At 40.0% G+C, this 226,523-nt stretch overlaps 19 protein-coding genes and 1 long non-coding RNA gene across 47 annotated transcripts; 4 read left to right on the forward strand and 16 right to left on the reverse strand.

Annotated features, from left to right (window-relative positions):
* Positions 1–377: 377 nt before the first annotated feature.
* On the reverse strand, positions 378–9,189 carry inpp5ka (inositol polyphosphate-5-phosphatase Ka). Of its 4 annotated transcripts, none has more exons than XM_037268647.1 (14): positions 9,085–9,189; positions 8,676–8,770; positions 6,484–6,588; positions 6,159–6,267; positions 5,953–6,069; positions 5,381–5,556; positions 5,122–5,233; positions 4,897–5,006; positions 4,751–4,777; positions 3,037–3,265; positions 2,645–2,782; positions 2,481–2,564; positions 2,294–2,398; positions 378–1,659 (listed from the first exon to the last, which is right to left on the reverse strand). In XM_037268647.1, the coding sequence occupies exons 2-14, from the start codon at positions 8,735–8,737 to the stop codon at positions 1,564–1,566; spliced, it is 1,470 nt and encodes a 489-aa protein (XP_037124542.1). In that variant the 5' UTR covers positions 8,738–8,770; positions 9,085–9,189; the 3' UTR covers positions 378–1,563. The 4 variants fall into 4 exon arrangements, with proteins under 4 accessions (XP_037124542.1, XP_037124540.1, XP_037124544.1 ...); XM_037268645.1 differs by having other exon boundaries at positions 3,037–3,268; XM_037268649.1 differs by lacking the exon at positions 4,751–4,777.
* Positions 9,190–10,110: 921 nt separating this feature from the next.
* On the reverse strand, positions 10,111–16,698 carry LOC119133023 (phosphatidylinositol transfer protein alpha isoform-like). 2 transcript variants are annotated; one of them, XR_005100033.1, is made up of 12 exons: positions 16,545–16,698; positions 15,060–15,090; positions 13,464–13,609; positions 13,084–13,175; positions 12,903–12,910; positions 12,566–12,640; positions 11,961–12,044; positions 11,778–11,855; positions 11,531–11,698; positions 11,326–11,448; positions 10,889–10,938; positions 10,111–10,797 (listed from the first exon to the last, which is right to left on the reverse strand). XR_005100033.1 is itself a non-coding variant. In XM_037268650.1 (12 exons), the coding sequence occupies exons 1-11, from the start codon at positions 16,559–16,561 to the stop codon at positions 10,894–10,896; spliced, it is 810 nt and encodes a 269-aa protein (XP_037124545.1). In that variant the 5' UTR covers positions 16,562–16,697; the 3' UTR covers positions 10,111–10,797; positions 10,889–10,893. The 2 variants fall into 2 exon arrangements, 1 of the variants encoding a protein (XP_037124545.1); XM_037268650.1 differs by having other exon boundaries at positions 11,588–11,698; positions 16,545–16,697.
* A 1,168-nt stretch (positions 16,699–17,866) lies between these two features.
* Positions 17,867–34,345, reverse strand: LOC119133021 (large neutral amino acids transporter small subunit 4-like). 2 transcript variants are annotated; one of them, XM_037268643.1, is made up of 15 exons: positions 34,168–34,345; positions 31,984–32,205; positions 29,576–29,795; positions 29,447–29,502; positions 29,270–29,346; positions 23,848–23,940; positions 23,576–23,709; positions 23,259–23,470; positions 22,528–22,671; positions 22,244–22,261; positions 21,878–22,004; positions 21,610–21,742; positions 20,879–20,952; positions 20,451–20,574; positions 17,867–20,355 (listed from the first exon to the last, which is right to left on the reverse strand). In XM_037268643.1, the coding sequence occupies exons 2-15, from the start codon at positions 32,141–32,143 to the stop codon at positions 20,194–20,196; spliced, it is 1,734 nt and encodes a 577-aa protein (XP_037124538.1). In that variant the 5' UTR covers positions 32,144–32,205; positions 34,168–34,345; the 3' UTR covers positions 17,867–20,193. The 2 variants fall into 2 exon arrangements, with proteins under 2 accessions (XP_037124538.1, XP_037124539.1); XM_037268644.1 differs by lacking the exon at positions 22,244–22,261 and having other exon boundaries at positions 34,168–34,344.
* Positions 29,682–30,524, forward strand: LOC119133024. Its single transcript, XR_005100034.1, has 3 exons — positions 29,682–29,818; positions 29,973–30,067; positions 30,179–30,524. It is a non-coding gene; the product is annotated as an uncharacterized LOC119133024 (long non-coding RNA).
* A 1,304-nt stretch (positions 34,346–35,649) lies between the features above and the next one.
* On the reverse strand, positions 35,650–75,881 carry LOC119132120 (unconventional myosin-Ic-like). Of its 5 annotated transcripts, none has more exons than XM_037267081.1 (33): positions 75,732–75,881; positions 75,383–75,626; positions 52,587–52,742; positions 52,361–52,476; positions 50,463–50,661; positions 50,086–50,166; positions 49,679–49,858; positions 48,867–48,965; positions 48,064–48,174; positions 47,310–47,381; positions 47,085–47,204; positions 46,625–46,698; positions 46,195–46,300; positions 45,488–45,568; positions 44,803–44,894; positions 44,565–44,659; positions 44,150–44,196; positions 43,989–44,069; positions 43,491–43,596; positions 42,941–43,058; positions 42,444–42,557; positions 42,283–42,359; positions 42,068–42,136; positions 41,905–41,989; positions 41,601–41,760; positions 40,865–40,948; positions 40,678–40,771; positions 40,557–40,612; positions 40,357–40,492; positions 40,209–40,279; positions 40,034–40,131; positions 38,920–39,019; positions 35,650–38,391 (listed from the first exon to the last, which is right to left on the reverse strand). In XM_037267081.1, exons 2-33 carry the CDS (start codon positions 75,461–75,463, stop codon positions 38,365–38,367), a joined length of 3,186 nt encoding a protein of 1,061 aa, XP_037122976.1. In that variant the 5' UTR covers positions 75,464–75,626; positions 75,732–75,881; the 3' UTR covers positions 35,650–38,364. The 5 variants fall into 5 exon arrangements, with proteins under 5 accessions (XP_037122976.1, XP_037122977.1, XP_037122980.1 ...); XM_037267082.1 differs by having other exon boundaries at positions 75,383–75,593; positions 75,732–75,880; XM_037267085.1 differs by lacking the exons at positions 75,383–75,626; positions 75,732–75,881 and adding an exon at positions 71,373–71,526.
* A 2,959-nt stretch (positions 75,882–78,840) lies between these two features.
* Positions 78,841–84,241, reverse strand: ywhae1 (tyrosine 3-monooxygenase/tryptophan 5-monooxygenase activation protein, epsilon polypeptide 1). Its single transcript, XM_037267556.1, has 7 exons — positions 84,116–84,241; positions 83,970–84,050; positions 81,485–81,684; positions 80,914–81,020; positions 80,597–80,803; positions 80,261–80,397; positions 78,841–79,954 (listed from the first exon to the last, which is right to left on the reverse strand). The coding sequence occupies exons 2-7, from the start codon at positions 84,031–84,033 to the stop codon at positions 79,902–79,904; spliced, it is 768 nt and encodes a 255-aa protein (XP_037123451.1). The 5' UTR covers positions 84,034–84,050; positions 84,116–84,241; the 3' UTR covers positions 78,841–79,901.
* A 2,465-nt stretch (positions 84,242–86,706) lies between these two features.
* On the reverse strand, positions 86,707–91,791 carry crk (v-crk avian sarcoma virus CT10 oncogene homolog). Its single transcript, XM_037267975.1, has 3 exons — positions 91,237–91,791; positions 89,706–90,301; positions 86,707–88,341 (listed from the first exon to the last, which is right to left on the reverse strand). The coding sequence occupies exons 1-3, from the start codon at positions 91,454–91,456 to the stop codon at positions 88,204–88,206; spliced, it is 954 nt and encodes a 317-aa protein (XP_037123870.1). The 5' UTR covers positions 91,457–91,791; the 3' UTR covers positions 86,707–88,203.
* A 903-nt stretch (positions 91,792–92,694) lies between these two features.
* On the reverse strand, positions 92,695–110,612 carry lrrc75a (leucine rich repeat containing 75A). The gene is made up of 5 exons (XM_037267970.1): positions 110,210–110,612; positions 105,668–105,796; positions 102,827–102,939; positions 96,901–97,174; positions 92,695–96,716 (listed from the first exon to the last, which is right to left on the reverse strand). Exons 1-5 carry the CDS (start codon positions 110,456–110,458, stop codon positions 96,135–96,137), a joined length of 1,347 nt encoding a protein of 448 aa, XP_037123865.1. The 5' UTR covers positions 110,459–110,612; the 3' UTR covers positions 92,695–96,134.
* Positions 110,613–111,837: 1,225 nt separating this feature from the next.
* poldip2 (polymerase (DNA-directed), delta interacting protein 2) lies at positions 111,838–118,338 on the reverse strand. Of its 2 annotated transcripts, none has more exons than XM_037267972.1 (11): positions 118,128–118,338; positions 116,281–116,362; positions 115,937–116,034; positions 115,695–115,794; positions 115,029–115,104; positions 114,775–114,882; positions 114,491–114,627; positions 114,000–114,026; positions 113,775–113,900; positions 113,232–113,311; positions 111,838–113,129 (listed from the first exon to the last, which is right to left on the reverse strand). In XM_037267972.1, the coding sequence occupies exons 1-11, from the start codon at positions 118,304–118,306 to the stop codon at positions 113,015–113,017; spliced, it is 1,128 nt and encodes a 375-aa protein (XP_037123867.1). In that variant the 5' UTR covers positions 118,307–118,338; the 3' UTR covers positions 111,838–113,014. The 2 variants fall into 2 exon arrangements, with proteins under 2 accessions (XP_037123867.1, XP_037123868.1); XM_037267973.1 differs by having other exon boundaries at positions 116,281–116,356; positions 118,128–118,337.
* A 570-nt stretch (positions 118,339–118,908) lies between these two features.
* Positions 118,909–121,454, forward strand: tmem199 (transmembrane protein 199). Its single transcript, XM_037268254.1, has 6 exons — positions 118,909–119,236; positions 119,471–119,544; positions 119,794–119,883; positions 119,982–120,024; positions 120,268–120,380; positions 120,523–121,454. Exons 1-6 carry the CDS (start codon positions 119,053–119,055, stop codon positions 120,616–120,618), a joined length of 600 nt encoding a protein of 199 aa, XP_037124149.1. The 5' UTR covers positions 118,909–119,052; the 3' UTR covers positions 120,619–121,454.
* A 2,449-nt stretch (positions 121,455–123,903) lies between these two features.
* Positions 123,904–125,773, reverse strand: sebox (SEBOX homeobox). The gene is made up of 3 exons (XM_037267950.1): positions 125,523–125,773; positions 125,103–125,308; positions 123,904–124,813 (listed from the first exon to the last, which is right to left on the reverse strand). The coding sequence occupies exons 1-3, from the start codon at positions 125,623–125,625 to the stop codon at positions 124,127–124,129; spliced, it is 996 nt and encodes a 331-aa protein (XP_037123845.1). The 5' UTR covers positions 125,626–125,773; the 3' UTR covers positions 123,904–124,126.
* A 657-nt stretch (positions 125,774–126,430) lies between these two features.
* On the reverse strand, positions 126,431–142,271 carry smtnl (smoothelin, like). Its single transcript, XM_037267951.1, has 10 exons — positions 142,129–142,271; positions 141,060–141,881; positions 131,740–131,821; positions 130,705–130,962; positions 130,578–130,640; positions 130,441–130,501; positions 130,217–130,366; positions 130,016–130,139; positions 127,782–127,933; positions 126,431–127,252 (listed from the first exon to the last, which is right to left on the reverse strand). The coding sequence occupies exons 2-10, from the start codon at positions 141,681–141,683 to the stop codon at positions 127,126–127,128; spliced, it is 1,641 nt and encodes a 546-aa protein (XP_037123846.1). The 5' UTR covers positions 141,684–141,881; positions 142,129–142,271; the 3' UTR covers positions 126,431–127,125.
* A 6,018-nt stretch (positions 142,272–148,289) lies between these two features.
* On the reverse strand, positions 148,290–167,874 carry LOC119133084 (TLC domain-containing protein 3A-like). Its single transcript, XM_037268751.1, has 7 exons — positions 167,648–167,874; positions 167,213–167,296; positions 166,029–166,248; positions 165,850–165,945; positions 165,409–165,739; positions 156,870–156,875; positions 148,290–148,301 (listed from the first exon to the last, which is right to left on the reverse strand). Exons 1-5 carry the CDS (start codon positions 167,767–167,769, stop codon positions 165,476–165,478), a joined length of 786 nt encoding a protein of 261 aa, XP_037124646.1. The 5' UTR covers positions 167,770–167,874; the 3' UTR covers positions 148,290–148,301; positions 156,870–156,875; positions 165,409–165,475.
* On the reverse strand, positions 149,970–153,257 carry dhrs13b.2 (dehydrogenase/reductase (SDR family) member 13b.2). Of its 5 annotated transcripts, none has more exons than XM_037268747.1 (9): positions 153,054–153,257; positions 152,267–152,443; positions 151,915–152,190; positions 151,456–151,785; positions 150,882–151,229; positions 150,721–150,813; positions 150,603–150,622; positions 150,467–150,537; positions 149,970–150,339 (listed from the first exon to the last, which is right to left on the reverse strand). In XM_037268747.1, the coding sequence occupies exons 1-8, from the start codon at positions 153,097–153,099 to the stop codon at positions 150,490–150,492; spliced, it is 1,338 nt and encodes a 445-aa protein (XP_037124642.1). In that variant the 5' UTR covers positions 153,100–153,257; the 3' UTR covers positions 149,970–150,339; positions 150,467–150,489. The 5 variants fall into 5 exon arrangements, with proteins under 5 accessions (XP_037124642.1, XP_037124644.1, XP_037124641.1 ...); XM_037268749.1 differs by having other exon boundaries at positions 150,467–150,517; positions 153,054–153,256; XM_037268746.1 differs by having other exon boundaries at positions 149,970–150,537.
* Positions 152,989–159,553, forward strand: gemin4 (gem (nuclear organelle) associated protein 4). 3 transcript variants are annotated; one of them, XM_037268737.1, is made up of 7 exons: positions 153,359–153,651; positions 154,178–156,148; positions 156,759–156,918; positions 157,338–157,608; positions 157,697–158,389; positions 158,761–158,988; positions 159,059–159,553. In XM_037268737.1, the coding sequence occupies exons 1-6, from the start codon at positions 153,636–153,638 to the stop codon at positions 158,968–158,970; spliced, it is 3,321 nt and encodes a 1,106-aa protein (XP_037124632.1). In that variant the 5' UTR covers positions 153,359–153,635; the 3' UTR covers positions 158,971–158,988; positions 159,059–159,553. The 3 variants fall into 3 exon arrangements, with proteins under 3 accessions (XP_037124633.1, XP_037124632.1, XP_037124631.1); XM_037268738.1 differs by lacking the exon at positions 153,359–153,651 and adding an exon at positions 152,989–153,109 and having other exon boundaries at positions 158,761–159,553; XM_037268736.1 differs by having other exon boundaries at positions 158,761–159,553.
* LOC119133085 (ceramide synthase-like) lies at positions 159,648–161,328 on the reverse strand. The gene is made up of 5 exons (XM_037268753.1): positions 161,091–161,328; positions 160,501–160,584; positions 160,208–160,424; positions 160,025–160,120; positions 159,648–159,931 (listed from the first exon to the last, which is right to left on the reverse strand). The coding sequence occupies exons 1-5, from the start codon at positions 161,210–161,212 to the stop codon at positions 159,674–159,676; spliced, it is 777 nt and encodes a 258-aa protein (XP_037124648.1). The 5' UTR covers positions 161,213–161,328; the 3' UTR covers positions 159,648–159,673.
* A 380-nt stretch (positions 167,875–168,254) lies between the features above and the next one.
* On the reverse strand, positions 168,255–193,164 carry usp2a (ubiquitin specific peptidase 2a). 6 transcript variants are annotated; one of them, XM_037268743.1, is made up of 15 exons: positions 192,970–193,164; positions 191,257–191,315; positions 190,458–190,563; positions 184,136–184,949; positions 174,203–174,253; positions 173,353–173,476; positions 173,127–173,238; positions 172,913–173,023; positions 171,704–171,768; positions 171,523–171,626; positions 171,129–171,206; positions 170,973–171,051; positions 170,507–170,611; positions 170,275–170,395; positions 168,255–169,610 (listed from the first exon to the last, which is right to left on the reverse strand). In XM_037268743.1, the coding sequence occupies exons 4-15, from the start codon at positions 184,886–184,888 to the stop codon at positions 169,526–169,528; spliced, it is 1,788 nt and encodes a 595-aa protein (XP_037124638.1). In that variant the 5' UTR covers positions 184,889–184,949; positions 190,458–190,563; positions 191,257–191,315; positions 192,970–193,164; the 3' UTR covers positions 168,255–169,525. The 6 variants fall into 6 exon arrangements, with proteins under 6 accessions (XP_037124638.1, XP_037124634.1, XP_037124635.1 ...); XM_037268739.1 differs by having other exon boundaries at positions 171,129–171,209; XM_037268740.1 differs by lacking the exon at positions 191,257–191,315 and having other exon boundaries at positions 171,129–171,209.
* A 1,621-nt stretch (positions 193,165–194,785) lies between these two features.
* Positions 194,786–203,897, reverse strand: LOC119132224 (tubulin-specific chaperone cofactor E-like protein). Of its 7 annotated transcripts, none has more exons than XR_005099818.1 (10): positions 203,457–203,896; positions 202,233–202,285; positions 200,978–201,133; positions 199,404–199,938; positions 199,072–199,328; positions 198,276–198,402; positions 198,053–198,169; positions 197,822–197,933; positions 197,212–197,590; positions 194,786–197,126 (listed from the first exon to the last, which is right to left on the reverse strand). XR_005099818.1 is itself a non-coding variant. In XM_037267294.1 (10 exons), the coding sequence occupies exons 3-10, from the start codon at positions 201,123–201,125 to the stop codon at positions 197,384–197,386; spliced, it is 1,428 nt and encodes a 475-aa protein (XP_037123189.1). In that variant the 5' UTR covers positions 201,126–201,133; positions 202,233–202,285; positions 203,457–203,897; the 3' UTR covers positions 194,786–197,383. The 7 variants fall into 7 exon arrangements, 5 of the variants coding, with proteins under 5 accessions (XP_037123189.1, XP_037123192.1, XP_037123191.1 ...); XR_005099817.1 differs by having other exon boundaries at positions 194,786–197,131; XM_037267294.1 differs by having other exon boundaries at positions 194,786–197,590; positions 199,072–199,135; positions 199,211–199,328; positions 203,457–203,897.
* A 557-nt stretch (positions 203,898–204,454) lies between these two features.
* On the reverse strand, positions 204,455–218,101 carry LOC119132223 (alpha-2-macroglobulin-like). The gene is made up of 36 exons (XM_037267292.1): positions 217,944–218,101; positions 217,672–217,852; positions 217,073–217,229; positions 216,462–216,514; positions 215,986–216,006; positions 215,662–215,827; positions 215,482–215,566; positions 215,273–215,402; positions 214,779–214,896; positions 214,586–214,695; positions 214,341–214,505; positions 213,524–213,748; positions 213,004–213,067; positions 212,693–212,838; positions 212,470–212,619; positions 211,738–211,881; positions 211,573–211,663; positions 211,351–211,498; positions 210,944–211,169; positions 210,663–210,789; positions 210,454–210,575; positions 210,314–210,365; positions 209,442–209,525; positions 209,140–209,316; positions 208,571–208,646; positions 208,289–208,445; positions 208,126–208,200; positions 207,287–207,449; positions 206,726–206,913; positions 206,160–206,369; positions 205,719–205,843; positions 205,315–205,405; positions 205,168–205,236; positions 204,963–205,068; positions 204,767–204,808; positions 204,455–204,617 (listed from the first exon to the last, which is right to left on the reverse strand). The coding sequence occupies exons 1-36, from the start codon at positions 218,027–218,029 to the stop codon at positions 204,613–204,615; spliced, it is 4,335 nt and encodes a 1,444-aa protein (XP_037123187.1). The 5' UTR covers positions 218,030–218,101; the 3' UTR covers positions 204,455–204,612.
* A 2,828-nt stretch (positions 218,102–220,929) lies between these two features.
* LOC119132674 (filamin-A-interacting protein 1-like) lies at positions 220,930–226,100 on the forward strand. The gene is made up of 4 exons (XM_037268124.1): positions 220,930–221,317; positions 221,391–221,567; positions 221,633–221,811; positions 221,883–226,100. The coding sequence occupies exons 1-4, from the start codon at positions 221,108–221,110 to the stop codon at positions 224,245–224,247; spliced, it is 2,931 nt and encodes a 976-aa protein (XP_037124019.1). The 5' UTR covers positions 220,930–221,107; the 3' UTR covers positions 224,248–226,100.
* The last annotated feature ends 423 nt before the right edge of the window (positions 226,101–226,523 follow it).

Here is a 226,523-nt window from a genome sequence, read left to right on the forward strand (position 1 = left end):
TCGTATGACCTGAAAAAAGAACGAATCACTTTACTTTCACTTTCGTTCACTGAAAAGAATCCATTCTTTTGAACTAATCGTTCACTCACGAGTCAACACTAGATCAGTCAGTGAACGTGTTGCGTCTCCCTCCATGATTTTTGATTATTTGATTTATAAAATTTTTTTAAAAAAAAATCAGTATGTGTGTGGGGTGGGGCGATTCGTTGAAAGATTCGTTTGAACGAATCTTTTGAGTGAACCTATTCTAAAGGTTCAGGTCACTTAAAAGAACTGGAATGCACATCACTAGCGTCCGCCCCCTGCTTATATTTGCAATTCGACTCACACCTTAATAACAAAGTCACAGGTCAGCCAACAATACAACACACAAAACGTGGTGATATTATTTCTTTTTTAATAATTGCATCTTTAAAGCTAAAAATGTTTGGTCTTTCTGTTACAGCACATTACTTCAATGCTATTAAATATGTACAATAAATCGCAAGTTTCGCTGCCTCAGTTACAGCAAGCTATAAACAACTATATTGTGCAGAAGAAATCAAGTTTAAGGTGAAATTAAAACTATGCAAAATTCATGAATATATAAGACCATCGAAAAATACCATTTTGTTAAAATAGTGACTAATTTGCGTGACACTTTAGCTTTCTTTAAAAGGCACTTATTGAAACAAATTAGTTTACCTATTTGAACAAACTGTTATTCTTCAGCAATAAAACACTGTGCAATGTGTTTACATTCCCTATATATTAACATTTGAATAAAATACAGATTTCACGTTTTAATAACGGAATGGTTATTTGGCTAACTATACTAGTTGAAAAGGCAGCTTTAGCTTTTTTTTTTGCATTCATGTCCACCAGGAACATGTGAAGCCAGCAGCAGGAGCTCATTCACAGCAACGTGGTTCAATATAACCCATTTAAACAATTCAAATGAAATAAAAACAGTAATGAAAAGAACTGATCGAATTTACAGATTACAGCAGTGTCACAGCATTCTCTATACAATACAGTATACAATGAATTCCCACCAAGTTAATACTGCATGAACACAAGGAGCATGATATGAAAACTTAATATGCTGGTTAATGTGCAGTCGTTAGATCACAATTCCATCATTCTATCGGTTTTACACTGAAAACACAAATTAGTACCATATGGTTGTAGACTAGCTTAAGTACCAACCTGTGTTTACTGTAGATGCAAGGAAAACCTGCACAAGAGCTTCACCTTTACCCTCGACGCAAGTGACTCATTGAATTGCCCTTAGCAGTATATCTTAAAACAGTGTTTTAACTAATCATCTGATGTATTCTTTTGCACCATCATGACCTAAACTCAGTGACATCAAAGCATTGCATCATCAGTAATTTATGATGCCACCTCACACATAGTAAACATAATACACACACTCACGGTTTACCACTCAGTGCTGCTGTTGGTGGTAGTATCAGAGCTGGAGCAGTGTAACAGTATGAGAAAGAAACATTTCAAATGCTTATCCTACACAAAAATGTTTTGAAATCTTTGTTTGGTTCTGGTAAACCAGACTGAGATATCTCAGTTCCGAATGTTTTCAGTTGCTACAATTTGATCCAGACTGCTGATCTTCTCATGCAAAAAACCCTCCTCGATGGCCACCTTGGACTCATGGACCTGCAAGAGAGAGGCACTTGTTATTTGTGAGGCCTGCCGCACAGCGAGCAACGCAGCCAAATGTGACTGAACAGCACGAAGAAATAAACGTCAGCAAATGCCCCTGGCACACATAAAGGCGATGAAAGAATGGCGCCCCCTCATGTTCTTATTGGGATTAGAGATTGTAGGTGTGCCATGGGAAATAATCAAATTTTTACTTAAATGGTCCAAAAATTATTTAATCTTGTTCCACTATCCATGCCAGCAATGGAGTGAGAGGTCGACCGTAGAATGAGATGTGAAACTATTAACCTGTGGCGTGTTCCTGTTTATACAAGTGTTTAAAATTATTATGTTTAAAATAAAATAAAAAAATCAAACAGACCTAGATTTTGATTTTTTTGTGCATATCCTCCTTTTGTTTCAGTATAAAAATAAATTAACAATCAAAATAAAAAAATAGATAATAAAATAATAAAAGAATTTTCTTAGGCTGGTTTGCCATGATTTATTTTTTCTTGTGCAAAGTGCTTTGGCACACTAAAGGTTGCAAAACAACCGATTTAGAGTAGAGTGAAGTACCAAGAGAGGATGTTCTCTTGAAATGCATGAATAAGTGACATAATATGCATATAGGTCACACAGGGCTCACCTGGAATGGTTCACTGATACCAATAATGCACTGTAGAGTATTACAGTAGTAACCCAGCATACACTCTCCTCCTGTCACTGGGATCTCCTCTTTATTCACATACACCTAAAAAACAGAACACCCAAATATTGCCTCACGTATACATTTGTCTCACAGTGCCCAGTTTACTCCATTCACTATGTACTACCTTAATGGCATCGTCATCGATGGACACTTCATCATCTTTGACCCACGTGTATGTGATGTAATCAAACACGCTAGTAAATCCAACCTGAATTTCAGAAACAAAGTTATCGTTTTCCTGCGAATTAAAGTTCAAGTGAAAGGAAGACAATTATTGAAAAAGCTGACCTTGTACAATCCAATCCAGTCCCATGTACTGGAAGGGAATGGCTGCAGCGGGCTGTAGAGCAGCATGGCATCAATATCGGCACTCCATTCGCCTTCAGCCTGCAGGTGCACCAGCGGAGTGGTGTACATTTTCTTCAGCTAAAGGAACAAAGTGAACAGTTGTTAGTGTATATCAACAACAGATAACAGCATTGTGGTTTGTTAAAGTATTAGTAACTTCTGTCTGGTGAGAAGGTACATTAATAAGAACCACAACCCCTCCCCAAAATTGATAAAACTCTAAACTAGGGAGACTGCAGAGTAATCGCTTTCTTGACCAATGAACAAGGTTTGCACCATCTACAATCAATCAATCAATCAATCAATCAATTGAAAACATTTCAGTCAGTCACCTTCAGTGTGAAGACACCAGTGACAGGTTTGTGGTCACTGACGCTGTACTCCATGTTGCTGGTGTACAAGTCCTGTCTGATTTCCAAAGGGTATTCTTCAGCTTCATCGAGCGGCTTGACATCTTTTGCATCTGTTCCGTCGCCGTGTTTGTCTTGCTCGTCAGCGTGGAGGGCTTTGGGTCTCAGGCGCCAGAGAATTCTGTCCGTCCACGCGGGTTTGCGCTTCTTACTGCTGATTGATGGTTATGAGAGACAGAACACAGAACACGACCTGTTTAATCATCAATGCTGCATTCGTATTTGACCATGCCACTTTCAATGTGCTAATAGCACTCTTTTGGTTATCACTGCCTTATTCGTGTATAACAATCATTTTAAATATAGAAAATACTGGAGCCCATTCAGACATCACAGGACTATAACCAGTACTTTTATAGGAATATTAAAGAAACATTTTAAATGGATAGAAATACTATTTTTGACCACAAAACTGTTTGAGTGACTTAATGTATCCTAATCCTTTGCTAGATTTATTGAGCCAAGGTATATTTTACAGCACATCAGAAAATCAAATTAATGGAAATAATGATAATCTCAACTCTTCTTCCACAAAGTCTGAAATTTGGTCAAGTCAAATTTATACACTATATAGCCCTTAATCACAGAAACGTCTCACAGTGCGCACAGTTGACAAATATTTACGACTGCACTTGTAATATTTGCAGAAAATATGGCCAAGGACTGGATTTGTGTCTGCTCTGCGTGTACATTTGCTCTGTGTGTTCTAACAAAGCAGTCGTTTGACCATTTATAATTGCACGTTTACATTAGCCCGTCTGTGGTGTTTCACATTTTATGTTACCTAGCCGATTGTCATTACGGAAATTTGAAAGTTGAAATATACAATGTCCAATTCGCTTTCATTGTACGTGTCAGTTTCACAATAAACTGCAACACAGAGTAACAAACTAATTGATGCAAGCACATATTCATCGCAAAAACTGAGTGAGAGCGTGACAACAGGCGCTATGCAATATTGGAAAATGTTAGGTTTCGTTTGTTTGTTTAAAGCTTGTGGGAGGGGTTCATTATGGTCTTTTCACAACACAGACTTTCACCTATTGTTAGGGGGTTTGAAACGTATCCCATGCTATAAACAGGTTCACCTTACCATGCATACTCAGCAATAAAAACTCTTTGTATCACGTCCAAGTAGAGTACAAACACACGTTGCAGTTCCAACAAATTTAGACCCAAGCTTCCACATCAACAAGCTACTGTGCATGTTAAAAGGGTTTGATATTAAAGAAATAGACTATTTAACAGAAATCAATGTGGATGTGGGATTTGCACATAAAATCACAAACGGGCCTATTAAATGAAAACAACCTGCTTTTCGACTTTACACACCTTTCTGTTAAAGACAAATATTGTTCCAATTTAGGGATTTAGTTTTTTTTTTTATCTATACGTATGTTAGTTAGAGGTGAGAATAAATGTGTTACTGTGAAAACTAGATTCCTTTATGATTAAGTTAGAGAGTTAGTTCTCTTCTTTTTTTATCTGTGTGTTAGTTATAAGTGAAAATAAATGGTTGATTGTAAAGACAATTCTTTCATGATGAAGTTGTTAAACGGCATTTACATCCACACCAAAGTACAGTTGTGATATACTGTTTTTGCCAGTGTGGACATAAATGTGTTACAAGTCTTACTTAAAGGCAAACCATGTCCTGTAGCGCCTGTGAAGGTGACAAGAGTAGCAAAACACATATATACATTAATGAAATTGTAGGGTCAGGTAATCTGCTGTATTTCTAAAAGCACCACAATGACTCATTCCAACCGATGTGTCTACTACCTGCTGTCGTATGTATCGGTGTTCACGTCAAACTTGTACGTAGGCTGAAAGTCGAGGGGCCCTTCCTCAAACCCTTGCAGCAACTTCTCTTTTTGCTTCATCATGATCAGCTGAAAGCATTATTGTACAAAACATTCCATAACCTTCTGCTCTGAAGACATGAATAAAACCTGACTAAAAGAGTCCATGTTAGATGGGCCTAAATCTGAAAATGACTTGCCAAACCTGGTCTTTGCTCCACAGCAAGCTGTAGTTTTGATTGCTGATGCATGTTCGAACAAAATGCAATCCATGGTCTTGAATTCGGAAGTTGAGATCTCCAAACCAAAAGACTAGCCTTGAAGACACAGAGGACAGAAAGAGAATGCAATCTAGGAAGTATGCAATTACTAAAAGTGATTGGGACACTATGAAAAAGCAAAATTCAATAGCATTTCAAATCTGATGGTTTTGGACTTTGAACCTTCCATTGGATGCAACTCACCTGTGGTCAAGAATTCGCTCAGCCTTTTCACAGTTGAAGGTTTGCGTGTCCGCAATGTATTCAAATTCAAACACTCTCTCCGCGGCATGTTTCATATGTGCAGCGAGGTGACAATTGAGGAAACAGAGCATGTGTCCATAGAGAGACAGACGAATGGACACACCACCTTTGTTACCCTGAGACACACAAAAGAAACACATTTCATCACAAAAGGACAATTTAAAGCAAGCACAACAATTAATGAAGTGCTCGTGTTAGTTGTTAAAAGTTATTAAAAACGTGTATGTTTGGCCAGCAAAAAAATCATATATAGTACAATTTAAAATGGTGACCCCTGCACTAGAGCTACTTATTTTAACTAATTCTTTAATTAGGTTTACGATCCTTAATATGACAGCCCAACTTTGATATGATGTATTTTTGTATATTACTATACGTACACTAAATATTTCTGTAGTATATTGGTGTAATACATATTTATTTTATATATATTGGATTATTCAACTGTATCACAGCGAGATTATTCATTTAGGATTTTTGTTTACAGTGCTAGTAACTATATAGTTTTTTACCCAATAGCCAAAGATGCCAGTGCGCGTGTATGTAGCCTGGATGTCTCGAATGAATGGGACATGCTCCAATTTGGAGAAGAGCAGCAGTAACAGACCTTGCATTCTGATAGAGGACACCTGAAAAGCATATCAACATACATGTTTGTTTTAACAGCAGGTGGTATAGTGCAGAGTTCTATAGAATATTCGTAGAGTCTTTTGTGTACCTTCACATATTGCCTTGGTGCTAAGGCGGCCATAAGCGCGTAGCTCCAAGGGTCATCGAACACAACATCCGACATGAATCTCAGCGGCCCAGAGTACACCTCCTGGAGGCTTACATCAACATTTATTTTGAAACATTTTGCTCAGACTCAGAATCAAAATCATCTTTAGTGGCCTAGTATGTAAAAACACTCATGAAATGTTTCTTCGGTAATTTGACGCACACAAGTATACTGACAAGCAACTATAACAAAAAGAATATTTAGAACATAAAAACATAAAACATACTTAACTGACAATCAGTTTCCATTCCCTAAACCACCTTACCCAATGACGTAGAGGTCTACATCCTCTGGAGAATCTAAAAGGAGAAGTGAGCTCATGTCATCTGGGGGATCAGCAGTGGCTACGTTCCATGTCACTATGTGTAGCCTGAGGACGATATGGAACGGAAAAAAGAAAACAAATTACATCCGGCCTCCTAAAAAGGAAGAGAGTCACATCTGGTGTGGTATTCAAAGAAATGCATTCACAGAACAAATCCATAAAATTTTGCACACTGCAACAACCACATTCTTAACAGTAAATGCAGACCAGTCGTACTTTTACCGACAAATACAGAGGTACCTTGACTAATGAATTTAATGAGGTTGTAAGACAATGTATGTATTAAGCATATGTGATTTTTAATAGATTGTTGTCATGTGAAAGTACTCCAAAATATTCTTTTGGAATTCAGGTAGCAAAGTCATTGGATGAACGTTCCTGTAATAAAGGGGACATATTATGGTAAATGGACTTCAATTTCTTGCGTACAAATAATTTGGGTCTCTGGAGTGCTTGCCCACCCATCAAAATGTGAACAATCTTCTGAAAATGAGTCGAGCCGTTTTTCAATCCCACCCCAGCTCAAGTTTTATTATCAAGGCTCTGCGATGAGTCGCCATGGTAATAGCAAGCCAGACTCATGCACCAAAATGGAAGTAAGGCATTATGCTCGGTTGTTACCGTTTTCTCACGTGCTCACTTTATGCCAACGTGCAGATTTTCCATCCAAATGACAGTGCGGCATCCACGTGATTATAACTGTAGGATTACTCATTAGCTGTCTTCTTGGAGGAGTGCCACAGGAAGTCATGAAAGCAACCATTGTATTTTGAAGTGAATTGCCACAAAAATCTTTAGGCGAATAGTGGAAATCTACTATTTTGTAAGGGAAGAACTAAATTAACAACATTTTGACATTTTAGTACCTTGTGGAGAGTCAAGTAAGGAACAAAAAGTAATTAGGAGCAGGGCCCTCTGTCTACAGCGCTCCATTGTTCACCCATGCTGTTTAATCTCATTCATGAATCCTGTTGAGTTGGAACTGTTTACAAATTGAATTAACATTTAAAGTTCAAGTCTCTTTGTAAGCTGCTGAGCAGAGCGTTAATCTTTTCTCAGACAGGACAACGTGACTGCTATTTCTTCAAATCCGCATTAGGTGAGATCAAGTTGGGCAACCTGACTTTGAAAGAGATATGTTGACTTTTGTGGGAAAATTGTGGGGTGTTTGTTATGACAGTACATTAAAATTCAAGGATGTAAATAAGCAGTTTTGCGTCGCTGTTTTCGCATCAAATTAATATTTTGCGTCTCATTATTCCACATGAAATAGCAAAACAGTGAATCAAACAGCCACCGTCATAACTAGTGATGTGTATTGAGAGCTGTTTTCATGTTCATTCAAAAGAAGCCACCATGAACATGATTGTTAATTACCAAGTGTCAATTAGTCACCGCTTTTAAGAAATAGTGAAAAAAATGGGTGACATCAGGAAAAGCAGTCAGCTGCTCAAAGCAGAAACTGCCAGTCCAAACTATACAAATGTTACCTGGAGTACATAGAGTTTTTAAATACATTTTGATCAATTTTATTTATAAAATTACATTACTGCAGAGCTATATAAAATCAGTGAAGCTTTGCTTTTAGACCCAAAAATAAAAGTTTACTGTTATACACAATGTGAATTGCACTAATAAAAATGGTTCATTCTATATAAAAAAAAATATTAAGTTCTCAAAATTGTATTGTTCAATAAAAGCCTTGCTCCATCAAAAAAATAAATTGTGCCACAAAGTTAGAAAGTTGCTCCTCCAATTAATTTGTTCATTCACAAACTGCTCTCTGCACAGAAGAAAAAAAATACTCCAAGCCTTGAATTTGGAATGAGCCAGAAAGCGCTGCAAATTTACATCTGTACTTACTTGCATTCAAATAAACAATAGAACAATCTACTAAAATATGATTATTATCAAAATATGACATTTTTTTTTGCCTCTGTTATGCAGCTATATAAAAGCAAAACATTGGGAACATTTTAAAAGTGTGTTATTCTACACCAGTCCATGAATGTGCTCAATTTGTTACGTCAAATAAATGGCTATTACGTCTGTTGATCTGTTCATGTTGACACCAGTGAAGATATTTCTGGCACAAAGTAAATAAAATATGACATATTTATTGTTGTTTTTACCTCAAATGGTCTCCTTCGTAGTCCCCCCTCTGCAGATCCCCATTCGGCTCCATCGATGCCATATCTGAAAGTTTTGAAGCCCAGTAGCATACAAACTGCAAAACACACAAGCAGCACCAAATATTTTGATTGGTACTGTACAGAATTATGTAATAGACTATATAACATTCACAGACAACGAGACAACTGCAATGAACTATCGTTAGCCATGTAAACAGAATGTTAAAAGACATCCGGAGTGACAAGAAAAACAGTAGCTTTATAATGAGCAGAGCGTCCATGGATCAAACGCTCTAATCGTATTTCAGTTCAGTCAAAAACTGTGTGAGCAAGCCTGGGAAATAAATTCGGATGAATTAAACAATCGATGGTGAAATGCAGAACGTGCACAATCAATGTTATTTAATACCTGACTTGGTCATGCAGCACTTGTTTTCGTACTGAGCCATACAGTACGGATCGGTGCTTGCTACTACAGTAGATGGGACCGCCCCTGATGCGGAAGAATTTAAGAGCTTCCTCACTTTCAAAATAAAAGCGTTCGAGAGGCGCGGCTATCTTTTTTTTTTTTTTTCTTTTTAAATAATAACAGATAATCCAGAAACTTTGGAGCAGCTTGAAATAGTATTGAGTTTTTTCCCACCATTAGTATATTTTATCGACTAAACTATCAGCCCTTTTACAAACTGATTTATTCTGTACTCTGTTGAAAATTATAATTCCTTGAATACCATCAGATTATTGATAAATATTGTTAAAAATTGCATTGCCAGGATAAAAAAAGTGGAAATTCCTTGCAAATCCGACGTGAAACTACGAATCTGGGGGTCCCTCCAGTTTTAACACAAACAACTGCTAATGTCAGTGGGTACAGTATAACAGTATTACAGAAATAAACCCCAAAATACAAATATTGGAGCACCACCAACAAAAAGGAATGTCCACCAGCATCAAAAACCTAGAAAAAAAATCTAGAAACACGGTTGTAATACACTAGTCTAAGAAATCCATAATCATTTTATGGTCGACAGTCGATTTGTTAAAACCATATCTAATCCAATTAGAATACAGGTATATGTGTGCGCAAGCTTTGCATTAATTACATAAAGTTATCAGCCTCCAATTTTCAAGTAAGAATTTGTCTCTGTTGGGTTTTGGTCTATTAAGTCCCATGTCCAGCAACCATTCCTCCAGTGTTTGCTAATTGTGTTAGAAGGCTTATGGATGATTAGAAAACCCTTAAAACCCCTTGTGCAATTATGTTAGTTTTGCGGAAATGCACTAAATTGTCTCGATGACCCCTGTAAAGGCCCGTACTAGAATAATAGTGAGACAGGATAAGAAAAGAAAAAAAGTCATACGGAGAAGTAAGGTGAAATTTGAAGAGTTAAAAAATAAAACTGTATATTTTAATGAGAACTCATAACACAGAAAATGTAGTAAAAGCAGCTGTAACTTTATTTGAAGAAAAAAAAAAAAAAAAAACCATAAAATTACAGTGTCTGTACATGGCCAAAATGTCCACAACCTCGCTGCGTGTAATGAAATCCCCCCCAAAAAACCTGAAAATAAAGGTTTTTTTACACCCAAACAGCAGTTAACTCAACTACCCATTAAGTCTGCATTTTCCTCCTCCATTGACTGAGCCTTTTATAATGGAAATACGGCACCTGGGGGTTTAAGTGTTCTCTTGTGGTTAAGCAAATGATGACATGGAAACCTTACAGAGATACGAAAAGGATCATCTGTAAGCCCCAAACAATAGTAACTGCCGTAACAAAAGTCTCAAGAGCAACGTGTGTTTCGTTGTATTAAAAGATAAAGTAAATCAAAAGTCTGGCAACTTGAGCTGTTATTGACAAACCTACAATAAAAAAAAGACATGATAAATTATTGCCATGGGAAAACCAAAATATATAGCCTTGTGCTAGTAAATTTACAAGATTTAAGCAGTTGGAAACTTGTCAAGTGACACAAGTGTGTCTGTATTCAGGTACATAAATAAACCCAATTGCTTTAGCATGTATTTAAGCATCTATCAAGGAATTGTAGCATTCTTGGATCAGGAAGGGGGAGGTATTGGTCCAGTGTGTCAAGGTTGAGTCAGCATGAAGACTCCCAACTGAAAAATATTTATTTTTCCATTTTTAATGATAAAATAGTAGCTGGAATGTACAAATTATTAATCAACCTGAACAAAGACAATTGCTTACCCCCTTCATTCATCAACGCCCAGGCCTTTAACTTCATCATTTTGCCTCATCTGTGGAATGACATTGGTTACAAAGATGGACATGGTAGACATACATCATTGCAGTGCAGTAGAAATGGGGGCAACGAAAGACTGGGAAAGTTGAGGAAAGCTCAATATTTCCTCCTCAGAACAGTCCAAAGGTGAACAGGTTAGTTGGAAACTGGCGATTGTCATGATTGTGTACAAAAGGAGCATCCCAAATTCTCAGCTTGTCACAAGCAAGGATAGGAAGGGGTTCACCATTTTGTAAACAACTGCCTAATCAAATAGTTTAACAGTAATGTTTCTCACTCTCCTAATTTTTTGAGGTAATTCTACAAAAATTGGGGCGCAACCTGAATAGTTCATGAAAAGGGTCGTTGATAAACTTATTTACGGAAGAAAACAGTATGTTACCTCATCCAGCTCTTTTTTTGTGTCTTCCTCCATTTTCCGGATGTCATCCATGGAAAGATGGATCCATTTATCAATCAAGCAGAATAGCTGTCTGTGGAAGTGGGTGAAAATACGCCTCTCCATCTGCACAAACAAGACCATCAGGGGTATTTACAAGAGGACAGTAAAAATGTGCGTGCGCACGCGCGCGCATGCACACACGCACCTGCGTTGCAGTTCATGTACTCTATCAGCCCACTAGATGGTAATATGACTTCCAAACCTTTTGAATTACGGCCTCCACCTTTGACTGCAAGCCCATCCACTTGAAGTTTACTGAGACAAGCTTATAAGCACACATATGTGGACAGCTGGGGTTGTTGAGAATTTCTTTCTGCAATCACAAATACAGAAAAGCCCAAATTGTACAACTGTCAGACTAAAATGATTCTTTCAGCCAAAAAAATTTATACCTTCCATTCAGGTCCCAGGGGCCCTCTTCCTGTTTTTTCAGACTTAAATATGGCTGGATCCTGATCTGCTTTGTAATCCTTAACAGAAAATTTATGTTGTATATGTCAAGAAACCAAATGAGCACATGATCTCCAGTAAGTAGACTGAGATGAAATTTGCGTCGCTTTTTTAAAATTTCTTACCTTGTCACTCATAGCGGTTCTGTCAGCAATGTCGATTTGTACAACGTCAGCTGTATCCCATTGATTTTTCTCGAGTCCATGTACCTGCAACAAGGCATTTAAAACTGAACCATCGTGGTAGTTGTTTTCTTTGGCATGCAGACGTGTTCAAAAATAAAATTCTATTTCTTCAGCCGTGTAGATTCATCCCTGTAGATAATCTGAAAACATTGACTCAAGGCAATTGGACACAACATTTTGTCAGAAGCCCAAAACCTACCAAATTTCTCTATTAAAATCATATTTGATTGGTAATGCAATGCTTTTGTTTTCTTAAGATGGTAAAATGTGTTCTTATCTGTAAACCACCATCATCAAAATGAAAGTTCTTGTTTCACTGTGTAAGGAATAAGCTTTCATTTCTTAAATTGAGCCACTAAAATGAATCGTTTCCACGTTGTTTTCTATGTTATTCAAATTGCTTTAGATGCACTTATAAAACATTAGGTGGCAGCGAAACGTTAGCTATATTAGGTGGATCGATAAACACCACAAACTTGATGAAAACAATTCCAGAAAAATTGTAGATTACATAAAACCTAAAACAAGAAAATTACATCACTTACATTCTCCTGTTCTCCCATGTCCGGCTTGTGCCATGTCTCAACCTTAATTTTGAAATTTTCTTTCATGTATGGATTCTGCAGACATGGGCATATACAATACGGTCAGTCACATTCCAATGCCCCCAATGAATTTAAACAGTTGGGCACTATTCACGCGTCCAACTACATCACTGTGAGACTTTGCCTGTTAAATATATATTTGTGTTTCGACTAGTTGGGCTGCACAAAACATTCTATTACAAAAAAAATTCTATTACAAGAAAAATTGGAATTGACTTCCCTTTTAATCAGCAAGCATTTTACCCAAACCACAAATATAAAGGAAACGATTACTTACAGAAAGAACTTTGCAAGGGTCGTCCCGGAGTGATGGTCGTCCAGGAGTGATGGAGATAGTGGAGAGTAGAGACTTTCAGTTAATACCTATTTTCCATTCATTAATATCTAATTCAAATACTTTACAGACTATGAATTATTTACACCATAGTTATTTTTGGGTGGTATTCAGTGGCACTCACTGGTTTTGCAGTAAGGATAGGCATTCCAGGCTTTCTCGTGAATCTGAAGAGCTCCCTTTGGAGCAAGCGCACGCACAATGCGGGGCACTTTACTGTAGAGACATAGAGCTTTACATTTTCATGCAAAAATTGCACATTCATACGTGTCAAGTTGGATTCAATACGACAGTCCCTTGAAGTAAGCTCTAAATGATTTAATTCATTTCATTTTGGTCATGATTTAAGACTTTGTGTAATGTGGTTTAAATTTTTTAGGCAGACCAAAGTCCAAAGCGATATCAATCACATCAATCTATGCTTCCAACAAAATGTTTAATTAGTCGGTTATGTTTATACTGCAGGGATCCCAATAAATGTGTGGTAGTGACATGCAAAGTTACCTATTGAGATAGTAGATCTTGTGGGTGTATTGTCCCTTCTCCCCATTTTCTTCATAGGGCTCATTGATCAACACTTCAACACCTTCGCCTCCACCTGTCTCATTCTTGCTGGCTTCTGCCACCGTATACAGCTGGCCCACTTTATACTGCAAAAGAGAATTCCATTCATTTAATTTAAGACACTTGTTTTTCAGTTTGTCTGGTTCTGCCACTTATACTCAGGTTGTATATAGTCGCTGTCAGGTGGAATTCTTGTACTGTCAAAATGACAACTTTTCAGGAAATAAAAATGAAGACAAAACACTAGATTGCTTGAGTTCCCATCATTCATATACCATGCTAAAAAAAGTTTTCTTTCTCTCATTTGTGCGGTCTGCTGCAGCCCGGTCCAAGGTGGCCTGTGTACTGATACGGTGGTTGGAGGTTTCGGCTTTAGATAATCGAAAAATAGCAGAATATCAGCAAAATACGTATTTTTATTCTCCCCCTGAACCTTCCTCCCCTGCGAGTGACACAGGAAAAAGGGAGTATCATCATTCTGGGACTGACAGCTTGGTCAAACCTACACACCCTAAAAATGAGGCAAAGACATCGAGAAAAGTGGCCCATTTAGCTTTTTGGGAAAGTTTTCTGACGATCGTTCATCATTAGTCTGGAAAAAGAAAACTTTCACTTGACCGAAGAGGAGTTGTCCGTCCACGGTTGAGTTGGAACTTCGGAATGCCACCAGCCATGTATAACTAGAATGTTTCCTTTTCTTTCTAAAGGACCTGATCCGGAGCCTTTGTGAGATTTCAGGTACACCGGTTTACATTCAACTGGAATCAGCAAACAGGTCGAACTTGTTATGGTTGGTCTGAACATGTTGAGCCAATAAGTTCATTGGGGAAACTCAGGACAAAGTGAAAACTTCTGCCAGCATTTATTTGCAGATGGCAATAACAATTTTTTTCCCCCATTTCCATTTTTCCATTTCCATATTCACAATGAAACATGTCCCCGAGATTAGCTCATATCCAAATATTAACAACACAGTTCCAGATACAAGTCAACAAGTGACTTGACAACGTTTATCTCAATTAGGTTTTTCCGTTACTGTATTCCAAGCGATCAGAGGGTCACACAGAAATCATTCATTTCAGTCTGGCTGACACAACAGCTTTAGCTGTGTGTTTAGAAGGGCCCAATAAAGAGCCTATTGTTCGAAGCAGGATTTTGGATTAATGGATAGAAAAAGCAAATACCTCCAAGTGCTTCATAACACCAGCGCATTTTGCAAACAATATTAAAAGTATGTATGCATGTGAAAAATGGTGTCAGCAAGCAATTCCAAACTGTACCCAAATGTTGCTTGACTCATTTCAACGGCAGAGGTGACAACACCCCGTCCCTGTGCACACCTTCAGTCATTTATCAAAACAATAGGACATTTTTACACCCTGAAATGCGTCAGCACTTCAGCCTAATGTCTTAAGTCCGTCGAAAACAAATAGTTAAATTAAGATTGAAGGGAGTGTTTTGCAATGATTAGAATTGACAGTTTAAAAATCAAACTTGCTAGTCTTTGACAAAATAAGTACATAGTGAAGTCTTTACCTCATCCACTGAGACAGGCAGGACGATTCGGCTAGGAAAAAACACAAACATAAGACATTAGATTTTCCATTCACTAAATGTTATCATGACAGTGACTAAAAATATTCTTCAACTCGATCAGCGAGTCTCCAATAATATATATTTTTATTTAGTGTCTGATGTTTTAGAGTGATTAAACAGTAGAAGCTAACTGACAAATGGCGCAATTGAACTTAGAGCATGTTGGAAATGTGACCTATAACACAGCAGAAACTGCAAAGACCAGCAAAAATGAGAAGGAACATTTGATGACTTTCTGCATAAAGGCCAAAGATGCAGTCAGGGCCAGCCAGTTCTCTGCTGACCTAAACACTATCTGAAGCACTGATCTATATTTACAATTGAAATGATAATAATACACTAATTGTTCTGTTAAATAGTTTTTATTTATTCCCAACAGCCCATTATCTTCATTTAGTCGTGTTTTGCTTGGCTGCACTGCTTCCAGTAGAAAGCAATGCCACATTTTTTTCCCAGCAGACAGCCTGACCTTCATAATCACTGAATGAGTCGTGGTGGCCCATTTAACTGAAACAACATTGGCAACGGCGCTGTTTCATTAATCAATCCGAACTCAAATTCCTCTCACAGGGCCAGCCTGGGCTATGAAACTAGCCCTTGATGACATCAGTAATTTTCTGTCCTCTGGCTGATCACAGCAAGCAAGTTTGACAGGCAAAATGTCATAAGATCTGCCAACATTAATAGAATTAATAATCAATCTCTGGTGTATATACGGTGGACCTCTACATATTTGTAGTTCAAGCACCTGTAGATATGTATAATATACAATAGTTGAGGTCTAGGTGTTCCGAACGTGTCTGCCTTCAATGCACTTTGTACTGCGGTCAGGTGACCAATCTACCTCCATAGATGTCGAGTTAACCAAAAATAGCTTTATTGTTTGACATGCCTATTCTAATACTGTGATAAATTTACGTTAAACATTTCTAAAGTAAAGCGAACAGCAACATTTCTTTCATTCCGAACGAAATCCCATTCTAAGTTTGGCGAATTTAACATTGCCCTGTTTGTCAGCAGCCTTCACTTGGGAATAATTTCTAGACAACTTAAAAGTTACACTTGACCTCAGCAAAACAGAAAATTTGCATTAATATATTGTTTAAATTTGGAGTAAATTCAATCGATAGCAAGTTCAACAGTAACCTCTTCCTGTTTCATTCCGTCGCAGTGTCACGAGATTGACAGGCAGGGGAACCTGTTGAAGTGTACGCTTTTTGAAACATTTCAAAATCGTACTTTCATATCTAAACGAGAACTATATAAAAGTACAGCATATTTAGGAAACTCCATTTCTGCTTGACACGCTCAAATGGCGAAACAAGCAAATTGGTTGACGAACATGAAATAGTTCACCTAATGTCGTAAATGTTTACTGCCAGACACAATCATGACTATTAGTTGAAACAATTGCACATTACTCACTATTCTTTGATCAACATGTTTGGGCTGCCTTTGTCCGTACGAGAGGATGTAAAGTCTCCAGCAGCTTCTTGAAAAGTGTCCAAAGTCGTCAATTCGCCGCGGTCTTTCTTCCAGGATGAGAAAGACACATACCGAAGGGGAGGGGCCGAGACTCCCACCCAGTTTCAGGTAACTCCGTCACCCTGCTGCGCCCACATGTCACCGGAAGTGTAGAAATAATAATAATAATAATAATTCAAAAAAACACGTTTTTACTGACGACGGTGTCAAGCCTCCCACTTGCAAACACGCTCGGGTCACGGACCAATGAAGTCAACCTTAACCTCTAATACACTGGTGTCAAACGTAAGGCCCAGGGGCCGAATTTTGGAAGTTCTGATGGATTAATTAGGATTTTGAGGAAGGAGAACTACCTCAATTTTTTAAGGGTATATTTGTTGGTGCAACCCCAACACACAGCAGGTGTTTGTCAGTTTTCTGGTCAAGACTCATTTTCACTTATGTGCTTTCTTCCACCTATAGGTACCCTGGTGCCTACTGTTTACAAACATTTTAAAATGTGTATGGTATAATGTTACATGATACATTAAATATTTAAACAGGGATTAGTTCGATGGGCATAGCGTGCATGATCCAACCGGTAAGGGAACAGTACAGTCAGGCCCAACCCGTTTATTATGAGGTAAGTCACAACGACAATCGATGTTCTTGAAATAACTTAACCGTAGTGCAAGATGTTGCTAATCAGGTTTACCAAGTGTATGGGCCAATATTTCTGTGACATTTTGCCTCCCACTGTTTATGTAAAGTATATCAACGACGTTGAAATGTGCATTTCTTGCATTTAAATGACACACCTCAATACAAATAACACTTTATTGTTTTCATTGATTTTTTGTCTTCAAGTTACAGTAAAACATGATTTAAAAAGACAATGTATATTGTGATGCAAGAATAAAATAAAATATACTGCGTAAAAAAAAGTAAAACTTAAAAACAACTAAAAAATGAAATGAAAATCATTCATAAAAATATTCATGTCAAGGGAGTAAAAAAAGCCTCAGTTCAGATATCGATCATCACGGACATGACACAAAGCACCTGCAGGGCACCTTGATTGAAAATCAGCAGACAAAAAGTAAATCAATACATCAATCCATCAACCAGACTGAAAAGTCGTCAGCGTCGTAGGCTGTGATGAATTACATCAGACCAAAGAGTTGATGGAATCAAGAGGAGGTGGTGCGCCGTTTAAGGTACAATAGTGTGTGTGTGTGTGTGTGTGTGTGTCGGGGTGGGGGGGGGGATGCTGATTTTTTTCCCCTTAAATCCTGATTGGGAGTAAATACATTTTGCCAACCAAGTCAACGCTCATCAGTTCTTTGAAAACAGGGTGTAATCATTAGAATGTAGTGCCATGTGAGGTTATGACAGTAACTTAAGACGCACTGGTTGCATGACATTTCTGTGCACACAATGTTTGAATAGTACAAAACTTTGTTTGTGGATGAAAACTGGGTTTACTATTGGTTGAAACAGAATAAGAGTGTAAAAATAACCTCATTCTCTCAGATCCAGAGCAGACACATCAAGAAAAAAAACTCTCCTTTGAAAAACAATGGCTATATTAACGTGAAAATGAATTATCTTTAAGTTGCTCTCCTATTTCTCGCACTAAGTATCTGTATGTGCGAGAAGATTATAAAATTGTGTCAGAAGTCACATTCGCATAAATATAGCACCGGCGCATGCTGTGAAAAGACCCAGCAGAAAATTTCAAAATATGTTCACGGAAATATAGCCACTGAGAATTCTGTAAGTTCGCATGCATTTACTATGTCCTCCATCTTGTCTAGTGGGACATTTCTTGAGCTGAGAGACAAGACTCATATTGTGCCCTACACATAAATCCAAAATAATGTTCATGAAATCTATTCTTCTACAAGCATTTATAAAAAATAGTTTGTCTATCTGTTCCCATAGTTTCTTTTTTTTTTTTTTTACATTCTTTGGTGTCATGCACCACCAGCCAGCAGCCGAGCATTGTTTGTGCCACAAACAGGAGCAAAACTATTCGGAAATACACAACGGAGGTCCATTCTAGGGCGTCTAAAGTGCAACGTGTGCCATTTGTCTCTCACCATGTCGTTAATGGGAAGCCGCTAACGGGGCAGAGGCTCGTCTCTCAGCTCAGGCATTAGAAGTCATTTGTGGACGGACAGACAGATAGACAGACGGCAGCATGAATGGAAGTAAAAGATGGAAACCAAAGTCGTGAGACAAGTCTTGTGTAGTTCCACTGCTTCCATCGTTTGCACATATACAGAGAGGCACTCTTTTGGAAAGTGCCTCTGTGAGTTCATGCCAGGCAGGACACATCTTAGGATTGTCAGAAAACACCTGCAATTATTTTCCTCACTTTGGATCCTATTCCGCATTCAGTCTTAATTGGGACGTTTTTCCCTTGGTTTTACACTTACATTTATATCAATACAGAAGGAATAAAAATCAAGGAAATATGCAGGTGGTGCGCTTTAGTGCTGCACTGAGGAGCGCATTTAAAACAATTAGATACAGAGTACCTTAAAAATGTAAACGTGTGTGTGAGCGTGTTGACTGACTTTGGCATCTCACAGAGGCACTTATTGCTACAGCAAAGCCACACTAACAAATGGTGTGGTGATGCTCCACCACTATACCACACCAACATTGCATCTTTTTCCATGTCTGATTTTCCTAAACACACCATGGTTGTTTTTTTTGTAACATATATATAAATCATCAGATTTCACAACATCCCGCAAAACATGTAAAAGAACAAAAAAGAGACTGTTTAAATTTGAATATAATGCGGTGATGCCACATATGCAGACAGGGAAGTTTGAACACGACAAAGCAAGGGCCAGCAGTCTTCAATAGGCAGCGGACACATTTTCATTACTTTGCGTGATGTCAGCATGACATATTTGCACCACTGATTTGCTACTAATTCTGCTGCCTGGGGATTCTTTTTAATGCCCTCAAGGTGAAGCGCAGGAAAAGCATATTTGAGCCACATCACCTATCTATCAGGGTGGAAAATGGACTCACTTTAGTTATGTGTGAGCACACCAGTCCCAAAGTAGAAGTCCTCAACTTCATGTTTTTCTATACTTGTGTGCTTTCTTTAAAATCCCAATACTCATTTAATCTTCTATTGGGCTTTCCATGTGGGTATGCTCTTCTACTTCCATTTTCTTGTAATGGGCTGAGCGAAAACAATGTCTGGATGATTTGAAAAATAAAAAAAACTTGAACGGGATGTCTCGTCACAGCGAGTCTTGCTTTCTGTCCGTTTACCGCTCACTTTTGTTGGTACTACCGGGGGAACTTGAAATGACATGCGCCATGCCTGTGTTTGTGTATATCCACTTTGTCACAGTGTACAATGTCAGTGATGGTGAAACTATGCAGTTGTGCAGGGAACACACAGGTGTTTGTGAACGTGTGCATGTTCAAACCCAGAGAGGCAGTACAGAAACGGTATGGAGTTCCTCCAAGAGGCAAGTGACCTCCGCGACTCCTGTCCAGTCTCTTTTTTTTTTTTTTTCGTCCTCTGAGTAGTTCATCCTATCAAGTTTGTGGAAATCATCCTCTTTCAGCGCTCGCTCTAAACAAAGGCCTCAATCTTGTTGCTGTTTTCCAGCTTGACGAAGATCTTTGGGTCGTCGTCGCGCTCGTCTCTGAGGCGCTGGAGGTGTCGGCTGTGAAACAGCAGGTAAACGGGCAGGCAAAATCCCAGCATGCTCAGCACCAAGAGGCCCACGTTCACCTGAAGACACATGAAGTTGAGCTTGTCACACCCTGATGAGGATTAATGTGTTTTTTTTTTTTTACTGTACTATATTCACCCATGGGCTTACTTACCCATAAGGGGTCTCCCTCCAGGGGTCCCACCATGGCCATGAATAGAGGCTGCTGGAGCAGGGCAAACAGAGCGCTGATCAAAGACTGCATTCCTGTAAGACTGCCAAACTGAGAGGATGGGTACCTGCAGGCAAAAAAAACATAATAGTTCAGAGTATAATAAAATATCAGCATAGTTAATTTATAGTCTCCGATGTAGTATATATGGGTAACTAATGCTTGACCCAGATCATGAAGGTTCCTCATATGCCAATATGTATGTACTTGAGATTCCTGCTTGTATTTGAATCCAGTGTCCCCAGTTTAACAGACATTTGAAGTATCCAGACTCACACTAAAGGGACTAAGGGTATCAAAAAGGTGGATGTACAGGTTTTGCTAGAATCGCATGTGTATTACAGCACTAAACATCACACACACACACTTACACAGCAGCGTAAAGGCCTCCAACTGCAGAGTGGATGAAGCCTCTGACAATTGTATGAAGCACGAAAGACAAAATCTGAAAAACAACAACAAAGCCACACACACGTTTTCTATTAATGACCAGGTCAGTGGTTGCAGAAGATCACATGAAAGAACAGGCTCACATCTTCAAGAAATTGAAATCTAACAAATGTGGTTCCGTATGTATTTAATCCACTAGATGTCGCTAGATTACTATAAAATCTCTCCAGCTCTCAGTTTCACAACATGCAAGGACATAATGTAGGCCATATGGACAAAAGGCTTCTAACAGCTGGCCAACGAGGGAAAAAAAGGAACATCATGTGCCCCGTTTTGTGAGACGAGCTCTGAGAATGCATGGTTTTTGGAAGAGGATGTGGCTCACACAAAACTGTTCTCCAAAGCGGTTTCATAGGGTTGAGTTTAAGGCTGTCTTTTTAAGTTCTTTCACACCAAGCTCATCTTAGTGTGCCTTTATGTACTATTGTGTACTTTGTGATTTGGGCAAAATTGTAACAAAAAGTGCACTCTCCAAACTTTCCCGACTGCCTTGATAAAATGAAGAAAGAAGGGGACTAAGGGGTGTGGTCTAACCTGATTGATTAACTTTGTCCCAACATTTTATTCTTAAAGTGTGCACAGAACATGCTCATTATGGAACTATGGGATTCAGAAAAAACAATTCTGTTGACTCGTGTTTTTGTGCACGTACCTGAAGTGGGAGGCTGGGCATGACGCAAGTGACTCCAAAGCACACCAAAAGTAGGTTGGTGAAGATGAAGGCTCGGGTGGAGTTGATTATCTTCTGAATCTTTTTGCCTGGTCGACGAGGCTGGCCAGGCTCCCTGATGGTTAACAGTTAAGCAAGTTAGATTTATACTGAATTTATTAATCATCAAAATTCAAAAATATCCCAAAGAATGAATCATTTTGGTTGACTTTGGCTTCTTCAGGTGCCAACTAGATATGTCATGTCTCACCTTACGGTACACTTGTCATTTTCATCCTCACAGTTTTTCAGTCTCCAGTCCATGACGTAGCCAATCACAGGGGAGGTGGCCAGACACAATAGCTGGAGCACGCCGAAGATGGATGTGTACGTGCTTACTGAGAGACAGACAACAGTGATGCCAAAGTTATAAATATGCTTTGCATTATTAAAGTGTAGTCAAGATTTTTAGGGCAAAAGAACAGAATGGGTTGACATCACAGTGGGTTTATTTTTAGGTTATGGCCACATTGCTTTTTAGTCAGACGTGATTTCACAACAGTGAGACAGCTGAGGAAGGGAACTGAAAAGCACTGGTGTTAGTTTTTTTTGTAATGGTTGGCTGAAGGTCTCTTACCCACTTGCATCCTTTCCACTGCAACAGCAACAGGAAGGCCGCATGACAGGACAAGAGCAAAGAGCAAGACACGGAGAAGAGGAAACAAGGAGGGGTGTTAACCAGAAACAACAGATTAGCTGAGTGAGAGAGAAGATTGTTAGGCGCTACAGTGTCAGCATAGACTTCGTTAAGTGATTAAAAACACACATACAGTGCAAGAAATTAGTGGCTAGACACTCAAAGGGGGGGGGGGGGGGGTTACCACCATCAAGCTGTGTGAAAGCATGAGTGCGAACACACACCCGTGCTGAGGTCTCCCTCCGTCAGCGAATCCAGAATTGTGTTCATAGCCCCCATGTAGAAGATGAGGCGCAGTTGGGTGACACACATGGTGATGAGGCTCAGGAGGAAGATGGGGCTCAACACACTCCTCATGAATGTCTGGGCTACACAAGAAATGACAGCGGAGAGCGAGATCACATCTCTGTCGTCTATTTTAATATCTGGCCAGACTCAAGTTCCTGGTCGTGGCGAGTGGAGGTTCATGCGCTGCATCGAAAAGAAGATAACGTTGCATATGCAATCACCGTGTCACACCTCAAAATGTCTTTTGGCGACACATGATTTATTCATTTCGTCTGTTCTCTGCACAGAACCATTTCTGCTGTGGCGGATGACTATAAATACGTCACCGGACTTATGCATTTGTATGCTTTTGTCTGTCAAACGTTGTGTGTGGCTGCTTTGTACATAACCATGAATTTGTATATTGTGTCTTGTATGTGACTGTGGGATATGTGAAAGCCTTTGTCCTGTTGTATTTTCACAAAGTTGGAACACATTGTTTATTCATAGTTAATAAGGTGTTTTGTGTGCCTCTCACGCAAATGGATTTGCAAATGCTGGAACGTCACAATTAGCTGGATTGCTTCAGGATTCAAACCCTGACGTCAGAATTGTGAAGCAGGTGTGACAACTATTTATTCTCTGTGCTGTATGAATTTCTGACAAAATTGCACATTTATAGACTTACCCTCTTCTTGGGGCTTGCAGTTCACTTGCAGATCAACAGTGGACAGGCACATCTTGCTGGCGTCCTGCGAACCGAGGTCTTTGGAAGGCGGCTGTTGCTGCTTTATCGAGTTGCTTACACTCAGACGGCGCCCCACGGTGGTGACTTGACGGTAAAACTGCTTCCCTGTGATCTTGTGGTCGAATCCCAGCCAGCTAAATTTGATCTTTACTCTGTGGGAGGGAATTGTGTCAACAGGAGAGTGTCAAAGATGATGACCAATAATAAATCATATTTAATTGTAATTGGGCCATAAGAGTGTGTGGCATGTTTCTTACGTGAAGTCCATGTCCTCTGGGCCGGGGAAGGGTTCCAGGGGCCAGTTGACGAAGCAGTTAAGAAAGACCAGACAGGCGCAAGCGGCCCAAACCAGCAAGATAGAGATGAAGGTAGCACCCAGATCATAGATCACCTAAAGACAGGGAGACAGACAATGGTAATGACCGCGTCTAAAAACGGGGCGATACATCTGCACAATCGAATGACGTGCAATGCAAGAATTGTTGCTACGGCTCCTCTCATAGTTGACTTTGGTGGCAGCCTGAGTTACCTTAATGCCTGGGAAAGTAACAGCAGAGGAGGCGTACGATCCGATCATCAAGGCAATGAAAGTCGACCTGAGGTCTCCGAACATGTTGGGTAACTGAGAAATAAAGGAATAAAAGCAGAAAACACCATTGAGCATATAAAGGAGTTGGGGGGAGTACATTAAAGATGATATGAGAACATGTACAGGTCCAGAAAGTAGAAACCTTGCCACAGTTTGGCTATCTGCTTCTAATCAACCGTCAGGTAAAGGAGCTAGCTCGCTATATTTTAAATCTGAATTGTACCTGCTGCTTGGTTGACTAGAAGCACCTATGGCTAAAGAAAAAATGTGGCATGGCTTTTACTTTCTGGACCTGGATCTGACACTTCTGTGTAAAAGCACATATGACTTTAGTCATTTTAAAGATATCCATGAATTAGAAGAAGCAATGAATAGTTGGGGAATGATCAAATGTGATCAAAGGACAATCGGATGAAATCACTTTCAAAAAAGTGTGGATCAAAGTGAAGCACTGCTATTCAAGCATCATTGCAGCTTTTGCAAGAGAAGGCTATTTGCCTTTGAGGTTGAGCTCGCTGACTTGAATCTAACCTCCTATAACCTGCGCTATTTCCCCTGACAACTACACACAATAAACACATTGGGCAACATCCTGCCGCTTAACATCGGTGACCAGTGGAGGGCACATCCCTATTAAAAATGCAATGCATTGTAAAATAATCTAGCCGTGTTTTGCCACCACCATTTAAAATGCAACAGAGAGTTTCTTTTGCCTTGCATCATGGCCCTCTGCACACACTGTTCTTCAAAATATGCCTCACTGTAAACAACCCTCTTGAAGAAGTCCATAACAAATGTGTCAAAAGGTCGGAACACATTCCTGCTGTCGCGTAAAAGCCAGCAGGGACATGCAGGTACAAGCACAGCTTTCCTTGAAGGACACTGTCAAAACATTTGAACAAATACGTTCTTTATCATCTGTTGTTTATTTTCACCACGGAGGTGCGATTTTTCACATCGCATCACTTCTAAAATAAAGAATATCCATAAAACTCATTTGTGGAATGCAGTTATGATTGGTTTGAGGACAACCCACTTATACTGGGATAAGATACACAACAACCTTTAGCCCACTTAGTGGGGAGGACACACAAAGTTGCTCAGCATGTGTCCAGCTCAGCATACTTGAGGTAGTCAGCAGGAATAATCAAGGCCAACACATAGAAATAAATGAGTTCAGAAAAAAAACACTCGGGCACTCTTGGTTCCTCATTTTCCTGTTAGTCACAACTCTACCCAGTCTGCTGTGTGCTTTGTATTTATATTTCACAACTTGCTTTCTGGAATAATTTGCATGCATTGTCATAAAGTGTTTATTTCAATAAACATGAACCAGAAGAGGCCCCTTTCCACACAAAATACAACTATACATAGGCTATACTTAATTAATTCCAACGGAGACTCATAAAAAGATCATCATCTAAAAAAAATATATGCAGCCAAAGTGGGAAAACAGCTAATTTGATTTTAAATCAGAATTTTAAATTTCACAGTTGAACTCTGTATCCTATTATTTACTGCCCAAAGTTAGCTGAGATAGGCCTTGTGAGGAACAGAAAATGGATGGATGGAGAGAAAACAAGTCGTTGGTTTCATTTCAAAGAAGCGATATTGCCACTGGCAGTCTTTTGTCAGGGAGTAAGCAAAAACAACCAAATCACGAGTGGAGGAGTGCCTGAACAAAAAACAAAAAAAACAGGGAGGGGGGGGTTGCTGTTTCTGTTGGAGCATGTCCAGACCGGCTTCAACTCCTTGTGATGTGTGACACAGCATGTTTGCCACCTCATCTCATTTACAGCCCGTAAAAGAAACAAGGTGGCGACAAGAGGTTTTTGGGTGGGGGTAGTGGTTGTGCGTCATAAGTCAGGTGCTGAGACCACTGTTTCCAAAATCACATGGTTAGCCGACTGGATGTGTGGATCACAAAAGAAATGGAGATGTTGAGCTGTAGTGCAGAGTGATGTTTTTTTTTGCTGGCATAATAATGAGAATGCCACTTATCATTCTAAATGGTGCAGTACAGTGAATTTGAAGTTTCACCCTTGAGGTTGCATTAAAAAAAAGTTATATCACAAAATAATAATAGAAACTCTAATGTGTAAAATTGAAATGAAAAACAACAAGTGACAATTTGCCATGTAAAACTGTGTGACAATTTGCTGTGACTGTGTTGTGATTGATTTTCACTGTTGCTAGTGTACTTGACGTTGCGCAAGAGTTGTGGGCAGAAACCTTCACATTGACAAAATTAAATCAATTGAGATCTAGTGATGAATGGCAACACACAGTACAAGTAGATCAACACCTGGTCAGCATATCAACCAGCCCTCCTGTCTTGTGTTTACATTTCACTTGAATACACGCATGAATCTCATTTGTAAGACAAATAAATACCAGAATGTGCATCTTGCAAACAAATGGAGACAGCAAAGATAAGCGTGCCTACCAAGCCACCAACTATGACTCTTCCACCTTCCCTGAATAGCTCTTTTGTTAGCTCTGAGGTCAGTGTATCCAAGCAGAGAGTGGAAGTGTACACAATGATGGACTCAGTGTTTGGACAGCCATGTAAGGTCTATATTAGTTTCCAAAAAGTCACATGCAGATAAGATCACGGTTCGATGCCTGGGTTTGGTTAGTGTCAGGTGCAGATGGACATTGGCTGTCATAAAGAGGCTCACCCCACCACACAGGTATTTAGAAAATCTTCATCACCACACCAATGGTATTTTGGCAGGTTGTCCAGAGTTGCAAAAATTAGCGATAGAAATGATGAAGAAAGTCTAAAAAGTATGAAAATTAATAAAAGCAATGATGAAGTGAGGAAATGGAATCATTTCATGAAAAAATTTGTTTGAAATTTACTCTGAACTCTACTCGATTATTGGAACTTTTAGGAATTGCGCAAGTGACCATTCCGTGACACGATTTTCAATGACATATTTTGCAACTCTGGACAAAAGAGTGTGCTGAACTTTGAAAAAGAAGACTCATCATGAGAGTTTCCCCAAGTTGACTAGGAAATGACCAAACAAGCAGCAGGCAGGCTGAAAGGGAAAACAAGGAGCGAAGCCTTTTAAGAGCAACCAAGAGGGAAACGAAAGAAGGAAGAGGGTTTGCTGCAGCCAGTGGAAATTCTGCTGCTTGCCAATGCGCCATTGAGAACCAGCTCAGACCGGTCCTGACCTGACACACAGCATACGTCTCCGTTCCATCCATCATAAAGTGCAGCCAAGCGAGTTGGAAGATCAGCAAACAACAGCTGACACACCGCAGACTGGCTATCGCCCCAACATCACGTTGCGCTCCAACATTTTAATGATGACATGATTTAAGCCGATCCCAGAAGCGTGTGACTTTTTTTTTTTTAATCTTAGCGCAAGGGATGCTCCTGAGTGCAACTAATGGCCACTTTTGTAGTCCCTCCATCAATACCCAATGTGGTGCGGCCTATGTGCGTGCCGAAGTAGCACCCATCCACCAAGTCTCATCCACACGAGGCTGATCTCAGCGACTGCTGCTCCGTCTTGCCAGCTCCCATCTCAAATTGCCACTCGCCCTTGCAGCTGACACTCTTTTCATCCTTTCGACATATTTTCTTTCATCTGCGGCACTCTAGAAACAAACCACAAGCTGTTCTCTGTGTGCAACTCACACCCACCACCTCCATCAAGGAGACGGCGCGTGCGTAAGCGAAACTATGATTGGAATAATTAGATAGAGACAGAGAAATGCCTCGGAGTGGAGATACCAAAGTCAGGAAGCAAGAGGTGCTCCGACACGTGCCGAGGGAGAGAATCAGGGGGACTTTCGTACCGCATGCACAGATACTACACATGCTCAAAACTCTCTCAGGTGTGTTTAGAGGCGGACAAGCACTCCCTGTTTTCTCATCCAGGAAGGACACACCGAACAATAAGTGAGGAAAGCTCAGACAAAGAGGACAAAGAACCAATGGAAATGCAGACGAGGTCTAAAGGCGAGTGAGTGAGGAGCTGAATTTTTACGGGCTTCATAAGCGTGGTTTGAAGGGCTCTCCTTCACATTTCATAACATATAAAAAGTGATATGCAACATCAGGGTTGTTTTGACACTGCCTGCTTTTCCTGGAAACAACAAATAATCTTGACATGCCACGCATGAAGCAATACAAACACACAACTGGCTGGGAGCTATAACTCACTTTGCTGAAAGCTTGGGGTGTTGCCTCATAAACACACATACACACTCATATGCACAACAGGACGTCATGACCGTTGGAAGCATGTCTGGCCTTGAAAACAGACTAACTGTAATTGGAGATGAACAAAAACAACCTCAGACAAGTGAGGGTGGTAAAAACCTGCAGAGCAACCTGAGCAGGAGACATGAAGAGTGGGTGGGGACACGCATGTACGTGTATAAATACACACCAACTTTGCGGCTTCCTGTTTATCTCTTCAGCGGCAAAGTGGAATATTAATGTGGCTTATCACCAACACGCACAACTATGATGTACAGTAGTGATGAAATAGTCATGAGCAAAGCTCTTTTTTTGGCCACCAGACAGAGCAGCCAAGTTGCAGTGAATAATAGATTACGTGCTTCTTTCTACGCTGGCTCTCTTGTGGCCTCTCCTGTGATGCAGCACTTTTATCTGACTGATGGGTTCACTCTGACCGCGTTGGCTTCTCTGATCCATCCACTCCCATCCTTCCATTTGCTTCCGTAGCCGCACCACCACTCAGAGTACACTCGTAGACGATGCTCATGTTTATACATGTGTACTTATGTACACACTGCATAGGCATTTGCTGTGTACCATCATTTCTCAAGGAGAACAATTTTTTTGTTGCAAAAAAAAAAAAAAACTAAAGGCAAAATTGTGTGAGTGTATATTTGTTTAGGGAAGAAACTGCATTTTTTTCACCTATTACTGTATAGCAAGTGCCCAAAGCTTGACTGCAGTATCAATTTTCCACCAGGAGAGAATGCTAATAGTTTGTGAATACAGTTCCCCGTTGGATGTACTGTAGTCTGCAAATGTCGGAGTGAAAAATGGCCAAGGATACAGCAGCTGTGTATCTTCAAGGAGGAGATTCCATGGTGATCTGTTTTGGTTTGCATCTTATGTGAGTTCTGGGGGGGGGGGGGGTTTATTCTCGAAAAATTACGGTATGAATTTCTTTAAGGTAAGGCAAATAGTTAGACACCATTCAAACTTTTGTATTGTCAGACAAATGTCTCCATTCTGATGAAAACACAAAGTCCTTGGTAGCGATAAATTTAGACTGGTGGTTCTATTTGGCATTTTGCTTTGACTTCATGACCCGTCCAATCTTCCTGAAGATTAATAAATAAGAAATCATAGAAGTGATCTTACCGTCAGAGAAGTGAAAGTCATGCACATGCCTCCGAATCCATTTATGGCCAAGGCAAAGAAGATCAGGATGGACAGATCTGCAAAAGAAAACCAATTAATGGACCAGACAGTTGTAGAGTCACCATAGAAGGTAGATGTCAACTGGGATTGAAAGTTGGCGTAAGCGCTTGTACATACTGTTGGGATCGCTGGCTCCATAGGCGATGAGGAGGCAGGAGAAAGCAAAGCAGCCACTGGAAAATCAAAGTCATTGCATGTGAACATGTCAAATAGACACTCAGTGAACAAGGTCGTGTCTCGACTCACCTTCCCAGAAGTCTCAGCTTTCGCGGCCCGTATTTGTCCATGACGATGCCCATGGGAAGGGTGATGGCGGACAGCAGGAAGGAGCCCACTGTGAAGGCCAGGTTCAGCATCTCATCTTGGTCCTTGCAGATTTGCCAGCCGTTCATCTCCAGGTACTCCTCGGCATCGGACGCCTCGGCGTCGGACGTATTGGCGAGAGTCAAGTTGGAGCTGTTGCTCTCTGGATGAAGAGAAAATTAAAAGGTGAGACATCGGAATGAATATTTTATTTAATGTGTTGATATTGTGGCAGTCTGTAAAAATAATAATAATTATCATCCTTTTCACTTCAATTTTTGTCCATAGCCATCTCGTCTTATATTATCATTCAATACATTCTTCCTCCTTCTCTTGAAAGCTGTGCTGCTGATCAAAAATGCCAAGTGATCCAAGGGTCACGTAAACAGACCACCGAAGTAACAGCACGTCCCGAGTCAACAAGCTCCAAGAATGGTAAACCTCTGCATGCCCAGCCTCCCGCCCGCCTGCTTCCCAGTAGTGGAATCAACACTCAACACGTGTGCTCTATTTTTGTTCATCTGCCCTACTGGACTGCATCAACAGACTGGTGCGCCAACCAGCAAGGGCTGACGTAGAAAAACAACTCGTTCACCTCGATCTGCTTGGACTCAAACTGTCGTCAAAACAAAACAGAAGGACTCAGCAGTTTTGTACTTTAATCGTCATGAGGGACAGGGGAATAAAATGACTGAGTCATCAGGGCCCTGGTTGTTCAAAACACGATTATTTGCTCAAATCATAGTTGTTAGTTAAAGGCATCATCAAAGTTAATCATGTGGTCACTGGTTAGTGCCAATATATTCCTCATTTTGTTCATGTTCCATTCAAATTAACTGTTGGTTAAATACACTTAAACAGTGGTTAAAAAATAAACAGGTTTTGAACAACCGCTCCAGTGGGTTTTTTTTTCACCTTCATGCTATGAAGCCACAGCCAAGTCTATGCAGTTTTTATGATTTGCAGAAGAAAAAGGAACTATAGTTTGATCAAATATATACATTTAAGAAAATAGCTGTACTTATTTTCATTCATTTTCCACTTAGGATCATGTGGACAGTTTATGCCAGAGGAAATTCTCTGGTTATATTTTTGCAATTGAACAGAGGCTTTGCTCCATGAATATTTAAACATTGCTGTGCAAATATGATGGGATTACATGAAAACAGTTTTGATGGCAACATGTTACACAAGTGAACCTCACTCCCCTTTGTTTCTGTCTTGGGTGTGGGGAACTTGTGTTTGCCAAATTCTCAGGAGGACAACAAGATACGGTGACTATAGTGAGACTCGAGATAAAAAGTGGTTCTTCCTGACCTGATTATTTTTGTAAAGGGAAAAACTGCTGATTAAAGGCTGTTAGGAAGGTCATAGGGGTAACAAAGGTCATTAACTAAGAATGAATAATCCATTCAGGTTGATCACCTGAATTAAATCCATTCAAATAAGTCAGCAATGAATAGTGTGAACTTTAACACAAACACACTGGCATGATTCTTTTACACAATGATGACAATGTGCAGTCTCTTAGTCCAGACCATACATATTTACAAATGAGCGCCCTACTTTCATCAGTTACTCTTACAAGGACAAAAACATGGCTGCGAGAATGAATGGCCTCATTCAGTGCAACTTCAAAAACAACTGCTCGGGAAAGCAAGTAATTCGCAAATGTCTAAAGACGATGAATCATTCCTGCAGCCTTTTGTTGACTTACTTTATCTGACCAACATTTCTGCATGGTACAATGAATAGCAAACACATTTTTTTTTTTTTATGGAGGACCTCTCCACACGTGTGACCGCGAAAGGGCGAGGAAAGAATCCGCCAAAAACGTTAATCTGAGCCAACTGCAGTTTTAGAGTTGGTGCGAATGCTAAATCTTCTGAAATTTTGAGCTTGGTCATCAAATTTATTTTTTTTCCAAAGAATCCTCAACTTTCCCCTAAAAACAACCAGTCGTTGTGTGTGCTTAGTTTTCAACACTCAGCAAAAGCACCATTCAGTAGGGTCTCTAAAGACACTCAAGGTGTGGTCACACATCCTGTTTATCACAGGAGAGGGTGGTCTAAAAATAGTGTGGTAAAAAGGCCAGTAAGTACTTAAATCCACTTTTGTGTCACTCTGTCACATGATAAAAATCACACATTATATTCAAATAGGTATGGTTTGGGTTCACTCATGCTTCTTCTGAGAGGATTTTGCAGAGAAACAGTCATCCATATATTCATTTGTGCCAGGCTCAAACTATTGCCATTATGAAACTTTTATTTCCTAAATGTAGACTTTTGTTCATGATGTTGAAACAATCGTGAGACTTGATGCTTTTTGTAACACAAAATTAAGATTACCTGGTGCTTTGCAGAGGTAGGAATAGAAGCCCTCTGACTTGAGCATGATGAGCAGGGATCCCCAACCCAGGAGCACAGCAGAGAAAAGCAGGTTCTCGATGACCGCCGTCACCGCCATCCACCAACGGCGGCTAAAAGCCGTGGCCAAGGTAGGAGCCATCACAACCAAAGTGGGGGTGCTTCACTTGTCTGACAGGAGAGGAGGAAGGGAGGCTATAACACCTGGATGATTAAAAAAGTTGAGGGGGGGGAACAAATTAAAACAAATGTTGTTGATTAATTTATTAAAAAATGCTCATTGAATATTATACTAGTTATGGTGCACGTACGTGTTGGAAAATTGTCATCCCTGACATAACTTAAAATGCAGTCTGTTTTAAGAAGCCGTGGGACTGAATAGTAAAAGTACTTGGAGAAAATGGCAGGGACGCATCCTTGTGCTTTTGTTCCTTCCTCAAGCTGATGTACAGACAAGGGAAGAACAGCTGAGCGCTGTGGGCGTGTCAACCCCATCCGCGCACAGAGAGACGCCCCACCCTTAAGACATCTGATTGGAGCGTGGTGACAATAGCTCTTCGTCTATTGGTTAAAATGTACATAGTAAACGAAGCAGCCGCACGTGAGGATGCTGCAAACATCTAATAGGAAGTACAAATGGTTCTGATTCAAGATAGACTTTCCCCAGATATATTTTTAATCGTAAATATATATTTTTAAAAACTATTGTAGATATAATGCAACATCTAAAATCACCTAATATGGTTTAAAAATACTGTCGGAATTTTAAAAGGCTAGACAATTGCCTTTTTACGACAATTCTTCGTCACGACAATGTATTTAACACGAATTAATTTGATACATGATCTTAAAACTGAAAGCTATATCAAATTGGACGTTTTCTATTTTGACAAAGACCGTTTTTAATTTAGATCCTCAATTCTTGACTGTGAAAAAAACGATAGCACGTGAACGCAACACCAGTTCTATCCGGTTTGAACCAGCACGGCGCGAGATTGTTTATTCGGGGATCTTGAAATGTCCTTATTGGTATTGTATGTGATGTAAAAGACGTAAACACTTAAACGAGGACAATGTGCACGTCAAAACAATATTTAAAAAAAAAAAAAAAAAAAACATCAACACAAAAGAAATCTCCAGCTACCTTTGTGAATAAATCACATACGTTTTAGTTGTCGAGCTGAAACGGCATGTTTGAATTTACGAAGGTAACAGAAAATTGTTGTCTCACACATTTGCACATATAAAAAAAAAAAACTACATGTTGTTAAATTCCCCTTTTAATGTTTTGTTTTGCATCCACGCAAACTTCCGTCAATCATCACTAAGCCTAAGTATAGCCACGCCTGTACTAGATATTTTAGGATGCATTGGTGTTGTTTCGGAGTAAGTCTCCACAATATCAACACCAACATGACGACGACAATAAAGACAAAGTCAGACTCAGAACCCCCAAAACTGGTCAGAACTGGACTGCATGTCCGCCCCTCCTCACACTATTTGCGTCTCTCGCACCGCGCTTTAAAAAAGCGGCCAGGTGTCCGGTGAACAAGTACACTACGCTTCCGCTTACAAAATAAAACTTTTATTTTTTTACATTTTGCACATTTAAAATGACAACTATATATATGCCATAAGATGCCGTTTATGTTTAATTGTTTTAAAAACACACAAGGACTAGTAAAGGACGATACTATATGTAGCAATCATTTTCCATTCACGTAATTAGAGCTTTTATTTCTATAACTATATTACTAACCGGATTTATCCAATGTAATTTTGAGCACCTTGGTTATCAGTACATTACTAAGTAGCGCTCAGCTGTTCGGAACAACAACTGTAAAGGAAAAGTAGCCAACGCTGCCAAATGGAAATAAAATAAAAGAACGTGAAGAAATTCTGCTCCCATTCCACGTTATAGCATAAAACATATTCGACTGTCAAAATAGTATGACGATATAAAGAGAGAATTGGCTAAACCTTAATGTAATTATTAGTGCCATTGTTCTTCGCCGAATAGCAAACAAAATACGAGGCTCATTGTACTTTATATTTGCTATCATACATTAGAGTGGAATGTTCGAGAAAATAGGCAAACTCTTTTGCAGCCTCTTTCTAGTGAGATGCGGTGAGTGAGTCAGAGCATCCTCGGTTGCGGCGACCCACCTGAGTGTATGCGGCTTCAGGGACAAAGACAGTCCGCGGTGTTCAGTCCAATTCGCCTCTTTGCGTCCAGACGTCTGTCAACGATCTGGTCGAGTTCAAAGTTAACACGTAGGACGTGTGGTCGTTCTTTTAGCAAGTTTCTCCATTCCCTTGTCATTGCAGACATTATATAGCGGTCGCAGAGACGCTGCACAAACAACATCGCCTTCCTATTGGAGGAGGGCTGTGCTAAAGGCAAACCTCAGCCAATCAGAGAGCGCCAGTCCTCCACGTGCTTTGTTCCTCAGCTGTAGTCTTGCTAGAAAAAGACGTTGGAGTAAACATCACTTGATAGCTGTTGAGAATCGTTTTATACTGCTATTCATATAGTGCATTAAACTTCACCTATCACGTAATTATGAGGCCCTTGGGTAGCTCGACAAGGAATACTTGCCATTTGTTGACTATTTATTTCCCTGCAGATGCATGTTCCAAATTACGATATTTACATTTGGGAGTTACGTTGCCAGTAGCTTAAACAATAAAAATGAATCTTCCTCAGCCTAAATGGCAAAATAAAGAAAACTGATAAGTTTGCAGATGTCTCAAGTTTATTCAGAGCTGTAATCTTAAAGCCATTAAAACGTGAACTAATGACACTTGAGTGTATTCAAACCATCTTAGAAATAAAATATAATGGCTACCGTTGATACTTTAAGGTTACCTGAAGGTTAATGAACTTTTATCACATAAGGAGTATAAGATAGATACACGAGCACTTGCATGTGCACGTGTGTTATAAATGGACTCACGTTTGACTCGAAATGTCACACCGAAGTTGAACTTCTAAGAAGGACGTGAATGTGGACGCTTTGCCAGTCTTGAGACTTTTGTAGGGCGACACCTAGCGCCCATTCTAATTTACTACTGTATGTACTTGTAAATTTTGGACAAAGGTGGGCTGGAGCTTACTCATGCTGAATTTGGACGGGGGCGAGGTACATCAGAACCAATCAGCCGACATGCTGCTGCAATAACATTAGTGGGGTAACATCTTCCCCGACTGATATAGAAAGTATCATTTGAGTTGTAGAAATATTGAAAGCTGCATTTGTTATCGGGGTCAGTCTTTTCACATGTTGTAAATAATGGCTATAATAAAATCACAAGGCTCTGTTAGAAATGGAGGGGCAGAGCTAGAATTCTTGTGGTATCTGCTGGGGATTTAACTTTCTAATTTATAGAAATGTGGAACAGTTCTGTAATGATTTACATGTAATCTCAACGAATCTCAAGGTTATTGATGAATTTTTTAATTAGAAAACTCACTAACCATAAAAACCACGCTACCTTTCATTGATAAAGAAAAAATCAAAGGGCTAACGACAAAAGCAAACATTCAAACCTACGGAGAATTTCAATCTCACCGCTCATCTATTTTGCTTGCCAAAAATTTCACGTGGATGCACAAATGGATGACAAAAGAATGAGTTTGTTTTTTTCTGTACATGTCAAATTTATTCAACACATCTTTAGTATGGTATGTTTCTTAGTGTGCTGGCATAATTATACATTAGTTTAGATCATACTGTAATAGAGCTGACAAAATGTATCTTCAAAAAAAAAAACATTAGGATTTGGTATCAATTATCACATGGCTTTTTTGCAAAATAGTAAAACAACAATAAAATGTTGCTCTGGCAGACTTAACAGAAAAGGTTGTACGACTCATAAGTCTCTTAATATTGCTATGCAACAAGCCACATTCAGCAATTCTATGAATTTTGCCCCCAAAAATGTTTTTAAATCATCAAACTCGGTTTGGACATTTCATTTATAGCAGAACACAAACTGTACAAGTCTCCCTCCTGAAATCAAATCAGATCAAAACAATTAACAAAAACTATTCAAAATTACAGATAATGATCATAATGGTTCTTTGGCTTTTAAGTGAAGCAGCAGTCTTGGCATATTGCACCCGCCTCGGAGTGAAGTCTGCAAAAATAACCATTGGGAACCATTTGAGGGACCCTTTCAAAATGAGGTTCAAAGCTTCTCCCCGGCAATCGGGATTTGGCTGAGTTTCAATTACACATCAATTTTCATAACTGCTCTATCATAGGAATTGCTGCTACATACAGTATATATTAGAATATTTTCTGTATACGTGTAAATATTTCTGTGTGGGACCTCACCCTTGCCCAAATTTTCATAAAATCAACCTATTTTAATATTCGGCTGACATTGGGTCCTCTTAGATTAAAGATCATAGGTAAAGTGAAGCAAAGCCAGTCGATATAAAATGTCATTCTGTTTGGCATCACTTCCTAAACATCATTTGTCACACCTGTCTCATTCATTGTTTTTACAAAAGATAAATCATTACATGTTTCATAAAAGTCAGGCACTGTTTACAGTTAAGCCCAAAATTATTTACACCCAGGCTACATTGTAAATGCTCTCCAATCGCTCACAGCGCATGTCATGAGTGGGAGCTGAATCTAAACTGCCTGCTCTGAGGTCAACCACAGTCAGTCACCAGTTTTATTAGACATATTAAAAATATATAAATTTCATTGTTCTATTATTCTTACACTTGATTTATTCGTAATCCTCCATTTAATTTATGTCATCCTTCTAAAGGTTTGCAGTGACTTTTAGGATATCGTAAATCATTCGACTTGCATGAATTGATGGAGTGTGAATATTATGGACATGGAAGTTTTCATCAAATGCTAAAATGAAAATAATTTAGTTTTTTTTATTAGGCATAGGTCAATTACCTGTTTACCATGGTTTTAAAAAGTCAAGGAGTGTATATATATGATAAAAGTTTCTTAAAGTATAAATATTCTCTATTCTGTTTAAAAAATAAAATACACGGTGTTCAAAATGTGACAAAATGTTGTCTTTACTTACCTATATATTTCAAATAAGGTAATTTTAGAAATGTAATTTTAAAACCATGATACCGATTTTGCGCTGTTATCTCATCAGCCCATGCCTAATTTTTCATTATTGTTCAAATTAAAATTCCCTTGAACCTTGAATTTTGGCCCTGGATGAAAAAACGTTGGGCTTAAAGTTACAATATTGCTGGTGACATGCTGGTTTGAACACTTGGGTTAGAAAATTGTGGGCATTATGCAAAAGCCATCTGACAGTAATGATAATTTCCAAGCCAATTAAACAGCAACAAAACAACACAAAGTTAACATTAAATAAGCCTAAGTGAAGTGGCTTAAAATCATTCGGCCTTTACGTCAATTTCCGCTTGAATTAGCCACCTAACATAAAACCCACACACATTTTCAATGAACAGCTATAAGTTGTGAGTTTTTGTCTTTTAGAGGCACAGCGGCATAAAACACAAAAGTAGCTGTAAACCCGTCACAAGCTACAAAGACCAGTCAGGTTATACAAATTAGAGAGGAGGCACAAGAATCGAAGCAGAGAAGGCGTTGGGAAGGATGGAGGAGGTGCCATTCACCAGAGTGAGCAATGCTGACACATTGTCATTACAAATATATGAGTTAATGGGAAAGGCACAAGCACAAGGTGAGAAACAGCTGTCTGACAATCCCCTGAGCGTCCGGCTCCCCTCCTCTTCACACATTAAAAGTTTTTCATTTGCTGCTCCTTTTGTTTAAAAGTAGTACACATGACGAGTACAGTAGTATGTCCATCACTCAAAGCTAACTGCCTGTTATTGGAGTTGTTTACCATCCCTTCAACTCTTTGTCCACATGCAAAATCAGACTTTCAAACCTACTATGAAAACCACTGACAAGAGAGTAATAAAAGAAAAAGAGCAGGAAAAATATATAACATCCTGATTTCTCCACGATGACCCCTTTTCTTCTCTCGTTGTTTGCTTCTGTTCCCAAATAAATCACTTATAAACACAAACGTTACTAGAAAAACACATAGCTGATATTCCTTGGCCTTACTTCTAAAATGACAATCTTCCAACAATATTAATCCCCCAAAGTAGAACATATAAACATAAATATATCAATTAATATTGCTGGATCGTTTATTTTGAAATTGGAAGCCAACGCCCCCACAACATGATGATAAGCTGGCACCTGATTGGCTAAAGCAGAGGAGGGCTTGAGGTCAAGTGATTCAAAGATAGAAGAGTACATTGCGTCTGTGTATGTGTGTGTGTGTGTTTGTGTTTGTGTGTGTGCATTCAATATCAGAGGATCTGGATCATCATCTGGAGTTCAATCTTGGAGCCGTCTGAAAGAAATGTAGTCGAGACAAAGGTCACATCAAGTGGACAACCCAGAAGTGACATCAACTTTTCCATTCTGATGTTGTCAAGGAGTGAAAATGACTTTCATCAACTAGTTTGGTGCCAGGTAGTAAACAGTGTTTAGAAACTAAGCTGAATTTCAAATTAGCCCACAATCAGATTCAGACAAAATTGTACTTAAAAGAAGTCACGGGGGTGGGAGCCCTCTGTTTACAAGCGTTTCGCAGCCGTGAATAACAACAATTTGTCTAATTGCCAATAGATGTGCTTGGCACAAAGATGCCACCAGATGGAGACAGAGCAATTTTTTTTTTTTATGATAGACACGTTTTTTAGCAAACAAAAATCCATCTGCAGGGTTGACTGTACAATAAATCGTAATGGCTTTGTGGTAATATGGCAAATACTGGCCACAACTATTTTGCTTATTCAGTACAAAGATCTTCAGGATGGCACCCAGAACAAAGATAGTTTGATTGTATTCTTCAAAAATAGAGAATTTGACCACTCACCACAGATAGGTGCCCATTCTTAGCCTTGGCCACCAGTAGCTCTGATCCAGGTATGAAGTCAATGAACCCTTCTTTTCCTTGGCCCACTGTGAATTTTATACTACAAGGGAAGCACAAACACGATTTGGTACATTAGGACAACAACGCAAACAAGTAACGCCACAACAAGAACAACAACACGTTTTTACTGAATATCTTGGTGCAAGCTATATGTGAGCCTTTGGATTTGAAAATTGGATGAGCTTTAGGCAAATGTTTCCTGTCGCTAACAAAATATTTCACAGATGGGATAAAGTATTAATCGTGGCATGATTTCTTTCCATCCAAACAACCCGACTCTGCTTTCATCTGTCAACAGAATAATTTGCCAGCAATAATGTGCAACACACAGGCAACTCTTTTGCAAACTTCAACTCTGTAAACTTTTTTTTGGACAGCGATAGCTCGCTCTGTGTTGTCTGTCATCAATGAAATCAATTATTGATTGATGTTTTACTCAACCCAGATTTCTCAACAGAGATGTTAGCATGTGCCAAATAATTTGCCAACACTCTTGAATTGTGGACATGTGATGTGCGCTGGTTGCTGTAGTTATGCGGTAAATGAACAAAATTTTTTTTGTTCAGCAGAGGGCTGCAAGCAGTATGTTGTAGGTCAGTGAAATATTTTGCATTTAAAGATTAGCTCTGATTTAATTATAAATCTGTCATCTCTGAATCAGTATTTCTAGTTACACTGGCAGATGTATATATCCATCCAAGTGACGCTTAACCCAAAAGTTTGAGAATTCTTGGTTTACATGATTGAATGGTGGGGGAAAGATACATATGTACTTTGAAGATTGAATAAAGAAAAAAAACATGCGTGGCCAACACGCAAGGGTTGACTGTATTGAATAAATGAGTGTAATTTTCCCCAAACATTGCAGATGACTTTATAACCCGTTTACATTTTCCCCAAACAAATTTCTCATCATGTTAACAAACAGCCCAAACAACAGCATTTTGTCCCTTCTGAGTTAAAAACAAAATGTAAACATCGCTTTATCACTGTGTAAGGATAAATACTGACGATGATGTAACGTCTGCTCTCACCGATCACAGATAGTTCTTACCTGCCCTGGTTGATGTTGATGCTGTTTACTTTGTCAGCACATATGGCGATCTTGGTCAAGGTCTCAATCACGTGGTCGCTTTGTAGAACCACATCTCCCTGTGGAATTTAAACCCAAATATGAAGGTATTGTGTTAAGCAAAACAAACTGAGTCCAGTGCTTGCACAAGCACTACCTTCTGTTTGTTGTCATCACTGGGCACGTGCAGAACAAATAGGCCATCGCTGAGAGAGCTGACCGAGATACCTGCGCAGCAAATTTCAATGAACAAGGGGCTGTTGATTAAAAAAAAAAAACTGTTTGCTCGGGAGTTGACCTCTGACCTTTCAGAGCATCGTAGTCAATGCGTTGCTTGAGCTTGGCATCTTCTACAATAACGGCACAGTTTGCCGTGAGAAGCAGCTGGCGTGGACGGGCCTTGTAGCCCTTCCTGTCGTATTTAGTGACTGGCACTGCATACTGGAAATAAGAGAAGAAAGAAGTAAGGAATCGTATCAACTGAACGGAGCTGGACTCAACTAACCTTCAACTTTTCGTTTCCTAGTGTCTGCAGGACCTTGGGATTTATGTTCTCACCATCTGAGAAGAGTTGACGAGTCAGCATTTTCTGTAGCGTGTGAATTTGTCTGTTTGAAAATACTTACCCAGTCTAGTGCTGACAAACAGTTTGGGCACACTTTGTGGATAGTTGTCTTTTTTTTCCTTAAATATCTCACTTGCGATCACCTTTTGCTCCATCTAGCCATATAGCATTGAAAAATAAAGCGGATGGTCAAATATTAAAAGACACACGATGGAGGACAATGTGAAATCTGACTCAAAAAACATCACCTGGTGTTTCCATTCAGGGCTGATCTTCTTGCAGTAGATCCAAACCATGTTCTGCATGCAGAGCTTGCGCAAATGTTCAGACGCCTAAAAACACAGATAGTCGTGTCCAAGGTTATTATTATTAGAAATGCAATGATAATCGATTAATCGACAAGTAATCAATTACTACATTAATCAATGACTTTTGCTAATCATTTAATTGTTTCGATACGTTTTTTCAATTTAAAATTGTCCAAACCGTTTGAATTTCAACTTGTCGTCTCTAAATATTCTCTTATCTCTGTCATCCTCCAGCAAAGGAGACTCATAATATTATTGAATAGAAATAAAACATTTGCTTTTACTTTGGAAACCATTGATCATAGTGATCAATGATCTGTTAGTGAAGAAAATATAAATTAACTATATTAACTAGGGTTGCAACTAATGATTATGTGAATAGTTGATTAATCTGTTGATTATTTTGCCGATTAATCGATGAAGAAGATAAAAAAAAAACATGCTTTAATTTCCATGCCTTTATTTCAAGGACAGGACATTAATAGTTAATGAAAACTAATATAACAACTACAATTAAAAAAAATTCTTAATCAAATAAAAAAAAAAAAAACGAGAATGCTTTTGTCAGTTAATATTACACATGAACTTTCGAGTTCATTTCAAATGTAGTCATTTTATTATGTATATTCAAATCTAGTGTTTCACCATGTTTGAGAAATGTGTGTGTAATTCTTACCTCTGTAAGAGCTGCTGGTGGCGTCGGCCAGCTTTTGTCCAGAACGTTCTTTGGCAGGTTTCTGCGTAAATTCATGAGGAAGGAATAGCGCACGTAATCCAGGAAATACTCATTCTCCGGACAGCGCTCCTTGTGCCGGTAAATGAAGCCTTTGATAAACCTGGGTGTGATGAAAAGAAATTTTAACACACTTGATTTACCAGTTCGGGTCATTCCATGACCAAGCTTGTAACTCAGTTTACTTGTTTATCAAATCAATTTTCATAGTTGAAATGAATAAAAACGCTTTCTCGTCTTTGTGTACCTGCGGATAGTGTCAGCAGCCTGCCGCCTGCGTTTGGCCCTCCTCCTGGCTAAGATCCCCCTCCACCATGCTTGAATGGCAATAACTGAAAAAAAAACAAGACATTATTTCACAGATGTTCAATAAACCAGAAGAAGGAAACAGTAGGTTGTCTATTCCTTACCTGAAGTTCTAAGTTTTTGGTACTTGGACCGCTGGCTGTAGCCCCTCCATTCTGACTGCAATATGGTAGCTGGAGGAGTAAAAAGAAGTGAAAAAATATTCGAAACAATTATTGTATGCAAGTCAAAGCTTTGAAGAACTTCAATAGTATTTTGCGTATATTGTGAAAGTGACTGTGGCCGTTTGGTGTATTATCAGCAATGGACTCTCTCTCACCGAGACTATGCTTCCTGGTCTCGAGGGCCTCCTCAGTGGCAAATAAGGTCTTCGGGAAACGGATGAAAAGTTTTGATCTGCAAAGTGGAGTTTATTTATAAAAAAAACATTCAGTATATTAATACATTATATATACATGTGTGCCAGTGTGTGTTAATGACCTGCCCAGCTTGTAGTCCTCAGGCTTGTAGCCCAGATGCTTGACCAACACAGCAACTCCATCTGACAATTTGCCCTTCCAGTTTGGCCAAGTCTCTGGGCACAGGGACTTGTACCTAAATGAAATACAACAATTCATTTATAAAGCCGAAACATCAATGAGGGTTTAATATTTTAGACGGAATGATTTGTAATTAAAAAAATGGCAAACAAAAGAGGGCTGGTTGAAACTACACGAAGCTTACTGTATCAAATATTTGCTTTACAGACACTTTACATTTGCCAATCCCTGTTCATGGACCGAGCAGGCTAAAAACTGTTTTTCAGTGATTCTTTTCAGGTTTAAAGAGTTTAAAGTGGATTATCAACTCTGTTCAAATTAGCACTCACAATAGATGACTGAGCTCTGGCCAGTGGGTCCAACACGTGAGTATTGTATGACATGATGGATGTTTGATGAATTGTATCTTAATGATAGAATCAAATATATTCTGATCACCTCTGCAAGAAAACCTCATAGCGTCGTCTGTAAGCAAAGCCGGCTCGCCTCACTCTCAGATTCTCCATCAGTCCCAGATACTTGACCTGGTGACGGATCAGAACATCGTCAAAGCGACCTGGCAACAAGAGGAGGGGGTAGAAAGTTTAGAGTCGGGTCACAATAGCCTGAGAAAAATGTATAGTTTGTTGGATAAAATGAATGAGCAGTAGGAGTGACAAAGAGAAACAGTGTGAACTAACAAAAGGACAACTGTAGGGGCAAACAAAGGCCAGCGCAGTATACGAACGAGTTTACTCTGTAGCCGGTGACGTGGCGATAAACCAAGTGCTTTCCTTGGAATCAGCAAGAACAGGATTAAAATGACGTCTACGTAGAAAATATTAGCTTGTGGAAGCTGCTAAGCTGCTTTGGCTGTGTTTACAAGAGTGGTTACGTGAAGCTGACATAATACTTTTGAAGCTTCTCACTTGATCAAATGTATTAGAGTCCAAGATAAAACCCAATTGTTCACTTGATGAGAAAAAAGAAATAAAACAAGACTTCATACTTGCTTGCTTGGAGTCATTGGGCTTGATGCAGCGAACATATGACGGTTCCTTGGACATGAGGATCTCCATGAGTTTCGCCAGGCTGGCCTTGAACTGGGTTGCTGCCTGGAAAGGCAGACAAAAACAAGACAGAGAACGGATGAAGACGGCAGATCCAATGCAGCTTAAAAAGATGATGAAAAAGGATGAAAGTGCAAATTGAAGCCGCATTGGTCCACACTGAGGGGGATCGATGCTGACGTTCAAAAAGGAGGAGTGGAGGCAAGTGGTGACGGAGTGAGTGAACATTGGCTGTCGTTGAGGAGAAGGACTCTTCCCTCACCAGCCAGTGACAGCACAACCAGTGTGGGTGTATGTGAAAGCCATTCCTCAGTGAGTGGGCAGCAGCGGAGAATCCCCATCACACTGCCCACTCAACACTGAGGGAACACATGTCTGTTTGTTTTGCGTTGGGAAAATATGTTGGGACGCATGAGAATGAGGCACATATTACCTACCGTGTCTGGACGTTTCTTGTCACTCAGCTCATCTCTGTTGAAACACTGGTTCAGGATCTTGTTCTCAGACATGCACATAACCTTCAAATGGAAATGGAATGTTCAAATATCGCATCAAACACAAACCAGCTAATAACAATCATGAGCTGTGTCAGTCTCACCTCTTTTAGGTTCCTGAAGAGCAAGTCATTGTTCTTGTCCAGAAAACCTGGAGACAGGATTCATTTCAAGTTGGATACATCATGCACTAACCAAGTACAATTTTTCCACTTACCCATTTCACATATTTTACTTGAAGTCTCTTTTGTGTCAAATCGTCAACTCATATAAACATACAATAGTTTTTATAAACACATTGTTTTTCACCTCATACCAAAATCTTATTTCGGTTTAATATTTATTTTTTTCACAACTGATTATTTTGTCCAAACAGTACAATTGTGTAGGTGACTATGGGAAGTTATACACTTATTTTTGAGTGTTTCAGTTGGACTTGAATGCATCACTTTAGTCCACATTTTAGGATCATCTGGGACTTTAACCTAAAAGCTAACTTTTTGTGAGCAGTGTACGTACCATTGACATTGTAGTTGACCTCTCCAGCGTAATGCAGCAGTCGGAATTCATCACGACCCATTATCTTCCGCGTCTTTCCATCAGCAAGCTTGTGACTGCAAGGAAAGCACATAATGTCCATACACTCAAACTCAACATGCCTTAACAGGTCTGCCGCAATATTCAAAAAGCAAATAGCGAACCACAATAAGATAAAGTATGTAAACATCAGTGATGCTGTGTTAGAAATAGAACTGACGTGACAAAGTGTGGATGGCCCCCCACGGTGTTCTCCAGCTTCTCTAGGAAGGTGATGTCACTGGCATCTCCAGGTCTCAGACACTCTTCATCCTGTGGCAGGATCGAAAGAAAAGTATTAAGCGATTAAAATTGTAATCAGACCCCATATCAGTGAAAGGTTTATCTATAGGTTTATAAATATAAGTATTTATGAAGTCATGTGAAATTACGCATTCAAGTAAATTCTGTAAGATGTCTGTTTCCAAATAATTGAGAATGAGCCATTCCAAATTGTATAATAATAGTGCCATGTGACGTAAAAGTAGGGCAAATTTGAATAAACCATTTTCATATCAAGTTTCTCTGACTCTGTCACGGCTGTTAGGCTTGATAAATATTGGCCATTGTCAAGTGATAGCAACACGGAAGCACTACCATGTCAAAGATAAACAGTAAAAGCTGAGATGTGGTGCAACGATTAACATTGGATGACGAAGTTGAATACTGATTAGATGCAAATATTTTGTGTTTGGCAAATTTGTTGATGTAATAACAGGGGTGTTTGTGTTTGCCATGCACAGATCTGCTTCAATAATCATTGATCAAACCAAGTGACTTGAGATTGTTAACATCAATTTTTAATCGGGCTAAAAACAAAACATAGCCTTCTGGGTAAGGTAATAAACGAGCTATGAATTTCTCACCAGAATGGATATGATGCCTTTAAACTTTTCCTCCACCAGGTCACAGATGATCTTGTTGTTGAAGTACTGCACCGGTTCCCACTAGAAACAAAAAACATTGTTGAGCAAGATTTGAAAAAAAAAATTAATTTAAGAGGCCTGTCTGACAAAATGTGACTTAAATGTGCCAGACAATAATTTGTCAGGTCATTAACCTACATTTGCCTCATATGGTCTCAGGAGAAAAAGCCATAGAAATGATATTAATGATCAAAATACACTCAACTCAAATAACACAATGTATTAAATTGGGTGTTTGATCTCCAGCCAATGTGACCATGTAAAAGTATCCTTGAGCAAGAACTTCCTTCCAGTTGCTCCTGATGCCAAGTAGCTGAATGACAATTCAGTGTGAAGTACTTTGAGGGCCTTAACAGGTAGAAATGTGACAGCACATTAAGCCTATTAAGGGTGAATCCATGTTGTTTCCATCAACTAAACCCAAAAACCAGCTTTGTTCATAAAATGCACACCAAAAAGCATACATGAAGTCAACACAAATGAAAGCAAACATTTTAAAAGTGTCCTTTTGGTTTTATCTACCCCATTTAATAGCTGTAAAAACACCCAAGATGAGCCCATGTTTCCTTGTGGTGTTTCCTCTAAAAATATTTTCCCTTTTTTATTTTTTTGCTTTTATGAATGCGTGTGTGTAAAAGCGGACTGACCGTGATGCCTTCGGCTTCATACTCCTCCTGCTCCGACTTGAGCGTAAGCTCAATGAAGAGCTGCTGCAACTTTTCATTACAGTAGTTGATGCAGAACTGCTCAAAGCTGAAACATAACAGCATCATCAACTCAAGTCGGGAAAATGTGAACGTTTTTATTACTCTAAACATGATATTCTGATTAATATTGTGCCTGCGGAAAATATATATAAAATGTTGGATTTGAGTTCTCCTTTAAAACTTGCAATGGTAAATCATGCTGTTACCACATCATGAGGACTTAATCCTTCAATCTGCTCAACAGCACCACACAGACAAGCCACGAGAAAGCTGAAGCTCATCACTGCTTGCTACACTTAACCATAAATCAGTTGACCTACAGTACATATTAATATTATCATTAATTGAGTCCAGGTAATTCGTTATTTACCTGTTATGCTGGAAGACTTCAAAACCATAAATGTCCAGCAGCCCAATGACAGAGTAGTGCTTATAAGAGTCATCCTGCAAAACACAACAGTTCTCTTTAACATTAACAGTTGCTCATAATGCCTTTCATAATGCCTCTGTTGAGTGAGAAAGTTAGCTTTGTATCAGTTTTCTAAATTACAAAAACTTGCCTTTTAAATAGGGGTGTGTAGACTTTTCATATCCACTACAATTATATACATAAATATTTGGTTCATGTAAGTATAAATAGAGTATATTAGCACGTATGTTTCTGATTCACATTGCAATATAATCCAGTACAGTTTTTTGTGTTGACTTGAAAATAATGTCCACAAGGTGGAGCTATAGTATACAAAAAAAAAAAAGAGGCAAGATACACTGCTCAGTCATGCTTGAATAGTCAGGGTGCAATTTAAATGTGCGTGCGAGCATGTACGCACCGTGTATGCCAGTGAAGTGTTGATTTTGTTGACAAGCCAGGTGAAAGTGCGCCCATACACTGCTTTTGACAAAGCATCCCGAGCTGAGGAAGCTTGTTCCAGGTTCAGAGGGCTGATCAGCTGTTAGGGGGGGGGAAAGACATTAGATCCACTGATAGTGTACATGTTTTAAATACAAAAGATAATCACACACCTGCGCTACAATGAGTGTGCATCTAATCCTACCTCCTCTCCCTTGGCACTAATCTTTTTGTGTGTAAGTGCCTCCGTCAGCACGCCCCCGTTCACTCCTAACAACTGGAGAGACATAACATCATTAGCAGGCACAACAGCCAGATAGTCACCTACTGTACACAAGAGATAAATCGTAAGACAAATGTGGCATCATATCTGTAAGACAGTATTTAGTGAATCTGTGTGATTTGGAAAAAATTAGGGGATGAATGAAGTTGTGCGCCAACTTATCCATTATAAGATTAATCATCAATGATTTTAATGATGGAGCAGCTAAACTGTTATTCACTAAACAATATCCAAAAACAACCAACAGGTGGTTAATAAACAGTAATTGAGCAAAAAAGTAGTGATGGGAAAATGAAGCTTCATGAACCAGTTGTTGTATTCGTTGGCTCCTCTAGATGACAATGTTGGTTTAAAGTGAGGGTTTTAAGAAATGGCAAGTCGGTGGGCTTTCAGCTCTTCTGTGAACAGAGCGTGCCATCTAGAGGTCTAAGTAAACACAACAACGAGTTCATGAATCATCTTGAAGCTTCATTTGCCCATCATTACAAAAAGGTGTTATAGGTACTTTCAAGTGAAACATATAAACTGAATAGGCATTGTAAGCCTGTTTCATTATAAAATGGTGTAAATGCATCAATCTTTATTTAATTCATCTCTTGGTGAGATTATTTAAAGTAAACAGATCTTGATCACTTTTTTGTGAGTGCCAATAAATTTGCTTTCCGCAACATCTTACCCTTGCCAAGTACTTGATCTGTGTGTCAGAAGTGATGCAGGCAATGCCGTCCTCACCACCATACTGAACATTCCCCAAGTGAAGCACGCTTGCAATTATGTTCAACAACTCCTACACAGAAAAATACATTGTGTGAGAAGACTGTGGAGGGGGTACAATAAGAGGAGTGAGCGGCTGGCAATCAAAGAACATTGGAAAGGAAATTGTGGCAGAAGCAGGATATAAACGGGAAGGCAATATCCTAAAAGTGATAAGATGAAGTGTATCATTATGAGCAATTGGGAAGACAAAAAAGCTTGTGCCAGGCAACTTCAGGATTATACAGACAATTTAATCATTTGAAACATGTGGATTGGATTTTTACTATTGCCAAAATAGGGGGAGCGCAATTCCCACAAGACTGAGAAGCTACGTAAATAGATTTACGTCCCCACAGGGGAAGACATACTTTATCGTCTTTCTCTCCCTCCTCTTAAATGTTTTTGTTTTTTAGTAGTGACTGTCAGATCTGGAAGCAAGCCCAGAACCATGAACCTGTCAGAACACGCTGAGCCTAATTTCTCACGTCTTAAAAAAACCTCAAAAACTCAAAAACACACCTCACAATAGTTGGAAAACGACAACACCTTGGATTATATAGTGCATTGACTATACATATAAATGGTCAAACTTCCCCCATAAATTATAATCTCTGCACCTTCTTCAATTGCTAACACTTTAGAGATGTTGCACCGCCCGGTGGTGATAAAACAAATGTCAATTACGTCAATTAATGCTTCACTTTTGGTGCGCAATGTCCTTACCTCAACCTCGTGTTCTTTAAATCCAATCACAGTCAACGCCTTCCTCACCACTTTCCAATCACTGCGGTCATTGATGGAGCTCACTTTGGGACAGTTCCCCTAATGATCACACACACACATACAAATATGGAAAAACCTCAAAAGCTATCAAATTCGTGTCTAATCCATCATCCAGTTATTTATTTTTGGTAAACCTTGTAAAGTCAAAAATGTCCACAAACATCCGCAAATCAGTTGGGGTGGAAATGTGTGACCAAGTAAACACTAATGTGCACAAAAACACATGTGGGGTGTTTTTCATGTAATGTTTGTGCATGTGTGTGCAGAGGTACGGGTTCCATTAGTGCCTGAAGGCACATTGGCCCCTGGAGAAAAAAGGCTGACAGAAAGACCATTAAGCCAAACTCCCTTTGGGATTTCCTCTGTCACAAACAAATTCACACACAATCCTACACACACTTACCAAATGTTCTTTAGAGCTTAAGTTGTGGTCATAGAATAACATGACAAATTTTTTTGCAAGGTATTTGCCATTAAAAACCAACATTCCAAATATAACTGCAATAAAATTAATTGTACAAAAAAGGAAGTGAGTCAGATGAAAATATTTTTCTGTCAAATCACCTCCCAAGTTTGCACAGCAACTCATTTGTGACATTTCTTAACAACTGGTGTGCCATTTTTTGAGACATTACACTTAGTACAGAAGTATTTCGACAATATATTTAAATGCAATTGAAATAAAGATGTGACCTAGGTGAGGATTTTCACATTCAGGAGGTTTCACAAAAAGACAAATGTAGCATCCTTACTTTGACCAGATACTGGTACTGCTGAGGATTCCTCTCTAAGCCGAGATGTCTAAGCATGTCTTCCTCGCCTCCCTCAATCAGCTGATAGAAAATGTGAAAGTTCCTCTCGCCGTGGTTCTGGTGAACCACACGTGACTTCTCCAGCAGGTAATTAATGATGTGACCTCCCACCGGGGCGCCCTGCCGACGAGACAAAGGCCAGGGAGACACGGGAGAGCAAAGTGAGGGGGTATGGGAGGAGAGAGTAAAGCTGGGGTACTAAAATGTGATTGTAACATGCAGGTCAGGGTGAATATTGCGGGGCCATGAACGCGGATGCAGGAGTGGAGGAGTAAAGTGATGACATCATAAACCATGGCTACTCGATGCTTACAACTAGCAGATGGAAAACAAACCATCCTGCTCACCTTGAAGTCGAACTGGATATCCATGTACTTGCCAAAGCGACTGGAATTGTCGTTTCGCAACGTTTTGGCATTACCAAAGGCCTGAGGGAAGGACAGAGAGAGGAGAAGCGGACATTGAGTAAGGCAAGAGGATTGCTGGATTTAAAACATAGTGTGCAATTAAGAAGGAAATTCTAACTACAAGGTCGGTCCTTGCAGTGTTTGGGACTTATAAATTAAAATAAAGGCACACAAGAATTATCTCACAATCACATCACTCACGTTCAAAAAAAGGTCAAAACGATTTGTCAACACCACACAAGCTCATTTTAAAGTCACTTTTTCAGGTAGCTCTTGAGCAACGCTTTGCAAAGCTCACTGGCATCTTAGCATCCCACCTCGAGCACTGGGTTGGACTGCAGGAGGCGATCTTTGATGGTCTGCACCTGCTCGCTGGCTGGACAGGTCACAGCGTAGTATTGCAGGATCTTTTTCGATGCTTCGGTCTTACCAGCGCCACTCTCGCCAGAAATTAGGATGCACTGGTCTTTCCTCTCGGTCCTCATAGAACGGTACGAGTTGTCGGCCACTGCATATCTAGACAAGTGAAGAGAAAGATGAGATGTGACAAATTAGCAGTGTCCATCAAAAAAATGACTAACTACTCAACAAGAGGGATTTTGACATCTGCTTGAACATTTTTATTTGGCATTTTACTTGTTGGTATAGTATACACAAACTGATGGGAACAAAATTAGGCAGATAAAAAGGTTTGGTGCATTATTGATTGTTCATAATTCTGACAATTTTGCACAACTCAGGCCTTGAATTAAATAGTTGCATTAATAGAGTTTACCAAGGTATTGTTAGCACAAAAGCTAACAACAAATCCTTATCTCGGGATCACCTCAGCTGAATTGTACCAAATATGTTCATGTTGGGGAAAGTTGAAAAGAATATGGTGGACTGTGTTTCAGTCTGATGTTTTTAACTTGTGAAAAAGCATTCCAAAAGAACTCAATTGTTTCAAAGGATAATTACCAGTATGTAAAAATATGTGGAGAAATAATTTTTTTTGTGGACAAAATTAATATAGTAGACACTTTGGCTGGGCTCTAAAAAAATAAAAAGTAGTAACTGAATAATTGACCAAATGATTCATCCCTTATCTAGAAGACACACCCAAAATATTTATACTGCTCTGGTCTTCCTGGTGATATTTGCAAGTAAACTTAATTTGACCTTATCTAAATTTTTGATGTTCAACTGTTGAATGTTTCAGTACCTTTTGCACAATTTACTTCACTTTAACAAGGAAGCGAAGAGCAAAATTTACAACAGGTCTGAATGGTGGAATGTTGGTCCAGTTAGCAATGACTTGCTCCTATCTGCTTTGATATGTTTTTTCAGCCTGTGTGGACATGAATTGAGAGATGATATAAACCAGCTCGGATTGGGTGTGCAAAATTGTGAAAAGCTGTGGACTGAGGGGCAGGTTCAGTTCAGAGGAATTCCCTGTCAAGTTGTAGTAGTATCATTTGCTTACATTTCTTTCCACAGCTCCCTGACCCCTGTATCGCTGGTTCTCCATCTTAATTTTTTTTTTCCCCTTTCCACTCAGGTGGAGCAAACACTTGGACTCAAGTGCTAAAGTAAAAACCACCACATCAGAGACTAAGGGGGGAATATCTGGTTGATGTCACCTCAGTCTGTCCATTAAGAAAATGTTTGTTTAGTAGCTGACCTAATGGTCTCGGGAGGTTTTAGTGTGAGTTCCCTCAGCATTCCTGTGGCAACTTTTCAAATAAACACTCCGCTTTGTGGCATGGCATCTTCTCAAGTCTAAGCAGAAATTGAGAGAGCTACAGTGAGCTAATGTGTCAATATTCACAGTCTGACCACATTTAGAAGGTCGGTTCAAAATATTATGCTAGTGTGGAGAAAAAAAAAATCTTCATACTAATTTGCCAGACTTCAGAAAGTAGTGGAAACGCCAGGTCATATTAAACACACGGTCTGGTGGAAACGACTCAAAGTTAAAACTGCCAGCAATGGCTCGTGTGTAAGGACTTGGCTTTTAGAAGGGTTTGAGCGCTGCTGCAGACAGAAATAAAGAATGAAAAAATGGCAACACAGAGATGATAAGTCTCCTTGCTGACTACTGACATCGTGCCTTTGAGCAAAGCACTGTTCGCCGCAGTATACAGAAGCGTGAGCTGCCCTTGAGTGTAATTCATTAAAAATATTCAATTAATTAATTAATTTTGAGTGGATCGTAATAGAAAAAAAATCTTACATGTGTGGTGAGACCTCATAGAAGTTAACCCCACGGTATCGCTCCATGTGGTTCTTAGTGTAGATCTCCAGGTCTCTATATGGGTTAACCGACACCAGCACTGAACCAATGTAAGTCTGAAAGACAAGATATACAGTCACAGTTGAAATACGCATTTCATGTACAGTTTAAATTAACATCAGGACAAGAGAATCTCAGATCATCTAATCCTTATTTCATCACTTACATAGATGAGGTTCTCTTTGAAGCGTTTCCGAAGGTTCTCTATGAAAGCAGCTTCGCTCATGTAGTTCTCCAGCAGGACAAAGTCCTGCACACCCACTCGATCTCTTGCTGTGAGGGCCGACTCCATCATAGCCCGCACCCCGTCAGTACCCACCACCTAGAGGAGGACAGAGAGCGATTAAGCAGGGTGACGGAATGAATCGAATAACCAAAGCTGTGTCGCACATCATCACTTTTATAGTATGTCTGTTTCATGAGTTGAGATGAAGGACACACTGAATGTCGAGCAAACTATTCAAGTTATGAAAAAGAAATGAAAAAGGTCAAAATCTTGAACACTTTCTTTCAAAAAGTCCAACTTATTCTAAAACCCACAAGTAGCCACAATTAGCATCAATATACTAAATTCCAACCAACAAAAGATTAATATAGATTTTTTTTACCATTGATACAACACAGAAGTAACATAAACACTTTAAGATGTGATAACATGACATTACAGTATATCCAATATTTATGGATTTAATTTCAATGTATAAAGGGTCAAATCTAAAATAACACCGTTGCGTGAGGTCAAATTCACTCAAATTTGTTTTTTCAATTTGTTGGTCCTCTGATGTTTTGCTGAGCAGCCTTTAAAGTTAGTTGTTGCCAACTCAGTTCCAATAAATTCAACCATTTATAGTTAAAAATGAAAAACAATAGAAATCAAGCTGCAAAAATCAAGTTAGAATGAAACACTCACACGTTTAAGGTCGTCAACACGTCTATCCAAGAAGCCATATTTTGAAATGGAAGCTTGTGTTTTGCTCATAATTTTACAAAAGTTGTCCACATCCATGTTTAGTGTGTAGCCAACAGAAGCAAAGTGAACTTGTCAACGCACATTCACACATACGACGTCCTGTACAGCAGGTGTTGTTGCGCTAAGTGGAACAGTCATTGTTATCCCTATGGAGAGCCCACAGACTAGATCAAGAGGGAGGGAAAGCTGGAGGGAGGCGAGATCTTATTAATTAGAAGTGCCTGCAGTTCTAATTAATAAGGTCTCTCCTCCGTTTACAATAAGAAAAATAAAATTGAGAATAACAAGGAACAACACTGAGGTTCGGCAAGCATGTTGCTTCTCTAAATGATTAAAATGAAAGACAATTTCACTGTAGACATTCATCTGAACTTCTGAACAAAGCATTTGCCTTTTTATTTTATTTCATTGAGAAAGTTTTTTTTTTCTTTTTCCATTAACTACAATGACCCTGTTCAGAAGCCAATAAATCAAATTGTTATCTTTTTCCAGATAAGGAAAATGTATTCTGCAAGATTACATTTGATCCTGCGTTTCAAAAGAGAAGGTTGGTGCCCCATGGCGTGGTGGGAGCCATGGGACATCAGTTCTGCATAGAATCGACCAGCTCATCTGGCCTGGCCTGTTATGTTTACGAGCTTCAATAAAGCACACTTGCACTTCTTCAAAAGTTCTAAATGTGCCAGTTTGAGCATTGCATCGAGAATTCATGACATTTCTATTTAAACGTACACTAGATTTGGCATCAAAGGATTTTCACATTTTATAAGCTCTCACAACATGTCAGCATAAGAAACAACATTGATAGAATGTGTAGTAAATATTGTATACCTTATAGTAAACAATTCCTACTCATCAGAGAATCAGTGTGGCATGAATGGAAGTAATGTTACAGGCTTAGTTCATATGTGTAAGAACTGCTTGTTTGTCTCTCCTTGGGATCCCTTGTGCTTCATCGACCTATTGTTTTTTCACACAACACATCTCTTTCTGCAGCTGTGTGTGTTTGTGTGTGTGTGTGCGTGCGTGCGTGTGTGTGTGCCCCTCCTAACAATATGGCATGCAGTGTGAACTAAAGCACTGGCATAAGTAGTAATGTGATTTACAGTACTTGTAACTAGGGATGTTTGATACCACTTTTTTCAGAACGATACCAGTACGAGCACTCATATCTTCCGTGGCCACCGATACCAAGTAGTATTAAATTGCATGAAAATAAATGGCAATTTTATATTTCTTTTAGTTCCTACATTAGTAGGAAATACCATTACTTCATAGTTTCCAATGCCCCTTTCAGAGTTTGTCTTTCCTGACCAAAATGCATCATGCCATACCTCCACCCATTTGTACAAAACACACAAACACAAAATCTCAGGAACACACCAAGTATGTAACTTCCTGGTTCCTACATGTCGTCATACTTTCCGAATCCCGTGTAGTAAACAAAGTAGCTGGAGACAAGTTAGAAGACCCAGTAAGTTCTCAGTTTAGTACTCCGCATCTATAAAAGACTTAGCAAATGAACTGTATATTAAATTGCATGGTCAGCTTCTCGGATTCTAGTGCATGCTCCCCTCCCTGCTGGCTAAGCATTGAAAAATTCCATTCTTTTAGTCATCTCCCATCAAAATCACCTTCTTCCTCTCGTCAAGCTTTTCTCAATGTTTTACACTCTCCAAGTAAAAGCGCCTTGAGGAGGAATCATTCAATCCTCAGTAAAAGTTGTTTTTTTGTTTTTGTTTTTTTGTTATCTGTAAAGCGTCTTTGGGTTATTGAAAAGCGCTATATAAATTGAATGAATTATTATTATTATTATTATTACCAATGCAGATGGTTTTGATGGGACCACAAATGAACCACAAACTTCACCAGGCAAGGAAATGATAATGAATTATCAGACAGGTCTTCATAGGCAGGTCCTTATCACTCAGAAACTGGCCGTTGACATAACAGAAAATCCACGCGGGTAACGGTAGATTTGGACTACTAGCATGGACTTCAAACATTCTCTAATTTCACGTGCTCTGTTTCACAAACCCAGGTCTACAGTATACTTATTGACAGTGTAACCAAGATTACCATGGCAACAACCTAGAATGAGCTGAGTTTATTTTCAATACAGTCAGAAGGACTGTGAGAGTTTGGTCTAAAGACACTGAGAGGCGATACAGACATGTTTGCATATCAATGACTGGGTTGGTTTTTAAAAGTGGTGCATTGAAAAAGAATATTATTCATCGTGCTTTATGTTTGATTGTTATGTACAATGCTTTTTTTCGACTAGTGTTAATTTTTATTTGAAGTATTCCAAAAAATCAAGTTGAATTGAGGTGAGTTGAGCAGACTGTGGAAAGCAGTCATACAAGTGGTACAAGCAGGTTACTCAAGAGAACACTGCTAGCCTGAGGATCAATGTGTGGGCCAACTCGTGACAACATACCAAGCACACAATATTCTCCAACCTACAGCGAAACGATGACTTCACCATAGCCTGCATGAAGCAAGTCATTATTTGGCTGCAATATGTCAGCTTCAAGTTTGACAGTCAATCTACTGTTTACATAACAGCCTCCAATAAGTACTATGCCACGATTTCTTTTTTGCACATTTATTAGTTACATTTTCAGATCTTCAAAGAGATCTTGTAAGTCTCTTTCACAGTGTCTGACAGGTATGAAAACGATTTTTTAATTCAACAAATGCGTCGGTAATCAGGCCTGGGTGCGGCCAATGGAACTGAACTAAACTGTTGTTTTGTTGTTGTGCGATAATAAATTAGCTTGATGATTCAAAACATTTTAGTGTATTTAAAAACAATTTAAAATCAGGAAAGGGATTAAACTTTACATTTTTCTGTGGCAAATTAAAAATGTACACTGATATGGGTACCAAAAGCCCATAATTTATATATTCACCAGATTATTAAGAGACAAAGAATTGAGAAACTCTATTCACTTACCCTTCCCCAACGGTACTCCATAAATACTTGAATCTTTACTTGTTATTACGTTTGTATTCCAGCTAGCTGACAAGCCATTCCAAAGCCGACTAGTTGTTTTCAGGCAGAGGGGAAAGTGAGCTGGGAGGGAGTTTAGCTTAAAGACGAGCAAACATAAAGTAACTATTGAGTTTAAGTCAGGTGGCCAACAGGAAGTTATGACAACTGTGTCAGGAATCTCTCAGTGTATTGTCCTATCCTGAGAAATTGCATGGAAATCCATCTTCCACACACGTAATGCCGTCTTGTTTGGAAAAGTGATCCTTGCAGAAGGCATGTGAATTGTGGCTGAGAGTGAATGTCAGCGTAAATGAATGGAAGATGGCACTTAAAAAAAGTCTTGACACATCAACACACTTTTTTCATTAACATACTTGCTTCCACTCTCGGTGAAAGCAAAAGAATGTTGCCTGGCCACACAACGCCACCACGCGATCGCCTCGCCCTTGTGGGCGTTGCGACATAATGTGATGAAAACACGCCTTCTCAATAGAACACATGGAAATGAAACATCTTGATAATTCCGGTTGGAGTTACAGAGAGTAGAATTGAGATGAAGAGATAGAGACGTGATGGTGTGTTTTTTAACTTCTCTCCTCCTTTCTCACCTGACATACAAGTTCAAGAGCATCCATTACTGTACTTACATGAGTGAAAGTCATCCCAACTAAAAAAGCCACTTCCCATTCAGCTTCCTCTTCCAAACAATGAACTCCATCCTCTGAAGTCTGACCATTGTACATTTCATCTGCATATATGCAACTTACCTTCAGGCCTTTCAAAAGCAAATTCCATAGTCAAGTCACCAAAAAAAAATCCCCAAACTTCCGCTTTAAAAGGCAGAATCACATCTTTTGTTCAACAGAAACCTTACCAAAGGTCTGTATTTCATTGTTCCTGTTCTTGAGCGATCTGGACGGACTTCCGGGCTGCACCAATCTGGCAGTCCAGCTGTAAGCGTCTGAGCTTCAGCAATGCGTCACCGCCACTATTCAGCGCAGTTTGTTTTTAGAAGTAGTCCCCTCCGTCCTGAGAACCAGCTGCCATTGCTTCTCCGCTTACTGCTTCGGATACACACCGCTCACGCCGTCTCGCTGCTCACTTATTCACTCATTTTCCTTTCCTTTCCCTCCCTCCCTCCCTCCAGAGGAAATAGTCGCTGTGTTGGGTGACATACAACGCCACTCCACTCCCTCAGTTCCCCCAGTTTGCTTAATATTCACCCCCCCCCTCCCTCAACTTGGCCTTTATGCGCAAAGATTGAAAACTTTCCATCATTTCTTGAATGTTCTTTCTCTATCATCTTTCTCTATCATCTAGTAAAATGAAGGACATCCAAGATTATTAGGCATATCATTAAAGGGAGTGGAATTTGTCTAGACACACACACACACACACACACATGCATCAAAGGCCTCTCAGTGTGTAATGCATCTGCTTGTTAACACTAATAACAACTGATATTTTACAGCCAGTGAGCATGGTGTTTCAGAAAAAATGGAGGAACACAATATTACATATTGACCAACACAAACACACACACACACACACACACACACACACACGCACACAATAGAAGTTCAGGTGATGAAGCACATACACAGCTCGATGCAGAAATTGACAGGTGTCATTCAATAGCTTGGTGATGACCTACTAACTCCATGTGGGAAAATGCAATTAATTCTGCCTTTGCATGGACCAATATACATTCCTCAGTTTGTAAGCCGCTATTTTTAGACTCAGTCCTCTGCTAAACATATAGCCTACTAGCTCTGCCCTTCTTATTCCTCAATTGAAATACTGATATAATACGCAGCGGCTCGTCCCTAAAGACAATTTCATGCCATTTTTCACAAATGACTGTTTGGACTCATTATCAAGATTTAGAGATACAATCCACTTTCTAGTTGAATTGCTTTTTTCCCTTTTTAATGCAAAGGAAAAAAAAACAATGACTTAAATGAAGTATGCTTTCGTGTTATGAAGCTACATCACTGAAAGTAGTCGTGTAAAAAAGTGAGACACTGTCACTAGATGAATAAAGCATCCGTAGTGTACTTCCGAGTCCAACTGGAGCGTAGCACAGAACAGAACGCTCTTGAAAGTGTCAAGGGATACGTTAATCATAACTGCTACAACCCTCCTTCGACGTTAATCAGTGTCAATATGTGACTAAATGCTTTTGAAATGTATCCTGTATGTTGAAATTCCTTGTTTGGCACGCTCAAACATGGCGAATAAAAACTCTTGAATCTTGAATCTTGAATCAACGGCCGAATTTGCCATGTTTTAAATCATTCATCTCATGTTGTCTGTGTCTTAGGTGGTGTTTTTGCTTCTAGGTCGCACACAGAACAACCTCGTGTCTATTTTATTTGCTTAATTAATTGCACTCCTTTGCTTTCAAGTAGATGAAAAATTACTTGCAAAAACGCAATGAAGACAATTCATTGTTGAAAACTGCTGAATGCCGCAATTTCAAAGGTCTGTCAAATGGCAACAGGAAAGACAGATTTTAATAGGCCTCATTAGGAATGACTTCCTGGGGATCTAAGCGAATAGGCTTGTAAATATAATTCAACCAGTACTGTACTGGTTAATGCTGTCAGTAGCTCAGTAAGGCTCACCTGTCTTTAGTTTAGCTTCCTAATTCCGTAAGACAAAAATAGTGATGATGAGTTTAAAATGGAAATGCTGCTACAGGAAAAAAAGGTTCAAATTTAATAATATTTAACAAAACCTGTTCACTGTATTATAGATACGGACAAATACAAAGTACTGCAGGTGTAACATTCATATTTACGCACATACTAAAATGAACACCCTTTGCTTTCGACACTACCCTCTTGTGGCCGACTGATGAATGAGGACATAAAAGATTTTGCTGACACAGACAGAGCCAGACAGAGACGTGCCTGAAATTTACATTTTTGTGTCCAGAAGGAGCTAAGAAAAACATACTTTGAACCCGGCTTGACTACCTCTGAGTGAGAGAGTGAACTCTGCACACCTCAACCACTCTGTCGAGTTCTCTGTCCCCACTCCCAGTATAATCAGAGCCTCCGCAGCAGGAATCCGAGTAATGTTTTCCAGACTCATGCTTGCTCTCTCAGCATAGTTGTAGACACAGTGGACAGACAGCAGGGAACCGGCAAAGATACAAGTTGAGATAGGCGATTCCCCAGCTGTACAACACATATCTAGTTAACCCCAAACATTTACAGATGACATCAATTTCCCACCCCTTAACACAAAGCAAAGTGTGTGTCTGCATGTGCATGTGTGTTTGTGTTCTACAGGCTAAAAGTTAAGGTTCCATATTTGTGCTGAGTTGGAGGAGGCGGAGCTTGACCACCAATATCTTGCTCAGCTGTCAGACTGGTTAACCCTTCCTTCTCCACTTTCTGGAGCCTTTGGCTTCACAAGTGACTGTGCACTGGAAATGTCGCAAGCATGAGTTTCTGAGGGAGCGGTAGATATGACAAAGAGGAAGGGCCTAAATGTAGAGTTTTATTTATATGCAGCAGATAAAAAATAAGAATGCCTTGTGAGAATAGAGTAGAAGTTGAATTAAATGACACGAAATATCTTAATACAGGTCACAGTTCGTCACAATAAGATGACTGACATTGATCCCTTTTTGTTTGGGATGAATTCTCGGATGACACACACCCACACACCAGCGCGAATTTGTACTTTTTTTTTTCCTTCAAAAAGTATATTGTGATAAACGATGTGATTCCGAGTTAAGCCACAACAATGATATCCATTGCATTCAGTGAATTATATTCACAAAGCGTGACATGAATTAAATGCAATGATATCCGGAAAACATTGCTCATTGATAGCACACATGTAGAAATGATTTATCAAAAAATAAATGCATCCTGGTTCCTGACTGTGTTTTATGGCTCAAAGTAGGTCGTGTTTCTGCCTCCTCCCATATGTGCTTGGCTTGATCTTTTAACAACTTTGAAGCAATAAATGATTGACTTTGAGAGGCACCATAGAAACAATACAAATCTTGTTTTATTTGATCGGTTCTATTGCTTTTAAGAGGACAGTCTTAACCTTATAGTCAGATCGAATGCTGCTTGAATGGTTCATATTTGAGGATCCCTACAACATGTTAAGTCGAGTAAATTCTTCAAACTTGCTTCCTTGCAAAAAGAACATTTTGCATAAAATCTCGTGCGCTAACAAAAAACGTTTTATTTTTTTTAAAAAACACCTTACTCTGCACAATGTTTACAGGACCTTCCCATACTAGCTATAATACATCCGTGATGAACCGGAAGAGGGTAAACCACTGCACCCCCGACGGACATGAGCCTATTGGTTCCTTATTTGGCTCAAGCTCTTGAAGAAAACATGGAATTAATTATTACATTTAGACTGAGGGGAGGACAAAACCTAAAACCTCACTGATCACTTAGAGGGAAGTGACCTTGACTCTGTGGGAAAATCTTAAATGAAAACGTTCTCCTGCTGCGCTCTCTCACTCTCCGTCTTTCTGCTGCTGCGCCCTTCTTCGTAAATTATTTTTTTCCTGTCTCACTTCCTCTGGCAAAGTTTCTTCAGAGTAATCTTGAAAATGTGGACACTTACTTCCCATTTTTCATTGTCCAAAAAATCAAGAGGTTTTGGTTTAGAAATGCTTCTTCATGCATCATCATGCATCACGCCACACCAATTTCGTATATCAGGCTTAGACTAGGAGTGTAGAGTTAACCTCCAAGAACCTTCACCATCATGACAACATCATTGTCAGAAGCTTGAGACATCTTGAATACATAATGCATCTTGCAATATTGTGGCACCAAATAACTGAGTAGAAAAAACACATCCCCACCCATCTCTATTACATTGTGCGCAATAATCACTTTGCGCCTCTATAAAGCCCTTTTCCCAGTGGAAAGAATTACTCTATATCTGGCCAAAAATAATATGGCTGGACAGCTGAGTGATGCTAAAATGACACACCTAGTGTCAGAGATCATAATTTGGTGTGTGCGTGCATGCATGTCCTTACAGACTGAGTAAGTGCTTGATGAAACATGCTAGCTAAAAATGCTACAGTCATAGTAACCTATCCCAGGGCTGCAACTAACAATTATTTTAATCAATTAATCTGTCAAAAATGTTCTCGGTGAATCAGATAAAAGCGTTATTTATATTATTCAAAATCAGGACATCACTGTATTTTAAATTTACACTGCAGAAAATTCACAAACAAAATTAATTACTTGTTATTTTATTATCTTGGTTCTATTTTATTATCACAAGTCTTGCAACATACTGAACTAAACTAGGACATCCGGTATTATGTTTCGTGCCATATCATGTGAAAATGTGTGTTGGCATGACAAAATTCACTGAATCATATTAATAGACTCAAAGATACATTTACACAAATTGCTTGCCTTTTCTTCTAACTTGTAAAACTGTCAAGTGAGATACGTGAGAGAAGCCAGTGAAAGGAAACTTCGGCATGAACCCCATGGCTGCAAATGAAAGCGTATAGACATCTTAAGTGCAACTATTTTTACAAACAACTGTGCATGTCCCTCCAACAAACAAAAGACACTCAACAAAATATTGACATTAGCCAGACAGTCATTCGATTACCAGTCTCCCCCACCATCATTAAACTTTCAATCTTTTACGTCTGACAGCAAAATCATTGTTACTTTGTTGTTAAATATAACTCAGACTTGCAATTATAAGACATGTCTAAAGTGAAAAAAAGAATGTGGTGGCAAGGACTGAAAAAGCAATAACTGAGTAGAAAAAAAAAAAGTCATAAATGGCAGTGCGGTGCGGTTGTGATGTCAGAGTGAAAGAATGCAAGCCGTGTGGGCTGAGTGAGGAAAGTAAGACAGAAATGGTGAAGAGCAAATCAGGAAAGAGAATGCAAGGTAGGAAATTAGAGACTGATGGATAACAGAGTCCAGACAAGCAGGAATTTGAAAATGAAAATTGGCTGTGCGTGTCAGAGTTCTGAAATAATCACCAATTTGACAACTTAAAGCAATTCTGGCACAAATATAAATTTACACAAGGGATTTTCCCCCAAGTCAAACCGCTCATGTTTAATAGGCCTCCCTCCCACATATGGCAAAGTGGATCACCAGTGTTGGTAGAGTAGTAAGTGGCATGTTTCCACACTTCGAGAGCTAAGCACAGACACAACACTAGCAAGTCTGAAATTAAATTAAGGGAGACTGGACGACACTTACACTCACTTTTCCGCTGGGGCAGCAGTTTGGTCATGCATGGTATTTCCTCTAACGACACAGAAAAACATATCTCTAGGCTAAATTGAGTGTTCTGAATCTTCCAGGCATGTCTGTCTGGATTACAGTAAATGGGTTGTGTGTCAATCCCTAACTCTGTCTCGGGTTTTTCTTGCTCTGACTGAGTCATTTAAAAAACTGAAACTGACTTTTCTTCAAGGTAAAACCCTTTTTTTAAATGAAATGTTCGCTTGGCATCATACCGAAAGATAAAATTCACCTGTGTTGATGCTGACTGCTGCCACTTTACATGGCACTATACGGAAACCGCTTTTTAGTCGTCAAGTACTGTAAGGGACTTTTTCTAAGTTTCCAAGTGTGCCCACAAAATGCTTTGTGTATATTGTAAACGACTGCTGCTAACTCGTTGTCATTGTCAGGACTCAGGGCTCAAAATGACAAGAAACTAAGGCTGCAATATTATATCACAGTATCCGCTTTGCTGCAGTGGTCAATTTCTTTTTCCTCCTCAAAAAGTATTTCCAGTGCACATCCGCCTCAGGCAAAGAATTGCATCAGAACCTCAAACCAGAGATGGGGGACTCAGGTCGTATGACTTGACTCAAGTTAACATTTTTAGGACGTCAAAGTATTATTATTATTATTATTATTATTATTGGCCACAAAAATAAATTACTGCCTGGTATATTACCTACGCATGTATTGTTCTTCCTTTAACAAAAGAGTACCAATAATTTTGTCAACACAGTATGTTAGCCCAGCAGCTAAAAATTTGATAATCTAATAAATGTAATATTTGAATAGAGTCTTCCTTTTTAAGTTGTTTTGTTTCCTCTCAAAAAACTTTCGCCGTCAAAATTAAAGACCTAGCATAACCTCTGGTTTGTGCTTTAGTTAAGACTCAGTTTAGGTTAGTTTAAAAATATAGATTATGTGTTATATTATAAAAGATACTGGAGATTTGAAAAACCCACAGGCACAGAGAAAGGGGAAAATACACACACACAAACAGGCTTAACCAGTCATAGGGCAGGTGGCAACTTGTTCAGAAAGAACTCAAAACATAGAACATTTCAACTAATTCATTCCCAATGACAAGTATTACACCATCCATGCAACCAAGATTCCCCTGCCTCATCATTATTGTTTTCCAACTGTCCTGTTCCTTTACACGGTCCTCTTTTGTCTCCATCTTAATCATTGGCATATTATTCTGCCCCACCACTCACTCGCCCTCCCTTATGGGACAAACAACTTCTTGGTTTATATATGGTGAAGAAACAAAGCTGCTTGCCTGCCGGAAACACAGCTCTGATATATAAAAAAATCATAATAATAAAAAACAAGTGGACCTTACAGACCAATTAGCAGCACCAATAATAACTAACCACTTTTTCAACGAGGTAATATTTCTCAAATTCAATGTATTGTGTCTTGCTTAAAGAAAAATGTGCTCTATATAATTTCTAAATGTGCTCATATTCAGGTAAGAGTACAAGATCCTTATCTCACTTGCATTTGGTGCAAAAAAATAAGACACAGTTGCAATGAACAGCACAAACGAGTACAGTATGTGTGCTGATGTTATCATTTCCTGTACAGCTCATTCAGATGTTCCAAGTAAGCCTTGTTTACAGCACCCCAAACAACCCTGGTAATCCCTGCACTCACTGGACTGTTCGGTGAGGAATCCAAACTCTGCCTACACAAGGGCCACCTGTCTGGGTGATGGACCCATGGACCCATTTGAGCCATGTAGTATACTCATGATAAGGTTCAATGATGACTGATCAACGTAAGTGGATAAAACTCAAAATATTGGCCATTACATTTTATAAAAAGCAAGAAGGTGGATTTCATTGTAATTAATGATGAAATTTGCACTGGCCCAGTTGGACCAGCATCAGTGAACTTGCAGTGACCGACAGGGTCCAGCAACAGTGAGTAAAAAAAATAGAGCAAAAGCAATCAATATTGCTGCACCAATAGCGTATCTTTTGATGGAGGCAGTGTGACTGTATGGACCTCCATCACTGGAAAAACAAAACTCAAAGAAGACAATTTTGATGTGGAAAGAAGTCAAAAATGATGTGAGTGGCAATTCCGCATGTTTACATTTCACATTTTGCATTTCCCCTTGGGTTGGTGTCAGGAAGGGCATCCGACTGTAAAAAGTTTTGCTCCAAAAATATTCTCAGCCATATCGAGAACCCAGTCCAACCCAGCGGCGCCTGGAAAGCGGACTTTAAACCGATGATGATGCAAAGGGATTGAAAAGTTTTACATGTGCAAATATAACCAGTTATGCTGCTCATCCTCCAAGTTCATGTTCCTTACAAATGGGCCAACAAAAATATGCTTTTCAATTGTATGTTTTGGCATTGGCACAACACAGACAGAAGCATCAGAACCGTTTTTATAGTTAGAAGTAAAAATTAAACTTGTCGACAGATTTATTATGGTGTTAATAGGCTATGAGCGGTAGGTGTCTGACTGCATTTCAAATTCTATCACACTTGTCATCGTTTAGGTGGGTGGGGTTGTGGGAGTCTGTTTGGATTATAGCTTTGAATATTTATTTTTGTTAGAGAGGTATGCAGATACCGAAGATCCTAACTTTTTGGAGGACAACTGCAAATTTCATGTTCCACCATGGAGAAATGAATCCTGTCCAAAAGTATCAAGCATGAAATGAAGATATTTCTTATTGTCAACAGACTTGTTCCAATCTGTGACCAATGTGGAGTAGTGGAAACGATTACAGACATTGTAACATTAGGTCACGACTAGGCCAACCCTCATTAGTGATGATCGGCAAATGAAGCTTCAAGATGATTCATGAACCCGTTGTTGTGTTTACTTTTACCGTAGAGCTGAAAGCCCACCGACAAGCCATTTTTTAAAACCCTCCCTTTAAACCAACATTGCCATCTAGAGTAGCCAAAGAATACGACAACTGGTTCATGAAGCTTCATTTTCCCATCACTATTAATTAGGTCACAGTGAAACCTGACCTAATTACCTTTGAAAATGTGTGTCCCAAAGTGAAACTTGCCAAATCCGAGGCCACAGCCTGGAAGCTAACCTGCCCTCGCCAACCTTTGACACCAATAAGCAGATAAAGACCAGCTGAAGGTCAAAGTCTAGTTTCTCCCAGTCATGCTTATCTTATTCATCAGTTGTATTTATTTTCTTTTTAAACAGGCATGTTTCCTTTTTCCGTTTGTTTTTTTAGTTCAACACCGCCTGGTCTTTTCAGTCTTTCTCTCGCCATATCCAAGGCCACACCTGTTCAAATTGTTCTGACATTATCAAAGGTCCACAGAAAGTCTGAGTTAAAGGTTAACAAAAAGATACGCAGTGAAAAAAGAAGCCCTTGCAATCTTAATAAGAGCACTGACTTCGTTTGTCGCTGTAGCCAATGCGATAAAAGTCATTTGGATGGGCACGGCATGGATGTCGGAAAAGGATCTAAAAATCATTTTTTTTATTTTTTTAATTTACCTCGTTCTTAAGTAGCAAATGCTTTATAAAGAAGTCTTCAGAGTTACGTGTGTAAGGTGCAATTAATACTTGTGAACACATAACACCTGAGTGAATGATTGACAAGCATGCTAACAAAGCATTAGGTAATGGGAAAAAAAAAACTTGTGACTTATTTCCATTGCTAATTACAATAGTCCTTGAAAAGGTGATGCCTGTCCTTTCAGCAGACTTTAGTCATTGTAGAAGAAAAATTAACTCCTTAAGTGTGCACTTTGCGGTTTTATAGCTGTGGAAAAAAATTTGCTGAATCGGCAATCTATGTCCCCAAATAACGGCCATTGATGCACTTTCTGAAATATTAATCAGATGTGATCACCACTTCACAAAACCTGAAATAGATAGCTTTATTTTTCCACATCAGACAAAATAAGCGTTGACCCAAGGTGGCTGTAGTTGCGTTTTACTATGACATCTAACATGTGGACACGTCATGGAAGCTGTCATTCATACGGCACATGGTCGCTATCTGTAAAGCTGAATTTGCAGTGTTTGCAGGGGAATTGCTGAAAGCCCACCGACTTGCCATTTCTTAAAACCCTCACTTTAAATCAACATTGCCATCTCAAGGAGCCAAAGAATACAACAACTGTTTCATGAAGCTTCATTTTCCCATCACTAGTAACCACAAATGTCTTCTAAAGGCCTCCCATCTAACAAACTCAGTTCACAAGTTTAATTCCATACATTTTGAACATGAGAGACATTTGACGATATCCACACATTTCTGCTTGAGTAGGAAAGTCCACCATTCTTTCAGCCAAAGCAACCACTTGATTCTGTGTTCTATCAACACACTGAGGTTTTGGTGTCTTATTGCAGAGGGTTGTTGAGTGTGTCAACACTCAACAGCACCGACAGCAAGGCTAAAAAGGAAGGCTACATAAAATTAATTGCAGGTACGACTAGAGTAGCAAAGATCAGCATAATATAACTGTACTTATGCAAGAGCGGCACACAACAGACTCTTTGGAGAGGCAAAATAAATGATTACTTTATGCTACATTTAGCAAGCTAATAATAGGAGTATAGAAACATTTATGAAGTTCAATTCCAGATGACAACAACCCAATTTAAGAGTCGTCTCTTTAACAAACTGAAGACTAAAGATAGCAAAAATAGAAAAGCAGACTGTGCATGTACAAAAATGGCAATGAGGATGATTTGGCTCATTTGTAGGGTGGTTTCCAATCCCACAGCCGTTAGCGCTGCCATAGTGGCTACTCCCAACATTTACTCCCAGCAGGGCAGGGTTCACTGTAGCACAGCGCTAGCTTTGAGATGTGGGAAAGAACTGAGTCGCTTGCTACTGCTCCACAAACTTACTATGTATTCTCTCTGAGGCTGACTCGCACACAAACACAACCAAAAGCACCCACACACACGCATAGACTGTCACACGCGCACACACACCCACACAAGTGACTGAAGCACATTCAATCTTTTGTCTGGCTTGTCATTTTATTCCCACATTTCAGTGGACCCCTCTCTTGTCTGCATTGTCATGTTGCTATGTCATTCAAACAATTTGATATTTTTGCCTGTTTCCGCTTACAAACTCGCCTAAAGCAAGAGCGAATTTCCACTTGAGGTAATGCAATCAAACTTTCCATATGGAGTGGAAACTGGCATACTTATTTAAAATGCCATGAGCATGTATCATGTTTAGACGACTGTTAACATTCTTATCGGTCGTATTTATGGCTTAGTCTTCTTTGATATCTGTTTTCTGTTATCAGAGGAAAAGTCCATCTCAGTGCTAGAGTTCATTCATACAGCTGTTGCAGATGGCAAAGTTAGCGCCGGTGGTTAATTTCCGACTTGCGTAAAAGGAAGGGAACTCGGTCCAAAAAAAATAAAAATATGCACAACAGTCACGTTCAAGTTTGGCAAAGCAAAACATTTGATTAAAAATTAAAATTGACAATAATTGAACTGCAACATCGTTGAACTGTTCTTGTGTTTAGTGAGCAAAAGATTAGAAAGCTTACTTTCTAGGGGGGGGGGGGGGTTTCCACATTTATGTTGGGTACTGTACACTCGTCCCTATTCTCTCGAGTGTCATAAACAACAGCTCCATCCAGCTCATTCCCACACCCACTCGCAATTATCCTCCTGACAATCACACCACACATTGGAACTACCAAAGCTGTTATACAATTCAGAATTTGACCAATATCTTCAGGAAAAATCTCTAAGGTTGCACAAAATGTGGTTACTTGACCTTTTTCTGACACTTGCAAAAGAAGGAATAACCTTCACAAAAGGAAGAGAAAATTAAAAAAACAAAAAAACAGCATGAATACTCAAAGAATACTTAGGCAAGCACGAAGTTGGCAAGCAAACGCCATACTCCACTCAAGACTCCGACACAGAACCTCGCGACTAAGGCAATCAATGGAACACTGATATGCTGCATACAGAAGAAATTATCACTTATCAAATGCTACAAATACGCCAATGTTCAATCTGCTCAATCAGGAAGGGACCAGTTGTGTTTTTTTACAAGATGAGTAAGGGGGATCCCCGAGTCACAACTAGTGGAGTAGTAAAGTCGTAAGTACATATTTGCATGAAAAACTCTTTTAGGCCATTATTATACAATGGTTAAATAACAAAACTGAAACTTAGCTGACAATAATGTGCGTCACCAATTGCAGCAGAAGTGTTTTCCTTGCAAATCAGAGCATGCAAAATGAATGATGACTGAGAGACCAGTTTGTTGGTTTTCAAGACAACTACAGAAAATGCTGTTGCCTGTTTATAATCTTCAGAAAGAAGCCGCTGTAATTAATAATTATAACTTTATCATAATCTTAAAAGAACCAATACAAACATTTGACCAGAGTTTACAGTGCAGAAGTGGGCTGACAGTTGGGCTAAGCCACAACTTTGTCACAGACCAAAAATACCACCAAAAATCAGCTCGTTGAGATTGTAAAATAAGCCCCAAGGGCAATGAAAAAACAAAAAAATACATTTGAAAAAAGCCTCCGTGCACAAGCAGTCCAACAAAAACAATCCTCACCAGAGAGGGGGGGAACTTTTGTTAAATGGTATTGATAGCAACCCATGGCAGACGCTTAGCTTTGAAAAAGACAAAAAGAAATCACACTTTACTCACTCTAACTAGCCAGAACAATTTATCTGTGTATTTTGTTGAAACAGCTGCTGACTTTGTCACATTTAATGTCCTTTCGGATCAAAACTGCATCTTTCTGTCAGTGGCAAACAGCCTCGCTTCATTGCCTACCATCCCCAAGCAGGAACTTGCCATTTAAAGAGGATTAGATCACATTTACAGCCGAGTGCCTGTCATCTTAGTTCCAGGTGGCAGCTGCGGACAGGCCCTCAATGCTAGAAATTGTACCCTTCACATGACCCTGAGGCCACAGGTCAGTTGTTCCAAGCAGATTGACCATTCCCCAACCAATGGTGCTTTTCTTCACATAGTATGTATTTATATATATTTTTTTTCATTGCATCATTGCAATGTAACTCTGTGACCACAATGCTGTACATACAGTAGAGGAAACACACCCATACATATGAATGAACTTTTTCAGTACTGCAAATCTGTCATGTGTAATAATGTGTGGTAACTACTTTTTTTTTTCTTTGTGTAGTAAAATGGCTTACTTTAACCAGAATCCTCACATTGATTTGTAGACAAAGGGTATAAAATTCTAGTGGCTTAATTTGCCTTGTTGTGGAAACTGAAACCTAGTTGCCATGAGTTCTTCTTCTTCTTCTTCTTTCAAGACGATGAATAAGCGACATCCGTCGGAAGTACAGAAGTAGAGAACCGTCATCATGGCAATGATTTATAAGGTGCATTAATCCATCAAGATTGTACCTTTGGATAGAATAAGATGCTGAATTCTGGTTAAGGTAGGCACTAAAAAGAACAACTTTACATGGGCATCAAACGGAAGAAAATTAAATGAAAAAAAAATCCAACCAAATAAAAAAACCTGCAATTGAATGAAACCACAATAACTGAACAGCAAAGTAGCGAAGGAATACTGTGCACTCAGATTTCTCTTTTGTAATGCAGTACCATATACAGTAATCCCTCGTTTATCAGGATAATTGGTTCCATAAACCACCCGCCATAAGTGAAATCCGCAAAGTACGGTCACCAACAAGAAGTACTGGGCAGGCTAACGAGTTCGTGGAAAGATGCTAATTCCCGATCGTGCTAACACGGGAAAACGGACTTCTAAAGGAATGTAAACGAACATTTGCAGCAAGACTACATTGTCCTAAAGGTTAGACACGTTTCCTCAATTTAGACGTTTTATTTTGACTTTTAAATGATTTTTTTAATTTGGAAAAAAAATCCGCGATGTAGTGAAGGCGCGATAAACGAAACGTGAAGTAGCGAGGGATCACTGTATTTGGATTCAAACAGGTTGTACTGTTCGGCAGATGCAATGTATTTACAAACGACACAAAACTTAACAGGGGGACAAGCTTGCTGACAAACCGTGTAAGCAAATATAATCTTGGTTAAAAAAAATAATCGGCATAAATCGAACCAACTCAGTGTGGATTTCTGCTTTTAAACAGCTTCAATGTCTCCGACTGACTCCTTGGAAATACAACCAAGGCTACATGCCAGACTGAAATGGCATTCCAAACTCAAGTGCGTTTATTTCTATCAGTCCATGCCAGCAAAACTATAAACCGTGCTGGTTGTAGGTTCTTTAAATAAACACACAGATCCACCAGTAATTGTTGAACAAAGACTTTCTGAGTCACTTGATGATGATGACACTGGACAACAAGTCGCGGTTAAAAGCAGCAGTGCCGTTATGAATGAACGTCTGAATAAGTTCAAAGGAATTCAATGTTGATGTCATAGGATCATTCCGATCTAAAATGATTCAGACTTATTAAAACGAGCGCATAGCGCGCCTTTTAGACTACGAACTTTGTTCGAAGTTCAAATGACATAAATATCGTTCGGCACCGCATTTCCACCCCGTATGGTTCATTCCGCCTTCACGCAAGCATATATTCAAGGTCAGAAATCACTCGCAACAGCTTTCAAAGCGCCTCCCCCCCCCCCCCCCCCCCCCCCCCCCCGAAGCAGGAAACGTTGTCAAAAGTCAACATTTAACACAATCCAGCGACAGCGCATGAGGGCACATCGTGCAAACTCGCGTGGACAGGAGGTACCTTAAACAGTCGAGTTCAAATGAGATGACGTTTTGTCGGCTTCCTCGAAGCAGAAAAGTCGGTCCAGATCGGCGTGGCTACGTCGCTGCGGTGCCTGGTGTCTGTCAGTGCTGCCGGCGGCTTCCTCCAGACCCTCCCACCGCTCCCACACCCATTCCCACCCTCGGCTACGCACGCGGTACTCTGCGACAGCGCCACACTCACACACCACTTCCAGCACACACAACACAAAAAGACGCATAAATATCTCACAAGTGTTATGATAACTTCTGCTGTGGTAGGGGGAAAAAAATGTGACAATTGCGTCAGAACTTCCCCAAAATCTTCAATGGGTGTGGTGTGGAAATCAGCACTTTCCTTCTCTTTCACCAAAGGGTTGCAGAATCACCCAAAACCAGAAAATTCGGACAGAACCCAACAGGGCGGCGAACCCGTGAATGATGCCGTTTATTTTTAGCGAACCCGGCCGGCACCATGTCGTCATTGTATCAATTCAGTACAAACACTCAGCAGCCTTTTAGCAATGCTGCGTTCACGGACTCACTATTATTTTTTTGGGCTACTTTTTTTTTTTTTAACTTTTGGAAAGCTAAAACCACTATTTGTGACTGGCACTGCTGCGAATGGCAAAAGTCCAGGAGTAATTAACACTTCTGTCCTGAAAAAGTAATGTAACGTATCGATGCCACAAGTGTGGCAAATTACTATTTTTGTCTAAATGAAGCTCTTCAATTCACTTCAATGGTTGCTTGGCACCAAGATGCCACTAGATGGCATCAAAGCCATATTGTTGTTAGTTTGCTGCTTGAGTATATGATTCATAGGAAATGTGGGTATCGCCTATGCCAGCCTCCAGAAGCTTCTCGGCTCAGTTGTTCAAAGGAAATCTGAACAAATTTTGGATAAAGGTTTAAATCAATTTTTGAAAATGTGCAGTTCAAAATCAAATATGCATTCTGAAATCAGATTAGAGTGTCAGTTTCATGAGTAAAATAGGATTAAGTTCAATTCTATCTGGTCAAATAAATAACATTAACAGCAGATGTTTATTTATGTATTTATTTATTCCTTTTTTTATTTGTGTTTTTCAACTGATTATCTAAACATACAGTTTAAATTATGAACTACTTCACTGTTTTGTTGTTGTTATTTTACACACTGTACCAAGTGGCAATGTTGTGCCCTTAAAAGTTTGAATGTGTAGTGTATTTTAAAATAGAACCAACATCTACTGTTCACACTATGCATACTTGCACAATGAATAATATAAATACACAACCAAATACTTGTCAAGATGTTTGACTCTTCTCAGGTATTAAGCATTTTTCATGGAGAAGACATTGAAATCAGTTGAATAAAATTCAGGAAAGTATTGCAGTAATCAAAACTATAATAAGCACTTGAATTGTTTTTGTTTTGTTTTCATGTAACCTTTATTTATCCAAAACAAGGTAAAGATCAAGGATGTCTTCTTAAAAAGGAGGATCAGAGTGAGGGTGAATTCTAAACACACATTTCATACAGACTGTGAAGACAATATACGGAACGCTTTGAATAAAATTTGAATTTAGTATTGATAGATAAAGGTGGCTGCTGCCACCCTGTAAAACCACCCATGATGAGTACAGGATGCACAAGGAAATTACAGTGCAGACATGATACAATATCCAGCTCAGACACTGATCCACTCTAGCGTGCTATGCTACCAAAATAGCTTCCTGGAAAAGTAGTAAGGTCATGACCTTACTGTCCTCAGTGGAAAGCATGAATTACCATTATGGGATAATATGACAATTCCCAACTTTTTACACAACATGTGATTGGCCATTCAACTTCAGTCCAGCACTTCGGATATGTAACCAGTGCCCTGCCCTGTGAAGGTGACCTCAACCGGTCAGATATGAATCAATCAATACCATCGCTGAACTGTAATACACTTTCATTGCCAGAGGGGGGAGTGATTGATTCAGCGTTTAATTGAAGCTTTCTCACGCGGACACACACTTTGCACACACGTTCAGTGTATGATCGAAGAGGAATGCAGAAAGAGTGGAAAAAAATACATATGAGGCAATGTACTGGAATTTCTTTGTCGTTTCCTCCCATCCGAGGTCCAGTACATTCCACACCTCCCCAAACAGCTCACATGAATACGCTTCATTAAGCACACATTCCTACATTGTACATTCTAAATTAAGCTTCCCACAGTGGGAGTGATTTTAAAAAGCCCACTCCCCTCATTCCTTAGATACTGTAAATAGATGTTACACATCCATTTTTTCCTGAGCTGTCCTCCCCAATGTGCCAAGAGCATACCATTAAAGCCAAAATGTATGGGAAAGTTGTATCCTTCATTTCACTCCTTCGTGGAAATTGTATAATAAAACAAGTTTATGACAACTGCATAGGGTCAGGCAATGTATTCTCATTTTTTACTGTACGCCTTTCTATTGGTTCATGTTTGATATGTTTAGAATGGATGTCATTTATCCTTTATTTAACCAGGAATATCCCATTTAGATGAAAAAAATATTTTTTGTAGCATGCTGTTGTCACTTTCGGCTTGTCCTGTCAGGGGTCACCACAGCAAGTCACTCGCTTGATTAACTTGGCCTCGTTTCCTGAGACGACCAACCCAATTTTTAATCTGGCCAGCAGTGGTTTGGTATTGGAGCACTGATCAAGAATCGGATTCACGCAATGTGCGTGAAAGGCAGCATCGTGCACCCGACTGTTTCGATCAAATGCATTATAATCAGTTTAATAGAAACGCTATTGAGTCTGTAAGCTAGCTGCAACTGGCACACATTCAATTCCCAGTCATTTCCAAATCATTTTAGTGGTGATGAGTCCAGGATGTATCCCTCCTCTCATTTCATCTGGGAGAAGCTCCAACTCACACATAACCCTGAACGGGACAAGCAGTATAGGATATACGTACATTGATGGATGGATGCTTTTTACCCCACCCTCTTTGTCAGCATTGTGCTGCTTACATTGTTCTTTTCAAGTGTCATAAAAAGCACTCTCAGCTGATTTTATTCGACGTGCAAGCACTTCATAAAATAAAGTGTATTCAAAGCACCATTTTTGTTTCAGTGTTGCAGTGGTATATAAAAAGAAATATATGAGTAGTTTGAATGATTGTAATTATAGAGGATAGGATGAAGCTGTGGACTTTTAACAGTCATGTTGGTCAATGGTTAAATATTAATGAAAAAGATTTGGGCAAAAGAATTATAAAAATGACTAACTTGACACTTGGAATGCACAGCTATATGCTGCACTGATTTTTTTTTACATTTCAAGCAAACCTTCGGGAATGTTTTTGTGATGACTTCCAATGAAGAACAGGAAGTACAGAATACAGTTGCTGGGATATTTGACCTATTTTAAAAAAGGGCTGCTGCAACTAACAATTATTCTAATAATCTGTTGATTATTTTGTCAATGAATCAATCAATTGGATTAAAAAAAAAACACTTTCAAATTTCCATAGTTGTGATTGAGAAATTGGAATCCTGGTCATTCTGACCATTTTAAAAAGAGTATCTCCACGATTGATTGATTGATTATCAAAAATAATTATCAATAAATTTAGTCATCGATTAGTTATCAATTAATCTATTAATTATTGTATCTCTACTTTAAGGACACTAATAATTGCAATGTTGGCCTGCATGCATCATCTATGTTCTTTGATATTACACTTTTATTGTCATTCATCTCGGGAAAAAAGATCATATTGATCATCAAAAGTTATTGGCAGTTCAATCAAAGTAATGATGAGCAACTCTAGTAACGCAGTTAGTGAATACTTGGGAAGAAATAAAATACTGTAAATATGTGGCAGGACTAGCAAGTAGTTCCCGAGGAACTCGGTGAAACCTTGGCCCTGTCAGCATTCATTTGTACCCACTTAGCTGCACAAAAGCGAGCAGAATGAAAGACGAGTGGAAAACTCTGACATGAGAGCTGCCCTCAGATCTGACCGCCGTGTGTGAACTGACCTTGCAGTGGTGGCAGCAGTTTTCCCCAGGAGCAAGAATGATTTCCCCCGTCGGGATAAGCTGGATCCTGAGTTCCATCATTGCGGCTTGTCGGCTTTGCGTCTGTGTTGCTGATGTTTCCTCAACAAGCAAAATAATAATTCCCAAGACTCAAATCTCCAAATCTTCAACTCAAGCTGAGACGCTATCAAATGACCATCGTAGGAGTTGGCTGGAAAAAAAAACCCATTGGAGATGTGTCAACCTGCCCCGCAAGAAGAATACAATTTCATTCAAGACAGAAGGAGGATAGAAATCAGTGTCTGGAAAGTTTGAGCATTGATGCAGAGATTTGAAGTATTCCCATTACCTCGTGTGAGTGGAGCCAGCTTCCCTCCGCATGCAGACAGAGGATGTGAGCACTCAGGCTGAGGGAGCATAGGGAGGATATGTAGCTCGGCCTAGCACGAGATGAATGTCACATGCAGAGGATGTGAGTCTTACTGGCCTTTGGGAGTGTATGGGAAGATTTGAGTTCTTGCATAGAAGAAATACGTTTGAGACACTGCAGGAATTGGGCTTTAAAGGTGGCAGGAAAAAATATGAGGCAGGGAAGGGAATTCCTCCTATTTCCTCTTGACTCTTTTCGGATAATTAATGGGACTGCTCAGTGAGCAGTGTGCTCACACACGCACACACAAACATGGTCTTGGGCCCTCCTGACCTAGCTTCCTGCCCTAGACATTCCCTACACCCGCCCAATAGACTGAGTATGTGTTGCTTGACGTACAGTATGCGTGTGTGTGCGCATGTGTGTGTCAAATGAAGGACTCGTGCCAGCAGTGTGCTTCCTGAGCCTGACAATAAGTCTTACTAGGGCCTTGACACCAAAATACACACTGACATGCTCACATCAGTGATATGAGGGTAGCTTCGGGGTCGGTGGTGTACTATAGGCACAGAGTATATAAACAGATTCATGGTTCAAAATAAACATCACCAGGTTGAACTTCCTGAGTCGTCTGCCTTCCAGCAAATTTGCACACTGGGATACGGCCAACCAAAATGGATCCTTATTAGCGCATGAAGTTTTATCCTGTCACATTAACTTAGCATCAATTAAGTAATCATTTGAACCTCATGAAAGAAACCGCAGAAGCCACAAAGCCTTTGGACAGCTAAAAGGAAGATTATTTATTTAATTTTTTTAATTTGTATTTATTTACCTCTGTTGCAGACACCTATTGAAATAGATGGCCTGTTTGGAGCAATAGGTCAGAGCATCCGCCATTTTGGATGGACTGCTATCACCAATGGAAACCTTAATTTCTAAGATTTAAGACATGCAAGCCCACCTGTCTCCTGTCAAATAAAAACTCATCTGAGAATTGGAGATGCAACAACATTTCACTGTTGTTATTAGGATCAGAATTGCAGTTGGACAGAACGAGGTTTGAAAGGGGAGAGTCAGAGAGGAAAGGGAAGAGCATACCGTAATTTTCGGACTATAAGTCGCGGTTTTTTTCATAGTTTGGGTGGGGGGGCGACTTATACTCAGGAGCGACTTATATACATATATATGTTTTTTTTCACTTTTTTGGGCATTTTATGGCTGGTGCGACTTATACTCCGGTGCGACTTATAGTCCGAAAATTACGGTAAATGTAAAAAGAAAATTAAAACTATATGTCGGATTTTATCGAAACGTGGGCTAGGAAGGTGGGGCTGCACCCTGTGAGGAAGAGACCCGTCAAGCAGCAAACAGGAAAGGATGGAAGAGGACAAGACAGGACAGGGGTGGTGGGTCAAGCAGTGAGCTGGGAGTGGATACACAGCATCAAGCAGCCCTGAGAAGACAGCAAAAGAGACATCAGCCCAAAAAGAAGACGCTGCTATGCAATGTACATTATTAATTAGAACATGTGCAGAATTTAATGATAGTGTCTGACAATAAAAGAGGGAGTTGTGTGGGTCTGGAAGAAAGTTTCTTTTGTGGCAGTTTGTATGAAGAAAAAAGGGAAGTGACGCTTTCCTTTTCTGGTTTACTCATCATAAGACTCCAACATACCTGCTCTTTTCAATTGAGACTTGATGAAGTTTCCATCCAGTGCACAATTTCTATTTCCAGATGTGGAAATGTGTTATGCAACTGCAAATTGCATGTCGCTGCATGCTGCTTGTGAGAGGAAACAACACTGACACACATCCTTCGACCCCTGACCCTGACTGGAGGCATTCCTGACAGCCTGGCATCAACAGGAAACCTGTGGCCTTGACGCGCGCAGACACACACACGCATGCACACACACTCACACACACACATACTGCACAGCCTTGTGTCATTACCCGGCACTATTTTTAAATAGAACAACTGTGATTGACTTCCAAGAAAAACGCACTCGTTGCTAAAGAGAAAGTGAGAGTAAATTTGTGAGAATTTCCACTAGATTAAACTAAAAGTGCATGTTGCACACACGTCTATTTGTCATCTGTAAAAAATGATAAATCATAATTATTAATAAAAAAATATATAAATCATAATTATTAATAAATTAAACAATTTTCATTATATAGAGAAATCCTAATTATTAATAATTTAAAAAATTGTAATTATATGTTAATGTGACTTCTTTTGTCTCACTATTTTCAGGTAATAACGCTGCTGTTCATGCTTATATTGCTTAGGCTTATCAATGGAAATCGGGTCAGAAAGGTGCCTCACATTATCCAGCAGGAGGTGCTATTTCCTCCCATTTTATATTTTCATATGAAATCCAGTCTTGAACTCAATTGATACACAAAAACCATTATTATTCAAAGAATTTTTTTTTTTTATAAAAGGCCTGATGGAATCATGATGGCAGGAAAAGTTGGTGGTGATCCGATGCATTGTGTTCTGTACATTTGCGGTAGAGTTCTTGTAATCAGATGCCACATGCACACTCAGCTCTCTGTGCAGGGCTGGGCGGTAAAAATCTTACAAATGTCACCTGAAACTAACCTTGGCTATTTATATGGACAGTATCTGCAACGGATGAAGTTTATAATATCTCACTGACGTTTTGTTTTTTCAGTCAGACACTTGACGAGGCAAGAATTTCCACAGGAAGCTGATGGGAGGCCCAAAGATGCAGATTAGATCACGTACAGCCACAATACACCTTCCGGAAAGAAATGAATGCAATGTTGTGCTGCTTATGTTATGACATTCTTGCTATTTATCGACTGAATTGAACTATATTGACTGATTGAACTACCTATGGAGTGATCTGTCAATCTAGCCACTCAGCTGCATCTCATTGTGATGTCAAAATATTTAAACACATTAAAAAAACATTGGCAACAAACCGGTTGCATTTATAAATAATTTGTCTTAAGCAATGCAGCATGTCTTAATACTTGCTTGGGGAAAAACGGACGTAAAAACAAACATTTCCAAAATGCTATTCTGCGGGGAAAAAAAACCCAAGACAGAATGCTCCCTTTAATTTAGATTGTTTAATGTTAATTTCATGCTGTGTTTCAGTAAGAATAATACAGATTCCCTGTCTGTGGCTCCAGTCAGATATCCAGTAGTACAAATTAGCTCCAGGTTACAGATGATGCAGCAAAATAAGAAGAAAAGCAAAAGAACCTGCAGGGAAATACGCTCTCAACCAAAAGGAGCTTCAGTACAAAGTTGGAGAAAGCTGCAGAAAAGAATATTAGCAAGCGCAAACAACCGTCTTTTTGGGGGGGATCTTTATGAAGGAGTGGGGCCAAACTGATACCAACCTGTCTTTTTCTCTACCGCTGATTTAAACAGCAAGTGATAATGCAACCTTCAGGCGTATGTGCACCGATACAGTATTGAGCACAAAGTACAGTCCAAACACCTACATAAAACAGAAGAGAGAGGAAAAAAAAAAGAGATTACTTTGTAAAAGCACTTCTTTGCCCCACCTGGATATCGCAAATGTTGCCAACGTCCTCTGAAATACTAACATAAAAAGACACTTGCAGCTCTCCAAAGTGCCTGTTAAAAAGTTAACATTGATTCACTAAAAACAAAGATAAAACTCCCATTAACTAATAGTCAACATTTTCAGTAATAAAAGTTAATTTCTGTAATTACATTAAGAAAGATTCTCAATACATCCAGCAACTGATAAAAATATTGAGGAAAATCAAAAAGAAACAAAAACACAATAAAGAAAACAAAGATAACATTTCAGAACCGCTTGTACCAGGAACAAAATTGAAAGAAAAAAAATAATAAACCAAGGGGCTTCTCTGTGTCTCTAACATTGTATTTCCTGACTGACTGAAGTGGTAGTGGTGTAAGGACTAAGATATATAAAAAAAAAAAAAGAAGAAATGACAAACTCCAGGCCCTGTTGGGTACTGGAGTAGCAGAGGCTGAAGAGAAGAGTGGGAAGGGAAAGGATGAAGAGGGAGGACAAACAAGGAAGTCAAGGAGTGTGATGAGTTGGTTGAGTTTTGGAGGGGGGGGGGGGGGGGGGGGGTCACAAGTTGTTGGCTGACAGCGGCAAAGTCATCTCTAAGTCTGTGCTTCGTCCTCCACATCTTGCAGTGCTTCTGTGGTCTGCTCTTCTGCAATAGCACACACCAAAGTTGTGTCAGCGACAAACACTTCTCACCACTCACAAACAACCCGCAAATGTTGCATTGAGTGGAGTCGACAAAGTGAAACGTTAACGCTTCAATGATTTAGCCAACATTGCTCCCCTTTTCTGTACAATTTCATTGTCAATTAGTTGCTGTAGTCACACACGAAGGTATATTTTAATTGAACATCAATGTTGTCAATGCTAACAAGCAAGCAGGCAGCATATTTTATCAGTGTATCCGCATCAATTTGTGGAAAGAGATAAATTCAAGAGACAACATGCATCTCACCTTCTCCCTGCATATCGGAAGTCCATAGTGTCAAATTGTCACGTAACAACTGCATGATGAGTGTGGAGTCTTTGTAGCTATCTTCACTCAGAGTGTCCAGTTCTGCAATTGCATCATCAAATGCAGCCTTCGCCAACCTGGGCAGAGATGCAGTAAAAATGTGGTGGCTCAAGTTATGACCTTTGCCAACAAATAGGGAGCCATTTCTCATTCTAGTCAAACATGATGTGGTTGCTAATTCACATTTACTGAAAAGATCAACTAGTTGAATACATTTAACTTGAGTTAATGGCCTAACAAGGGAATATTAAAGCGTTATACAGCCACAACAAAAACCTGCAAGCGCGATCTGGTGAGTTGAGGATCTCGTAGTAGAAGACGGAGAAGTTGAGCGCGAGACCAAGGCGAATGGGGTGCGTGGGTGGCAGTTCTTGCGTAGCAAGATCAGTTGCAGCTTTGTAGGCCACCAAGCTCTGCTCTGCTGCTTCCTTTCTGCCGTTGCCTGTGGCAAACTCCGCCAGGTACCTGTGGTAGTCGCCCTTCCTGGAATTGTACAAAAAGAAATGCAGCTGTCACGCAAGTATGTTGTGTGCTATACAACTGGATCCACACAAAATGGACTGAGAACATGCAACAAAATCGACCTCACGCACATTTTGTTGTAGAAGACTTTCGACTCTCCAGCAACGGCAGCGGGGAGTAGGTGCTTTTCCAACGCATCCAGAATGTCACCACAGATTGACTTAAGCTCATCTTCAACCTGCCACAAGAAAATTTAAAAAAAATCCACTCACAATGATCATCTTGAATAGAATCTGATTCAGGTTAACTTTCTGTTTGCACCTAGAAAACACTTGACGCAGAACTATGCAGCCTCCCCCTGAATTTTTAATTCCAAAAATGTAGATGTCTCATAGGTTAAAGTGTACGTAAGCTTTCGAGCAGGATCATCCAGTAAAGCATTGACTGCAATCTAAAAGCCCTTCCCCTTCCCTCCCTGTGACACGCTCTGGCCTCTCCCTGAGTAATAGCCAGCTCTTATTTCCTTTCATAAAGGCAAGCGAGTGCACACGTTGCCAGCTATGACTCAGATGCAGTCTGTTCAGTAGCAGCTCGTAGTGTGTATTATTAATAGGAGCCGATGAGCTCACGTCAGGACAGAACTTTGAATTGTGAAGCACAAGATGTTTATGGGCCGTTACTTTTGTCTGTGGAATGTTTTACCGTTTTCCTGTACTCCCGGACCATCTTCAATTTCACTTCTTCACGCTTGCTCTCATCTCTCTGTTCAATGCTGCTGATTATCCGCCAGGAAGCTCTCCTGGCGCCAATCACATTCTTGTAAGCCACTGATAGTAGGTTCCTCTCCTCCACTGTGAGCTCCACATCCATGCCCGCCACTTTCTTCATAAACGACACCATCTCTGTTGACGAAACACATGTAACACTCATTTCAACACCTTTGTTGAGTTGTTGAGAATCCCCTGCATATATTATGTCTATGTTCGAAGGCCTGAGCCACCAGCTGTCTGCCATCTGCTCCGAAACCCCCCAGTTTTTATTTGATCATGTCTGATTATTGGCAAGATTCAAATTTCATGCCTCAAACGGTGAAAAAAAATAATAATAATCATGCAATACCCGTTTTACAGCCGCACACTGAAGTTTGCAATAACGGGAGTCAACATTTTGGCAAAGACGAACATTTGGTGTTTTACTTGACAACATGCTCTTGCTACTACATAAATGTATAATTATGTTGCTGCAACTCTAAAGTACAAGATGCATTATTTTGTATCATATTCAGGACTGCACAGGACTGTTCCACATTGAAAAAGATAAGTCGAATTTTATTTTTTTTTTAAAATAGGGGAAAAAAAGAAAGTCATAATATCAGAATAACGTCCTAATGTTCCAAGGGTAAATATAGAAATTCTCAAACATGAACAAAATGTGAGACCATAACAGCTACAGATCTACATAATACTATTAGACAACTGTTTGAAAACATACAGTATTATCCATCAATCCCAACCAATAATGTGATTTAAGTACAGCAGTTTTATTTTAGGAAAGCCAAAAGTCTGCACAAAGACATGCGCATACAGGTTTTGATGTTCCAAAATTAAATTTATTTGCACTGTAGTAGGGATGCAAATAATCAACCGGATTATCTGATCACCCTACCTGACTACTTTTCCGTCATTTCACCTAATGCACACAACTTACTTTTATTATTTATACTGCATATACATTAACGTTGATGCTCATACCTCTACTTATAAATGCATATTGTGCATGCTGTGTACACATTTTATATTCAAAGAGATCATAATTTCAAATTGACAGTGTAGAAATCACAAAAACAAATGACTCAGTTACTGGTTTGTTTCACAACACGCATGAAACTGGGCAAAGACGGCGATCACTGTAATCCAACATAAAAGCAAATATTCTATTTTAATCCAAAACAAAGATGATCAACCAGCTTTAATGGAGGACTACAGAAATAAGAGAATATTTACTGTTGAGAATATGAAAAAAGCTATCTAAGCGAGTAACCGATGATTAAAAATGACTACCGATTAACTTGAGTTGTTAATTGTTGCTTCTCTAGACTGTACCTAAGTGAAATTTGACTCAAGCCACAAGAGAAATTTGGAAGAATTTACAGAGCCTTTCAAGCAAAAGACACATTCAATCTTGTAATATTGCAGGTTCATTGTTGTATATATATATTTAAAAAAAAGACCAGTAATATTACAACCACAAATTCACAGTGTTAGTTCCTCAAATGTTGATTCACATAACATTGGTTCACTAAACAGTGCAGTATGAGGACAAGCGCTTCCAAAACGGTTCAGTCTATCCACCACGTCAAACTGGGAGCTCAAACCTGCATTACCTGAATGACCACGCTAAGCCAAAGTGTAGTGGCAACACCCTCAGTTGGGGAATCTGCAAAACAGTTCACTTCACATCCCAAAAAAACCATAAGCCGAAACGTGTTGCAGAACAACCACATTAAGTTGACCGCATTCCAGCCAGGTTTCCATGTAGTCAGTAGACCATCAATCAATCTCTCCCACAGCTCCAAAATCCCGTGAGTGAGTCATGGCACATTCATTTAACGTTACTAAGCAACCTAGAACTGTCGCACGGGCAGGCGTCTAAAAACAGCCCCTGCTAGACCACTAATGGCATGACAGTCAGAAAGGGAGGAACAGGGGGGTCATTTTCGTCAATCGAGCTCAACTGCGCGGCCACGAGAACAGGAGAGGGAACAGCCCATCAAGTCAACAGTTGTCCTCCCACAACCCCACACGTTACACTTGGGGCGGCTAACTTGCTTTGAAACCCCGATCGGGCTTCGTGGCAATGATTAACAACCTTTTCGCAAAGCCGATGCATGCATTTCAAAGACAGGCAGTGGGTAGCTGAGGCACGGTGGTGCAGGGAGGTAACTCCTGACAGCTCACGCTCTACTGATCCGCCATTTTGTTGTAGCCCTTTCGCTAACGTTAGCATCTGGACGCCACTTGTTTAATCCCCTTTCGATTTTGACAGCTTCTGGCGATACCATTAATTAGCAGTACACAGACGAGTCACCGCACCCAAGCTACATTTAATGGAGCAAAAAACGCTAAGCGAAGCACCACTCTGTTAATATTAGTCAGCGGTGAGCATGTCCCACTCCAAGTGTGCTTACCGTCATATCGCTCGGCCTGCTCAGCGAGTTTTGCCTGGTAAACGCATTCTTCTCGCTCTGCCATTGCGAATAGATCCGCTCCTGGGGAACAGTCGAAAGTGACAAAGGTGTTTGTCGGGGGGGGTAAAACACGATAATGTGCCTGCCTGGGTCTGTTAGAGGTTCCTGTAAACCAACTGGGTCGACTCGAACGGTGTTCCGCCCAACCGGTATAGAGGGGATGGAGTAAAGATGGCGGCCAGTCTCATCCGGGTAATCGCACACGTACCTGATTCGTCTGCTCTGTTACGTTAAATACGCATTGTTTGACTTTAAACGGAGATGGTGCGTCATCATTCTGTTGCGTGATTTGTCTTCCCCATCAAATACCCCAAGTATATTTTTAGACAGACGATATCTGGGTAACCACTTAAAATGACCTCACACGTTGACAATGTTCAAGGGATTTCACGTAACACCCCTTCAATGACGTTACTTCTCTTGTAGATATCCGCGGATCTTTGGCTACGTTTCTGGCGGGACTTCCTTTTCATTTTAAGTTTGTTGACCTTTTAACCAGGTTAAAAATTAATTTGAGATTTACCGTCTCCTTTGTAAGAGGAACATTAGATTTCACATTTTAAGCACTGCTTCAAGTGTGAAAGCTGTTGTAACTCATCAATATATTATTTTACAGTAAACAGTAATCACATTTGAGGTTGATCGCGTCTTGGCCTAAATGATCATTTAATGATTTCTTTTGTGAATGGTACAAAGCAAACATGCTATCTCCACTATGCACCAAATAATGAAACCCTGACAACCCCTCAATCTCCCCACACAAAAGCTGATAGTGCCTCCAATGAAAACCAAAGCTGTCTGGCGCCAGCTATGTTCCACTTTAGTTTCCATTCCAGTGTTGAGGGGGTCCACGGTTACGATAGTCCCGACATATGACATTTGTAAGTTACAAACAGCACTCTATGAACTAATTTGCCCAGAGGTACTGTCACTGTCCTACTTACTGTTGTTGTTTTTTATTGTTCTGTATTTCCAGCCTAGAAGTGTTTTTCATACAAACGTCATAAATAATATAAAATTCATTTGCTGCTGCATTAGTGTAGATCAGTGATGTGTTCCAACCTCATACACATTCTTAAACGCCACTGCCACAGGGACACTACTCTATCGAGGACCCCCGTAAAGAGTCTAACAGTGGTTCTCAAGCGTCTTATATAAAGTAAAAAGTTTTTATAAAAATACTTGTTTTCCCCCGCACCACCATGACGACAGATATTAAAAAACAGTTCCATATATAGTAGGCCTAAGTGCTAATAAGACCCAAGGTAGAGGTTCTAAAAAGTATATTAAATATTTTTGTAGGATACTGTAATCTTATGCACAGTTTTAACATACTGTGTTTAAAGGAGAATGTACTTGTTTAATTATTCAATTAAAATGTTGAAGTGATGCCAACAGTAACATTTAATTCAGTGAGTCTTTCGCATACCACTAGAGGGAGCCCACGCACCACTACTGGTTCCAGCATCACACTGAGAATCACTGGTCTAACAAAAACAAAGTAAAAATGTCTGTCATGAATTTTACTTTATTTACTAGTATATTAACACATCACATGCTACAGAAAAAAAAGTTAATTACAATCGTCTCAAATGAATATAGTGTTATCATAAAATTTCATAACTGCTATTAACTCCCAGTGGCATTTTGACATCCCTCACTTTGCATTTAAAAGAAATGTGGAATCTTGTATGGTTACTTAAAACACTAATTTTCTTTACTTCATTTCAGTAATCGGTAATCAAACATGTTGCAAATTGGTGATTTTAACATGTTTTGTTGCCATTTTAAAAATGTGATTTGAATGCCACAGTTGGACATAACATACAGTATTAGAAATGAGGGCTCGCATTTTTATTTTTTTAGAAGGACCACATATTTCATTGCAAACCTAGTGTGAAAGCAATTATTTTCAGTTCAGTCATCTCCTTTAATATTCAGTCATCTCCTTTAATGTCTAAAGAAAACAAGATCATGACAGTGACCTGTTGTTCTTAGTGCCACCCGAAGACAAACTGATACGTGGGACAGAAATATGAGAAACCTCCATACATCGTGTCTGCCATGTCAGTCATCTTCATGCCAACCTACTCCTATGTAATGTGGGTGAGCATGGTAATGATTGTCAGGTGGAGGGTGGGCATAGGGAACTGATGAAGGGATTTGAAATGAAATGGCCATTCAACGAACTCTTAAAATCAAAAACGTTGGTTTCTTGAAATGAAAAGGCTGTCACTAGAAGAAGAAAAAAAAACATCAAGAAAAAGCATTAGATAAGTAATAAGAGGAAAGACTTGCTGATATATCTAAACAATACAAAAAGAAAATTGGTGCAAGATGGCAAAAAAATTACAATTGAAATATACAGCACTTCCTTTTCCCCCTTTGACATAATTGTGATGTTCAAGTTTGCTAACATTTGTTATGAAGACTACCGAGACAAATAAATGACAGTTTAGCATAAAAGGAAAATTGAACGATCCACCACATACTTTCTATGTTCTGACCAAAAAAAAAAATTTGGAGAGTGATAATGGGTGAATGGGGGATGAGAGGTGGCCGGAGGTTTAGTTGTTTTCATCTCTTCCACAAAACTGGAAGTCCGTTACAGTGCTACAGTGCTGATCATCGCTTCTAGTTCGCGTCACAGGTTTGTTATTATTTGGTGTTATAAGTAGGTGGTAGTGGGACGTGCTTCCGAGGGACTATGCACCCTTCGGTTGAAAATACAGATGTTGTTGATCATCTCATCATAGTCACATGTGGGCACATCGGTGAGCAGTACAGGTGGGCAAAATAATCATTCATCAATGGTCATGATTTCGGTAGATTTTGGTAAAATATTTCAAACAACAAACAAATATAAAAACCGTAAGTAGGACTGAGTTGGGCCAAGGAAGGCAAAACTAATGTATTTAACACTGTGGCATGAAGTGATAAAATTGGGGAGATGTTAAAGTTTGACAATGTTTTCTTCTCATTAAGGTCGAGAACATACTGTAGCCTGACTTAGCTAACTTTGGACGAGAGGTGGGGTACATCCCAAACTGGTCCATCCCGGTGCTAAAGTTCAAGTTGACCGGTGACACTGACTTACATCATTTGGAATTTTCACAGTGCACTAAATCAAATCATTCCACGACCCAAAATCCTTCACATTGTTAACTAGACTTACTTTTTTTTGACAGATTCAATTCAAATAATGACAGATTGAATTCTTCCATCATTTGGGCACATTTGACCTGAGCCCTTGTTAAACATGACACTTCAGTAGGTCAACAGGCAGCTAAAGTTAGCTCGGTAAATCATAGCCAGCTAACACGACAGGAAGGCTCACAAAGTTTGTGACGATTAATAACCAACCTGCAAACCAGAGCTGTGCTCGGCTCATGCTGCTCTCTGAATACTGTGAAGTTAATAGTAGCAAGAATATCAGTCAGCGCAGCACAGCAGATCTCTGCTGAACAATGTTAATTCCAATCACATAATTGTTCACCTTCATGGACACTCAACTGCTGCTCAAGGATGAAATGTTTTCCCACATCATTCACTACTCCCAGTGTTAACAAAAGTGAGGGAGGACGAGGGGATTCTGGATCTCAAAATAAATTTAACACTTTCTTTGGAACTCGTGACTTCATAAATGTCTTTACCTGTAGTTTGTATCTACATGCTCAAACCCAGGATGAGGAAATGAGCGAGTTGTGCTGAGGTGTGAGAGGCGCGATAACCATGTGTTACTATGGTGAGGATAAAATGTAGCAAAATCATTACAGCCCGTCTTTTGTTTTGCATTGACCCAGGTTGTATTCACACCAGAAAGGTCCTCTGGTCCGCACCAAAACCTCACCGAGAACTACTTAATTGTTGGGTACGCATCAGGATTTATTTGTGTGCATTCATGAAAGGTTCGAACCAGCGCGGGAAGCAAACCCTGATGTGTTTAAAGCGGAACAAACAACGCAGGTGTGAATACACCCTCAGTCCTCGCAAGAAGAGGTGAAGGGCTGTTAGATATATGCAGTGGCATCTGGTGGGTTTCAGAGTGACTGTGAGAATCTTTACTTGGTGCAGGCAGAGCAGACGTGAGGTGTTGGCTAAAGGCGCAGAGGAGCAGCGGGGTGTGAGGCAGGGCTCTAACAGTAGTGTCCAGTTTGCACCCGCCAGTCCACTCTCAGCTGAGTTCATCCTCGGCGTTGTGCTGGTCCAGCAGTTTGACGTGTGTGAAGGGAAAGTGGCCACGTTTGCCTTTGCATTCACCCTCCCACTGGCCATTCACGTTTATTTTAGTCACTTTCACCATGTCGCCCACCTGAAGAGGGAGACAAATTGTGAGCATCAACAAGAATGAAATATGGTCAGATAGAAGTGACAAGTGGGTGGAGAACACCTTTTATAGTCCTCAGAAAACTTCACTCAAACTAAGAAAAAGTATTTTTTCTGAAATTTGTTTGGTACTTTAGATCACACTCAAGGTGAAAGTGAAATTAACAAGTTAGGTGTTGCTTGCCCCAGGAGGATATCCTGCAGGGTGCACTGCTTCAAGAGCATGTTTCTTTTTTTTTTTTTTTAAACTTAAAATCGTATTTAAATCACCATCCATAAAAATGTAACCCAACTTTTGAACACTGCCTCTGTGGGAAAACACAAACAGTTCCTGCAGTTCGTCTTTGCATTCTTATACTTCTATAACTACAAATGGAATCAAGTGGAGTTGAAATTGTTACAAAACACCACACCTCAATACAGAAATTACTAGAAGCTGTCCAGTATTGACACCAATTCGCTATAAAGAGTGACTAAGAGACAGAGGTCCGAAGCCAAAGGGATCCAAGACACCAAGACAAGGAAACGTGAGCTAATAATTAACTGTCTAGTCCAGTGCCTCAATGCTGAGTCACTTCTCTGACCTACTGGAGAAGGCACAATAAGTAACGTTGCACAGGTTAAAGCCAGAATAATCAAACAAAAAAGGGACCAGTAGCACTACTAGCTTGTACAACAAGACCAGTGTGGGCCAAGCGATTTGAAAATGAAGTGAGCTCAACTTAACGTCATTCACTTCACTGAAGCCTGTGAAATGTCCAAAAATTACAATACAATTAATGACTACAATAAAATGCAATTACCACTATCACAGCTACTTCACTTGAATAAAGCTTCTTCCTAATAATATTGAACATTCAATTAAGAAATATAACAGTGGCGGTGTGCTGATGTCCGCAAACAATCTCAAGTCTCTGACTCCTGCTCCGAATTCACAGAGCCCAGAGGAAAGAGTCTCGTTCCCCAAGCCACAACGGGAGCAGCTGAAAGAATAAGTATGATAATACCGTCCATCAATTTTCTATAACCTGTACAGAGTTGCAAATGCTGAGGCCTATCCCAGCTGACTTTGGGCCAAAGGCAGACCACACCCTTGTCTGATTGGCAGTCAATCACAGATTATACAATGAGATAGACAAGCTGTTCATCACCGCCGAGTAGAAGTTGAACACACCCTGCCTGCAATGAAGTCAGGCAAGTTGAACACTACTCCAGGGGTCACTAAAGTGGTGCACAGCATACCTGGTCTAGAACTTTGTGTTGCTATTACCATTGCTATTAATATTACTATACTGTATACTATTAATATACTGTACACAAAATGTTTAAATGACCAGACATTCAGAATACCTCCAAAGCCAGGGCGGTCTTATCATATGCATTGGGAACTCTCTTCTGTATGGCCCTGGCAAAGACCGGTCCATTCTGGAGATTTGGGAGGGGGGTGGGTTGGGCATACTGGCTAGGATCTCCCATTAGTGGTGCACCGGGTTGGGTTGTAGATCCGTCAGAGTTCCCTAACACGGCCATTCCTCTTGGCGGGCACGCTGCGGGTACACCGGAAGTAACCGCCAAGCTCGGAGATGTCGGACGGTACTTCTCCACGTATGGCACCGGGATCATTCCCGCTTCGCCTTCAGAGTTCTGAGCGTTCCACCACTGTTCTTCGGGCTTCTGAAGAACGCGAAGGATATCACCCTTCCGAAATGGGAGATCCTCATCGTCATTGCCGGGAAAATCAAAGAGTGCTCTGACGTACTCATCCTCCAGGCGAGGTGGGGGTGGACCACCAGGGCCGACGCTGATAAAGGATGTGTGTTTGGACTTGTTGATTGGTTCTATTAGGGTGGTAGTGTCCAAGTAGTGGATTTTGTAGAACTCTAGCAAAGCAGGAAGTGCCTCAAACTCCTGGTCACCGATACGAAACCTTGGATGCGACAAACTTGCTGGAACAGAAGATGGAGAAAAAAGTGGTGCAATCGTAAAAAAAATCGTACATCTTCCAGTCAGTGGAATTGGAGCCAGTGTAAATAGGCTCATTTGTTAAATCATGAGGCAACAGAATCGACTACAGTGAGCATTTGGTTCAAAACATAATCTCACATTCTACGTTTCTTATGGTTGAATCAAAGGGGTTCAAAACTCAGGGGCCATTTTCCACCTACTTCATGTTTTGTTTTTCAGAAACCTATATATGAAAAAAGTCATTTGCCTGCATTTAACTACTATTATCACTTCCATCCGTCCACCCGTCTGTCTGCGCAAAAATAATATGTATAATATGTATGTCGATACATTTAAAAGTGGAATGATTCAATTTGGTTTGGTTCAATGCACTCAAATCAAAACAGATTTTCTGATTGTGTTTTTTGTTCAAATACAGGGGGTGCAAAAGTATACACAAACAATATATACACGGGGGTGGCTAGAGTAAGTAGACAGTTATAAAAGAGAGAAAACATATTAGTTAACAGTACAGGTATTTGTTTCATTGAGTTTATATATCTATGTATACCTACACTGATGAATCGGTTTTAGTGTTAATAATAATAATAATATCAATTAAAAGTGAAGAATTCATAGTGATCCTTGCATTCTTTTTTAAATGCAGCCCTTGGAACAGGGGTGGGCAATTCCGGTCCACGGGGCCCGGCGTCCTGCACGTTTTACATGTCTCCCTGCTGCAACACATCTACGTATGTGTTGGCTTGGAAGAAAGTTTGGACACCCCAAGCAAAAAGAAAAACAAATTGGCTGTGCGATTTGAATTCATATATTAGCTGAGCCCATACTAATGAGCATCTCGTCTGGTGCAAGTCATGCAAGCGTGCAGTCTTCATTATAAAAACCGAAGGGGGTGGGATACACAATGCTGTCCTACCTGGACCGGATTGCCGGTTATTGCTGATGCTGTTGATGATATAATGCGAGACCTTGGAATTCTCCGAGACCGAGAGCACGTAGTCGCCGGGGCTGGTGATGGAGTCCCGCACCAGGAACACACCGTGCCTCTGCCCCTGCAACAGCGACACAGCCTCCTGCCTGCTCAAACGACCCCAGTACCAACTGGCGCGGTCCTCCGCGTCAAAATTGCCAGCCATGATAAGCACTTCGAAGCCGAAGCGTCGCCGGGTCTTCCCTGCTCTCCCTCCCGCGATCCGCACGCAAAGCTTTTCAACTCATACAAAACTTTAGCGCCTCGAGCACGTTTTGTAAACAGACGACATCCGTAGCCGGCTGTTTGCACATCAATTCACCGCCACCAAACCTCAGCGGCGAAAACAGAAGGATTCTTAGTGCCTTAACAGTAACACTCTTATTCAACTATTAGGAATATCACAAGTTTAAGGGTCAGAATTACAAATATACTACAACGGTCGATGACAACTAAGTTCAAAAACTGAAATGGCGGATACGGGAAAACAGAAAAAAAAGGATCCCGTTACCGGATATGACGTACGCATTTTAATCTGCAGTGGCAAGTTTACGTGAAATAGATCGCAATGGAAAATAACACAATTCCCTTTTATTTATATATGTATATAATATACTATATGTTAAGTAAAGCAAATTTAACCGTAGCCTCTTTCAAATCACATTATTTATTGGTGATTTTTTTTTTTTTTTTTTGCGTCTGCCGATAATAGACATGTTTAAATGATAATCAGGAGGTTTTAATCAGGATAAACGGTGTATCCTCGACATCGTGACTGATTTTAACATTGAAATACTAATTATATGGTAATAAGAATTTGAATTAAGGCTATTCCTAGGAAACCGGTTCAGGGTGTCCCCCGCCTACTGCCCGGTGACGGCTGGGATAGGCTCCAGCACACCCGCGACCCCCGTGGGGACTAAGCGGTTCAGAAAATGGATGGATGGATGCCTATTCCTAGGAGTTAAGAAATGCCCATTTGCAATTAGTACATTTTGCCACAAGATGTCAGCCCAAGACAAAAAATAAGTTTGACGAGTTTTATTATATTACTATACAATTTACTGTTTTTTTTTTTTAAATCATCAAAAATACTACTTACTGATTTAATTGATCTGAACTGATTTATTTTCTGTTTTATTACAGTTCAAGGACCTACTAAACTTGGCTCCTTGATAACAGTCCGTCTTGTTGTATGTTAAGAACAACAAAAATCCTCAGTAACTCATTTAATAATTTATTTGATTAGAAAATGAGTGCCGGTTGGTTGTAATTTCAGACACTAACCGCTATTTAGTAGCTCCTCATCTGGACGCAGAAGCATAAGTGCATGTTTAGAAATTTGAAAACTCGTCCAAGGTGTGACTGTGAATGTATATGCCCTGTAAATGACTGGCAAAATAGTCTGTTTTCCTGTCATATTATTTATTGTTCAGATCCAATGAGTAACAATTTAAGCAGTAATACATAGCATTGTTTCCAGTAGCTGTGTAATGTAGCACAAAAATCAATGAGCAGTGGAAAGAAAGGCTGCATAGCTCATCCAACAAAGGTGTATGGTAGATTGCAAAAAAATATGCTAACACGTGCAAAAGACATGAATGTTGCTTTTACACAATTCCTTAGCTTCTTGCGCAATCTAATGAGCTCCAAGCACGACACCAAGGTCCATACCACTTAAAAGTAGACCCACACTGAAAAAAAGACATTGTTTATTCATGACAGTGTCAGTCAAAAGTGAGCATAATTATTATTGTAGAGGTTGTATTTTTAATAAAGCTCTCAACTCTTTCGATTGTGCAGGTGCACCTTAAGTGCAGTGTGACACCCCCACATTCCGTAAATCATTCATATATACCCTCTATGTACATCTGAGGTAAACATCACAGTCATTTCACCACTTCCAATAATAAGATAGTGTAATCCTTTTGCCTGTGGTGATGAACATGGTTATAATTGCTGTGCCTAGCAAAGTGCAGCATGGGAGAGGAAATCACCAAACAATCACTAAAGTGGCTACAATGGTAGAAATACAGTACAGTAAGTACTAGTCAACACAGAGACACTATTCTAATCTCGAGATTATTTTGGGTTGGCAATAGTTTAATCTTGAATTATGCCCATTCAAAATTAAATGATAGGTGGGGGGACTGTTTGCTACAGAGAGGCCATTTCACTTCCTGAGCACTACTGTGGAGCCCTTGCACAAGGCACTGGACCCTAAATTTCTCAGGACAGTTGTACAGCACTCACATTTTAATACCTCTGTTTTTTGACTGACAAGCTAACGATCAGAAGAGGTCTATATTTGATTGACAGTCGCATCAAACTATACTTAACTGTCTAACCCGCATCTTCAAAACAATAAACCTGAGGATAGACTCTTTCGCATCGCTTATTCAGAGGTTACATAAAATCATTTGGTATGACTTTTGAAATTTGACTTTAACACCGCCAATGCAACAACCATTAGTGGATATATGTACATTTTCACAAATGTTTACAATCATGACTGTTTAAAGGGCTTGGTGGGATTACCAGATATGAACACATTTGTTTTAGTTGCATGGCTTATATTAAAGGGAAGAATCTTTGCAGGTAGATTCGAGGATAGCGCTGAAATTGTACAGCTTGTTTTTCAGCCTCAATGTAAAAGTGAACTGCATGGAAAGCCTTGATTTGTCACCGTTTACATAAGAACCACAAAAAAGGGGAAAGGTAGAACCCACTGTATGATAAAGCTAAAGTTTTTCTCTGCAAGTATCAGGATCTTGAATTAAAACACCGTTTACATAAGAACCACAAAAAAGGGGAAAGTTAGAACCCACTGTATGATAAAGCTAAAGTTTTTCTCTGCAAGTATCAGGATCTTGAATTAAAACACGAACAATAAAAGCAGCATTAATACTCTGGGGAACTTGATACCATGCAAGATTTTTTGTGGTGTCCTCCTGTTACAGCTAACATTCCTCTATTCCGCATACTCAAAGGGTTAGTCAACCTCCAAATTTTCTTTGGAATAATATGTTCTGTGCAGCCCAACTGGTTGAAACACAGTGTTCTGATTAATGTTTCCATTGTGGAATAGAAGCAAATTCACGTTTTTATCCATTTCATGTGGCGGATAATCTGTTCTTAAGCCATTTGATCTTGAAAGTACAATTAAGAAGAGAGTCGTGATTGGTTGTTTCTAGAGACCTGGCAACTGTGATATCATTTTCAGTCGACAGCAAGTGGCAAAATGGCCGCCCCTGAGATGGATAATAACAGAATTTTGTTGCTTAACTTCTATTCCACAAACGCAAAATTAATTAGAATGCGGTGTTTAGTTTTGTGGGGTCACACACAACATATTATTGTAAAAAAAATTTGGAAGTTGACTTCATCTTTAACATGAAGTATCTTGAATTTGTAGTCTAAAGGTTCACCCCTAAGTTTTAAAATGGGTTACCTCTGTGTTAGATTCATGATACCCATTTCTCTGCACATGAACTTGTGATGTCAGTCAAGACTGAGAACCTTTGCTGGTGACATAATCACATCAGCTACTTGCAACAGTAGTCCTCTGCATACATAAGCATGCATCCGAATTACAGACGACTTAATTGTCCAAGTTTGTGAATCTGACTTGACGCACATATACAAACGTCACACATAATGTAACTAGCCTAGAACACGATTACTAAAAAAAATAATGAAAGAAGCATATAGTTTTAGTCTTTGACTAAAATGTACTATAGTGTAACAGTTGTTTTTCCAAAACAATGTTACTAAAATGTTCAAAAAGTGGTGTTTGCTGTTTATCTCTCTGCTTTAACAACACTTCTTTCAACTCTTCAAAACCATCATAAAAATTTGGCACAATTTATATTGCAACCCACATTTCTCAGTTTTGCTGTTCATCCCGCAAATGCATGTTCCTTACAAATGGGACACGGGCTTTTTTCTATGCTATACTGTAAAATTATGGACAAGAAGCATTGCTATAATAGAAATAAAAAAACCTCTTAAATTTTTGATTTACATGAAGTAAAATGAGCATTGCACTCAATTTAACTGTATCAGATATCAGACCATAGAGAATCTTGTATAAGATTGATAAATATCGGGAAGCGTGACACTCAGCACAACAATTATTATTAGTTTCCTATACAAGCGTCTGAATGAAATCTAATCACTGTTTGTATCCACAATTACTAGTAGTCTACAGCAGACTACAAAATGACCTATTATCAGCCCACATGTACATTTCTTTTTAAAGCTTTTCATTGACATGAGAACCTAATGCACGCAAGGTGGGTGCAAAAATCAATCTGTTGAAATTCAGAGGATAGCATGCATGGATGTAATTATATATATTATGAAGTCAATAGAAAGAGTAAGCAATCAGCCACTGACTTCTCCTCATTTCGACTAACTTTAACTTTTTATTCTTTTCGTCATCTATCTGGTTATCCATTGATTTAATGTGGGTGTCATTTTCAGCAGAGCCTGTCATGTTTTTATATTTTTGTACTTCTCATCACAGGCACCTAACCATTAATGGGACATATATTTCAGGCACATGAAGGTACTATGATGTTATCAGAAGATCCTGCCTCAAGCCCTGAACAGGGTGAGTTACAATAAAAAGCTTATTAATTACTTAGTGGTTTTATCCATTAGTCTCCCTCTGTCATTTATAACTGACAAATCCTGTTTTCGTCCAATAGTTTGCCCACAATGGTTCAGCTGGTTAAATCTGGCTTGTTCAAGCTGGGAGCAAGTCTTTCCTTGCCTCATTCCATGTGTACCTCAACACGGCGGGAGAAATAATTCAAACCAAGAGGAGAAAGGAGCAGCAATCAGGTCAAGTGCTCTGATCGGTCAGTCACATTGTCAAAATCGTCCTCCTCTGCTCTCATTGGCTCGACCGCTGCGGAGGAGTGCTGTGACTGGCTGGAGCAAGACAACGGGGACGAGTGGCTTTGGGTGTCGTCCTCGTCCTGTGCCATCACTGCCATCCGGCCCAGTCTCTCTTTTCTGTCTAACTCTTCTTGTGTCCTCCTTCTCCTCCTCGCTTTCCTCTGCTCCTCAACGGTCCACATGCTCTCGTCTTCGTCCTCCTTCCCTTGCGCCTCCCTGTCAAAGTCCAGCAGCTCCTCCATCATCTCCTCTATTTCCATCTCACCGTCCAGTTCTTCCTCCACCTCAGACTGCAGCTCTCCCATGCTTTCAGTCCTGTCGGTCTCCTCGTCTTCACCGATGGCATTTAGCCTATCAGGGGGCTCGCTGGCCTGACTCTCGCCAAACTCCAGGATGGTAGGAAGGTTGCCTTGCTTGGGACAGCGCTTTCTCAGGCTAACCAGGAAAGGCTGTGGCAGGGAGAAGATGTCTACATTGTTTCCCAGGTCAATCCATGTCACACTTGGAAAACTGTTGGGATCCTAGGAACAAAAAAAACATCTACTTGTCACTGTTTTTCTCTATGTAAAACTCAATCACTGCATAAGTATTGTCATACCAAATAATAAGACTGGGAGCTGATTTCACAGTTCATGTGATTCTAGCGCAAAAAAATCCCAGGAAATCCATGTTAATGCAAAGAGGCACCATGACAACAAGTTATACCTTCAAGGCATCCGTCAGCTCTTTCAGAATAGTCCTGGTCAGCCGGTTTCCATTCATTGCCAACGTCTCCAGGCGAGGCAGGGCAGCCAGAGTGGGTAGGAGCACGAGGAAGGCCTCGTCGGTAAGCTCAGTGAAGCCCAGCTCCAAGCTGACCACTATGGAAGCGTGGTGCTGGAGGTGCGCACACAGACGCTCCATGTCACGAGTCACCAGAGGGATGCCGGACAGATCCAGAGCTCCGCTGGATGGAGGTGTGGACAGCACCGCCTTCAGACTAAAAACAGACAAATGACATGACAACAGTTTGTAATTCACGCTTCACTGAGTCATGATTCCTTAGGCTACAGTAGTCAGACCTAAACTCCAACTTATGCATCAATCTTCTATCAGTTAGAGATAACCAAGATAACCCAAATATTACCCAACTGCAAACTGCAAACAATAATAATAATAATAATAATAATAGTAAAGTAGGTAACAGATAAACACTGTTATTAAAAACTAACCACTATTATTTTTATTTTTTAACTTTGGAATTTTGCTACAGTTCTAAGTGTGCAAGTGTACTGTGGGGATGTGCAGACAGTTTGACACTAAGGAGATTCAGAGCTTAAGACACTGAAGTTTGCAGATGAAAAATGGCTTTTGAGTAGCACTTAAAACTGTAGTCTTCGACTGCATGGTCTGGGCTATAAATAACTGGAATAGGCAGAGAATTAAGTGAGCTGCGCACAAAGGGCTGATATACTGCACTGCTAAATGAAAAGGTTGAGCGGAACATTTTTCTTTTCATGGCTTGCAAAACCCCCAAAACAGCAGCATGCAAAATGAGAATGTCAAAATAATAAATAAATAAATAAAAATACATATGCAAATCAGCCAGCTGGGATAGGTTCCAAATCAACCTCGACCCGAATTGGGACAAGCGCTACAGAAAATGAATGGATGGGTACATGCAATTCTTTTTTCTTTTTTGCTTGTGAACAATTGAGCCTTTTGGAGATGTTCTAATCGCACCCGATCCATCCATCCATTTTCTAAACCGCTTTTCGTCACGAATGTTGTGGGCGTGCTGGAACCTATCCCAGCTGACATTGGACAGTAGGCGGGGACACCCTGAACTGGTCACCAGCCAATCGCAGGGCACATATAGACCATTCATTCTCACAATCACACCTACAGACAATTTGGAGGGGCGAATTGACCTAACATGGATGTTTATCGAATGTGGGAGGAAAGCAGAGGAACGCCACGCAGGCACGGGGAGAACATGCAAACTCCACACAGGAAGCCCAGAGTCGGAATCGAACCCTGCACCTCTGAAGCGTTTTAATGACATATACGTATGCCTTTAGTTCCTGATCATAACATGGCCATGAGAGTGGTCGATATTGGTATCGGCACTGGTACCAATACCTTAAAATAAGGTCAAGTAATGTATCATCTTGATATCGATACCCTGATGATGGCAAAACTGAAAGAAAAATCTATGTACTATGTCAATTATGTTTGTATTTGTTTGTTCTTATTACTCATTTTCAACTGTGGATTTGTGAAAGTTATTGAAGTGAGGACATTTGTTTTTTTAAATTATTTTCTAGTGGCTACAGCCTTGACAACAAAGATTACATGTTGGTGCGTAGGGTGGAGAAACGGCATACTTAGCCAACACCACACTCGTGAAAAGAAATATATAAATGCAGAGCTATCCGCGAGGAATCAAATCCAACTCAACCATCATTGCAAGTGCATGCATCACTTTGACAACGCTACAGAGTTGGCAAAACAAGCTACACTTTTGGGATGAATGAAAAAGGCTTGTTCTGCCTCTTCTATACTAAACCATCACAAGGGAGAATTTCCCAATTTGGCAAAACAATCTACAAAACAAACAGTCACACTCTATGCCCATGTCTGTTTATAATATTCTTTTTTTTAATTCATTTTAATTCATTTATATTCATTTGTGTCTTGCTTAGAAATTCTCCTCTTGCCCACTCACAAATGCCTAACGCGTACATTGCTGATGAAGTTAAAGACGACTTTACTTCAGTTTTCACCAGTGGTGACTCAAAAAGGTCTACTTTGCTTCCCACTCCACTGCCCCTACCTTCGGCTCACATGAAATTTCATTTTCTAGATATTTTTTTCAATTACATCTCACTCACAGCAATGTCTTAGACCTTGAAGCCACATTGTGACAAACGACACCCACAGACAGACAGATGGCTTGAGGATGTTTTGCTCACACCTACAGCTTCTAAAATATGTCTGGTAACAATCATTCGTGGGGCATAATATGAAAAACAATATGGTTTCTATTTCTGGATTTATCACAGGAAAAAACACTGTTAGATTATTACAGGCTGTTAACTAAGGATCTTGGCAAGCAATGTTCAAATGGAGCGGAGGAACTTCACTGAGGTGGGAAAGTATTTCTAAAAATGTTGCATGATAATTACTATTGGTGTGGGGGAAAAAATTTTAATAAATCCTCACTCAGTAATATACAGTTCCGCTGTCACATCAAATAGTGATAATGAATCTGCTTTTAGCACCTAATCAGGTTTTATTTATTAAATATGAATTTATTTTAATCTCCCCCACTGTTTAAACTAGGACAGGAAATTCAACACACTAGTTTGATTAACTATGTGGTGACACATTCTTTACGTTTTATTTCCTTAGTGGCCTGATTTGTGGCACATTGATTTGCTCAGCATTGCATGGTCTGCAAGATAAAATAATGTACGTTTAATAATGTTTTTTGCTTCTTGCTAAAACACTTCAAGGCCAAAGTACTACCTTGCACATATATCCAATATTTGTATTCAATTGAAATACCATTAGTTAATTGCAAAGTGTCCATTTGAGCCAATGTCCGCTATGATCTCATTTTTGTTGAAGCGAATGGATCTTGCAAGTTGAGTGTCTCTTATTAAAATTACCACAATCTTCACTATTTCATCTACTATGTCTGAAATTGCAAATATGGTCGACTTGAGGCACAATAAAGAAGATGACCAGGTGCTGCCTCGGGAACCCAAAGACATGAATCTAATATTACAAATTACATTAAATGGCACCTCAGTGATTTGAAGGTGACATTCATAATTCTGCTCTATCCTATTGTGCGCTCTATGGTTTGGTCTGCTGCGTCCTCTGTGTCTCCCCGAGATCATGTATCATCCATTCAGTTGGTGTATGCGCACAGAGGATGACAGGCCACATTCTTCTCCTCTCCTTGTTCTGACATTGAAGCATAGGCACAATTTCATATCAATTCAACATACAATACAAATGTTAATTTCCCAATTTAAGACCAATGTTTTCTTCAAATCAATCCAATTGTTGTTTCACATGAGTCTTTAGTCGGTAATGCTTGTCAATAAGAAAACTTTATGTGTGATTCATGGAAAGTTCAGTGGAATTTGTCACACTGTTTTTTTTTCTCCCATAAATAGCAAGCTTATGCTCGCTGATCCAAGTCAGGAATGCGTGTTCATTTTGTCTATATAAGGACTTGGGACTTTATGTTTGTGTGCGGACAGGAATTCAAACACACACCTGATAACACACGTATGTTCATTACAAGTGCGTTTATTTGAATTGTGCGTAGTCTATAAAATACCCTTCGCTATGGTGATAGCATAAGCAAGACATACAATAAAATCTGGTACATATACAGCTGCTGACAGATGGCTGCTCTGTACTGTGTCAGACTAGAAAAATATTCCCATCTGACAGACAATAGAGTGTAGCAAATACCATTACGCTTACGCACAAACACTGATCTGGCTCCTGGCCTCTGTCTAGACAAACAAGCCACAAATTGATGGCACACAACCGTGGACAGGCTCTTAGTGTGCGAATAGACACTCTGCACCTTTTAATCAATGGAACCTTCTATGAAAGTAGTTTTATCACAACTAGGAATACCTCTCATATTTTTCAAATGATTTCGACCGGGGTCACACAGAATGATTTAATTTGCAGTTTCCTGTTTGGTTCGCCACAAATGAGCACACGAACGCATTCATCTCACTGAGCAGCGAAGGTTAGCGAGGGTTTGAATGTTGATATTTTTCTTCACGGTTCACCAACAAACAGTTGCAAAGACGTTCACCAAATTGTTTTAATAATCTTCACAGTTTTTCTTGTTGCAAAGAAATTTCAAACATGCTCAAAAGGTCTTAACAACAAGAAAAACTGTTTGCAACTGTTTGGAACGTTTTAGGGAAAAATGAGACCAACACACATACAGCGATATTTAGACAGTAAAATAAATTTGTAAATGACAAAACGATCCTTCAATCCTAAACTTGTTTATAGCATTGTCCATTTACATACATGTGCAACGGCCATTGGATGTAAGCCCCCAAGCTCATCGACCCATGTCGTCATGCTAAACTCTGCTGAGACTTTATTAAAAAAAAAAACAAAAAAAAAAACTTGCTACTCAGACCTTTGCTAGGATTAAACATTCCAACACTTGCCAAATCAACATGTGAGCAGCTACTTTGTAGGATCCGAATAGCTAGAGTAAACATCCTCAGCAGGCAAATAAACACTAGTACAATTACAAATTCATCTCAATTCCATTAGATAACCTTCATTAGTCCCACAATGTGGAAATTTGCGATTTAATTTGATCTAATAGGGTTTTACGTTACAATTTTACATAAGAGACTCATATTAGAGTGGTACACAATACACACGATGTTCTTAAAGTTATCTTTCACATCTAGTCCAAGAAATTCAATTCCAGAGATAGCTATTCACAAAATTCTGCTTCCTCAAAAATGTCCATCGTCAACTTAGAGTAATTAACACTGATAGCCTACCAATAGTCAAGTTCCTCTGCAATAAATTTGAATACATTTCTAATTTCAATGGACTGCTTTCAAACGTGTTTTCTCATTTATAGTGTTGCCATGACAGCATGTGGAAATTACAAAGTCAGTCACTTGCAAACAATGCGAAACAAGAACGCTTTTCACTACAATAGAAATCACATCGTGAAAATTGCATCAAGGGGTTTCTGCTCATATATTTATATTACAATGTGCAGGGAGGACATTTATACTTGTGTGGCCCATGATGAAAACAGTCTCCTTTTCTTTAGAGTTAAGCGAGCACGGTCTTGTCGCTCGCTAACACCTGCAACACTGAATTAATTAAATCCTGCTCATCAGTGCAGAATAATTTAACATATTTGGCAAACTCTCTGGCTCTCTCTCTTTAAATCTGATATCACCGGCTATCTGCTCACACCTGGATGCATTTGCCAGCAGAAATGCATGCTGGCATGGTGAATATCACAGGTCACAGAAATTCTCAATGTTGTATCACTTAATTCACTTAAAATATTTTTTTTGCTTTCTATATTGTAATCATGTTATTGGTTTTTTTTCCCCCCATGACAGGTGAACTAAGGGTTGCGAAGATTAAGATTAGGAATTGGTTGTGAAGATTAAGAACTTTATGGAGGGAAGGGCTTTAGGAAAATGAAGATACGATTTTAAAGGTAGTACAACGATCACATAAGCGTGCTAAAGAAATATGGTGCAGTGGACTTTATTCTGCAAGTCATGCATGTCCATTTTTATTTGGCCTATAATCTGCCTAAAAATTTCTCAAACCATCTTATTAAAATTACTATGCATCAGTGAGGCTCTTAACAAAAAGCGCAAAATCCGTGAAAGATTAGTTCAAGCAGAGATCTCTCTCTTTTGAGATGTAGCCAGCAATCTTGCTTAAACTTGGCAGTGTGAGATGTGCTTTAAAGTTTAGAGCAGGGGTCACCATCTTTTTTGAAGCTGGGAGCTTCTCTTTGGGCACTGAATAGACGCACTTCTAAAATCTCAGATTTGATCGAAGTTGCTTTATTATTATTTTTGATAATAATAATAATAATAGTACTGACCACGCCTGGGGTTTCCTTTTGAGCAGGCCTTGTCTTCTCCACTGAGAGTGGGGGCTGAGATGGTAGGTCAGCTGACGACAAACCTTCTCCATGGCCCCCAGAGAGTCCCCCTCCTACTGGACACAAACAATGGAATGAAGTGATGGAGAACAACAGGTGGAAGAAATTCTTACTGGAAGTGAAATCTGGTATAACTTGCAACTGTGTTGTTAGCCTACAACAGGCCTTCAAATTGGAAAGTTAATGACCTGTAAAATAAAGTACAAACTGAACTATTATATAATCAAATGTAGTCACAAGATATTTATTATTATTTGTTAAAATTTTAATAAAAGACGGATTTTAAAAAAGACAGTATTTTCTTTTCATTATTATTTGGGTCAATACTCTGAATGCGGTCTGAACTCTGAATAAGGTGGAAAATATCCATAAATGACCTCTGGCCTTGTACAATCAACTTTGAAGCATTCATCAGCAGTCATAAACACAGAGTGGTGCTGTCAGTCAAAATCCAGTGAGCCAGTCATCCAATTCACACAGGACTGACAAGGGGAGGCATAATGGGCATGACATTACTGCAGAGAGCTAAGATTGTGAGAAGTAGGATTTATGCACCATTGGAGCAAATAATTGGCAAATACATCTGTCAACCAAGAGTGTGCGTGTGTGCGTGTGTGTGTGTGTGTCTGATATGATACACACATTGAAGCAAAAACAGGGATTTCAATCCTTTACGGAGTGTTGTTTGGCTGATGAATGGCAGGAGCCCACTGGTCTCATGCTTTGCAACATTAAATACATTATTTACAACAACAGATGCCATTTAAATATTCTTAAAATGGCAACTTACAATTTAAACATCAAATTTGAGATTTGGTTATGTATTGGAACAGGTAATTTACATTATTTTATTTGGTTTGCAATAACTGCATCGCGTCTGAGACCCAGTGACGTCACCAAACACGTCGCCTTTTATGATGCTTTTACAAGGCTTTCAACGCAACCTTTCTATAGAAGATATAGCAGATAGCAGAAGGGCCTATACAAATTGAAGGACACAGGATGTCATTCACAATGAACTTTCAACGTTGAAGTCTTCACAGACACACAGTGGCGCAAAGGAAATGAGCTGGTGTGCACGTCTTGAATCCAATGGTGATTTTGCGTCGACTTTCAACACAGAATTTGAATTTATACACATTAGTGAACGACTGAATCTGAAATGTTGATCTGGTGTCTCATCTATATTTTGATGTCAAAACAAGATGTTTTCTGTCAAAAGTCAATCATTTGGACTCAGTGTTCCGATTTTAGCTTTAATTTAAGGGAAAATGATGTCTGAGTCATAGCGCCTGAAATGCCTGGTGTCACACAATCTATTTTTTGTGAAGCGTGCATGACAGCAGCATTTTACACACCAATGAGTATGGCTCATATACCTGTGGGAAATCTAGCGGAGGTAATTCACACAAGTCAGAATGGAGCAAAGACAATGAAAGCTGGCTGCAACTAACAATTATCTTAATAATCGATTAACCTGTACCGTATTTTTCGAACGATAAGACGCTACTTTTTGCACAAGCTTTGAACCCTGTGGTTCATAGTCCAATGTGGCTTATCTATGGATTTTACATGATTTGTATGATTTGTGAATATTCTTTTTTATATGCAAATCTCAATCTTTCAATACGTTTTTGTATTGTGTCTGCTTGGTTGAGACATGATTTATACCACCACTTATGGTAAATGCCTTTGTGTTATTAAAGCTGCATCAACTGGATTATAATTAAATAAATGTGAAGGCTCGGGTCGGTGAAAGCAGCAGTAGTGGTATTTAACTCAAGCTTGCACTTTTTGATATTTTGCTGAGTCTTTATAGTCTTTTTTTCTCCTACACCTCCTCTCTGTATTTATACTTCTTTACCTACATATGCTTTCATTTTCTTGGCTTCTTGCATTATTGATAAAACAAAATGAAATCTATCAAGTGATCCTGACTCAAGAGATACAATGACAACCCATTCTGCGGCCTCTTAAAGTTTCTCATTTTTCCCCAGATGTTTTTTTTTGTGTGTTTCCATGCCCTCCTGGGGATTAAGATCAGGGGATGTTGTTAATATTTGCCACCAATGGGTGTGTGAAGTCCTTTGAGATATCTCTGTAATTAATTGCTGCCCATCCATTTTATCTATTCACCTGGACACACACATAATTAAGATATTTCTTAGTGGTGTAAATTGTTTGACTATAGTAAAAATTGCCTTACATTCAATTATTATTATTATTATTATATTGATATTATAACATGTTTGACTACAGTAAAAGCTGCCTTACATTCAATTATTATTGCCCTTAACCCAGCCAAAGATTAAAAGAACCTGATGATTTGTTGTTCTTAGGTCACGATGACAATATGCAGTAATGGTAAACATGATTTCAGCTTTGGGGCATTCGTGTAACACACTAGCCAGTTACAGCATAGGTCGCCTTTTAATCTCTATCTTTGTCTTCATCACTCCTTCTTCCTTCCCGCATTCTTTATCGAGAATGGTAGCTGTCACCCTGTCTTTCACTCTCTTTCAATGACATCCCAAACTACATGAATGAACAAACACAAAAAATTGCAATTCCCTGATGCACACACACACACAAACACACTGCAGCACAACCACTTAGAGCAATCTTCTAATCTAATAACGTCAGACAAAATGAATCACGAGATCAGCTGATAGGGTTGAATCACTTTAGCCCACGTGGTTGTACAAAGGCGGGTTTGGTGAAATTGGCAATATTTGGGAAGAACACTGTGTGTGTGTGTGTGTGTGTGTTTGTGTGTCTTACCGTCTTTGGGCAGTGTACATAACGTGCCAGGCTGATGATCAGGTCATGCGTGATGGGGTCAACAAGGTTTCTAAAGCTGGCGTAGCGGTATAATACGTCATCCAGAGATGTCGACTCCATCCCCAGGTCCTACGCACACATACACACACACGCACACGCACACACACACACACACACACACACACACACACACACACACACACACACACACACACACACACACACACACACACACACACACACACACACACACACACACACAATATAGATTGGCAACAGAATATTATACACAATCAAACATCTTATAGGGAAGAAGACGTCATAGTTACGCAACTCATTTCACACACATGAGTAAACCTCATCAGTCACAAACATGAAAAGAAAACATACAGTCACAGTGTACACGAAAAAAGCACATACGGCACATATGTGGACATTTATCACGTTTTTTGTTTGTGATAAACATTTGGGCGTTTCACTGGAAATGTCAATCAAAATAAGCATATGTTATTCTTGCAGAACACATTTTTTTCATATAACCTATTTTGGATCGTGTGAATTGTCTGCTAAATGTGTACAACATACATTTAACTATGCAAATAGATTCATCTAATCTGATACCAGTATAAAACCTAACCCTGCTTTAAAATGTGTAAACTCCAGAAAACATGAAATGTCCATTGTTTGACAACGTGGGAAAATTTAAAACAGAAATAAAATCCACTTTGTCAAATGATTTTCTTGTGATTTATTGCAAACAAAAGAGACTATACATGAAACACTTGAAGGTATTACTTCTAAATACAGTACATTTAAAAATTTGACGTTCTCACTCTATAAGTATTGCAAATCCCGGTGGGTCCTGTGGATATGAAGGCATGGAGGATTTATTTGAAGTCAACATAAATGAAACAAACATCCCATACAAAATGACCTTTGTACGTCCATTAGGATTACCTAAAATACTCTGACGAGTAGTGGTGGCACAAAATAGAAAAAATTCTTGGTTCTCTTTGTATACTCAGTCCATTTTCAGTCTTCTATTGTCCGTTCATTCAATTTAACTCGGGGAAAGATGCTTTTGTAAGCAGCCAAAACAGAAAAACTGCCCTTTAGAAATCGACTGGTAGGGAAAATAAGGACTGAAGCGGGAAATTGCCAGACTGAGGTGATCAATTTCCTTCCACTTAGTCTATCTATATCAGGGATGTTGTCCGAGAGGTAGGGAACACCCCAGACATGTCAGCACTCAATTGCAGGGCACGTCAAAGTGGACAAATCATCATTCGCAATCTAAATGACACCTTTGGGCATTTTAGAGTCTCCAAACATAACAAGCATACACATTTTTGGAATACGGGGAAAAGCCTTGCAAGCTCAGGAAGAAGAATACATTCCACACAGACCATCTTACTTGTGAAAGAGACGAGCTAATCATGATTGTAACATCGGTAAATAGAATGTGTGAGTCAACTGACTAAAAAAATAAAAAATGGATACACTTGCAAATAATGTTGTTGATGCAGCCAAGCTAAGTGGTTAAGATGCCTTCACGACATGACTGAAGCCCAGCTTTGATTGACATGAACAACATTGATGCTCACAGCTCAAACGCCCAGTAGGAAAGGTGTCTGTTGCTCCAGAGTGTCACTAATGCTGTGTTAAATGGGCACGTCTTATTTCATATCAAACATGTGTCCAGATATAAACAGGCTCTTTATCTTAATCACATTTCAAGCTCACTTTGGTTTTTGCTTCGTTTTGCTTTACTTGCTTGTGAAGTCTGCAGGCAATATATTTACCCAAAAAGGTTTCCAAAGCTTTCAGCCAAATTGGTGGATGGAGAAGCTCAAGTGGCCTACAATTTATCTGTGCTATAATGGTCTCAGCTGAGAAGTTGTGCCGATAATGCAAATAATTTGATGGAATTGCAAATGCATCACTTGAAAAGAAAAACAGTCAGGTTTTCGTATTAACGGCCAATTTTTAAGGTTTCCATGAGTCTCACCCAAAGGGTTTCCATCCAAACAAAATAAATAGCCTCCCATTGGTGTATGAATGTGTGTGTGAATGGGTGAATGTCAGGCACTTTGGGCACCATGTAGTGTAGATAAAGCACTATAAAAATGCAGTCCATTTACCATTTAAAAATAGGCGATGTGTACAGTATTCAACAAAATAAAATGTGATTTGTTTACAAATCATTTGTACAGCTTTATTGATTCAGCTGTGTGTGTGTGTGTTTGTGTGTGCGTGCATGTGTGTATTGATATGCAGACCTCATGCTCTGAAGACCTCCTCCTGAAAATGTATGACTCACTGATGTTTCCAGGTATGCAAACTAATGAAAGCAGCTTTGAATGCATGGTAAACACAGTCGTTATTTGAATATTATGTTATTTGTCCCCGTGGAAAGATATTTTCTAAATAAAGATTGCCATCAGAGAAAACGACACTGTAGCTACCGCATGTATGTTGGAGGATCAGCTAGGATTCGGGACAGCTTTACTACAATCTGTGCAGGGTGCAATCAATTTGGTCCGCGTGCACGTATTGCGCAAGTGGTATATATATAGTGCATTATTAACTGAACCCTCGTAAAATATACATGGAAAATGGAAATGCAAGATAACTAATTATGGTAAGGAGATGAGTATGAGCTGACCCTTCAACATCAAGGATGACGGCGACAGAGAAAGTTCAGCGGATAGTCGTACCCATTACTGCAGCACATGATGACCTTTACTAAAGTTCACGTCAACCCGTTATCCATCTAATCTACCATACAGGATATTAGTTCATTATGACGGAAGACTTTTCTTTGATCCCTCCCATCAGTTCGCTTGAATTGTGAAATTATTCAAATTATAGCATCATAAAAAAAGTCCATGTTGACTCTTGTTAGTTATACTTATATTCCAAACCTGGCTTCGTTTAAAAAATATGTATATTTTTTTTTCCCGACCTCCTATATCAAGTTACTGGTTAGCATTAAGCTAATAATAATAATAATAATAATGATGATGATGATAATAATGATAATAATGATAATAATAATCTTCATCCTCATCTTCGTTATAACACATTTATCTATAGAGCACTTTCAGTGCCGTACAAATTACCATTAAAAAAGTAAAAACCTCGGAAGTTTACATTAAAAGCTGGAGGTTCCAACAGAAGCAGATGTTTGAGACATCCCAGAGGGAAATGGCGTATAGATGATCGCTGCAGTTTCATTGCAGCGCAGTGATTAAGAAGGTGGCCTCATCGTTAGCTGCTAACAGACCTGCTCCATGATTAATCAACGTCTACTTAAGCTGAAGTCTGCACTGACCGCCATTGCTGCCGGGCAACATGCCTAGTAACCAGCGAGAAGTAACTCAGATTTTAATGCTTGTGTGAGTTTTCCTATCCTAACTAACAAACCTCAGGCCAAATGGGACAATATGGCTCTGCCTGCCTATCATAGTATTCAATTGTGATCACACCTCTTTGTTAACGTTCTTCCTTGGAGTGCATCCAGTTCACACTCATTTATTTTCTACAACCCCGCCTTTCCAGCAATAACAGGAATCCATCGGGAGTCATCGGACAAAGGATCAACATGTCAGGAAAACTATAGCTCTCTCTGTTAATGTCTGATGCGCTGTCAGTTTCTATTCCTGTAGCATTGTTGAGCTGAGGTACGAGTCTGAAGTGTTGTATTATTTTTCATGTTGCATATTAGGATGCCATTGCGAGGTAGAATTCATAGAGCTAATCCTAACCAGTCCATTTGCAAACATAAGTGGTCTATAAAACAGCGCCCGTCACGCCCCCTTAATTGTCTGAATGGCAAACAATGGGCAGATGGCGCCATTTGGTGTACTGTACCATTTTCAAAATTGTCATCATTTAAGAAGTGACAGATTTTTGAGGCGTAAGCCAACTTTGATGAGAAAGTGATGGATGGATGGATGGATGGATGGATGGATGGATGGATGGATGGATGGATGGATGGATGGATGGATGGATGGATGGATGGATGGATGGATGGATGGATGGATGGATGGACGGACGGACTTTAAAAAGTCAAAATATTCTGATTTCAGCCTCTCCAATGTGAATACTTTCAGATTTCCATCGTTAGTTTGCCACGGTCGCAGAATAATTGTCTCCTGTTTTAAGTCAACAAGACATTCATGGATCATGTTCAACTTGGGTAAACTAATCAACATTTTCTTCAAACACTACACCAGTCATTCTTAAAATTCAAGCGTGCCAGATGCTGATGTTATGTTTCTTATCACAACGCAAATTATTAACGTGTAACAATTTTACTCTACTTTAAGTGAATCTAGAACCATAAACTTAGAATTGTAATCGATTTTTCTTTATGTTCTGTGACCTTTCGGGGAAACAATCAACATATTTCAGAGTGTTTAAGAATGACATTTCGGGTATTTCTTTTATTTATTCTAATTGTCTGGTGTCAAACGGGTCAAATTTAATTATACTGTGATTAAAAAGACAAAACTTGAGCAAACAGTCGAATGGCGTTACCTGCCGTAGAGTCTTCAGCATCTCCGAGACCTCGTCGTGTTTGCCCTGCTTGGCCATCAGCATCATCTCCTGGATCATTCCGATTCGCCGCTGGTAAGGCGGCGGAGTGGCACCGCGGCTCAGCCTGTCCCCTGACCTCAGCATGAGGGAGGCAAACAGGTCCCCTCGCTCCTTGCTGGGGGTCCGCCTCCAGCTGTGCTGTGGGCTGGTTCCTCCAGCATCTTGGCCCTTGGTCTGTTTGGCCCCCATGGTGTTGTGTGAGGGGGAAGCAGTGATAACAACAAGCTTGGTCCCACCGGGCAGTCGGTCATGCAGAGGCAGATGTTTCCATCAGAGTGCCTGCAGCTGATCACATTCTACAGTCTGCGCAGCCAGTAATGAAAGCGCGTTTAATGTGCATGGACAATGCATCGTCGCACATCAGCAGAAAACAACAATAAGAAGGAAGTAGTTTCTGCAGCTCAAGTGGGGAAGAGGTCGGAGGATGCTGCCTGCAGCATGGCCGCTCACTGCGCACACGTCACATATAGAAGAACCGAAGACCGCCGCAGTCTCCTGTCCCAAACACAACTTCACAGCGTCTCCGCTTTGATTTACATCCAGGATGGACGTCTTGTTGTTGCTGTCGCTGTGCTCTCATCTCAGCCACGCCAACGGAGCCCCGCTGTCCCGGAGCGCAGCTCGGAGGGAGGCGGTGGTGCAGGAAACAGTCAGGGCATGGCAATGTTTACGTCCACGCTTCAGCGACGATTGACTCCACTGTTCCGCTTCTGTGTTCCACCCTCGGCCGCTGAATTCACCAGTCGTCCGCAACAGAATGCTGTATACGTGTGGTATCGAGTCCAAGCAGGAGCGGTGGGTAGGGTGGACTACCTGGCGTGCTTGGGTTGGGACTGAATTATGGATGACAACCTTCCCTCCTTCGAGTGCACAAAGCACGCCCCCAGGCAGAGAGCACCGCCAAATTTCCAGCGGATTATTAGCCAATTATTCATTCCAGAAGGATGGCGATCTCAGGGGTCAAATTATATTTACCATATATTTCGTACAGCATTAAAAACAGATAAGACGGCCAGGTGGAGACTGCTTGCAGGATTACCTTTCAGACACAAATCATTGGCGACTCTTCATCATTCGTTTTTGCTCCACCAGAGGGCACTGCCTCTTCTTCATTCTTTTTATAGGGAATACAGCGTAGGGAACTGTAATGATCTAAGTGTATCAAATGAACTTGTCAAAATTCGTAGTTTTCCGTATGGGTCTGGCTTTGTTTATGCCCGGTGCCCAGGCCCTACTTTTAGTCTTGTGGTTGGCAATGCTAATTTCATCATAAACCTGGGCCGAGTAATTTATTCATGGCCTTTATTTAGGGGATTTGGAAATTTCTCAAATGAGTATTTTTTTTAACTTTATTTTCAGAATAGCTTTTATTCTTTTTTCCAGAATATATAGTTATTTTTGTTTTGGGCACTTTTGCCACTCCAGATCATGACTGACCATGTCAGAATAATGCCAGACAACTTCACATGCACATGGTTAAACACAAATACGCGCTGACACCTGGTGGTAGCAAAACGCATTGCAATATTAAGACACTTAAATGCATGCATAAAGAAACGCGACATTAATTATTTTTCAAAACATATTTGCCTTTAATTACATTCTTATTTACAGTATTGGTATCACAGGAGTTTCAAATCACTTCACAAAAACGCATTTATCTAAAAGTCCTTGGTTTTGTACCAAGACTAATTTTGGCTCAATCAAAGTCTTTTTCAATGTTAAGCAGTAGGCCTGAATCCAAGACATGCTCACTGTGTCTATAAGCCTGCATCAGTTTTTTTATGCAGGGATTTAAAAATAACTATTTTACACACTCACACACTGCAGGAGTATTGCTGCCCCCCGCTCGCTTCATCGATGGCGTACTTGTCAAAGATGGAACCAGACAACACTGCTTCTTTCCACCACAGGTAGAACATTTGTTTCGATTATGATACATACCGTCTTCTTAAACTTCAGTGATTCCCAATGGATGGGATTTAGACTCCATTCAAACAATAGTAACAATACCTAAGGGTGACTCATCTCAAATCGGCGCAGCTATAATTAAAGTCCCAACTTGTAATCACTGGGAAAGATGACCCCAGCCACTTCACAGAGGTCAGGGTTTATTTCACAAGGACTTTTTCAAGCGGGATTTACACATTAAGATCAACCTGCAAAAAAGTATTTTAAATTAGTAGTTTGTGACAATGTGTTAACTGTTGAATAAGGTTCTAAAGTGTGAATGCTTTGGTTCTGTAAACTGATCAGATATTTTTCTTATTTTGAAAAAAGAACATCTGACAGGCACAGCTGAACAGAAAAGCCGTGTAAAGAAATGTTAACAGGAAAAGAGGAATCGCCACACTGGTGCATTATGTTTTCAATAACATCAGAGGGGAGTTATTCGATGACACTCGGCCCCAATTGCTCTCTTTGGCAACACAACCCCAGCAGGAAGGGCTCAAAAGCAGGTCAATATTTCCGCTATTTGACACCAAACATGAGCTGCTGAGCAGCAAATTTTTTTCCCCACTCTTCCTTCCCTGTCTTTTTCCTCCCCATCCAAACTGAGTCAGCTTTAAATCAAGCTAACCCTAACATGTGTGTTTGTATTTAATTAAACCAAGAAAATGGGGTATGTGGGTGTGCAATTGGAAGCTCTAGAAACGCTATATATGGTAGTCTCTTTCCTTAACCTGACTCAATTTTCTGATACTGAAGGCAGAGGTAACGATAGGGTGGGGCGACTACTCGCAGTTAGAATGTGTACCCTGCAGGGGGGGCTTTATCATCTTTGTTGCTTTCCAGGGAGAAAGGAGGAATGCGAACATCAAAATGGGAGCCATCAGTCCTTTCGATACGAAATGTTCCCCTGAACATAAAAAAAAAAAGTAGGCAATGTTAATGGCACAGAGGAGTGCAGAATAAAAACAGCTAAACAAAAGGTTCCATCACGTATAGAACAAAAACTCACCACATGTGACCGCTGGGGGCTTGTAGAGAGACATGGCTGCTGTACTGAAATGCTGGCTGCTCTTTGGACAACACTGGCTCCTTTAATCACACAACAAGTCCACAATGACAAGACTGACTAAAAGCTGTGATGTCTATTCAATTTTCTTGCCGTTTGACTCAAGTGGGGGACACTCATACAATCGTCCCTAACGTGAGCATTTTTTTAAATGCCCTGGTTAGAGAACGATTATGCTGACCAATCATCCTGTGGTCTGGGTTCTGATTTTTCCTCCTCAAACTCATCTGAAAACAATCGGGCTGACAATTTTACACTTTACAACCTGTCACACGAGGCACGGGCTCCATGAGTGACTAACTGTTGCCGGAAATCTTTGCAAAATAAATCACTCTACTAACCTACTCCAACGGTGTGAATTGCTCTTTTATTTTGTTAAATGTGTAATCACAATTTTGTTAGACTTGCGATCACTTGTCCCTCCCGCTTAGGAACACCAAGGATTCAGCATTGTGTGTCAAGTCAGTGTGAGTGAGTTGCTCTGACCCTGCCAACCACGCCGCGACCTCGGACGGTCTCCAGGGTTCCGGACAGGCTGAAGATCCTCCAGTGTCTCTCTCTCAGCTGAACCACCTCATTGCCCATGTTCTCCAAACGGATGCAGTATCGCCACTTCACAAGATGACACACAGTAGATGCATTAAAACTGTTCAGACTAGTTCATGCATTATCTATTTTATAGGGCTTCGCATAATCGTTGCCACTACTCACCCAATATACATGAGAATTCTGGCCTTCCTGAAGGGATAGAGATATCACAATGTAAAATAATTTTTCTAACTGATCCCTCATTTATTGCTGATAACTGGTTCCAATATTGTCATCTGCGTATTGCTTCTCTTTTAGTATAATGAGAACAGACTTCAATGTGTGTGGGTTGTCGACAGACAGCAAACGGACCCCTTCGGCTGCCCAACAAGATGCCTGGCGTAAATTAACGCAACAAAAGACCCCTTTGGCTGCCTAAAAACATGCCTTTCCAAAAAAACTAAACTTTCGATACAACGCGCTTTCAGGGTTAACGTGGTTCCCAAATTCTGGACCCCAAATTCCGTGTAAAATCGAGATTTAGGTGTAAATAGTAAAGGTTGAGAGCCTAACTACAAACCCAAAGCCTCACGCCATGACCACGGTAACAAAACTGGACAAGAGTCCAGCGATTGCATCTAAAATGCAAATTGTACTGCATGTTCCTTATTTACCCTCATGCCCATGTAGAAAGGGATTACGGTGACCCGGATGTTCTCAGTGGTCTCCCTGTGGACGTCCGACAGCTCCAACCAGGGGTGGTTCTTTTCTTGCCATGCTTTGAGGGTGTCCCTGGCAATGAATGGAGGAGCTACGATGGAGCGAGAAGGACAAGTTAACCGAGCAACAGAGCTATACCAAATGAGATGATAGAAATGGCAGAGCCAGAAGTAATAGGAAGTACAGAAGAAAGAAAACAACATGCTTGGCAGGTCAAGACTGGGTGGTGGGTGCTTACATTTGGCATGGTTGTACATGAGGAAGCGTTCAAACAGCTCGTGTTGAATGGGGATCTGCTCTGCAGAGTTGTATGGCAGGATGTCTTCATGGCTCACATAGTCCAGACCTGATGGGAAGAAAGGTACAGATCAAAAAATTCTTATAGGTATTTTTACACCAAGGTGGATTACTGCATCTTGAACAGAGCTGGTTTTCGTCAGACGATCATATCATACAGTGCTATTCAGGGGCGAGATAGATCACGATGTATACCTGGGATGGCGTAAAGCGCTCTACTGTCATCATGGTTAGCCAGAAACGTCACTGCCTCTGTCTGAGACCTCTGAGACTGTTAAATGGAACACGAAGCAAAATTCACCAATATGTGTCTGCATGCGCTCACACAAAACAACTATGTGCGCCTGAGTATAGTAACAGCGGCTGTCACATGCTAAGAGTCATACATGAGACAATTATACAGTTGAAACCACACATATATAGTACATCTTGTGCCGTGTTTAGCCGTTTGCAATGTGGCAACCACAAGTTGTCGGTAAACCTCACACGATGCTAAATGCGATTCTCATGAGACAAGTCAATCAGTGGTGGTAAACCCCATAAAATAAACAGTGTGCATTCTTAAATAGGTCTTTGCTTGTGTTGGTAAATGAAAACCTCAAAATAATGAAACGTGTACTCTACCACATCAGTAAAATTGTTTACAAGTTTGACATTTAGCAGTAGCATCAGATATGCCATCACAATCATCCATAATGCAAAAATGTAATTGACACGTATACTCGTCAAGGGCAAAACTGAGCATTGGGTGTTATTGAATCCATATACAGTAGTATACGTATGACCTTTCCACAAAAAAAAGCAACAATGTCACACTAGGAGATGACTGAAAAAGTAACATTGCTGAACAGAATCACTTACAATGTGAGGGCAGTCTCTAGTATCAATCAGAACTTGATAGTAAGTGTGAGTCTTCCCCTTCACTTCCTTTGAGCCATGACCACCAGGAGGCTCAGGCTTGCTAGAAGTAAAAAATAATAAAAATACATAAAAAGATAAGAGCGTTGTGTTGACATGATGACAGGGGCAACGTGTTGCATAAAGCTGCAACGCCTTTGTTGATCAAAGACCAGTCATCTCGAATTGGGCGGTGGGGGCTTTACCTGTCAGACATGGGAGGTGTGATGTCTCTGTCGTACAGTCTGGCGTGCCATGGAAACAAGACAATACCTCGATAGCCAAAGACGCTGTGGAGAAAGAGCTGAGAACAACACAGAGGATGGGTTCACAATGTCACATTGGATAAGACTCAAATAATAAATCAGAAATCAAATGAAATAAAAATGTCTTTAGCAAGGCATCGTACTAACTGTTAAAAATGTATTATTGTCACAATGAAACCGTGAAAAATCGAAATATGCTCATATGGACCCAGAGTGTTTTTGTTGACATCCACCCTGCGACCCTCCAAAGTGTGGCAGCTAAACATGGCTATGCAAGTATTTACCTGTCCTGTCTCGTATTTGCCCTGCTGCTTAAGAGCCTCAAACACTCCAACCGTCTCCAAAATCTTCCCTTCAGGCCTGTTCCTGCCAAATACAGGCAATGTCAGTTCATAATGGCTTGTGTTTGAACAATGAGGATACATTCACAGAATAATGTTGGGGTGAGAAAAACGTAATCGTGTAAATAATCGTGATTCCAATATTGAACAAAATAATCATGATTTTTATCCATAATCAATATTTATTCCATTTAAAAAGTGTTTGGAGGGCACCTCACTGTACAAAGCAAACGCTTCATTGGTGGAAATTTCGACAATGACGACGTCAGTGGGCGTCCAGGTCATGGGTCACAATGTTGAATTTTTTTTTTAGAAATGACGCTGGCATTCGAGCATATAGCATATGTCTGACTTGCATCTAAATTCAGTGGACACTGTCCACGTGCAGCAGACGTTGATGTTTGGGTTGTGACATACTTCCTCATACTGAAAGGAAAGACATAAATAGGTCCGTGGCCATGCGCCCAGTTTTGAGCATAATTTTAAACAACCTCTCTCACTCCAAAAACACAGTTGTCATGCTTACAATTGGTCTTGTGTAAACGACTCTCTTGTGTAAGTAAGAATCTTTTTGGTTATTTTGTGTTCTTTTCCTTTCATTGTTGCACCAAAGTGCTGATTTTATGCAAGAGCCAGCTTTGTTTATTCTACAAGATACCCTCTTATAGAAGCAATCTACATGATCCCTAGAGGAAGCTAAATCCTTCTTTGCTGCTATAGTGATAATCTCAATCATAACTTTGACAAGATTGTGCAGAACACCTTGACTTGTCAGATGTCACAAATTCCATTAGATCGCCACTGCTGCGCCTTCACAAACACATACTGACCAGAAGAGACAACAACAGCTGGTCACAAACATGCATACTTCTTTGCTCCCGCGAGAGCTAATCTTTACAACACAGATAGTCATTGTCTATTACATTCTGATGGATTCCGTTTTGTTTTTTTTACATAGTATTAGATAAGTATTATTTAGGAATAAGTACTGATCAAGTCATAGAGATAGCAAATACATGTTAAATATCCAACTCCAACCTAGCTGCCGTTGCAATAATGTAATGCGCTACATTTGCTTTGAATAGTGAACGCTATACTCCAAAGAGGATTTTATTACTTGGCAGTAGAAGCAATAATTCAGGATGAGCTAGTTTTAAGTCTTGGCGGCAGATAGAGATTTTTTTTTTCCAATATGTTGTTATAGCCTCATTCCGAAATTGAATAGTTTCTCCACAAAATTATAAACACACAAACCCCGCAATAACAATGTAATTAAAAAGAAAAAAATGTATATTGGTTTTTTTTTTACTGTGTTGTCTATATAATGTGTATTTTACGAATAAAGAAATACAAAAATCCCAGAAAACTGTCATTCATTTCATGTAATTTTAAGGAAAAACATGTCAAGATATTGCTATCGGGGTATCAATTATAAACACCTACCAAAATCAATGCACATTAAAGCACAATTGGTAAAAATGTTAGAACAACAACTTAATACGGGGTTTCTGGGCAAACATTGTAACATTGTAAAAGTGCTTCCGGTCAAACCATGCATTACCACATCTACTGGATAAATGCCAATGAATGCCACGGGCCAACTACGCCAGTTTTATAGGCCCTGGGAGACATATAATGCTCGTATTTATAAATAAGTTTGGAACGTGTTGACCACATGACAACAGTTCCTGACATTTCTTTCCTACGATAAAATCTTTAGAAACTCGTGCATAGCTAGGTCTTTAGCTTGTTAGCATTGACAGGAGGAGGACACTGGCTGTGTGTCTTACCGTGACGACATGAATCTCCTCTGCTGAGCGACACCGTACATTCCGCAGGCTCGGCATTCCAACTGTGGTCTATACATTTCGAACCTGCTGTCAGTCATACTTAATATTCTATGTGCGCGTTTATTGTTATATTTACTGAAAGTGCTCAGCAGACCTCTACGTAACGCGCAGGCCGCCATCTTTGTTGGTGGTGGCACGCTTTTACTTACGCACGCACGTTTGTACGTACGCACTGATGTTGCCTTCAGGGACAAAGAAAATAGTACGAATTGGAACTAATGTTTATTACGAGCGTCCTTTACGCTGACATGTTTCAACAGTCTGTCAAAACATGTCAGTGTAAAGGACGTTCAGGTAAGGCCTACACCATACGATGACTTTTTGTTAACTTAAGTGACTAGTAATTACTAGTTGAGATTACTTTTCCCCCATTAGCCTTACAAACAACAGTTGGAAAGGTTTATTGATTCCATTAATATATATTCATACGTGGATAATAGCTTATAATGTTTTTCAAATATATTCTTTCTGTATAATTCAATCTGACGGCGTTTTGTAAGGGATTTAAAGACGTTACGTATAAATATTAAAAAATACGGGGAAACATGAAGGCACCAAAAATATTCACCTGGAACGAGACGTGCAAAACATGATATTAATTTAAAATTATCGTTCATTTTCTTCCAAATAATCAAATATAATACTACCAAACATGGTAAAATGCTCCGTTGTGTGTATTGAATTTGTAATTTAGAAATCATTTTACACGAGTGATCACGTGAGACTTACCTCATCTGGTCACGGGGAAAAACATGGCTACTTGCATATTGAGCTTTTGCACCGCTTTCTAACGTTATAGTCATATACATCTCCCATCGTTGCATATTCCCACCGAATATTCTGTGTGTTGTCGTTAAACAAAATCATGGCTTCGGCGTTCGTGGTTGGAGATCAATTCCGAAATAGAGTGTCAGGACTGTTGGAACAGACGGACTCGTCTCTGCCCGAAGAGCTGAGAACACAACTGGGTATTCTACTTGAAAAGAAAGGACAGATTACCCTGCCATTTAGTACAGCGCGACAATTGAAAAAGTATCTTCAAGATGAAGGTAATGTGATGTCACCGCAGGCATGATTTTATTTGATTTTTTCTTGCGCTCTCCATCTCTGTCACTTGCTCTCCATGCCAATTGCATTTATTCATGAGCCTAATTGAAAAGCAATGTTTGTGTGGTTTTCAGTAAAATAAAGCACAGAAATATGTTTTTTTTAGTTTTTGTTTTTCAGAAGTGACGCCCAGAATGAATGACTGTTTATTTACACTATGATGTTCTTTTTTCTAGGGCATCCATTCTATTTGCATGACTTGTTGGAGGATAGTTCATTGCACCTGCCGGAGGTTGTGAAGCCCCCCAGAGTAAGTCGATGGCAGTTCATCGAGCTTGAAATGTTGACATATATGTGTTCCCGATTGAATATTTATTTGACTCAATCACAAAATGTTCCAAGGAAAAATCTTCTACCAAGTATGTGTGAACGTTTTTGTTACAAAATGTGTAATTAAATGTTTCAGCCTCTTCACCACTTGTTTGATGAAACACGTCCATAAATCAAAGTGAGTTGGACGAACACTGAACACAAATGTGATCATTTTCTCTAACTTCAGAACCCTGAGCTGGTTGCACGCTTGGAAATCATTAAAGCCAGACTAGCAAACGAGGAATACAATAAGATGACTCGTAACGTAAACACTCAGGTAAATAATTTTGTGTTCACAGGTGACAGGGTTTACATTAGAAGGATCCACATCATTGCAAAGTCTAGCCTAATGATTACATTTCTACTCCTGTGCAGGAAATGAACCGTAATGGAACACTGGCAGATTTGGGACAGCAAGGTTAGTGTGTTGTAGAGTTTCCACATCACTTGAAGGGGATATATCTTCAAATGCACTTTTGTCATACCCGTAATTGCTTGCATGGGGGTTTTCAGTTTAACAGGGTTCTGGTAAATATCATGCTATTAAGGCATCTTGAAAACTTTTTAAATCGTGAAAATAACATTGGAATATGTTCAATTTAAATATTCTCGTATTGGTGTCGTACATTCTGATCGGTGTACATATTTTCTGTTTCTAAAGTACGATCAGCCAAAGCAGTGGTTGTGACTGTTTTCAACTTCCTGGTGACTGTAATCGCTACATTTGCCTGCTCCTACATGGGCAGTCAGTACCTATTCACTGAAACAACAGCGGTAAGAATTTGTCTTGTCTCAATTTGTTCTGTAACAGCATGCTTAGCTAAACCGGTGTGCCCCAAAAGTTCAAATGTTATGTTGGTATCCAAAAGCATTTTAATTCTGTCTTGACAATTTTTTTTTTTTTTTTTTTTGCCAGAGAGTAATATCTGCTGTGATCGCAACATCTGTAGTGGGGTTAGCTGAGCTGTATGTCCTGGTCCGGACCATGGAGGGGGAACTCGGTGACCCCTAGCACAACAAACAAGGGAACTACACTAAAGTAAAAAAGGGAAACTCCATTTAAGAGCAGCCTTTTAATAAGGTCACACTGTATTAACATTATATGGACCAAGAGAGTCTTCACATTTAAACGACACCAATTTCCACTTTGCTATTAGGCAGGGCTTTTGGCACCCTCTTATGGCAACCTATGGCATTGCTGAAAAAGCACAACTGCGAATAGGGCAGTTTTTTGGCAAAATTTTATTCAGAAATGGCTTTGAACGTATTTTTGATGCTGGTTTACAAAAATTTAGTTATTTTTTTCTTAAGTTTGAGCCATATAAGTATACAAATTTACAGATACAAATACTAGAAATTTTACCATGTGTTTGATTTATAGTTATAATGTTTTAGAAAAAGAATCTTCCTGTTGCGAACCCTAACTCTTAATTCATAAATATTACATATACAGTAATATATATATTATACATACTTTATTATGACATTATTATTATTATTATGAAAATTTAATGTGCTAGAGAAAAAAAAGCCATGTTTGGAGTCTCATTACGAATTGGAGCTCTGATGAAAATATTTAGTCTGTTTGTTGACGAGTGTTGTCGAATACCATTTTTTTAATTTTTACTGCTTTTTATTTATTATCTCTGTTTTTCCTAGAAACCAAAATATAAAATATTATTATCATGAATAAATGAACACCTGTGATTTTCTTTTGATCCTGATAATATTAATAAAGCCATGCATCTGTATATGACTCTAATTGAATGATGATGATCAGTTGAACAGTACGTATACTCAATGTCATAAGCTATTAATTTGGTTATTAAATTTGATCATTTTATTCTACAAGAGTTTATGTAGCAATTATTGTTCGTTCCATTTGGTACCTTCCAACCAGAAACGTCTTCTAGATTATGTCTATTTTCTTAGCTTATTTTAATTAGTTAAGGTCTGTATCAAGTTATACAATGAGAATACATCTAAAGAACACTTCAAAAGCTATTGCTATAGGCTAGATCTGCTAATAACACGCTAGTAGTAATAATAAAACCCTGAATCACCACTGCCAATAAGGTCGCTGGGTCAGGAAAAACAATGACAACAACACGTATAGAAAGATTACTGTTCATAATCAATTTCAAAACAATTCAAACACGACTCAGATGATCTCTGATCCCTTCTTCACATTTAAATTCGTATTTTTTTTGGACATATTTTTATGCCGGTATCCTCTTGTTTGGTCCTATCGCATAAATGGGAGGATTAAAAGATGTAACTACATCTGGAGGGGCAAAAGTATTTTCCTGAATTCTGAGATTTGACACCCGGATTAAAGGTTTATTGAAAGATTATTTGGTATTAAAGATGATTGTGATATGCGGAGATCACTGTCCACTGCACGACTGTCTTGTCCATCCGTCATATTCGTGTATGTATTATACTTCTCATGTAATATTTCAAAACTTAAATCCAAGCATAATTACACGACCTGTAAGCTGATAGACCCCAAAGCTTTGGCTTTAATTTTCATTAGTTTATTCCGCCTGCCTACTCTACTCATGATACTTACAGAGTAGAGAGATTTAAAAAACAACTATCTTCTGTGGTATCTCCGCACATGGAGTGATTTTAATCAGGATGTTTTGAAAAATAATTCTCAGAGGGCCACAGTATAATGTAACACGGCATAGTACAATGTAGATCATAACAAGAGTTGGCTGCTGTGAGAACAACACATAATCATGATTCCAGAGTGGAGAAATGTGTTGTGTTTTATTCATGGGATACCTTCTCAATTAATCCTCAGTTTCATAAAATCAATTTACAAAACTTGTGCATCTTCCAATGAATATTATTTCCATTTTCTACACCACTTGTTTTCATTAGAGTGACAAATGAGCTGGAGTCTTTCCATGCTGGCTTTTGTTTTTATTTTTTATTGCCAAAGTATTGAATTATTGACTGGTAACATTGTAAAGACCCTGTGAAGTTGTTTTCATCATTTGTTTCTAATTACATTAAATATGTTTGAGGGTGAACATTCCAAAAAAGTGGTTTTGCATCACCCCTGATGAGGCAAAATTTGCTTTTTTGCATTTCCGTAAATCACCTTGAATCTACCACTGAGACGCCCACAAAACTTTGTCAAGGTAATATACCCATATATTTTCACATTGCGCAAGTAAACTTTAAGTTAAAGTCGGATAAATAAAATAATTTACATATGGCCCTCTAGCGCCTTGCTAAGGAGCGGAAATAAAGGGTTATATCCTACTACCCATTTTATGGTTGGCCGGGAGGTTTTATCAGTTCCTGGCTAGAGACTCAAGGTGCATTATATCTTGACCATTTGCCTCAAGGGGAACATGATCCTGCAGAGGCATGTGTGCTTAGTACATTCAAATTCAGGCTGTGCTCTTAAAAAGAGATACACAGAAGAAGCTCGCGCGGACACACAGACGTTGTGCATTGGAGGGATTTCCTAACATCAGTATGTGAGCGGAATAAAATCTTTATCGATCCCAGGTGGCTGTCAGTGAAGTTCTTTTACACGACCACCCAGCCTTTGTGTATAAACGCATGCTTTGACCTCCTGAAAAAATAAATCTGTTTCTTCTTGGGGGAAAAAATGTACTCTCTCAATTATGTTGAAATAATGTGCCGCAATTAAAAGAAATAAGAAATTAATTGGACTTGATTAAAGTCGGCTGTGTTCACTCCCATAACAGCGCAGACCTCCCTCTTTGAGAAGCCAACGTGTCATGAGACTTCACTCCGTAATTATCTGACTGATTAACTCCATAATGTTAAATGTTTGATTTATTTTAAGTAGTTTTTCCTTTTTGTGATGCCACTAGTGTGAGATAGGCAATGCCTGACAACCATCAAACCATAACAGGAACACATTGCAGCATACTGTCGTGACATTTTTTATTGCTCAGTACAGTTTGAGATATGCACTTATGTTACTATCAAATACACACACATTGATTTTACCAGGCAGATGTAACTGTAAATAGACTTGTTAAATACCGCATAACAAATTATGTTCCAGCAGTGTCAGTGAAAGTATGACACCAACAAAGTATTTTTATGCAGTGGTTAACTTCTCTGTTTGTGATTATTATAATTTACAACATTTTCCTCACAACATTGTCACATGGGTTTTAATTTACTTCAGTTTATTTACTGTGAAAATGTTTTGGAACAACTTGAAAGTCACCCAATGCCACTCAAAGGATAACTTTCAATTTTGCAGGTTGCAGAGCAATATGATAATGTATTTATTATTAAATTTGCCATCAATTATTGCACATTTTAAAGTTCATCAAGTTGAGTCTTAGTCATGACATTTGGTATAGCATTTTTTGAACTCAAACTACATCTAAAAGACAACTGGAACGTTAACCAAAGGAACAACAACATACACCATTCGATGTTTTCTTCAGTTTGTGTCTTTGGTGTGTTTAGACACAGGACATAAATGGGAAAATATTGGAATTTTACAATACACATCATCAAAACTCCAGGAAGTTGGTAACTATAGCAGCATTGTAGATTAGGTCTGAGATGTAGCCCATAGAGGTCTGTGGTCCCATTTGTGTGTGATGTTGATGATGATGGTGGTGATGTCTTTGGCCCTGAGTTACGTCCCAGTACGCTGGCTGAGAGTGAGAAGGAACAACTTGGTCAACAGAAAGGTGACCTCCAGCTTCACCCCCGTATCGCGACTGATGAGCCCCAGACTGAACCATGCTCTGGGCTTTGAGGTTCCTGAGGGCCTGGTAGGAGTGGCTCGACGCAGAATGGTGATGTTGCCTGGTGATGGGATGTGACAACGAACCAGGAAGGAAAGTAGGCAGGGTCGATCCGAGTTGTGGCCGCTGATGCCACTCCTCTTCCCAGAGACGAGACTCTGATTGTTTTGGGGAGCCAAGGGTGGGCTGCGAGTGGAGCGTTGAAGTGGATGGTGTAGACTGATTGCTGTAAAGTTGGAACCAGTCAGAGTAGAATTGTGGGATGTCTTCACAAGGTTGGTTTTGCTCCGGTCTAAATATGTCTGCCAAGGTGGATGGGGATGGAAAAGCTGAAGTCACCACCCCAGAGGTGGATCCTGCAAGCCCCCTACTTGCCACAACATGTTTGGTAGACTTGGGTAGTCTCCCAGTCTTGATACTTCGGGCTCGTCGGTTTTGAAACCATACCTGTGCAAGATTTATGCTTTCAATTTCCATATCATGAGACTTCAGCTCATTTTCATGACAATATGTGTGTATGTAGGCCGTCATCATGAAAAAATAATCATACGTACGTACATTGTAAAAAGCTGCTTTGTGCGGTGTAATATAGAGTTATTGTTATAGTACTGTGATGAACTGAATGCGGATCTCCACGACGGAAAAAAATTCACACAATTCATAATGTATTATCACTTCACTTATTAGCAACACCAGCAAAAAGTCATTTTTTTTACAAAAGATGCAGTCCACTCACCTGAATCTTGCTCTCAGGCAGGTGTGTGTGTGCAGCCAGGGTCTCCCTGAGGGTGATGTCTGGATAAGGAGTGACGGCAAAGGCTTGCTCCAGCTCGGACAGCTGAGCTCGGCTGAAGATGGTCCGCTTCCTCTTTCTCGGACCCTCGTTCAGGATACCAGATCGATCCAGCTCTGAGGTGAGCGGGATGCTCTCACTGTGCACCTCTTGAGCAAAAGTAGTTCATCAATTAGTTGTTTATGATTGGTGTGTAAATTGGATCTGATTTTATTTGTTGACAAGTTTTACATTTGGTTATGACATTTTAACTGATGGTCTCACATACGTATGAGATGATAAAAATAAACGATACCCTTTCTCTATTTCTGAAAATCTACTATACATATTAAAAATTAATTTACAGATGTTGTTTTGGCTTACCTTTACATTGTTCCTGTTCCCCAAATAACCCTTTGAGATCCACTACATCTTCCCTCTGTTCCTGCTTTACTGTTGAGAAATTTGCATCCATGAACAAAGCCATTATCGCCGCACAAACACAATCAACCACTGATCCTTGGACACTTGATGTATGATTTGACAAAGAGGACGGGGACCACCTTTTATACCCATAGAAAACAACCCCCCAACTCACACACACACACACACACACACACACACACACACACGCACACACACACACACACACACACACACACACACACACACACACACACACACACACACACACACACACACACACACACACACACACACACACAAATACACACACACACACACAAAATCCAGGTATTAAAACAACACCCATTTTAATCTCTAGTTACTGAGAATCAAATCATGCTGTTTTGCAAGTCCCTTAATAGATGGACAATACTGTACTCTAGTATAGCAATCATTTAAATCTTATTTATCATCGTCATTCACCATACAACAATATGATATTCGGTTACATTATTTACACCAAAGGTTATTCTAGCTATGCTGTGAAGATACATTTCAAACATATTATTTTACTAAATAATAATAAACTCCAAAATTTACTGTCCGCAAAGCCATGACTAGTTGTAAATAATGTATTTTTTTATCAACTACATGTAAATGTATGTACAACTTAGACCAATAGTGTCCCTAAATGTGGACACAGGGGTACTCAAATGTGGAGTTCACATGAATTGTGCAAAAACAGATTTACCGTTTCATCACAAAGGTTGGAAATTCCATTGAAGATATGATTTTTTTTTTTAAATATTCCAATTGAATAAAATATTGAAATGTCCTGCCTTCCATCAATTTTGTATGCCATTAAATTTAGAAACACAAAATTGTGCTATCTTGCAACATTTTAATTTTTTTGTAAGATTTTCACACAGTTCCTTGTCTGCATTTCATAACAACAAAAACAATTTGATACTTTCACAACTTTATAAACACAGTACACTGGTAAAAAAATGTTTTGAATTTTATTTCATCAAGTAGCATCTAAAATGAAAATGTAAAAGCATTTTTTTTCAGCTGACAATTGATGGTTTTAATAACTGTTCATGTCTCAATATCCAAGCATACAGTGTGTAAATAAAAGACACCATTCAGTCTAATTTTACAAACACTCAGTTTCATATTCTTTTTAATATTTTGAATACCTACGTACATGTCCATTTTTCACTGATGCGGCAAATTGTATCCCTTCTGGTGCAGGGTCAAAGGTTAACATACTCATCATGTGGGAATAAAAAAGTTTACAAACAACAAATACATATACAAACTAAATATAGTCAACAAATTCAATAATGTGGTGTCTTCATTGATTTGGATAACAGGTACACACGGACGCACACACAAACACTCTTAAAAGCTTAGTCCTCTCAAATGGGAACAAATGTTCTCCAATTTACCACACGAGGGCAGCACAGTCTTGAATTATTTTGCCTTTTTTTTCCTGGACAGTGAGGAAATGCTTTTATTTCCCTCAGTGGCTATGAGGCAGTGGAAAAGAGCAAACAGGAAAAGGTCGTGGTTGTTGAGGTCACTCAAACTTGCGCAGGTGGTTGTAGAGGGATTGCACGTAGGTGAATACACACATTGGATCCGGTTTACGACCCATAATCATCATGTCATCCACTTCGATTAGCCGGTCGCAGCCAGCCTTCAATCTGAAGACAAAGGCAGAGAAAGACAGAGCATGATTCGAAGCTGGTAATGTTACAATCTATTCGAGTTTGTATTTGCTGCCCTGCTGGAAAAAAAAAACATGTTACTGTGTGTTTTAGTGGCGTTTAATCCAAGTTTGCATGAATGAATGAAGTTTGAATGTATGAATGAATGTGACTTTTTCTGTATTTTTTCTTAGTGTACAGTGATCCCTCGCTACTTCGCGTTTCGTTTATCGCGGCTTCACTGCATCGCGGATTTTTCCCCCCCAAATTAAAAAAACATTTAAAAGTTAAAATAAAACTTCTAGATTGAGGACAAATGTGTCTAACCTTTAGGACAATGTAGTATTGCTCCAAATGTTCGTTTACATTCCTTTAGAAGTCTGTTTTCGCGTGTTAGCACGATCACGAATTAGCATCTACTTCTTGTTGGCGACCGTACTTTGCGGATTTCACTTATCGCGGGTGGTTTTTTGAACCAATTATCCGCGATAAACGAGGGATTACTGTACTTCTTTCTGCTACTCACTCTGCTGTTCCAAAAGCCAGTTCAAAGTTCTGCTTGCGGTTGTCCGGTGACAATGATTCGTAGTCAAACTCGGTGGGAAAAAAGGAATGGACCAGAGCACAAAAAGCCATGCCGTCGCTCCAACTGGATGAGAAGTTCTGGATCTCTATGTTCTGCAGAACAGGAGAGATGAAAAGGAGGCTTGGTAAGGTTTTTGCAAGTGTGTGCACAACACGAATAAAAAAAACACACACATTTAAGACGGACAATGGAAGATAAAAGAAGACAACAGTCTTTCACATTAATATGATAGATGTCAGGGGTCTGCTCTGCTTTCATCTTCATTGTCTGTGTTTCATTTTTAATGGCTATTCAAGGCTTCAAAGTCAAAACCCCAGATGTAGTCTATTGTGTTGCTTTTTTTTTTTTGACATGCCATCACAAAATGTTACTAGTGACAGAAAGGAAAAGTGCATGTTACTACCAGAACTGAAAATGACAATTGACACTGGCTGATTATTTAATTAAATAACCATTACAAACAAATTAATTTCACCAAACAGTTTTCATGCTGCCTGTTGAAATAACTCCTTTTGGTCCACGAACTATTTCCTGTTCCATTTCCACGTGTTTGCCATGCATCTTTAATGAAATGATGGTAAATCTCTCTTTACACTTTACACTGACAATTAGGGACATTCATATATAATGACTTTAAAAAAAATGAAAAAGTATTATTTCTTCTATTGATGACATTTTAAGCATATAAACAATTAGTTCACTGTATTAATTCCAAAGGAAAGTTTAGTTTTGAAATTTGGAACCCAAGCAGCGTTACAGAATGAAAGTTCCAAATGTCCAAGAATTTATGATTTCATAAAAAAGCACCATAAGGCTATTTCATTCAACAGTTCATAAATTACTGGACCCACCTATTTAAGAAAGCCCACATTTTCCACGAGGACAAAGGCAACCCCTTTCATGAGTATAAGTTCAACTCCAGTGTGCATGATTCTTCGCAGTGAACGCTAACTGATTGCAGACTTGTCTCGAGTGAAAATGCTGTCTATGCTTGAGTGAAATGGAACATGTCAGGTCATCATATGAACAATCGAGTGTTTCCTCTTAGCCATAAGAGTCGTGGCTACGCCGATTTGACGATAACTAAAGCCACATGGAGCAGCTGGCACGGGCTGCCGGGTAACAGTGTAGCAAATGTGTCAAAACACTTAGCCATGACCTCAAATGCTTCAAACTCTGTAACCCCAGAAACACACAATTACAAAACACGCACATGTATCCAACCACTTTCACTTTTGTGCAGTGTATATTAACACATTATTGTTGAATATTTTTAATTGCTGACAAACATCTGCGCTACAGTTCATCCCATGTGTCAGTAGGGAAAATGAGTGGGATGTATGTTTACTTATGTATAAGGCGTGTTTTAAGGTGTGTTTCCCTAAATCTACTTGTGCCTGTAAAATTTCACGTTATGGGCCCACTGTGCTCCTAATAAAAAAAAAAGTTCGTCTGGAGCCCTGCATGGTCGGGTCATCAGTCAGTTACAGGAAACATACTTCACACAGTCATTGAGTGAGAACCAATCCCATGCTGGCTGCAAGTCAATTTTTCATGCTCATTGACATCGCCTACAATGAGTTACAGAGATTAGGTTTCATTTTCACTTTTAATAGAAGTGAAAGGATGAATTCCGTTCTATTCTATATGCATTGAACTTAATGTCCCTGTAAAGTTTCTTAAATGTTCCCTGAAGCGTCTCTGCTAGGTGGACCCACACATGATCCAAAACTGAGGAAGGCGGTGATTTATTGGATGACGCTGACACCGGCCTTCGATGCCAAGAGTTTGTTGACCTGTGGCGCGGCATCCAATTTATCACGGCCTCACTCAATTTTGTGTCGTGTGTGTCACCATTGGCTGCGTCGCCGGAATGACGATGCTCGGTACCTTGGGCTTAGTTTTAACCACGCCGAAAAATATCCTGCCAACTGAAATTGAGAATTGAACGCTATCTGTAAACAATAGTTTGAGTCTTTGCACGGTTTCAGCACTACAAGAAATCTATGGAATTCCTTTCGAGGGTCTTTATTTTATTTTATTGAACGTAAACCTGCTTATAGGTTTGAATGTGAATTGTTGTTTGTCTACATATGCCTGTCATTAAGTGGTGACCAGTCCAGGGTGAACCCGCCTCTCACTCAAAATGATCGATCTTATTGACAGCACATTACCTGGTAGCCGATGGTCTTAGAGCGACACCACTCAAGAAGGATTTGTTTGATGCTGCTGGCGCTGGAAACTCCAAAACTTTGGGAACGCTTCAGTTTGGGCTTGGACTCCACAACTTTGGTGCGACTGTTCAGGTAACAAGCAAACATGTGAGTACTCTTCCATCATTTTCACACAACCTAATACGTAAGCATTTTCTTTACCTGTTACTGATGTCTGTGTCCAACCTATCGAAGACTGACCGTCGAGTCTGAGCTCCGATGTTTCTTGGCAAAGTCTGCGACCTCACCAGTTCTCGCTTCCTTTCTCCTCCATACCCGAAAGATCGCTCTTTGCTTTCAATGTTCTCATCCCTGCAGGGGACAGAGAGTCTTACACTAACCAAACCTAAACCGTGAATTAAAATGTCACTCTTATTTTAACTAACCGGTCATGTTGAGGTAACCCTGCATAAGTCACAGTTTTAGCAGAGGGCGAAACCATTTTCTCTGCAAAGAGAGTCATAGTGAATCTCAATTGTAACTGTGGTGTCAGTGGGCATGTCTGTCTGCCTGCGAACCTCACCTTGGAGGCGCGAAGTTCCCGAAGCTCGAATGGGTGAGGTGGTCCACGTCTTCATGGAAGATACTAAAAGCAAACGGAATGTTTAGTCTGGAGTTTTACAAAGTTGTTAAGGTTGTCATAGTGTCACCTGGTTGAACTGGGGATTCTGCATGTGGTTGAAGCTGAATGGAGCTAGCAGTTGATTGGCTGGGAGGGAAGGATTCTGAGATTGGAGGGGAACTAGAAGACGTGGGGCTACTGGGAGAATCTGGACAAGTCTTGACTTCTGCTGTCTTGGTGGTGGCCGTGATGGGGAAGTGGGCCATCCGCATGGCGACTGGGGCTGTGTGTTCATGTGGGAAGTCTCTGAGTGGAGACATCTTTCCATGTGCCAACAAGGAATGTTCTGATTGGAGTAAAGTAAAGATGTCACATTAAAAAAAAAAAAATCCATGGTGATAGATTCTGGCAAATATTGTGAATGTTTGTCCGTATGCATCGGTGACTAGTGATGGGAAAATGAAGCTTCGTGAACCAGTATTCTTTGGCTCCTCTAGATGGCAACGTTGGTTTAAAGTGAAGGGTTTTAAGAAGTTGTTGCGCTGGGTTGGGTTGAATCTAATATTTTTACTTGGAAGTCAAAGCAAAAAAATGATCCAAAAAGCAGCGTATTTCTTGAACAAAAGTTTTAAATGGAACCACTGGTATATTAAAGAACCACTGTATTTTCAGAGAGAAAGCTTAGCTTCCCACTCATTGTGGCACAATTTTCTGTATGGTGAAATCAGATTTAAAAAAAATTTGGAATTTGGAAATAAATGTGAAAAACACAACCTTGGCTAGAACTGACATTCCCATCATTCAGTCCGGTGATGTTTGAGCCTCTCTAACCAAACCAAACATAGGAGAGAACTAGCAAAGAACTGACAGTGATGACATCACTGTGAAATAGTCTGGGATTAATCTGCCAGACTTGACAAATGTCTCCCAGAACCACAAAAAAACATTACTCAACTATTTTAACAGGCTAGCACTCAACATCCCTTAGTAAAGTGATCCTCAGCAATGAAGTCAGTAAAACTTTTTAAAAGCCTCTCACTTAATGGCATGACGTCACTTTGGTGCTTGATCTTTGAATTGGAGAACATGTTGTAATGGCATGATGAGAAACACTTGTGAGTACCTGTTGGTGCAGCGTGTCCGTTCTCCAGGCTCGCATGTGCCGGGGCCGGGTCAACTTCGATTGGCTCCTCTCGCTCAATACTCTGGAACACACACGCATTAAAACACATTTTTTTAATGACTTCCATTGCAAACCTGGTGCAATTTGGACTGTCAGTAGACCCAAGATGTTGTGTAAACCTCCAGTCTTCCAGGAATATAATTGATGGATGAAATGTGGAAAAAATGTTGTATGTGCGTCATATTTGGATCATAGAAAGTGTATTACTAGATTCAGATGCTTTAGGTAATGAAACACATGAATTACTCATTCAATATATGTGCCAGGTTCCTTCCTAAGTGGTTGTGTTCTTCGTTCCATCCCTACTGTGATGACGCTTTCTAATAATCGTGCAAAATAGTTAAATTAAAGATGACGGATGTGTCAAACGTGATTCTCTTTCATAGAATTTAATTCCATATGGAACATGTAGAGCAGGGGTGTCAAACTTATTTTGTTGTGGGCCGCATCATAGACATAGTTTGCTTTAAAGGGCCATTAAAATTGTCAACCCAAATAAATGTATGAATGTCTCATATTGTATATATAGTATCGGCTAACTAGTTTTCAAAACAGAGACTAATAAAAACTGTTCAAGTATTTAAAAATGAAATATTGAAATTAAATCAAATATTTAAAAAAAAAAAAGAATGGTAATAAAAATTGCTAACAATATCTCTATTTTTTTAAAAGTGAAAACAATTTGAAATTTTGGAATTGACATATGAAGTCAATGCACAATTTGTCTTCGCGGGCCACCTAAAATGATGTGGCGGGTCGTATATGGCCCCCAGGCCTTGACTTTGACACCTGTGATGTTTGGCTTTGGAGCTTGGACCTCTAAGTCAACCACTCACATGATAATAAACTGCTTAGGCAATACAGGCCTACTGATAGCTGTCCATATGTTCGCAGGGTTACACCATGTCAAAAATGACACAAGTATATAAAAGAGCTTTTCAAAAGGCTTTCAGGAAGTAGAACCACAGGTAGTCATGAGGGAGGCAAGTGAACAGCTGCTTATGTTTGAAACTGTCAGAGTGGAGTTAAATGTGTTTGGCGGAGATCACCGGGCCATTTCACCACCGGATTTGCAGTGTCACCATGCATACAATCAAAGCGTCAGTGTCGTTGAAGCACTCAGCTTATTCAAGTTCCCTCCAAGTAGCTTGAAAGTCACAACACAGAGGTGCATAACTACTGTACTTATAAGCCATCATCGACACCGATATGGGAAACACAAATATCTTTAAATGAGTTAGAGGCACACGGTTGCAAAGTGGAAACAGACAAATTGTTGCTTGTGTGTTCTGTGGGAAGGGGAGCTTGCCAAAAATCAGTGAAACATGATAGCTGGGCGGCTCCAGTTCCTGTAAACTCTTTCCATTATCTGCACTTCTGGTTTGCTGGCAGAATACTCTGCAACAGTTCACTTGGCACTTACGAATGACAGGACACCTGAGGCCATGCCACACCCGTCATGCGTGCCACTATTCTACTCTCATGACTCTGGGAATTATCGAAATTATATTACTAGAGTGAGTAGAACTAATGTGTTTCAGAAAAGAAAATAGCTGGTGGATGATGTCCAACTTGAATATCTCAAAAATTCTGCTTCGGAATGCATTTATAATTGCTCATGTATTTGTTTAGTGAACATGGAAATAATTGACATAAAATAGTGTAATGGAAAGCTAGGAAAGATTTAAGAGAAAGCACATTAATTTTCATCATAAATTCAAAAGGGAGCAGGAAGAAATAAAAAATGTATCGAGTCCTACCTCTTGTTCTTTAAATATATCAATGTTATCCAACAATAAATTCAGCAATAAGTTATTCCAATACAGTAATGCATCCCAAAGGAAGGAGAAAAATGTCAGAGTATTTTACAGATTCCTCCAGAATTACAGTTTCCCTATGAGGTCTATCCATTATTCTTATCGTGCATCATGGTTTTCAAATGACAACACTAAACAAGTTGTACTCGGTGCTTATTTAAATTAACATTTTGTTATCAATGCCAGGTTTGAATGAGAATCTTTTATTTATTAATTTTTTTATGAGCCACACATGTTCCTCCTTACTGGCACATGCAAGACTTTTGCAGTGTCTGCCTTCTGCTGATAAGTCGCTAAAAGTAGAACTTGTCACGTCAAGATGGCACCAGAATAGACCAGTTTCTCCATTACAAACAATAATCTCTTTGACCGAACATTTGGAATGATTGTGGTACTCAGTTACCAGAAGTGTTACCTAGAAGGTATTCTACATTCTGAGATGACTCAAAATATACTGATGGATCATAATGACATCAAATATTCTTCCCTCTCTCCAATCAGTAAAACTCTTGCCTATTTTCAGCTACAGTTAAAGTAGGATCAGGTGGGCTTCATGCTAAAAATTAAATTCCCAGTCAAATATATTCTGCAAACACTCTTAGTTCCAGAGTCTGCATGTATCCAACCTCGTGTTAGTGTTCATTCAACCACATTCATCAATCAACCGTCCCTTTCAGAGTAACTCCAGTTTAGACCAAACATTTTGCAGACTGTCACACAAGTGACTGTTGCTACGTGAACACTTGCACTAGGAAGCCCTTGTGTTTAAACAGGCTGTATGAGGGTACATGGTGAGTGTTACATCCTGTTTAGGCAAAGGATATTGTTTGGCTGTGACAGGTATCTCCGTGAAGGCATGGGGGCGGTTAGCAGGGTGTTTTATTCGCGAGGCTCCTTGTTGAAGGAAATATCACAACTAATGTGTCATCCGACAAGTGTAATCCATCTATCTCATTTTTAAAGTGCTGCTTCTCATTATGGTCACAGGTGATCCGAAACATTGCTTAGCTGACTTTGCGAGCAAGGCACCCTGGACTGCTACCTCATAACTGTGTGGCAGATGTATACTAACCATTGGACCATCATTCATCAAATTATTCTTAGTTTAGTATGACACATGGGGGACTGCATAGAAAAAAAACTGGTCCCAAATACCTGTTTAACAGTGACTTTTTAAGCCGTCCAGAATATACAGTATGAATTAGTGTTAAGAAGTGCATTGCAGCAAGGTCTGCAACTTTTATCGCTGACTTTGCAAAACTGGTTGAGGTTGTGAATGTCATTCCAAAATGAGGTGACAGGACAGGTTTTTCTGGGGATTTGAATTTTCTACCAATGTGGTTCCTCAACACCATTGAATTACGGTGCAGTGAAAGCACAAGTAGGACCTCATGTATACGCACGCACGCACACACACTCCTGTAAAGATATCAGATTAGGGGAAATGAGGACGTGGCTTCATAATCTCCTCTAAAGAGTGTGAAGAGGAATCCGATACACCACTTATTTTTTTAAGTACATTCATATAACCTACAATTTATAGTAAAAAATGACTATAGCCAACCTTTGCATTGAGATGGAAAATATGTGCAAGATACATAAACTTATAGAGTTTCTTGCCTACAGATGTTTGTGTTGGTAAAGGAGAAGCCCTCTTGCTGTGCAGTCGTGTAGCAAGAATTATTATTACTGTTATTTCATACGTGCAGAAGTATACAGTAGGAGACTGTGGCGGATCATCCGTGGAGGATATTACTAAATGACAGACTTTAAGCTTGTTTTTTTTGATAGAGCTCATAGTTAGGGCCGGCTCGGGCTTGTTGTGATTCATCTCTAAAGTATGTTGGCATAGCCTTAGACTGATGAGGGATTCCCCATAATGTACCAAAGTCTTCTCTGCCACTGTCTCATAATTATAGATTCAAGTTGTTATGCTGTTTATGAACGTTTACTTTTTTGAGGCAGCTCTGGGTCCAAGCTTCAGCTACTTTTATCATTATTATCGATGTATGTTGCAGAAACGTAAACTAAATGACATTACACCATCCTGATGCTAACTTTACCAGTTTAGGCATGTGGGCAATATTTTCTCACCGTATTCTTCAAAACTAGAGTTGACTGTAATCTAATGTGCTGAAAAAAATGAAGTTCTCCAAACAGTTCTTCAACTACTAGAAATGCTCGTATTGATTATTACATCGTGTATTGTAGGTCGGTTCATTTGTACGGAACAATTCGTTCTCCGTGTCTCCCGCCTCCTTACTGAGTTTATTTTCCAATCCTGTTCTCCCTACTAGTACACAGTATCTCTAACATATGGCAACAATAGAGCATAACTCCTATCTGGGCTATCTTGGCAGTCCACCTCCCTCCTTTCAGCCTTCACTCACTGTGATTCTCAGTTCCTGGCAATGATGCAGTTCACTGAGGGGGAGTCTGACATGCTAGCTGAGAGATCAGGAAAGTATGACAAACTGGGACCCTCTTGCATACGGGAAAAGACATGTACAAAGAAGCATTACCAAACACATTCTGCACTGTTGATCCTTGATTTAACCTTGACAGTAGTTTACCGGATTTTGGATAAAAAGGGGGGTCCACGGGAACTGCAACAGTGGCTCTACAAAGTATTGACGCAAGGGGTTTAAATACATATACGCACACAGACAAACCATACTTTTCAGATTTTTATTGGCCTGAAATTCTGAAAACTATAAATGATTTTATATTCCAGTTCACAATTATGTCGGCGTTTATGTGCTCTACGTGTTGGTTGATGATATCTCAATAAAAAACATTGAGTTCAAAGACACTTCCAGACACTCTAATTACAATAACTTTGCCACGGTAAAAGTGAAAAACAACCTGCAACTTTTTGCGTTGGATTGTTTTGAACAACAAAATGGGTTTTATTTATTTAACCCAAATAGCAGGCACTTTCAGAAGTCTGTTGAAACTTGTTGAAAAGGTCAGATCCACCCCTCTAACCCCCCCCACTGCTCTCACATCTAATTGACCAGTACATCACTCAACAGAAACAGCGTGAAATACACTCATTACCAAAAAAAAAAAGTCATGCCTTCAAATTAACAGTAAGAAGAGCGCAGACCTCCGCTAATCGAACTTTCTTAGAGAGATACTGTTTCACTGCTCACACTGGTAACCTAATGTGGTGATCAAAACAACATCTTGTCTTCTTTCATACTTGGCAAACATAGGACTCTTAATTTAACTTGAATACTTTTCTTCATTTTCCATTCTTCCGCTAAATGGGATTTTGTATATTGTTAACTGAAGACCTTTTTGTAAAGGCAGAATATTTAACTATCTAATGCTGTGTCCAATTCGTGATTAAGCTTGAACTATTACTCTCTGATATTGGACATATTGATGCTTTCTAGCAGTAGTGGGTCCAGAGGGCATTCAAGGTGTCCTACTGGCAGGTCATTTATTAACTTGTTTCCACAGCGATGATGACGAGAACACAGCTTATTGTCTGGAAGTCATTAAGAGAGCCTAGGGTAGCCAGGGAGTATCCACATACCTCTGTTACCCCCCCCCCCCCCCCTTTGTATACACACTAGTCTCAGCCGTGCAATTCTTTCAAATTTGATTGTAACATTTCCAAACATCTATCATTGTGTGAGTTTTCTTGATATGACTTTTTGTGAATTGAAATTGGCAGTAGATGTGCTTTTTTTTTTCTGTACCGTCTTACACATTAGTGTATATATAGCCATAAAAGGGAGTGATGTTTGCAAGCAGCCAATCTCAGAAAGAAGGGGGAGGGGAGGCCTCACGGACAGGATGGATGAGTTTCGGCCCAGGTCAGCAGTTATATGGGGACTGGGTAGTGAGTCTCGAGGGACAGTTTGTAAATGTCAGATTTCAGTTTTTTATGAAGATAAATATCTTTGCTGCTCATTCCCTGTTCAGCAGAGGAACCTGTCCATGACTAAAACAGCCAGTAGGTCTTACGTCATTCAAAAGATGACCTGTGGAGTACAATCTCACGAGAGTCTCCCAGTTTGACTTTGTCTCCCTTGAATGGTCCAGTTGCAGGGTTCATAACGTTCGCTTTGGTTATATAACTTAACTAATTAACATGAACGTTTTTACCCACAATCAAGACGTCTAAGATCTGTATGAATGTATTTTTGTATGAAAGAACCCACCCGTCTTTTCTTCCTCACTTATCCTGTTAAGGGTCATTGGTGAGACGAAACCTTTCCTGGTTATTTTGTGGCAAAAGGCAGACTACAATCATATTTGACTTAACTGGCACAAAACCACAAAACGAGAAACTACTCACGGACAAAATTGCGTTCCTGTTTGTGTCTAGTATAGGAAATATTCAAAGCCAAGGTTTGACCAGATGCAAACCGATCTCTGTTGGCAAAATGGCTGGAAGTGGTTGGCGTAGCCTACTAACCGAGTTTTTTAAGATGCCTTCCAACTTTTTCCTCTTATTAAGTCCAAATACCATATATGGGCGAGTCTGTACACATTCTCAGCGCCAAGTAAATCATTTTCTTTCTCCTGAGATCAGAACATTTAACTTCCATGAAAACAACCAATCCGTCTTCTCCACTAGCTAGTGACAAGTTCTATGCTGCTTGTGTGCAGATAAGCATCAGAGGTAAGAGTTGTGTAACATTAGTGAGAGATGGGGCTAATGGTTAAGGGATAGTTAAAAAACGGCCTCCAACATTTTCCTCTCAGGGTATCAGCTCTTATGTAACATATAATGCGAGTCTTGTAGCAAACCATAAATCAAGAGCATCTAAATGCTATTCTGATTGAGACCAGTAGATAACCCACTGACCTGGGAAAGCTAATCTTGATTTTCCATTGAGTCGGTTAAGGTTCTGCTAATGAAACCCTGTCCACTGCGCACACATATCCATCCATTATGTATAGCTTATCATTTGCGGGGTTACTGCGAGGCTGGACTCTATCCCAGCTGACGTAATGCGTGTGAGGAGGGCAGGACATGTTTTTAGAAATTAGCCAGAGTACCCTCCATTACCTTTGTGCTGGACCACATCAGAGACATTGATTTACAGTGAGTCATTTGATAATAGTGGTAATAATGTAATCAGTAGTTTTAATTTAATTAAAAATGATATGAGCATACAATGATAATTATGTACGATACTATGTTCAGGCTGACGAAATCAGTTCACAGGATGAACATAATGCTAGTAAATTTTCAATCAATTTAGATTATTCTGGAAAAAAAATCTAAATGGATGCATATTATTATCGGGGGAAAAATAACTTCCCAATAGCGTTTAACTACTGATCTAACAGTTACTACGGATGAAGCATAAAACTACTGGATAGGAACTGAAAATAAAGAATTGTTGCTTCCTTTGCAGCTCCCACTCTTCCTGGAAGACGCTTTAATATTCTAGAGTGCCTGCAGAAATGTTTTTACTTTAATTTCCAAACAACTTTTGTGAAGTTAAACAACGTTCAGCAAGAGTTTGAGGTCAGGGTTTCTAGAGGGAACGCAGGGTTCACTTCCACCCTGCTTTATTAATCAATTTTGAGATGTGTCTCCATAATTGTTATCAAATCAGCAATTAGACACATTGAATCAAGTTGATTTCTAATTTTTCCCCTTATGCGTGTGAGCTAGAGACAAACAGGCCCATGCACATAACTTTTGGCACAGACATTCACCTTGGATTGATGATAAAGAATGCTTGCAGTCTGTGTGTAAAACTTTCAAGCCTAACAGACCTGTCTGAACAGCTACGTACGTCATCCACATCACTTTCAGACTGGAAGAGCAAGAGTGGTAATCTTGTTGAGAAACCCCCTCAATGAAACCTACTATTCCGACGAGAGTAGCCGAGCACACGCGGTGCAACTTTTGACCGACAGCAGGGGATCTCCTGCAGAGTCAAGGAAACAAAGGTGGCCTTGTTTTGTTTTACTTTGCTCACATGATTTCACAGCAGATAGCATTCCTCTAATCTAGCCACCAAAGGCTACAGTGAGGCAATAGTCAACTTAAAAGGCGAAATGAATGAAATTTGCTTGTGCACCATGGTACAACAATGAAGTGTTGAACTTTTGTGCCGCAAATAGCTAAATTGTGTATTGTTACCATCTTGTTGCATCATTTTGGAAAAACAGTTCCACTCAATCCATGGAGATGATCAATACAGGCAAGGTGAATTGTGAAACAGCAAAGGAAGACATATTAACTCCAATTGCGTTAAAATGCAAAATGTTAGCATTTTTTTTCTATCTTTTATAGGCTAGGCAAATTTGCCACGGTTCATGTGGTCCATGAAGGCTATGTAAGGTGGAGCCAACCTGCAAAGGGTCCTTCAGAGGACACAGCCTAATAATTCTGACACAGCTTTTATATATTATTTTCTACTGTCCTCAAATACTCAATAATGGACAACACTATTAGGCAATGCTTCTCATTTCTATAACTTCAGACTCCTGAGTTCTAAAATCCACATGAATTTAACAGCATTGTTCTTTGTAAATAAAATAATGAGGATGAAGAATAATTAGCTTTCACTACAAATGGAGCAGACCTGAAATATGTAGAAGAGTGTGTGTTCACTTTAACTGGGGAAAAAAAAAAAAAAAAGGGAAAAGTCAGACACACTGGGTTCTCACAAGACTGTGATTGCAGAGTTGATGAATTGAAAAGGTTAGAAAACAAATTGTGAAATTTGTGTGCAACAGAGGAAGAAGAAGCAAACCTGCTAACACATGAGACTTCCTGGTTGTGAATGAGTGCAGCGTGAGAACATTGGTTAGACGGAAGCTGTTTATCTGGTGAAGATAGAAGTGTTTGGAAAAAGCTGACAAATGCAACATAACAATGAAACAAAAAACCACTAAAGACATTCCAGGATTTTGTTGGAATCTGAAGTCTACCTTATTTAAGAATACAAAAAGTGTCACACACCACTAACCTCACAGATCACAGTAACAATACTTAGTATCACATATGGCATTGTCCGTATCGTGGACTGCTGCTTTCCAACCTCACTGACACATCCGTGCAACCGCAACACAAACAGCACCAGCTCCACTTGCAATCTACCCGTTTCACCACAAGCAGCCCTTTCTCAATTTAGAAAATTGCATTGCAATTACTGGATTACAGGGTATTGTTTGTTTAATTGCCATCTATATTACATTGTCTATTTCACCCAATTGTGGTCAACCAGTACAAATACGGCAAAGAGCAATAAAGTAGTGGTTCCCGCACAGGGGCACTCCCTGGAGATGGAAGCAAGTGAAGTAGCGAGACCAAAAATAAAATGAAATCCAATTCAATTGCAGAGCAACCTCTGAAGTTACATCTGGAAGAAGTCACATAAAACATGCTCGGATTTGATATGTGCAAATTATTGAGTGCTAATTGCAACATTGGGTGAAAAGTGTTCAAATTTGGTCACTTACATTGGTTTTGCTGGAGACTGCAAATGTTGCCCGGCTGGAGAAGCGGCCAGTGGACGGGCTGTTACTTGAAACGGGACTTGCCACAATGGCGGAAACTCTTGAAGCGATGGGGGGACTGCCGGAGTTGGGGGACGAGGAGAACGTTGGAGCGCTGGATGCAGCGTTGACGTGACCGCTTTGGCCGTTGTAGGTCTGTACACGGCTCCCCGGGGTGCAGGGCTGGTTGACACTCTGAGTGGGGGATTCAGCCTTACCGCAGATCACCTCCTTGACCTCACGGTGATTGGCTTGGATGTCACCGAGGTGGTTCTTGCCGTTCTGACTGCTCATCCCACTGAGAAGTTCTACCTGTCGTCTTAGGGCTTGCAGTTGAGTTCTGAGCTCTCGGTTCTCCTGCTGAAGCTGAGTCATGGCTCGCCCAAGAGTCCCACTCAGGCTGACCGTGTCTTCCAGGCGATGCTCCATGTTTAACTTAAAGGCAGTGACATCCATGTGGATCTCTCTGATGGCCTCCCTCAGAGTGGCTTCATGACGGGCCAAAGCCTCACACACCGTCTCCCCCTCGGGGCTGGAGGGGCGAGGATGACACAAGTCTCCCATCTCAGCCAGGGTTGTTGCTTCCATTGAGCCAGCTGTTGGTTCTGATGAAAATCTTTGAGTCTGGAGCTTCAGTTTTCTGAGAAACTGGCTTGAGGGGAGGGGACTGATGGACACAAGGTGCAAGGTGAGGGGGACGGCCCAAGGTCTGATCTGGTTAATGTCTCCTGCAGTGCTGTCATGAGCCGCCTCTTCTCCAGAGAACTTCAGGTGTGGATGAGTCTTCTGAAAGATTGCAAAATAGAAAAAAACAGGAAGTCATGACCTTTTGCATACAGTTCCTGTAGATTTAGATGCATTCGTAAGATTTGCAGTACGGTCTTCCATTCAGAGTATCACTAAATGTTTACGACACAATTCCCAAACGCACTAACGTGTTTCTTAAGGAGTCACGTAAACTCTTCTCATGTTTCATAACTCTCATAAAACACAGCGATGAGGTAATCTTCACTAACAGCTGCAGTGAACTTACCTCAGCCTCATTCTGTGTTACACATCACAGCTGTATGACATTGCATGCGTGTGTGTGTGTGCCTGGATGTGTGTGTGTGTGTATATGCTCTTCACTGCCGGCTCTGGTTTGTTTAAACGCTCAGGCTGAGCTCTGCTTTTGTCTGGAGGAGGGAGCAGAAGGGGAGGGAACAAGGAGGAGGAGGATGGCAAAGGAGTGAGGAAACATGGAGGGTAATAAATTTAGGGGAGGGGAGAGCGGGTGGGGCCGGGGAGGTCTCCTTTATACTCGCTGTGTAAACTATTGGAAAGACTTTCGTCCTCTCTGCACCTCACCTTACATCTCATTAATCATCTTCTTTATTTCATTCTCTTTTAATGGAGAAATGAACCTGTTGCAGCTTTGTTTAGTTTTATTAAAAAAAAAAAAAAAACACTAATGACAAGTAGGAAATTTGTCTTGGACTCTTCATCCTTGCGACACAAAAAGCACATGATTAAAAATATACATGACATTATATTGCTACATTGCTTATATATATATATATTTATATATAGCTCACACAAACCATATCTATCAGTTTATTTTAGTCAAATTGTCCGAATAAACTCCTTGCCCTTATGCTTGTATGTCTGCTTTCTGTCTGCTACTCTGCCATCATTATCTGTCCATCCACTTGCTCTGACAGTGTTTCATTCCGATAAATAGTGCAAGTCGAGTCAGGTGATAAAGGCTTTCAATGCAATGACTTTAAATCCCTTCAAATGCATTACAGTAGTTTTAAATGATGGCTTAAACGTACAGTACCTCACACATTTATTTCATTACATATTCTTTACCATTATAGTGATGTTTGATGCCAAGATGAGATCGATGGCCAGTGACCCGCCCCCCCTTGTAACTGGACCGCAACAGAGCAAACATTCCACACACCAGATAGCCGCGTGTGTGTGTGCCCATATTTGTTTGAGTGTAGTAAAAGGAGTATGTCTCAACAGTACGAGAGCTTTGAGATGGGGGGTGTTGAGATACAGACAGCAACGAACCAGAGGAGTTCAAAGGTCATGAAGTATTTTTTTCATCAGTCATCAGGGTTTTTTTTTCCCTCTATGCGAATGTCATGCTTGAACTACATAAGGTGTCATTCTGTGGGCAGGATAGTTTGGAGCCCTGATAGACTTTGTTGTCTTATCAGTCCTTGTGATTGATTTTAAGACCTGTGACCCCCAAGTCGGTCGTGTAGCATGTATTGTAAACCACAATGAGATAAAACATACTAATTGAATTGCAAAGTAAGTGACATGGAATTCATCTTGAAAAGAAACAACCTGTATTTATTTTTATGATTTCAAAATATACGTTTCAATATTTACGTATGATTTTTTTAATTTCAAATACAGTATATAAAAGTTATGTAAACATGATCTGATACTCTTGCAAAGCCCGCGACTCACACTGAGACTCCATCATGACTCACTGAGCTATCAAAATGAGTTTGAGTTTATTTGTAAAACGAAACTACTCTTATCCCTTGAGGTGCTTAGACTAAGACTACTGCGGGCCCACTCTGAGAAGCTCTGCTTTCCGGTAACCATGAGTCAGCAGGTCCTATGAATGACCTGGATGAATCAGCGTGGGATGAAATCCAATCCCAAGATGTTGTCAAAAAAATGTCTCTTGACGTCCAAGTTGACTCTTTGATTGTTTTGACAATGATTCACTTGTCGGACAAAAAAAAGACAACATACTTTTTGTTTGTCTAATATAATTACTGGAACTACAAATAGAGTACTTTTAGTAAAATTCTTGACTCCCAGAAATGTGTGTTAATGATCCTGAAAGATTTGAAAAGATTGAATCCACAGTGTATGATGAAAGTTCACATGTAAATTTGTAAAACATTTAAGTATGGGTAAAAACAATGATTTTGGAGTCCGAGCAAAAGGTGACTCTTCAAATGAAAATGCAATATGCTAAAAAAAAATTATAAAATTATACAATATCTCATGGAGGAATGACAACAAGGTCAAGGAGGAGGTTCTTTTTGGCTATGAAATTGAACGCAACAAGACTCGCTGAAGTTAATATGAATATGGGTCAATGTGTCAAGTGTTTTACTGGAAGTGAGAAAACAACAAACTGTTCATTTTGTGGTAACTGATTTGCTTGTCTTAACAGAGAGCAGAAGAGTCATGGTGAAGCAGCAATTTGCTGTTATGCTGCAGGCAAATTGAATACACTGTTCAGAGAAACAAAGTCAGCACCAAATGTAAATGCTTTTAAATCCAGACACCAAACTTTGCTTTTTCACCGTACCTATGAATGATTCAGGTCTTTTACTGGATTTTTACTACCAAATTTTCCAAACCTTTCCAAAATTTTTGTCATCGATGCTTATTGCTGTAATGTGAGTACTAGTACAGTTCAAACTAATTCTGTGAAATAATGCGTGTTCTACTTTTCCAACAAAGATGATTGCTCTTATTTTTTGCCACAAAAAAATAGGATTTGAATAGACTCTTGTGTACACTTCTATATCTTTCTACAAATGAGGTGTGACTACCATGTGAACGGCCAACTTTGAAGCTTATACATTGTCATTTATTGACCACCACCGCTGACCCCCTCGACCATGGCACCACAACTGCCGAGAATGCAACAGTATATTTTCAAACCAACCACATTCTTCCACTGTAATTCCTCCCCACATCCCTAATAAGCATTCATTGAAGGGTGAGGGTACTCACAAACACCCCCACTGCCCTTTTTTGCGTCAGTCTTACATGGCAGCAAATTAAAACATGTACTCCTGACTTCACCTTACAGACCATAAACTTTAAAAGAGATACAGTTTGTCCCGCAGAGACGAATGTACGTCATGATTAAATGGACTGCAAGTATTTCTGCACCGCCTGTAAAGTCGTGTAAACACACTTGGATACACACTTGCGACAAACATCCAACATAGAGGACAGTACAGTACAAGAGAAATAATGTAAATACTGTTTGCCAGTGAATTTTAATGATGTAAAAATAAAAAACACCATGATTTCTGTTTTCTTCCATCCACACCAAACAGATTAGACACCTCTGTGTCATTCAAGGGTCACTGATTATGCATTTCTTAGATGACTGTAATAATGGAGACTTGCTCGCACACGGGAAGAAAAGCAAAAAAAAAAGTTTGCCTGATTACATCGAGATTGTTTGACTCACCGAAACTTAAATTGAGTGACCTGTCAGTACATCCATCTCCCTTATGTAGTATGTTGTCAAAAGCCAGCTGCGGTTTCTCTTTAAGTAGTAGCTTGACTTCCGTTTTAAAATTACAGTGTACATCAAGGTGATGTTCAGAAAAAAAGAGACCACCATTCCGTCTGTGATTTTATTTCAAATGTGGAAAATGCAGACCCAACGTCTTTGATAATTTAACAAGAGAAACAGGGTTAGTACTAAGGGGAAGTCAAACTATTTCCGAGAAGTTTGTGGGAAATGTTTTGCGATAGTTCAAGTATCGGACCCTCACGTTGGAGCTTTCACATTGACGTCAGTAGAATTAATTGTGTGTTGACTGTGTTGACTACTCTACAATACAGAAATAAACCAAACTACAACCTCCATACAAGTAGTACAAACAACAAGGGCATAAGTCCAGTATAAGTGACCAGTTGATGTGCTGTTACTGGTTTAAAAAAACACACACACAATGGAATGAGAACTGTGGTGCAGCTCAACTGACATATTGGAAGATCAAATTGCGTATGTTGATAGCTAACACAACTTGTCACTGTCATTCACAGCACTTTCTGCAGCAGAATGATGTAACCATGGATTCTCTTCACGCTCAGACTTATTGCTTTTTCCTTCGCTGGATGCCAGCACCTTGGAATTATATCCATGACATTTTGAAAGCCAGTGTGCGCACTCAGTGTGCCACGTGTGTGTGTGTGTGTGTTTGTGTCTGTGCGTGACCTTGCCTCGCACTTGGTGAAGACATTTAAACAAGGACAATTAAGTGTATACAAGATAAAGAGTAAACGAGTGAAAGCACTTCAGTCTCTGAAGGTCACGATCAGTTTTCATGTAAACACAAGGACAGAGATCCCGGATACAAGCGGCCGAAATGAGTTTCCTCCGCAGGATGTCCGGGCTCTCCCTTAGAGATAGGGTGAGAAGCTCGGTCATCCGGGAGAGACTCGGAGTAGAGTCGCTACTCCTCCACGTTGAGAGGAGCCAGATGAGGTGGCTCGGGCATCTCATCACGAAGCCTCCTGGACGCCTCCCTGGGGAGGTGTTCCGGGCATGTACCACCGGTAGGAGACCCCGGGGATGACCCAGGACGCGCTGGAGAGACTATGTCTCTCAGCTGGCCTGGGAACGCCTTGGGATCCCCCGGGATGAGCTGGATGAAGTGGCTGGGGAGAGGGAAGTCTGGGAGTCCCTCCTGAAGCTGCTGCCCCCGCGACCCGACCCCGGATAAGCGGAAGAAGATGGATGGATGGATGGATGGATGGATGGATGGATGGATGGATGGATGGATGGATGGATGGATGGATGGATGGATGGATGGATGGATGGATGGATGGATGGATGGATGGATGGATGGATGGATGGACAAGGACAGCAATGCAGTTTACAATGTGTCATTAATCACAATGTGAGACGCTGCACAAATTGCTGTCCAGCGTCTCAATCTGTAAACACTATTGCTGCACATATATAAAGTAGAACTCCACAATCCATTCCCTGACACTGGTTGACTTCCAATTTTTGAAAAGCTTCTTAGAACATCAAAATGTTGCTCATTCATTGTACCTGCAAAAATTTAAAAATAATTTCAAACCCCTTACTTGCAGAAATGTAGAAAGGAAATAGTTAGTAATCTTTGCAATACTGACATGGACTTTGCTTGAGTGTTTATTTTTTGACAAATTTATTTTTGACAACATTTAAAAACATATTTGACATTATTATTATTATACTCTTATGTGAATTTTTTGGTAGTTGTGATTAAGTACTATCAAAATGTATTGAAATTGAATGGAGATATCGAAACTGCAACTTTAAGTCTCAGGAATAAAGTCTGAGAGTAAGAATCGCCTCAATTTAAGTTTTACAAGTTTTAGTTCAGGTCTTTCCTTTGAGTTGATTGTTTTAATTCCTCTCTGAGGTTAAAACTGAACTTGTGTCGAAATTGAAAAGGTGTTCCGATTTATAATAGACTGAACTCTCAATTTTAGTTACATTTGTCAGAAAATCTTCATTAGTATAATAAACAATTAACACCATTTTATCAAGTTTACTATTATTTGAAAGGATTGAAAGGAACACAATAATAATCAACTCTCTGTGGCCTCAAATATCATATCTTGCAAATTAACAAGCTATTATTATCTGAATATAACTGAATGCAACATTTTCATCATGAGCTCAGCCTTATATGGGTGCTGGCTTGAAACAAATAAATCACATTTCTTTTTTTTTTACTTTACTAATGTTTAGCTGAAAAAGTCTGCATCCATAGTTGCTGCTTATTCAAGCAGAAAATGCATGTATGAGCTTTTTTCTTTTTTTAACATGAGCTCATCGTCTCACCCCCTCCCTGCTTTTTTTTTTTTTTTTTTTATTACTTGAAGAGATTTGCAACCCGACCTCACCAGAGAATTTGGCAGGAACACAAAGTGCAGTGCGTTTGTTGAGGTCGGCCAGACAGAACTGAACACAGACGGCAATTAGACTCTTTGCTTTTCTAAACAAGCTTTTTTCAGAATCACACTTGTGTTATTACATATGTGTCATAATAACTCAGAAAGGAGAAGCAGACAAGTGACGCAGCATCATTCGAGAGGGTAGTTAGTTAAACGTTGAAGGACTCGCGTACTTTGACCTCTGTTTTGAACTCGAGTGAGAAGACGAGAATTCCAAGAAAGTCCCACAAAACATTAAGACAGAATCAAAGCAAAGAAACGTGAGCGACGAGCTTGAAGTTAAGTCAAAGTTTATCTCACCATCTTTAACTAGCAAAACAAATACAACATTTAAAATAGTAGCACATATGACTGTTGCCTGATTTTGGCTGAGATGTTTTTAAAATAAAACGGAACCTTTGGGATTAGCTACAAGAGAGATTGTGAGCCATTATGCCAGGTTCCAGATCCAACATCAGCAACCTCTTACCTTACCAATTTTCTTTTCTAAATGATTCCAGATTCTTTGAACGGGGAGATTACCACCATATTCACTTCCATAGGTGTAGTCGGGTCTCCCAATATTAAACTATATTACTAATATTAAACTTTTGAATCCACATCAGGTCATAGAAAGAGAACAAGTTGTGCTGAACCACTCAACGATTGAACCCAACCCTGCCCCAAATATCAAAAGTCTGCGATTAATTGATCGCCTCGACCCCGACAGAAAGAAATTGCTTATAAATACCACAAAACTAGTATTCCAGTTTTCCATTCTGATTGATTCATTTCCTGTGGTCTATAACAATATAATGTATAAAATCATGAATCCATGTTTCATGAGCAACAGAATTTAGGAGTCAAATTATTCAACACAAACCGATCACTTTCATGTAATTGATCATATCATAATATTCTAGAAACACGCTGGCATTTTGCCATTATAATAATAGTACTAAATCAAATTTAGCCATCTAGTAGTCTCATACTCTCCATGATGAGTTCAGTTTTTCGGTTTTGCACAGCAAAACCAAAGCCATAACTGTTTGTCTTAGTGTTGTTTGTATGTGTGTCCCCACAAGGTGATTGATCAGCTGTTGAATAATTTGATATTCTGTTTCCCACGGAGAAAGTGAACTGCTCTGCTTTGTTTGTCTTCTCCGAACACTCGAGATCCCGCCTGGGCTGCACACGTTGTCCCTTCATGGAGGCACTCACTGCTGGCAACAGGCTAACACAAACATCTGCAAGCAGTCAACACTTACGCTCATTTTGTTGCTGTGCTCAGGCTCACACTGGAACGTACAATCAAGACGTCTTTATTTGCAACTTCAAAGTTGGTTTACGTTTTGTTAATTGTTGTTCCTTTTATTTATAATAATGAATACAGCTTATTGCGTTTATCGTACCCCCATAAATGAGAGATAAACGATGCTGTATGTCCCAACTGTGACAGGTGTGGTTACTTTTTTTTTGCCTTGATATTGATCTTTTTGTGAGGTCCTACAGGCAAGCCTAAAGCTCAACAAATCTTTCACAAATACCACTTAGAGACTTGCAAAATGGAGCAGGCCCATTTCAAACTCCTGTGGAAATGTTTTTATTGATTCTATATATTACAAAGGGCTATGAGAAATATTATAATATACAATAATATAATATATATAAAATGATAATAATAATGGATTTTATTTAGAATTTATTTTACATTTGAAGGCAAATCACAAAATGGACACAGGACAGATAAAACTAGGTAAAATTACAATAAAAACTACAAAGTAATAAAACTCGTTAAAATATCATTAAAAAGTAGCAAAGGTATGCTTTCCGGAATAAATGGGTTTTTAGACCTTTCTTAAAAGCTTAGAAGGGCCGCTAGATGAGGTTGCTTCAGGTTCAAGATGTCAGGTTATTCATACTACGGCCTCAAATAACGATCATTTTCACATGCCATTGAACAAACTCATTTGTATTCATAAATTGACGATAATTCGGTCACTGGTTTGGTCAGAAAAGGGAGAAACATGTTAAACATTGTTTACCAAAGTAAAAGCAGATGTTTGTCTTATGGCAACGTTTTATTTGGATTAAACACACACCCAGAACAGAAGACAGAAAGAATATTAACTGTTGAGAGGCTGAAATTAAGAATTGACAATTTTCAGACAAAAACAAAGTCTCAAAACAATCTTAGCAAAATAGATGTTGATAAATGTAATGATCATTAAGTTGTCAATTAATTTTGACATCCATCATTGAGATGTTTGTTTCATTGTGAAAGCCGTACTTAGTGTCATGTAAAGCATATGTATTATGTTTTCTTCTATAAAGATTGTACAACTTCAAGTTAAAGAGACATTTCCAGGGCAAACTACATCTCAAAAGTATTGTAAAAAAAAAGTTCACAATTGAAGCATCATCATGTATGACATCATGCCAGATTTAACCAAATCTTGTGTTTCAGCGTATCTTGTGTGACGTCATTGGAGTGATCAACAAAACCAGGCTTAGTGTGGTACCACTGGTAGTACGGCGGCTCTCTCTAGTGGTAAGAAAAAAAGTCACTTCAGAAGTGTTTGTTTTGCCTGTCTTTCTTTTTTGTATCTGTAACCTCACAATGCTAATTATTTTTTTATTGGTACATTGGTAAAACATGGGGACTGCTTTGCCAGCTGCTGTGTGTTCCTCTCTGTCATGAGGTACAATCAATATGGCTTTTTCTGCACAGAACAGACACAAACTGACATCAAAACATTGTTTCTGCTATTGACAGTTGATAACTCAGAAGTGCATTCAAAATCTTACCTGCAATGAGTATTTTCTAGCTGTGGAGAAAAACAATGCATCCTTTTAATGTCTTTGAGCTCATATACATATATTGACTTATGGTGATGTAGCAGACAAGACAACAAATAATACTCACCTTGGTGGAGGTATCTTAGCATAACATACAGGACATACAGTAGTAGGACCAAAATGCTGCAAACAGTCAGCGTGAACAACCAGCTGCTAGGTTCTGGGGGACAAAATAGAGACATGATGAAGTTGGTCTGCTGCCACAGTTGTGCAAATTATGTGACTCACCTTCAACAATCAAAACGAAACTTTTTTTAATGGGTATTCGCAAAGACTGATGGGAGACCGTGCACGTAAACTGACGCCCTGAGTGTCTGTGCGAAGCCTCGAGGTAGAAGAAAGCCGAAAGCGAGTAGGTCTTGTCCATGTTGTTTTTGTGACTGGAGAGCAGGATATTGTTAAGCTCCTTGGGGAGAGGAGCGCCGACCCTCTGGCTCGAAGATGCCGGGTCTTGCACGTGCCAGGCGATGTGCACGTCCAGAGGGTAGTAATTCTCTGCCTCACAAACCACCTTCACCATCTCACCATCTTGCAATGTAAGCTTGGGACCAACACTGATGGACACACGGGGAGACTCTGGAAAAAAAATACATTATTATAGCTTTGCATAGAGTAGCAGCTTACCAAACAATGTTTGGCCTATGTATGGTCTAGAAGTCTTTTCCATACATACCATTAATGTGATAATGACTTCACTACTTAGCATAGCTATTTTATTTATTCAAACATTAACGGACTATGGACCAAAACAAAAATCAATTTGATAGTCGTAAAAGCGGAATGTAGCCATACTATTCCTCACCTTGAATTTGTAGACTTATATCAAGGGTGGAAGACAGCGGAAATACTGACACGGAGCACACATATGTCCCCGCGTGCTTGACTTTAGTGAAGGGAAGAGTGTAAGAAAGGTCACCACCTGCTAGATTAATCAGTTCAACTCCCCTTCCCTCACTTTGCCCGGAGTGGCTAGCATGACTGAAGAGATTGCGTCGTTCGCCATGGTACTGCTGGTACCACTGCACGCTCACATTTGGTCTCTTGTGATCGATAGCAAACTGGCAGTGGAGCTTTTTTTGGAACCCCAGGCCTGATGTCATCATTGGAGTTTGTGTTTTCATGATCATCGCAACTGTAAATGCAAACGTGACAGGGAGTTAAAAACACTGGCAATAATAAATAAATGTGGGGTCTTGGTTCTGGTGTGTCAGTTTTAAGTGGCATGATAGTTCGACAATTAGGCATCAATATAGACTGATACCTTTAGTATTGAGGGTCTGAGTGTCCTCAATTGCAGGCCAATTGCTGACATCCTGCTGTCCCGAGGGAGGGGGCTCAGATGGGTGTCTGAGGATACCAGAGATGGTGAACAAGCCATTGCTGTGGGTCAGAGTGATGGCAAACCAAGAGTTGTACTCATTGGACTTCTGGCCCGGCCACTTCAGATGGACACTATCTGTGTTGAATCTACGAATGTCACACTTCACAAGATCCACTTCAATGTCCCCCACATGGCGCTGCAAGTTAAGTTTGGAGTCTTGATAGAGAACACAACAACAGAGTCAGATGGTGCCTTTCAATGTGTGTTACTGACATACCAATAAAGGCCTCACCAATAACAAGGAAAGTGACGGCGCGAGGGTTAACGGGACTGTCTCCTAACTTCCCAAACTGCAGAATGCTGGGTCTTTGCAGGAGCTGAACATCACGTGCACCCTCGTTATTGATGAGAACGATATAGTCGCTGAACATACAAGGAATCCATGTCAGTAGATTAGCACAATGAGCACCTGCAAAAAACAAAAAACAGTCGTTTTGAAAGAAAACAGCTTGGTATTTTTAATACATACGAGTGCCAGCTCATTTTTAATGCATACTAGTGCCAGCTACTATTTTCTGTACACTACTAGGACAACCTTTTGCAAACTAGTATGACACCTCCATGTTACTAGTGAGGTAAAACTGTACACTAGTTGATATCTGGATGCAACTAGTCACTAATTGGAGTGGAGCACAAAATATCATCTATCAGGGTTTTGTATCAGTAAAACAAAACAAAGCACAGTTGTCAATTAGTGCCCAATTTTACCTCACTGAATATGAAGTTGTCCTCGTCGTATGATGACGTTTTCATAGTTGTGAGGACAAAGAGCGTACTAAATTGACTTTAAGTTGGATATCAAGAAAAATAAATAAATGTAGTATAGACCAAGGGTCTTCAATCCTGGTTCTCGGGGGCCAGTTGCCATTAGAATTATGTGTGTTGCAGCACCAAGACCGAGAAACCAGATTGACGCTCAGGAAAAAAGAAAACGTAATTTCAGTTTACGCGACAGTCTTGCATAGATTTCCGCGAAAACCTCCGTCTCGAGTTACAACTTCTAATGTTGACGGACTTACCTGCAATAATAAATAAGAATAAAGTTGATAACTTAAGTAACCACATGATTCTAAAGGTAAGACACCTTCAATCTGTTTTCCGAGCACAAGGGAGCGGTTTAGTTTCACTTTCATTTTGAAGGAAACAACGCCACGCGAAAGCTGCAGTATGACGTTTTTGATGGACATTTAGCTTTGTGTGCAGTATTTGAAGGGGGCGATCAACAAAATGCTACGCTGCTGGCATATTTAAAAAAGAAAACGTTCAGGGTTTTAGGCAGAGCGTAAATTCTAGTTTTCTAAAAAGAAAAAACCAACGCAGTACTTCCGGGTTGCCTTTGGTGTAGTACTCATAAAAGCCGTAGGGTAGCGCTGTAGGTAACCAGCAGCACCTGGAATCGTCTCTTATTTGGTCTCGTTGACCAGAGACAGCGGAAGCGTTGTTTAACTCGCACGCTTGAATCGTGATCTTTAACGATATGCATATATGTCATGATGTACAGATACTGTTTGTATGTTGCTGAATCAAGGAACTACATTTGAGTTGTGACACATTTAGGCTCCAAATTAATATATTGACTGAAGCTATTTTTAACATCCTACATGATCATGGATCAAGGTAAAGTTGACTCAAAGATCACCAATAGCTTTATCAATCCTCTTAAGTTGATGTACAAATGACTGTTAAAAAATACTGGTAAAGGTAGACATACGGATTCATATCCTGTACTCTGAAATGTACTATTATGTATGGTACTTGTATCAATGCAAACTGCACTTTCTACTTAAATATTGTTGAAATGACTAACATTTATGTTTTTCGTTGACAGACGGAATGACCGGTGTCACAATTTAGTGGCATTTATTGTTTCAGTTTTGCACGAAGAGCACACCGAATCTCTTTTTTTTTTTTTTATATATATGAATTGTTGCAAATTAAGCTCACACTGCAAAATCAATAATTTTCTAGCATATACACTCCAGATATAACAGAAATGCAAATCCTTTCTTTTAATACTCTAGGCCTCTGTGTGAAGACGAATCATCATTCTTTAAAAGATTAGGAGTTCATGTTAAAATTGAGTCTATGATTGGAGTACTGATGCCTGAATTCGTGTCTTTTTTTCTTTCTTTTTTTTCTTCAGACTGGGCCATTCTTCATGGATCTTTCCTCCTGGCTGACAAATTGTGTCTTCCTTCATCCCTGAGCTCCCTTCAGAAATGTGACTGGCAAAAGGTGGGCAATCCAGTCCTGGCAGCTGTGGGGGAAATCTGTGGCGAGGGAAATCATCTCAAAAGCAAGGCCGCCTCCTGGAGGAAAAAGTTAGTTTGTGTCGTGTGGTTGAAGTTGCTGAGCAAGGAGCATGGTGAAGACATGGAGGAGGCATGGAGGGAGAGCCCCTTCTTCCCTCTACAGAACCCCCTCCCAGAGGTCAACTACACTGTTCTGGTAGAACTGCTCAAATCCTTGTCAGCTGCAGACACATTTGCTCATTTTCTGCTGTGTCTTCCACGGCATCAGCTGTGTTCTGAGCTGGACCAGTTCTCTGAACATATGAAGAGCAACCCTGTGGGTGAAGATGATGTCCACTTCTTTCTTGAGTTGTGGTGGCAACTGTGGAAAAGCAGAGAAGATCAGTTGGCTGAGAGACAGGATGGTATTGAAGTGTTGTTTGCGCGCCGAGTTGCTCATCTTACTACTCAACCTGCTAGTTTGACTCATCACACTGCCAAGAGGATGAAACTGGACTCAACAGCGTCACCAAACAACACTGACGTCCTAGACATTCTCCTTCACCTGCTAACAGATGTGAAAGATGCCATATCTAAACCAGAGCACTGCTCTCATGCGCTCTCCAATTGTCTTGATTCTCTTTACACGACTTTCCTCACGGATCAATCAGTCATCCTTCCAATCAAAGATAAGCTGCTCTTCCTGTCCAAAGCCATGAGCATCAGAGAGAAGAACAATGACAAGTTGACTTCAGAGCTTTTACAGGAGGCACAGCGAGACCTCAGAGCATCTTACACCCCATCTAAGTTTCAGCCAAGCAGATTAAGCCTTTTTGAAGCCCTCAAGAGTGCGTCAGAACTCACCCAGTCCTGGCAAAACCATGACTTGCTGAAAGCGTGTTGCAGCTCTCCTGCCAGCTACGCAGCTTTCAAACTCCAGCAAAGTGTCCACAGAATGCTTGCGGCTCTCGAAGAAGCTGACATGACAGGAGAAGAAGAGGTTGAGAAGAATAAACTCAGAGGATTGCTGGCATCACTAACTTTCCCCATTATTGAGACTTCCTCTGAGGTTAGTATGAGAGTTGCCATGACCATCATCAGTCATCGTCTGGAGGACTACCACGACGTCACAGTGTTGTTTGCCAGTGAGACCAGCTGGCTGGCCTGTGATGAGCAGCAATGGCTGGAGTGCCTTGAAAAGAACCAAACAGCATTCCAGCAGTGCAACACAGTCATTCAACTGGCTTCCACCCTCTCGAGTCTACTCCAAAGTGAGAACTTTGATGTGAGCTGGAGCAAGAGGCTGCTCAAAGTTGTCACGGCCGTGTTCACCGCCCTCTCCTTGGAAGACAAGAATAAAGCTTTGGCCGCCATTCTGAAATCATCCAGCAAGGGTTTCTTTGGAACTTCAGGCGGCTCCGCTCTGATTGCCAGCTTTGAACGGGAGCTCAACATGGCTTTCAACTGCATCATCCAGGGAGGAGGCGGAGCTTCAACGGCGGAGGGCAACCTCAGCACAGCCGTGTCTTTAGTGGCCAGGATGGCCTTTCAGAACCCCGAGGCAACATTGAGATCCTGCTGCCATTCTGCCATCTTCAATAAAGGGGCCTTCTCCCTCGTGAGTAAGATCTTGAAGCAGTTGCCCGGCCTTGGAGGTTTGACGCAATGCAAAGAGGAAAGCGAAGGGAGAAATCCCACACATCTACTCTGCAGGTGCCTGCAGGAAGTAGCAAGCGCCAGGTCACTCTCAGAGAATGAAAAGGAACAGTTCCACAAGTTTGTGGCTCTCTTGATGGTAGCTACAGGTGAAGGCGAAAAAGAGACCCTTCTGTCACCTCAGGAGCTTGTCAACGTCTTCGTCTTGCCTAATTTAGCTTGCTCAGGTGAGTCACAGCTTTGGGTGAGTGATGGGGAAATATGCCAACCACACTTGAAGTAGCCAAGATTCCACTACTGAATCTTTAGGACTGTGAGGCACACGTGCTAACCGGTACTCCACCGTGCTGCCGAGAATACAGGTGTCAAACTCAAGGCCGGTCATAAAACTTCATTTGGCCCGCCAAAGTAAATCATGGGTCTACTTCATAGTTCGAGCTAAAAGTACAAAAATTGGAAGTTGTTATCATTTTAATAATGTTGGTATGATTTGTATTTCTTTCTTTTTTTTTTGACAACCAAACAATTTTTTAAGATAAATTGACTTGCTTCTGACTTCAATAATTAATTATAATGTAAATTTGTGATATGGCGTGGCAATCCTATTTTGTCACATATGTCTCGCTAACACAACCGGCTAAGAGTCTCTTGACACGTTCTTATCATGCCAGTTAATTGATACCCTTTCGACAACAACAACGTGAGCTAACTAATTTTAGCATCATTTTGGATTTATATGTATGTATATTATGTACGGCTAAGAGTTACTAAAGTGTCAAGTTTTTGGCTGCAGCTCCCATTTAGTGTTAAATTTTCCTCTGCTTATATTCCCTCTAGGCAATGGCTCTGTTGATTTGAAACTCAGCCTTCAACTTCTCCACGCTGCCTTGTGTGTGGATACCCAGGAAGTAGCCTCTTCCTCAGCCCACTGGGTGTTGGAATGCTCACCCTTTCCTTTGCTTTTCATCCTGGCTCAGCTGCAGGACCAGGCTCTCAGGTTGTCTCAAAAACTGCAGTTTCAGTTGATTATATTTTCATTACGTACAATGTTGAGGTGTCCTCGAACCTCTTATGCCAGGCGTCTTTAGTAAGGCAAGGACCACCTGTACTGTACTGTACTGTAATTCATTTAAAAATTTGACAGAAAAAAAACAGGGTAAAGTAATACACGCGTCTTTTGGTCCCATGAAAAGTATGATAATATATGAAAGGTGATATTTTCAAATTGTTATTCTCGATAAAAAAAAAAAAATTTTTTTCTTATGTCAAATGTATAAGGAATGAAGATGTATGTACCAGTATGTGTTGGTATTGCATTGAAAGATTGAAAATAATTGTTGCTGGACTCACAATTCAGTGATTGTGAAATTACAAGCCGTTGACCTTGTCTTATTCCTGACATACGTCTTTTGCAAGGTGTTGGGAGCAACCACTTGGGAGCGCTGTCCACCGTTGGTCCATGGAAACCAGCGAGCTGCTCACCTCCGTGCTGATCACACTGGCACAGGTGGTTGGCGCCCAGGTGGAAGCTACCCCAAGTCGCTGGTCCAGAGCTCTGTTCTGGCTCCACGATAAAATGAAAGGACTGGACTGGACGGTTTACTTTTACCTGAAACCCGTGTGGGGTGTGCATTTCAAAAACGAAGTTCCCTCCTCTCTGTTGGCTGTTTGTGATCTTCCTGAACAGGTGGGAGATTGTCTTTTTTTATTTTTGAAAGTGTCATGATGATATGTTAAGGTGAGCTTCATCGCATGTGTTCTTCCATCATCTTTAGGAGTGGTCGGCTCTGAACCTGCCCCAGTACGGACACGGCACCGGTCTTTTGGCATGGATGGAGTGCTGTGCATTGTCAGATTCCCTTCAGTCCACCATGTTGTCTTGTCTGGATCTGGACCAGCGCCGGTCGGAACACGTCAGCATGTTCAGTAAGGGCCTGCTGGTGGCGCTGACCCAGACCATGCCCTGGTGCTCCGTTCCCCAATGGAGCAGATTACTTGGCACCTTGAAAGAGCTGATCACCTCAGGTCGCCTCCATGTGCCCTTCTCACTGGAGTACGTGGAATTCCTGCCTCTCCTGGATTTGAGGCAGTTTTCCTATGAACTCTGCCTTTCGGTCCTTATGCTTCGAGTACTACAGCTGCTCTGTGGATCCAGCTGTTCTCATTGGCTGTCAGGAGACGGCTGGGCTCATGTGGCTAGATTATATGCACACACGATGAGGGAGGTGATGAACTCGCTGAAAGCCAAATTAGCCCTACCCGCATCCGGCGCTCTGACAGGCTCGACTCAAGTACATGCTGCACAACTCAAAGTCTCAGAAGTATCCTGTACCCCGGTCAAAACTCCTAAAATGCCCCAAGACTGTTTGGAAGATTTAAGTGAAAGTGCACAGATTCTTGAGCAAGTGCCCAGTCAGGAAGTCCTTTTCGTTCTCAGTCAGATCTTCTGTCATGTTCAACACATCCAGGTAAGAAGCGTTCATGTCTATCTTTACAAGATACTGCCAGGAACATACCAATAAATGAGAATATTGTTCAAAATATATTATAATTCAGTAATCAACTATAGAGAGTAAAAAACAAGATACAGGTTTACTACACACAAAGTCAAATATTTCATGGGTACATAAACTAAATAACACCTAAGCAATATTTTTTATATTAGACATGATTTGGACATGAGCACAATAGCAACAAATAGGCGAGCTTTTCAGCAGATCACAGAAGATCAGCAAAATTGAGAATGCCAAACCGTTCTTTACTGCGGTGATTTTTTTTCTTGTTTTTAACTAGTGGATTATCCACTAGTCATATAGATTGATTGTTTTCGTTTTGTAAGGTGATGATGCCAGGAGGCCAGAGTGAACCTCTCTTCCTGTCCAGCCTGGAGATCCTCAGTCATTACCAGGCCATTGCAGGCGCTTTCCCTGAGAGCAGCAGCCCACTGGAGAATGAGAACATCAAGCACTTCTTCAACACCATCACAGACAACCTGGAGAACCAGGAGATGAAGTCTGTTCTACAGCAGAAGATAGCTCAACTCGCATGACCTTGCCTTTTTTTTTTTTCTCACATGGAATGGCTTATTTTTCTATAGTGCTACTTCTACACATATACTGTGGGGATTTTTTTTTTTAATTTGGGGTGAATTAAGAGCAAATTGGTCACCTTTTTGCAAGTCATTTGTTGGGATGACCATTTGTTTCAAAAGAAAGTAAAAAAAAAAAAAAGTATGATAAAAAAAAATACAAAGGTCACATATGAAAGGAATTCCATCACCATTGCATGCTTTTTTATTTAATGCAACAATTCCACAGCCATTGAGCCAAGGCACCCATTGTACAAATTCCACACACTACCCATAGAACATGGCACAAAAACAAAATCTTAGTAATGACATGCTTGTGTCTATTTTCTTACAGTTCACCTCTGTGAAAATTTGGCTTCTGTAATTGGAGACAAAAGCTCATTAGGAAGCCACAACTTATTCTGTTGAATAGATGCCAATACACCAGTGTATTGTACCAGCTGCCAGCATTTCAAGTCCCTGCAAATTCAGAGATTTGTTTCTCAATACATTATATAGTTTATTAATGCCTGAAAATACAATATAATTATTTTAACCATTTAAAGCGCTGCGATGAATGACTCCAGCGTATGTCGAGGACACGTGGATACATTCGTTTCACTCAAAAGCCCCAGTACATCCCTGAATTTTTACGAGTATGTTAAAGCAGGTGCTCTGATTTGGGTTAGTCTTTCTTATGTCGGAACACTCGCTGGGCTTTCTTGAGCTGGAGGTAAAACCAGTACAACTGAGGCAAAAGGACGGCCACGTTGCCGACGTTACAGTGCCAAGGCAGGTGAGAGGGCACTTTGTGCAGCGGGATGCCAAAATCATGTCCGTACTTCCAGTACATGTAGGGGAAGATCATGATCCGACAAAGGATGAACGTGATGAGGACTAAGATGCTGTTGAGTTTGTGCAGCCTGCTGTTCTCAAGGCCCACCTGGAAATAAGACGGGAGGGGTTTATGTTAACAACCTGCCAAATCAACTTTTTGTTTGACGTGCTGTAACAAGCCCTAATGATGTCGGTGTACCTGGACGATGAGCTTCGAAATGGAGACAAAAGCAACACTGAGTTCCGTGATGAATAAGCATCCGATGAAGAAATCACCCAGACCTCTCCTGTAGAACTGAAAAACAAAGTTTTCTAAATCTGAATATGGTAAAAGTGGCATGAGTGTTCAAAACCGACACGTTTGAGTACGCAAAATTCTTACCATGCCAATGGGGAGAAAAATACCAAGCACTGCCAGGTGATGAAGCACCGTCAACCAATATTGGGAGACAAAAGCCTTCAGGGTCATCAGCGAGTGCTTGTTGTACTTGCTGTTCCCTCTGAGCCTGTGTGTATGGAAGTGGCTCATATACGAGGCATAGAGGTCGATGGCTGAATAGGGATAGCCAAACGCTATAAACCCGTTCAGCGCCCAGTGACTACGGATGGCCAGAGGAATTTGTAAGCATGAGTTAAAGGTCACATTGCTACTGTAAAGTCACATCTCGACATTACCTGTCTGTCATGACATGTTTGCATGATGTCACGGTGATGACTCCTGAGGCAGTAGCCAAGGAAGCGTGGATAGCATCAAGCAGCCTGAAAACAGCAGCAATGATCACAATGCCCTGTTTTGTTTATTTGCTGAACAATCCATAATATACAAATCAGTAGCAAGCAACTTTTAAATGGCAAAGGCTGCAAATTTTAGGGGGGGAAACAAAAATCTTTTTGTAATAAGTATTATGAGTAACTTTTTGCTATTTGTATGCTTTGTTCTCGTTGTGCCAATTTAACGCAACAGTACCATACATAATTGTTTAGTCGTTAATTACGTACATTTCTGTGTAAGTTAACTCAGTACTTTACTTGTCAGTGTGTCTGCCAGCTATTAGTTTATGGATAATCACAATGGCTCACTTAACTGGTAAGGGAGCAACCTTTGTTTGAGCACGTTTGCTTCAAGAAAAGTCAGTCGCAGACTAACACGAGCAGACGCCATGCATTAAATCGAATTAAAGCCCATTTTTTCCCTCGTGTGTGTGTGTAGGATTCACTGCCGCAAGACCATTTTAAATGCGTTAAGGTGACACGAATGAACTGACCTTTCGCTGACTATCAAAACATCCGCGTCGGTCCAGCGAGGGAAAGTCCACCTGAACACTTTTCTGAAGCCAAAGTAAAGTCCAGTAAATGTCAAAGTTCCAGAAACCAACGTTTTAAGCATGATGATCGGTGGCGTCGCCCTTACAACACGAACATGTGAAAAACGTAGCAATAACTACGCACTACTCACTACTCGCACATTAGTGTTGGCTCGTGAGTGAACGATTCATTAAAAAGAACGATTTCTTTTTCAGTGAACGAATCACTTCCTAAAGTGATTCATTCTTTTTTCAGTTCATATTACTTCAACCAGTAGGTGTCGGTAATGCGCATTGAAGCTGGTGCCACCTCGCCGTAAAACAAAACGAAGAAGAGAATGACGTCACTTCCCGTTCACGAACGAGTCGTGAATTGCATTTCCCGTTCGACAACTGAATGGATCTGTGAGTGAACGAATCTGTGAGTGAGTGATTCGCATTTCCAGTTCATCGCGAGAACGGATCAGTGAGGGAACGAATCCGGACTTTCCCGTTCGCGAACGAGTCAACGAGTGAACTGCCTTCCTTCCCCCCGTGCATCAAGGATCAGTCAGTGAACGTGTTGCGTCTCCCTCCTGGCGTAAACCAGAATGTCGATTTACGATTTGCCAAGGAAAGAAAGAACCACTCACTGAAACACCACTTCTTTCATGCGCGTTTTCTCCAAGCTAACGGCTAACTGTATTGCATGAAGGGATGCGCCGTTATGCATCAACGGGGAGATTATGCTTCTCTTTGGGTAATCTTGATTTTATAACACTTATAGTAGTTTTTAAATAACGTGTATGCATACATACGCCTACATATTGTTATCCAATATATCTACTGCAATTTCACATTAGATTGCTGGTTTGAAATGTACTTTTATTATTATTTTAATAAACATTCAAACCTGTTAAAACTTGTCTGGTGTTTTGTTCCTTTTTATTTTTTTGGCATGGAAACAAAAATCTGACATTTGGGTAACTGCTTTATATGACAATATGTATATATGTTTTATGTTGTGTAATATGTGTTGGTGTCCCCCAAAATAAAGAGCAAGTAGTCAATTACACATTCTTGACATGTACAAAAAAATGCATAAAGTTATTAGGTACACCTGAAAATGGTGGTGTACCTAATGGAGTGTCCGATGATGTCACAGATAAAACAGCCAATCAGGAGGTGGGGGTGAAAAAAAAGAATAAATAAATAAGTGTAGCGAACGATTCGGTGAACGATTCTTTTGAACAAAAATTTTTAGTGAACCAATTCTAAAATTCACTTTAGAACTGGAATGCACATCACCAGTACAAAACAGTGTAGCCGACCATAGTCCACCAGGTCGAAATAGCCGACTGGTAAGTGACACGGGCGCTAGCTCTGTAAGGAGTTGGTTCGATCCCAGGTGTGAGAGTACACCTAAATGTGCCGACCTGTTTTAGCTCCTGCAGAACGTGAAAATGAACTAAATCTTTTCACGCAGGTGTGTTTAACGAGGGTAACTTGGAAAAGATACTGGAACGCGGCCCCCAGGACTAGGCTTGACACGTGTGACCTTTGACCATGATATTTCCCTAATAAAGTGGCCTGATATTAGGTACACTTGAAAATGGCGGTGTACCTAATGGAGTGGCGGTGTACCTAATGGAGTGCCCGTATGATTCCCTCGTTAAGCACACCTGCGTGAAAAGTTTTAGCTCCTGTAGAACGTGAAATGACCAAAATCTTTTCACACAGGTGTGTTTAACGAGGGTAACTTGGAAAACATATTGGAACGCGGCCCCGAGGACTAGAGCTTGACACCTGTGACCTTTGACCATGATATTTCCCTAATAAAGTGGCCTGTTATTAGGTACACTTGAAAATGGCGGTGTACCTAATGGAGTGTCCGTGTGATCACCTCGTTAAGTGCACCTGCGTGAAAAGTTTTAGCTCCTGCAGAACGTGAAAGTGGCTAAAACTTTTCACGCAGGTGTGTTTAACGAGGGTAACTTGGAAAACATATTGGAACGCGGCCCCGAGGACCAGAGCTTGACACCTGTGACCTTTGACCATGATATTTCCCTAATAAAGTGGCCTGTTATTAGGTACACTTGAAAATGGCGGTGTACCTAATGGAGTGTCCGTGTGATCACCTCGTTAAGTGCACCTGCGTGAAAACTTTTAGCTCCTGCGGAACGTGAAAGTGGCTAAAACTTTTCACGCAGGTGTGTTTAACGAGGGTAACTTGGAAAACATATTGGAACGCGGCCCAGAGGACCAGAGCTTGACACCTGTGACCTTTGACCATGATATTTCCCTAATAAAGTGGCCTGTTATTAGGTACACTTGAAAATGGCGGTGTACCTAATGGAGTGTCCGTGTGATTCCCTCGTTAAGTGCACCTGCGTGAAAAGTTTTAGCTCCTGCAGAACGTGAAAGTGGCTAAAACTTTTCACGCAGGTGTGTTTAACGAGGGTAACTTGGAAAACATATTGGAACGCGGCCCCGAGGACCAGAGCTTGACACCTGTGACCTTTGACCATGATATTTCCCTAATAAAGTGGCCTGTTATTAGGTACACTTGAAAATGGCGGTGTACCTAATGGAGTGTCCGTGTGATTCCCTCGTTAAGTGCACCTGCGTGAAAACTTTTAGCTCCTGCGGAACGTGAAAGTGGCTAAAACTTTTCACGCAGGTGTGTTTAACGAGGGTAACTTGGAAAACATATTGGAACGCGGCCCGGAGGAATAGAGCTTGACACCTGTGACCTTTGACCATGATATTTCCCTAATAAAGTGGCCTGTTATTAGGTACACTTGAAAATGGCGGTGTACCTAATGGATTGTCAGTGTGATTCCCTCGTTAAGTGCACCTGCGTGAAAAGTTTTAGCTCCTGCGGAACGTGAAAGGAGCTAAAACTTTTCACGCAGGTGCGCTTAACGAGGGTAACTTGGAAAACATATTGGACCGCGGCCCCTCGAGGACTGGAGGTTGACACCCCTGGTTTAAGTGAAAAGTGCCACACCCGCCCTCACCCCCACTTTCTGATTGGCTGTTTGATCTGTGATGTCACTTGGACACTCCATTAGGTACACCGCCATTTTCAAGTGTACCTAATAACAGGCCAGTTCATTAGGGAAAAATCATGGCCAAAGCTTAACTGAAATTGAAAAGTGCCACACCCGCCCTCACCCCCACTTTCCGATTGGCTGTTTGATCTGTGACGTCACACGGACACTCCTTTAGGTACACCACCATTTTCAGGTGTACCTAATAACAGGCCACTTCATTAGGGAAAAATCATGGCCAAAGCTGAAATGAAAGTGAAAAGTGCCACACCCGCCCTCACCCCCACTTCCTGATTGGCTGGTCCATCTGTGACGTCACACATACGCTCCATTAGGTACCCCACCGATTTCAGGTGTACCTAACAACTTTATGCATTTTTTGTACGTGTCAAGAATGTGTATTTGACTACTTGCTCTTTATTTTGGGGGACACCAACACATATTACACAATGTAAAACACATACATTTTGTCATATAAAGCAGTAAACCAAATGTCAGATTTTTATTTAAAAAATAAAAACAAGGAATAAAACACCAGACAAGTTTTAACAGGTTTTAATGTTTATTAAAATAATAATAATAAAAGTACATTTCAAACCAGCAATGTAATGTGAAATTGCAGTGGATATATTGGATAACAATATTTAGGCGTATATACGGGAACGGGAAGTGACGTCGTTTTCTTCTTCGTTTTGTTTTACGGCGAGGTGGCACCAGCTTCAATGGGCATTACTGACACCTACTTTTTGATATGAACTTTTTAGAACAGCGAACTGCGCATGCGCCGCGGCCGTGGCGTTTTCGGACAAACACAAGAGCCGCACAGGTAGTGAACGTTAGATGGAGGAGGGACTTTACGAGTCAGTGACGTAATTTCCCGTTCACGAACGAGTCAGTGACGCAACTTCCCGTTCACGACCGGGTGAGAGACTGTTGCCAACGGATCAGTGTGTATGTGTTGTATTATCGTCAGAAATATTGTGTGATTCATTGAACGATTTGTTTGAACGAATCTTTTGAGTGAACTGATTCTAAAGATTCAGTCCACCTAAAAGAACTGGAATACACATCACTATCACTCACTGACTCGTTCACTCACAAATCCGTTCAGTTGGTGAACGAATCTTTTGAGTGAACCGATTCTAATGGTTCGGTTCACTTAAAATAACTGGAATGCACATCACTTTCGCAAATGCAACTTGGTAGACGGATGTGACGAATAAAAACGTGGGTAAAAAAACATTCACAATAAAAGCACTTACACTACCTTGTGCGTCTAAAACAACTATTTTATCAAAGGTGGTCTGTTTTGAGTTAATGGTCTTTCCTATGTTTATTGTACAGCCGCTGAGCTTTCTTCAGCAGGAGGTAAAACCAGTAGATTTGGGGTATGAAGATGGTCAGGTTGCCCGCGTTGCAGTGCCAGGGCAGATGGAAGGAGACTTTGTGCAGCGGAATACCAACTTGTCGCCCGTACATCCAGTACATGAAGGGGAAGATCATGATCCGACACATGAAGAACGTCAAGAGGACTAGCATGCCGTTGATTGTGTGCAGCCTGGTGTTGTCAAGGCCCAGCTGGATCCCAGACAGAAAAGGAAGACTCAGACAGACAGCAATTCTTCAGAACAATTTTGCTCTTTTGTTGTGAAACTACATCTTATTGGTGAATGAACTCCATTGTGTACCTGAATGAGGATCTTTCCAAAACAGAGAAAAGGTGTGCTGAATTCTGTGATGAGAAAGCACCCAATAAAGAAATCGCCTAGTCCTCTTCTGAAAAACTGAACGGCACATACAGTTAATAACACGAGTGTTCAAATCAGACACAGACTAATCCCGTTGTTTGAACACAGTAAATCCTTACCAAGGCGATGGGAAGGAATAGCAGAACCAGTACCAAGTGATGGAGGACAAGCAGCCAGTCCTTGTAGACGAAAGCCTTCAGTGTTCGCAGAGAGTGGTTGTTGTACAGCCAGCTCTGACCTCTGACCCTCTGAATATGGTAGTGGCTCAGGTACATGGCAAAGAGGTCGGTGATCATAAAGGATGAGCCGAACAATACAAACTCATTGACCAGCCAGTGACTGTGTAGAATGAGAAGACTTTGTTACCAGATTTGTAATCATGAAAATCTCAAATGAAAAAGCCACAGATTTGTTTGCATTATATTTCTGACTTGTGAGTTACTGACGTACACTACAGTTCAAAAGTTTGGGGTCACCCAGACAATTTATTTTCCATGAAAAGTAACACAGCGGTTTTCAAGGGTTTTCTAATCATCCATTAGCCTTCTAACACAATTGCAATTGCATTAAAAAACTGATGGTTGCAGCTAGAATAGTCATTTGCCACATTTCCTGATTAGTTTAATCTTATCCTCATTGATTTTTTTTAAAATTTTATTTTCAAAATAAGGACATTTCTAAGTGACCCCTAGTAACTTTTGAAGAAATTGCATTTCTCCAAATTTGACCACATAATTTGTATTTCCGCCACAAAGCACACATTAATGACTCCAGCACGGTTTCTATTCTGTGATGCAAATGTTTCTAATGTCAAGAAAATGTTTTCTATCGGGCGGCGCGTGCAGTGAGTAGTGGGTTGCATGTCTGCATCAGAGTTCTGAGGTTCACGGTCCAAATCGCGGTTCATTGTGTTCTGTGTTCACACTCACATGTAGCAGAACTGCAGTTTATATTTGTGAGAATGTTGAACAAGATATAATAAATAAACATTACAGAAGTTGCCAAAGCCTGTTTTTGAAATACAACCACCACTTGTTTATTAGCCGTAGAAGCAGGTTCAACCAGTAGGCTACTCGTTTAACTTGAATACAAGGCGGGTCGACCACTTTTTCATCAGTTAGTTCGGGATTTGCCATGAAATAGACTCGATTGTAATTTTATAAACTTGACTGTATTTACCATTTAACATTGCATTTTTTTTATATTTACAATTAATTTGTTCCTACTTCCGCCCCCGCCCTCTCTTTGGTTGAGCTTCAGATTTGACTGTGGAGGTTCCACTGATCCACTCATCTCATATTACCTGTCAGTCATGACATTGTTGCAAGATGACACCACTGTGATTCCAGTTACAGTCGAAATGCTCGCATGGATGGCAGAAACAAGCCTGGGAAAAAAGAATGCATTATTTCTTCACTATTTCTTCTTTATGAATTACCCAATGCAGGTTGTCCAACGAACTATAGTTGCGCTGTGCGGCACCCGCCTTCACGCCGCACAAGAAGATGCGCACGGTGGACGCCGCACAAAAAAAACCACGGCGCGTACAATTTCATCGTCGCAAACCGAGTACCCTTGTAATAAGGAAGTACCATATTATTTTACAAAATGACAAGCAGTTTTAACCTATATTTTACAATCATTCCTGTCATATTCAGGCAAAGGATAACTTCATGCTAATGTTTGCAACTGAACCACGACTAAGTGGCACCTGCTCAATGAAGTTTCAAGTACTGACCTCTCGCTGACTGTCACCACGTCTGCGTCGTCCCAATGTTTGAAATTGAATTTGAGTAGTTTCCCCAGCCCGTAGAATAGGCCAGGGAACACCACCGCACCACTAGCCAAGGCAGTTAACATCAGGTTACTCCCGTGTCGTCCAACGACTCAAACATTCTCAGCAAAGGGAAGCATCAGACGAACCAGCCTTGAGCATGTAGGTAAACCCGTTGCCGCGTTACGTCACATTTCCGCCATATTGGATGTGGCAACTTGCTGAGAACTAAAGAACTTGGTCGATCAAACAAAACATATAATGAAACGCCACACCCAGTATGGTGGCGACTTAGATATTAATCAGTACTGAAATCGTAATCGATGTGTATGAAGTCTAAAAGCTTTTGACAGAGCTTCTGTGCTGTTCGTCTGTGTCGGCGCTTGAACTTTTGTTGTACTGGCGTCTGTCTAAATATAACGCTTGTTGTCATTTCGGTGACCTTATGAAATGTATCGTGTATCAACTGTATTCTAAATTATGACGACCAAACCTTATTTCATGCCACGTCAATTGTACGGTGTATTTCTTGAGCTATTGCGGACCCTTCTGTAAATAAAATGCTAAAAGCATGGTTTTGTGGAATTTTATTCATATATATATCCATATACCATATTTACTCATTTTTGACTGCCACTGTTAAAAAGTGTATCATTACAACATCCTTTTAAGCATAAATATCTTTTTTCTTCTCAAAATCTGGTAACGAAACCAAATGAAAACAGTTATGGGTCAGCTTCAGCACCATTAAGTTGTACATTCTCTATATTGCATCAGGCTATAAAAATATACAGATCAATTTTTTGTCTTCTTTAAACATTCTTTCCTTGTTGTTCAATGGCATGAAACAGGAGAGGAAGATCTCATATGGAGTGATGAGGAATTAAGCTTTACTTTTATCGTATTGATGAATCCATATCAGATGCCAGGTCATTCACTCATTCACAACACTTTGCAAAGATGGATAACAACCTTGTGAGAAAAAACTGTTCAGACATACAACGCTCAGAGTGCCACTGGCCTCGCAGCCATATTTAAAGCAAAATTAGTGAAGATGATGCTGTCAAAAACAAAGGAGTGTTTTGGTGCAGTGGAAGTGGCCAGTGGGCTGACTATTCCTGTTACAGTCACAAAGTGAGGACGGTTTCGGCCTACTGAGGGGAGAACATTTGTGACTACTGGCGAAGGTAGCAAAATGCGTGTTAGGTCAGAGTTTGTTCAAGGTTGCAAATGCTTGCAAAACGTTCTCCAGATTTCCGCCAACAGTTTTTGTGATTTTTCTTGTCGCACATGTGACAAGAAAAGTACAAATCGAACCTTGAGCCAACCTTGACGAGACTGCAACTTTGCTGCCAAAATAGCGACAAAGATGATGTGCTAAAACGATTTTCCAACCTCAAATAACAACATAACAACAAAAACTCTCCAACGCAGAAAAGATCCCAAAAAACCTGCAAGTCATTTGAACGCTTTGAGGCAACCAAGAAAAAATAAAGGCGGTCAGGAGTTGAGCTTGTGGTGCATAGAGAAGATTTGGGAGATGGAGGTTCATGGGTTCCTCGGGTCAATGGGATTATTGCCCTGTGTCTGTCTAACACACACCCACACACATACTAGACATACACACACATCTCTACCCTGGATGAAAACGGTGAGAACAGACAACGAGAGCAAAAGAAGGGCTGGTGATCACGTTCTCTTGTGTGTCCCTTCTCCCGCCGTCTTTGCTGAAAGGCAGCCTCCATCCTGGTGAATGCAAGCCTTTGTGCGCACGACGTCGCTCGTTTTCCATCCGACTGTCTGTCGAGAGTGGTGCTGCGGCCTATTGTCGCCTGCCAGGATTCACATGCGCGAGGAGGAAGCCAGCTCGTAGAACAAGACGTAGCCGTCACTGCTGCGCACTTGGCTGGAGGACATTGGCGTTACTCTGGAGAGGGAGAAGTGTCACCGTTTCATTACGTGGATTCCTGTGAGTGAATAGCTAACCTTGATCCATAAATTGGCCATCTCTCATTCGTTATCTAATTCAGGAGTGACTTAAGTTTTAAGACTTTATGCTTCGTATAGCTAGCCATATAGTAAAGAGTAAACTTATTATTGGTTTTAATTATTAAAGCTGCACAAAGTTGACATGAACCATGTAAAAAGTCAGACCTCTGCCAAAGAAAAAAAAAGTCGTGCAGTTTGGACACAAGATGGCAGCAGATAGCTGTGAGCTATGAGCTAAGTTATTATGACACAAGCCCAATATTCACAGCAGCTTGTGGCCCATGTTGGGAAAATTGGATAAAGTGCAAAAAAATTAATACTGTAATGAATACTACATACTGTACATCCCCACAAAGTAGCATCGACAGATCAATGTTGGCTGAATAAAACTGCTTAACTTCGCAACTTTTAATATTTTCAAGCATTTTATCATTTACTTGAGTGGTAAAACTTCCTAGGAATAGAGGTGTGCAGAAATCATCTTAACAATAAATCAAGGGATATTATTGCCTGAAAGATGCAAATGAAGCACTCTTCTCATCATCACATGCTTCATAAAGGTCTCTTTTTTTTTAAGTCCAAAGTTAATAGTTCAAGCATACCTGGAGTCATTGAAGGTGTACCACTCCCCAGATGTAGGGTTGCGACAGTAGGCTGTGTAGTGACCCCCCATTGTCGTGCCTGAGTGGTTGGACACAGCATACAGGTTGTATACCGCATTTACTAAAAGACAACAGAAAACAAGGGCAAAAAAGTTTGTTTTTTTTCCTTAAAAAAAAAAAAATCCTTGAATAACAACTTTAGAGAAGTAGGCTATTTTCTTTACAAACTTACTGCTGTTTTCGGAGGCGAACTCTCGCAAGTCAAGATCCTTCATGGGGAAGTTGACAAAGGTTGACAGTTTGCTGGTTCTCCTCGCTTCCGAGAAGCGTTTGAGGTCTGCACACCGAGGAGTCAAGGAGGCATGTTTTCTGTCTTTAAAACACTTCTTTACAGCACTGATGCCAAATATTATCTAACTCTAAATTATTGTTAGTGGTATCACAGGTGTTGATCAATACATTTAAACATTTGACTGCAGTCAAATACCCAAACATGCAAAACCTTTTAAAAACGGGTTCATTTTGCTGCTTAACTCAAATTCCATAAGCGCAATATTAATCAGAATTCCGTGTTTAGACGAGTGGGGGCACATACAACATATTATTGTAAGAGAAAATTATGAATTATGTACATAACTGAACATAGCAAACACTCTCCAAGCTTTCAGGTCTAACTAAAAAGTGTAGCAGAAAGATACGCAGAACTAAGATCTTGGGGAACTTCTGTACTGTGAATTTCTTGGTGCATCTTCTTCTTGCTTTGCACTTGTAGCACGTCTGTGGAGAAAACCAAACAATGCAACTAAGTATTGGCATAAAAGTAAGTACGACCGCTGGTCTGTACTGAAACGTACCGGCTTCTCATCTCCATCGAGGACATCTTCTTTGGTGAAGAGCCGCATGCAGTCCATGAGGCTCACTTCACCGTAGCCCTTCTGAGTGTAAGCATAGATGCGTTGACATTAGCGCACAAACACACACAAACACACAAATACACAAACAGATTCAGAGAGGAAAATTAGAGTTTGAAATAAGATGTTCTTTCAGATCTCATGAACAGTATTATTTTCAAATTTAAAACATCTCTGTTGGAGCTTTGGTGTCAAGGAGTAAAGTTGATAGATGAGAAGTACCTTGGGGTATTTTTGTTTGCTATTCAATGACAAGGGTGTGTCTAAATGGTAGTAAGGTGGGGCACGATAATAAAACATCCCTGCACTCATTGTGTGGCATATTGAGTGTCCAAACCTTAGCAATTGGCAGGGACAGATCCCAGAAAGGGTCAAAGACAGTCGAGCAGAAACCACAATGGCTGCAGGTTAGAGAGCTCTTGAGCTGCCCTACAAACAAGTCTGAAAGAAAAAAGATTGCACACCTTAGCTTCATCTGCATTGGGCCATTGATGCTTAAATGATATAGTTCAGCTTACCAACGATTTTGCTGTCTTCCCTTTCCAGGTATTTACTCCACATCTTCTTCCCTTTCTCCTCATCCCTGATAATGAACAATGCAATGCACTGCTAATGTCAGACTGTACATGGAATATTACATAGCCATGTAACCAAATGCAAAAGGCCTGCAATACCGTAACAGAAGCTCTGCCCTTCCAAACTCACTTTATTATAAATATATGTTATAAATGTTGATAACAGCAGAGAGAAGTTGCAAAGATTAACACTGACCCTTAAACAAGCAGTTAGGTAATGTATAATAATATCCAAAAAGAATTAGGGCATTAATCTGACCAGCGCAGACCTAGAAACCGACATAGCCTTCAATTACTGCTCCGTGACACAGTTTGCATCATGTGTTACAGATACACACAAAAACTAACAAATGTTTACATTTCACCGACAGCTAATCTTAAAATTTTGGATGCTAAATACTAATGACATTAAAAAATAGAACTTTTTGGAAGTCCCTTCTGAAACTGAATAGACAATTGGTATATTGTACATTAGATTTTTTTTATTATTATTTGGGGCACACATTTATTTATTATTCAACAAGTTCCTGATTGCCACATTTAAAAAAAAAAAAATCAACAAATTTCCTTAATTATATTCAATATCATTTTCCAACTGAGAACTTTTTTTTTCAAAGCAGAAGTATTATTACTATTATTGAAGTATGAAGACGATGATGATTATTATTACTATAGTTTTTCATTATGTAAGTGCCCCACTCGTCTAAACCAGTATGCTGGTTAATATTACGGTTGTGTAATAAGAATTGAGGGCAAAACGTGCCTGTTTTTATCCCCTTCAAGGGGCTGCCATCTGCTGTTGACTGAAACTGATGTCACAATGCCCATTGGCTCAGTTTACAAATGACACGGATCACCTGTTTTTTGAAGTTTGGTCACCTGACATTTGAAAGGCATTTTGACATCAATTTTATCCGTCAGCAGGTGGCAGTACAGGACAAAATGGCAGCCCCCTGAGCATGTTTTTTACCTTAATTCTTATTCAATAAACACAATATTAACCAGAAAGCCATCTTTAGACCAGCACAACATATTGCAAAGAAAGTTTTGGATTTGACTTCCGCTTTAACAAGGCTCATGAGCGATGGACAAGATTGTGCCTCGTTGGGAGACGACATGCATTCTATGCTGGTTGTCTCTCACAATACTTACGGCAGGTGATCAAAATCTTCGACAGTGCCTCTCGGCCTGACCGTCACTCTGTTGACCTCATTGTGCAGGCCGTCCAGGAGGAAGCGCAGGAACTCTTGAGCGTCCTGTTGGCTGGAGAAGACAATAAATAATTCAATGCCAATGACCTCGACTCACTGCTTGACAAACAAGCCCACAGAAATACACAAGACAATATGAAAAAAAAAAGGCTTACTTGTATCCCACAAATCTGGGAGCGTATCTCTGGATCTGAGTTTTGAATTCAGACGGACTGACAGCTTCACTGCTGGTTGACGACCACATGGTTTGTATCAGCTTGGCAAATTCTACCAACATACACAATAATGAGATGTAATCTAACTGCAAATGGATAGACTGCAATCAAAGCCAGAGTTTAAGAGTGGGAACACGTTTCTGTCTGAGTTCTGAGTCTCTCTCACCTTCCATGAGGGCCGTGTTGGTGCGGCTGTTGTTGTTAAGGTCTCTGCGGTGCGAGTTGTGCAAGCAGTAGTCTCGGAGACTGTGTGTGTTGCTGAGACACTGCAGGATACTATTCATGAAACACTACAAAAGAAAGCAAAATAAAATGTCAGATTTCCTTAAAGTTGGACAGTCACATGTTGAGCTGCTTAATAACCCCTGATGCACCAATCTGAAAATTTGATTGATATGTTTCACAAAATCGTTTTCATTCTTGATTCAGATTTCAATGTAACTAGAGTGTGTTGATGTGAACGATGGACAAGATTTGTATTTTCTAAATTTACATGCAAAGTTCTAAGTAATAGATAACGGATAGCTGCAGGAGGACAGTATCTCTACCAGTGTGAATCCAAATTAGTAACTAGCAGATATCTGATATATTGTATACACCTAAAAACTGGACATTGATCCAGTTTGTGATGGATGGCACAAAATAAACACCTCCAGCCGCAATGTTCTCATGTAGACAAAAGTTTTCGACAGCATACACTGCTGCTGTGGTCACAGGCACAAAGGCAATATGCACTTTGGCAGGTTCAAACCGGTAAACGGCAAAGAGAAAGAGTGCTCCTTGGCCAAGAGTTCAGAGTGCTCCGATGAGCTAACCTCACAAAAAGAGCAACACACAAATCCCATTTATTTTAGGAACCCTACAAAAGCCTGTTGCCTAGCAGATAGTCTTTCAGACCCCCCACTTTGGCGTGGGCGGATGTCAACAAAGCGATAACATATACCACACTAACTGCAAGTCTGTACAATTTCTCACTTTACTAGATACACATGTCAAATGATTTCTACTGTACTCACTGTGTTTCCCAGATTTTTCAGTCCAACCAGTCCCTGGGCACTTTTTGAGTTCTGGAAAACATCACACAGAGATAGGATCAAAACCTTGAAGGCATATTTATGATTTGACAAGTTTATAGTGTATTTTTTTTATTTATGAATCAAACAATGTACTGTATTGTAATGATATATGTATATATTAAGTGAAAATAAACATTTGAATGATGTTTTATACATACATTTGTTTTGGGTAAAATGTCTTTGCACATATAATATTGATCATTTAATTTTATGTTCGAAATGCTTAGACGTATACTGCATTTTTTTGCAATAGAAACATTGGTCAAATGAATCTAAGCAATGATTACTTCAAGTCTGCAGCACTAGGCTTCAGCTTCTTGTGGGACAGAAAATAGATGGCAAGAGGGATGTCTGGATGTTGTGTTGGTAAAATGACGGTTAAGTGAGTGACGCAATTGGGGGAAGGGAGGGTGGGGATCTTTCTGTCCCTCTCAGATTGCACAGTTCTGGTCATCAACAGAGAATACCCGAAAATGTCATAGCCTTGAGCAATTTCTATCCCGTAGCTCCAACCCATAAGCATTTTCAAAATGAAATCAGGATTTAGGCTTTTTTTTATGTGTTGTATTGGCACATGTTCAGTCTTGACAGAATGCAAAATTGTACAACTTGTCACATAATGCTGTTCAATTCCATTACACAAGTGCAGTTGTTACATAATTGAATGGCTGGAGCTAACACAAAGTCAGGGGGTGGATAAGGAATGTGCCCTGTTCTAAGATGCCGAGCTTGAAGTCACATTTTCAGGACAGACATCTCTACAGAAGCGTATTGTTGCCACTCCAGGGGAAAAAAACACATAAAAATGATCATGTAATACCGTGAAAATTCTCATGTAAAAATGATCATAAAACATTTGGAGCACAACACAATGCTCTTACTAAAATAAATTAAGCATCATATCCTGACCACTGATGTTTGCAGTATGATGGTGAATTGTTTTCATGGTTGCCCACAGATGGTGGTGCGAGCATGGAGCATTTCCACCAAGCATTTGTGTGACAAGCCTCAATAAAGGCTCCATCATGGCAATCCTATTTGGACACCTTAAATTGTATTTCATAAGACACAGTACCCCATCAACACATGCACCCACAGATGCACGCTGGTTGTACTGTGCTGACTGATGCCATGGCCAGATTGTGCCGCCTCGTCTTCTTGCTATTGGCTGATGCTAAGCCGAGCTGACGTCACAGCTAGGAAAAAAAAAAATCCCTGTTCTGTCTCTGTAGCAACGCTATTCTTATCTTTTTTTTTTTTTTTAATAGGATGCAGTGTTAGAGGACATTACAGTGAGAGGGCTGAGAGTGGAGTATGTGTGACGCAGTGTATGTGATTTACAAGCCTTCAATAAAAAAAAAAAAACTTGACGCTTCATTGGCATTAGACCAGAATACAAAGCGAATATTTTTTATCGTGTTGTCTTAAGTCTTATGTTAAGTGACGGAATGAAACTTTCGCAACATCACTGAGGATGTGTAATTCATTACATTGATAATCTTTCTCAGTAATGTACGGTCAGAATTATTGCAGTTGTTACGTAAATTGTCACTTTCAAGGTGAAAAAAATCCAGCAGCTTTTACTAAGGTGATTGAAACTGCCTTTCAATGTTAATGACAGGATGTGACACAAAAGAAAATGCAATTACACTTCAATATCCATTTCCTAAGTAGCACGTCAAAAAGGATTGGGACATGAATGGGAATCGCTGGCTCTTGCTCTGATCCCAGCCAGTAGCATGACCATAATGACAGCTAATTCCGTTATGCAAATGCTCCAATGATTCTCAGACGTAAGCAGTTTAAAGCAGCAATAGTGTGTGTGTGCGTGTGTGTGTGTGTGGTGGATTAAACTCATGTACACACACTTTGGCTGTGGGCAGGGAGCAGTATTATCAGCAACATTACAAAATGAAAACCATGAATTATATCCCTATCATGTAAATAAACACATTTGTAATATGTGAACATACGGTCACATGATTAATATTTATTGCTTACATGGGTTTTCTTTAGGTACTCGGGCTGTCTCACACCTTTGTGAAGACTCAAATTTTCCCATAGTTGTAAATTGTGGGTTTTCTTTATGTGCACTGGCCACCCAATTGAGTCTGCGCCACACACCTACATATATATATATATATATATATATATATATATATCACCCATTCAATTTAGTATTTGACAGTGTAATACACTGTATACTCTTTCAAACTACTGTTTGAAAGGAATGATGCATGGACAGAAAGATAAGTGATAATCATAAGAGTGATCATATGACCTCACATTCCAGCAGTTCCATGTGAACAGGCAGATGTACACATACTGCACACTGAAGAGGTGGCCCACCAGGAGACCTAATATAAATGCTTCATTCATAAATGCCATAAAGCACCCTGGGCTACTGCTGAACTACTTTAGAAACACGGCCCCTTTTAGCCTAAAAGCATTGGGAACAGAAAGGCATTCCAGGAATCAGGTTGAACGGAAATAAGGGACATAACAAAATGTCCTTTCGGCCGGTACCCGACCGTGAAGGTATAATAAGTATAATCTGTCCAATCATTGTGCTCTCTTAATTCAAAGATGAAAATCTGCTGGAGGGTTATTTTGGAGTGGAAGAAATGGATCACAGCAAGGTCGTAGCAAGGTGTGTTCCCTCACATGCTTTTTACAGTCAGCCTTTTTAATCAATGAATCACTTTGTTGCTTGGCTGCAAGTTCACCCACCAGAATGAAAGGAATAATAGGTATACAGGAATAATCCAATAATATGGGTAATCTACGCAAAGAAAATTTAATTGGTCTTAACTCACTCTGCTGTATTTTTAGTTTGAACAAAAATATTGAACACAGTTTTCTGGTTGCGTTTGTTATCCAGAAAATGTATTCACCCATCTATTTTCTACTTGCAGGTCAGCTAGGGCATGTACCACCTGACTTTGGGTGAGAGAAGGGGTACACCCTGGACTGGTCACCAGCTAAGCCGAGGATAATGTATTCTATTAATAATAACTAAATAATTCATATTATTGCAGAAAATGTGCTAATTTAAGACACTAATTGAGATAATATATTATGACAACAATAACTGATAGCTTGTTGCCATCTTGGCAAAACTGTCATCACGTGTAATCTAACATATTAAGGCAGGGATTGTCAACCTGCCGTCCGCGACCCTCAAGTGGTCCGTGGCGGTGTTGCGGTGGTCCACCAAATTGGAAATGGAAAATAATTGTAAGATTTTTAAAACTAAAATGTATTTATTATTTGGACTCGATTTATTTTCGAGCTAATTTTGTGAATCATTTACCCATCCAAATTATGTCAAATGTAGCTCAGATTCCCAAAATACACATACAGATGCAAATAAATAGCCTGTATAGGTCTATCCTCTTTTGGTGCAAAACAAAATAAGATTCCACCAAAGCTATGGTCCCCGAGTGGCTTCGTTGTTTTAATGGTGGTCCCTTGGACAAAACCGGTAATAAGGTACTAACAAGTGACAGTTTCCCACCTCTCTAATATGTTTGTGTGCGAAGCAAACAACAGAATGCCTCAGTCCACCTGGCAGTGCCCACCACCAACAGCGGATCGGCTAGCAAAACAGCATGAGACAGAGCAACAGAACAGTCTGTTCTGACTTGCCTCTCTCACCTTGGCAGCAGGGCATGGTCAACAATATCTCTCTTCCCCTCTGAGGCTACTTATGTTGCTAATGTCAAGTCAAAACTCCCACGTGTGTACAAGTAGCACTTGTGTGAATGTGCGTGCGTGCACATGAGAGGGAGCAAGTGAATGCTCGCAAGAACACTTTCTGGGAAAGGTGTCTTTTTTTACCCTTGAAAACAGACAGAGGGTTGCATCAGGTATCGTATTTTGTTGTACCGGTGTCCAGCTCGGCTCAACGTCTCACGCATTTACACAATTTCTGATGCAAGCAAGTAAAGAGCACAATCCTACGAAGAAGAATGGCTACTTTTCTTGGCCTTAATGAGTTTGCAGTATACTGCAAAACTAATCACAACACAGTACTGTAACACTTCATCAATGAGAAAGCGATAAATCATGTTATCTTTCTAGGCTAAAATTCCGACTGTATTAAGTATGCATGGCTGTGTTATTCATTTAAAAGACAGACTTACCAATTTGGAGTGACTGCAGGAAATACCCTATTTATTATTGGGTACGCACCATGCACCACATATGAAATGCAGCCACTGGTTACATTGCCTTGTGTGGTACATATTATGATGGATTGGATATTGAAATCCTCTTGCCATTCACAACTACTTACATGTGACTCTACTTGAAAGATGGCCATCGGGTAATAATGAATATCATTCGACTTTGAATCAATCTTAATTAAAAGAAAACTACATGCAGTGAACTTCTGACTATAGTTCAGGAAACCCTCATGGGGAAAAGCAATATTCTTTTCACGCATACGTATATTTGGAGCGTTTCTTTTACAGCAGTTTTGCACAAAGCATTTTTTTAACAAATCTATGCAATCACTTTGTGTAGTGTATGTTGTAAAGTTTACAATGTAAACTAAGATATTATGATACATTTCAGCTTGTACATATCAAAATCTCACAAATGTGGGTTATATTATTATTATTATTATTAATCATATCATCAATAGGCAAATACAGAGGTAAGACACAGAGTTATCGATGCTTATCAAACAGAATGTAGTTGTTTGTCTCCAATGCCAGTGTCCCGTGGGGCTTGCTGCACATGTCCAGAAACAAACATACACGCACACTGTACACACCCTCATGTAGCTGCATGCACATGTCTCAGATAGGCAACCTCACACACTCACACACACACCAGAGGGAGGACATAGCACGTTCCCCTGCCACGCTGGTTGTGGACAAGGGGAGGGAGCAGCGAAGGTGTTTGACAGTGCAGGGGGAGGGGCAGGTGCACACTGACAACAAAACATTAAGCGTGCCAACCAAGCTGAAATCACTGGCTAGCTCCAGAGGCTACACTAATATGATTTCACATTACATAACAGAAGCTGGCACATTTTCAACACCGCACTGCAACTTTTTTTTCCCCCCTGATGACAACAGAGTTGTTAACCCCACAATTATGTTTATTTCATCAGGAACAGCATACAATTTCAAATTGACCCGAGGCATTTATAAGTATATGATAATCATACATTAAGCCAAGCAAAAGTTTGATTCATACAAATGACTAGTTACTATGTTAAACTGGATACATTTTATGGCACCATAACGTGTGTCAATTAGGCCTTTAAACCTTAACCAACACACTGACTGTACCCCAACGGTAAAATTTAATGCGCCACATAAGGATGAGCTACATTATTGGACATTACGTGTTTGCAACATGAATGCTTCCACAATATAACTGCAGAGGTTACAAAAGTGACTCTACCCAGGTGACACACAATTGGTGACACACCACTGGTGTCCCTCTGAGACATTTGAGTACAAATGTTATCAAGTAAACATGACAGAACATGTCCCTCCCCCATCTCACGAGAGTACAATTCACCGGTTCTGTCATTGATCATGACTTAGAATGAATATTTATAGTACATTATATCATATTTGGCAACTGTACATTTTACAATACACCAAAAGTATCAAGGAATCCCTGTTTTATTGATATATTTTTTTCTCTCTCTCTCTCTTTTTATGGTCAATGAAGAGCAAGCAAAGAGCCTCACAGATAAGAGCAGTATAGTAAGAGCAGTTGTAGTGTAGTCAGCCCTATGGTGAGGATTAGGCGCGGTTATATAAGCAGTGACCCGCTAGTGCGGGCCTACTGTTAGCTCCTGGCACCGTGGCGTACAGCGGCTTAAACACAGCGGCTTACCTCTGCAAATGACTCACTTTAACGTTAACCTGACACGGTTTTTGTCGGAATACATAACACACAAGCAATCGTGACAACGTGACTTTTATGAATGATCAACCTCGTAAAGCATGATGATACTCGAAACAAAACTGCTTGATTCGAACTAGAAAACCATTATTTACTATATATTTACTCAAACGTGGCGCCTTCACAAAAAACAAAACATCTTTGCACAAATTCAACGGACACGTTGTGTGACTTAACAAGAACGTAGTGGTCGCTGCGTTCGTTTCTTACCTTGGCTTGGTTAATGAGGAGCCCCACGAATGCTGAGACCAGCACCGACCCTGACATGCTGCCTTTTCTCCGCATCTCTTGCTTAAGAAAGGGCAACGCGGCTGCCGGTGGTTCCTCGGGAACGGTCACCGTGTATGTCTGTCTCATGCTGGGCATGCTGAGGAAGAATGGAGCCGCGGCTCACAGACGCGAGTCGACGAGTGCCGGTTGTCTAGATCGCGCTTCTGCTGGCTGCAAAAAACGGTCGTGCTCTGTCGCTCGCTGTCATTCATTAAAACAGCAAAACGCCGAATGAAATAGCGCTTCCAAAACCTCCTCTTTATAGTAATCGCACCTTGTGAATTTACAAGGAGAAGGTGGGGGGGGGAAAGGACAATAGAAATAAACCCCACAAAAATCCGCTATTACTCCAGCGTCCACTTAAACAGAGCACTATCTATGAATATGAATCTCATTCCGTTTGACAGCACGCTCGATCCGCCCCTAAACAGAGCCTGCCTACCACACGCGTCATCCATCGCCCGCCCTCGGCCAAGCCGTTACGTCAGAGACCAGCTTCCTCCGCACTGATGTAAAGACCTCAGCAGGGGGGGCTGGCTTCAGGCTGCGGTCAAAGACCACACGGGTATGGATTAATCATGGCAGACACCTACACTTAACCAACTCTGAGCAAGATGACGCATTAGCTTTTAAATTACTCACAAAATGCAAGTGATTCTATCTATCTATCTATCTATCTATCTATCTATCTATCTATCTATCTATCTATCTATCTATCTATCTATCTATCTATCTATCTATCTATCTATCTATCTATCTATCTATCTATCATTGGATAGCAATAATATTTTTACGTCATTCAGTTCCACCACACCATAAAATTAGGATGTATGACCAGGAAGTAATATTGTTGTGACTTATAATGTGGGGTTGTTTATGTTTTGCAATTCTCAGATATATCAGACAAGGCAATTTTTGACAACTGATACTGTGTTTACGTACTCTGCTAATTTGGGCGTCGTGTTTGTGTTCTTTCGGTGTTGTCACATGGTCAAATGACAAACACGTTTGACTGAAAATGAATCAAGAGAGCTTGGCAAAAAGCTATCAATCCCAAACACGTTTGACTGAAAATGAGTCAAAAGATCTTGGCAATAAACTATCAATCCCAAGGGGCCAAGGTTTATCGTCAAATTTCATTTGAAAATCTACTGAATACATTGTAAGTTACAATGATTGCATAATTGTTGCGTCTGCGTAATTTTCAGGAGAGGACGTGTAGTGTTCCCAACAGGAATCTCACGTTACAATCTATTTGTGTGCACAACAAATAGACATGGAACATATTCCACCTCTCTATATGTAGGAGACAAGAATCTGCTCCACGGGAACTCCTATGTAAGAAGGGAGATAATGTAGCATATACTGTATGCGTGATTCTTGCTTACGCCAGAGTATTGGAGCCAAAGATCTGAAAAGACGGCTTAACAATTTGCAATTTGATCTTAGAGGACAGATTTGGTACAGGTTTGCGTTTTGTCAACTGAATTAGAAAACAACAGGAAAGCCAGCCATCTTCTTAAAGACAATATATATACGTTGTAAGGTGCAACTGATGAATGTGTACTGACAATGGATTTTAAATCAACATTCCGTGGGGAACATTAAATGCTGACAAATGCGTTTAAACACACACGGGGAACGTGTGGGAGACTCCCAGGACAGAATGAAGTCTTCCGTGGAATTCTTCGGGAACAGAATGATGTATTCAGAACAAAGTGTGGAGCCTTAATAACAAATGGTAGTAAAATTTGATTTCTAGTGTAATCAATTGTAAATTACGAGAATTATTATACTTTTTGCAACACTCCCACTGTGTTGGAGTGTCAAACAATTTATTATCAGTCAATTTGTGGTTACAAAACCATGTTATAAGATAGAGACAATACAAAAGAGGCTCTACTCCGATGCCCAGTGCTCGCTCTGGTGCATAGGGTGGTTTGAATTTACATGACACATTAACTGTTGAGAATCTGGAGTCTATCATAGTCACAATCAGTCACATGAATGTAGAAAATGAAGCATTGAGTGAGAATAGATTTTTTTTCTTTTTTTTCCTCTCTCAGCTGACTGGATGAAAGCCAGGTACAGCAGGTTAATTGAAGAGTCTAATCTTGGTTGTTGGTCTATATACGTATGCCTTGTAATTAAGTGGCAAACAGCCCATGAAGACGAGCGCCAAGGAAAATGGGTTGATCGATTGATATTTGTCGGTCACATGTCGGGCTGGGGGGCACAATAACACAGTAAGTTCCCATGACATGCTCTCAAACTCTTTTCACAAGACCTGCTAAGTTGTTAATATATATAATATATATATATTTTTAAGTAGATCAACCTTAAGAGTGGTGTTAAAACTCAATATTTCCCCTCAAAATGTCAAACACGAGAACTTTGATAAATATTAATATTCTTCCTATGTTTTTTTTGGAAACATTTTTTAAGTCACCACAAAATACCACAGATGATGAAGAAGAAATATGTTATTACCAGCCTGCTTGCTGAATAGCACACTGCACAGCTAAAATGAAAATAAGTAAAAAATATAAAAAAATATAGAACATATTCTGAAAACGCTCGAAACATGAGCATATGTTCATTACTTACTATTGTGACCCATACTGCTCAAGTAAAGATTACAAATATTTTAGTAATTAATGATCCTAGAACATGCTTATAAATTTTGCAATTATTTTGGTAATAAATATTTGGCTTCAAGATTATAGATGAATTGTGTTTATATCTTTACATATTTTGTTTTGTCACCCTGGTTGGACCAAGTCGTTCTCATTTACAAGTGACCTTTTCTATGGAACATATGAAGTGAATTAATTTATTCAGCTGTAAAATAAAACAAATATAAGACCAAAAACAACGTAAAACTCCTCATCCTTGTAAGAGTGTCAACAGACAGGAAGCAGGGAGGCAAACACAGCTCAATACTCCCACCAAGTGGCGTTTAAAGTTATTGTGGCAATAGTGCTGTAACGTCTGCTTGTTGAAATTTAAACGTGTACACAATTAATTATAAATTCCTAAAAGTCACATAAATATAAAGACATGGATAGAAATAAATTTGAAGTGCATGCTTTGCCTACATACATTTTTTCAATTTACATTTAACTCACAATAGTTATCACTTTTGTGCATTTTATGTTGCAGGTTCCTCTGCACTTCAATTTTTTCTCAAACTAAAACATTGCATATTATATTATGTATTCTTTCTCTCCTTCATTCTCCACCCACATTTCCTTTTCTCACCCTCGTCCAAAGATGAGGACTACTATGTGCAAATCAAATGTACCTCAGAGGGAAGTGGGTTATGTGTTTTCTGCCCTCGAAGAAGCTTGGGTCACAAATAGAGAGTTTAAAGATGACGCCTACAGACTGAGCTCATCGGAGGTGTGAGTTAGCTAATTGCATGGGGTCAGAAGAAGTCCTGGGTTAAGAGGTCATTTGTTCCCAGCCACTTACTCTACGTAGCCTTGAACAATCACAATAGGTTTGCATATGATTATCTAGTTGTTATTCAGTTGGCAACCCAATCTGATCTAGTATTTCAGTCGTTCTTTGCCTTCAAATTTACCAATACAACGACTGTACATGTGAAGACCTCAATACCATCAGTGGATCATTTCAATTCAGTGTGAGGAAAAAAAAGGGTGGTCTTACCGTGGAGTCCCGAGTGGGGCGACCTACTCCACTCGTGCTTGGCTCCCACACTGAAGAACTGTGCAATCTGCTGCTGCTACTGCTGCTGCTACTGAAGCCTTCCTTAGAGGAGCTCCATGAGCCGGCCTCCTGAGTAGTGCTCCGTGGTGGGCCCGGTGAGTTAGTGCCATAAGTGTTAGCCACCTCACTGGTCCGAGAGCGACAGCTCCTCGAGGCGCTGGAGGAGGAAGATGGGCTGGCGGCGGAGGCGGAGGTGTCATTTAGGCCCAGAGCAGCCAAGTCCCTGGTTAGGTCACTCTGGGATGATGATTTACGTCGATTAAACGACATTCTGGAGGCCACCGGTGATAAAGAGAGGTAGCTGGACTGCGCCGAAGAGTAAGAGCTGTACGTTGTGTAGGCTGACCCCCCACTAAGTCCAGAACCTGCATAGCTTTTGACAGGGGTTCGACTGAGGCTTTCACTGCGGCGGTTGCTGCTACTTCCAAGGATGTCTGTCCGTGGGATGACACGGCCCCGGTCTGGGTCCAGGGAGGTGCTGTAGTTCCGGCTGCGAACCGTGGAGCTGCCGAGATAGCTGGAAGAGGTGTAACCTGAGGACGAGGTAGTGGAGGCAGGGGACTTGTAGGACGACAACCTGTTCCGCTCACCGTAGGAGCTAAGGCTTGAGGTTAAGGGGGAGCTGTAGGAGCTGTAATGGCTGGTGTAGGACGGGCCAGCATAGCGCTTGGCAGTGGAGGAGACGTGGGACATGGTGCTGGTGCTGCTGGGTTCTCAGCCACAGGAAAAAAGGGACTGTGGAAGACTGCATTGACTGCAGGCACAGCAAACACACAAAAGAGGGATTACTTTATCTGCTCCTCTTAAATAAAACATTTTTTTTTTTAAATCATTTCAGCTTCTCACATATATTAATTTGATGAAATTGTTACAATAAAGTATCAAATGGACACTTACACACATTCAGAAAAACAGGAAAAAATCATGTCATTTCAGCTTCTCACAAAATATTAATTTGATGAAATTGTTACAATAAAGTATCAAATGGAAACTTACACACATTCTCGTCATTTTTTTTTTTTGAAACAGCCAAAACTTATTTCATCTCATCGATGCCATTTGAGCACAGAATCCCGAGGCGTGTCACTGTTGTGAATTACCTCCCATTGCGTCACTTCAAAATGTGCTACCGAATAAAGTCCCGCAGACTTCCACGGAACGGCCTTGCGTCTTAATGCGAAGACATAAGACCAGAGCCCACTCAGGTTTTTTTTTTTTTTTCGTGTTGAACTGTCCGTTTAATTTCTATTTATATAATCATTAATACTACAATTTATTGCACCCATTGGGTGTGTGTGTAAATGTGTGTGAGCTCCACTCCTGATTGCTCCGAAAACTCTTTCTCAGTTGAAACAAACAATATTCTGATGTAGTCATTAAAAGCAACAGTACACGTAATTTGTAATTCGTGCAAATTAAAACTGTCAATTTGAGTAAAAAGGTCGCGCGTGATGACGCGTGAAGACAATTTTAGTCTGGATGGAGACGAGTGTGCAAGACGCAAAGAAACCAAAGACAACGTTAAAACCATCATGGACGTGATGGCTTCATATGGAAATTAAACAATGTCACTTTTAAATAGATTTGTTTTCACTCCGCTAATGACTTCAACTGGTAATATGTCTGTTCAAGCCGAGATGATTCTATTCAGACTATTCTTGAAACTAAATGTACCAGAATAACCGATACAAAAAAGTTTCTCTTGATGTATTCGTGTTTTAAAACACATTACAGCATATTGACCCTAAATTTACCTCTTACCGTATGGCTCCCTCATACACACTGACTGCTGCACTAAAATAATCAATAAATCAATCTGTAAACGACGAATATATTTAGATTGGCCTGGTCGTCATGTGGGAGGAGTTGCACACAAATGGGAAGACAGTATGTAGTCTGTGCGCATGGCATTTAACACAATAATGACCAAAAAATGGCGGTGGGCGTCACGATCGGATCGAAATTGGCACGTCACAAATTGTTATTTTGATAATTCATGAGTCAATTATTATGGCGATGAATCTGTGTAAAATGCATCATGAGACACCAGCAAGCAGCTGCTCATTTAAAATCATTGTCCATCTTGAAGTAAGGGATGCATGTGGAAACTAAAATTAAAGTAAATTAAGATGATCGTTTTTGGGATGTCTATACATGATTGTGAAAATTAAAAGGAAAGTGATACTCGGGCTGTTAACATTTTTCAGCTGTAAATGTTTAGTGGACTTTAAAATAGAACCATGCACTGTCAAAGAAAAACAAAAAGGGATCTGGGAATATTTTTTTTTCACCCACAAACTTCGGTCTTACGACATGCTTTAATGTTGATGGAAATAAATAAGTAAGTTATGATTGCTTTTTCAATGCTGCCATGAAACCAAGTTCTGTCGTGCAGGGTTTGTACGACAGAAGGCCTGGATTACCAATACTGCACATGCATGTCAAGTAGGCCTACAGAAAGCAAACAGTGGGATCAGTGTGAGGCTACTAATGCAGTTTGGAGGGGGGAAAAAACATTGTTGTTTCTTCAGTTTTTCTTTTGATTTGTTAGATTTCATCAAAGAAAGGTAGCTGTGATGACAAGCATAGAGCTGTAAAGATAATGGTACAGAAAATAGTCTGGCTTCTCAGTACAATATGTGAAATGTATTAAATTAAATATCCCAGCGTCAATAAATAAATTGTGTGAGGTTTCACTGCATAGAAATGAATCCACAAAACTCAGGGAAGATCTGTGTAGGAAAAATCTCATGAAATCACATTCAGTGTCCAAAATCAAATAACTAATAAACAGAATATATAGTAATGTCTTCCGATTCTCCATTTGACTTCTCGTGCAATGCAAACACCTTCCACACTTATTGGTATGCCCTCCCACAGCTTCAATGGGAGAGTCCAACATTGTTTGAAGGGGAGGACCAGCCGTTCACTCCTGTTGCTGCTCTGATCCAAGGTTGGCTCCATGTGCAGCAGCATTTGAATAAATAAAAGTATCTGGTGTTGCTGATCCGTGTTGAGTTCATTGTGGGAGGCTCCTATTTCTTCTATATCTGCCTCAATGTGTGCTAGTACTGCATAAAATATCCTTTCATGCTCTTTTGGCAACTTGCCTACTCTCTGAGTACACCTACAAGCAGTAGTTCTTCCCAAAGCAACTTTTCTTTCCTAATAGGTGTCTGACGCTTTCGCTCTCCTCTCCCCTTTCTTAGGCTTTCTCTCGAACCAAATGTTTATCAATAATTCAGAAAGAGAGTCGACAGGCAGGTGGCATTCTGGTGATAAGCCAACGTTCACTGCTGGCCAAATCACAAATGCAGGCCAGGCTACGCTGGCGATTGTGTGGAGTACTGTTTGACAGGTTAATATCTACAAGAACTTGGCAACAGTGACTACCCCAGATTTACAAAAGCAAACAAATGGAATATTCTTCAATGGCCGACATCTCAAACGAATAGAGAAGGCTTTTCAGTTAATGAAGACAAAAGTGACGGCAGAAGGACACACCAGCTAGCAGCCATCCATGCCATCTCTCTCAGGTCTTCCTTGGCTGTTTGTCTCCACGTCTTCTTTGGCCACCCTCTCTTCCTCTTCCCCCCTTCTGGCATCCAGTCCATTGCCACACTCTCTCTTAGCAGTCGGAGTACGTGCCCAGCCATTCTCCTTCTCCTGTCTGAGACTATGTCGGACAGTGGTGCTACCCCTGCTCTTCTCCTCGCCTCTTCATTGGTGATGTGGTCTCGCCATGAGATCCTCAAGATGTATCTGAGGTGATGCGTGATGTCTTCATCCACGTCTCGCAGTCGTAGGTGACTGTAGGGATGACCACTGACATGTAGAGTGCTGATGGATTTTGACGTCCAGATATTCCGGAGGCGTTGGAACACTCCTGCTATTTATGAATACACTGTTTCAAATGTCCAAATACTTTTGACACCCTAAAATGAACTTGTTCTGCGTGTGGGTGTAGATAACAGTCTATTTACCGTCAAGTTAATCGCCTCGCCTTAATCGCCTGTGTGATATTTAAAAAAAAAAAAAACATTTGTTTTTTTAGCACCAAATAATACAAAATGAACAGAAATAATTGGTTATCAGTAATTGGGGGGGGGGGATTATGCTTGACGCAAATAACATTTTATCTGATAGTCCAATTGATTGATGGATTGTCCAACTGATTGATGGAATAATGGATAAGATAATCCATCCATCAATTTTCTGTCGTTATCCAAATTTGTGTTACAGCAGGCTAATAGAAAACAGTTGGACAAGGACCTGACTCAATCAAAGAAAAAATTATAACTCAAAATTTAAGAAAGAACGGTATTGGGATTGGAGGATTTCTAAAAGTTTGGCCATCAGGATCAGTTAGAGAACACGATGGATTTTCCTTTTGAGATGAGAGTAGCCAAGGAAACAACAGCACACAGACACACTCTCTGGATACTTGAGTATTCTCATTCATTGAGCAAGTTGGTAGCTTCCATGGCTACCTTTGTGTTTGTGTTTTAACAGAGTTTCTGTTGACTCTTTAAGGACTTTGACCAATATATCAAATATATCATCAGTAGGTGAATGAGAAAACATTTGAGTACAAAAGGTAGAAAAGCACTATACAAGTGAAAGCCAGTTTTCACTTTTTATTTCCTAATCACAACCACATATCAGGACTACAATGGCAGCCAAATAAAATAATACAGTTCACTGGAGCCTATCCCAGCTGACTTTGGGCACTAGGCGGGGACACCCTGAACTGGTCACCAGCCAATCGCAGAGCACAAATAGGCAAACAACCATTCACACCTCCAGCCAATTTGGAGATGTCAATCAGCCTACTAATGCATGTTTTTGAAATGTATGAGAAAACTGTTATACCTGGAGGAAGCCCATGCAGGCACGGGGAGAACATGCAAACTCCACACAGGAAGTTGGGCCTCAAAACAATCGTGGCAGCTAACTTGACTTTGAAGACTGGCCTGAAACTAAATGATGCATGCAATTTAATGCTTTCAGTGCAGTGAGCACCTGGACACCACTTATCTACACCCCTGATAATAATGATAAAAAAGAAAAAAGTTCTGATGATAGCCTCTGAGCTGTGCAGGGTTCAGCTCTGACAAGTGTCTATATATATTCTGAAATGTGAGCAGGACATTGCTGAGGCCACCCTGATGTCTCATTGCTTGCTTTCAGTCATCAGCTGCATACTGCTTCACAATCTCGGCTTTGCTACTTGATCTCAAGAGCCACAGGCGGACCTGATCCAAGTATTCCCAGCAACAGTTTCAACACAATGCAGCGTATGTATTTAGCCCCACTCAAGTCTAGAATGAGCTGTATATGACTTCAAGTGAATCAAACTGAGGGCAAACTTAAGTTCCAATACAAAGATCTTCAAAATGGACAAACATTTGACATAAAAATTAGCATCAAGCCATCCGTCCGTACGTCCTTCCATCCGTCCGCACGTCCTTCCATCCGTCCGCCCGTCCGTCCGTCCATCCATCCATCCATCCATCCATCCATCCATCCATCCATCCATCCATCCATCCATCCATCCATCCATCCATCCATCCATCCATCCATCCATCCATCCATCCATCCATCCATCCATCCATCCATCCATCCATCCCGACACGACCACATAAGTGAGCGAATTGGTACACTTGCCCTACTCCATTTAATTCGACTTCTTTCTATGGCCTCTGTTTTCAAGCTCATTGCAAATCTAGGGCAGCAAGCTGTCAAACTCTACATGGAAGCAGGCTCGACAAAGTTTTGGTATTCTCCCGGAAACACAGTGCTTGGCGCAATTAAAAACCAGGCAATTTGCACAGTTGTGGATGTGAACACATTTTCATAGTCATTTTAAAACATTTATCAGGCACTAAACATTTTTTTCTGCCATGCATGGAAAGTGTATATGTAAGTCTCCCTTTTACATGTTAGTGTAGCATCTCTGTATTTCCTTTTAAGCTTTGTATGCAGAAAGTGCTAATCAGTAGACGAGTATAGCTGCCTGAAAATTTTGATTTCCAATCCAATACTCAGTGTCCAACCCAAATTTGAAAAAGTGGAACATGGTCAAATTAGGGTTAAGTTTAAATGCCTTTTGAAATGTCTCATTTCACTGGAGTTAATGCAGTAATTTGATTTTCTTTAGACATATATTGACAGTACTCTAGTACATCATGCACCATAAATCCTATCCCAGTGAACTGACAAAATGTGTTAATATTTAAAATCATGTGTGTGACCTGGTTACCTGCCGTAGCAGTTCCCATAGACTGCGAAGGCTCCTGGGCTACTTGCCCTGCTTTTACTGACCCACAATGTCTACACACTCACAGGCTTTGTGACATTGATCCCACCTGAGGAAACACAAGGACACACAAACAAGGCTGTGAAACAGCAACATATACAAAGTTTTTAGACCAGGATTATTACCTCCCAAGTGACCAAAATGTAATAAAAATACATCTCATATTGTCGTGGCAATAGCGCAAAATGATGGTATGGAACATAGAGGAAAATTTATTACAGCTTGATAGTCATTTCAATGTTGTGTCTCCGAGACAATCGACCACCCAATCAAAATAGATTCTTCCTTTTGGATCCCGGCCCTAATTTACCTGATTACAAAGACCCACTGTTTTCATCTTTGTGTCTCTCACAACAGGCTCAGCAACTATAAATGTCTATTTATGGCTAATGACATACAATGTACTTGCATTCCATGCATGTATCAAATCACCATAAAAGTGCAAGTATAAAGTTCAGGTAAAGACAATTCCAAGACTCCATCTGAAAAAGTTTTTATAAAATCGCTAAACATTATTTTCAAGACTCGTTCCTCCACCAGAGGTAGAAATCATTTACTTTCACTATTCAGGGCATGTTAGGGGTCTATTGTTAGGATGGAAAAACTAAAGAACTTTTGAAGATAATCCCTCATCCTCGATTCGTTACTGTGCTTTGTTCGGAAGACGTAGCCAACAGCTGAGAAAAACAGGCACCTAAAACAACAACTATGAAATGAAAGCATTGCTGTATTAGGTCCTCACCGTTGTTGTTCTGAGCGGTCCGACCAATGGGCAGATACAGGGCTGCTGCTCGAGAGGCTCTGCCCAAAGAGTATGAGAGGATAGTATGAGCACAGTCGTCCAGAATGCCAAGGATCAAGTTACAGAGCTGGTAAATATAGCAGACACCTATGACCTCGCCGGGTCACTCAACACTCGGACGCATTCCAATTTGCTTTTAAAGAACCAGCATTTCTCCGTATTCAAGTTGAGCTGGGCAAACAAACAAAAATGCCCACTCTGCTAAAGTCAGCAGTTCACAGGAGATACAATTCAATAAGAAGAGTCAGCTTGCGGCAGTAAATAATGCCATGGTATTGCAAATTGCATAACTGCTGTATTTGCACTGAACTCAAACTTCACACCACGAAGAAAAATGCGATAACACGGATAGAAGAACAGTGGAGCCTCCAAAGCAGAACATAAATTGTCTGATGATTGACTTCCAAGTCATTCAAATTCAAAGCAAGTGTTGGTATTTGGAAATATTCATAAATTCTTCTCACATGATAAAGGCTCCAATTTCAGATGAGGAAAAACAGAATGATGCTGCCCGCCACAATGTTTCACTATAGATAGATATTATGTACTTTTGGTGATGAGCCGCTTGGCAGTCTCCCTGACCAGATTTATTCTCTTCTTCAGTTTTGGATGGACATCCAGTTTCTAATATCGTTGAAGAGTGATATCCCTAAAATCTGACTCCAAAAAAGGCAGAACCACCTAAGAACATCATGAACTCTATTTGGGATTAATCAGATGCTCTATAAATTGTGCTGGCTCCCATTTAATTTAATCTTGAATGTGATTGGTTAATTGTGAACACAGTTGCATCCAGAGTTATATTTTCTATCTATCTCGAAAATCCATACTGGAGGGTCTGATTCAAGATTCAGACCACGTAGTTTTTGGAGTGAAATCCGACTATTGTGCTACCACAGAGAAGAAATGACGTGAGTGGAAAAGGACGGTGGCAATGTGGTGAGCAGGCACTGGACTCGGTGTAATGTTACATGGCACACGGAAAGAAGATGGCACAACATCGCCTGCACTACAATAAGCGAACAATCTACAACATGATGATGACTAGTGCTCGTTCAGATTAGTCCTGCTTGCTGTGACGTCAGTTCTTGCCGTAATTTTGTAATGATTGCAACTAATTCATGAAGAACACATTTACTCGAACGTACCGGCTAATATCAGACTAGGGGGGCGGGGAAGGTGGTTCGTGTGCGTCAGGACTTAATGCAACCACATACAGTGATGGTTCGCGGTTTAGAGACTGATTAAACACAACTATTACCTATTGATAACGCGGCTCCCGGGGTATCTTAGTAGCGAGCGTTAACTTTACTAAACCACATCCTGTTCTAAATGTTAGAATCATGCAGCACCATCTTTCAAACCGGAGCCCTTGACTAAACTTTAATGGCACCCAAAATTGCATTTGTAACCGCTCAGGAAAAAAAAAAGAAAAAAAAAAGAAAGAAAACAATCGCAAAGTGCTGGCGCACCGATTTCGACGATTTTCAGAACTTTTTGACTTTTTGGAGTAATTCATCGGCCGTATTTCATGCAAACGTTTACATGTGAGGTCTGGAAGGTTAGGGATTCATTTAGCAACGTTTCCATGGTTTTCAGCACTCGGTTTGGACGCCCGCTTCTATCGGCGTGATGGTAACCGTATTTACTCACCCAGCAGTGGGAGATGCGACGGCAGTAAAACGCCCCCCAAAAGTAGCTCGTTAGCGGGATTGTGCTGATTTCTTCGCCGTTACATAAGTTGCAGTGGACGCTGGTGTTGGACGGAAGACCGCAGTGCTGGGCGTTTAATCAACCCTATGCTGGAATCCAGGCGTTTCTTCAATGCAGTTAGAGTTTCAGCAAGCAAGTAACGGAAGGTTCCCTTTAACTGTGACGTCACTCTGACAGCGTAGCTCGATTCTGATTGGTTAAGATTTCTCAGAGAACGTCACGGGTCACGGCGGCGGACCGCCCCCGACTCGGTCGTCATGGAGATGAACGTAAACATTACAGATTTCTTTCACTAGAAAATATGCTGCATTCAGGGTTTCAAGGAAAGATGATTGAAATGTATCATTATGTGTTGATGGGATATGTTTTCTCCCAATACATGGCGTGAGCTCCAGCTATGATAATTTCCCAGCGAATTCTAAGAAGCGGATGTTCAAATCTGAAGAATTTAAATTGTTCAATTAATCTTCATCTGCTAATGGTGGATAATGTGTTTACCTAAGATTGTGCCCTGTGATTGGCTGGCGACCGGTTCAAGATGTACCCCAGCTGTCTTGGGCTTCAGGACCCTCGTGAGGATAAGCAGTTCAGAAAATGGAACGATTGATTTTTTTTTTTTTTTCCACATTTCCAATTCATAGGATTTCCACACTGATCTGGCAGTATCTTTTATTTGCATTTGTGAAATGTTTCACACACGTTCACTTGTTTTTTTTAAACTAAACAACAACAAAAAATCATAGATGAGGCTCCATAAATTGATATAGGTTTATTTCATTGACTATAATGATTTAGTGCAAAATAGTCATTTTCATTAGATAACATCATGGTCATATTCCTCAATGTGGCAGACTGGTAGTACTGTTGGACCACTATCAATTAAATTTCTCCCCACCCATAAATAATGAAGAAGCCGCAGTAAATGCTAAATACCTTTGATTTCACTACATGACTGTGAATCTTTAATAATATAGTTTTTCCATTCAAGCATTTCAGGGTTGACCCTGTATGTGGTTCCAGGAGAAAGTACAGTGATTTAAAACAAACATACATACAAATAAACAAATGAAGAAAATAAACAAAAAAGAATAAAACCAAAAAAAAAGTACTTTGTAGCAGCTACCAGTTAGTCAACGCTCATTACAAAATTTGGGTGAAGTTTATTCAGCAGGAATAGCACTAAAACCATCCTTGCAAACATATCATAATCAATAAACATGCCTGATGCAAAAAAACATCCATCCAGCAAATATTTGTGTGCATCACACTAATCACTCGCTCATTAACACTACATCCTTGGATCCACACTCAGATGCTGATGCTGCATTTAAGTATTGGACTCACTGTGCAAGAACTTGTGGTTCACGTTATACTATCACTAACTCAAAAATTAACATTGGACCTGCTCTAAGCAAGTGCCATACCTTTACACTTTAGTTTTATTGATTATATTTCCTGATATTCAGGTACAGCACTGGCATAATTAAATAAAAAATACTGTATAAGCTTATTAAGTTCTAAAACAAATATCATTGGATAGGGTGGTGTATAAAACACCATACCAAAAATAAGCAAAGTGTTTATCAAATGTTCCCAGAACTCAGCGACAGCTATATGATTTGAATGCAGCATGTATTCGCATAGTTATTAAACTGCTCGCAATCAGGAACTGTTAGTTGCTAGTTAGTGCAGTTGTTCAAATAAATAGAAAATCAAATATTCAATGAGAACTAACAAAATGTCATCTTTGGGGGGGGGACAAGCAGGTGGATGTGACACTAGAAAGAAGAGCATCTAAAATTAGTTTGTGTGGTTTAAAGATGAAATAGTGAGTAGTTACATTTTATAAGTATTGAAACAGTGAGTCCGGTTCATTTATGTCAAACCATGAATGCATTTTTATAAACATGAGTCTCAGTTGTGGGAAAGAATGCTTAATGTACTTGGGTAGATGAATCCATATTTGCATCCATATCTTTTTCTTCAAATTACTTTTACCCTAATTATCCCCTCCATTTCAAAAGATTATTTTGTAAAAATAGGCTTATTATTATTTTTTTTAACCTCTGTGGATTACATGAAAAGAAAGAGTGAGCTAAAGTCAACTGCCGCTAATATATTGAAAGATTGAAATCTTGGGGGTGTTTGCGGTGGGGAAAAGTTCCTGACAAAAAACATGAAGAGCAGCAACATGGAGGAACGTAAATCTGAGCATTAACAACCATGAGCAGATTTAGAGAACCAAGACATTCCTCTTTCATGGACTTATCTAAGAGTGCAGTTAGTTTCCCCCCCCAGTTTCTACAGTCATTAACTAAGTAATATTTTTCTTATTGTCATGCAAAACTAAAGGAACTGGTCTCACTGTTCCAATATTTTTGGTGTGTTTTTTTTAATCATAATTCTCAAAATGTACATAAAAATACCATACTTGGTGCTACTCCTCAAAAAACAAATAAGAGGTTGTGTCCCCCTTAAGGCTACAAGTAGGTAAATTAGATGTTATGAGATTCAAACTGCACAGGCTTTCATTGGATTGGAAGGTCCAATTGAACCTCACAGCTTAGGCGTCAATGACTTTTGAGGCTAAGCCTATAGAGGGCAGCACACAACACCTGAATGGTCGCTTCATGACATTTGATTTTTTTTTACAAAAATCTCAGAAAACTATGAGAAGAGATTAGGCCAGCTCTGTGATGTTAAACGGAGTGGACTCACTAGGTTTTCTAGTTTTTAGAAAGGTGTACTGTTTGAAACCACCATAGTGCAACTCCTTGAGTCAGTTTGCTCCATTTTGTTCCATTGACACACCATTGAGAGTGAATTAAAAATGCATGATATGCAATTTATAGGAATGATAAAAGATAAGTAATCTATGGACCTTTAGTGCACAAAGAATGGTGTCATGATACTAAATGCTAGAACTTTTTCACAGAGTTGTGGGAATGATTTTCAGCTCAATTCCAAGACAATACAATGTATATAGAATACAGCGGAACCTTGCTTGCCTTAGTTTTTGACGATTTCTTTTTCATACAGTATTTCCTAAAATGGATGCATGTTCAAGATAATAACTCTCCCAAGTCAATTGTAATGCCCAGGCAACATTGACGTAACATCCTGTCAAAACTGAAAGCATGCAGTATCATAATAGTTGCTCACGGTGTTTCATTTTCACTCAACGAATAAATAATTTGAGTGCGACTGCTAATAGCCACCAAAGCAAGTGTGATGGATTGTATAATACGTTCACCTTTCACATTTAACAGGATGTTACACTTATTATGATGACCAAAATGCTCTAATTGTTGCTGAGCAGAGCGGAATTCTTGTCATTGCCTTGAGTTGTTCATAAAAGCTTACATTGTAGATTATGCCAGGCTGTCTGTTGAACTCTTTTTACACAATATAACAGAAAGGTCTGTGCCAACACCGTAGAATTTAAGAAAAAAGTAATGTTAAATGTTCATCTCTCCTATTCAGTTGTCCCTTATATTTACTTCACATTGTTTTTGTCTATAACGATGTAGTCACAAGCTATAAAATGTGTTTTTGTTCATATTTTTAGGTGTCTGGAACACATTAATTGGATTTACATTATTTCCTATGGGAAATATTGCTTTGGGTGTCATAGTATTCTATTTCAGTCTGACTTTTTTGGAACATACTAAATCACACAATCGAGGTTCCACTGTGTGTCTTATTTTTAAATAACATCCATCCATTAAGATTTTTCTCATTCCAGAACAGAATTATCTATTTTGGTAGAAACATTTAACATGGTTTTGCGCCACCGGCATTAAATAAACCACGATAGGACAAAATGGATAAAGATGTCTTTCAGATGCTGTTTAAGTCACAATTGTGAAATTGTGAAACAATACTGTTCTCAACACTTTTTCTATCATCAGCTCAACTCAGCAGTAGTGCTTCGTAATGGTTCACTGAAGCTTTTGCCGCAATTTAGTTAAACAAGTGATGTGTACTCGCCGATGGAGTTGTGGTGCATTCATGCAGATAGAAAGCTGCGGCAGTGCCATCCCACCAGAAGCTCAGAGCTGCCTGCAAGTTTCCTTTCTCGAGCCGTCCTCCATTTGCTGCTCTTTGCGAATGCCATAAACTATAACTTAATACAGTAAATAAAGTCATAATCCTACCCAAAGTGGCATCCTAGCAGCTTACCTGAGGTCCACTGCTGAGAAACCGAGATGAAACTCATCCTCGTTCGACTCTTCATATTATCACGCAGGCTTCGGAGCCTCGAGATATACATACATTTTGTAATCATTTTCCAATCTCCAATTAATCCAACTAAAGGTTCAGTAAAGAAAATAGCCAAGTGGAAGTCAGTGGTTCACTTGGTCTTGGGCACAACAAGTATCTCATCACCATCTTGGATATTATAAGAGTGAAGAGCTCGCGTGTTGTACTTGAGTTCGTCCGGGCCAAAGGCACTGTTCCTGTCGATGTAATAGAGCCTCATGCTGTTGGTGGAAAGCTGCACGACTGACGTCAGCTGCTTCTTCAGCTCGGCCACCGTCTGGTCTAAACGGATGTTTAGCTGGAAAAATACACATTGGTCATGCATTTCAGACATTAAACTAAATGCCTCGCTTTTAAGTAGAGTGGAATTGAGTTTGAAAAATAAGGTCATTAATCGAAGCACTCTACTACACTGCGATGAATTTGATTCGTTGCTCAGCCATACTTTTTAGTGATGCTTTGCTGTGACGACAATATACGTGCTCTCCAAACTTTGACTGAAGGGAAAATCACGGTGCAAGTGACAGACCTGTTCCACTTTTTCTTCACAGTGAACCTCAACTTGAGCATGGCAGCGTGGTCGGAGATCGATCTCAGCCAGAGGTTCCAACTTCCCATACTTGTTTACCAGACAATGGTATCTTCAGCAAAGAAGGTGAGAGGTTTAAATAGCAATACACTTTAGCTACTCTTAGAGCTTTGCTTTATGCAAGCCTACAGGTAAGTGAGCATAGAGGTTATAATAAGGAAGTACACGTACCGGCGAGGCAGTTCCTCCTCAGGACAGTGCAAGTGGTAACGGATGAAGAACCTCTCGGCATCTTCTCTCTCGCTTTCTGTTACAAGGCTTCCATTCAGCAGTGATATAGAGGGAAGCCTAAAAAGTTCACAATCACGTTGGAGCTATCAGACAGATATTTGTAAGTTTCCGTCCATCCGTCCGTCCATCCATCTGAACTGGATTTGTTTTTAATTGGACTCACTGCGCAATCATCAGGCTGCGCCGCTCCTTGTTGGTGTATGTTTGCAGTAAGGGGATGCCTTGTAATCGCACTTCCTCCAGTTTAGGAAAGAAGTTCAGTTTCTCAATGTCTTCCCATCGATTAAGACCTGGTCACATTTTAAGGAGACATATAGTACTATGATAAATTAACATTTCAATTGCTTGAAGGGTTGCTAAGAACTGAAGAAATTCCAGTAAAATTCTGGAAAGTTTCTCGTAAATGTCCAATTCTGCAAAGGTATCATATGCAAGCAGAAATCTGAAGATTTTTTTTTTCCAGACATAATCATATCAATATAATGGTCGTTCGAGCCGGTTGTCACACCATCCACTGCAATTCCGATTTAAAAGGTTTTGCATGGTTAATTAGTTTGAGAACAGTATTAATCTTTGCAAACAATGTGCAAGACACCTCAGTAAATGAAATGGATTTCAGGACTGTAATTATTGCTGGCTTAATATTATGATGATAGATACTTTGATTTCAACATTAGCTATACTGTTTCTTTTATTGGCATATGTTGTCTAAAAATAGACTGAACACAGGATCTCCTTGGATACAAATTGCGTAGCAGAGCTTAAAAGGTGAAATGGAGAAGGATCAGCTGTACCAAGCTTCGAGATACCATGATGGGTTTGCTAATTTTATCAGCATTACACACCAATCTTAAAATGTCGTTCCATTTTTTTATGCTCATCTAGGGTCAGAGACAACTCAGAGTTTTAGTGAGGTACACCATCATCACCCAGCAAACATTATGATTTGAGTCACAAACCTGAGTTGTGGAGGTTGATTCTGCGAAGGTTGGGGAAGAGCCGTTGCAGGATATCTTTGCTGTCCTGTATAGATGCTAAATTGTTGTTGGCCATGACCAGAGTGTCCAGGCCAGGGAACATTGATCCAAACTTGCGTACTTCACCCCAGTCGAGTAGATTGTTGTCTGTGATGTGCAGCAGGCGGAGGCTAGGGCAGACCACACTGGAGGCTCGCACGCCACTGTACTCATTAAGGCACAGGAACAACTCCTCGAGCCTGCGAGACAACAAGGATTACTCCACGCAGCCATCTATCACTTCAGTACTGTAAGAGCATTAGTGCATCCCTTACTCGGGGATCTCACGGGTGAGCAGCATCACAGTGTCCCAGGACACTTGGGTGTTGTTAAGGACGAGGCGTCGGACCCGAGAAAAGGCTTCAGCGCACTGCGGCTCAAGGGTCATCCCTGCTAGCGGGTTGGAGCTCAGATTAAGAAATTCCAGATTGGGGATGTTTGAAACAATTTTTCCAATCTGAAAAGAGGTAGTGTCGATATGACATGTTTTTTTTCTGTTTCTACTGGATTGCGTGCTAACAAAAAACGGAGAAAAGAAAAAAAACCTGAGCTCATGGGCGACATGGGAGCCATGTGCAATTATTACAATATGCATCACCCTGTCTTTGATCATTTCTGTGTTCTCTGGAAATACTGAAAATGAATAAATGAACAGACCCAGAGACAGCACCTCATGCCAGTCTTGAAAGTTGTTATGGGACAGGTCCAGCTCCATGACGTGGGCACAAAAGGCTGCAATTTCACTCTGGTCTCCTGCCTTGGTGATTCCACATCCATTCAACACCAGCACGCAGGGCAAGTTCAAGCGGTCTGACACAAATATGGAAAATTACAGTGGTCATCAGCAAATTTTGATCAGATTTAACCAGTTTTAATCAGTGATTCAAATTTTTACATTTGAAAAATATGTTACAGTGAATGGGAGGGAAGCTTGTTTGTAATTTGTGGTGATTTAATTGACTTTATGGCAGAATAAATGCCTTAAATGAAACAGGCACATACAGTATCTGTATGCGGGATATACCAATTATCGGCGAAACCGATTTCGATGAATATCAGCATTGGCCTTTTTTTTTTTTAAACTAAGGCCAATAATACATGTTCTTAGGACCGTGTTAACTTTAGTGAACTATTTATTTGAGTTTCTATTTAGCTTAACAAGAGATGCTGTTGACTGTCGGAACTCTCTGCATATTCTGTTTTGGTTGGAATTAAAAATAAGGTAAAGGTTAACATTTCAGATATTTTGAAAGTTTGGAAAACTATTTCTATATAACTACCGTAATTTTCGGACTATAAGTCGCGGTTTTTTTCATAGTTTGGGTGGGGGGGCGACTTATACTCAGGAGCGACTTATATACATACATATGTTTTTTTTCACTTTTTTGGGCATTTTATGGCTGGTGCGACTTATACTCCGGTGCGACTTATAGTCCGAAAATTACGGTATTTCTATTACAACTATTTAAAACAATAGGTGACAATTTACATGTTTAAGTTTTTATGAAACTTTTAAAGACACCATGAACGTTTGGTTAGAATTATTAAACAAAATGTGGCTATTCTCGAAAATAAAAAAAGTCATCATTTTGCCAATCTGTAATGTTGTTCAAACATAGTTAAAGACATTTCAAGAAAGTTAAGAGTTCAAGTTTATTTGTTTTAATTACCACCAATGTTTTCCCTTTCAGTTATTTTTTTACAATAATATTAGTAATATTTAGTTGTTCATCACAACAGGAATGACGCAAACAACTGCAACACACAAACAATTAGCTCACTAGAGGAAATCGTGATCAGAAGGGCACGATATGCTCTATCGATTAGATATACACGTTTTCCAGCTCACCTTTCATGGGGGACCCTTGGGGACATGCAGTGGGCACCACCACTACCCCTATGCCCAACCCTCGACGGCACGGAAAGTTCTCTGGACTGTACTTTTCATTGATCACCTCCACAAAGGTTCGGCCATCCTGGCACACTGGTGACTCCATTGCTCTGTCTTTGGAACAATTTTGACCAAAATTATAGTAACGACTCACCATAGATCACAACCGCTAAAAATATCTAAAAATAATGTTTTTTGGGGTTTATTATTGGTTGTGCTCCCTTTTATGGTCCAAAAACATGACTTGGTGAGAAAAAAGGAAGTAGGCTTTCATGTGAGTTTGAATTATTGTCTCTATGTGTCAGCCTTGTCACTGCAAGGTGATGAGTTAAGGGTGTGCATCCCCTCTAACCTCAAGTCATCTGGTACGGGCTCATGCTACCCTGCTACCCTGAACTGGATAAGTGGTTTATATAATGGACGGATCAATGTCTTATTATACTCAGAAGCAAGGACAAGCTTTGAGTGCCACTGGCTGACATGTTAGAGTGAAATGACTGTCATCATTTCTGTCTGGCTTGTACAGACCAATCACGATTACTGAATAGAACTCGAGATTAGTCAGCAAACAAAATGCAATGCCATTTAAATATACTTGAACTGTTGAAACAAAATGGTTGATATTCCAGCTCGTGACTTTAATATGAAACACTGTACTGCATTTTTTACGACTTAAAATGATGAGTGTGAGTCGTGAGGCTGTTATGATGCAGAGTTCGAATGAGACAGCAATGGAATCTGCTGTGGAAAGGCATACATTATGTAGTGGCCCATCAGACCAGCAGACAAAAAAAAAAGGATCTTGTTACAATACCTGATTTAATAAAACGGCTTGCTGGTAAATTGTGGTAATGTCTGAAAGCAAACTGCTACTCTGCCAACATAAAGAAATGTTGCTGTAATTTTTCTGTTGTATTTTTACTTTGCACTAGCAGTAAAGTCTAAATGACATATATGGTGTAAACCCCCAGGTACTGAAATAACATTTGAGACACTTGCCAGTCAAAACAATGTTATTTTCCAAATAAAAGGCAATGACAACTTGGGATGTGTTTTTTTTCATAATTGGGTGTTTGCAAACTGATTACACTACCCATAATAGGTTTGAGACTCACCTACTACTTGACAATCACTTATCTAGATTTACTACAATTGTCGACATGTTTGTTCAAATAGCTTTGCAATTCAAAAGTTATGCCAGAGAGGTTCTTACCTCAAAAATCTTTCCTTCGATTTGACTTTTTTCACTGCTGTCTTCTGCTGGTGCTGTCAAAGAAATTAACCATGTAAAATGATCTTTTATGGATACATTTGTTTTTCATGAGTTCAGCAGTTTGTGAGGCCATTCAAACTACGACTAATGACTAATAAAGGGACCACAATTACTGCAGTGCACATGTCCTTCCCTGCATAGTTTTTTATTCTTTATTGGCAAGTTTGGCATTTTTCCTTGTGCCTTCAACACTAGTGGTAGCATATTTAATCCGGCCCACTGAAAATTTACATTATCAAGAGTCCTGTAAAAGTTGTAGCATTCATTTTGCCATTTATATGTAGATCCTATATACCATTAATAATGGTTACTATTTTTATATAACATGCAAGGATACCATTAATATTGGTTAATACAAAATACAAATGAATACTTTTTTTAACTTGTTTTTTGTACTGTAATAAACTTTCACACAATGTTATGCATTTTAACTATCTCCTCCGCACCCTAATATATATACAATAACCTGCCCGTCTGTTTAAGAATCAAATGTGGCCCTGAAGCACATTGCACAGAAATGCAAATAATAATGATAATACTAATAATAATAATAATAATACTATACCTCTATATGGAAAATTAGGTTGAGCCATGAAAGTTTTGTTTTCTTTTTCCACATTGGACAATATAGTGATTTTACAACATAGCTTTTTTATTTTTTTTAGCTACTAGGCAAGGAATGCACCAATTGCTCCTCATTTGGGTGAGTAGATAGTCGGCAAAAAGGAGCAACGAAACAATAGAAGTTATAATTTCAGGGATGTCGAGACAAATATTCCCATTCTGTTTTGGCCGAAATAATATTTAAATCTTTGAAATTCACAAGAATTGACAACGGCGCCTTTCAATGCTAGAACTGAATCAATACATCGCGTACATCGCAGAATTGGTATCAATTTGAATGAAGCCCGTTTCATAGAGCCCATATCACAATCTCGTACTGATTACAGCTGCGAATGTAAAATGACATATTTGACAGATACAGTAATTGATGAATACATGTTTCAAGGGGAGTTTACGGTCAAATATTCCTTTTAGCCCCCCCATCACCCCTTCTGATATCAAAACGAATTGCAACAACATACTATCAATAATACATAGCTGATCAGATCATTCCGAAAGAATGTCTTAATCGGCGACTAACAGGGTTGTTATTCAACATACCTTTAATAATCACTTTCAATGCCCCTTGATGAAAACATCCCAGCTGTCTTTTGCTCTTCCCAGTAACCCGGAAGTGGCGTCATTTGTTGTCTTCCACGCATTGGTTCTAGATTGGGGGGCAAAGTCTTTATGCAGCCCCGTAATATTTATTACCATCTCATCCTATCACAGATAATCCTCTTCTGCAGTAACAAAGGAAACGAAAATATAAGGCGTCCTGAATGAAATGTATCTTTACTGCAGGTACACGAGGGGGCTAATGTAATCATCAATATTTGTATACACTACAATTACCGTAAATCAAGATGTAAACTGCCACATTCCAAATTATACAACGTTCATACCTTTTCTATTGCTAATCACTGATCTGCAGGATCATACAAGGACGGTAACTTTTTTTTTTTTTTTTTAAATGTGCATTTTTGGTATTTGTCAACTTATTTTAATAACGTTTAAGACTAGTTTTGTGATGCTTCACATCAAAAGATAAACTAAGGCAGATTCAGATCATGACTTTTTTAACTCCAGGCAGAAGCATACATGACAGTTTCATGTTGAATTTATTCTGGAGGCCCAACAAATGCACCATATCTTAACTTCACTAAACAAACTTTTTTTTTTTTTTTACCTGAATGGATAAACATTTCACAATTTATGTTGCAATGATTCGGGAATTTGTCTTCTGTCAACATGCCCATCAATGCCAGTGGGCGGCGCTAACGTGGAGTTAATCCTAACTATTACCATGGAGAGGGATTTACCTTGATTTGCTGTTGAACCAATCATGTCCTGCTTGCCTTTATTATTATTATTTTTAACCCTTACTCTGGAAGAGATGTCATGATGTTCCTGGTGGACATTGCGAGTATTACGATGTCATCAATCCTAACCTTTATAGGTTATAGTGTACTCCGAGGAATTGATTGTAGGATAATTATTCCTGCCTCATGCTGCACACCAAAGAAGTTGCAGGGGGGGACTAGTAATCAGATCACCAGTTTCACAGTTCAATAACTTTATTTCAAATCTGTAGCTTAATTTTGAACTGTTGTCAAAGTGTCATCTTATTAAACCAGCAGACATGGAGTTACAGAAACTATCAAAATACATGCTCATTTTATGGTGATTCAGTGATGGATGCAACACCAGCTGTGCTTCAATCTGGAAAACAAAACAAAACAATTTAACCAACATATTCACATTCATTGTGATTATCCTTACGAAATTGATTTCAAACAATATGGTAATTAAAACATGATCTTATGCAGTAACATGTTGATTTGGTAAGAAATGCATTTGGTTTCTGTTACCTGTCTTACAATCAAAATTGTAAATTGTTTCTGCCTGGTCACCTAAGGAACAAAAGAGGGGACGAGTGGTTAAAAAAAAAAGAAAAGAGCATCAATTTAAACATGTTCAACAATCCAGCTGCAAGTGTGCAAAAAAGATCAGTTGGTAGACATGTTCAAAGGTTTGTCTGCCAAGACTTGTGAGTAGATGATTTACTTGGCTGGTAATAGTCGTAGATCTTAACCACAGCTGGTTTAAGCTTCTGCACTGGAATTTCCTGGATCAGGTCCAAGCTGTAGTTTATTGGTATTTCCTTTGGTAGCTGTGAGACGAGAGAATGGCAACATTAAATCTTAAAATTAGTTAAAAAAAAAAAAGAAAAAAAAAGATTAAAATCTGATACTCAGCACTCATTACTCACAGACTCCAAATACACAAGCACACGGTCTTCCTTCTGTTCAACACGATCAACCAGCAAAGCGCCTTTGAGCTGTTGGGATAGCAGTGTCAAATGAGTCAAATGACAAAAGTCAATTACCGTACAGTGCTCTACTAATTAGTCACTCACTCTGTGGAAAGAGTTTGGGTCTACTTGAAAACCAGACAGCAAATTGATTTCCAGAATCACCATGTTTGTACCGTTTTCAACCCCATTGAATCTGTGGTTAAAAACAAAAAAGAATAATCATAAAAGCACAGTTTCAAAATAGTGTTAAGCAGGGACGTTAGGCGGCAAACATGTAAAAGAAATATAAAACAAAACTTTTTTTTAACTCCAAAATATTTAGATTTGAGATTGATTAAATATAAGAGTTATACTTTGGGATAAAAGAACCATTTTTGTATGATTCTCTTGGTCATTTACTGGTGTCTGTGACTGGTGTCTAGTGTAGTGCGATTGGCAAGTTATGCCGCCATTGCCACTGCTATATACTACAGTTCTGCACTTGTGATATAGAGTTGATTTCTTACAGAGCTTGCAGCTTCAGGGTGACTTTTGGTCTGCCAGATGGGCTGGCGCAGTGGGCCTCAGTCTGCACCGTGACACTAAGAGTAGTGACGTCAGTGGGTGTAGGAATGTTGTAGAGAAGAGTCATCTAGAAGACAGATGGACAAAAAGTTAACATTCTATTGATTTGGGTAAAGGGGGGCAGAGCCAAGTATTTTTATTTTTTTTTAAACATTTATTCAAAGATAGTGTTGGAAATGACTGCCAGTTTTGTTTTCCTGAGCTAAAAAAATAAAGCGTTTTTGAAAACTAGACCATCATGATGTCATGTATGTCCTTTAAATACATTACTTTTAATATATCAGTCAATATCAGTTTTTATCGGGAGCTCAAGTAAATTCTGACTTCAATTATACATGTTTTTAACCCAAGTAGTGGTGAAAAAAACTCAAGTGTTCACTGACCTGTACTGAAGCGCATGCAGTCCCCTTCGCCTCCACACTGAACTGTCCTGTGAAATCCTTTAGAACTTCTTGGTAGAGCAATTTATTATTCTGGTTGACTTCAAATACACTCTGGCCACTGTGAGACGATACAGTCACTGTGCTTTCACCCCCTGGACTGAATACCAGAGTGTTGTAAAGAGACAGAGCCTGAAGAGCCACCACTGTGTCCTGCGACAAAAAGAGTACATGTACACAGTAGATTAAATGTCCATATTGTACAACTTCTCAGGAAATCTGACAGGGGGGAGTATTTTGTCACTTGCTGACATGCACAATACAACAGAACTGATTTATAGAAATTTAGCCACTGTTAGATCCAACAATGGTACAAAATTAAAAATCTTTATGAAAATACATTAAATATTTCTATTTACCCATCATATTATTTTCTGGGTTGCCATTTACTTGAAAGTTATGCAATGAGTAGCCAAACCATCCAAAGCGCAATATCCACACTCTTGCATGAACTCAGCAAGCGTACTATAGCCAACTCAAATTCTAAAAGGTTGTTTGTGCGTGTGCACCTGAGTAGAAGAGTAGCCTCCGTAATAGTTCTGCTGGCTCGTCAGCCATCTGACAATGCCGGAGGCGTAACCCAGATCTTCAGCAGTGGGAGAACTGCTAAGTCTGGCCAGCAGCACATAAGAGGAGATCTCGACAGAAAGAGACTCAAATCCTTTTGTTGACTTCTGGGACCAGTGAGTAAACCCATCTGTAAAACAAAAAGAATGCATGGAATTTTGCAGAAAAATAGTGCTCTTGATTGTCAAGGTTACACTTCCCTCAGGATTAACCAATGTGTAATTGCATTTATCTTTTGAAAAGCATGTCAGTGACAAGGCATGAAGGGAAGAAGTCAAATCAGTTTGTTTACACTTTAACATGTCTAACAGTTTAACGGTCTGTTTCTATATAATTCAAGTTTTATCCAACTTTGTAGACTAATTGATTTTCATGTCTACGAACATCCCACCGAGGATTGTGGTAGACGTTGGCAACAGAGCGAATCTAACAAATCATTACAGAAAAAGATCAATTGTGACTTTGTTCATCGAGTAAAATACTGTATATAAACAAGGACCCACCTTTTTGTATTTTAATGCTGTCCAAGTGCTCCAGAAGCTGAGCACGAGTCTTCTCATCACCAGCCAAGGTAAAGACATAGGCCAGCAGAGCTGTCGTGTAAGTGTTGCTGTGGTCACTGAGGGAGTCTTTCAAGCAAGACATGCTCTGGGTCACTGTGGCATCCTGTAAGACATAGGTGTCAAACTCAAGGCCTGGGGGCCAAATAAGGCCTGCAACCTCATTTTATGAGGCCCGCGAAGACAAATTTTGCATTGACTGTCATGACTAAAATTACAAATTTCTTCACTTTAAAAGAATAGAGACATTGCTAGCAATTTCTATTAACATTCATCCTTTTAAAATATTTGAATAATTTTTACTGGTTTGATTTCAAAACTAGTTATTCATCAGTTTGTTGTGTAGCGGAAACTATGACTATGATGCGGCCTGTGACAAAAATGAGCTTGACTGCTGTAAGAAATTGCGGGTTTGGGGGCAGGGGTGGTAATGATAACAGACTTAAACTGATTTTGAGAATGAATCTGATCGTGTCAAAATGAGATTTTTTTGTTATTAGCATTACAAGTCCCTAGACTGTGCCATATGGGTTAAATTGGCTTTGGTCGTTTGAGATGCAAGACTGCTACACACAGGACTTGGGTGGAATTGCAAGATTTACAAGTAATTGCATTTCACCAAATAGCTCATGCTCCTCTACCATTCATTTTATTCGGGTGGCAGTGGCGGAAAGCTATCAGGCAATGATTCTCTGTCCCTAAATATGATTTCAATTATTGTATTTTGGAATTAAGATTTTTGTCAAAAACATGAAACGATGTAATGGGTGAAAGCTACTCACATTAACAGATTTACCCGATTCCAAGAAGGCTGCAGTGATGTAAGTGCTGAGAGTCACTTCATCAGAAACTCCACCCTGTAGAGATGAACCATCACTTGTGATCTTTGCTGTACAATAACATCTGAATAAATACTGACGAAAAAGAGACAAAAAAAAAACCTACCTTCATCCTGTTGTTAAAAAGTTTTCCCGACATTTGGAAACAACCGTTTTCTTTCTGCTTGCTTTCAAGCCAACTTTGAGAACTTTCAATTTCCAAAGGGTCAATGTAAATGAAAGACTTGGCTTTGGCAAAAGACCTCATCACAAAAGCAGTCAACCTGGGTTGGAAGGGAACAAATCAATCGCTTAACGTACGGACAGAAGCTTAAATTTACCTACAGTGTAAAGTATCAAAGAATTTTTAAATTGTGCAAGTACATGGTAATAACGTTCATGTTCTCACCAAGTGTTCTCCGTACCAGTCCCAAAAGTGCTATACCCACCACTGAAATGCTTGTAGTTAAGTTGTCTTTGGTAGCCTGAGTAATAAAAACAATGTGCTTAATAGCCTTCAGGACACTGTACATTATTCATCCCCATGAGGGGGATTACATATAATTAGGTTTGATGGCACAAATTGACTTTGGCAGGAATTTCCCTAAATTCAAAGCAAAAAGATGCAGTATCCAATACTTATTTACATATTTTCACATTACACCTTGAGGTGCCATAGTGAAATCTATAGAAAATGTTGCTCTTTTTGATCAGCTGCACTTTTCCCCCTTTGCTAAAGTTTCTTGTGTGTATGCCTGTCTGAGCTCTTACTACAATTGGGGGGAAAAGAAAAAAAAAAAATTACGTACTGTACATGAAATGACCATTACATTGTCACATTTAACCACAAATTAGATTATGGTCTTATGTCCACTCCCAATTGACAGTGGGCAGTACTCTGAGCAACAAAAAGTCAAAAACTAAGCATGAGGAAAGAAGATGTCAGGTTCGTACAAACGTCTATCAATGATGACTCACCACTGGTCAGGAATTTGAGAGATTTTTCTTCCATGGCCGGTGTCAGCTGCTGTGTGTCTTTAAGGTACTGCAGTATGTAAATGTTTGGGGCAAACAGTGCCATGTTCTGCTCTCCACAGCCATACGGCATCCTCAACAGGCCATCAACGTTCTTCAAAGCCCGGCCTAAAATGTCACCTGCATAAAAACATTTCATCGCTTATTATTTATGTTGGATAAAATGCACAGTTATAACTATGATCAATAATATTAATTCATTCAAATTACTCTAATTGGTCAATTAAAAACAAAAAATAGTTTACCCAGGACAGATACTAGACCACGTGCTGATCCTTCAATTGCATTCTCAGGTAGCTTTGCTTCAGTTTCAGCCTTTATACCACCTCCTGTTGAGAAGATGGATAATTCAGCTCAAAGTGATACGTTGGATGCTAGAAGATGGTCGCTTCATTTCACGACTTCAGTACGCATGTCTAAAGCGCGATGAAGATACAAATACTACTCCACAAAAAATACATAAATAAAGGGGCCAGTGTTGTTGAAGGCTGTAAACATGCAATGCCCTGCTTACAGGACAACAGGCATTATTTGAAAAGGTATTTGAATCTGAATTAAATGCACAATTTGACCAAATGTTTTAGAAGACTAAGGAGAAAATTAAAAATACTTCACATATCTTTCACTTGCATTGACTGCATGAAGCTTGTGAGCCATTGAACAAGAGAACATTCGGCATTGTTTTTTCAAATGCCTTTCCAGCCCATGTTTTTTTCAGGGGATGCTTGTATATATCTAACTCACGTAAATATCCTTTACAGTCAAAGCAATTAATCCATTTGGATGAAATTTAATCTGAAACTGAGGTTTGAAAATGTAAAAGGACAGAACTGGGCAAGGGGGAAAAATACTTTTGCTCACATGAAGTTTGAGGCAAATATTTTAAGTTGTGTCAAACACCGATCTAAGTGGTGAAACGATTGTGTCCAATTCATTTTGAGTCAACTGTCCCCCCCACAAAAACCCCCCCGAATTGATACAAGTTTAAAAAGTATACATGTATCAAAAACCCTTTGAGAAATATGTTTGCTACTTCAGAATAGGAATGACCTTTATAACAGTAAATTTTAATTTCCTAAGAATCTATTCTAATTGTTAGCAATAAAACTCAACTGACCGTTAGGGCAGAGCAGTAAGTTGCGGGTCTGTGTCACCTCTGTTCCCTCAGCCTTGGAGGAAAAACAAACAAGTTTCTACATGCATTACGTTTGTAAGAAAGTAGCAAATCTTCCAAATTTAGACTCACAAAAAACTGACCTTCACAATGAGAGGTCTTGTGACCACGTCGATACGACCTCTTTCTGGCACGCTCACAATCTCATTGTCACAAGAAGTCTGGGACAGCACGGCTTCAGCAGTCACGGTGACATTGACAACCCCTAAACAAGCAATTATAAAAATGTCAAAATCATATCTACAGATTTTTATGTTTAAGCAGAATCCTCTGTATGCATGAGACCTCGCACCTAATGTTGAGGGAACCAAAGTCCATTTGAGGGTCATGCGCTCATTGGCGCATAGGCAGCGACTGTACTCTTCACCAGAAACTGGGGTGAGGTTGTACTCCAAGGAGAGGGTTGGAGTCACACTAACCTATTGATGAATGAAAATGAAAAAGAATCAATTGTTAGAGACATCTACCGTATTGATCGTCCTCAAGTAGTCTTATTAGATTTTGAGTTGGATCTTGTCGGAAAAAGAAATCTAGGCTAAAGGAATTAACTCCCGTGCGCAACTTTGTCATTACCATGATGCATTTGGAGAGGAAGTTGAAGACTGTGGCTTTCAGCTCAAATTCTTCCCCACGTTTGATGGAGTACGGCAGAGTGAGCTCAAGGAAGAAAGGCTGGAAGACTGTTAAATTTTCACGAGGAGCCAAGCCAAAACCCTGAGAGGACAGGCAGAAAGTCTCCGTCTCCCATGTGGTGATGGTGTCCGGGGCAGTTAGGGACACATCCTTCATGCCAGAAATGCTGAATCACCCAAAAAGTAAAATAACATTCTAAATTATGTTATGAGAAGCAAATGAATACCAACACAGATGGACAAGTGCCTACTGTCAGTGTATCCTATTAGATACCAATCCAAAAGATCATTTAGAAATATAAAAATGTTACAATTGATATATTGTTAGCACTTGTGACAAACACTCACTCGACTTCCACCATGTCCCACAACCAAGTCTCTGGAAAGAAGTTGCGGATTGTCTGAATTGGGGCGACACCACCCATACTGACTCCCATAGCAACAGGAGCAGGAGCCGCCATCACATCCAAAGATTGGTATCTTAATGCAGTCACACCTGGAAGTTTAAAGTATTTCATCATTAGAGCAGAAATTTGTTGCTGAAAAATATTCAGCATATATCTCTCTCACCGTAGGGAGAGTGATAATATTCTTTTCCCTTATACTTCAAGCAAGTTGGCAGTCTGATGGACAAATCTGTCGCCATCTTCAGACCGTTATTCTAGGAGAACCAACAAACCATAAAATAGAGTATCTAAAAAGCTTATTTTGTCAGTGCAGAATTGTGATAATTACCCGGAAAACTGTGTGAGGGTCTTCGATTTCACGCCCAGGGAATGGTAGAACATATCTTTTAGGTCTGACGTGTAAACATTCCTCTGGATCCTCAACTCTGTATGGAACATCTGTTGATTTTGTGACAGGCAACAGCCCAAATATCTGGCAAGTAGAGAGGGGGAAAAAAAAAACACTAAGTTTTAAGAAATTAAAAAGTGCCAAACACAAAATAGGCTGTGTAGAAGAAGTGTTGGAACTTAGTTTATCAAGGTGAAATCAAACTGGAGTTTGTTTCAACTCAGGACCTCCATCCACATCTACAGAACCTTTTTTAGCACCACGGACTGTTTTAATGTCAGACAATATTTTCACAAACCGGTGTTTGATGACACCACGATTTTTGCGACGAAAACTTCTAAAAAACATTTAGGAAAAAAACAAAATGCCAAAAGCACAAAATCGAATTTTCTTCGCAAAAATCATCCGCGTTTGAACTACAATCCCATTTCTGCAAAACAGACCAACCGCAATCTTAAACGTCACTGTACCGTCCTTCCAGCCAATCAAATAGCACGACGTCTTCAAAAATGATATGAATACCAAGTGGATGTGGTATCTCCACCGGCTTTTAAAGGTATGGCGGATAAATACAACTAAATAAAACGACATAAAAACAATGGCATTGCGGTGCCGGTATCGGTCCACGGCCCTCATCTACAGTACAATATCACAAAAGACACGTCTATTTACCTTATTTGCCTCTAAGGTCTTTCCTGGCTCTTTGATGAGGACACTCTGGTCAACAATACTCAGCCCACACAGAGAATTGGGCTGAGCTGTCAGCTGCAAAATTGTTGGCTCGCCTGGGACAGCTGAAGATGGAATAAACTCCACAGAGACCTGGTGCACACCAAAACACCCTTGATGACCATCAGGTCATCCATCCAAACAGTAATGGGTTAACAACACTTACTTTGTTACCAAAGCATTTCTCAGTGGTGAAGTGTGCACTGTGGGCAATTACTGTTGCACTAGGAAGCACAGCATATGCAACGACCTGGACATCTGGTGCCATCTCTGAAGAAACTTTCAACTGGAAAGTCACCTCACCCTCGGTCACTGGAACATTTATTGGACAAAATTGAAAATTCAGAAATCAAGAAACACTGGGGTAAGGAAATTGGTATTTGAGTTGTTTGCTGTAAATGAAAACAGAATTTGGCATAATGCTTTTGTGCAACATTTTATAAGCTTCTCTGAACTCCATAGAATGATATGGCGCACCTGGTTTATCCTCAACAGCAAACTGTTTTACTCCTTGAAAAACAATGGCTCCCCTGGCAAGCACCTGGATTAAAAAAAAAAAAAAAAAAAAAAAAAAAAAAAGGACAAAGACAAGAATGACTAGCTTTCTACAACTTTCAAAAGTCACATGGTCCGCTGATACTACCAGGTACATCAAACGGTCAATGGTATTAGTAGTGAAACATTTATTCCAACCAAAAAAAAAAAAAAAGGTTTGCATCATTGTCAGTTTACTGTGGCAATTACCATGACAGGTAGGAACAAAATATATGCTAATGCATGCATTGAAAGAATAGTATGTTAACCAGAATCAAATTAACGCACCATGTGGTAAACGTTATATAAATATGTATTTAAAAAATACCTCAACGGCTACAAAGAATTTGTAACAGACATTCAAACAAGTATACCTTGTCATTATTGTCAGTCAATCACTTTGCACCGAAACAATAAAGGCAATTTCAAATCTAAAGCTAACATTCTCGTTAACTCCACTCACCAGATACATAAGATCGGCAGTCCCTTGAGACTCTCCGGCTGCAACATATTGGATGGTGACGTCTTCATCTTTGTCGCAAGGAATTGGTGCATCCTTACTCTTCACCACTAGGTAGCTGACAGTCTTTACATCAAGAGAAGGTTTCAGAACTGGAGAAACAGTGTGCTCTCCATTCTCATAGTATGGGATTTGAAAACTATGCTCCAGGTTTGGTGCAGCACTAACCTGAATTTAGAGAAAACAGAGCATATCGGTTCAGCTATACTAGCTTTGCAACAGTATCTTGTATGTGCAGTTCATTTGCATAAAGTCAAAAGTAGCGGAAAAGTATGCAGGAATTTGGTCAAGCTACTGATTTATATGTAGCCTCCAACATCTGAAATTCATGAACAGTTATTGGTTACAAAAATAATTAAATGAGCTCAGTTTCAATTAGCAGGATGTGGAAAGACTTTAGAAAGTTCATGTCTAACCTACATAGTCCTAAACGTGCAGCCTTTTCATTTAGTATGTAGACTTTATATAGTAGCTATGTATACCCTAATGATGGGCAAATGAAGCTTCATGATAATTCATGAAGCCATTGTTGTGTTTACTTAGACCTCTAGATGGCACTCTGTTCACGGAAGAGCTGAAAGCCCACCGACTTGCCATTTCTTAAAACCCTCACTTTAAACCAACATTGCCATCTAGAGGAGCCAAAGAATACAACAACTGATTCATGAAGCTTCATTTTCCCAGCACATGTATACTATACACACAGTGTATTAATGGACATGCCTTTATGGTCACAATTCCATTGACTCTTGATACTTACGTAGAGGTAAATTTCCCCTTGACCCTCAGTGCTTATCGAGAATGCGGCAAGGCCGTTCGTGTCAGTGGTGAGGTTCTGTCGGAGAACTGGTGACCACCTGTTTCCCTCCAGCAGGTACAAATCCATGCCCTCAATGGCAGTATTGTTGTAGTAAACCGCTTGAACCTGTGGCCAGCACAAAGCACTCTCAGACCACGATCATCTATCTTCACACGTTTCAATTACCAGTGTTTTTTTGCACTTACTTTACCCTCCACCATTGATGAGGCTTCATAAATCTTAGGTGTGTCCTTAAATGAAAGCTTTCCAATTACATAAGAAATTTCTATTCTTTTGAGTTGCGGCACTGTAATTTCTGTCCAATGATACAAAAAAAATCTTTATTCTTCCAGGAATAATCATACATTTCTGTGCAAAGTTTAAAAGGTAAACACGTACCCGTCCCCTCCTCCGTCATCTCCGCAGCGACATCAAGTACATCTTGCACTGCCTTCTTGTCAATTTTTGTGAAAGTGGACAATTTCACAGTAAAAGTAGCACAGCCTGTCTTAGCGGTCTAGAGAGTAGAATTTGTACATGTTATACAGTTTGGTCTCTGAGTTCAGTCAATTTCACAATTGTTTTCAGCCACAATTAAAAATTATGATTGGAGAAATGACCATGAAAGGTCCCCCACTTGTAGGCCAATCATTTCACTTTTACATTTAGAAAAGGTGTTCAAATTTCAAAGATGCAAATTCAGAATCTATTATAACTATCCATTACATGGAAAGATTAATAAGACAAAGGGGAGCAAAGAAATCAGGAATGACATAAACACATGGATTTTAAACTTGATTTATAGTCATTATATGAATGAATAAAACCCAAGGCGTGAAAATGAATTTAAAATGGGTAAAAGTGACATTTCTTTCAGCTCTTGCTAAATGTACCTGTTTTGTATCCTCATAGCAGGGGGGAGTTACGAGAAGGTCCTCGTTTGAGTCGCCGTAAAGATACGGGGAGAGTGGGCGACACATCTTAAGTTTGACACTGCCAGGCACAGGCTGTCCATATGTGTACCTATTTCAAAGCATCAAACCATTTTGTGTCGGTCGGTCAAATAGGGTAAATCATTTCAAGCCACAACCAGCACACTTACTTTGAACATACTTCAATGGTGATGTCATCTTCTACAATAGCCACTTCATTTGGCCCATTTATTTTTGCGTCAAATTTCGGCAAAACTAGAGACAAATATGGGTGTTGTTGGTATAGGGTTGTTTGGTTCAAAAAAAATAAAAAAATGAAAGGATTGGAGTAAAAGGGAAATTTATCATACCGTATTTCTCCACCTTGAAGCTGTGGTAAAGTCTGTCTTCGCCAACTGACACTATGACTTGGTAGCTTCCTTCCCGTGCCTCAGAGTTCAAGGAGTAAGACAGCTGCAATATTGCACTGCCGGATGTTTTGTTCAGCCACTGTCCAATACGGCTATTGCTCGGATTCTGTAACATCGAGGAACAAAAAAAAAAAAAAGATCACATTTAAATCACAGTTCTTATAATTGAGTTTTTGTATTTCAGTGGCTTGGTGGTTAAATGTGCCTGTACTAGTAACAACACAATGGAAACACTGTAGCTTACTTTAACATTCATTCACTTACCTGAATTTCAATGATATCGTACTGCAAAAAAAACAATGCAATTAGAACCAGTGGGAAAAAAAAAAAACGGATTTACATAGTGACAAAAATCAAATTACATCCTTCATTTTTTTGCCTTTCACCAGTATTTACACTAAACGGCTATAATCTTGCATGTAATTTTACATCTTAAAGTAAAAAATCTTACAATATCACAAATCATTTAGTTTGTGTAAAAAAAAAAAAAATCATACAGTGAAGGCATGGTCACATTTATGTACACTACAAAAGTAACTTCAACAGTTCTGATCTCTAAGAAACAGGGTGAAAAGTTATGTGCTTCTCACCGATTCAGTGAGCACATCCATATTGTCACTTCATTACATTGCTCGTTTTCATCTAACTTCTACAGTAGCTAGTTTGTAACATCCAGCATATTTTGTTACGAGACAAACATATGATTTGAGCCTGACAAGAAAATAGCATCAAACTCTCACCATTTGAACGGCAGGTCTTAACTTGGTGTCCAGGGAAACAACTCTGAACTGCACTGAGAAAAGCATGGACAGATCATTAAAAGCTAGTTACGGGTACTTTTTCGGTTGCCATCGTATTTTAAAAAGTGCAACAGTATTTCCTAAAACAAATTAAAAAAACAAAAGAAAAGAAAAAACCCTACGCCAAGTAGAAAAAAATTCTTCTGCTTATATTTACTTTTAAAATGAAACAATTTCGGGAATTGCTGTTGTATGTACTTGAAAAGTTCAAAGTTTATTAAACTCATTTATCAATAGTGAAGACATTTAAAGTATTTTGATGTCAACTGTGGGCCTACAGTACAAAACCAAATATTTAACATTAATAAGAAAAGCAAAACGATTACTTTAGGAATGAAAAGCTGGATTTTTTTTTAAGATACTTCACATATCTGAATGTGCAATATTCATCGAATCATCCAAGGTTCGCCAATGAAAAACATGACTCTTCTATCAAAGTGTTTTTGGCACATACGGAATGTTTGGTGCTATAAAAAAAAAAAAAAAAAAAAAAAAGGTTGTAAACTATGGGCGGCACTTGATCGGAGGCAATGTATTATTTGCTCAGTTACCAGTTTGTCCTGGGAGGTAGATGGGTTTATCGGTCTGGATGAAGGTCATCGGTTTGTACACTTTGATCAAGACTTTCTTGACCTCTCTTGAGAAAAAGGTTGCACCTCGTACCTCCACAACCATTGCCTGCACCTCATCCTCTTTAGGAACAGGAACCTGGATGAGACAATTGTTTTCTTTTACAAATAGCTCGACCTGTTAAAACTGGTCAAAAACAAACAAAACAATCTAGACAATTAATGGCATAGCAAAGATGAATTATTTTTTGTTTTGGGGTGATAAATAGCATTTGTTAATGAAAATAACCATTATTTCTGTAATGGTAAAAATCAAACATCAGTATGTATAATCTCGCCACCCAAAAAGGATACTTATTAAAATGGTAAAGTTTTAAATTTTAAAGGCATTATTTTACAAAAAACAAATATAAAAAGTCACTTTTATCTTTCAAAACCATTTTGATAGATTGCTGAGCAAAAAATAGGGAGTTTGTCATTGAATGTGTCAATATGCATTTTCCGTACATGACCAAGATATTTGGGGAATATAAATCTTGACAGATTCAACTAACCAAATACATTTTTTTTTAAAAGCTGACCTTAAACTTGTGGCACGTATGAAAGTCTTTGCTGGATTCCTCTTCGAATAGAGTTTTGTTCTCCTCTTTAGAGTGCAAAAAGACACTCATTGTCAGAGTCTCATTGGGGTGGAGCAGACTCGCACAGAAATTGGTTTCAGTTCCAGCTTCCAGAACAGCAGGAATTCCAACCAGGTAACTTCTACAATCATGAAAATACACAAAGGCAGCATGTCATTTTGTGTAAAATGAAGACAAGTGAAAAATGTTTGTCATTAGGACAGAAAACCTACGGTTTAGCCTCTGCTCCAGCCACAAACATCCAGCTCAAGACGACACACCATGTCCAGCTCCATGACTGATTCCTAACACCACCCATGATTGACTGAGAAGATCAACGTCTGCATCTGCTAAATAGCCACTAACAAACAAACACCCACCCACAAGTTACACATAAGCACGTTCCAAACGCCCCCTCCGCCCACACACAAGGGGGGGGGAAGCTACCCAAGATTGACTAGCTTTGAACTAGTTTAGTTTAGATTAGTTTAAACCAAGATTTGTGGTAAAATCTAAAGACTTGGAATTTAAACTTATAGTTTTACTTACTGTTGTGAGAGTGGGGAAGTTACTAAATAAGGCTACATCATCATTTGAAATATTTCAATATACACATTGCAAACATGCAAGAATGAACCTCCCCAAAACAATCCTTCAAAATCTGATAGACATTCAATGCACGTTTCCATAAAAAACTGTGAGAAGAGTGGAGAAAAAAAAAAAATTAACCATAAATTGACCGCCGCCCCGCATACAAAAACTAACCAATAAAAAAATAAAACCTCCAGATACACAAGAATCTGAGTATACTTTACTGCTCAGCCAAAATAAATAAAAACCAAAAGTAGTAGGTGCAGAGAGCCTACCTTGCCCTCAAACAAATATTACACCTGGACTTAGAAACCTGGGGAGTTTGTTTCAAGCATACCATTACAGCACACTGAGAAACTGAGATAATGAATAAAAATAACAAAATGTACTGTTCAAGCCTGATATGGTGGCATTGCGATTACGCAGAATATTGCTATGACATAGCTTGATTTCACTCCCTTCCCAAACTGCACTGACTGCTTTGAATTAGTGGTGAATGTTACTGTACTGCGATTTCAAAACATGCTGATTAATGGGCACTAACCACCAACCTTCAAAGATTATAACCAGAAGAAAAACAAAAACATGATTATCCATACACTATGTACTATTTCTCCTTCAGTATGATGAGAAAGTTAAATTTAATGTGGAAAAATAATGTGGCATTAAAAAACAAAACAAAAAAAAACTTAATACACAATTCTACACTATTTATCAAAGAGCAGCTGTTACAATGTTGCCCTTTACTCAGTGAGCTATGTTTGTGTTTGCTGCGCAAATAGCTCTTCTGCAGACTTACTGGTAGCAATGAGTAAGTTTGAAAAAATATATTGTAACTGATAAAGTTGTCAAACAATGGGGAGTCACTTTTATACGGAACTGGAGCTTTCAATCAAATCCAGTAACATTGCATGATGCTTTAATACACTAAGGATGTATTCAGACCAGAAAAGTCCTTTAGTCCACTTGTTTGGTCCAGACCAAAATTGGACTTAATTCTTTTCGTTTGATGCGGTTGCTATTCAGACACTTGTACATTTTGCAAGCGAAGTATATTTTGTAAACACACCCACGCTTGTGACGATCTGTGCTCCCATTGGACCAGGGCGGCACACAGAGCACAGAAATGACGAAAAACATGCGAGTCCTACGCGTTGCATATTTGTGCTGTTGGTTCCGATCTATTAGTGAACGCTTATTCTGTAATAATTGTCAGCAAAGCCAAATAAGGCCTATTTGGCAACTTAAGTTTACAGGTCAAAAACTGTTTGATAATTGCAACACTCAGAACAAACACTTGCTCATCCATTCCATAAAGTTCAACCATGTCAAAGTTTACACTGAACAACAGCTTTGACATGAATACTCATTTTGCTGAATGAGTTTCAAAAATGATTAATTAGCCAGTTCGAGATTTTGCATCTCTGTCCAGCATACTAACATGCATTACTGCAAACGTGCATTTGCAAGAGCTTCTAAATGTTACAGAAATCACAGAACGTTACCTACAGTATTTATGTAACACACCGCTATACTAGAGATGGCTTTAGTGTTCCCGCTGCTTCATAAAATACTTCAACTGAAGCGCATTACTGCGACTTATGTAGAACTTGTTAATGGTGACCATTTTACCAATTGCTGTCGGTAACACCGTGGAGCTACTATAGGCATTCATCGGAGTCCCATCCAGGTTCCTTTTGAACGAGATTTGTTCAAGGATCCCCAATGCAATAGTTTTTTGTTAGCTGCCTTTACACATTGAAAATGTTTGCTGACATTGTATTTATCAACAGTAGTCTTTATCAACACTGATTTCCCAATCTGAAATGAATGCAAATAACTCACCTTTAAAAACAGACTTAAGCCACGGGAAGTGACCTGATGAAATACTGACGTAACAAGCCAGTTTTAATTTATTTAGTTGGGCCTGGAAAGAAAGTGAGTTTTACTCACCAGTTTGCACACAAGAGAAACCACGACAGGCTTGTGACTGTGTCCAAATCTATAATGAAAAGTGCTCACACCCCCTTTTAAGTGAGTACTAATTGTGCTACAGGTGTGATTACAACAGTTGCAAGTTCCAGCCCCCAGTAACACAGATCTCTATAGGGAGGCTCAAAGGCTTAAGGCGGAGTCTCCAGGGTCGCTACTGGTCGGCCATCTTAGGACAGAGGACCGTGCTGGTGCTCTGTCCTGTACACGGTGACAAGGTGGATGATTTACTCACTTAAATACTCGTATCTCGCTAATTTATTCTTTTGTCAAAATTTGTGGATGCGCTTGTATTTATTTGTTTGTTAAGAGGCTTTGAGTTAAGACATGAGCCTGGTTACAAAGTTAAGCAGAATATTATTTTTTTGTGTCAATATATAGTTGCACATCATATTTGTAGTATCAATACATGTCCCATATGGTACGGAACCAAAGTTAAATGTTTATTTAAAATTGTTTCTTCTCGAGGACAGCAACAGGACAAGTGGGCGGGCTGTGTCGTCATAGAAACAGTAAAGTTGTTTGGTTCTGTGGAACAGAATGCCAAATCAAAATAGAAGTCTGATGAGACTTATAAATAACTAACATGGTTGCTGCCGCTCAACTGGCAGGATTCTTGCAATCTGAGTCACCAACTGCTTTCATCAACAACATCAGCATAAGCCCCCAGCAGACACACTCACAGAACCCGGATCAGTCACGATGTCATCATTAGCGTGTGGAAGTCAAGTCACCTGGATGATGTCATGTTATCGGCCAAAGACTTACTGATAAATGAATCCAGCAGCTCAGCATGCGATCCAGGTAGTAGACCATGGAGAGCCAAGACGATAGACCCAAGGAGCCAACATCCAAAGGCTCCGCAAAGCAGCAAAAGGAAACGACAGGAGAGTCTTTGAGGAAGAGGAATGCCGACGTCCAACGAGAAACGGAGGACAGAGAGTTGGACCCCAAAAGTGGAAAAATCAACTTGTCCAAGAGGGATTTGCTCCAGCTTCTGGGAATCATGGAAGGTGAAGTTCAGGTGGGACTCGTCTGAAGGAATGCCTGCAATCTTGACGCGAATGAAGTGTGTGTATGTGTGCACGCGCGCTCAGGCCCGAGAGGACTTCATCAATCTGATGAGTTCTGCGACAAGTGGCCCAGAAAAGCTGGAGTCCCGATACGGATGGCCCGTTCCCGCCAAAGTGCAGTGGGCCCTGCAAAGGGACGACGGTGTGTTTGCCCGCCGCGGCTGCCTCGCGGACGACGTGTACAAGACACCCATGGCCCAGGTGAAACGCATCCAAATAAAACACAATAAGCATCTTCTAACATCAAGCCAAATGTCTGCGGTCAGCTGGAGCGTCTGGAGGACAAGCAGAGGGAGACGTACCGCCGCATGCTGGAGCAGCTTCTGCTGGCCGAGAAATGTCACCGCCGCACCGTGATGGAGCTGGACAGCGAGAAGAGCAAACACGCCGACTTCATCAATAAGAGCGACGACTTCACCAACCTGCTGGAGCAGGAGAGGGAGCGGTGAGGACCGGCCGGACGGGCGGCCGGCCAAAGCCGGCTGCTGGCTAAAGCGAGCCCCTCCTACTTTTCAGACTGAAACAACTGTTGGAGCAGAAGGAGGCCCACCAGGCCCAGAAGGACAAGGAGCACAGCAGGCACCTGGAGAAGCTCCAAGTCCAGTTGCTCAAGCTCAAATCCTTTGCCCTCATGCTGGTGGATGAGCGAGAGACGCACGCTGAGCGACTGGACCTGCAGAGCCAGAAGGTCCGGGAGCTCGCTCAGCAGTTGAGGGACAAAGAGCAGCGTCTGGCGGATGTCACTGACGAGGCAAAGCGGGATGGCCTCAAGGTCTTCGAACTGGAGGAGGAGCTGGAGCACAGGATGGCCACTTCCAAACTAGAGCAAGAGGCGATGACGGCCAAACTGTCCGACCAAGAGTCCCAAAGCCAACAGCTGAGGCTGAAGCTCAACCAACTGGCCAACCGGATGGAAGAGCTGCAGAAGAGCAACAGGCAGCGATTGGACGAGGACCTTCAGAGGGATGAGTGCCAAGACTCCTCCCCCGCAGCTGAGCTGGAAATCCTGCGGAAGAAAGTGCTCGAGCTGGAAGGTCAGCATGAGGAGATCAGCGAGCGCAGGGAGCTGGCAATGAGGCTGCGACACGAGGAGAACATCAGCAAGGAACTTAGGCTGGAGGTGGACAAGCTGCAGAGGAGAATGGCTGACATGGAGAAACTCGAGGAGGCTTTCGGCACAAGTCGGATGGAATGTTTGCAACTCTGCGCCAAGCTGGAGAAAGAAAAACAAGTCGCAAGCGATCTGGAAGGTGACCTGGAGAAGCTCAAGAGACGACTCAAAGGATTGGAGTCCCTGGAGGCAAAGCTGGAGAGGGCAGAGATCATCCTCAAAGATGATCTCGCCAAGCTCAAGTCCCTCACTGTCATTCTGGTGGATGAAAGGAAGAACATGGCAGAGAGACTGAAACAGGAAGAAGAGGAAAGAGAAGCGCTGAGTTGCAAGTTGAAAGCTGAAGAATGTAAGGTGAGTCAAGTCACAGAGAAGCTGATCGACGAGAGCAAAAACCTCCTCAGATTGAAATCCGAGGCGGAGGTAAAAGTGACCAGAGTAAGTGAAGAAAACGAGCACTTGAAAGGTCAACTTAGGACGGAGCGGGAGCGATGTCGCCAGCTCAATACCGACATGTGCGCCATGAAAGCCACGATGGCCGAGACGCAAAAGATGCAGACAGGCCAGGAAGGTCAATTAAAAGATCTCGCGGAGGAAACGGAGAACCTCAGTAGCCGACTCGTGCGGCTGGAGGTGGTTGAGAGGGACTTGATGAAGACAGAGGATCTGGCAAAAAGCTCAGATCTGGAAGCGCCTTTGAAAGAGAAGATCCATCAACTTATGGCCACCGAGGACCGGCTGTCCCAGTTGCAAGCCGATTATTCTGTCCTCCAGCAAAGGTTTCTGGAGGAGGAGGAGGGGAGGAAGAGCGCCAGCCAAGAGGCGGCCGACCTCAGGCGGGAACTAGAAGCCGGAAGGCGCTACGCTCGCATCTCCAGGCCCGGCGTCAACGTGGGGAGGACGGCAGAAGCTCGCCTGGCATCCACGGCCACGCAGACCGATGCCCCGCCCGCAGCTTCTGCTGACGATTTCATTCGCCAGTCTGTCCTGGAGGAGAAACACCTCATGACCCAGCTTAGGCAACGCGAGCTCAAAAAGCCCGCCATCCGAGAACGTCATCTGCCCGCCATAGCCGAACCAGAGGCCATTGGGATAGGAACAACCCCAAGCCAAGGTCACGCCCCTCAGGTGTCTGTCTCGCAGAAGCCAGGCCAGCCGCTTCACATCCGGGTCACGCCCAATCCCAACAACAGCACTGCTACCCTGGAGATCACTGGCCCACGGGGCCGAGACTTCTTTTCCAGTTCGACAGTAATCCCAACACTCGGCCTTCGCCCCCCTCACATCACCATCGTCCCGAAGACCACCGCCATCGCGGCAAAAGGCAAACCGCGCAACGTGGCTGATCCGGTGCACTCCCCTGTTACCATAACGACCATCTCCACAAGCACAAGTCCCGACAAGAGTGACAGCCGCCCGGCACCGCTCTCCATCGTCACGGTCAGCACCGGCCCAGCAGCTCGAGCTTCCCCCAAACTTCTGCCGGAACCTCTGCGCGGGGACACGGGTGGTTCCACCGCGGGTCCCGATCAGCGATCCGGCGCCGCCTCGGCTGCGCTTGTCAACTGCAACGTGGTCATGACGGAGGACAGGAAAATTCACATCCGCCTGAAGACCACCGACAGGCAGGACAGAGAACGTGTCCAGCCACTCTCAGCAAGGTCAAAGACCGAAGGTGGCAAAATGAGCAGCAGCTTAAGCATTACGCCCGTCGTGACCGCCACGTGCAGGTCAATGACCTCTGTGGGGAGAGTGCGGCCACAACTTTGAGCACGCAATCGCAGAGGTAGCAAAAGTATTTTTTGCATGTTGGTACCGAAAGTATCGGTTCGCTAATCCCATTTCCTGAGTAGCTTCTCGGTCATAATGGTGGTCCCTTGGACAAAACCAGTTGCTTTAAAGTAACCCTCCCAAATATGAACGTACTTGTGTCTTATTGATGTACAGAGGTTAAAATCGGGTGGCTGAATACCAACATTTTGTAGACTATTTTGTGTACATGTCCATGGATAATTGTTGTGAGACAATGCTGATAGGAGTGATTTTATGGTTTGGAAAATTGTCTGCTGCAGTTTGCCTTAAATTCAAATGGTGGTGCTAGTGTACCACAAAAAGTGTCACGTCTGAGTTCTGCCGCATGCACACTGCAAGGTGGTAATTTAGATGTCTAGAACATCTTCAACGGATCATCAGATTGAATGCTCGTTTTTGTCTATATCTGACTTGGTCGTGCTCTACAGGCTGTGGCCAGTGATTCAATCCAGACCCCTGCAAATTTTCCACAATATATTATACTGACTGATTTGTTTCAATTTAAGTCATAAATCCAAAGAAAATATCGAACTGTGAACTACTGCGGTTGACAAGTTTCTGATTTCCCCTGAGCTACCGATTTAATCAAGATGCCTAGAAACAAGATAATGGGAAACTTTTTAATTGTTCATTTTCGATGAAGAAGAAAAACATTTAATTGTTCATTTTAGATGACTCATTTATTTTTATCCATCCTACACATTAAAAATTGCCACACAAACACTTTTGTCTATAGACTCATTGATTTGATTTACAGTCCACTACATCACCTAATGATTTTCAATACACATATTTTGGAAATCAACGTGCCAGTGCTTGTAAATGTTTCCTTCACAGATAATAATTGCACCAACATCCATCAAACCATCTATCCATTTTCTTTACTTTTTCACTTAGGGCATAAGGCTCGAGTAATCATTGGGTGCACAAGTTGGGTTAGAGTTGATGATCATTGTGTTTATCTGACCCACTTAATTTAAACTCAGGAAAAGTGTGACCATGGGGCATCCAATTTGGGGTTATGGCAGGACTTTGTTGAGTATTGGGACCCTCGTCAGAATCAGCCAGCCTCAGACAATGGTTGGGGTCAGAGGTCCTTAAAGACTTGGGGTGAGAGGGCTAATGACTCAGTATTGAACTGGGAGGAGCCAGCAAGTAGGTTACAATGTTTCTGACAATGCCAAAGAAAGAATTCTCCTCTATGTTGTTCGATTGATGCAGAAGATCTTTTGAACTCTGCCTGTTTACTCCCCCCTTCTCTCCTTCACTCCATCAGCTAATACAAGCTGGGCACGAGCGATTCTGGCTTGTCCAAGCTGTGGCATCGACTTATCTTCATTGCTTCACATAACCTCTGACCTCACTGGGTCAAGTCTGCAGCCGTTTGGACCTCCTCCACCTGGCCTTTATTGCCACCCATCAGACAGTCCGGATGGATAGGTCTCCCCTCAGGATGTCAACAGGATTACATTGTTGTTTCAGTAGAGGGACCCCGGGAAGTATAATATAAGAAAAATATGGGCAGCTTCCTTTTTTTCTGTACATGAAATATTTATTCAATCAGTTTTTGAATAAGCATTTTATCTCATTTTACAAATTATGACCAATGAGTTAGTAGCTGATTAGACTAAGTAGGCTTTCAAAGATGCAAGCATGAACCGGATCAACCAAACTCCACATTTGATTCCGCGATAAGGGGATCATTAAGTCAAGCTGCCCAAAATTTAAGTATCACATTTATGATTCTAGTAATGTTGCATTGACATTTGAGTCTTATTCGAATGGGTAAATAAAGATTCATTGTAGTAGTGGTGGTGTGTAACTTTACTACACGATACAAAGGTCAAGTTTTTGCAAAGTGGTGTTTTATCATTCCAAGAATTTTTAGACTTGGAAGGAAGTATTTCACTCCAGGGTGCTAAAGATGAGGGGTAGGGACAGACAGAGCCGTGATCGTGCAAGGGAGGAAGGCACGGACAAGAAAGGAAGTGAGTGTTCATTACAGTGTGTGTCTCAGTTGTGAGCATGCCCAGTAGAGCTCGCCTTGCAGCCCGAAATCCAGCCTCTATATTTGAAGGGAGGCTGCATATACTTTTGTTGCCCCTCACTCGCTCTCCTTTCTCTCACTCTCTACCTTTCCTCCATCAGTACCAACCCTCCCTCCCTCCCTTTCTCCCTGTTATTTTAATTTTATCCTGTAGTATTTGGACAATTGTGTGCTATGGCTGAGCAAG

Source organism: Syngnathus acus, chromosome 13 (genome assembly GCF_901709675.1).
Source record: "Syngnathus acus chromosome 13, fSynAcu1.2, whole genome shotgun sequence".
NCBI lineage: Eukaryota > Metazoa > Chordata > Actinopteri > Syngnathiformes > Syngnathidae > Syngnathus > Syngnathus acus.

Coding starts and splice junctions, on each gene's coding strand:
- inpp5ka (XM_037268645.1), bottom strand. CDS start 8,737: ATGGCATCGATGGAGCCGAATGGGGATCTGCAGAGGGGGGACTACGAA. Junction 6,589..8,675: donor TACGAAGGAGACCATTTGAG/GTAAAAACAACA, acceptor TATCGTCCTCAG/GCTACACATAGTGACATGGA. Junction 5,007..5,121: donor TGCTGTGGAGCAAAGACCAG/GTTTGGCAAGTC, acceptor TAATGCTTTCAG/CTGATCATGATGAAGCAAAA.
- LOC119133023 (XM_037268650.1), bottom strand. Junction 11,856..11,960: donor GAACCGCTATGAGTGACAAG/GTAAGAAATTTT, acceptor TTTTCTGTTAAG/GATTACAAAGCAGATCAGGA. Junction 10,939..11,325: donor CAAAAAAAGAGCTGGATGAG/GTAACATACTGT, acceptor GTCATTCCACAG/ATGAGGCAAAATGATGAAGT.
- LOC119133021 (XM_037268643.1), bottom strand. CDS start 32,143: ATGGCTCCTACCTTGGCCACGGCTTTTAGCCGCCGTTGGTGGATGGCG. Junction 23,941..29,269: donor TGACTTTCACTTCTCTGACG/GTAAGATCACTT, acceptor TTTATTTCTCAG/TTACCCAACATGTTCGGAGA. Junction 20,356..20,450: donor TGGAGGGAGACCCCTTATGG/GTAAGTAAGCCC, acceptor ATGTGTCTTCAG/GTGAACGTGGGCCTCTTGGT.
- LOC119132120 (XM_037267081.1), bottom strand. CDS start 75,463: ATGATGGAACTCAGGATCCAGCTTATCCCGACGGGGGAAATCATTCTT. Junction 44,197..44,564: donor GGTCAACTACAATGTCAATG/GTACGTACACTG, acceptor TCCTGTCTCCAG/GTTTTCTGGACAAGAACAAT. Junction 41,761..41,904: donor GCTGCTGACACTATCCGCAG/GTACACAAAGAC, acceptor CATCACACCCAG/GTTTATCAAAGGCTTCATTT.
- ywhae1 (XM_037267556.1), bottom strand. CDS start 84,033: ATGGCAGAGCGAGAAGAATGCGTTTACCAGGCAAAACTCGCTGAGCAG. Junction 80,804..80,913: donor AAAGTCTTCTACAACAAAAT/GTGCGTGAGGTC, acceptor GTACAATTCCAG/GAAGGGCGACTACCACAGGT. Junction 80,398..80,596: donor TCACCAGATCGCGCTTGCAG/GTTTTTGTTGTG, acceptor ATCTCTGCCCAG/GTTGGCGAAGGCTGCATTTG.
- crk (XM_037267975.1), bottom strand. CDS start 91,456: ATGGCTGGCAATTTTGACGCGGAGGACCGCGCCAGTTGGTACTGGGGT. Junction 90,302..91,236: donor TAACCGGCAATCCGGTCCAG/GTAGGACAGCAT, acceptor CTTCTGTTCCAG/CAAGTTTGTCGCATCCAAGG. Junction 88,342..89,705: donor AGACCGCCCTGGCTTTGGAG/GTATTCTGAATG, acceptor CTCCCTCTTCAG/GTGGGCGACATGGTGAAAGT.
- lrrc75a (XM_037267970.1), bottom strand. CDS start 110,458: ATGGGGGCCAAACAGACCAAGGGCCAAGATGCTGGAGGAACCAGCCCA. Junction 105,797..110,209: donor TGCTGAAGACTCTACGGCAG/GTAACGCCATTC, acceptor ATGTGTGCGTAG/GACCTGGGGATGGAGTCGAC. Junction 96,717..96,900: donor AGCTGACGGATGCCTTGAAG/GTATAACTTGTT, acceptor TTTTGTTCCTAG/GATCCCAACAGTTTTCCAAG.
- poldip2 (XM_037267972.1), bottom strand. CDS start 118,306: ATGGCGGCCTGCGCGTTACGTAGAGGTCTGCTGAGCACTTTCAGTAAA. Junction 116,363..118,127: donor AGGAGATTCATGTCGTCACG/GTAAGACACACA, acceptor TGTATTTGGCAG/GAACAGGCCTGAAGGGAAGA. Junction 114,027..114,490: donor CTTTCTACATGGGCATGAGG/GTAAATAAGGAA, acceptor CTATCCCTTCAG/GAAGGCCAGAATTCTCATGT.
- tmem199 (XM_037268254.1), top strand. CDS start 119,053: ATGGCTTCGGCGTTCGTGGTTGGAGATCAATTCCGAAATAGAGTGTCA. Junction 119,884..119,981: donor CTCGTAACGTAAACACTCAG/GTAAATAATTTT, acceptor ACTCCTGTGCAG/GAAATGAACCGTAATGGAAC. Junction 120,381..120,522: donor TATTCACTGAAACAACAGCG/GTAAGAATTTGT, acceptor TTTTTTTGCCAG/AGAGTAATATCTGCTGTGAT.
- sebox (XM_037267950.1), bottom strand. CDS start 125,625: ATGGCTTTGTTCATGGATGCAAATTTCTCAACAGTAAAGCAGGAACAG. Junction 125,309..125,522: donor GGAACAGGAACAATGTAAAG/GTAAGCCAAAAC, acceptor CTTTTGCTCAAG/AGGTGCACAGTGAGAGCATC. Junction 124,814..125,102: donor TGCCTGAGAGCAAGATTCAG/GTGAGTGGACTG, acceptor AATCTTGCACAG/GTATGGTTTCAAAACCGACG.
- smtnl (XM_037267951.1), bottom strand. CDS start 141,683: ATGGAAGCAACAACCCTGGCTGAGATGGGAGACTTGTGTCATCCTCGC. Junction 130,140..130,216: donor GACACAGACATCAGTAACAG/GTAAAGAAAATG, acceptor TTACCTGAACAG/TCGCACCAAAGTTGTGGAGT. Junction 127,934..130,015: donor CTAAGACCATCGGCTACCAG/GTAATGTGCTGT, acceptor CCTGTTCTGCAG/AACATAGAGATCCAGAACTT.
- dhrs13b.2 (XM_037268747.1), bottom strand. CDS start 153,099: ATGTGGTTACTTAAGTTATCAACTTTATTCTTATTTATTATTGCAG. Junction 152,444..153,053: donor ATTCTTATTTATTATTGCAG/GTAAGTCCGTCA, acceptor TGTTTTTTGCAG/GTGCTCATTGTGCTAATCTA. Junction 152,191..152,266: donor CGTCACTTTCCTTGTTATTG/GTGAGGCCTTTA, acceptor TTCTCTATCAAG/ACTCCAAACTTAACTTGCAG.
- gemin4 (XM_037268736.1), top strand. Junction 156,149..156,758: donor GCCTAATTTAGCTTGCTCAG/GTGAGTCACAGC, acceptor TATTCCCTCTAG/GCAATGGCTCTGTTGATTTG. Junction 157,609..157,696: donor TTTGTGATCTTCCTGAACAG/GTGGGAGATTGT, acceptor CATCATCTTTAG/GAGTGGTCGGCTCTGAACCT.
- LOC119133085 (XM_037268753.1), bottom strand. CDS start 161,212: ATGCTTAAAACGTTGGTTTCTGGAACTTTGACATTTACTGGACTTTAC. Junction 160,425..160,500: donor AAACATGTCATGACAGACAG/GTAATGTCGAGA, acceptor GGCCATCCGTAG/TCACTGGGCGCTGAACGGGT. Junction 160,121..160,207: donor TTTTTCTCCCCATTGGCATG/GTAAGAATTTTG, acceptor TTTGTTTTTCAG/TTCTACAGGAGAGGTCTGGG.
- LOC119133084 (XM_037268751.1), bottom strand. CDS start 167,769: ATGTTAACTGCCTTGGCTAGTGGTGCGGTGGTGTTCCCTGGCCTATTC. Junction 166,249..167,212: donor AACAATGTCATGACTGACAG/GTAATATGAGAT, acceptor CATTCTACACAG/TCACTGGCTGGTCAATGAGT. Junction 165,946..166,028: donor TATTCCTTCCCATCGCCTTG/GTAAGGATTTAC, acceptor TGTGCCGTTCAG/TTTTTCAGAAGAGGACTAGG.
- usp2a (XM_037268741.1), bottom strand. CDS start 184,888: ATGTCCCACGTCTCCTCCACTGCCAAGCGCTATGCTGGCCCGTCCTAC. Junction 171,052..171,128: donor TCGATGGAGATGAGAAGCCG/GTACGTTTCAGT, acceptor TTTTCTCCACAG/ACGTGCTACAAGTGCAAAGC. Junction 169,611..170,274: donor TACACCTTCAATGACTCCAG/GTATGCTTGAAC, acceptor CTCCCTCTCCAG/AGTAACGCCAATGTCCTCCA.
- LOC119132224 (XM_037267293.1), bottom strand. CDS start 201,125: ATGGAGTCACCAGTGTGCCAGGATGGCCGAACCTTTGTGGAGGTGATC. Junction 199,329..199,403: donor CTCACCCGTGAGATCCCCGA/GTAAGGGATGCA, acceptor GTTGTCTCGCAG/GCTCGAGGAGTTGTTCCTGT. Junction 197,934..198,052: donor GAGGAGGAACTGCCTCGCCG/GTACGTGTACTT, acceptor TCTTTGCTGAAG/ATACCATTGTCTGGTAAACA.
- LOC119132223 (XM_037267292.1), bottom strand. CDS start 218,029: ATGGGTGGTGTTAGGAATCAGTCATGGAGCTGGACATGGTGTGTCGTC. Junction 216,007..216,461: donor TAAGACCTGCCGTTCAAATG/GTGAGAGTTTGA, acceptor TTTTTTTTGCAG/TACGATATCATTGAAATTCA. Junction 211,882..212,469: donor AGACCTTAGAGGCAAATAAG/GTAAATAGACGT, acceptor TCTACTTGCCAG/ATATTTGGGCTGTTGCCTGT.
- LOC119132674 (XM_037268124.1), top strand. CDS start 221,108: ATGGAGAGCCAAGACGATAGACCCAAGGAGCCAACATCCAAAGGCTCC. Junction 221,318..221,390: donor TCATGGAAGGTGAAGTTCAG/GTGGGACTCGTC, acceptor ACGCGCGCTCAG/GCCCGAGAGGACTTCATCAA. Junction 221,812..221,882: donor CTGGAGCAGGAGAGGGAGCG/GTGAGGACCGGC, acceptor CCTACTTTTCAG/ACTGAAACAACTGTTGGAGC.